Source organism: Lepidochelys kempii, unplaced genomic scaffold, assembly GCF_965140265.1.
Source record: "Lepidochelys kempii isolate rLepKem1 unplaced genomic scaffold, rLepKem1.hap2 scaffold_117, whole genome shotgun sequence".
In the NCBI taxonomy this organism is placed as follows: domain Eukaryota; kingdom Metazoa; phylum Chordata; order Testudines; family Cheloniidae; genus Lepidochelys; species Lepidochelys kempii.
The window spans coordinates 75,858-321,407 of NW_027333596.1; the positions used below are offsets into that span (position 1 = coordinate 75,858).

Genomic DNA, 245,550 nt, shown 5'->3' on the forward strand with positions numbered 1-245,550 from the left:
TGTTAAGGCTCTGACTCACCTTACACCACTGTAACCCATAAATCAATTAAGTTGCACTTACATAAGTGAGAGGAGAATCATGTCCTTTATGAGCTGTAATGGAAGTTCCAAGAGAGTTTGAGAAGCCAAAGAGCTGAACACTTACCACTGCCTACAAATTAAGAGATTAGTTTTAAATTAAAAACTCAAGTTGGGATACTGAATGGCCCCAAAGGATTGAGTGGCATCTGCTGTGAAAATCACATGACTTTCCTCTTTGTAATGATGAGTAACAAGGTACACTAGAAAGAGGTGCAACCTAGGCATCTTAATGAAAGAGAGGGTGGAGGAACTTGAACAATAGATGAAATCATTGTGGGGAAAAAAATCAAAGTCAAACCATACAGAATTTGAAAGAAGACACACCCAGGACCCTTCAGGATGAGTTCACATGACTCGGATACGGAGGAGGAGAAAGACACAATGGCAACCAGGAAGAACTGTAAATGCAAAAGGCATTAATACTGACTTCCAACCTTATAAGGGATAGATTATTTTATGCTTAAAAGTACAAGTCTGGAAGTCAGGAGGCCTCTGTTCTATTCTCAGCTCTGCCGCAGATTCACTGTGTAACCCTGGGCAAGTCATTTAGCGTTCCCATGTCTCTGTTTCCCTATTCTGTAAATATTATAATGCTTCCTTACCTCACTAGACCATTGTGAGGACTAATTAATTATTCTGAATTGGTTTCAGAACCTTGGATGGAAGAAGTTAAAGCAATGCAAACTAATAGCAGAAGCACTGACCACAATAGATTTTCTGCCCTTGAGAAGAAGAGCTGCTCAAGCACTTCTGGCTGTGCACTCCATAGTGAAGATCCTGACCCAAGATATCTGTGATCCAGATTAACAGAACAGCACAGTGTAGCATGCTGCTTTCTGCATGCCAGGCTAGGGGAGGAAAACGGTGGAGTATATCCTTCAGAATGTCCACTGTACTTTACAGGAACAAGTGACTAAAGTAAAGGAGGACTAGATAAGATGAGGCACAGAGGCACCACCATGAGGAATGATATAAATACCTAGATTGATTAGACAGTCTGGAAGGAACCTGGGACAATGGAGGCAATATTCAGAGATACTTTAAATAGCAACTGTTGTGGAGCTGATACCGGAGACAGCGTGAACTTATTTGTGGAGGAGAGTTGGAGATCCATAAAGTAGGGGAAACCCCTGTGATATAGAAATGACTCTTCAGATCAGTTTGGCTATGTTTACACTAGCACTTTTGTTGGTATAACTTACATCGCTCAGGGGTGTGAAAAACACTCCCCTGAGTGACATAAGTTACACTGATAGAAGTGCTGGTGTGGACAGCGCTATGTTGGCAGAAGACACTCTCCCATCAACACAGCTATTGCCACTCGTTGGGGGTGGTTTAATTGTGTCAACAGGAGAGCTGTCTCCCGTCGTCTTAGAGCGGCTACACAGGAGACCTTACAGCGGCACAGCTGCATTGGGACAGCGGTGCTGCTGTAAGGTCTCTAGTGTAAACATAGCATTTGTCTCCACTTAAGCAGAAGAATTACCTCTTGGATTCACAATTGGCAAGATTTGTTCAAAGAGCTTTAAACTAGGCAAGATGGGGGGAAAGGGAGAGCTTTTGTCTTTGTTTCTTAGTACTTCCAAGACACAAAGTAAGGCAGAAGTGGGGTTGTTTTATTTTTAATCTTCTGTTTCTCAAGTGTTAACATACTTGAGTGTCCTTACACAAATGCAAAGAGTATGGGAAATAAGTAAGGAGAAAGAGTGAAACTTCATGATTCTCAATACTGGAATGTCTAGGGACAGAGAGAGAGGAGAGAGACAGAAAGGGAGAGGAGATGGACTGGATGGAATTTACAATAGCAGCAGTAAAGCATTGTGGTGAAATTCTCTGTGTTATGAAACAAGGAAAGAGGTACATGGAACAGCATCTTCAGAGCCCCACAACTGGAGGAAAGCAGGAACAAAACACTCTGAACCATTGTTGATAATGAGAGGGTGGAGCTGAGGTAGTAAAAATGACTGTAACTTAATGAACACTCTGAGTAGGAAGACAGTCGTCTTCCAGAGGGATTACAGAAAGCAACTACTGATGCTTTAGAGTGGTGAGTGACTGAAGGCACGGGATGGTTGTTGTCTGTTTCTGATTGGGGCTGCGGGTTTTTTTGTTTAAAAGTTTTTTAGTGTCTTGGTGAACACCACAGTTGGTGTTCTACAGTTGTCAATGAGGTGGATGGAGCTGAGGCAGAAAAATGTTATGTGACTTAATGAACAATGTGAGTAACAAACAGAAAGATTGAAAAATAAGAGTCATGTTCTAGAAACAGTATGGAAACTGGTGAAGGCACTACACTTCAAGTAGTGAGTGCCTGAAGGTCAGAACTGGTTGATGGCTGTTTGTCATCAGGGCTTGGTGTTGGGTCCAGGTAAACGTCAGAGTCTGTAGCCCTTGTGGATACAAAGGAGGGTGAATCTAAGGTGAGGAGGGGAAAAAATGACTGAACTCCATGAGCAGCAATCAGATGAGCTCAAGGGAGTTCCCAGTGGGAGTTTTGAGAGTTTGAATAGCCTGGCTCTGACCACTTACAAAAAAACAAGCAATCTTTGAAATCAAAATGTCAGTGGAGATACAGAATAGTCACAACAGAGCCATGCTTCCTGATGTGGAAAGTGGGCAATGTTCCTCTTTCTGAATCAAATCCAGAGGGCTAACCTGAATGCTGAAACTTGGTTCCTTTTTGGAGGATGAAGTAAAAAGGTTCAAACAGTAGTTGAAGCTTCTAGGAATATTAATTTTTATTGATCTAAGGGTTACAGTACTGATAAATAAAGAAAACTGCCCTCAACTTTGGAAGCCTCCTGGTTTCCTCCATATTCAAATGGTTCTGCATTTTCTGAATTCTAATCTACATCATCAGGCTGGTGCGTCCACTGGGAAATATGAAGTTAGCACCTTCTACTAAGGGAGATTCTCAACCATGGAGATATTTAAACAAGGAGATTTCTAAAAACAGTTTTGGGAAATCTTTTTATTAAGGTCTAACCTAGTCATTTAGTTACTACCTTAGCCAGGAAAATAATTACTGGGCTTTGTTCGGTTTCTTCCTAGGTTTTACTTTTTGAAACTAAAAACCAGACAGCTTTCTTGTTAAGTCTTTAATGAGAGCTGAGAAAAGGCTGTTGGAGCTGACAGGAGCCATTTCCCCACAAAAAATACTTTATTCCTTGTATCTAGAAGGGGTTGCATATTGCAATGATGGGTGCTATCCAAATATGAGACAGAAAATTGGATTGACAATTTCTAATTATTCCCAGAACAGATACAACACAGACAGAGCAGCAAATAGCTATAAATTACTCTAGGTGAAAATTCAGCATTGTACAGCAAAAGTAGCTTTTTGCAAACTATATATATATATATATATATATATATATTGCTGCTGCTAAACAAAAAAAAAAAAGTCACTCTTCAAGCAAGAAGTGACTCTGACTTCCATATGCCTCATATACCCCCACTCACTATTTCCTCATTCCTAAATGTGATTTATTCATGGCATACCTAGGATTCCCAGTAAGAAGTCCTACTTGTCAAAGTATCCAAGCAAATGTACTTCTTCTGAGTAAACAAATTCAGCATCTCTTCCCACAGTTACACCCCATGTTAATCAGGAAAATTGGCATTAGACTGACATAAATTATAGGAACTAGTTGATTGTATTTAACAAGTCTACAGGGATCAATTACAACTGCCAAGCACCTCGCCCACCTCTCTTGAATTTCAGATGACAGAAGCAGACTTTGATCTTTATTATTAAAGTGGATGAGATTTCCCTGGGGAATTAAGTAGAAGATATCTACAGTTCATACACACAGAGAGAGAGAGAGAGAATGGCAGGTGAGTTCAACATGTAATCTGAGTGTTCATCAGCATATTAATCATGTCCTTAAGAGTGTTTTCTTAAGAGGTATTTATTGGAAGTGTCTGCATAGATTGCTTATTTCAGAGGGCAGTTTTGCATTGTAATTTACAATTGCACTGCATTTTAATGTTGTTTTGTTATGACTGTCAGCTGTATTTGTGATCCTGTAGATTGTATGTAGAAACTAGGGTTTCGATTTACTGCTGCTATGCACCTTGTGTAATCATTTATACAAGTGCAAAGTGTGTGTAAAATACTACAAATCTGAATAGTAGTATTTTATACCTACTTTGCACTAGTGTAAATGACTATTCAAGGTGGAGGGCAATAGTGAATTGGGCCCTACGAAGAGGATTACATCTTCTAATTAGAGAGGTGAAAGAAATCAGTCCAATGCAGTTTTTAAAAATCCTAGGTTTCCCTCAGGAGACTATTCTGCAACCTAACTGTCAAGTTTTCCCAGCTATTCAGCCTAAATTATGTTCTAAATTCAACCTCTTTATGTAATCCTATTACTCCTTGTTATACCCCTTCCTTCATTTTTTAATATTGACAGTCCATCATCCTGTCCCCCTTTTCACCCCAGTTAGATAGTCCCTGAAGTGCTAGGAATCTGGTGTCAACAATTTCTGCTGCCTTGTCTGAAATGCCACCTGTTCATCCTTGTAAAGTGGGATAATGACAGAGCCAAATACTTTTCTTTTAATGACTTCATTATATGAAATGTGGAAGTTCATTAAACCATGTGAGATGAATGTGACAGAACACAACACAACAAGCTCTTCAAGCCCTGATTAACCATTGGGCTTAGGTAATGTACTAAACAATCTTCCCTTCAGTCCAACAATCCTCCAGCAGCAAAATCTCTGCTCCTTGACTTCTCCAGCCTTCTGCTGCCAGTGACTGACTTCTGCCTCTGGGAATTAAATATACTGGCTATTTCTTCAGCTCTTCTCTCTTATTTTACAGATCTCACGCCAACACAAATCAGCTGGCATCCTAAAGCCAACACTAGTGCACACCATACTGACAGATATGCCCGCACAGAGCTGACTGTGAGGAGAGGGCAGGTCTTCACCATCACCCTGTGGTTCAACAGGCCATGGCAGACGGAGGACAACTTAGCATTCGTCACAGAAATAGGTAACTCCTACAGAAACCCCACTAATCCCCCGTCACAGAGGATTAATCTTTCCCCATTTCAGGTCCCCTCTCATCTTGCTCAGAGACAAGTTCTTCCCCCTCACTCATTTCACTTTTGAAGCAGTGTGTCTCTAATGTGCTCATTGTAAGTGTGAGATCTGTACCAGTTCAGACCTCTGTCTGTGACCCACAAACAAATACCCATTCTTAAAAACACTGCTGTCTGTTGTTCTCTCTGCCAGGGCCAGCCCCTTCAGAGGCACATCACACCAAGGCCATCTTTAACCTCTCTGAGGTGGGGGCCAGTGGCTGGACTGCAGTTCAAGGACCCAGTGAGTCCAGCTACATGAACTTCTCAATATCCAGCCCAGCTAATGCAGTCATTGGACGTTACAAACTGAGCCTCCAGATCACCTCCGGCAACAAGGTCTCCTCCAAGTTCCTGGGGCACTTTGTACTGCTCTTTAACCCTTGGTGTTCAGGTAGGAACTGAGATATTTGCTCTTCAAGGTATTAATTAAATTTTATTGCTTTCACAGCATGCACAGTGAGCTCATGCCTCAGCCCTGCTTATTTAGAGTTATCGCAGGTAGCAAATTCAGCTATTTTAAACATTTTAAATATTTGTTTTGACTATGAAATATATCCAACCTCTGGGTGGTGAGTTCTAACTGTGTCAGTGAAATATCCAGCTGTGCAAGGTTGCCCTGTAGGATGTTTCTAGGGGACCCAGAACACCTGATTTCCACAGCCAAGAGAATGGTGAAAATCTGCTGAAAAAAATGCTTGTACCTGCCAAGGCCTGAGTTAGAGGCACTGTGATTTCTTGTAGAAGTTAATACCTTCACATACTCCTAAATGTAAGTAAAGGGCCCAGCACTTCCTACATCCTTCACAGACTGTGCTGGCCGGGTGAAGGCTGGGCCAGTCAGAATTCCTACATACCCTGAAGGTGTGTGACATGAAGGAGGCCAGGGTCCTGTGCTTCCCCACTTCTTTCACAGTGGATTGGGAAGGGTACAGCTCTGCTTCTCCCATTTTGCACCTCTGTAGAAATGAAGAGCCCTGAGATCAGGTTTTGGGCAAATAAGTGATGATGGAACTGTAAAATTTAAGGCCTGAGTTAGTCTCCTAATTTTAAGGGAATTATCCCTAACCACCCAAGCCACTAACCCCCAGTGTAAAGGGAGAGGAACAAGAGAAATGACTGCAGAATTAGCAACAGCTTCCTCCTCTAATTACAGAGCAGCAGCCCTCACATCAGTAATTAGGGTTCTGAGTCAGAGGCCACCCCAATGAATGAGTCAAGACCAAAAAACCTACTAATTAGCTCAGAATGCCTTGCAAGGCACCATAATAATAATTAATGAATAATACTTAGGACACAGAGGCTGTGTCTACACAGAATTTCCCAGGGAAAAGGCTTCTGCACAGCTACCTGAAACACTACCTGCTAGGTAAGTATCTGGACTGGTGGAAACAAATCTGCAGGTACAGAACAACCTGTTTGCCTGCAGTGCAGACACTGTGGCGAGCCACTGCTCAAAGTGGGTGCTGGGGCAGCAGTGGTGGTGGCAGGCTGAGTCTCATTGTTGCTGGTTGAAAATGGAAAGATGGAGAGGAAAAAAATGTGGCTCTCCCATTTCTGTTGTCCCAGTTTAAACCCTAGGGTTTGGAAGAGCAGCTCCCCAAATCAGGGTATCAGAGGGTTCTGAGGCAATGGCCAGATAAGGGGGAGCCCTAACATCAGGCAGCATGACTATTACCTAGCTTCCTAATATTCCACCCTGTTTAACAACAACTCCCTGGTGCCAACACAGGGAACGGCTCCTGCCTGTGGCTGTGCGATACCACTGAAGCAAGTACCACTACTGAGAGGAAGTGGAAAAGGAAGATTCAAAACAGATTTTTTTTGTTCTTGTTTTAGTCTCTGTAACTGAAGTGCTGAGGTGCCAGGAAGAGCGGCACAATGGAAATGAGTAAATAACGGTCACACTCCAGGCAGGTGCTCACATAATCCCTGCCCTAAGCACAAGAGCTGTCTCAGCCACGCTGTGTGAACAATTTATCCGCAGCAAACGCAGCCCATTTCAGTTCGTAATGCGTAGATCACTCCTTGGCACAGTTTGCAAGGCCTTACACCCACCTTGATGGCATTTGTTTTTACCTACAACGTGAGAACTGTTGGACCTCATATCTGATCAATTCTAAAATTTCTGGGAATGTTCTAGGCATCAATGGGCAGAACCCTATTGATTTGGGGTTGGGGAAAGGGGGGAGATTGGAAAACTGAAAGGGGGAAAATGGGAGACATGGCATCCCTGCAATTTGTTTAGCACAGCCACGGACTCAAGCACCTCTGTAACTGTCTGTTCACGGAAGAGCTGGTTGATGGCTCCCATTAACATCTGCCAGCAGAACAATACCCCTAACTCTGCTCTGAGGTAACAGGGGAACATACTCCCTGGGCAAAAGTGGGGATATGGGCTAAATGTGCACACACAGAGCCCCTGCTATGCAAGGAGAATGGGGAATAGAGGTGCACACATGCAAGGGAGAAGGGGGATCCTGCTGTAGAAGAGGGCACACTGAAACCCTAGCAAATAGGAGTGGGGGACCATGGTATGGAGAAAGTGGTACACAGAGAGCCCCTGGCTTAGGGGATAAGGGGAATGGAGTGGAAAAAGGTGGCATAGAGCTACTGACAGTAAGGAACTGAGGGGTACACACAACCCCACCATAAGGGTTACTGGGGGAGTTGCAGGGAGTCCCTGAAATAGAGGGGTGTGGGATGGTGGCTCACAGGGAGTTTGTGGGAGTAGAATGGTGGGATGCAAGGAGCCCCTAGGAGCCCAATGAACTTTGCTCCAGCAGCTACAAACCCCTACTATTTAAAAAACAATTCTGAATATCAAACTTTTTCCAGCATACTTTGGCTTTTGGGTGTATTTGATAGTCAGTGCGGGCGACTGGTCCCCAAAGGCAAATGGTACTGTTTTTTACATGACTGGTTGGTGACAGGTTGGAGGTGGAAGGAGAGGGCACTAGTGCAGAAAGCCGCAGGGAGCTGTAGAAGGCCTGGAGATTCCTATGGTGCTAACTTTAGAACTCCATATTGGCAACCAGCAGCTGCCACAGTGCAGTGTACAGCACAGGCTGAAATCAGGGGGTGGGAGCATAGCTGCTCCTACAGATCAGTTTTATTTTTTATATCACTTGGTTTTTCACATTAGTCTCTCTTCACCTTCTACCACCCTCACTTCCCTACAAAGACAACAAATACACAATACCTATGCCAGCACTGATGAGGCAAATATGCCTGTTTACATATGTGCATTTATATAAACTATTCCCCAAAAATTTGTAAACAGAAAACCATTGTACCAATGCTCACGGAAAAGCAAGCCACAAGTGCTGCAAACAATTCAGAATTTGACTAAATATTCACACACAAGAAAAGTTCATCCCTAATTGCCCCGTCATTGAGTGCTATTTTAGCAAACGTGAACACACTAACCTATATTGCCTATTAAAAATGTACATTAACCATCCTGTGGCTCTCAAAGCCTCAGTGGAAGAACTCTCCAAGTGCCATGCCACTGCTGAGGAGCGATGGTAACATGAAAGTAGACAATCATACCCCCTTTGGCTGAGACTGGGGCATGGCTGAGGTTCCAAACAGGACTGAGGTGGTGTTGGTTGTCTGAGGAAGCAACTGAAGGATATAATTTCCTCTTCTTCATGAAATGGGTGTCCATCATTAGTTCAAATTTGCAATGTAGGGGTCTGATTAGATTAAGTGTTACCAGAAGATCAGGTAGTAGCAAGGCAACAGCCATCAGGAAATAGCAAGGACTTTTACATTTACATATGGCCAGGAGGTTAAGACTGTTTCTCTGAATGTAGATCTTGCAGCTGTCATCCAGACCTTTGTCACCTTGAGGTTAGACTACTTCACCACACACTATGGCTATGTCTACACTACAGATCTTACAGTGGCACAGCTGTATGGCTGCAGCTTCTCTGCTATAAGATCTCCTGTGTAGCCTCTCTATGTCAACAGGAGAAAGCTCTCCTGTCAGCACAATTAAGCCACCCCCAATAAGCGGAGGTACCTGATCGCCCGCCGACATAGAATCATAGAATATCAGGGTTGGAAGGGACCCCTGAAGGTCATCTAGTCCAACCCCCTGCTCGAAGCAGGACCAATTCCCAGTTAAATCATCCCAGCCAGGGCTTTGTCAAGCCTGACCTTAAAAACCTCTAAGGAAGGAGATTCTACCACCTCCCTAGGTAACGCATTCCAGTGTTTCACCACCCTCTTAGTGAAAAAGTTTTTCCTAATATCCAATCTAAACCTCCCCCACTGCAACTGGACATAACGCTGTCCATACCGGCACATCTGTCGGTGTAACTTATGTCAGGCAGGGGGGTGTGTTTTTCATACCCTGACCAAAAAAAGTTTTACTGACAAAAGTGCTAGTATAGACATAGCCTATATGGGTTATATCTTAAACCCACTTGGAAACTGAGGCCAGTGTAGAATTCAGCAGCTCAATCATTAAAGCGGAGTATCATGCAATGAAGCACTGTGCTCCAGCGCTCTATGATCTGTTCTGGTTGTCTACTGTTTTTGTGGTGGAAGTAAAGATGTTGGTATCAATCTATACATCCACAAATGGCTTAAACACTACCTTCGAGATGCCTCTCTCCCCAGGTTATACTGCTGCAGTTGCAATCAACAGAGACTCACAAGTTGGAGCCCCTTGGTATAAATGAAAAGAGCTACTAGCAAGGTGTTCTTTGTGAAGCCCCCTCAACTTTGCAACTTGTTCCCCCTCTTGGTCCTAAAATAGCCCCAGACCTTCAGGACATGTTGCAAAGTTCACACCTATTTGATAAAGGTGGGGAGAACCATGAGGGTAGGAAAGAATTGGAAAAGGTGAGGATTCTTGTAGTCTAATTTAACTGGTTTACTGAGTGTCAAGGGAGAAGGGATTGCTGCTTAGTCATAATGAAGGGAAGGGAACTTTTTATATGGGTTTTAAGTTTTGTTAAGGATACTTCTAATGAATGGAAAGGTGGTCTTTATATTTGCATAAATTTAAATAAATCAATATGTGGAGGGTTGGCTCTATAACAGTAATTTATGGCAGCAAAATATTAGACACAAAATGTTCAGTAATTGTCTGGGTGACTGCAAAAAGACAGGGAGATTTGGTTTACACTGAGCATATGCTCAACAGGGAGGAAAAAGTTGGGAAGCAGTAATCATGAAAAAAGACCTCAGGTTGATAGTAGACATCAGACAAGATATGAATTGTTGCACTTTGGCTGCAGAATAAAAACACAACCCTAAACATGTGCATGCACACATCACAGGGCAGAAAGGTCATCATCACTCTGCATGTAGCTCTAGTGTAATTATAGCTGGAATGCAGGAGAAGGCTGGGACAGGGGGTTGGGTTGAAGGAGGGGGTGCAGCCTCTGGGAAGGAGTTTGGGTGTGGGCGGGAGCTCAGGGCTGGGACAGGGGGTTGGGGTGCAGGCTCCGGGAGGGAGTTTGGGTGCTGGAGGGGGTTCCGACCTGGGGCAGGGGTTTGGGGTGCAGAAGGGGGCTCAGGTTTGGGGCTCCAGGTGGTGGTGCTTACCTCAGGGGCTCCCAGAAGCAGCTGGCATGTCCAGCTCCTAGGCAGAGGGGCCTGGGGCTCTGCACACCACCCCTGCAGCTCTCATTGGCTGTGATTCTCAGCCGATGGGAGCTGCGGAGCTGGTGCTCAGGGCAGGGGCAGCATGCAGAGCCCCTGTGGCCACTCCTGTGTCTAGGAGCCGGACATGCCAGTTGCTTCCAGGAGCCGCAGGGAATCTGCCTTAGCCCCGTTGCACTGCTGACCATACTTTTAGCAGCCCGGTCAGCACTGCTGACCGGAGCAGCCAGCGTCCCTTGTCGACCGAGTGTTCCAGTCGAAAACTGGATGCCTGGCAACCCTAATGTGGTATGCAAGGATATAACCAAGGAGCCATGAAGTGAAATTAACAGAGGAAACATTGAGGCTGGGTCTACACCTAACATTTAGGTTGTCCTAGCTACATTGCTATGAAAAATTTCATGCCCTGTGCAATGTAGTGACCTAACTCCCACTGTAGACACACCCGGCAGACAGAATAATTCCTCTGTCAGTCTAACTACCACCTCTCAAGGGAGTGGATTTACCATAGTGACAGAAAATCCCTCTCGCTGTAGTCAGTGCTCACACAGTTGTGTAGCTGCAGCTGTGGCATGGTAGCACTGGTAGTGTAGTCTTATTCTCAGACGGGATATCAGAGTAAAACGATTCTGACACTGATGTGTCTCAGGCAAGGGGAGTCCCAGTGCTGGGATTTTTAAAATTGGACTGGACACATCACTAGGAAATGTACAATAGGGAACAATACTGCCCTTAAAATAATACAGGGTCTTTTCCATCCCTAATTTCTACAACAAGGCAGAAGAATCCAAAGAAGCAACTTGGGCTCTTTTTCTGCATCTTCACTGCTGCAACGTACAGTGAACTCTAAGGTGCAACATGAAAATCTGGGATAGTCCCATGCAACTTGAGTTATTTTTATTAATTTTCTCCCACCACATACTGGACAACATACCCACACTGAACTGTACAGATTCAGGGATTCATAACAATGAGATGTGATCTTCCTGCTAATAGATCCACTTACTCAGACAAACATGGCTTTGGCTGAAGTTTATCATCAGTGTTGTTGCCAAAGAGGCCTAGAGCTCACAGAATGCCACACAGGTTACATCAAGGGAATGAAAAAGGTTTACCTGGCTTTGAGCTTATTGAACTAATTTAGAATGTGCCCTCTTGAAAGGAATGGAAATCTCTCTAGGTATGACCTATTTTCATAACCAATTTTTACCGTTGCCTAAGGTAGTTTTTAACCACCTATTTGCTAGCCAATATAGCAAATAAGAAATGTGCTTGTTAGATAAAATGTGATTGGCTCTGCTATTTGAATAGCAAGTTATGAAACTGTAACCAAAACCAAAAGAAAGAAAGAAATAGGTAGACATGATGGAGTGAAGCTTTTCATAGTTATGCAAAGAGAAATAATGGAAAATGACTCACAAATGAGCTTTGTGCTGCCCATAGATTGGAAATGTATTGGTGGGGGGGAGACGTGGATCTTGCAGGGGTACAGGAAATGTTAACCACAGAAATGACATTAACATATGACTGGATAATGTAAATATGTAATCAACTGCAAAATGTAATGGGAAAGTAAAATACTCTAAACAAGCAAGATCTAAAACACCAGGATCAAGAGAGAGAAAGTTGGAACATAAGTGAGCTGCAACCTTTCTCCCTGGACTTGGTCAAGTATTAACCCTTTTTGTAGAGAGTGCTGATTAATCTTTGATGTATAATCATTGATGAAGAAATTGATTGAGCTTGGTCATGTGATCTCTCAATCAATAAGCTACACTGAACCCTCTTACAATGTCCTCAGTTATAGGTGCAACAGCACATCTAACTTTGGGCTTTCAGGTGATGATGTCCACATAGCTAATGAAGATGCAAGACAGGAATATGTTCTGGATGAAAATGGAATCATCTTTATTGGAAATGCCAACTATATTGAAGCTAGAGGATGGTACTATGGGCAGGTAAGAACATAAGAATGTCCATACTGGGACAGAACAATGGTCCATCTAGCCCAGCATCCACTCATCCGACAGCGGATGATGTCAGATGGTACACCAGGAACGAACAGAACAGGGCAATCTTCAAGCAATCCAATCCCTTTTGTCCAGTCCCAGCATCTGGCAGTCCGAAGCTTAGGGATGGTAACAGGATGGTGTTGCATCCCTGACCATCGTGGCTAATAGCCATTGATGGACCTATCTTCCATGAAAGTATCTAATTCTTTTTTGAACCCTGTTATACTTTTGGCCTTCTCAACATCCGCCGGCAATGAGTTCCACAGGCTGACTGTGTGCTGCATAATGAAGTACTTCCTTTTGTTTGTTTTAAACCTGCTGCCTCTTAATTTAATCAGGCAACTGCTAGTTGCTGTGTTATGTTAAGGGGTAAACGAGACTTCCTTATTCATGGTCTCTGCACCATTCATGATTTTATAGACCTCCATCATATCCCTCCCACCCCAGCCAACTCTTTTCCAAGATGAACAGTCCCAGTCTTTTTAATCTCTCCTCATACGGTACCTGTTCTGTACCCTTAATCATTTTGTTGCCCTTCTCTGTACCTTTTCCAATTCTAAAATCTTTTTTGAGATGGGACAACAAGAACTCCATGTAATATTCAAGGTGTGGGCATAACATGGATTTATACAGTGGCATTATGATATTTACTATTTTATTATTTATCCTTTTTCTAATGGTTCCTAACACTGTTAGATTTTTTGACAGCCACTACACATTGAATGGATGTTTTCAGAGAACTATCCACAATGACTCCAATATCTCTTTCTTGAATGGTAACACCTAATTTAGACCCCATCATTCTGAATTATAGTTGGGATTATGTTTTCCAATATGCATTACTTTGCACTTATCAACATTGAATTTCATCTGCCATTTTGTTGCCCAGTCACCCAGTTTTGAGAGATCCCTTTATAACTCTTCACAGTCTACTTTGGATTTAACTATGTTGAGTAGTTTTTTATCATCTGCAGGATGTCCTCTGGAGCCTTTTTAAAAAATTGGCATCACGTTAGCTATCCTTCAGACATCTGGTACAGAAGCTGATTTAAGTGACAGGTTACATACCACAGTTAGTAGTTCTGCAATTGTATCAACTATAGGAGATGTACTTGGGAACTCAGGTCTTTATCCCACTTTTGATTTCATGTTCTCTTATCCACATTTGTCTCTTTGGTATCTGTACCTGTTTATTTAGGGCACTATGAGGGGAGTCAGGATATTTGCTTTATTTCCAAGAATATCTTATGCTTCTGACTATGGTTTTATGTATGTCAATTCTGCTGTTCAGTGCAGCTATAAGGAGGACAAAGGAGCCCCAATCCAATATTAATGAATGCGCTCAGCATCATGCACAGGCAGAAGTTTTGCCTGAGAGGAAGGTACATAGCTAAGCACCTCATCAGCAAACTGAGGATGATACTTATACACGTATCTTATTAGACACCCATTCTTCACTCACTCACTCACTCACTCACTCACTCACTCACTCAAGAGAGCAGGGTGAAAAAGGGATGGAGTGTAAGTCAGCAGGTGCAAAGGAAGCTGGTGAGCTGGGGAATTAAACCTTGCATTCATTTCAGAGGATTACATCCCGAGTTTAAAACTCTCTGAATAGCCTCAGCTCACAGTTTCATTGGAGGACAATAATGTTGCCCTCGCTGCAGTGCATCACACAAGAACTTGCAGGAAGGGACAGGTTCTTCCTAACATTCTATTCCCTTGGGCTTTATCAGTTTGCTTGCCTTAGCTTGTAAGGCCTTTGAGGCAAGGACTTTCTCTGTGTTATATGTTTATGTAGTGCCAAACACCAGGGTGCCCTGATCCAGATTACAGCCCATAGGATACGAATACAGATCTAATCAATACAATAATTTGCCTTGCTTGAATTATCTTTGGAGCAATACAGTTCTACTGCACCAGTTCATCCCTGGTGTAACTCTATTGAAACAAAACAGTTACCAGGATGAATTTGGCTTATTTTGATTATACCATACTTCTCCAGTCTGGTATCATAGAATCATAGACTATCAGGGTTGGAAGGGACCTCAGGAGGTCATCTAGTCCAACCCCCTGCTCAAAGCAGGACCAATCCCCAATTTTTGCAGTGGATCCCTAAAAGGCCCCCTCAAGGATTGAACTCACAACCCTGGGTTTAGCAGGCCAATGCTCAAACCACTGAACTATCCCTCCCCCTCTATTATGTCCTGTCACTTAGCCAGTATAGCAGCTGTGTGCGCTGCACTCCAGCCAGAGGGCTTTGTGTACCTCCAGTCCCAGTACATCTTTATGTTTGGATTTCTGAGAAAGAGGAAGCTCCTGGGGAGTTTATCTTCAAATTCTGTTTGAAAAATTAACTCTCTCTTTACAAGGCTTTGTCTCTTCTGGTTACAGTTCCAAGATGGCATTCTAAATACCTGCCTTACCATGCTGGATCTGAGCCTGTACTGTCGTCAGGACCCAGTCACCGATGCGTTCCACAGAGGAGATCCTAAATATGTGGGGCGGGTGATCAGTTCAATGGTAAGGAATGGGTTATTTGCTCTTGGTTTCAAACATACCTACCAGCAAAAAGCCGTAGCTGCATAGTGGAACTCAGCAAAGTTCAACAGAACCATCTGTGTGTGAATAATGTGACTGAAGAACTTGACACAGGACTTCTCCTTTTGTTAATTCTATGTCTTTAATATTTTAGATCAACGGGAATGATAATGATAACGGGGTGCTGGAGGGAAGCTGGGATGACAATTTCTCTGAGCATGAAAACCCATCCAGATGGAATGGTAGTGTGGTGATCCTCAGGAAGTGGCATCAAGAAAATTACAAGCCTGTCCAGTACGGCCAGTGCTGGGTTTTTGCAGGAGTGATGTGCACAGGTACATCTTAGAAAAAATAATGCTACTGAAATGGAGGTGTTCTGTAACCTCCATCACTTCACGAGCCTATGAGTACACTAGAGCTGGAAGGGGTAAACTTCAGCATGGGGAGACACACCCACGCCAGCTCTGACCAAGCTAGTGCGTTAAAAATAGAAGTTAAGCCCTGGCAGTGCAAGCATCAGGAAGGGGCTAGCTACCCTAAGTACAATCCCATCTGATACCCTAGATATGTACTTAGGGCAGGTAGCCCCTCACGCCAATGCATCTACACTTCCTTTGGCACACTAGCTTGATCAGAGCTAGCATGGGTATGCCTTCTTGAGCTGTCATTTGCACCTTCTAGCTCCTGTGTCAAGATACCCTACAAAACACAACATGACTCACTCGACACTCGGAAACAGCACTTCAAACACTGTGAAAATGCTGATGAGTCACAGCCAGTGAAACTAGTTGGTCTGGAGTGGCTGAGAAACAGGGTGTTTAGCATTTAAACATTTTCAATAAGACAGTTGGAGCATTTCTGTATATTTGTGTGTTTCAGTCCTGAGATGTTTGGGGATTCCAACTCGTTTGATTTCAAACTTTAATTCTGCCCATGATGCGGATGGAAACCTGAGTATTGATAAATACTATGACAGTGCTGGAAAGTGCCTTAACATCAGCAGAGACTCCTCATGGTAAATATAAAAGCTTCTGTATCTCAGCAACACTTAGAGATAGGGCATCAGTTACCACAAAAGCAATGTGGCTCTGGCCTCTGTGCTAGTAAATACAGCGCAGCAGCAGCACAGACCTGATGGAAATCAGAGAATCTTCATATAAAAAAAAAATAACCTGATAAAGCAGTTTCCAGATTGGAAGGAAACTGTACACTGAGCTACTTTGCTCTTGATTTAACAGTATCTGGTTGTCCTTTGGCAAAAAACCCAAAGGACTTGAAAATTAGCAGTAATTTAAGAAGTTTAAGATTTCATATATATATGAGATAAGTAGGGGCATAGCGAGCAGATCGAGGGACGTGATCGTCCCCCTCTATTCGACATTGGTGAGGCCTCATCTGGAGTACTGTGTCCAGTTTTGGGCCCCACACTAAAAGAAGGATGTGGATAAATTGGAAAGAGTCCAGCGAAGGGCAACAAAAATGATTAGGGGTCTGGAACACATGACTTATGAGGAGAGGCTGAGGGAACTGGGATTGTTTAGTCTGCAGAAGAGAAGAATGAGGGGGGATTTGATAGCTGCTTTCAACTACCTGAGAGGTGGTTCCAGAGAGGATGGTTCTAGACTATTCTCAGTGGTAGAAGAGGACAGGACAAGGAGTAATGGTCTCAAGTTGCAGTGGGGGAGGTTTAGGTTGGATATTAGGAAAAACTTTTTCACTAGGAGGGCGGTGAAACACTGGAATGCGTTACCCAGGGAGGTGGTGGAATCTCCTTCCTTAGAAGTTTTTAAGGTCAGGCTTGACAAAGCCCTGGCTGGGATGATTTAATTGGGGATTGGTCCCACTTTTGAGCAGGGGGTTGGATTAGATGACCTCCTGTGGTCCCTTCCAACCCTGATATTCTATGATTCATGCTCCAAATCTCTCACCCACCAATCTCTTAAAAAAAAAAAAATCTTGTTCCTGCCCATGCAGTCACATGCAATTCTGTTTCTCTCATGCTCTTAACAGGTTTACTGATGTAATGACCTCTTGTCATCACACATCTATGCTTCAGTCTTCTTCACTGGACTATTGGGTCTCCTCCGGTGAATAGGTGACCAAAGTTTGTTGACCAACCTTAAAATTAGGCCTTCCCCTTATGGGAATAAGCAACACAAAAACCAGTCCAAAAACAAACAACTATCTTCCAGCCCTCCCCAGGTTCAGTAGTTCCGTCTTGTTGCTAAAATACCAGCTCATGCCCAGAATTACCAATAGCTAAGTGTTCAAAAATTATGAGTCTGGGCCCAAAAAGTCATGGCACTAGTTTAAAAATCATGTTGTGTTGTTGGTTTTTTAAAAATACATTTTGGATTCATTTTCAACTGCCTTCTGGTTTCTGAGCCTTTAGACTACTCACTTCATGTTTTCCAGCTTTTCTCTACAATTAGTTGGGCTAGTTTGTTTTTGTTTTTTTTTTAAATGAAAGTGGAGATTCTCAAGATTCTCACACAACCAATTGACTCCATCATGTGGGGCTTTAAGAAAAACACCAGATATCACAAGACTCACAATAAAATTTTAAGAGTTGGCAACATTTCTTGGCTTATTCCTTGCACCAGTAGTCTGTTTATTGCTGGAGGGCATAACGCAGTAGTCTTTTGCCCTCCCTGGACTCAGTCAGTGATCCTTTTGTTCTCACCAGGACTAATTGGTTCCTTACCCTGATAATACAGGATTGAAGGGGATTGGGTCTTCCTCTTTCCTTCCCTTCTGAAATTCCCCATCCTGAGGCCCCTGAATAAAATTAGAATTGGAAAAGGTACAGAGAAGGGCGACAAAAATTATTAGGAGTATTGAACAGTTTTCTTATGAGGAGAGATTAAAAAGATTGGGACTGTTCATCTTGGAAAAGAGACAACTAAGAGGGGATATGATAGAAGTCTATAAAATCATGAATGATGTGAAGAAAGTGGTATTTATCCCTTCACATAACACAAGAACCATGGGTCACCCAATGAAATTAATAGACACCAGGTGTAAAAACAAACATAACAAGTACTTTTTCACACAATGCACAGTCAACCTGTGGGACTCATTGCCAAGGGATGTTGCGAGGGCCAAAACTATAACTTGGTTCAAAAAAGAATTAGATAAGTTAGTGGAAGATAGATCCAACAATTGCTAGTAGCCAAGATGGTCAGGGACACAGTCCCATGCTCTGGGTGTCCTAAGCCCCTAAGAGGGGGATGGATCACTCTATAATCACCTGTTCTGTTAATTCCATCTTAAGTACCTGGCACTGGCCACTGCGAGAAGACATGATAGTGAGCTAGATGACCCAATATGGCCATTCTTATATTCTGTGTTCTTAACTGAGCTGTCAAGCCCCTACCAGTGCTATATTGCCTCCAGTCTTTCCTTTTTGCTCTCACACCTTTCAAGGTCCTTTCTGTGACCTGTCTCCCACAGACTACAGCCCCATTTCTGAGCTCAGCATTTCTCTCACTCTCTCGACAGGGAACACCTTCCCTAGGTTTCACCGTCTAGTGCTGCAGGTGCCTCCTTCTCCCTGCAGGTTTCCCTTACAGCCCCTCCTGGACCAAGGTTTACCCAGCTTCCTTAATTGAGAGCCACCCTCCAGGTCATGTTTCCACCTGGAGACTCCCTAACTGAGCTACAGATGCTTTCTTATATAGTCCTAATAGCCACACGACTCCTCTGGGTCACTGTCCCTCCGAGGATGCCCTTTCTTAAAGGCTGAACCCCAGTAATACCCAGATAGTATCATTTTCCCTTAGGGAAGCCATCATGTTCTGTTACAATCCCAAGAGACTCAATGTTACATCTCAGCAACACCTTAAAAGCATCACATTCCATTCTTGTGCCCAGAGTGGTAATATGTAGGTCCTCCGAAGGATCTCTTCATAGTCCCATCATTAGACAGATTGGCTGGATTTCTGCCCTTCTTTTGAACCGCACCTCTGTTCATTCTCACCTTCAGGGATTATCATGTCTGGAACGAAGTTTGGTTCATTCGAAGAGACTTGGGAACACCATACAGTGGATGGCAGGTTCTAGATTCAACTCCGCAAGAGCAAAGCAAAGGTAACAGGTAAAGTTCCTCTTATGAAGTTGTCCCTTTGCTGAGACTCAAAGTGCCTAATAAGGTTGCTGATTTTTCTTCATGCCCTAGGGATATTTCAGTGCGGTCCTGCTTCTGTCAGAGCCATCAAAGAAGGTGATGTAGACTTGGACTATGACACCCGATTTGTGTTTACGGAGGTGAATGCTGACTGCAACCAATGGATTGTCTACAAAGATGGAACCAAAAAAAAAGTGTACTGTGACACTGAGAGAATTGGCAAGGCCATCAGCACCAAAGCTGTGGGCAGTAATTCCCGAGTGGACGTCACTAACAATTATAAATATCCAGAAGGTAAAGGCAAACTATCACAATGAATTTCCTCTTGGGTTCTCAGGACTGGAGGGTTAGGACTGGTTGCATATTTTGGTTTAATCACTTCTCTGCTTCATTTGGAACAATATTCCTGGCAATACTGTTGTCAGTCTTGCTTCATAAAACAATGGGTACCACATTCATGGTGTGTGCTGGATGGAATCTTTAGCAGGAAATGCACTGGCCAATATTCTGCAGTACATCATTTCATAGGTACATTTTGCCACTCAAAGCAAACCAGCAATTAAAATTTCCTGAAAACCGAAGTAAAAAAAATGATTGTAGAAGACACCACTAATATCCTTGAAACTGAGTCCCATCTACACTACCAGCTACATAAGAAATCTCTAGACCTCTCTGTGCCACCAAGGCACTGGCTATGTCCAGGTTCCACTCATGCTATTAGCTATGACAGGAACTGGATCTGCACAGGCAGTCGCATGCACTAGCTACATCCTGAAATTCTGAGGGTTCCACAGGAACATCATTCTACTTGTTTCCATTGGTCATTAATTCTGCTTTACAACTGGGACAATTCCATGGTTTTCACTTTGAATGAGCAAAGTTTAACATGTTAACTACTGTGATATGAGGAGATTCAGATGGGTAAATACTTGTTTCAGTTCCTCAGTCACGCTTCCACCCTGTAACTTCACCAGATCCTCCCTGCTAGCCCCTTTTCTCCCTTTCCTCATCAGAAAGATGTCCCCGCCACTCCCCAACACCTCATACTTCCTACAGCAATATCCCGTCTTCTCGGAGTGAATCATCCCTCTTTCTCCTTGCCTGCCTACCTGTAGCCAAGGGCTCATTTTCCCCTCTGACTCCCAGACACTCCTGTGCACATTCACTCTTGGCTGCCCTGTCTCCACCTTGCGGTTCTGGCCTGATAGATGGATGGAGAATTAGTAATGGGCGTCAAGTTGCATTTATTCATATTTTAATATCCCCAGTCCCCCACAAAACACTGTCTTCTAATTCGCAAAAAGAAAAGGAGTACTTGTGGCACCTTAGAGACTAACCAATTTATTTGAGCATGAGCTTTCGTGAGCTACATCCGATGAAGTGAGCTACATCCGATGAAGTGAGCTGTAGCTCACGAAAGCTCATGCTCAAATAAATTGGTTAGTCTCTAAGGTGCCACAAGTACTCCTTTTCTTTTTGCGAATACAGACTAACACGGCTGTTACTCTGAAACCTGTCTTCTAATTGTGGCCTGTGTAACCACATGTTCGTATCACTTATACCCTCATCCTCCCTCCAAATGTTTGTTACACCCACTTGTTTCATCTTATCTTAAATACAGTTGTTAAGTGATTCAGGTCAGGGACTGTCTTAACAATGTTTTTCTACAGCCCAGTGGGGCACTGGTCCTGACTGAGGCCTCTGGGGACTACTACAATACACATTACAAACAATAATAGAGCACAAGCAGGACACCAGCATGGATTTTCCCCAGTGGAGAGATGGAGTCAAAACTACTCCCGACAAGAGTCTGAGCCTTTCTTTGCTCCGTGCTGCTGTGAACCTCCTTGACTTCCAGCAGCAACTACCCCCTCAGAGTTACAAACCCCCAGAAAACAGTCAAGCATTTTCATCTGAGGAACTACTCAGATTTTTAAGGATTAAAACTGTATTAAACTAAATGGAAACAGATTTAAAATCTGAGTACGTGTCATCCCCCACGTAGCTTGTATCATAAATGTTGTCATTTGTCTACCTGATCGCTCTGGAATACTGCAATTAGAAGTTTATTTGTCACAAAATACAGTTCAGTTTATTCATGGCATGAAATGCTCATAGGATGAACATTCAGACTGGCAAGAAATGCTGCGCTGAGCTAAGCGGGGCAACTTTTTTCTGCTACCTGGCTTTTATGATTTTAAATCATGCTGATGCTATGACATCAGTGATTTACAGACACATTTTCTGAAGTTGCCATTGATATTGGGTGCTTTAGTGTCCAGATACCCGACTTCAAACATCTAGAATCTGATCTTTCACAAGTGCTGAGCACCTAAAGCATGAACTGAAGTTAATGGGAGCTGGAGGTGCTCAGATAAAAGCATCCTGAGTTGAGCACCTAAAATCAGTGGTCATTTCTGGAAATTTGCTCAGGATGTTTTTAATGCAACCATAAATAGTGTAGAAGTTAGTTATCAGAAGGGCCTGCAGAGTTACAGAGCAAAGTCCTATTGCATACTGTGGTGAAAGACAGGAGACAATAGGAGCCCTATGGACCAGCAATTAGCAGGAAGACAAGGTGCTTCATTTTAGTGACTGTTATAATTTCACTGTATCACAAATACTTAGATGTGCAAATCCCAGATCCAGGGAGCTACAATACAAATGGGATCTGCAGGTACCTCAGGTTGGTGGGTAGTGCAGAGCTGGTATACTGGACTCTCTTTATAACCTTAACCTAGGAACTGTGTAATGGAAACATGGCTATGAAATTTACTGATGTTTCCCTTTCACCCAGGCTCTCACGAGGAAAGAGAGGTGTATAAAAAGGCCTGTGCCAAGGCACGTGGATCACACCTCACAGAAAGACTCTCAGAAGCTCCTAATGAGGGATCATCAGAAACAGTTAGAAAACCTGAGGTCTCTGGGGTATTCAAGCTAGTTGAACCCCCTGTGTTTGGCAAAGATATCAACCTAATCTTAATTCTCACCAACCTGTCCTCTGAATATAAACCTGTAAAGGTGAACCTGAGTGCATCAACCATCCTGTACACAAGGAGAGCAGTGGCAGAGATCTTGCAGGCAGCCACATCTGTTGATCTTGGTTCTAAAGAAGGTAACTTTTCACATGATTGGACAGTCAACAAAACCATGTTCTTAAACTGAGAAAATAACTATTCACAGTCAAAAGGACAGGAGAAAGATACACCAAATGCATATCTATATCAGCTTTGCAATTCTTGCAAAATTGCCGAGGAACAAAATCTGCTTGTCCATCCTTTACTAGTATGACGATTATAGTGTTAAAAAAAAAAAAGATGAATTCCTCTCTGTGGTGGGCTAATCATAGGATATCAGGGTTGGAAGGGACCTCAGGAGGCCATCTAGTCCAACCCCCTGCTCAGAGTAGGACCACTCCCCAATTTTTGCCCCAGATCCCTAAATGGCCCCCTCAAGGATTGAGCTCACAACCCTGGGTTTAGCAGGCCAATGCTCAAACCACTGAGCTATCCCTCCCCCAAATTGGTCAAAGTGTTTCAAGACTAGGCTATGTTCTCTCTCTCAGTCAACAGGGATCACTGAAGAGAATCTAACAGAGGAGGGTGTACATGCAGTAAAAACAAATTAGGATACAGTAAAAGTTTCAGCAAAGCTCCATGTCTCCTTAACGAGGTTAGGGTTAATAAAACAAGTGCAAGATATTCAGAACTTCTTCATCCCAGAGGGCTGCAGATGGAGAAGCTATTCTTTTTCCATACATAGCAGAAAAACTGTAAGGAATGAGACAATGAGGAAGGGGATTGGGCAGGGACCTTGTGATAATTGGCCCAATCTTTCACCCAGTCAGCAGAGGTAAAATCTAGAAAAGGATACATGGAGGGATAGACCAAATATCTTACCCAGCCAGTTGTCAGTAATATAAGGACAGGTATACAAATAAATGTAGAGGGCCAAATTCTGCTTTCAGTTTCACCAGTGTACTCTCTATTGAAGAGAGTAGGGTTAGATTGAGGAAGCAAAATGGAATTTGTACCAGATAGCAGAACTGTCTGCAGCAGCCAGCAAGGAGTGATGCAGAGCAGGGGCTTGCAGGCAAGAGATTCACATGGAACCAAGCATCCTCTGTCTGTGCCATCCTGTAAACACATACTACAGAGAAGACAAGACTAAAAACAAAGTAACCCGGGGCATCTGTGAAATTACTGGAGTCTGATACTTTCCAAATATGTTTGCATTTCAGAGAAACAGATTCAGTTAAAGATCTCTTATGCCCAGTATGAAAAGTCCCTGACTGATGATAAGAAGATCTTAGTGACTGCCTTGTGTGAAGTCATGCACACACAGGAGGCAAAGATGTTGGTGGAGAAGACCATCACTTTAGAGTCTCCAACCATCTTCATCAAGGTAAAGAGCTGTCTGCCTGCTGCCCATAATGGAAAGCAAATGGAAGAGTTCTCACAGAGTCCTGTGGCTAGAGCTCAGCCCAGAAGATGGGCTGTTTGCCAGAAGCTGGGAACAGGTGACAGGGGATGGATCACTTGATGATTACCTGTTCTGTTCATTCCCTTTGGGGCACCTGGCATTGGCCACTGTCAGAAAACAGGATACTGGGCTAGATGGACCTTTGGTCTGACCCTGTATGGCCATTCTTATGTTCTTATGGGAATTCTAGGATCAAGTGTGAAAATCCAAACCAAGTTTTCCAAAAGTGGCTACTGAGTTCTTGTTGCCCAGCTTGAGAAACCTTAAGATGTCAAGCTGGGAATGAAAAGATCAGAGGCCACTTTTGAAACTTTGCCCTGACTCTCTGTGTTTATTTACCACTTGTGTTTTCTCTTCTGTAGTAAAAATGTATCCAGGCACTTTCCCTACCAAGTCACCTTCCAAGTCAAGTGCCATCAGATCATTTGTTTTGGATTAGTTATAAATTTTTCATTCTTACTTTAATTATTGTAGCTTTCTGGCTGCTCTCAAATGACATTGCCCTGTCCTGAAATAGACTTGGAGCCTGAATTCACACTAACATGAAGACTGATTTATACTATTTTGCATCTTTAATCACTATCAAGAGCATGTTCAGTGCTTATTGTACTACAGAAAATCAGGCAGCAAACTAAAGGACAAACTGATTTAAAAAGACATGTTTGAGTAAATGTTTGAGGTTCCTTGAGTAAATCTGAGCCTCAAATCTTTTAAAATATATACATTTCCCTGCCTCCACTCAACTGCACAGCTAATACCAGCCCAGCTTCAGCACCAAGAAAAGGCAGGAAAGGGGAGATGCACATCAACCAGAAGTTAAATTCCATAGTTCTACCTATAGCCCATCCATCCCCTGAAGGAGAAACATGCTCTGCCCACACCTGCATTATGTCTGCCACTCCATTCCTGGGAGAGTGTCTGAACCTCCTGAAAAGGTTTACACCGTTGACTGTTCACAAGTAAATGTCCTGCAAGGGGGGAAGGGGAGAGCATAAGAACTGTGAATCATCAGAAATGTTTGTCCCCCATTTAGATTCCTGCACAGGTTGTGGTGCACAAGCCTGTTACTGTAGAGATCTCATATGCCAATCCTCTCCCAGAGCCAGTGAGGGACTGTGTGGTGCTGGTGAAACTGATGAATCAAGAGGTCAAGATAGAGTAAGTAAAAGGGGTGTCACCTGTCTATCACTTTTGATAAAAGACTGACAGAGTCCTGACCTTGGTATCTTGGTGAGCAAGACTTAGAACATTTACATTCCATCTTCAACATGCATTTTAAACTAAGTATGAAACTGCAAGTCTTAGGAAATACGTATGAAGAACAATGCCCAGATCTGCTGGATGTGTTCTCAGTGTGCCATCAGGTCTTGAACATGTGACTTTGAGGTTTTCAGTCCATCAGGAATCTTTAGTGCAACACACGAAACAGAAGTAAAATTTTAGGAGATTTCCCATTTTCAGGTGAAATTTATTTGTTATTCTTGACTTTTTGTTTAAAAAAATTGAAGAGGAAGTGTGGTGGAACAGGTTGGCGAGTCTTCAGCGAGGCACCTAGAGCAGGGCTTTTTAGTTCTGCTTTTAAATATGTGGGAGCTACTCAGATAGTACAGTGATGAGTCCAAAATACAGTAGATAGATAAAAGCCTGCCATAGCTTTCTTCCTCCCAGCATAAGCAAGCAGGGTTGCTTTGGCTTCCCTTAAAATAAATAAATATTGGTGAGTGGGAAGCTGGGGAAAAACGTGCCTTTGCAGAATGCCCCGTTAATTATTGTTTTGCCGGGCATTGTCTTTTTGAGCTCTTCAGTGAGGAATCCACAATGTTCAATATTCCATACTGGGTCTAACAGCATGTTTTACCATGAGCTGGTCTGGCTTATGCTTCCGGTGGGAACTATAAAAGTCCCCTTACTAATCCATAGGGGTCTGCAAAATGAAATTCCACAGAGGGTCCCTGGAAGCTATTGCCTCTGAATTATCAGCTCAGTTCAGGGGAAAGAAAAAAAACAAAGCCCACCACACGTCAGCCCTAGGCGATGATAATGGGGTGTCAGTAACACATGACAGCTGGAGGGGCTCTTTAAAATATGAGTTTTTGCCCATTTTGAGGACCCAAATCATCAGTCTCAAACCTGGACAGTTGACAGCTCTGTATTGCATCTAAATATGGAGATATGCAGTAGCACTCTCCGCCCTCTCATCTCTTTCCCTTTATAAATCTAGCATTTCTTATTGCTTCCTGATCCACACAGGAGCCTTGAGTCCCAACTAATTCCCAGGAAACAGGGCTGCCCCTCAGATACTTCAAATCGTCTCTTTGGTGTGACAGTTGTAGGTGGCTTTGCTTTTCCTTTCCACTTTAGCTTGTTCCTTGGGCCTCTCTGGGATACATAATAGGAGGGTTTCCTATCTGAGCCTGAACTCACTGATGTTTTCTTTGTTTTAGTGTGGCACCACTGGGACCCAAGGAGCGATCAAAGATTTACTTAGAATTCACACCCCACAGAAGTGGTGCGATGCAGCTGCAGGTGGACTTCTCTTGTGACAAGTTTGCCTATGTTAAGGGATTTGAGACCATCGATGTGGCCCTCGGTCAGTTGCAATAGTTGTAATGTCTCTGATCACAGAGCCAATCCCCTATTTCTACACTAGCATTAAAAAGCATTTTTCCCTGCACAATCATAGTGATGACTGTAAATTAGTACATTTTCATTCTGAATGTCCTTGTGAAGTGCAATGCAGGAAAATAGCTCATCTCTCTGCATTACAACAACAGGATGACTCTCTTGCTTCCACAATATTTCCTTGTCTAATCTCAAATATCTCTATTTGTGTTTCTTTTTCGCCTCTCTACTCTGCAACTCTTGTCCTAGAACAAATGCAACAACATAAAGTACATCCTGTGGGATTCTCTCCTGCCTCAGGTGAATTGAGAGTGACAGAGTTAAACAATGATAATATTACAATATTCCTAAGGGGATGGGGGTTGTATTTGCTTCAGTGTTTTACTGACTTTATACATTGACTCTTTGCGTTAAGATTGGTCAGAACATTGGCTTTTCCCATAGGTGTTTAATTACAGTTACAGTCTGGTTGTGATTTAATCCCAATTTGTTAGCAATTAATAAAACTTTCAAAGAATGGTTTCAATGAAGTATAATTTCCTTGTAATGCCAGTGATATTGTGAATTATGTATCCCACAGAAATAGCATGGGAAACTCAAGGTGTTGAGGGTTCCTTTTCCCAGATTTTACAAATTAATCAGTAATGGAATATTTTTGCCAGTGCCTACTTCATTTCTGTACTTTTGTGCTATCCTACTACCTCTATATCTGCATAATAAGTTACTGCACCATGATAAACTTTGTCAAGCAAAACAAAATGTAAATTAGTATTTTCTTCAAACTTCCTGTCTGACCTCTAAGAATGAGAAAGACAAACATTACAATCAATTTGAGGCTGGAAAATCAATTCTGGGGACCTGGAAAAGCAAATCCAGGACACTAAGCATTTCCATAATCCATGCAATACACCTATCACGTGTTCCCAGTCAGCCACAGAAGCATTTGGAGAAAGAAACCAAAGATATCACCACCACAAACTGAGAATTCTTGTGCATGTCAGGGTCGTGCCCACTCATAGAACAGAGTTGGGGGTATGACCCATACACATTTGACACAGTCTAATTTTAGGGCAGCATGCTGTGACCAAGAAGTGTCTAGGGGTGTAGAAATTAAAGTCTTGTATTTACATGCAAAATCCAGTGTTATTTCCTCCCCACCCCACCCCCCAATAAGCTGATCACAGTTACACAAGCAGCACACTACAGCCAGGCCAAAACGTCAAATGCATACTTTTGCTCGTACTTGACTTGCATATGTAATCACCACTGCACACTTCAATGAGGGTGTTTGCATTCACAAACCTCAATTTAAGCCACCTTTACAGTACCCTGATCCTGGCACTGCAAAACACAGGGTCAAGTCCTGAGGCACAATTTAAGGGCAGCCTCAAGGGTTCTCTAAATTACACAAGGGACAGTGGCCCTTTAAGGGCCCATATGGCAACTGGGGTATCATGAGGTGGACATAGCTGCTGTTGGATTTGCTCTCCTTACATCAGGGTGTGAAAGAAGGTAGATAAGAACTGCTATGCCAACCCAACCAGTTCAACTAACCATCCATTTAAAACTGCGTTGTCACTGGAGCATTGCAAAGCAGCCTTAACAGGGCCAAAAAGCTGAACCAAAGAGTTGTAACAAGTTTGAGTAGATTAATCAAGTTTCAGTTGTTTGTTAGAATCATAGAGTATCAGGGTTGGACGGGACCTCAGGAGGTCATCTAGTCCAACCCCCTGCTCAAAGCAGGACCAATCCCCAATTTCTGCCCCAGATCCCTAAATGGCTCCCTCAAGGACTGAACTCACAACTCTGGGTTTAGCAGGCCAAAATTATCTGATGTGATATAATCCCACTGTTTCTTCAGTTGGTCACAGAGTCTTTCAGGAAAAAACTGGTTTAGCAGAGACAAGATCTACATTTGTGTGTGTGAAAAATAAGACATCAAAGCAGCAAAAGGACACAGACTATTTTTTTCATTTATAAGCACCCTTGAAATTAATACGGAAGACAAGAAAAACCCAGGACAAAGATACCAGATACCTAGAACAGTGTGACAGGAAGCTCCCCTAGTTCTTCCCCTTTGAATTTGATCACATTGTACTGAAATCTCATAACAGCTTCATTCCAGGATGAGTTGCCAGCTTTTGTTTTTAGTTAATTCTTGAGACGGGAAAGATGAAAGGACCAGAGGAGAGAAATACAAGGGTCATTAGTGTAGGCAGTGCTTACTCACTCAGGAAAAACAGCTCTGCTTTCAAAAGCTTTCTCCAGGGCAAAGGGCCAAACAAACTGGAACTAAGGCCTGGTCTACACTACAAGTTTATGTTGGATTTAGCAGCATTAAATCTGAATTAACCCTGCACCTATCCACACAACAAAGCCATTTTCTCGATATAAAGAGCTCTTAAAACTGATTTCTGTACTCCTCCCCAACGAGGGATTAGCACTGAAATCGACATCGCCATTTCAAATTAGGGTTAGTATGGACGCAATTCGAAGGTATTGGCCTCCGGGAGCTTCCCACAGTGCACCATTGTGACCGCTCTGGACAGCACTCTGAACTCAGATGCACTGGCCAGGTGTACAGGAAAAGCCCCGGGAACTTTTGAATCTCATTCCCTGTTTGGCCAGGCGAGCTCATCAGCACAGGTGACCATGCAGTCCCAGAATCGAGAAAGAGCTCCAGCACGGACCAAATGGGAGGTACTGGATCTGATCGCTGTATGGGGAGAGGAATCCGTGCTATCAGAACTACATTCCAAAATACAAAATGCCAAAACATTTCAAAAAATCTCAGAGGCCATGAGGGACAGAGGCTACATCAGGGACGCAACACAGTGCCGCGTGAAACTTAAGGAGCTCAGACAAGCGTACCAGAAAACCAAAGAATCAAACGGACGCTCCAGGACAGAGCCCCAGACATGCCGCTTCTAGGCTGAGCTGCATGCAATTCTAGGGGGGGCCGCCACCACTACCCCACCCCTGTCCGTGGACTCTGAGGATCGGATACTCTCCGCCATGGCTGAGTATTTTGCGGACGGGGAAGATGAGGAGGAGAAGGATGAGCTTAAGGACAGCACACAGCACACCATTCTCCCCGACAGCCAGGATCTTCTTATAACCCTGATTGAAATACCCTCCCAACCCAACAAAGCCGGAGAAGGGACCTCTGGTGAGTGTACCTTTTTAAATATAATACATGTTATAAAAGCAAGCATTTTTTAATGATTAAGTAGCCCTGAGGACTTGGGATGCATTCGTGGCCAGTACTGCTACTGGAAAAGTCTGTTAACATGTCTGGGGGTGGAGCGGAAATCTTCCAGGGACATCTCCATGAAGCTCTCCCGGAGGTACTCTAAAAGCCTTTGCAGAAGGTTTCTGGGGAGAGCAGCCTCAGTCCATCCTCCATGGTAGGACACTTTACCATGCCATGCTAGTAGCAAGTAATCTGGTATCATTGCATGACAAAGCCTGGTAGCGTATGGTCCCAGTGTTTGCTGGCATTCAAGCAACATCCGTTCTTTACCTCTGCGTTATCCTCAGGAGAGTGATATCATTCATGGTAACCTGGTTGAAATAGGGGAATTTGATTAAGGGGACATTCAGAGGTGCACGTTCCTACTGGGCTGTTTGCCTGTGCCTGAAAAGAAATCCTCCCCGCAGTTAGCCACGCGGTGGGAGGAGGGTGCCATTGGCGCTGAGCTGTTCGCGTTTGGCTAGCAGGGATCTTCCCTGATACCAGCCATGCGGTGGGGGGAGGGGAAAAGCGATCATCCCAGAAAATTGGATTGGGGGAGGGGGTTAGTTTGGTTTCTGCTGCTGCACGTTAACAGGAAAACTGCAGCAGTAAATGGCCAGCTCAACGGGCTTTGCTTGGTATGGGAAAGGAGGGGGCTGCTGTTATGAAGGTTGCAGAAGCCGAAAGACTATGGCTTACCATGGCCACCTGCAAGCTGAATTCCGTTGCCTGGCACTGCATGTGTGATCTCTAACACCAAAGCCGCAGGCACTCAATATAAGATGCAAAATGCAACCTTGTACCAAAATCACCTGTGCTATGTAATGTGAATAGTGTTGTTCACCATGAAAGAGTATAGCCATTGTTCTGTAAAATGTATCTTTTTAAATACTTCACTCCCTTTTTTTCCTCCAGCAGCTGCAAATGTTTCAAGCCTCCCTCCTCCATCCCAGAGGCTATCTCAGATAAGGCGCAAAAAAAAAGCAGGCGTGCTGAAATGTTCTCTGAGCTCATGCAGTCATCCAGCAGTGACAGAGCTGTGTGGAGAGACACAATAGCAGAGTACAGGATGGTGGCCGATGAATGTGAGGAGAGGTGGCAGCAGGAAGATGAGAGGAGGCATGAGGAAACACTGGGGATACTGCGGGATCAAACGGACATGCCCCTGGTGTTAGGTGGAGGTTCACGAATGGCAGCAGGATCACAGACTGCCGCTGCAGCCCCTACTTAACCGCCCTCCCTCCTCCCCAGGTTTCATAGTCTCCCCACCCAGATGCCCAAGAACACACCCAACCACTCCACCCCAGTGGACAACCCAAGCAACAGAAGGCTGGCATTCAACAAGTTTAAAAGTGGCCTTTTCCTTCCCTCCTACCCACTTCCCATAACTCACAAGTTAGCCTGGGTGGGGTATCTCCCTATTTTTATAATCAATTAATAAAGAATACATGTTTTTTAAACGATAATGACTTTATTTCCTTTGCAAGCAAGCTGTGATCAAAGGCGGGAGGGCGGGTGGCTTACAGGGAATTTAGAGGCAACCCAGGGGGCGGGTTTTCATCAAGGAGAAACAAACAGAAGTGTCACACAGTACCCTGGCCAGTCATGAAACTGGTTTGCAAAGCTTCTCTGATGCGCACCACTTCCTGCTGTGTTCTTCTATCCACCCTGGTGTCTGGCTGTGTGTATTCAGCGGCCAGGTGATTTGCATCAACCTCCTACCCCACCATAAATGTCTTCCCCCTTACTCTCACAAAGATTGTGGAGCACACAACAAGCAGCAATAACAGTGGGAATACTGGTTTCACTGAGGTCTGAGCGAGTCAGTAAACTGCGCCAGCAACCCTTTAAACGTCCAAATGCACACTCTACAACCATTCTGCGCTTGCTCAGCCTATAGTTGAACAGCTCCTGACTATGTCCAGGGTGCCTGTGTACGGCTTCATGAGCCATGGCATTAAGGGGTAGGCTGGGTCCCCAAGGATCACTATAGGCATTTCAACATCCCCAACAGTTATTTTCTGGTCTGGGAAGTAAATCCCTTCCTGTAGCTGTTTAAACAGACCAGAGTTCCTGAAGACGCGAGCGTCATGAACCTTTCCTGGCCATCCCACGTTGATGTTGGTGAAACATCCCTTGTGATCCACCAGTGCTTGCAGCACCACTGAAAAGTACCCCTTGCAGTTTATGTACTGGCTGCCCTGGTGATCCAGTCCCAACATAGGGATATGCGTTCTCTCTATAGCCCCACCACAGTTAGGGAATCCCATTGCAGCAAAGCCATCTAGTATGACCTGCACATTTCCCAGAGTCACTAACTTTGATAGCAGCAGCTCAGTGATTGTGTTGGCTACTTGCATCACAGCAACCCCCACAGTAGATTTGCCCACTCCAAATTGATTCCCAACTGACTGGTAGCTGTCTGGTGTTGCAAGCTTCCACAGGGCTATTGCCACTCGCTTGTGAACTGTGAGGGCTGCTCTCATCTTGGTATTCTTGCGCTTCAGGGCAGGGGAAAGCAAGTCACAAAGTTCCATGAAAGTGCACTTATGCATGCAAAAGTTTCGGAGCCACTGGGAATCATCCCAAACCTGCAACGCTACGTGGTCCCACCACTCTGTGCTTGTTTCCCAGGTCCAGAATCAGCATTCCACGGCATGAGCCTGCCCCAAGAACACCATGATCTCCACATTGCGGGGGAACGCGGTTTTAGAGAAAAGTGTGTTCAGGGCCTCATCACCATGCTGCCGTTGCCTCCTCGCCTGGTTTTTCAGGTGCTGGTTCTGCATACGCTGCACGATAATGCGCGAGGTGTTTACAATGGTCATAACTGCTGGGGTGAGCTGAACGGACTCAATGCTTGCTGTGCTATGGCGTCTGCTCCTGCTCAGGCAATCCAGGGAAAAGGGCGTGAAACGATTGTTTGCCATTGCTCTGGCGGAGGGAGGGATGACTGACAACATGGCTTACAGGGTTGGCTTACAGGGAATTAAAATCAACAAAGGGGGTGGCTTTGCGAGAAACAAAATGGCCTCCTCTAGGATAGAAGTCAAAACCTCAAGGATAGAACTCAAAAATGGGTTTAGCAGGCCGTTGATTTCACGGAGGGAGCGAGGAGAAAATGAATACAAAACAAATCTGGTCTATTTCTTGACCGCTAGCCATCATCATCACCTGGGGGCTTGGCAGAAGATGGTGCAGTATGACTGCTGGCCATCGTCTTCTGCTGGCTGCAGATTAAAAGACAGTGCACTGCTGGTAGAACTGAATCGCCATGAAACGAAACTTAAAAGGGAAATGACCTGGCTGAGTCACTCCCATGTTTGCCCAGGCACCCCGACCTCATCGAGGTCGGTTAAAAGAGCACCCTGGTCTACGTCGACGATGGCTACCAGTCATATTGCACTGTCTGCTGCCAAAAGGCAATAAACTGTTGCTGTGTAGCAATGCAGTACCGCGTCTGCCAGCACCCAGGAGACGTACAGTGACCGTGAGCTGAGCAGGCTCCATGCTTGCCGTGGTATGGCGTCTGCACAGGTAACTCAAGAAAAAAGGTGCAAAACAATTGTCTGCCCTTGCTTTCACGGAGGGAGGGAGGGAAGGCGGGCCTGACGATATGTACCCAGAACCACCCACGACAATGTTTTAGCCCCATCAAGCACTGGGATTTCTACCCAGAATTCAAATGGGCGGCGGAGACTGCGGGAACTGTGGGATAGCTACCCACAGTGCAGGGCTCTGGAAGTCGACGGTTGCCTCGGTACTGTGGACACATCCACCGACTACATGCACTTAGAGCATTTGTGTGGGGACTCACACTATTGACTGTATAAAAACGCTTTCTACAAAACCGACTTCTATAAATTCGACCTAATTTCGTAATGTAGAAAAGGCCTAAATGTCTACATATCATTAACGCCAAAACTATTAACAAACAATTAACGAGTATAGTGGAGACAGAAACAAGACAAACCTATGAACTTTTTAAAGGGAAACCCCTGATGTCCACTATGTGCACAGGCACAAGCCAACACCAGAGCACACTGCCAACAATGCCTGCATGTAGCTCAGACTACTCTATTGTGGCACTTACCAGAGAATTATGTGTTAAAGGCAGGCGGTCATGTAATTTACATAAAATCAGAATTCCACATTTCAGCAATGTTTTCAGGGGAGAAGGCCTTGTAAGTTGGGCAGGGACACATCTTCTATGTTTATTTGGCCCGTGACCTACACAATTATGATACTACAGAAATAAAAAAATAATAATATGGGTTACGGGTCTGCTAACAGGGCCTACCCTCTTCTTTTCCATAAAACCAAGTTGTAGAACAGATGCATGATATTTGCTATTTCCTTCCCCAACTCCTGCCTCTAGTGTCCAAAACCCAAAGCTAAATTGGCCAGACATGAAGTTGCTTTTTCCTTCTTATGGACCATGTTTCCCCCATTACATCCCACCTAGGAAATCTTGTTCCATGAGTATTCAGAGATTCCAAAGTCAGAAGGGATAATTGTGATTGTCTTGTCTGACCTCCTGTATAACACAGGCCCATAGAACTTACTCAAAATAATTCCTTTTGAACTAGAGCAGATCTGTAAGAAAAATATCCAATCTTGGTTTAAAAATTGCCCATGATAGAGAATCCACAATGACCCTTGGTAAATTGTTCCAATGGATAATCACTCTCAGTGTTAAATGTTATTAAAAGCTTGGGGAAGCACTTTATCTTTCCTTGGACATGTGCCAGTCTTAGGTAAGTGTAATTAAGCTTCAGATTGTGTAACAAAACATGTTTTAAGTAGGACACTTACAAGGATGTTTACAACTAACCCTAATTAAGAACCACAGGTCACACACAGACATAGAGTTTAAGGCCAGACGGGACCACCAGATCAGCTCGTCTGACCTCTTGCATATCACAGGCTACCAACAGCACCAAGCACATGCATACTAAACCCAACAATCAAAATTAGACCAAAGTATTGCACTCCTCAGAAGACTAGACTATTACATGCCACAGGCAGAGTATACAAGGGACAAAGGAATACCATTGCACACCTGCTTTGTTTAAATTTTAGCTGTCTTGAGTGGAGTAAGAGAACCCTAAGCCCTTTGTTATTAATGCTGATAGGACAGGATACACTTTGACAGTCTTACATCTATACAATCAGCTACTCAGAAATATGGAAGAGAAGGAAGAAATCTCATGGCTGATGAGTTAAATGCCTAATTTGATTACTCAGTACATCACTCCTCTTATATGGTTTATTTAAATGACATTTGACTGAAGAGACTGTATTGTCAATTCATTAACTAGGTAGTTTAGAGGATTAATTTATGGCTTTGGAACATAAAAACGGCCATACTGGGTCAGACAAGTGGCCCATCTAGCCCAGTATCCTGTCTTCCGACTGTGGCTGGTGCCAGATACTTCAGAGGAAATGAACAGAACAGGACAATTATCAAGCAATCCATCCCTTGTCATCCAGTCATAGCTTCTGGCAGTCAGCAGTTTAGGGACAACCAGAGTCTGGGGTTGCATCCCTGACCATCTTGGCTAACAGCCATTGATGCACCTATCCTCCATGAATTTATCTCATTGTTTTTAGTATCCAGTTATAGTTTTAACTGGGTTATTCACAACATCTCCTGGCAACAAGAGATTGACTGTGAATTGTGGGATAAAGTGAGTAATGTTTATGTTTGTTTTAAACTTACTGCATATTAATTTCATTTGGTGACCTCTGGTTCCTGTGTTATGTGAAGGGGTAAATAACACTTCCTTAATCCCATTCTCCACACCATTCATGATTTTATAGATCTTGATCATATCCTACCTTAGTCATCTCTTTTCTAAAATGAACAGTCTCAATCTTTTTAATCTCTCCTCACATGGAAGCTGTTCCACACCCCTAATGATTTTTGTTGCCGTTCTCTGTACCTTTTCCAATTCTAATATACTTTTTTTGAGATGGGGCAGACAGAACTGTATGGAGTCTGGAGTGTACCAGGGATTTATATAGTGGGATTATGGTATTTACTGTATTATCTATCCCTTTCCTAATGGTTCCTAACATTAACTTTTTTGACTGCCACTCTATCTTGAGCAGATGTTTTCATAGAGCTATGCATGATGACTCCAAGATCTCTTTCTTGAGTGGTAACACCTAATTTAGACCCCATCATTTTGCATCTACAGTTGGGATTATATTTCCCAATATACATTACTGTGCATTTATCAACATCGAATTTCATGAGCCATTTTGTTGCCAATGACCCAGTTTTGTGCGATCCCTTTGCAAGTCTTGGTAAGCAGCTTTGGATTTAACTATCTTGAGTAATTTTGTATCGTCTGCAAATTTTGCCACCTCACTATTCACCCTTTTTCCAGATCATTTATGAACATGATAAACACTGGTCCCTGTACAGATCTGTGGGGGTGGGGGCACCATTTACCTCTCTCCACAGTTGAAACTGACCACTTATTCTCATTCTGCTTAACACTCTGTCCCAACTCGCTATTCTTTAACTTGTTATTTCCCTATTTTGGCTTGTGTTACTTCTTCCTTGTTGTTAATATTAATTGTGTTGGGTATCTGACCACCATAAATCTTTTTAGTGAAGACTGAAGCAAAACAGGCATTAAACACCTCAGCCTTCTTGAGGTCATCACTTAGCTTTCTTTCCCTGATAAAGAGAAGACTTATACTTTCTTTTGTCTTTATCTTGCTTCTGATGTATTTAAAGAAGCTCTTCTTATTCCTTTTGTGCCTTAGTCTTTCTGATTTTGTATAATCCTTGCTGGGATTTCCCTATATACGTGTGCTAATCTTTTCACTCCTCCTTACCGATTTGTCCATGTTTCTACTTTTTATAGGATTTCTTTTTGATTACCAAATCATTAAAAGGTTCCTGATGGAGCCATATTGGCCTCTTACTATTCTTCCTATCTTTCCTTCACATTGGAATAGTTGGCAGTTGTGTATTTAATATTGTCTCCCTAAGAAACAGCCAGCTCTCTTGAACTCTTATCATTTGGACTTTCTCCCCATAACTCCTTACCTACCAATTCTCTGAGTTTGTTAAAGTCTGGTTTTTTGAAGTCCACTGTCTTTATTCTGATGCTCCCATGGCTTCCTTTTCTTAGAATCATGAAGTCAATCATTTCATGATCACTTGCCCCAAATTACTTTCCACCTTCCCATTCACAACCAATTCCTCCTTGTTGGTCAGGATCGGGTTTAAAATAAAGCTAAATACAAGTTGAGACAAAATGTTAAGCAGAAGGAGGCAGTCACTTGAAATGAAGCGGACAATTGGGGGTTAGACCTTTATGCATAAAGAATTTGAAGTGATCATTTCAAATCTGTCCCAATTTAAGCTCAGACACTCTGCTTCTGTTCCCAGACTTGAAGAGGAGCTCTGTTTAGCTCCAAAGCTTGTACCTTCCACCAATGGAAGTTGGTCCAATAAAGGTATCACCTCACTCACCTTGTCTCTTTTATATTCTTGGACCAACATGGCTACAACAACTCTGCAAATGACTACACCTGTCACTGAGGCCCTTAACCTAGATACTATCTTCAGCTAGAACCTCTCTTTAGGTCCTCATATCCAGGCTATGTTTAAGCCTTGCAGATTCTTTCTATATAACATTGCTAAGATCCAGCTCTTCCTAACCATCGACACCAGGCTCTCATAATCTGGTATCTAAATGACTGCAACATTCTTCTTACTGGCCTTGACAAATGCACTCCTGCCCTGCTCATCTCCATTCAGAATGCTGCTGCAAAGAACATCTTCTTAGCCCATTGCTTTCACCATACCATCCCTCTCATTACATCCCTCCTCTGGCTCCCTCTTTTCTCTGATATCAAACAAAGTAGTTTCACTTTCAAGGCCCTTTCACAGCTTATCCGCAACCTACATGATGCAGCAGGGCCAGATGGCAGCAGGAGAGTGGTAGATGGGAGGTATATAAGCCCTAGGATGATCAAGGCCTTATTCCCTGTGGACTAGGGAAAGGTTACTATGGGGTAATTAGAGCAGCAGTAGCCAATTATGGCCCTGCCCAAGACCTAATAAAAAAACCCTGCTTCAGTCATAGACTATCAGGGTTGGAAGGGTCAGATCATCTAGTCCAACCTCTTGCTTAAAGCTGGACCAATCCCCAATTTCTGGCCCAGATCTCTGAATGGCCCCCTCTAGGATTGAACTCACAACCCTGGGTTTAGTAGGCCAACACTCAAACCGCTGAGCTATCCCTTCCCCCTCAAGCAAAGAGAGGGAAGGAGAGCTGACTAGAGTTTGGAGGAGTATTGCTGTTAATCAGAATACCAGGGGAAGGAAAACCCTGCCCAAGCAGAGGGACTCCCTGGCACAAAGGACTGAGGGAAACCCTACCCAAGGGGAAAGAGGGTAAAAAGCCCATGAAGCTGAAGGGGCTGGGATCTGGAGTAAGGGGGTGGACCTGGGTCCCTTCCCCACTCCCCTTCTCTTCCCCACTGGGACACTAGTGGAGCCCTCAATGCCCTAGAATAGGGGCAAGGAGTAGCAACCTGACCCACCACACCAAGGAAAAACACAGGACCCACTACAGTAGCATTGGCCATTAACCACACTTACCTATCATCTCTCATTCAGTATCAGTAAGTTGACTCCTGCCTCCGATCAGCCCATGATGTCTTTTAATCATGATTTGAGGACTTACGTAATTCAGCCAGAGATTAGGGGTCTATTATAGGAGTGGGTGGGTGAGGTTCTGTGGCCTGCCATGTGCAGGATCATTGTGGTCCCCTCTGACCTTCAAGTCTCTGAGTCTAACCCCCACCACCCACTTTTTAAATTTTCAAGCAAGCACCTTCATGTTTTTTGGGAAACAGACACTGCCAAGCCACACTGATGAAGCTGGCTAGGTCAGCTGTTCCCATAATGGGACTGCTGAAGAGCTGGTAGTCATTGTTTCTGCATCCTCATTGCTTCCAGCTGTTCCTACAGGTGTCCAGACTCTTCATGGCAAAAATAGGGTCTGGGGGCCTGTAAAGGCAACATGAAACAAGGAGTAGAAGTCAGCTTAGCTGCCTCCACTCAGAGCTGTCCTTGGGGACTGAAGCCAGCAGGGGGAAACAGAGAGAAAGAATGATATCATTGAGCAGTTCTTTGAGGAGAGCAGCTGGAAGTGGACCACGCAGCGGAAAAACATATGCAGGGAGCAAATCATAGAATCATAAAATATCAGGGTTGGAAGGGACCTCAGGAGGTCATCTAGTCCAACCCCCAGCTCAAAGCAGGACCATTCCCGAAATAAATCATCCCAGCCAGGGCTTTGTCAAGCCTGACCTTAAAAACTTCTAAGGAAGGAGACTCCATCACCTCCCTAGGTAACCCTCCAAGTGAAAAAGTTTTTCCTAATATCCAACCTAAACCTCCCCGACTGCAACTTGACACATTTACTCCTCGTTCTCTCATCTGGTACCACAGAGAACAGTCTAGATCCATCCTCTTTGGAACCCCCTTTTAGGTACTTAAAAGCAGCTATCAAATCCCCCCTCATTCTTCTCTTCCGCAGACTAAACAATCCCAATTCCCTCAGCCTCTCCTCATAACTCATGTGTTCCAGTCCCCTCATCATTTTGGTTGCCCTCCACTGGACTCTTTCCAATTTTTCCACATCCTTCTTGTAGTGTGGGGACCAAAACTGGACACAGTACTCCGGATGAGGCCTCACCAATGTCAAATAGAGGGGAACGATCACGTCCCTCGATCTGCTGGCAATGCCCCTACATATACATCCCAAAATGCCATTGGCCTTCTTGGCAACGAGGGCACAATGTTGACTCATATCTAGCTTCTCGTCCACTGTAACCCCTAGGTCCTTTTCTGCAGAGCTGCTGCCGAGCCATTCGGTCCCTAGTCTGTAGCGGTGCATGGGATTCTTTTGTCCGAAGTGCAGGACTCTGCACCTGTCCTTGTTGAACCTCATTAGATTTCTTTTGCTCCAATCCTCCAATTTGTCTAGGTCCCTCTGTATCCTACCCCTACGCTCCAGCATATCTACCTCTCCTCCCAGTTTAGTGTCATCTGAAAACTTGCTGAGGGAGCAATCCACACTATCCTCCAGAGCATTAATGAAGATATTGAACAAAACTGGCCCCAGGACCAACCCTTGGGGCACTCCGCTTGATACCGGCTGCCAACTAGACATGGAGCCATTGATCACTACCCTCTGAGCCTGACAATCTAGCCAGCTTTCTATCCACCTTATAGTCCATTCATCCAGCCCATACTTTAACTTGCTGGCAAGAATACTCTGGGAGACTGTGTCAAAACCTTTGCTAAAGTCAAGGAACAACACGTCCACTGCTTTTCCCTCATCCACAGAGCCAGTTATCGCATCATAGAAGGCAATTAGATTAGTCAGGCATGACTTGCCCTTGGTGAATCCATGCTGACTGTTCCTGATCACTTTCCTCTCCTCTAAGTGCTTCAGAATTGATTCCTTGAGGACCTGCTCCATGATTTTTCCAGGGACTGAGGTGAGGCTGACTGGCCTGTAGTTCCCAGGATCCTCCTTCTTCCCTTTTTTAAAGATGGGCACTACATTAGCCTTTTTCCAGTCATCCAGGACCTCCCCTGATCACCATGAGTTTTCAAAGATAATGGCCAATGGCTCTGCAATCACATCCGCCAACTCCTTTAGCCCTCTCGGATGCTGCGCATCCAGCCCCATGGACTTGTGCCTCATCCAGCTTTTCTAAATAGTCCCGAACCACTTCTTTCTCCACAGAGGGCTGGTCACCTCCTCCCCATGCTGTGCTGCCCAGTGCAGTAGTCTGGGAGCTGACCTTGTTCGTGAAGACAGAGGCAAAAAAAGCATTTAGTACATTAGCTTTTTCCTCATCCTCTGTCACTCGGTTGCCTCCCTCATTCAGTAAGGGGCCCACACTTTCCTTGACTTTCTTCTTGTTGCTAACATACCTGAAGAAACCCTTCTTGTCACTCTAAACATCCCTTGCTAGCTGCAACTCCAGGTGTGATTTGGCCTTCCTGATTTCACTCCTACATGCCCGAGCAATATTTTTATACTCTTCCCTGGTCATTTGTCCAATCTTCCACTTCTTGTAAGCTTCTTTTTTGTGTTTAAGATCAGCAAGGATTTCACTGTTAAGCCAAGCTGGTCGCCTGCCATATTTACCATTCTTTCTACACATCGGGATGGTTTGTCCCTGTAACCTCAATAAGGATTCTTTAAAATACAGCCAGCTCTCCTGGACTCCTTTCCCCCTCATGTTATTCTCCCAGGGGATCCTGCCCATCAATTCCCTGAGATTGTCAAAGTCTGCTTTTCTGAAATCCAGGGTCCGTATTCTGCTGCTCTCCTTTCTTCCTTGTGTCAGGATCCTGAACTCGACCATCTCATGGTCACTGCCTCCCAGGTTCCCATCCACTTTTGCTTCCCCTACTAATTCTTCCCGGTTTGTGAGCAGCAGGTCAAGAAGAGCTCCCCCCCAGTTGGTTCCTCCAGCACTTGCACCAGGAAATTGTCCCCAGCACTTCCCAAGAACTTCCTGGATTGTCTGTGCACCGCTGTATTGCTCTCCCAGCAATATCAGGGTGATTGAAGTCTCCCATGAGAACCAGAGCCTGTGATCTAGTAACATCCATTAGTTGCCGGAAGAAAGCCTTGTCCACCTCATCCCCCTGGTCCAGTAGTCTATAGCAGACTCCCACCACGACATCATCTTTGTTGCTCACACTTCTAAACTTAATCCAGAGACTCTCAGGTTTTTCTGCAGTTTTGTACCAGAGCTCTGAGCAGCCATACTGCTCTCTTACATACAGTGCAACTCCCCCACCTTTTCTGCCCTGCCTGTCCTTCCTGAACAGTTTATAACCATCCATGACAGTACTCCAGTCATGTGAGTTATCCCATCAAGTCTTTGTTATTCCAATCACATCATAATTCCTTGACTGTGCCAGGACTTCCAGTTCTCCCTGCTTGTTTCCCAGGCTTTTTGCATTTGTGTATAGGCACTTGAGATAACTTGCTGTTTGTCCTGCTTTCTTAGTATGAGGCAGGAGTCCTCCCCTCTCGCGCTTTCCTGTTCTTGCTTCCTCCCAGTATCCCATGTCCCCACTTACCTCAGGACTTTGGTCTCCTTCCCCCGGTGAACCTTGTTTAAAGCCCTCCTCACTAGGTTAGCCAGCCTGCTTGCGAAGGTGCTCTTCCCTCTCTTTGTTAGGTGGAGCCCATCTCTGCCTAGCGCTCCTCCTTCTTGGAACACCATCCCATGGTCAAAGAATCCAAAGCTTTCTCTCTGACACCACCTGTGTAGCCATTCGTTGACTTCCACGATTCAACGGTCTCTACCCAGGCCTTTTCCTTCCACGGGGAGGATGGACAAGAACACCACTTGCGCCTCAAACTCCTTTATCCTTCTTCCCAGAGCCACGTAGTCTTCAGTGATCTGCTCAAGGTCATTCTTGGCAGTATCATTGGTGCCCACGTGGAGAAGCAGGAAGGGGTAGCGATCCGAGGGCTTGATAAGTCTCAGCAGTCTCTCCGTCACATCATGAATCCTAGCTCCTGGCAAGCAGCAGACTTCTCAGTTTTCCGGTCGGGGCGGCAGACAGATGACTCAGTCCCCCTGAGGAGAGAGTCCCCGACCACCACCACCCGCCTCCTTCTCTTGGGAGAGGTAATCATGGAACCCCCATCCCTAGGACAGTGCATCTCATGCCTTCCAATTAGTGGAGTCTCCTTCTGTTCCCTTCCCTCAGATGTATCATCTAATCCACTCTCCGCATTAATACCTGTAGAGAGAACATGAAAATGGTTGCTTACCAGTATCTGCGTTGCTGGTACATGGACGCTCCCCTTTCTTCTTCTGGAGGTCACATGCTGCCAAATTTCTTCACCATCCTTCTGTCCCCACTGCGCAGTCTGCTCTGAATCTTCAGAACGTTGTGCCCGTAGAAGCATATCCTGACATCTGTCCAGGAAATCTTCAGTTTCTCTTATGCAACACAGGGTCGATACTTCTCTTCCAATATGGAGACCAGCTTGCACTTTGTACAGACAAAGTCGCTTCTGTCCTGTGGAAGAAAGACAAACATGGCACATCCAGTGCAGGTCACAACAGCTGAATACTCCCCATCCATATTACCTTCCTTCTACAAGCTTCCTCAGGAGTTGTAGTAACTACTCAGAGAAGCCGGGAGAAGGAAATAGAAAGCACAAGAGAGGGAGATGAAATGAAGAACAAAAAGAGTCTGTATAATTAACTCTTCTCAAAAACCACAAATACATATTGATCTAAAGATACTGTAGTTAAAATACTTAAATACTTTGCTAGTGTTACTTTTCCATGTAAGCAGTTTTTACAGGGATGTCACGCAATCATGAACAGGAGGGGAGGTGTCCACACGTCTCTCTCTCTCTGGTAAGATGCACTCCACACCAAAATTTTTGAGAGCCACAGACCAGATGGTTTACCTGAAAAAGAATAAATACTTCCTAAATGTCTGTAATGAAAGGTTTGGTGTATTTCAGTGGTTTTATTTATTTCATTCCTGAGGTCCTTGAGAATTCCTACCCATGTTTATTTCAAACGTCAACTCCACTCATGACAGGAACAAAAACCTGAGCATTGATAAATATGTTTATACCCCTGGAAAGATCCTGTACATTACTGAAGACAGCATGTGGTAAATATTCACACTTTCCATTTTAGCAACATTTCTTCATATCCTCCTGGAACTATTTACAAGACCTAGATTTGCACAGCTGGATCTCTAACAAATGCTGTAAAACCTGAATACCAGAGGGGGGATGATTAAAATATTCTGCTTCCTGGCACTGAGGGGTCAACACATTTGACCTTTGCTGCTTCAGCACTTGGAGCTCCATTTTCAACCTGCCCTCTAATTTTACGCATGCAATTTGACAGTAATAAGCCATCAAAAATTCACCATTTGTCACTTGTGGTTGGTGAGGGATAGCTTGTTTTTTGGCTTCTTGGCAAGAACCCTCCATCTGGTTCCCAGAACAGGGCACATTCCCAGCGGACCATGGGTTTTAGACTCCCTTCTTCTATTACAGTGCATGGTGTTAGTCTGTGCCCTTCTCAACCATTATCAATGAGCAAGCCTTACATCCACTGAGAGGTTGCATCAGTAGGGAATAGAACGCAGATATCTAATATGACAGAGGCAAATCCCATTAATTTAGCCACACTTAACTGTACTTGGGTTCAAACCCTGCTGATGATGCTAAGTGAAAGTCCAAGTGTTACAGCTTCATCCAGTTGTTTGTTTTTGACCTTCTCCTTTAATGAAACAGCTAGGAAATTATATTTTAAAAGTTATGTTAAAATAAAAATAAAGTTGCAAGGTCAAGCATTTGAAAGTTAGGAAATACCAGCATTATGGATGAAACCTTTATTCTGTCACCTTGCACATATGCATTATGATACGGGCTCGACTGACATGATCACAGGACTCCTGTGTCATTCAGTCACAGGATGGCTAGTGCCCAGGTAGAGAACCAAGATTGTGTTTTGAACCAGATTATCTGCAGTAGCTTTACCTCATTCTCTACTGCTACAGAGAATAAAACTGGGCACTGCAGGAAGAGAGAGAATGGTTTTATGATTTAAGGCAACTGCATGCCACTCAGGAGAACTGGATTCCATCTTTCTAGACTTATTATGTGATGGTGCTCTTAAACCAAAGCCGGTGACCACTGAATGTGTGTTCATTTTCTGATGGCCCAATCTGCAGCTAAGCCAAGCTTTCACAACTGAAATTGAAATCAGTGGATGCTCTGGAGAAATGAGTACAAGACTGGGAGTCAGGTGGACTTGAGATCTAATCCTGGTTTTTACAATGACACACTACAAGGCAATGGGGAAGTCATTTCACCTTTTTATCTCCGTGTCCCCCACAGTAAAATGAATCTAACAACTCTTTGCTCCCTTAGAGGTGTTGTGACAACTAACTGTTAGAGCATATAAAGCACGATTAAAAGTGCTCTGAAAAAAATCAGGCCTACCTGTCATGAGATAGACATCCAAAGTTAGTTAACACTACTGTGCCTCGGCTCCCCATAGGGGAACAACACTGTTTACCTGTCTCACAGGAGCTGTGAAAATACATTCAAGAATATTTGTGAGTTACTGGTATACTATGGTGATGAATGCCACAGAAATGCCCATAAAAAAACTAATCTTTCTTTATTCAGTGCAGGTTTTGGATGGCATCCAGTAAATAAAGCAAGGGCCAAACAACATTCATAGAATCATAGAAGATTAGGGTTGGAAGGGACCTCAGGAGGTCATCTAGTCCAACCTCCTGCTCAAAGCAGGACCAGCCCCAACTAAATTCTTTTAACATCACTTTGTGTATAAGTCTATCATTTGCTTGTCAGAGACCAGAACACAAAAGAGGGGCAGAGGAGGGAAAAAGGGAATGCAGGGAAAGAGAAGGGATTGTGTGAGTGAGAGAACTAGTACATGGGTGAGTGCCCCACCCCTTTAATGTCCCTTCCTCCCTCTCCACCGTCTTCCTTCTTTCACTTCCCTTCCCTCCATTCCCCTTTGTTCTGCTCCATGCTACTGTGCACTTATTACAAAACACGAGCATCTGAAGCACTTGTGAAACCTGGTGCAGCACAACAGAGGAAAGGAAAGGAGAGATCACAAGTGATTGGGTTAACAACACAGTGAGGGGATTTTAAAGTTGTCCCAGCTGGACTAGTGATACCCTTACCCAGGTCCACATAATGGTTTTCACAATATGACTCAGAAAAGTTGGTGGAGGAGCCTCCCATTTCCCATTGGCACTAAGTTACAGGTAATCATTGGTTTCAGAGTAGCAGCCGTGTTAGTCTATATCCACAAAAAGAACAGGAGGACTTGTGGCACCTTAGAGACTAACCAATTTATTTGAGCATAAGCTTTCGTGAGCTACAGTTGCATCGGATGAAGGGAGCTGTAGCTCACGAAAGCTCATGCTCAAATAAATTGGTTAGTCTCTAAGGTGCCACAAGTCCTCCTGTTCTTTTTAGGTAATCCTTGTAAATTCAATCTCTGGAATTTCTATGCTGTGATCTCTCCAGCCGCCAATATCAAAGGAATACATGCTCAGGCATAAATGTGGTTCAGGAGAATCAACTGCCTTCCTGTATACTCACATGTATTTCCCACACAGAGGGGATCCTCCCATATGAACCTGTTTCATGAAGCATTCTGGCTAGGAGCATCTGCCACTCTGAGAACTAGACAGTATCACACCCACTTGTGCCTTTGGGCTCCAAGCTCCACAGAGAAGGGATTAGTCACTTCGCAAGGATCACACAGGGTATTGCACCATGTACATAACAAACAATCTTCCAGCACAACATAAATATCATTAGTCAGGCTCCCTCTTCTCCTTCCCCTACAGGAATTTTCATGTCTGGAATAGAAGCTGGTTCATCAGAAAAGACCCGTGTTCACCTTACAGGTTCTGGATGCAACTCCTCAGAAGAGAAGCAAAGTTAACACCCAACATTTCTACTCCTAAATCAGGTCCATCTCACTAGGTTCCTGGTGCCCTAGGCAGTCACTTAATTTCTCTTGTAACCTAGATATATTTTGGTGCACTCTTGCCTCTCTGTCAGAGCCAGCAAAGAAGTTGTCATGGACCTGGAATACAACAGCTCCTTTGTGTTAGCAGAGGTGAATGCTTACTAAGTTAATTGGATTTACTATGACAACAAAAAAGGAAAGAATATACTCTGACCCCAGGAGGTCTGAAAATCTATCAGCACCAAGGCTGTGGGCAGCAATTCCCAGTTGGATGTCACTAACCATTACAAGTATCTAGCAGGTAAATTCTCTATCCCAGTTCTCTTGCCACGGGCAGTCACAGCCACCAAAAGAATAAGCCTTTATTGGGTGGTCATTGGTTTAGATTCTCTGCTTCAGATGGAGCAGAATTATGATGAATTTTCAAAATGTCCTATGCCAATTTACAATATCTAGTCAGCACATTGGGGTTAAGTATGGCGTTTGCGAAACTCATCAAAGAGTTCATTTAAAACCAGCTTTGAATAATTACTAGGTAACAGCATTCCATCCTCTGGGGCTCGGATCAGCCAATTGCAATAAATCTGCTGATGTAACTATTGTAATGTACAGTAATATCTTTGCTGGGGAGTTGCATGGGTTGAGTTTTGTGAGAGCCAGATTGAAATGGTTTGCCCCTGTTAGGAGGAGACTGCAGTTCCCCAGCTCATGCAGGTGAATTAATCTTTCTGCTGGCCACACTTTATAGGACGTGCAGTCAAGTGGAAAATCAGAGACACTTTTGTGAAACTGCAATGAGAACATCCAAAACATCAAATGTATCATAATGCAGTGCTCCAAATATGGTTTCAAAGGTGATTGTCTGCCTACCAGACTAGGGGGAGGAGAGCTCGTGGCTTCTGCCCTGCAGCAGGGTGGTAGGGGTAGGGACTTCTGCCAGAGATGACTGGTGCCTGCTGAGAATGGGGGAGCACAATTTAACTGTTCGGGCCCCACCCAACAGCTTGAGTCATGTCCCACCAGGCATGCCCCCCTTCTTACTCTCAACTGCCCCTCCCTGCAGCTCCCAGGGCAGTGGCAAACAGCTAGGAGCTGCAGGGAGGGGCTACAGCTTCAGCTCTATGGGGAGAGGTAGCAGCAAAGCAGCGGCTCTCCCTGCTGCTCCTGTTTGCTGCTGCCTCTCCCCATGACCATAGCTCCCAGCTTGCCAGCTCCAGCAGCTGCCATTCAGGGAGGGGGCCTGGTGGCACCATGTGACCGAGTGGGACCAGAAAACCCTGGCAAAAATTGGGGGGTGACCCCACATTCTTCCCCATACATAGCCTCTGGCTTCTGCCCAGTGGGAAGGGGGATCTTGGGGCTTCAGCCCCAGGCACACCTGCCAGGACTCGAGGCTTCAGCAGAAGCATGGCTGAATCCTCTCATCCAGGCAGGTGACTCCCATGGGTCTGAAGCCCTGAGCCTCAACAGGTGCATCCCTGCTCTTGAACTTCTGAACATTGTCATATGCGGCTTGGAGAGTCAGTAAGTTTGGCCACCTCGATCTATAGAATGTTGCTCTGCAGAGGCCATACATGAAAGAGAGATAGGAAATGCAGTAATTTTACAGGCATCATGTTGGAGGGACACAAAAGGGGACACATGGCCCCCCCTTGTGACCTGCATGTTAAGGACAGCTACATTATTCAGTTGTGTCTGTCCCATTGATGACTGGAGATAATTTTTAAGTCTTCTGAAGCTGGAGAATGAGTTCAGGATGATACAGGTGCAATGAGAAGGATTCTTATACATTTGCAGTACTCTGGAAACATAGTGCTTCCAGAATACTGAAAATGAGTATTTAACATTGAATTTTATCTGCCATTTTGTTGCCAAGTCACCCAATTTTGTGAGATCCCTTTGTAACTCTTTGCAGTCTGTTTTTGACTTAACTATCTTGAGTAATTTTGTATCATCTGCAAACTTAGCCACCTCACTCTTTACCATTTTTGCAGATCATTTATGAATATGTTGAACAGCATTGATCCCAGATTAGTACAGATCCCTGGGGACACCTCTATATACTTCTCTCCAGTTTGAAAATGGGCCATTTATTCCTACCCTTTGTTTCCTGTCTTTTAACTGATGTGCCTGGGAAGGCTTTCAGGAGCATTTAACGATCCTTAAATTAATGACAAGCCTTTTGTTATCTTAATCACCTTGCCTCTGTTTATAAACAAGCTCTCTGCACCAAGGGCAGACATCGGAAGTCGTTAGCAGCACAGAACTCATCACATTCCACACTCAAGCTCTGGCTCCTGGGTGCTGTTGGCTAACTTAGAACAACGCTTCCTCAACTCTCATCCCCTAATGCCCCTACTCTACTTGCGCTACATTGATGACATCTTCATCGTCTGGATCCATGGAAAAGAAGCCCTTGAGGAATTTCATCATGATTTCAACAATTTCCATCCCACCATCATAGAATCATAGAATCATAGAATATCAGGGTTGGAAGGGACCCCAGAAGGTCATCTAGTCCAACCCCCTGCTCAAAGCAGGACTAATTCCCAGTTAAATCATCCCAGCCAGGGCTTTGTCAAGCCTGACCTTAAAAACCTCTAAGGAAGGAGATTCTACCACCTCCCTAGGTAACGCATTCCAGTGTTTCACCACCCTCTTAGTGAAAAAGTTTTTCCTAATATCCAATCTAAACCTTCCCCACTGCAACTTGAGACCATTACTCCTCGTTCTGTCATCTGCTACCATTGAGAACAGTCTAGAGCCATCCTCTTTGGAACCCCCTTTCAGGTAGTTGAAAGCAGCTATCAAATCCCCCCTCATTCTTCTCTTCTGCAGGCTAAACAATCCCAGCTCCCTCAGCCTCTCCTCATAACTCATGTGTTCCAGTCCCCTAATCATTTTTGTTGCCCTTCGCTGGACTCTCTCCAATTTATCCACATCCTTCTTGAAGTGTGGGGCCCAAAACTGGACACAGTACTCCAGATGAGGCCTCACCAATGTCGAATAGAGGGGAACGATCACGTCCCTCGATCTGCTCGCTATGCCCTTACTTATACATCCCAAAATGCCATTGGCCTTCTTGGCAACAAGGGCACACTGTTGACTCATATCCAGCTTCTCGTCCACTGTCACCCCTAGGTCCTTTTCCGCAGAACTGCTGCCTAGCCATTCGGTCCCTAGTCTGTAGCTGTGCATTGGGTTCTTCCGTCCTAAGTGCAGGACCCTGCACTTATCCTTATTGAACCTCATCAGATTTCTTTTGGCCCAATCCTCCAATTTGTCTAGGTCCTTCTGTATCCTATCCCTCCCCTCCAGCGTATCTACCACTCCTCCCAGTTTAGTATCATCCGCAAATTTGCTGAGAGTGCAATCCACACCATCCTCCAGATCATTTATGAAGATATTGAACAAATCCGGCCCCAGGACTGACCCTTGGGGCACTCCACTTGATACCGGCTGCCAACTAGACATGGAGCCATTGATCACTACCCGTTGAGCCCGACAATCTAGCCAGCTTTCTACCCACCTTATAGTGCATTCATCCAGCCCATACTTCTTTAACTTGCTGACAAGAATACTGTGGGAGACCGTGTCAAAAGCTTTGCTAAAGTCAAGAAACAATACATCCACTGCTTTCCCCTCATCCACAGAGCCAGTTATCTCATCATAGAAGGCAATTAGATTAGTCAGGCATGACTTGCCCTTGGTGAATCCATGCTGACTGTTCCTGATCACTTTCCTCTCCTCTAAGTGCTTCAGAATTGATAGCTGCACCAGGAGGGAAAGTCGGCCCCAAGGACAGGCGGTGGCTGCACTGCTGCCTTCTCCCAAGGTGTTTCTGTCAGAAGAGAGCAGCTTTAAGTTTTAAACTTTAGATCCATATGAAAACCACTAGCAAGGGCTGCCCAGGAGATACACCTAATCATGGCCCATCACCAGCCAGGCCCATGCAGCCATTGGGCTGTACCAACAAGCTCCAGGGTCCTCAGTAGATCAGGGCATATGGGCAATTTGTGCCACCTGTAAACACCTTGTTTTGGCTTTCCGCCACCAGAAATCCAGAACCTATGTATCAATGATGACCACAGGGAGTAAATAGAGTCCTCTCTCCTTAAATGCAGATGTAAATTATTACAAGAATCTGTACCAAGATCTAGGTACTAGAAATAGGAGGAGAGAAAGAACACTTTAATTATAATATAATTATATTATTTAATTACATAGTCCTTCCCCTTCCCCAGTCCAATGACTATTTAATTATTTATCCACAGTTGAACAGTCACTGGGACAGAGAGAGGGAGAATGACTTGGTAGTTCAGTGGTTAGGGCACCCGGTGGGAGACCCCAGGTCGAGTCCCCCTGCTCTAATCATGCTTTCATTATTATCCACAGTTGGAATAGCTTCAACAGGAGAGAATGAGGGAGCCCCACAGCAGAATATCCCAAAGCTCAGTGGTCAGAGCACTGTACTGAGAGATAGGAGACCCCTGTTCAAATCCTTTCTCCCCCTCTGCCAGAGAAGGGGGAATTGAATCTCGGTCTCTTGCATCCCAGGTGAATGCTCTTATGACTGGGCTAGAAGTTATAAGGCGGGTGGGGGGGGAAGAAGTCAGATTCAGAATGGACCCCAATCTGGTAGGTAGACTCTGAGCATGCAGGCCATATATGCAACTTGGGAGGATGAATGCTCATCTTCCCCCAGTCTGTGGACCACTCTGGGGTTTCAGCAGGAGACAGGTGTCCAGATGCCTAAAATGAAAGCAGAAAGGTGGATTTTTTCTGAACTGCTCAGCCAAAATTGCTCCCAACATTCCAGCTAATAGTAGCTGCAATTAGAGTCTGGCATTGTGTTGGGAATAATCCATCTAGAGATAAGGTTGTTAAGTGAGGTTAATTCATCTGCAAGAAAGGGCAGGAGCATGGGGACATCACTGTAGCTAGAATCAGATCAGACCAGCTTTCACAGAAATGTCTTCCCATCAAGGTAGTGACTAACAGCATACTCAGCCAGGGGTGCTGGAACAATTTGTATAGTGTGGGTGGTGAGAGCCATTGAACCAAACTGTAAACCTTGTGTATAATGGAAAATACTTCAAGCCAGGGAGTGGGGCAGCTCACCCCACACCCCTAGTTCCAGCACCTATGTACTCAGCCAATTAAAAACAAGACTGGAATAGGGCATCATTAGAACAGTTGTTATGTTATGTTATCTGTACTCCAGAGGGTAGGGCAGAGTTACCGAGTATAACGTCAGAATCAATTAAGCCTTACATAGATGTCCCACATACACAGATAGTTGTCCCAACCTGTACTGTAATTTGTGATGTGGAAAAAATGAGAACCAGGATGACAAGCCAGCAAAGCCCCTGTTCATTCTTGCCTTTAAATAGCATTAGAAACCCTTGCCCAGAAACACAGCACTACCCCAGACAACCTGCATGAGTCCCAGGCTAATCTATTTCCATCATTTTACCTAGGGTGGCCAGATGTCCCGATTTTATAGAGACAGTCCCAATATTTGGGTTTTTTTCTTAAATAGGCACCTATTACCCCCCACCCCCTGTCCCAATTTTTCACACTTTCTATCTGGTCACCCTACTTTTACCACTGTATTACCTACCTTAAAGTGCTGCCTACTGTGATGGACTGAACCAAACATGTTTCACACAAAAACAACGAGGAGTCCTTGTGGCACTTGAGAGACTAACACATGTATCTGGCCATACACTTTCATGGGCTAGAACCCACTTCATCAGATAAGCCCACGAAAGCTTATGCCCAAATAAATTTGTTAGTCTCTAAGGTGCCACAAGGACTCCTCGTTGTTTTTGCTGATACAGACTAACACGGCTACCACTCTGAAATGTTGCACACAAATATAGGTCCTCAGTAGGCCTCATGCTGACACTAATGGCAGGCACTGCACTGGAGGATACACTGGCAGCCCCTAAAAATGGGAGGTGGCTTATGCCTCCACTTGGTCTCTAATGTTAATCATAGAATGTCAGGGTTGGAAGGGACCTCAGGAGGTTCTAGTCCAACCCCCTGCTCAAAGCAGGACCAATCCCCAATTAAATCATCCCAGCCAGGGCTTTGTCAAGCCTGACCTTAAAAACTTCTAAGGAAGGAGATTCCACCACCTCCCTAGGTAACGCATTCCAGTGCTTCACCACCCTCCTAGTAAAAAAGTTTTTCCTAATATCCAACCTAAACTTCCCCCACTGCAACTTGAGACCATTACTCCTCGTTCTCTCATCTGGTACCACAGAGAACAGTCTAGATCCATCCACTTTGGAACCCCCTTTCAGGTAGCGGAAAGCAGCTATCAAATCCCCCCGTCATTCTTCTCTTCCGCAGACTAAATAATCCCAATTCTCTCCTCATAAATTATGTGCTCCAGCCTCCTAATTATTATTGTTGTCCTCTGCTGGACGTTTTCCAATTTTTCCACATCCTTCTTGTAGTGTGGGGCCCAAAACTGGACACAATACTTCAGATGAGGCCTCACCAATGCTGAATAGAGGGGAATGATCACATCCCTCGATCTGCTGGCAATGCCCCTACGTATACATCCCTAAATGCCATTGGCCTTCTTGGCAACAAGGGCACACTGTTGGCTCATATCCAGCTTCTCATTCATTGTAACCCATAGGTCCTTTTCTGCAAAACTGCTGCCTAGCCACTCGGTCCCTAGTCTGCAGCAGTGCATAGGATTCTTCCATCCGAAGTGCAGGACTCTGCACCTGTCCTTGTTGAACCTCATCAGATTTCTTTTGCTCCAATCCTCTGACTTGTCTAGGTCCCTCTGTATCCTATCCCTACCCTCCAGCGTATCTACCACTCCTCCCAGTTTAGCGTCATCTGCAAACTTGCTGAGGGTGCAATCCACACCATCCTCCAGAGCATTAATGAAGATATTGAACAAAATTGGCCCCAGGACCAACCCTTGGGGCACTCCGCTTGATACCGGCTGCCAACTAGACATGGAGCCATTGATCACTGCCCGATGATTTAGCAGCTTTCTATCCACCTTATAGTCCATTCATCCAGCCCATACTTCTTTAACTTGCTGTCAAGAATACTGTGGGAGACCATCTCAAAAGCTTTGCTAAAGTCAAGAAATAACATGTCCACCGCTTTCCCCTCATCCACAGAGCCAGTTATCGCATCATAGAAGGCAATTAGATTAGTCAGGCATGACTTGCCCTTGGTGAATCCATGCTAACTGTTCCTGATCACTTTCCTCTCCTCCAAGTGCTTCAAAATTGATTCCTTGAGGACCTGCTCCATGATTTTTCCAGGGACTGAGGTGAGGCTGACTGGCCTGTAGTTCCCCGGATGCTCCTTCTTCCCTTTTTTAAAGATGGGCACTACATTAGCCTTCTTCTAGTCATCCAGGACCTCCCCCGATCTCCATGAGTTTTCAAAGATAATGGCCAATGGCTCTGCAATCACATCCGCCAACTCCTTTAGCACCCTGGGATGCAGTGCATCCGGCCCCATGGACTTGGGCTTGTCCAGCTTTTTTAAATAGTCCCAAACCACTTCTTTCTTCACAGAAGGCTGGTCACTTTCTCCCCATACTATGCTGCCCAGTGCAGTAGTCTGGGAGCTGACCTTGTTCGTGAAGACAGAGGCAAAAAAAGCAATGAGTACATTAGCTTTTTCCACATCCTCTGTCACTAGGTTGCCTCCCCCATTCAGTAAGGGGCCCACACTTTCCCTGACCTTCTTCTTGTTGCTGACATAACTGTAGAAACCCTTCTTGTTACTCTTAACATCCCTTGCTAATTGGAATTCCAATTGTGATTTGGCCTTCCTGGTTTCACTCCTGCATGCCTGAGCAATATTTTTATACTCCTCCCTGATCATTTGTCCAATCTTCCACTTCTTGTAAGCTTCTTTATTGTGTTTAAGATCAGCAAGGATTTCACTGTTCAGCCAAGCTGGTCGCCTGCCATATTTACTATTCTTTCTAGACATCGGGATGGTTTGTTCCTGCAACATCGATAAGGATTCTTTAAAATACAGCCAGCTCTCCTGGACTCCTTTCCCCCTCATGTTATTCTCCCAGGGGATCCTGCCCATCAATTCCCTGAGATTGTCAAAGTCTGCTTTTCTGAAGTCCAGGGTCCATATTCTGCTGCTCTCCTTTCTTCCCTGTGTCAGGATCCTGAACTTGACCATCTCATGATCACTGCCTCCCTGGTTCCCATCCACTTTTGCTTCCCCTACTAATTCTTCCCTGTTTGTGAGCAGCAGTCAAGAAGAGCTCTGCCCCTAGTTGGTTCCTCCAGCACTTGCACCAGGAAATTGTCCCCTACACTTTCCAAAAACTTCCTGGGTTGTCTGTGCACTGCTGTATTGCTCTCCCATCAGATATTGGGGGATTGAAGTCCCCCATGAGAATCAGGGCCTGTGAGCTAGTAACTTCTGTTAGTTGCCTTGTTGGTACAAGGATGACTCTGGGCTGAGGTCCACAAATGCTACTGCCCTTCCTTTGCCCCTGGATCTCTTTTTAAATTCACTTCCTTTAAACTATGCCAGTCACTTGGCCACATCTATTTGCAAAGTTATTGGTAACTTCATTGCAATAAACAAATGAAGCTGTTGCTGAGACTGAGAATCACAAGGCCATGGAGCAAGACAGTTCACTGCTGGGGCTGTCTGTTAGAGTAGGACTTGACTGCTATGTTCTTCCTGTGTGAATGTAGCCTGTCTTGTTAATGCAATGATAACATGCCTAAGCTCTTTTTCCTCCCCTCTTTCTGTAAATCTGGGACTGTTCCATGGTTTCTGTGGTCAATATTTGGTGTGGGGAGCAGGAAGAGCTCCAGGGCTTTGAGCTCTCTGGCATTTTTAAACCTGGCCGAGCATCTTTATGGATGTTCGTATTGTAATCCTCTTAAGTTAAAATGGTGCTGCTACAATGGCTTGTAGAGATGTTACGAAGTTTAAATTGCAGCCACAGAAGGAATAGTCACCAACTATTACTTTGACCTGGGGAGTGTTTGCAAGTCCCAATCAAAAGCTGCAGTATCAGAGATAGAAACATTCTGAAAGAGTTCAATACTATGAAAAGTAGTTCTTAAAATTTCTTTAGTGTGAGTTTGTGCAAGAAGTTGTATTATGTTTAGAATTGCATTTGGCAGCTCTTTAAATATTAAGGAAGCATACTGTGATAACAGCATTGTGGTCACTGCAGCTGATATAAAACAGGATAATGCTGAAGACATTTGTTTGTGAAGTACTTGCTTTTGTAATTATATATATATTTATTTAATAAGTTGGGTGCAGAGTTCTGAGCTCCCTGTAACACTTCCTAAGTAAGCTCCAGATAATTTGAATTTGCAGATGTCCAATAAGATGCACTTTGTCATTACAACAGCCTCTCATGTGTGAGTATAATGTCTAGCCTCACAAGTACCATATTAGAGGAGTCTGATCTGACCACGTAAGCCACAGGTGGGCAAACTTTTTGGCCCGAGGGCCATATCTGGGTATGGAAATTGTATGGTGGGCCATGAATGCTCACAAAATTGGGGGTTGGGGTGCGGGAGGGGATGAGGGCTGTGAGGTGGGGCCTGAAATTAGGAGTTCAGGGTGTGGGAGGGGGCTCCGGACTGGGGCAGAGGGTTGGGGTGTGTGGGGCAGTGATGGTTCCAGCTGGGGTTGTGGCTCTGGGGTGGGGCTGGGGATGAAGGGTTGGGGGTGCAGGAGGGTGCTCTGGATTGAGACCGAGGGGCTAAGAGGGCAGGAGGGGGATCAGGGGTAGGACAGAGGTTGGGGCGCAGGAGGCAGGGCCGGATTAACCTTTTATGGGCCCAGCGCCAAACATATTTGAGGGCTCCCATGGAGGCAATGGGGCCTGGCGCATGGAGGTCAGTCCCCAGAGCGAGAGGCCAGCCAGAGGCAATCGGACATGGCATGGCAGGGGCATCCCTGCTCCACCCAATGCGAGGGCACTATTTACAAACGGGCAGTTGCCAGTTGCACAGTGGCCTGCCCGGCCTTGTGCTGCCAACATGCCCCTTCCCCTCGGGGGTTGGCCCATGCCACACCACACATTCCCCCCCCATCCAACAACCCCCCGAATCCCTATGGCCAGAGCCCCCCCGGACCCACTATGGCCAGCACCCCCACAGACCCACCCACAAATGCACAGCGCCCTGCACACCACCCCTGCCCACAGCCCCACCACAACTGCCCAGCACCCCCCACAGAACCCCCACTCCCTAGTGCCCCAACACACATAGATCCTCCGTGCCCCTTCACAGCCCAGCACCCCCCCATAAATACTCCCCACAGATCCACTCCCCCAAGCCCTGCCTCCCAGCCACACTCACCAGCCCTGCTGGGAGGTGACTTTGTCTGCCGAGCTGAGCCAGCAGCACAGCCAGGACTGGTTCCAGGGCCAAGAATTGCTCTGGCCCCTCGGGAGTGGTGCAATCAGCCAGGTCAGGACCTGCCCCGGCTGGGGTCCCTCAATATGCACTGAAACTCCTGACCTGAGGCAGGGCCACAAATGTCAATACCTCATCATCTGACCTGTCAGGCTGAAGCTGCCAATGTTGGTGAATCTCAATGCAGGATATGGGCCTCAGAACTTCTGCAAGTCCTGCCCTTCTGAAATTGGCCTGTTGGTGAAGTTTTTTCTCCAGAGCTGCCCCAGGTAAGAGACTGCCCAGGAACGCCATACGATTATGTAGCTATAATTACACAACTTTATCTAGAAGATGTTTGCCACAGCAGGCCTCCTCAGTGTAACAGCTTTTCACTCTGCCACCACAAACTGTGTTCCCAAAAGCCAGGAGATACTGCATACTAACTCTGGTCAGACTAGACCAGTACATGGATGGCAGAGCTCCAAGGAATGCTCAGTATTAGACTTCTTCTAAACTCCAGCTTGGGTCACAACACTCTGTAAATGGAGTTTTAATGTTCCCATAATTCTAGTATTTTATACATTCTTCTCTATGCTTACATGGCTATCACAGGAGTTCTCAACCTGGATAACATGATTCTCAGGGGAGGTGCAAACAGGTGACAGGTAGTTGTGACCACCCTGTCTTGCCCATTTCACCAAATGGGGCAGGTTTCCTAGATAGATAGTAGGGACATGAGTTGGATGCCAGGAGGGTGGTCCCAGTACAGGAGACACTGAGAAGCAATGGGTTATGATTGTCTCATTACTCTATATACAGTTGCCATGCAGAGCTGCTGTGTTCTGTCACCATAGTGGTTACGTTTTACTGCTTAGTGCAGTGGTTCCTAAGTATTGGTTATAAAAGCACAAAACTTAGTCAGGAAATCTGGGCTTTGATATCTAGCTCTGAACATTCTTGGATGTTCCCTGCCCTGAGAAGGAGAACAGCGAGAAGGCAGGACGTGCTGGAGCCTCATGGGTGTTTTCTCACCCCCTTTCCTTTTATGTGATGTTTGTATGGAGGCTTTTGATGTGGATTCATAGCAGACATGCCAAACCCATGGAAAAAAATGCAGAAATTAGGCTTGTTTTTGGCTTAATTGGCTTATGAGTTGCTTGTTGGCTAGTTTTGGCTTATAGCTTGTTGCTTGTTTTGGCTTGTTGCTTGTTGTAGCTTGTTGCTTTTTTTTTTTTTTTTAATCAGCTCCAGGCAAGCAGGGGCAAGAGGGGAGAGAATCAGAGGTGCACAGTGGGCCTACCACAGTCCCAGACTGCATGCTGGGGGGATCTAGTCGCATAGAGTTTTGGGGTTCTAAGGGATTGGCTTGTTTTGTCCTTGTTTTGAAATGGGATTAGCTTGATTTTTTTGGCTTATTGTGAAAGTCGGGGTGCTTATTTACCACGTGAAAGTTGGCAACCGTGATTCTTAGTTGTGAGGCTCCCTGAAGGGGTTTGCTGTTCAGAGACATGAGAGTGGCAGGGCATGTTGTGCTAAGATGAGGTTCATGCCATGCATAGAAGGCAGTAAGAGCCATGGAGAGGGAAGTGAGAAAATGGCATCAAGCCTGGAGTGCATTTGGGTGGGAGGAAGAGAACACAGCAGCTGCAACGGTGCAGTGCAAGGCCTTGAAGGTCAGGAGAAGTTTATCCTTGAGCAGTGGAAAATTACACAAACCTGCCACCCCTGAGCCCTTCTCCTTCCATATGCAGGTCACCTTTTCACTGGGCAACTGAATCTAGAGGCTCAACTGATCTCTGTTGTTCCTTAATACTCTGTCATTTTTTAGGTGCTAAATAAAAGGGCCCTGCCCAAACTGCTCCTCAGAAAAGTGAAGTAATTCAAATGTGAGTCATTAGGACTTGAGCCTGTTGATAAAGAGTGTTGTGAGAGAAAATGAAAAAGTGGAGGGAGCACACAAAGCCTCAGGGACAGGGATAATGGATCATCTCTGAACTATTGCCTTCCTGATTCCAGTCCACCACAGAAAGACAAACCAGGAGAGATCTGAATGAGGAAATGCCTGTCACATAGTTTAACTGCTTAAAAATACACAGCTGCTACAACAACAACACTGCAAATAAAATATCTACGACAGTCAGTAAAGGAAGTACATATGACAGGGCCTTGTAGAAGATATTCTTAAACAATTACATTAAATAATCACAGGTTTCAGAGGAACAGCCGTGTTAGTCTGTATTCGCAAAAAGAAAAGGAGTACTTGTGGCACCTTAGAGACTAACCAATTTATTTGAGCATGAGCTTTCGTGAGCTACAGCTCACTTCATCAGATGTTTACCGTGGAAACTGCAGCAGACTTTATATACACACAGAAATCATGAAACAATACCTCCTCCCACCCCACTGTCCTGCTGGTAATAGCTTATCTAAAGTGATCAACAGGTGGGCCATTTCCAGCACAAATCCAGGTTTTCTCACCCTCCACCCCCCCACACAAATTCACTCTCCTGCTGGTGCTAGCCCATCCAAAGTGACAACTCTTTACATAATCAAGTCGGGCTATTTCCTGCATAGATCAAGGTTTTCTCACATCCCCCCCACCCCCATACACACACAAACTCACTCTCCTGCTGGTAATAGCTGATCTAAACTGACCATTCTCCAGGTTTAAATCCAAGTTAAACCAGAACATCTGGGGGGGGGGGGTAGGAAAAAACAAGAGGAAACAGGCTACCTTGCATAATGACTTAGCCACTCCCAGTCTCTATTTAAGCCTAAATTAATAGTATCCAATTTGCAAATGAATTCCAATTCAGCAGTTTCTCGCTGGAGTCTGGATTTGAAGTTTTTTTGTTTTAAGATAGCGACCTTCATGTCTGTGATTGCGTGACCAGAGAGATTGAAGTGTTCTCCGACTGGTTTATGAATGTTATAATTCTTGACATCTGATTTGTGTCCATTTATTCTTTTACGTAGAGACTGTCCAGTTTGACCAATGTACATGGCAGAGGGGCATTGCTGGCACATGATGGCATAGATCACATTGGTGGATGTGCAGGTGAATGAGCCTCTGATAGTGTGGCTGATGTTATTAGGCCCTGTGATGGTGTCCCCTGAATAGATATGTGGGCACAATTGGCAACGGGCTTTGTTGCAAGGATAAGTTCCTGGGTTAGTGGTTCTGTTGTGTGGTATGTGGTTGTTGGTGAGTATTTGCTTCAGGTTGCGGGGCTGTCTGTAGGCAAGGACTGGCCTGTCTCCCAAGACTTGTGAGAGTGTTGGGTCATCCTTTAGGATAGGTTGTAGATCCTTAATAATGCGTTGGAGGGGTTTTAGTTGGGGGCTGAAGGTGACGGCTAGTGGCGTTCTGTTATTTTCTTTGTTAGGCCTGTCCTGTAGTAGGTAACTTCTGGGAACTCTTCTGGCTCTATCAATCTGTTTCTTTACTTCTGCAGGTGGGTATTGTAGTTGTAAGAAAGCTTGACAGAGATCTTGTAGGTGTTTGTCTCTGTCTGAGGGGTTGGAGCAAATGCGGTTGTATCGCAGAGCTTGGCTGTAGACGATGGATCGTGTGGTGTGGTCAGGGTGAAAGCTGGAGGCATGCAGGTAGGAATAGCGGTCAGTAGGTATACGGTATAGGGTGGTGTTTATGTGGCCATTGTTTATTAGCACTGTAGTGTCCAGGAAGTGGATCTCTTGTGTGGACTGGACCAGGCTGAGGTTGGTGGTGGGATGGAAATTGTTGAAATCATGGTGGAATTCCTCAAGGGCTTCTTTTCCATGGGTCCAGATGATGAAGATGTCATCAATATAGCGCAAGTAGAGTAGGGGCTTTAGGGGACGAGAGCTGAGGAAGCGTTGTTCTAAATCAGCCATAAAAATGTTGGCATACTGTGGGGCCATGCGGGTACCCATAGCAGTGCCGCTGATCTGAAGGTATACATTGTCCCCAAATGTGAAATAGTTATGGGTAAGGACAAAGTCACAAAGTTCAGCCACCAGGTTAGCCGTGACATTATCGGGGATAGTGTTCTTGACGGCTTGTAGTCCATCTTTGTGTGGAATGTTGGTGTAGAGGGCTTCTACATCCATAGTAGCCAGGATGGTGTTATCAGGAAGATCACCGATGGATTGAAGTTTCCTCAGGAAGTCAGTGGTGTCTCGAAGGTAGCTTACTCGAAGGTAAATAATCAGGCCTTTATAGTGCATTCAGCTGTTTCATAGCTTGTTTTCTTGGGGAGCATCTAGTCTGGTCAGGTTGGCCCATTCTAGAAAGCACTAGAACTGAAGTCCATTTTGCTCCCCACCAGTTCTTCTAGGAAGCGTTGGATTTCCAGAGGTTAAACTGTGAGGCAAGTTGTTACTACCAACTTTCATCACAAAAGATGGTTTAGATCAGTGGTTCTCTACCAGGATGTGGGGGCTCCTAGGAGTCTGAGAGCAGGTTTCATGGGGGCGGCTAAGCAGGGTCAACATTAGACTAAGGCAGATGGGGTCTAGGGCAGAAAGCTGAAGCCCCACCACATGGGGCTGAAGCCCAGAGCCCTGAACCCTGCCACCCGGGGCTGAAGCAAAAGCCTGAGCAATGTAGCTTTGTGGGAGCCCCTGTGGCATGGGGCCCTAAGCAATTGCCCTGCTTTCTACTCTCTAATGCCGGTTCTGTCTTTTATATGCAGAAAACCAGTTACTGTTGCACAGCTGGGCTGTAGAGTTTTTATAGCATGTTGGGCAGGCCTCAGATTGGAAAAGGTTGAGAACCCCTGGTTTAGATTTAAAGTGTGTCTGTTAAAAGCCCTCAACAGTAAAAGCTTGGCTGAGCTCTGATGTGAATTTAGCTTGCTTTGCTAATATCTTGCTTGCTGCCTGAATACAAACATACCCCCTTTGCCCCCCCCCACACACACCCCTTCCTCAGACGTTCTTCTTAAACCCTGGATTTGTGCTGGAAATGGCCCACCTTGATTATCATACACATTGTAAGGAGAGTGATCACTTTAGATAAAAGAAAAGGAGTACTTGTGGCACCTTAGAGACTAACCAATTTATTTGAGCATAAGCTTTTGTGAGCTACAGCTCACCTCATCTATTACCAGCAGGAGAGTGGGGTGGGGGGAGAGAAAACCTTTTGTAGTGGTAAACTCCCATTTTTTCATGGTTTGTGTGTATAAAAAGATCTTCTGTACTTTCCACAGTATACATCCGATTAAGTGAGCTGTAGCTCACGAAAGCTTATGCTCAAATAAATTGGTTAGTCTCTAAGGTGTCACAAGTACTCCTTTTCTTTTTGCGAATACAGACTAACACGGCTGTTACTCTGAAACCTGTCATTATACAAAGCATTGCATTTAGCCGTATGGAGTGGAAATCTATCAACTGCATGAAAAAACTTGTACAGATACAGACAGACATCATCTTCCTTTCCAAATGCAAACAGATGGACATCGTACCAAAAGGACTGAAGGTAAAAAATCCATTACAATCTACATACCACACAGATTATGCTGACAGCTTGTGCCACATGCTCTCAAAGAAACTGCGGAACCACCTGATCAACATCCTCTACAGCAAACAGGGAAAGATAAAGAATGAGCTCTCAAAAATGGATACTCTCATAAAAAACCAACCTTCCACACAAACTTCCTTGTGGCTGGACTTTACTAAAACTAGACAAGCCATTTACAACACACACTTTGCTTCTCTACAAAAGAAAAAGGACACTAAACTTTCTAAACTACTCCCTGCCACAAGGGGCCACAGCAATGGTTCCCTCAACCCACCCAGCAATATTGTTAACCTATCCAACTATACTCTTAGCCCAGCAGAAGCAGCTGTCCTATCTCGGGGCCTCTCCTTCTGCCCCTCCACCCCCACGAACATGATACAGTTCTGTGGTGACCTAGAATCCTATTTTCAACGTCTCCGACTCAAGGAATATTTCCAACACACCTCTGAACAACATACTAATCCACAGAGACCTCCCTACCAACACTACAAAAAGAAGGATTCTAGGTGGACTCCTCCTGAAGGTCGAGACAGCAGACTGGACTTCTACATAGAGTGTTTCCGCCGACGTGCACGGGCTGAAATTGTGGAAAAGCAGCATCACTTGCCCCACAACCTCAGCCGTGCAGAACACAATACAATCCACAGCCTCAGAAACAACTCTGACATCATAATCAAAAAGGCTGACAAAGGAGGTGCTGTTGTCATCATGAATAGGTCGGAATATGAACAAGAGACTGCTTGGCAGCTCTCCAACACCACTTTCTACAAGCCATTACCCTCTGATCCCACTGAGAGTTACCAAAAGAAACTACAGCATTTGCTCAAGAAACTCCCTGAAGAAGCACAAGATCAAATCCACACAGACACACCCTGGAACCCCGACCTGGGATATTCTATCTACTACCCAAGATCCATAAACCTGGAAATCCTGGGCGCCCCATCATCTCAGGCATTGGCATTCTGACAGCAGGATTGTCTGGCTATGTAGACTCCCTCCTCAGGCCCTACGCTACCAGCACTCCCAGCTACCTTCGAGACACCACTGACTTCCTGAGGAAACTACAATCCATCGGTGATCTTCCTGATAACACCATCCTGGCCACTATGGATGTAGAAGCCCTCTACACCAACATTCCACACAAAGATGGACTACAAGCCGTCAAGAACACTATCCCCGATAATGTCACGGCAAACCTGGTGGCTGAACTTTGTGACTCTGTCCTTACCCATAACTATTTTACATTTTGGGACAATGTATACCTTCAAATCAGCGGCACTGCTATAGGCACCCACATGGCCCCACAGTATGCCAACATTTTTATGGCTGATTTAGAACAACGCTTCCTCAGCTCTCATCACCTAACGCCCCTATTCTACTTGCGCTATATTGATGACATCTTCATCATCTGGACCCATGGAAAAGAACCCCTTGAGAAATTCCACCACAATTTCAACAATTTCCATCCCACCATCAACCTCAGCCTGGTCCAGTCCACAGAAGAGATCCACTTCCTGGACACTACAGTGCTAATAAATGATGGTCACATAAACACCACCTTATACCGGAAACCTACTGACTGCCATTCCTACCTACATGCCTCCAGCTTTCACCCTGACCACACCACACGATCCATTGTCTACAGCCAAGCTCTGCGATACAACCGCATTTGCTCCAACCCCTCAGACAGAGACAAACACCTACAAGATCTCTATCAAGCATTCTTACAACTACAATACCCACCTGCGGAAGTGAAAAAACAGATTGATAGAGCCAGAAGAGTTCCCAGAAGTCACCAACTACAGGACAGGCCTAATAAAGAAAAGAACAGAACGCCACTAGCCGTCACCTTCAACCCCCAACTAAAACCCCTCCAACGCATGATTAAGGATCTACAACCTATCCTGAAGGATGACCCAACACTCTCACAAATCTTGGGAGACAGGCCAGTCCTTGCCTACAGACAGCCCCCCAACCTGAAGCAAATACTCACCAGCAACCACATACCACACAACAGAACCACTAACCCAGGAACCTATCCTTGCAACAAAGCCCGTTGCCAACTGTGCCCAAATATCTATTCAAGGGACACCATCACAGGGCCTAATAACATCAGCCACACTATCAGAGGCTCGTTCACCTGCACATCCACCAATGTGATATATGCCATCATGTGCCAGCAATGCCCCTCTGCCATGTACATTGGTCAAACTGGACAGTCTCTACGTAAAAGAGTAAATGGACACAAATCAGATGTCAAGAATTATAACATTCATAAACCAGTCAGAGAACACTTCAATCTCTCTGGTCACGCGATTACAGACATGAAAGTTGCGATATTACAACAGAAAAACTTCAAAACCAGACTCCAGTGAGAGACTGTTGAATTGGAATTCATTTACAAATTGGATACAATTAACTTAGGCTTGAATAGAGACTGGGAGTGGCTAAGTCATTATACAAGGTAACCTATTTCCCCTTATTTTTTCCTACCCCCCTCCTCAGACGTTCTTGTTAAACCCTGGATTTGTGCTGGAAATGGCCCAACTTGATTATCATACACATTGGAAGGAGAGTGATCACTTTAGATAAGCTATTACCAACAGGAGAGTGGGTTTGTGGGGGGAGAGAAAACCTTTTGTAGTGGTAAACACCCATTTTTTCATGGTTTGTGTGTATAAAAAGATCTTCTGTACTTTCCATAGTATGCATCCGATGAAGTGAGCTGTAGCTCACGAAAGCTTATGCTCAAATAAATTGGTTAGTCTCTAAGGTGCCACAAGTACTCCTTTTCTTTATACCAGAACATGACAGCCCTACAGCATGATCCCAGCTGGCTGTAGCAAGCAATCAAGTCTTTGTGTAGGAAAACCTGCTTTAAAACCTCACCTAAGTGAGTGACTGAAAAAAAAGATCAGCTGTGTACTAGAAGTGACCTTCTAAATAAGGTAAACAGAGCTGTTCTCTGTGTGCTTGAGAATACTCTGGGGTGGCTTCTCGCATTAGAAGACTCCCCTATCTGGATGACATACAACATAGGTATACTATGCAACTCTCTTCTTTCCTGCTTTTTACAAAGTGATAAGTTTTTGCATATGTGGAACACAGCTGTTCTTGTAGAGTTGAGTACTTGTCAGGTGTGGAGATCTCCACTTTAAAACTAATGCTACTTGTTCCTTTATTGGAACATCTGAGCAGGAATTGCTTTGAGGTGCGGTGACTGGTGACAAGCAGCATGTAGAACAGGGTTGGCAAACTATGGCTCGCAAGCTGTTTTAAGCCAGCCCGCCAGCTCCCGCTGGTGAGCAGGGTCTGGGGCTTGCCCCACTGCAGCTGGGGCGCTGGGTCGGGGGCCGCACCACGCGGCTCGGCCCCACTCCGGTGCTCCAGCCCAGGCGCTGGGTCGGGGGCTGCACCATGCAGCTCATGGAAGCCATGGCATGGTCCTGCTCCGGCTTCTACGTGCTCCAATGGCCCCCTCTGGCGCTCCAATGGGAGCAGGGGCAGTGCCTGCGGATGGGGCAGCATGCAGAGCCACCTGGCTGCACCTCCGCATAGGAGCCGGAGAAGGGACATGCCACTGCTTCCGGGAGCTGCTTGAGGTAAGCACCGCTCGGCGCCTGCACCCCTGAGCCTCTCTCCATGCTCCAACCTCCGGCCACAGCCCTGATCCCCCTTCCACTCTCCAAACCCCTCGATCCCAGCCCAGAGCACCCTTTTGTACCCCAAACCTCTCATCCCCAGCCCCACCCCAGAGCCCACACCTTCAACCAGAGCCCTCATCCCCTCCTGCACCTTAAGCCCAATTTTGTGAGCATTCACAGCCCTCGATACAATTTCTATTCCCTGATGTGGCCCTCAGGCCAAAAAGTTTGCCCACCCCTGATGTAGAATCTCTCTGCCTCTACAGGAGCTTGTAGTGAGTTTTACTACATGACTCTGTTCAAATGTAAGCTTTGCTGGCACAGTCAGACTTGACAAAACATTTGTTTATTTCCCTTTCTTAAGAAAGAAGTTGCAGTGTGAGCAATATGTTAATGCAGTGTGTGTGTGGCATGCCTGGGCAGATTTTAAAAGCACAGAAGTGAATACATTCAGATTTATGCTTCTTGCTGTTTTAAAATCCACCACATGGTGCACACATAGTAGATTGAGACAGACATTGAATAACACAGTCATGTTAATATGCCTATACAGCTCATACAGTATTGTGATGCATGGCTAGAAAGGGCTAAACATCCTGCAAAATAAATAACCCTCAAAAGACATGTGTGGAGATAATGTTTGTGTTTTCGTGTATTTACATACGTATGAGTAGGGTGGACAATGTAATCAACAGTCCCTGTCTATGCTGTATTCTGTTAATTCAGAGGTCAAAAGAGCATCCTATCATGTAAATTGTAAACACTGGATATCTCAGTATTCATCTCTCTTTGAAATGTACTGTGAATGGTGGAGGAACAAGCAAATTGTCTTATGTTTATCCGTATAGCTAAGTACCAGTGATGGAGCTCCTTCAAAGTCATCCTAATTGCCTTATGTTCCCTGAGGAATTCCAACTTGTCAAAAGACATGAAATTGTATAAAAGATCCTTGGGTCCTGATTCTGTCATCTCAGAGCTGCGTAGGCTTTGTCAGCGGAAGTTTGAATCACAAGACTGAGGTCTCATTTATGCTGGTACACCCTGAATATGATATTTGGACATTGGACTATGACCTATGAACTGAATTCTAAAGGAACTCTTTGCAATTACAAAGCTCACCATCTCTGCTATGAATCTGAACCTCAATGGATTGAATTCATGTCAGTATGTATATTGATCTTTTAACCATACTCTCTCTCTCTCTTGTTTTTTGATAAATTTTAGTTTAGTTAATAAGAATTGGCTGTAGCGTGTATTTGGGTAAAATCTGAAACATTCATTAATCTGGGAGGTAATGTGTCTGATCCTTTGGGATTGGTAGAACCTTTTCTTTTATATGATGAAATAAGATTTACAGAAATTTTCATCGTATTTGATGTGGGTACCTGGATGGAGGCCTGAGGCTGGATCACTTTAAGGGAACTGTGTTGTTTGAACTTCTGAGTAACCAATAAGGTGATAAAGAAGCTGTTTTATCCTGGCTTGGTGAATCTAAGTATTGGAATATCCACCCGCTTTTTGGAGTTTGGCTGCCCCGTTCTTTGCTGTTCACCCTAATTGGGTGACCACAGCTGGCCCCCACTGGGACCCCGGTCACAAGTATGCACTAATGAAGGTTGCTCTGGGGACCTGAACATCGATTTCCTGGCCTTTTGTGTTCTCAAATATCCATTCATGTGGGTGCATGAAAGCAGGGTTTGGGGGCTCTATCCTTTCAGGAAGGGCGTGTGAATACACGATCTATCTTACCGTCTTCTCAGCTCTGATACCATCACTCTGTGGCCTGAAGGGATGGATTCTGTCCATTGAATGGTAAATCAGCCTGACTGGTGAGCATCTTTCCCCTAAGGAACTGTTCTGTCAACACTATGAAGTATTTTTGGTGACAGTAGCTGCTTTTTGCATGAGTCCACATGCAAATCTGATTTGTGCTGGTGAAACCCAGACCTTCTGTTGCTAAAATATCCCCCTCCCCCAAATGAGTCAAGTCCTTAGCTGACATACTTACATTGGCAAAATGCCAGCATGGATCCTGTATTACCTTGGACTAGTAAAAACAGTTCTCCAGCAAGTCCCATAATGTTCCTGTCCCTGTGACAGTGACTGCTCTGGTCACAATTTTGAACTCCATGGCCCAGTGATCACAGTGAAAGGAAGCCAAACCCTGCTTAAAAATTCCCAGGGTGTTTTGGAAACACCCCTTTTCCTGCTAGCCCACCTTCATGAGCAGAGAGGTACAGCTCAGCAAGAAAAGGGCCAGATAAATTTTGGGCTGCTACCTGGACCTGGAAAGAAGTCCAGAATCTCCTCCTTCTGTGGGGAGAAGAGGCAGTACAAGCCCATCTGGAAGGCAACTGCAGGAGTCAAGATGTCCATGTGGGCATTGGGAAGGGGATGCAAGAGCTGGGCAACAAGGACAAGAAGCAATGCTGAGTCAAGGAGCTTGGCAGTTATACAGAAGGCAAGAGAGGCCAACAGAAAATCTGGGGGTGCCCCAATCATGCACAGTATTGCCAACCCCAAAGGTTAAAAAAAATCACAAGATTATGTAAAAATAATAGAATTGCCATTCTTATTTGCCTTCTGTTTTTTGTGCCTGTAGGGTGCACTGGGGTCACATTTTGAAGGTCTCCCCATACACACAAGGGCTAGAAACTTACTTTTTCTTTAAGAATGAAGGCTGAAATCATCACAGATCCACTTGACTCCAACAGCTGGGACTCTAAGGAAAATAATTATCATGAGACTCATGACAAAACTAAGAGTCTGCAACACTGCTTCTATGATGAGCTCCATGCCATGTTTGGTGGGGAAACATCAGAGTCCTCATCAGACCCAGAGGAAGGAACCTCCTGAGTGCTTGGTGAGTATGAGCTCATTGCAGGGGATGCAGACCCTGCAGAAAGCCTGGAGCTCTTCAGTGTCCAGAGACAGCCCAGGGAGGAAGGTGATGGGAGCTCAGGTAAGTGTATTGTTGCATGGTGGTGGGTGGGGAAGGGGGATTCTGTATGAGGGAAGGGGTTGTTTTTCCTACATGGTGCCCAAAATCTCCCCCTGCCTCTCCTCTCCCCCTTTCAAAATGGCATGTGATCAGAATAAAGGAATTGGGTTTTATCAAATTAGCCAAATTTATCTTAACGCACTTGGCAATTAAAATAAGTCCTTGGAATCATTTAGTAGCCATCAAGTTAGTGTGTTACAATAGCTGAAATTCTAACATATTAGAAAATCCACTGCAAACAAACATACTGAAACCAATACCTGGCCATAAAAATAAAGTGCATAAGAAATGTAAAAATATTTTGGACTCACTTCAATGACTGTCCAGTTGGAGTACCTGATTTCTTTTGAAGAGTACATGTTTAATGTAAACCTAGCAAAAGACAGTGCTTTAATGCCTCCTGTTCTACCAATAAAATAAAAACCAGCAGGATCTTATTAAAGAGGATAAGACAAAATGTCACATTAATTGTGACTACAGAAAGAATCATAGTAGGCAGTCAGTTATAGCTATAACATTTCATTCAGTTTCACATTCATTCACACGGTTCGTTCATACACACACAGGTTCTGCAGCTGCCGTATAGTTACCAGTCCTGAATGTAGCTTGAGTTCATGGCTTGGGTTCGTAGCTTGTGGCGGCTCACTGGCCAGGAAAGCCAGGCACAAGGAAGAGCTGGGTTTCTGTTGGGCATGCACCGATGCCCTTCCATGTTGGAAGCAGAATGTGACCCTCCAAAGTCTTCCATCTCATCCATCCTTTTCGTAGGCTTTAGTCTGAATCAAGAGTCTATAGGTCTTGCTGTGTCACGCTGCCTCTGGGTTTGGTGTGACTGATCACCCATCAATCGCAGACATGACTTTCAGCCTAGGACCTGGCTTTGATGTTTCTTCAATTGTACTTTTGTTCTTTTCTTTTGAGGGTGGACTCCTCTTACTTTGTCAGGGCCTGGCAGTGTATGAGCCAGGGCAACCTCAAGCCACCTGGAGCAGCTCCTTCTCAGAGCCTTTGTGACCCTTGGGTGTGAGAGATCTGCCATAATTACCACTGCCTGTAATCTCCACTGTATTTACTACAGTGTCACCCCACCCTTAATGACTGTGTGTTTTCAGCAACATCTCCATGCTATGCACCATGTTCAGCTGCAGAGTCGTCCTGAAGCTGCTCTGACCCTCTGCATATTTTCATAAAGATCTTTGTGGGGAATGAAATTAAGGAGTTTTGGGACTTCTCTTCCTTTCAGCTACCACTGTAAAGCCAACAATATCTCTCATCTGTGTCCTCAGGCGGGGTATCTGTGAGAGGCCCCCTCCGTGCTGTTGCCCATCTTCAGAAGAAGAAGAAACAGCATAAGGAGGACATATTTACAGAGCTTCTCCAGTCCTCAGACTGACCAGGAGAGCAGGGATTGGAGGCGGTGCATTGAGAATAGGACCAGGAAATCACGCAGCTCCTCAACCAACAAACAAATGTTAGAGAATATTATGGAGCAAAACACCCAAAGACCATCACATCATCAGACACTGTGTATGATGATTCAGTGTTCACAGGACCATTCTACCACCCTAAGAAAGGCAGCAGTGCAGCTTGTATCCTTATCTCTACCATGCCATGCTGGTGGAAGTTGAGGGATGTATGACATACCCTGGCCAGTGACTAATACAGGATCAGTCAGCAAGCACCCTGGCATTTTTTAAATAGGTTTAATAGCTTTTAATGTATAAGTGTTAAACCACAAAGGTGGTTTTTCTTCTGCTCAATAAAATTGTTTTTGTAAATACAGGTATTTACTGGGTCTCACAAAATAAATGTCACAGGCCAAATTGCAACCCCTCCAACTAAATTTATAACAGGCATTTACCAATTAAAAATTCAACCCAAGTATACACAAGCAGCATACTGCAGTACTATGGCACAATATAGAAAAGGATCTTACAGCTTCCCTCAACTGTACAGCTCCTCTTGAAGTTCTTGTAACAGTCCTTGTCTGGCTGTTCAAAATCAACAGTCTTTTCACTCCACCACTTGTCTTTCCCCCTTTGCTTCCCAAATATTCTGTAACACACATATAAGAATATGTCCCTTGCTGAGATCAGTTGGGTCATAAGACCTCACAGGAGCCCTTTCAGTCTAACAAAATGCATATTTAGAAGCCATCCTGCACCTGCTCAGGCAGAAGTGAAATCTTTCCTTGCTGCTGTCAGGTATCCAGTATATGGTTTATGAACTGGGAAGCAAAAGATAGGCCAGTTCCCCCAGAATCACTATTGGCATTTCAACCCCACCAATATGAAGAAGATGGCTTGGGAAAACTGTTCCTGCTTGCATTTTTTTTTTTAAGTCCAGTATTTCTAAGATGCAAGCAGCAAGTTCCTGCACCACCTTGTGATTTCTATGCATTGGCTGCATCAGCCATTCCTCATCTTGTCTAATCTACATCCCAGCACCCGTGGCTGCTGTGGCAGCAGTAGTCAGTCAAGTTCTTCAAATACAGGGGACACAGTGATCTTGTATCTAAAACAGTCACAAGAACTCTGCTGACCTGTGCAGGTGTGACCCAGGAGAGGTTCCATTTGAACTAGCAGAGTGCACACCATACTATAACTCTCATCAGGCCTGACACATTCATTGCCCTAACTCATAGTTGTCATAATCTGTATCTAAAAAGTGTCATGCAGCCAGGTAACATTCTGTCACTGATAGTATTGCATGATGTATGTACAGGTGGTGTATAAAGAATTATAGATGTATGCTAGAAATATGTTCCTAAAATGTGTTTGTAGCTGTGTCAGTCCCAGGATACTAGAGAGACAAGGTGGGTGAGGTAATAGTCTTTATTGGACCCAGGTCACTTGTCTCTCTCACCAGCTGAAGTGGGTCCAATAAAGACTATTACCTCACCCATCTTGTCCCTCTAAAATTGGTTTGGCAGGGAGTGCCTCAGCTCAACCTGTCCAAGACAAAGGAGTGTCTGTTTCCCAGGCTTGACTGTCTCCAATGTAAATTTGAGCATGGCCAAGAACAATGGAAATACATTTACATAGAAAGTAAATAAAGCCATCAAACTAGCAAATGGAGAGGAGAGACTCTTAACCATTGTGATGGGGGAAAAGTTCTGTCAGTGAAACTTTCTAGTACAGATGTGGCCTTGGAAGCAGAATCTGCCCCACGGAGTGACTTAATCACTTCAGATCTCTGTTCAGCAGAGTCTGAGGCCTTGTCTACACTATGAAGTGACTCCTATTTTACATAAGTCAATTTTTGTGACCAGATTGTATAAAGTCGAGTGCATGCGTCCACATTAAGCACATTAATTCGGCGGTGTGCATCTACAGTACTGTGGCAAGCATCGACATTCCGAGCAGTGCACTGTGGGTAGCTATCCCACAGTTCCTGCAGTCCCCGCTGCCCATTGGAATTCTGGGCTGAACTCCCAATGCCTGATGGGGCCAAAAATTTGTTGCGGGTGGTTATGGGAAAATGTCATCAGTCAACCCTCCCTCCGTGAAAGCAACGGCAGACAATCATTTTGCGTCCTTTTCCCTGGATTGCCTGAGCAGATGCCATAGCACGGCAAGCATGGAGCCCGTTCAGCTCACCATAGCAGTTATGACCATTGTAAACACCTCGCGCATTATTGTGCAGTTTATGCAGAACCAGAATCTGAAAACCAGGCGAGGAGGTGACGGCAGCGCAGTGACGAGAGTGATGAGGACATGGACACAGATTTCTCTAAAACTGCGATCCCCGGCAATTTGGAGATCATGGTGTTACTGGGGCAGGCTCATGCCATGGAATGTCGATTCTGGGCCCAGGGAACAAGCACAGAGTGGTGGGACCGCATAGTGTTGCAGGTTTGGGATGATTCCCAGTGGCTCCGAAACTTTCGCATGCGTAAGGGCACTTTCATGGAACTTTGTGACTTGCTTTCCCCTGCCCTGAAGCGCAAGAATACCAAGATGAGAGCAGCCCTCACAGTTCACAAGCGAGTGACAATAGCCCTGTGGAGGCTTGCAACACCAGACAGCTACCGGTCAGTCGGGAATCAATTTGGAGTGGGCAAATCTACTGTGGGGGTTGCTGTGATGTAAGTAGCCAACACAATCACTGAGCTGCTGCTATCAAAGGTAGTGACTCTGGGAAATGTGCAGGTCATACTAGATGGCTTTGCTGCAATGGGATTCCCTAACTGTGGTGGGACTATAGAAGGAATTCATATCCCTATCTTGGGTCCGGACCACCAAGGCAGCCAGTACATAAACTGCAAGGGGTACTTTTCAGTGGTGCTGCAAGCACTGGTGGATCACAAGGGACATTTCACCAACATCAACGTGGGGTGGCCGGGAAAGGTGCATGATGCTTGCGTCTTCAGGAACTCTGGTCTGTTTAAATGGCTGCAGGAAGGGATTTACTTCCCAGACCAGAAAATAACTGTTGGGGATGTTGAAATGCCTATAGTGATCCTTGGGGACCCAGCCTACCCCTTAATGCCATGGCTCATGAAGCCATACACAGGCACCCTGGATAGCAGTAAGGAGCTGTTCAACCATAGGCTGAGCAAGCGCAGAATGGTGGTAGAGTGTGCATTTGGACGTTTAAAGGGTCGCTGGCGCAGTTTACTGACTCGCTCAGACCTCAGCAAAACCAATATTCCCATTGTTATTGCTGCTTGTTGTGTGCTCCCCAATCTCTGTGAGAGTAAGGGGGAAACGTTTATGGTGGGGTGGGAGGTTGACGCAAATCGCCTGGCCGCTGAATACGCGCAACCAGACACCAGAGCAATTACAAGAGCACAGCAGGAAGCGCTGTGCATCAGAAGAGCTTTGCAAACCAGTTGCATGACTGGCCAGGGTACCATGTGACACTTCTGTTTGTTTCTCCTTGATGAAAACCAACCCCCGTGGTTGACTCTAATTTCCTATAAGCCACCCGCCTTCCCGCCTTCGATCACAGCTTGCTTGCAAAGGAAATAAAGTCACTATCATTTAAAAAACATGTATTCTTTATTAATTGATTATAAAAATAGGGAGATAACTCACAAGGTAGCCCAGGTGAGGTGTGGGAGGAGGGGAGGAGGGAAGGAAAAGGCCACTTCAAAACTTGTTGAAAGACAGCCTTCTGTTGCTTGGGCTGTCCACTGGGATGGAATGGTTGGGTGCCCGGAGCCTCCCTCCTCCCCCTGCGTTCTTGGGCATCTGGGTGAGGACGCTATGGAACTTGCGGAGGAGAGAGGGCATTTAAACAGGGGATGCAGCGGCAGTCTGTGATCCTGCTGCCGTTCATGAACCTCCACCAGACGCTGGAGCATGTCTGTTTGATCCCGCGGTAGCCCCAGCGTTGCATCCTGCCTCCTCTGATCTTCCTGCTGCCACCTCTCATCTCAATCGTCCCTCCTCTCCTCATGTTCATTGGCCGCTTTCCTGTACTGTGCTACTGTGTCCCTCCACACATTCTGCTGAGCTCTGTCCGTGCTGGACGACGGCATGAGCTCAGAGAACATTTCATTGAACGTGCGTTTTTTTCACCGCCTTATCTGAGATAGCCTTTGGGACAGAGGAGGGAGTCTTGAAATATTTGCAGCTGCAGGAGGAAAAAAAGGGAGTGAAGTATTTAAAAAGATACATTTTACAGAACAATGGCTATACTCTTTCACAGTGAACAACACTATTCACATTACATAGCACAGGTGATTTTGGTACAAGGTTGCATTTTGCATCTTATATTGAGTGCCTGAGGCTTTGGTGTTAGAAATCACATATGCAGTGCCGGGAAACAGAATTCAGCTTGCAGGCAGCCATAGTAAGCTATAGTTTTTCGGCTTCTGCAACCTTCATAACAGCAGCACCCTCCTTTCCCATACCAAACAAAGCCCGTTGAGTTGGCCATTTAGTGCTGCGGTTTCGTGTTAATATGCAGCAGCAGAAACCAAACTAACCCCCTCCCCCCACATCCAATTCTCTGGGATGATCGGTTTACCCCTTCCCCCACCGCATGGCTGGTATCAGGGAAGATCCCTGCTAGCCAAACGCAAACAGCTCAGCACCAATGCCCCCCCTCCCCACCACCACCGCGTGGCTAACTGCAGGGAGGATTTCTTTTCAGGCACAGGCAAACAGCCCAGTAGGAACGGCCACCTCAGAATGTCCCCTTAATTAATTTCCCCTATTTCAACCAGGTTACCATGAATGATATCACTCTCCTGAGGATAACACAGAGAGATAAAGAACGGATGTTGCTTGAATGCCAGCAAACACTGGGACCATACACTGCCAGGCTTTGTCATGCAATGATATCAGATTACTTGCTACTAGCATGGCGTGGTAAAGTGTTCTACCATGGAGGACAGAATAAGGCTGCTCTCCCCAGAAACCTTCTGCAAAGCCTTTTAGAGTACCTCCAGAAGAGCTTCATGGAGATGTCCCTGGAAGATATCCGCTCCATCCCCAGGCACATTAACAGACTTTTCCAGTAGCAGTACTGGCCACAAATGCATCCCAAGTCCTCAGGGCTACTTAATCATTAAAAAATGCTTGCTTTTAAAACATGTATTGTATTTAAAAAGGTACACTCACCAGAGGTCCCGTCTCCGGCTTCGTTGCATTGGGAGGGTAATTCAGTCAGGGTGATAAAAAGATCCTGGCTGTCGGGGAGAACAGTGTGCTGTGTGCTCTCCTCAAGCTCCTCCTCCTCCTCCTCATCTTCCCCGTCTGCAAAATACTCAGCCATGGCGGAGAGTACCCCATTATCGGAGTCCACAGACAGGGGTGGGGTAGTGGTAGCGGCCCCCCCTAGAATTGCATGCAGCTCAGAGTAGAAGCGGCATGTCTGGGGCTCTGTCCCGGAGTGTCCGTTTGATTCTTTGGTTTTCTGGTACGCTTGTCAGAGCTCCTTAAGTTTCATGCGGCACTGTGTTTTGTCCCTGATATAGCCTCTGTCCCTCATGGCCTTTTGAAATGTTTTGGCATTTTGTCTTTTGGAATGTAGTTCTGACAGCACGGATTCCTCTCCCCATACAGCGATCAGATCCAGTACCTCCCATTTGGTCCATGCTGGAGCTCTTTTTCAATTCTGGAACTGCATGGTCACCTTCGCTGATGAGCTCTCCTGGCCAAACAGGGAATGAGATTCAAAAGTTCCCGGGGCTTTTTCTGTACCCCTGGCCAGTGCTTCAGAGTTCAGAGTGCTGTCCAGAGCGGTCACAATGGTGCACTGTGGTATAGCTCCCGGAGGCCAATACTGTCGAATTGCATCCACACTAACCCTAATTTGAAACGGCGATGTCGATTTCAGCACTAATCCCCTCGTTGGGGAGGAGTACAGAAATTGATTTTAAGAGCCCTTTATGTCGACAAAAATGGCTTTGTTGTGTGGACGGGTACAGGGTTAATTCGATTTAACGCTGCTAAATTCGACAATCTCGTAGTGTAGACCAGGCCTCAGTAACCATTCTGCCATGCAGCACTGGCCAGGTTTATCCTCTAAACTGCAGCAATTCTCAAGAGGTTTCTGTGATGTTGCACCCCATAATGCTTTACAGAAATATGCTTATAAGTGTAAATAGACATGACTAGAATATGTTTTATGCTAGATATGCTATGATCTACTGCATATAGTCATCCTATTTTCATGCATGTATCATTTTTGTATTCGAAGTTATAAATATTGGCTACATACTTGTTTGATTTTAAGTAGCCTCAGTGAAGCAGTTGGTCAGCTTCTTGAGAAAAGACTATTCTCAGTAAGTGCCCAAATCAAGAAACACTTAAGATAACAATGAACTTCGAGAGATGCCAATCCACATCAGAGCTTTCCTGGGAATGTGGCATCAGCCAGTAAAGTTCTGAGTCATGCATGGACATGTGACTTGCCCATGTGACTCCAAAAATCCATCTTGCAGCTGGATTCTGCATCGGAAGGAGAAGGGATTTCCACCCACAAGAAAAAGTCTATTTAAGCCCCTGGAAACCCCTCCATTTGGTCTTCAGCTGGCAAAAGAGGGAGCCTCTCCACCCCTAAAGGATACCTGAAAGAAACTAGAACAAAGGACAGTAACTACAGGGGTATGAGTGATTGCTGGACCCAGACTAGAAGGAGGCTAGTCTGTGAAAGAAGCTTACTGGAACATCTCTGAGGGTGAGATTTCATCTGTAATCACTTTCTTACTGTATTAGGCTTAGACTTGTGTGTTTAATTTTATTTTGCTTGGTAATTCACTTTGTTCTGTCTGTTATTACTTGGAACTTCTTAAATCCTACTTTTTGTATTTAATAAAATCATTTTTTACTTATTAATTAACCCAGAGTATGTATTAATACCTGGGGGGGGGGCGGGGCAGGGGAACAGCTGTGCATACCTCTCTATCAGTGTTATAGAGGGCAAACAATTTATGAATTTATTTGGGGTTTGGACCCCATTGGGAGTTGGGTATCTGAATGCTGGAGACAGGAATACTTCTTAAGCTGTTTTCAGTTAAGCCTGCAGCTTTTGGGGGAAGTTGTTCAGATCTGGGTCTGTGTTTGTAACAGGCTAGCATGTCTGGAACAACCAGGCAGGGCACCAAAGTCCGAAGCTGGCAGGGAAAACAAGCTCAGAGATAGTCTCAGCCCATCAGGTGGCAGTCCCAAGGGGGTTTCTGTGATCCAACCTGTCACAGTTTCATCATCTGGTAGGCATCAAATGCCAGTGACCATCCCTTGAGAGTTTCAGCTGATAAGATGCAGGCACTAGTACTGTATATACCTGCTTTCCTGAAATAATTAAAGGTCCCTTGTACAAACTAATGAATAATCAAAAGACAAAATCCTTCTTGTCTGGACTCTGACCTAGTATTAGAGCAGGAAAGCATTGGATAGAGAGCTCAGAGGGCTGCTACTAGTGGTTTATCTTCAGCTCCCATCATACATTTACAATTTTTTTTCCATGCATATGTTGTGTCCCAATATTTTCTGACATGATAGGACATACAAATTTATTTAGTTGGGTTAGATGCCATCTAATGGCAACACTACCAGAGAAGACAAGACCAGGTTATCAACAGCAGTCTTTTCTCCTACCAAATGACTAATTATAAACTACTTTCCCCTTAGTTACCAACCAATTCTTACTTTTAATGTACAATGTGAAACCAAAATGATATGACAGTTGCACTTACATGAACGTGCGTTGTGCGTATGGCCCTGAATCTTAACTATTTAAAAATATGGCTCTTTTGTGCTTGTTTCTTATAACTGCTCAACACAGATACCATAATTGTGTGTATATAAATTGGGTAACTAAACAGAATGAATGTGGTCCCACTCAGATGAATTCTACAGTACTCACTAACTATACATGCAGATTAGGTGTGCAGTTGTATGTGTTTTGCACATACAATTATGCACCAAACAATCTTAAAAATCAGACCGTAGTTTTGCTGTTTTAGGTATAGGATTCTTACCACCACTTATTACTCTATTGCAGGGGTTCTCAAACAGGGGGTCAGGACCCCTCAGGGGGTCGCAAGGTTATTACATGGGGGGTCATGAGCTGTCAGCCTCCACTCCAAACCCCGCTTTGTATCCAGCATTTATAATGGGGTTAAATATATAAAAAAGTGTTTTTAATTTATAAGGGGGGGTCGCACTCAGAGGCTTGCTATGTAAAAGGGGTCACCAGTACAAAAGTTTGAGAACTACTGCTCTATTACAATGAATGTAGTTTGATAGTGCCATCTATTGGTGGAATGGGCAAATGCAAGTAACTCTTGCTAAATCAAAACTGTATAAACTGTCCTCTACTAACTTTCATAATACCAAAGACGTGACTAAAAGGGAAAGCTTCTCATAGTTGTTCTTTAGTTTGTGAATTATTTCAAGCTGAGATATTACATATAAGATTGAGGTTTTCTATTTATTTTGATTTATACAACAAATAAAAGAAAAGGAGGACTTGTGGCACCTTAGAGACTAACCAATTTATTAGAGCATGAGCTTTCGTGAGCTACAGCTCACTTCCTCAGATGCATATCGTGGAAACTGCAGCAGGCTTTATATATACACAGAGAATATGAAACAATACCTATTCCCACCCCACTGTCCTGCTGGTAATAGCTTATCTAAAGTGATTTCCAGCACAAATCCAGGTTTTCTCACCCTCCACCCCCCCACACAAATTCACTCTCCTGCTGGTGATAGCCCATCCAAAGTGACAACTCTTTACACAATGTGCATGACAATCAAGCTGGGCTATTTCCTGCATAAATCCAGGTTCTCACATCCCCCCCACCCCCATACACACACAAACTCACTCTCCTGCTGGTAATAGCTCATCCAAACTGACAATATGTATTGTTTCATATTCTCTGTGTATATATAAAGCCTGCTGCAGTTTCCACGATATGCATCTGAGGAAGTGAGCTGTAGCTCACGAAAGCTCATGCTCTAATAAATTGGTTAGTCTCTAAGGTGCCACAAGTCCTCCTTTTCTTTTTGCGAATACAGACTAACACGGCTGTTACTCTGAAACAACAAATAAAGTTGCCGGTTGTTGTGGATTAAAAACTTTACATTTAGTCACCAAAAGTTCAGAGTGTAAGAGGAAGATGGTGGACTGAGGAAATTAATCTATGATACAGAAGGTGAAGTCTCACAGTGCACATGGTAATAGTTCATTGATTTTTTTGCTGTCTAATGCTAAGGTTCCAAACTTGCAGTAGGTTCTGGACCTGCTGGTTCCAATCCACTCTGTGGTTTCTAGGTTTGGGGTACATAAGAACATAAGAATGGCCATACTGGGTCAGACCAAAGGTCCATCAAGCCCAGTACCCTGTCCTCTGACAGTGGCCAATGGCAGGTGCCCCAAAGGAAATGAACAGACAGGTTATCATCAAGTGATCCATGCCCTGTCACCCAATCCCAGCTTCTGGCAAACAGAGACTAGGGACACCATTCCTGCCCATCATGGCTAATAGGCACTGATAGACCTATCTTCCATGAATCTATCTAGCTCCCTTTTGAACCCCATTATAGTATTGGCCTTCACAACTCCTCAGGCAAGGAGTTCCAGAGGTTGACAGTGCATTGCGTGAAGAAATACTTTCTTGTATTTGTTTTAAACCTGCTACCTATTAACTTCATTTGTTAAACCCTTGTTCTTATATTATGAGAAGGAGTAAATAACACTTCCTTATTTACTTTCTCTATACCACTCATGATTTTATGGACCTCTATCATATCCCGCCTTAGTCGCCTCTTTTCCAAGCTGAAAAGTCCCAGTTTTATTAATCTCTCCTCATGCGGAAGCCGTTCCATACCCCTAATAATTTTTGTTGCCCTTTTCTGAACCTTTTCCAATTCCAATATATCTTTTTTGAGATGATTCCTAACATTCTGTTTGCTTTTTCGACTGCCTCTGCACATTGAGTGGATGATTTCAGAGAACTATTCACAATGACTCTAAGATCTCTTTCTTGAGTGGTAACAGCTAATTTAGACCCCATCATTGTATATGCATAGTTAGGATTATGTTTTCCAATGTGCATTACTTTGCATTTATCAACATTAAATTTCATCTGCCATTTTGTTGCCCAGTCACCCAGTTTTGTGAGATCCTTTTGTAGCTCTTCGCAGTCTGCCTGGGACTTAACTATCTTGAGTAATTTTGTATCATCTGCAAATTTCGCCACCTCACTGTTTACCTCTTTTTCCAGATCGTTTACGAATATGTTAAATAGGACTGGGCCCAGTACAGACCTCATGCTCTGACTCAGGGTAGGGGGAGCCTGCATCTCCCATCTCTCTTTCCCCACCTTCACACATCCCCCAGCACTGCAGTTCCTCCCATGCCTTCTTTGTGCATCTTTGCCAGTTGCTCATGTTCAGGGCCTTGGGTTAGATAAGAGCAGCCATACTGGGTCAGACCAAAGGTCCATCTAGCCCAGTATCCTGTCCTCCGACAGTGGCCAATGCCAAGTGCCCCAGAGGGAATGAACAGAACAGGCAATCACCAAGTGATCCATCCCGTTGCCCATTCCCAAGGTTGTCCTGGCTGGAGGGGCTCCCACACCACAGCTGCTGCCTTGCCTCAGTGGGCCTCTGCCCCAGCAGCTCCTCTTCAATGTGTCCCAGCTCAACTTCTGCTGGGTTGGCAGTGACATGAACAGGAATACACATGCGGCTAGATGTCAGCGCTCTCTGTGGCTATCAGCCCAGCCCAGACAGCCCCACATCCCAGTCACCAGATGCCTGGTTCTAACCCTTGGGGTCATCCTTATATGTGATCAGATTACATCTCCACGCACGGGGTATACAGGCTCCTGGAAGACTGGGCCCTATCCACTGTACCAGTCTGGAGGGGGCAATCCTTTTATATCTCCAGGGAGGGGCTGGCACCCCACCCCCTTTGTCTCTCCAGACTTCTGGGTTCTCACTTGAAATCCCACTCCGTCTGGACCCCCATCACCTCATGGACCCTGCTGTGACTGTAACACTAGCACCACTGTAGTTACCCCACGGGACTGTATCTCAGGACCCCTTGGTCAAATGACTCCAGTTTGGGATGACTGAGCTTACCCCACATCCCCATAACGCACACTAAATTTCAAGACAATCCCAATATCCATGTGAATTTTAGAGCACTTAAGAGTTGTTCTTTAAACAACAAGGGCTTCCTGACCTTAGCTATAGTGGAACAGATGCTCCCCAGAATCACAGGTGGCTGAATAGATTTTAAAAAAACACACAACTCTGTGCAGCAACAAAGGATGATAAATTCCAGCCCAAATGAAAAATCAGTAGTTTCTGGGGGAAAAACTGAAAAAAAAAGAAAAGAAACAAGGCTTTAGAATGTATCTAGTTCCTTCAGTTTTGAGTGGAGCAGTGTTCATCAGACCCTTTTGTAAATGCACATATGCAATCGGGTCAGCCAGTGCAGGATTGTTTCCAGAGGCTTTTCTTAGCCTAAATGTGAGTCACTTCCCTTAATGATCCAGAAGGGAATTAGTGATGGGTGTGTTCATGTTGAAATCAGAAGAGTGTTGAAACTGTGTATCTGCATCATTTCTACCTACCAGAAGACTGTGTCACTGCCTCAGTTCCTGACTTAATCTGAAACTTTCCAGAAACGCCCTGCAGAGCTGAGAGCCCCCAGTTCCTCTTCGAGGAAAGTAGGGAGATTTAATTATTTATTACACCACTTGGCAAATTTTCTCATTTCTACCCAATGGGAACAGAAGCTAATAGCTTCTCTCTTCCTTCAAATCTCTCTTCATAACTGCTTTTCCATCACTAATTGCCATTCCAGCACTAACTGCTCCAGCTCTGCCACCATGTCAGAATAAAGTTTGTTTGTTTTAATTTAAAAATCAGTGCTTTCCTGAGCTCAATATTCCCTTTTTTCCTTGAATTCTGCTAACATTTTAACTTCCTTAACTGCCCAACCCCCATTAGTCTTTTTTCATTTCTGTTAGATCTAATTTAAACGTCACCATGGGCCACCAGCCTCGTCCTATGTGTTGTTAAAGTGCCAGGTGCACCCATGCAAATAATGAACGTGAAGGATCTAAGGCCATGTCTATGAAATTAGGTCAAATTTCTAGAATTCGGTTTTGTAGAAAGCGTTTTTATACAGTCGATTGTGTGAGTCCCCACACAAATGCTCTAAGTGCATTTAGTTGGCGGAGTGCGTCCACAGTACCGAGGCAACCGTCAACTTCCGGAGCGTTGCACGGTGGGTAGCTATCCCACAGTTCCTGCAGTCTCTGCCGCCCATTTGAATTCTGGATAGAAATCCCAATGCCTGATGGGGCAAAAACATTGTCATGGATGGTTCTGGGTACATATCATCAGGCCCCCCTTCCCTCCCTCCCTCCCTCCCTCTGTGAAAGCAACGGCAGACAATCGTTTTGCGCTTTTTTTCCTGGGTTACCTGAGCAGACACCATACCACGGCAAGCATGGAGCCCGTTCAGCTCACCGTATGTGTCTTGGGTGTTGGCAGCCGTGGTACTGCATTGCTACACAGCAGCCGCTCATTGCCTTTCGGCAGCAGATTGTTGATGTACTCCAGGGTGCTCTTTTAACCGACCTCCGTGAGACTGGGCAAACATGGGAGAGACTCAGCCAGGTCATTACCCTTTTAAGTTTCGTCTCATGGCGATTCAGTCCTGCCAGCAGTCCTACTGCACTATCTTTTAATGAGCAGCCAGGAGATGATGATGGCCAGCAGTCATACTGCACAGTCTGCTGCCAGCAAGATGTATAAAGAGAGATGAAGTGGATCAAAACAAGAAATAGATGAGATTTGATTTGTATTCATTTTCTCCTCCCTCCCTCTGTGAAATCAAGGGCCTGCTAAACGCAGGGTTTTGAGTTCTATCCTTGAGGGGGCCATTCTGTTTCTCCTTGATGCAAAGCCACCCTCTTTGTTGATTTTAATTCCCTATAAGCCAACCTTGTAAGCCACGTTGTCAGTCGCCCCTCCCGCCGTCAGAGCAACAGCAGACAATCGTTTCGCACCCTTTTCCCTCGATTGCCCGAGCAGACGCCATAGCACAGCAAGCATGGAGCCCCGTTCAGCTCACCTTATAACCAGCTTATCACCTTCAGCTTATAACCATTGTAAACATCTCACGCACTATCGTGCGGTTTATGCAGAACCAGCACCTGAAAAACCAGGCGAGGAGACAACGGCAGCGCGGTGATGAGGACATGAACACAGATTTCTCTAAAACCTTGGTGCCCAGCAATTTGGAGATCATGGTGTTACTGGGGCAGGCTCATGCCATGGAAGGCCGATTTTGGGCCCAGGAAACAAGCACAGAGTCGTGGGACCGCATAGTGTTGCAGGTTTGAGAGGATTCCCAGTGGCTCCGAAACTTTCGCATGCGTAAGGGCACTTTCATGGAACTTTGTGACTTCTATTCTTGTGCTTCAGGGCGGGGGAAAGCAAAGATAAGAGCAGCCCTCACAGTTCACAAGCGAGTGGCAATAGCCCTGTGGAAGCTTGCAACACCAGACAGCTACCGGTCAGTCGGGAATCAATTTGGAGTGGGCAAATCTACTGTGGGGGTTGCTGTGATGCAAGTAGCCAACACAATCACTGAGCGGCTGCTATCAAAGGTAGTGACTCTGGGAAATGTGCAGGTCATACTAGATGGCTTTGCTGCAATGGGATTCCCTAACTGTGGTGGGGCTATATACAGAACACATATCCCTCTCTTGGGTCCAGACCACCAGGGCAGCCAGTACATAAACCGCAAGGGGTATGTTTCAGTGGTGCTGCAAGCACTGGTGGATCACAAGGGACATTTCACCAACATCAACGTGGGGTGGCTGGGAAAGGTGCATGACACTCGCGTCTTCAGGAACTCTGGTCTGTTTAAACAGCTGCAGGAAGGGATTTACTTCCCAGACCAGAAAATAACTGTTGGGGATGTTGAAATGCCTATAGTGATCCTTGGGGATCCAGCCTACCCCTTAATGCCCTGGCTCATGAAGCCATAACAGGCACCCTGGAAAGTAGTAAGGAGCTGATCAACTATAAGCTGAGCAAGCGCAGAATGGTGGTAGACTGTGTATTTGGACGTTTAAAGGGTCGCTGGTGCAGTTTACTGACTCGCTCAGACCTCAGCAAGACCAATATTCCCACTGTTATTGCTGCTTGCTGTGTGTTCCCCAATCTCTGTGAGAGTAAGAGGGAGACATTTATGGCGGGGTGGGAGGTTGATGCAAATCTCCTGGCCGCTGAATATGCGCAGCCAGACACCAGAGCAATTACAAGAGCACAGCAGGAAGCGGTGCGCATCAGAGAAGCTTTGCAAACCAGTTTCATGACTGGCCAGGGTACCGTGTGACACTTCTGTTTGTTTCTCCTTGATGAAAACCCACCCCCTTGGTTGCCTCTAAATTCCCTGTAAGCCACCCATCCTCCCGCCTTCGATCACAGCTTGCTTGCAAAAGAAATAAAGTCACTATCATTTAAAAAACATGTATTCTTTATTAAATTGATTATAAAAATAGGGAGATAACTCACAAAGTAGCCCGGGTGGGGTGTGGGAGGAGGGGAGGAAAAGGCCATTTCAACAAGTTTTGAAGGACAGCCTTCTGTTGCTTGGGCTGTCCACTTGGGTGGAGTGGTTGGGTGCCCGGAGCCTCCCTCCTCCCCCTGTGTTCTTGGGCATCTGGGTGAGGACGCTATGGAACTTGGGGAGGAGAGAGGGCGTTTAAACAGGGGATGCAGCAGCAGTCTGTGATCCTGTTGCCATTCGTGAACCTCCACCAGATGCCGGAGCACATCCATTTGATCCCGCAGTAGCCCCATGTAGCTCATGCCTCCTCTGATCTTCCTGCTGCCACCTCTCCTCACGTTCATCGGCCACTTTCCTGTACTCTGTTATTGTGTCCCTCCACACATTCTCTGAGCTCTGTCACTGCCGGACGACTGCAAGAGCTCAAAGAACATTTCATCGTGCGTGCGTTTTTTTCACTGCCTTATCTGAGATAGCCTTTGGGACAGAGGAGGGAGGCTTGAAACATTTGCAGCTGCTGGAAGAAAAAAAGGTAGTGAAGTATTTTAAAAGGTACATTTTACAGAACAATGGCTATACTCTTTCACAGTGAACAACACTATTCACATTACATAGCACAGGTGATTTTGGTACAAGGTCGCATTTTGCATCTTATATTGAGTGCCTGAGGCTTCGGTGTTAGAGATCTCACACGCAGTGCCGGGAAACAGAATTCGGCTTGCAGGTGGCCATGGTAAGCCATAGTCTTTCGACTTCTGCAACCTTCATAACAGCAGCGCCCTCCTCTCCCATACCATGCAAAGCACATTAAGTTGGCCATTTAGTGCTGCAGTTTTCCTGCTAACGTGCAGCAGCAGAAACCAAACTAACCCCCTCCCCCAATCCAATTCTCTGGAATGATCGGTTTACCCCTTCCCACACCGCATGGCTGGTATCAGGGAAGATCCCTGCTAGCCAAACGCAAACTGCTCAGGGCCAATGCCCCCACCCCCCCACCACCGCGTGGCTAACTGCAGGGAGGATTTCTTTTCAGGCACAGGCAAACAGCCCAGTAGGAACGGCCACCTCAGAATGTCTCCTTAATTAAATTTCCTTATTTCAACCAGGTTACCATGAACAATATCACTCTGAGGATAACACAGAGATAAAGAATGGATGTTGCTTGAATGCCAGCAAACACCGGGACCATACGCTACCAGGCTTTGTCATGCAATGATACCAAATTACTTGCTACTAGCATGGTGTGGTCAAGTGTCCTACCATGGAGGATGGAATAAGGCTGCTCTCCCCAGAAACCTTCTGCAAAGGCTTTTAGAGTACCTCCCGGAGAGCTTCATTGAGATGTCCCTGGAAGATTTCCGCTCCATCCTCAGACATGTAAACAGACTTTTCCAGTAGCTGTACTGGCCACGAATGCATCCCAAGTTCTAAGGGCTATTTAATCGTTAAAAAACGCTTGCTTTTATAAACGTATATGATATTTAGAAAGGTACACTCACCAGAGGTCCCTTCTCTAGCTTCGTTGGGTTGGGAGGGTATTTCAGTCAGGGTTATAAAAAGATCCTGGCTGTTGGGGAGAACAGTGTGCTGTGTGCTCTCCTTAAGCTCATCCTCCTCCTCCTCATCTTCCCCGTCCGCAAAATCCTCAGGCATGGCGGAGAGTATCCCATTATCTGAGTCCACAGACAGGGGTGGGGTAGTTGTGGTGGCCGCCCTAGAATTGCATGCAGCTCAGCGTAGAAGCAGCATGTCTAGGGCTCTGTCCTGGAGCGTCCATTTGATTCTTTGGTTTTCTGGTACGCTTGTCAGAGCTCCTGATGTCACACACAGCACTGTGTTGCGTCCCTGCTGTAGCCTCTGTCCCTCATGGCCTCAAAGATTTTTTTTTGAAATATTTTGGCATTTCATCTTTTGGAATGTAGCTCTGATAGCACGGATTTGTCTCCCTATGCAGTGATCAGATCCACTACCTCCAGTTTGGTCCATGCTGGAGCTCTTTTTCGATTCTGGGACTGCATGGTCACCTTCGCTGATGAGCTTGCCTGGCCAAACAGGAAATGAGATTCAAAACTTCCCAGGGCTTTTCCTGTACACCTGGCCAGTGCATCTGAGTTCAGAGTGCTGTCCAGAACGGTCACAATGGTGCACTGTGGGATAGCTCCCAGAGGCCAATACCTTCGAATTGCGTCCACACTAACCCGAATTCGAAAAGGCAATGTCGATTTCCTCATTGGGAAGGAGTACAGAAATCAGTTTTAAGAGCCCTTTATGTTGAAAAAAATGGCTTCGTTGTGTGGATGGGTGCAGGGTTAATTCGATATAATGCTGCTAAATCCGACAAACTCATAGTGTAGACCAGGCCTAAAACAGGCTGAAAGAACCTCTCTCAAACAGTTTATTCATCTCACATCCCAGAATGCAATTGGTATGTGAGTTACAGGTTCCCAAGATCTGAGCTAACAGTTTTGGATAAGACCATCCTCTGCTACTCAGGGAACAAATGGCGCAGGAGCCCTAGTGTTCTGCCCTTAATAGGGCTTGTCTCCCCCAGGTTTGCACTAAAATTAAGTGTATAGACAAGTGGTTGGGAGGCTATGGCCCAGCCAGATACTCAATGCTCAAATGTATCCTGCAGCAGATGTAGGCAAGGAGAGGTCTATGCTGCTGAAAAAAGGCAAGTGAGGCCATAACATTGTCTTCAGGAGCTGCCCATTTATTTTGTGTTACTGGTTTTCTAGCATCTCTTCCTCCTTTAGGCATCAGTGCTTGTGGCTTTGACCATCCCCTCTTTTCCCCTAAAATATTTTGTGATGCACTGTGTTCCCACCGACAGGGGACGTCACCTTGGGTTTGTGATCTCTAAACACAATGGCAAGAATACATTGTTCAGTAGTGCTGTGGTATGGTAGTTCTGTTTATTTAACAAATTAAAATACTATCATGGAAAGCCCCTTCTCTGGAAACTCCCAGAGAGGTGGCTGTTACAAAACTCAGTGCAGATCCAACCAGCTCGGCAGAGACCAGGGGCAGGTGCTTGCTATGCGGTGTGTGAGGAGGGGAGCAGGGGGCTGGAAAGCTTTTCCTGGGCCTGGGGTATTTCCTTTTATCTTTTTCTTTCCTTTCATAAATCAAATAGCTTTCTTTTTCTGGCATTGTTCCTGTGCAGGCAGAGCAATTCCTGAGTAAGACATTCTAGACCCTCCCCATTTCACTCCTCCTCATGTTCCCCTCACCCCACTCAGCTCTGTTGCTCCTGCCTTTATAACAGCAGTATTCCTAAAGGTTGTCCTTGAAACCCTCTTGCATCAACGTGACACTGAGCCAGAAAGGGTTACATGGCTAGTAAGCTAAATGATCCAAATTCAACCTTAAAAGACATATTAGAAAAGTATGTAAATAGTAATTAGGGCTAGTCCTTATAAATAGCTAACAAAACCATGTTAGATAGACTAGAGCTTTGAAATGTAGGCTTTTATTGCCAGAGAACTGGAAGATATTTATTGTACTAGTCGGTACTTATCTATATCTTGTTAGAGGTTAACAATCTAATCAGATTTCAGAGTGGTAGCCGTGTTAGTCTGCATCAGCAAAAACAATGAGGAGTCCTTGTGGCACCTTAGAGACTAACAAAATAACATGTGTCACAGTTCCAGTAACTTGCGCAGTACTGCAGGTATGCATGGCCCTGCACAAGAGTCAATGTGCCAAAGAGGCAGCTAAGTCCCTGCCCTGAAGGGTTTCCATTTTGAAGGCACGAGTGGATGTCACATAGTGCAGAATTCCATTTTGAGCCTGGCTTCCTAGAGCTAAAATTAATCTCCTAACAGATGGGGCATTTCAGGAGAGGGAGGGAGCTTGGTGTGCTGTTGCATATGGGTGGCATGAAGAAGAGGTATCAATTCAACAGCAGGTAGATGAGAAAGGGAGCAGTCAAGAAGAGAGTTTAAGTAAATGAAGGCAGAGGTGGATGCAGAAGCAAGTTTGTGAAGATCCTGAGGGTGAGGAGACTGAGGCCATGTCTACATTACCATATATGTCGCTCAGGGTGTAAAAAAGCACCCCCCTGAGCAAAGTTTCATCAGCATAGGCGTTCATGTGCCCACCACTATGTCAGCAGGAGAGCTTCTCCTACTGCCACTCATTGAGGTGGTTTTATTATGTGGCAGGAGAGCTCTCTCCCATCCACACAGAGCAGCTACATGAGCCATCTTATAACAGGGCAGCTGCATCAGTACAGCTGTGCCATTGTAAGATGGCTAGTGTAGACATGGCCCGAGCTTGAACTTCATGTTGAAGGGGAGAAAAAGGAAGCAAAGGGGTGGGAAGACAGAGCAGAAAGGAGGAGGAAGAGGCTGTGGCAGGTTGGATAGGACAATAGCACAGAGCAGGGAGGATGGAGAGAAAAGGAGGGATTTTAGAGATGGTTGAGGAAGAAACAAGACAACTTCACAAAACCTTGACTTCTTCCCTCTCCAACTTTTATCTGCAGCAGTCTCAGGAAATTCTGTTTGTGAGCTGAGTGGAGGGTAAAGGTGAGCTTAAGCCACATTGGCACTCTCTATTCTGAGCATGGTCCCAGTGTAAGAGACTAGCCTCAGTGCTGCTGTAGTTTACAGTCTACTTTACATGCTCCCTATAGGTCTACAGTTTCCTTTAGATGCACCCTCACTACCGTTATCCCTGCCTGTGTCAAATTAGAGCTGGATTCTGTGGAGCTCCCTATGAAGGCTACATCATAAGTAAACTGGAAACAGGAGCTGTTGCAGGACACAGGCACACCCTTGGTAAACAATATAATCTTAGAGCCAGACCATGACACCTAGGCTCTGAGATCTACTTGTGCTGCCTGTGGGTTGGGGTGAATGGAATGAGTAGGTCTTGACCTACAAATACAAAGGGGCCTGAGCCTTGCTTACTTGCAAGAGAAGTTTTTCCCCTGGCTATGCTACTGCAGTTGTGGTCAATGGAGGCACTCAAGCTAGAAAGAAGGGACAGCCTGCAGAGCCTTCTTCATGAGGTGCCCTCAGCTTCAGCATCTGCTCTCCCACTATAGTGTGGATCAATTAGCCTGCAGGGCACAGCCTGAGCTCCCCCTCCTCTTACCCAGGCTGGGGTGGTGGTGGGAGTATGCAACCACAGCCAGCCATCCAGGTGCACTCTCTGCTGACCGAAGTACTGTACACACCCACAGCCAGCCACTCCAGGACTATGCTCGGAGCTGGTTCCCTAGTAGCTACCTCACAGAGGCTTTCCAAGGTTCAGAGCAATTCTGGCATGTTTTTAAATTTAGTTCTTCTATTCCTTTTCCCCTGCCTCGTCTGGCTTTTAGTCATCGGAGCTAGGCACAGTTCTCAATTTCCCCCCAAACAACAAACCATCCAGATTACCACAGACTTCACCATTCATTTAACTGCCTCTTATGGGTCTGTTTAGTCCCCTGCCAGGGGCCACCACTTGTTAGTTCTTAAGCTCTGCCCTCCCCAGGCTTACCTTCTTCCCAAAGGGCTTCTTGGTAGTTTTTTGCTTTCCACAACCTAGCTTGCCTGTGAAGGGCTCCTCTGCCAGCACACAGCAAACTATCTTATCTCTACTACAGCCTTTGCCAGGCCTATCTCAGAGGCCTAGAAATTTCCCCCTTATGAAGCTCTCCTAAATGTCTGCTCTACTCAGTTTATGTAATCATCTTCAATCCCACACAGCTGGGTAAGTCATTATAATTAGCACATTCAGCTGGGGGATATCTGCCAGGCCACAAGCCAGGTTGAGCCTAGCTTGCCCTAGAGGGCTAGCCAGTGACAGCTGTTTGTGGAGGAGAGGAATGTTGTTGGTTTTCAGTACTGGCAACCACAACATTTCAAAGATAATGAGTCAGGCTCCAAACTGCCCCCCACCCCCACACACCCCCAGGAGGATTTTTTAAACAAACAAACAAAAAGGGCAGATGTTAAAAAGCATCATGATTTTTAAGTCAATAAATTGTGAGGTGTTCCTTTGCCTTCTGAATCTTTAGGAAACACTCACTTCACATTTTCAAGCTTTACTCCATAACCATGAAGAAGCCTAGAAACTTTGTGGGTTTTTTTCTTCAAGATGAAAGTTGAAATTCTCCCAGTCACTTGGCGCCATTAGCTGGAACTATAACTAATACACTGGAAGTTGTGAGATATAATAAGATTTGTGAGAACTGGCAACACTGATTAGTTGATTATTTTTGGTTTGTGGGCATGAAGTAGCTGCTCCAAAGACTTTTAATATGACACTAGTTTTACTTTTGTCAAGAGGTACGTATAATGCAGATATCTGTGCAGCTTCAGGGTTCTACCTGGAACGGCAGCAGCAGCATGTTGGGCTGTCGCTTGCGGGAGCCAGTGCCCAGCCCGGGCAGCTCCCCTGGCGAGGCTGTACCGCCCCAAACCCTAGCCAGTGGGGCAGGCACCAGGCTCGCTGGCAGGCAGCAGCTGTCCATGGTCACCTTAGGGTGTTTGGGAGCCTGCTTGCATACATTAAGCTTCTATAATCCACAAGCTTTTTTTAGTTCTTGAAACCTAGGATTGTAACTCATTTATGTATCTGTTTACATACTTTCTTTATCCTTGTAAATAACTCTGGTTTCCTTTTCCTATTTAACAAAATCTTGATATATAGTTTGTTCTAGGATTGGCTACAAGCTGCAAACAGATCTCACACCAAAGACAAAAGGAATAGTTGACCTGCAGTAAGTGACTGCTCCTTTGAGACTGGGAGCAGCCAAGAATCACAACAGTATTCAGCTGTAAGGGACCATTCATCTCAAAGGTACAGTCGTCTGGGTGGCGTGATAGGGCAGAGTACCCATGGGGACTGTCTATGACTCCACATTAAGGCTGTTCTACTGCTTGAGGAGTTCACACTTGATAACTGGTTGGTGAAATCTAAGTACAGAACTCACAACCAGTTTGGGGTTTGTGCCCTGCCTCCTAGCAGTGCCCTGAGGCTGGTTCTCATGCTCAAATCACTGCGGGCAGCAATACACACCCCTCTGACAGGGAACAGCTGCCAAGGCCCTCTTCTCCTGCTCACCATGTCTCCCCTCCCTTCTGACAGCCTCTGCATCAGAGGCAAACTCCATGGCCTCACTTTGAGGCAGTACATAGCTCTGCCTCTAATTCCATCATGCCACATATCATGCATAATTCTCCTGCTTGGGACCTGTGCGCTGCTAACTCTGCATTCCTCTGTGTCTCCTTGTTCCCTTCTCCTCTGCTGCTCCCTATGTCTGGCACATGCTTCCTGGGCCCATACACCACAGAACTGCCATCTCTGCCTTCAAAGCATATCTCAAAATTTACTTCTTTGTAAAGCCTTCCTGCACGGGCCTGCTCTCCCACCCCAAGTGGTAAAAGCAAAAATAAGCTACCTCAAAATCAGTGTTACTCTCTCCACACACACACACTCCCACTTGGCCTGATATCATCTCCCCAGCAGCATGTTATATCTCAGGAATGTAGATTCCTCAGGGCAGAGATCAGGTCTTTGGTTTCAGTGTAAGAAACTGTGGATATCTATAGCACTACATAGAAGGGGGGTGGGTGGGGGTAGTGACAGGGGCAGTCCTACCCTGGTACTCAGAGGATGAGTTAGAAAGGCTCTGCTAAGTCATTTTCCATCTCTACTCTGTGCAACTTGTGGCTGCCTTCATGGGGTGTTTAATGCTATTTGGGAACTGAGTTAGCAGCAGATGCTGGTTTTATAGAAGAATCTACTGAAATTTGGGGAATTTTTATTTCCCTACTCTTGAATTCTAAGAGATGTGAATCCCCTTTGTCCTCAGAATTTCATTTGCCCTTCTTCCTTCTGGGCAGTTGGGCTTGCTCCAGCAGCTGCCACACCTCGCATGAGTTTATAACACTGCCAACCATCTGTGACAAAGTGAGCAGGTCAGTTGCAATACATGAAGGTTAATCAGTGATACTGCCCTGCCTTTGCCTGTGGTATTCAGAGCAGCATGCAGAAGTGAAGCAGATTCAGTCCGGCAGCACTAGTGTGAAGAGAACAAGAAAGATCACAGCCAAAGGTAGGTGCAGGCATTTCTATGTGATGTAGCAAGAGCACAAGCAGCCATGGGGTGATTCCCAAGAGGTACAGAAAGTGGGGAGAGTGGCAGCAAAATGGGAACTCAATGAGAAACAGCTTGAGGGGAAAAGGTTACATAGAAAATAACCAAGGCAGGAAGCCCAAAAGGCACTTGCTAGTTGTGAAGGAATCCCTGGCTCTATCAGCACTATCTAATTGGATTCAGAAGCCATCCTGTAGCTGTCCCAGCTTCTACCGGGGGAAAAACAGTAGCAAGTCACCTGCCCCAGGCATCGCTTTCTGTGTGTGCCATTAGAGATGTTTTAAAACCAGTTAGTTTAACTCCAAGCCAAAGGAACACTTACTGTTAGATTGAAAAGTAAAAATGAGGGGCCAAGTGCTTTCCTGACTCACTAACTTCAGGGGGCCAGGCAAGCGCTGAACCCTTGATAGAAGACTTTCCTTCAGGCAATGGCCATTTGGTCAGTATCCACAGAACACGGGATTAGGCAGGTATGGTGGTGGGGTTGAGGCATACCAGCCAGGGAAGAGGCAAAAGTCGCTTGATATAGGCTGACTGCAGAGGTACAACAGCTGTGTGAACTGCCCCATTCATCTCAGAGGGAGATTAATTCTGAACCATACTGTCAATACTGCTAGCTATCTCACTGCAGGTAATTTAGCAGAAATATCCACCTACTCTGGTATTGGGAGAAGTGCTCTAGGAATTTTGGGTGCAACTCCTTCTCCACCAGCCTGACGCACAGTTTATCCACAGTTTCTTACACTGAAACCAAAGACCTGATCTCTGCCCTGAGGAATCTACATTCCTGAGATATAACATGCTGCTGGGGAGATGATATCAGGCCAAGTGGGAGTGTGTGTGTGTGGAGAGAGTAACACTGATTTTGAGGTAGCTTATTTTTGCTTTTACCACTTGGGGTGGGAGAGCAGGCCCGTGCAGGAAGAGGGAAGTACAAGGGTGAGAGCGCGTTCCCAAGAACACACTGATTCCATCCCCCCAGATCCCTTTATATTTAACTTAAGCATTCCAGGCAAATGCAGGTGTGGAGGCCTTTCAGAGAGAGAGAGGGAGGGCATGCCTGAGATGTCATTTCCCATCTAATGGGGTGCAGCTACTTGGAATTTTACCCTGCAGTTTGTTTACTGGCAGCCAGTGTAGACTCAGAGTCCAAAGGACTCTTGCTAGTTCTTGCTCAGGCGGCAGGCAGCCACATTGTAAGCCAGCTAGTGGGAGAATCTGAGCAATCTTTGGGCTAAATCCTAGGCAGAGTACGTTGCAGTGGCACAGACTAGAGGTAACAATCTTGGTCAGAGGTTCTCAAACTGTGGTCCACGGACAGTTCCCTCTAAGGTGCGTGCCTGGGTGGCTGCACACAAAAGAATGAAGGGCCACCCACCTAATTAGTGGGCTCCACTAATTAGGTGCCTGGACCCTGAAGAAGATGCACATGTAAGGTGAGGTGATGGCCTTGGGGGGAAATAGGGGGTAGGTGGGAGGGGGAAATGGGTTGAGAAGAGGAGGTGTGGGGAATTTGGGACTGTTAGGGGGCTTATTCCTTCACCCACTTACTTCCCTGGTCCTTCTCGCATGAACAGAGAGCAACAATACCTGAAGTCCAAAGGTGCAAACAATTCGATGTTTATTGGGGTGAACTTCCAGCAAGCATGATTCTAGTTTCCTTCCTTAGTACCCTCCTTCCCAGCTCTGACACCACAGAGCCTTACACCTGTGTTCCTGTTCCCATGCCTGCCCTTAGCCAAACATGATTCCAATTTTCCCACCCCCATTCCCTGTTCTCATTTCCCCCTTTTAGCAAAACACGATTCCAATTTCCTTACCCCCCCCCATTCCCTGTTCCCATTTCCTCCCTCCCCCCCCCCCACCTCCACTTCCTGATTGACTGGAGACTATATAGTAAAACTTGACAGGTTTCAGAGTAACAGCCGTGTTAGTCTGTATTCGCAAAAAGAAAAGGAGTACTTGTGGCACCTTAGAGACTAACCAATTTATTTGAGCATAAGCTTTCGTGAGCTACAGCTCACTTCATCGGATGCATAATGTGGAAAGTTTAGAAGATCTTATTATATACACACAAAGCATGAAAAAAATACCTCCTCCCACCCCACTCTCCTGCTGGTAATAGCTTATCTAAAGTGATCACTCTCCTTACAATGTGTATGATAATCAAGGTGGGCCATTTCCAGCACAAATCCAGGTTTTCTCACACACCCCCGCCCCCCCCCTACACACACAAATTCACTCTCCTGCTGGTAATAGCTTATCCAAAGTGACCACTCTGCTTACATTGTGTATGATAATCAAGGTGGGCCATTTCCAGCACAAATCCAGGGTTTAACAAGAATGTCTGGGGGGGGGTAGGAAAAAACAAGGGGAAATAGGCTACCTTGCATAATGACTAAGCCACTCCCAGTCTCTATTCAAGCCTAAGTTAATTGTATCCAATTTGCAAATGAATTCCAATTCAGCAGTTTCTTGCTGGAGTCTGGATTTGAAGTTTTTTTGTTGTAAAATAGCGACTTTTATGTCTGTAATTGCGTGACCAGAGAGATTGAAGTGTTCTCCAACTGGTTTATGAATGTTATAATTCTTGACATCTGATTTATGTCCATTTACTCTTTTACGTAGAGACTGTCCAGTTTGACCAATGTACATGGCAGAGGGGCATTGCTGGCACATGATGGCATATATCACAGTGGTGGATGTGCAGGTGAACGAGCCTCTGATAGTGTGGCTGATGTTATTAGGCCCTGTGATGGTGTCCCCTGAATAGATATGTGGGCACAGTTGGCAACGGGCTTTGTTGCAAGGATAGGTTCCTGGGTTAGTGGTTCTGTTGTGTGGTATGTGGTTACTGGTGAGTATTTGCTTCAGGTTCGGGGGCTGTCTCTAGGCAAGGACTGGCCTGTCTCCCAAGATTTGTGAGAGTGTTGGGTCATCCTTCAGGATAGGTTGTAGATCCTTGATGATGTGCTGGAGGGGTTTTAGTTGGGGGCTGAAGGTGACGGCTAGTGGCGTTCTGTTCTTTTCTTTGTTAGGCCTGTCCTGTAGTTGGTGACTTCTGGGAACTCTTCTGGCTCTATCAATCAATAGAGTGGCCACTATGGATGTAGAAACCCTCTACACCAACATTCCACACAAAGATGGACTACAAGCCGTCAAGAACACTATCCCCGATAATGTCACGGCTAACCTGGTGGCTGAACTTTGTGACTTTGTCCTTACCCATAACTATTTCACATTTGGGGACAATGTATACCTTCAGATCAGCGGCACTGCTATGGGTACCTGCATGGCCCCACAGTATGCCAACTTTTTTATGGCTGATGTAGAACAACGCTTCCTCAGCTCTCGTCCCCTAACGCCCCTACTCTACTTGCGCTATATTGATGACATCTTCATCATCTGGACCCATGGAAAAGAAGCCCTTGAGGAATTCCACCATGATTTCAACAATTTCCATCCCACCATCAACCTCAGCCTGGTCCAGTCCACACAAGAGATCCACTTCCTGGACACTACAGTGCTAATAAACGATGGTCACATAAACACCACCCTATACCGGAAACCTATTCTACCTACATGCCTCCAGCTTTCACCCTGACCACACCACATGATCCCTCGTCTACAGCCAAGCTCTGCGATACAACCGCATTTGCTCCAACCCCTCAGACAGAGACAGACACCTACAAGATCTCTATCAAGCGTTCTTACAACTACAATACCCACCTGCGGAAGTGAAGAAACAGACTGATAGAGCCAGAAGAGTTCCCAGAAGTCACCTACTACAGAACAGGCCTAACAAAGAAAATAACAGAATGCCACTAGCCGTCACCTTCAGCCCCCAACTAAAACCCCTCCAGCACATCATCAAGGATCTACAACCTATCCTGAAGGATGACCCAACAGTCTCACAAATCTTGGGAGACAGGCCAGTCCTTGCCTACAGACAGCCCCCGAACCTGAAGCAAATACTCACCAGCAACCACATACTACACAACAGAACCACTAACCCAGGAACCTATCCTTGCAACAAAGCCCGTTGCCAACTGTGCCCACATATCTATTCAGGGGACACCATCACAGGGCCTAATAACATCAGCCACACTATCAGAGGCTTTGGATTCTTTGACCATGGGATGGTGTTCCATGAAGGAGGAGTGCTGGGCAGAGACGGGCTCCACCTTACGAAGAGAGGGAAGAGCATCTTTGCGAGCAGGCTGGCTAACCTAGTGAGGAGGGCTTTAAACTAGGTTCACTGGGGGAAGGAGACCAAAGCCCTGAGGTAAGTGGGAAAGTGGGATACCGGGAGGAAGCACAGGCAGGAATGTCTGTGAGGGGAGGGCTCCTGCCTCATACTGAGAATGAGGGGCGATCAGCAGGTTATCTCAAGTGCTTATATACGAATGCACAAAGCCTTGGAAACAAGCAGGGAGAACTGGAGGTCCTGGTGATGTCAAGGAATTATGACGTGATTGGAATAACAGAGACTTGGTGGGATAACTCACATGACTGGAGTACTGTCATGGATGGTTATAAACTGTTCAGGAAGGACAGGCAGGGCAGAAAAGGTGGGGGAGTAGCACTGTATGTAAGGGAGCAGTATGACTGCTCAGAGCTCCGGTACGAAACTGCAGAAAAACCTGAGTGTCTCTGGATTAAGTTTAGAAGTGTGAGCAACAAAGATGATGTCGTGGTGGGAGTCTGCTATAGACCACCGGACCAGGGGGATGAGGTGGATGAGGCTTTCTTCCGGCAGCTCGCGGAAGCTACTAGATCGCATGCCCTAGTTCTCATGGGTGACTTTAATTTTCCTGATATCTGCTGGGAGAGCAATACAGCAGTGCATAGACAATCCAGGAAGTTTTTGGAAAGCATAGGGGACAATTTCCTGGTGCAAGTGCTAGAGGAGCCAACTAGGGGGGGAGCTTTTCTTGACCTGCTGCTCACAAACTGGGAAGAATTAGTAGGGGAAGCAAAAGTGGATGGGAATCTGGGAGGCAGTGACCATGAGTTGGTTGAGTTCAGGATCCTGACACAGGGAAGAAAGGTAAGCAGCAGGATACGGACCCTGGACTTCAGGAAAGCAGACTTCGACTCCCTCAGGGAACGGATGGGTAGGATCCCCTGGGGGACTAACATGAAGGGGAAAGGAGTCCAGGAGAGCTGGCTGTATTCAAGGAATCCCTGTTGAGGTTACAGGGACAAACCATCCCGATGTGTCGAAAGAATAGTAAATATGGCAGGCGACCAGCTTGGCTTAACGGTGAAATCCTAGCGGATCTTAAGCATAAAAAAGAAGCTTACAAGAAGTGGAAGGTTGGACATATGACCAGGGAAGAGTATAAAAATATTGCTCGGGCATGTAGGAATGAAATTAGGAGGGCCAAATCGCACCTGGAGCTGCAGCTAGCGAGAGATATTAAGAGTAACAAGAAGGGTTTCTTCAGGTATGTTGGCAACAAGAAGAAAGCCAAGGAAAGTGTGGGCCCCTTAATAAATGAGGGAGGCAACCTAGTGACAGAGGATGCGGAAAAAGCTAATGTACTCAATGCTTTTTTTGCCTCTGTCTTCACGAACAAGGTCAGCTCCCAGACTGCTGCGCTGGGCATCACAACATGGGGAATAGATGGCCAGCCCTCTGTGGAGAAAGAGGTGGTTAGGGACTATTTAGAAAAGCTGGACGTGCACAAGTCCATGGGGCCGGATGAGTTGCATCCGAGAGTGCTAAAGGAATTGGCGGCTGTGATTGCAGAGCCATTGGCCATTATCTTTGAAAACTCGTGGCGAACGGGGGAAGTCCCGGATGACTGGAAAAAGGCTAATGTAGTGCCAATCTTTAAAAAAGGGAAGAAGGAGGATCCTGGGAACTACAGGCCAGTCAGCCTCACTTCAGTCCCCAGAAAAATCATGGAGCAGGTCCTCCAAGAATCAATCCTGAAGCACTTACATGAGAGGAAAGTGATCAGGAACAGTCAGCATGGATTCACCAAGGGAAGGTCATGCCTGACTAATCTAATCGCCTTCTATGATGAAATTACTGGTTCTGTGGATGAAGGGAAAGCAGTGGATGTATTGTACCTTGACTTTAGCAAAGCTTTTGACACGGTCTCCCACAGTATTCTTGTCAGCAAGTTAAAGAAGTATAGGCTGGATGAATGCACTATAAGGTGGGTAGAAAGTTGGCTAGATTGTCGGGCTCAACGGGTAGTGATCAATGGCTCCATGTCTAGTTGGCAGCCGGTGTCAAGTGGAGTGCCCCAGGGGTCGGTTCTGGGGCCAGTTTTGTTCAATATCTTCATAAATGATCTGGAGGATGGTGTGGATTGCACTCTCAGCAAATTTGCGGATGATACTAAACTGGGAGGAGTGGTAGATACGCTGGAGGGAAGGGATAGGATACAGAGGGACCTAGACAAATTGGAGGATTGGGCCAAAAGAAATCTGATGAGGTTCAATAAGGACAAGTGCAGGGTCCTGCACTTAGGACGGAAGAACCCAATGCACAGCTACAGACTAGGGACCGAATGGCTAGGCAGCAGTTCTGCGGAAAAGGACCTAGGGGTGACAGTGGACGAGAAGCTGGATATGAGTCAGCAGTGTGCCCTTGTTGCCAAGAAGGCCAATGGCCTGTTGGGATGTATAAGTAGGGGCACAGCGAGCAGATCGAGGGACGTGATCGTCCCCCTCTATTCGACATTGGTGAGGCCTCATCTGGAGTACTGTGTCCAGTTTTGGGCCCCACACTACAAGAAGGATGTGGATAAATTGGAAAGAGTCCAGCGAAGGGCAACAAAAATGATTAGGGGTCTGGAACACATGACTTATGAGGAGAGGCTGAGGGAACTGGGATTGTTTAGTCTGCGGAAGAGAAGAATGAGGGAGGATTTGATAGCTGCTTTCAACTACCTGAGAGGTGGTTCCAGAGAGGATGGTTCTAGACTATTCTCAATGGTGGAAGAGGACAGGACAAGGAGTAATGGTCTCAAGTTGCAGTGGGGGAGGTTTAGGTTGGATATTAGGAACAACTTTTTCACTAGGAGGGTGGTGAAACACTGGAATGCGTTGCCTAGGGAGGTGGTGGAATCTCCTTCCTTAGAAGTTTTTAAGGTTAGGCTTGACAAAGCCCTGGCTGGGATGATTTAATTGGGGATGGGTCCTGCTTTTGAGCAGGGGGTTGGACTAGATGACCTACTGAGGTCCCTTCCAACTCTGATATTCTATGATTCACCTGCACATCTACCAATGTGATACATGCCATCATGTGCCAGCAATGCCCCGCTGCCATGTTCATTGGTCAAACTGGACAGTCTCTACGTAAAAGAGTAAATGGACATAAATCAGATGTCAAGAATTATAACATTCATAAACCAGTAGGAGAACACTTCAATCTCTCTGGTCACGCGATTACAGACATGAAAGTCGTTATTTTACAACAAAAAAACTTCAAATCCAGACTCCAGCGAGAAACTACTGAATTGGAATTCATTTGCAAATTGAATACAATTAATTTAGGCTTGAATAGAAACTGGGAGTGGCTTAGTCATTATGCAAGGTAGCCTATTTCCCCTTGTTTTTTCCTACCCCCCCCCCAAAAGACGTTCTTGATAAACCCTGGATTTGTGCTGGAAATGGCCCACCTTGATTATCATACACATTGTAAGGAGAGTGATCACTTTAGATAAGCTATTACCAGCAGGAGAGTGGGGTGGGAGGAGGTATTTTTTTCATGCTTTGTGTGTATATAATAAGATCTTCTAAACTTTCCACAGTATGCATCCGATGAAGTGAGCTGTAGCTCACGAAAGCTTATGCTCATACAAATTGGTTAGTCTCTAAGGTGCCACAAGTACTCCTTTTCTTTTTATAGTAAAACTTGTTCTGCTTTGCTATACCTTAACCAATCATTTTCCTGAAATTTAACTAACCAATCCTAACATATTGTAACATGATTATGTAACCAATTATATCTCACCACCTTAATTAGTTTACACCCAGCAAAATTAATTATACAGCAGACAGGAACAATCACAGAACCAGACAGAGATTATACAGACAAACAATAGCAAAGTGGGAACTATAATGACAAAACAATACAGAAGTGTGGATTTCACATCCCAGCTATTGATAAGTGAGTTCTTGCCAGACAGGATGCTATCAAACTAAGTTTCCTTTTACATCTTCTAGGCACTTCCCTTTCTCTGGAGGTGATAGGCATTATCAGGACAGGATTGTATTCCTAACAGCCCAATAGCACCTTATTTCAATGTGACTAGTTTGGAATGTGAGGATGTGACCGGTCGCTTCCCAGCTTATGGCTGCCTCTGCTGCTTAGCCAAAGGCCTTAGCTTAAGAACAGGGCTTCAGACTGTCACAGTAAGAGAAGGACCTTACACCGGCAGACAGTGATTTTGATTCTTTCTTTTATACCTCTATAACTAGCCAAGTGATAAGAATACACCTAAATTCTTAGAATACAGGCCTTTACAGACAGGCCTGAATATCTATATTCTAACAGGGACATGCAGAGCTGCGGTGGCCAGAGAAAGAGGCGACTTTCCCCAGCTCCAGTGCTGTGGCTTCCGGGGCGAGATGGTCCTCCTTCCCAGCCCCAGCTCAGGGGCTGCCACAGCAGGGGAGAGACCCCCGTCCTTCCGTGGCCCAGCTCGGGGGCTGCCATGGCGGGGGAAAGAGGGCACATCCATTGCATTAGAAAGGTAAGACTACTGATATTAAAATATGAGTTGTGTGCTTTTATTTGTAGAACAAAAAACGTTAATTATTATAGGGGGTTTTTATATAGTGCTTTTACCCAAAGTGCTTTACAATAGTGAGCTAACAGTACAAACAACATTTGGAAAGATCATTAAGTGGTCCACCAAGACCCTCAGCAATTTTCAAGTGGTCCATGAAAAAAAAAGTTTGAGAACCACTGCTCTTGGTGTTTGTGAGTCCAAGAGCAGAGCTTAGGCTAATAAGACTGTGACAGACATCTCTGAGTGAGAGGGTGGTTATGAACTTTGCCAGAGCCTCAAAATTATTTTGCCAGTCAGCCTCCATCCTCTCCACCTTGAGCTTAAACTGCCTGACTTTTGTCCAGGTAACTATCTCTGCAACACAGTAGGCAAGTAAGGAAGTAAGTCCAACTGGAGTCTGATTTAGAGACAGAACTGAATAGCCACACCATACTGATTACATCACTCTGTATCGCTTCACAGTCCCCGTTCCCTTCCCCCGCCCCCCACCAGCATTTTCATGTAGATGGTGAAAAGGAAGGGGGAAAACCCAGACTGAAGCAAGCCTGTGGGAGCTGACAGCTGGAAAGCCTCAGCAAGGAAGAGCGGTCACCCACTGGGATCACTCCAAAAGAAACAAGATCACCTCTAAGGTGACTCCTTCAACTCCACCCAGGGCCTATAGATGTGTCAATATCACACGATGATCAATGGTATCAAAGGCTGCTGAAAAATCTCACAGAATTAGTCAAGACATCCCCTCTCTGTCTATTGCCACGAGGAGACTGTCAGCTATGGAGACCAACAGTGTCTATCTAGCATGCATGGTCTGGCCTGGAACATGAGCAAACTGGAGGATGTCAGATGCTGTTCATGTTGGACTCCCTCAGTGATCTTTCCTAGGCAGGCAAGGCCACAGATGGGTGATAACTGGCAAGGACATCATAAGATACCTATGGGGGCCATACAGAGGAGAGATCACCTTGGCACAGTGGCTGTATGGCCTATCTTGGCCTTATCCCAATGGTATACAAGTGCCTAGTGGTACAGGTAAACACCAGTTCTCCACATTTGAGTGTCCCCACCCCCTCTTTACACGCAAAGACATTGTTCTAATCAGGAATCTCTTGTTCTCCTATGGTTCTTAAAACACTATGAACTCCTATGGGGCTGAATAATAAAATGATTCCTTAATTATTCACAAAAGACATCAGGGCAAGGATATTAGATTCTGGAAAGCAATTGTAGGATTATGGAATGGAATGAGGCTGGTTCAATGGGACTGAAGAAACCCCACTTAGTCCTAGGGCTAGAAGTTGCATTCACAGACTTCCAATGCTACAGAAACAACCTGCAACCCTGGACAGCAGAGAACACCACTAAGCGCTTGGTGGTGACGGGAGGGCAGCCATTCACCATCACTCTGCACTTCCAAGCCTGAGGATACCAGCCGGGAGCAGACACCATCCTCCTCATCACAGAGACTGGTAAGAGCTAGGACAGCCCCTGCAGAGATCAAGGAAGGGGAACCCTCCTAGCATAAGAAATAACCCCTGCTAAAGAACCCTGCCTGCCCTCCCGTAAGTGACTGAGAGGGACATAGAGAGCCCAGCCCAGCAGCTAGATGCTGACGTCAGGAACTGGAACTAAGGCTGAGGCCAGGAGCATAGCTGAGTTCAAGGCAGGAGGAGGGCTAGGAACAAGCAGGCTCAGGAGTAGTCACAGCTCAGCTGAGGATAAATACAGCGTGAGCAGCTGCTGGGCTTAAGAGCCCATCTGCTGACATTTCCAACCAATCAGGCAGTGTAACCACTCATGCAGCCTACTATAGGCCAGCTGCACTCATTAGGTTGCCTAGAGGTTTGCTCTGCTTCAGGCCAGATTCCTGACAAACACTGGGTCTGCCTGCCCCCTCCCCCATGTAATTTCAGTAGGTGCAAGGGGGTTCTGAATCCAACACAAGCATTCTGTCTTATTAGGATATGTTTAACCTTCCGTCTATCTGCCAAAGGGCCCTGACCTGACAGGTCATCCAGAACACAAGCTATATTCTCTTTGGCCAGGTCAGGCCTCAGGAGTAGCTGGAGGGCAGCCTGTGCATCAAACAGTCCCAGCTCCATGGAAGTCTCCTTGTCTGCTCCAGCCAGTGCAGTCATCGGGCAGTTTCTTCTGAAGATTCACATTGACTCTGGTACAGGTCACATCCCCTCCTACCAGTTGGGGGAGTTCATCCTGCTCTTTAATGCTTGGTGCCCAGGTATGTGGCTTGCCATTGGGTGGTTCTAACTTGTCTGTGCTGAGCCCAGGACAAACAAAAGGGATGTCTCTCCACCGAGGTACTTCTCAGTGACTTCAGCCAGCATGGACCTTCCCACAGGGTTTCCTGATCCCCTGTACAGCCCATCCAGTCCCAAGAGCCCACATCTCTTCCGGATGCTAACCCCAGAGAACAGTGTTCTGTGTTTGTACAGTGCCAAGCACGCGGTCAATGCTACCACACTCAAACCACAACAAGCAATTAATCCCAGTCTGAGGGAGGCTCTGACCCCTCTGACACAGGCAGAGACACAGCTAATAAACACGTCACCTGAGAGAGTTTAAAACCTAGTAGTGAATGTTTTTCCCTTTGAATGTGTCTGTATTCTCCTGGGGAAGGAACACTGTGCTAGTGCGACACAAACAGCCTCTCAGGGCCTTTAGAGCTATCCCAATTGCTTCTTCCCATGAGCCTCTCAGTGTGAGAGGAGTAGACAGTTCAGTGCCCTGGGATGCACATCCATTGGACCTGCTCCTTAATGTGGTAAGGACACATTTTAATAGTGCAGTGACTCCAGCATGGGAATGGAAAGCTTACCATTCCTAGCTCCCCATTAATGCTACTGTCAGGGTGAGTTCTGAAGAGCTTTGATACTAAAGAACTCATGATCTATGGAAGCAGCATTGGCAGAAAGAGAAAAGCCAGAAAGGAGGCAGTTTCTGTATTTTCACAGCTATGTTAAATGAAGGGGGGTGGGTAGCTCCCTTTTATGGACACCCAGCCAGCCAGTTAGCTATAAAACCCCTGTTAGGAGCTGTTCTCTAATTGCTTTACCTGTAAAGGGTTAACAAGCCCACAGGTAAAAAGAAAGGAGTGGGCACCTGACCAAAAGAGCCAATGGGAGGACTATAACTTTTTAAAATTGGGGAAAAAAGCTTCCCTGTGTCTGTGTATTGTTGTTCCCCAGGAAAGAGGGAGCAGTTATGCGGTAAGAAGCTTTAAGTCAAGTATGAAAAACCATCAATTCATACCTTGAACCTACTTATCTGAAACCCAAAATATATAAGCAGATCAGAAATGTCTAGAAAGATGCAATTAGGTTTTATTTTTTATTTTGTAAGGCTTGTGGACTCCTCTGTGCTAACCCCAATGCTTTTGTTTTGTTTGTAACCTTTAAGCTGAACCCCAAGAGAGCTATCTGAACGCTTAATTTTTGTAACTGGGTTTTTTAAATCTAGCAAAAGCCTAAGTTCCAGATGTATTTTCTTTCTTTTTGTTTTTAATAAAATTTACCCTTTATTAAGAACAGGATTGGATTTTTGGTGTCCTAAGAGGTTTGTGCATGTGTTGTTTAATTAGCTGGAGGCAACAGCTAATTTCCTTTGTTTTCTTTCTCAGCTCTTCCCTGGAGGGGGGGTGAAAGGGCTTGAGGGTACCCCACAGGAAGGAATTCCCAAGTGCATGGTGGCAGCATCAACCCATCCAAGGTCAGAGAGAAGCTGTGACCTTGGGAGTTTAATACCAGCCTGGAGTGGCCAGTATTAATTTTTAAAATCCCTGCGGGCCCCCATCTTATGCACTCGAAGTGCCAGAGTGAAGGATCAGCCTTGATAACAGCGTTTCGTGTTCCAATTTTTCAGCTGGTGATATGTATTTAGCAATTCCTGGAAGGCAGGAATATGTAATGAATGACTATGGCTTAATCTACCAGGGAAACAAGAACTGGATCCATCCCTATCCTTGGAACTATGGACAGGTAAACTGGGCCTTCCCAGCAGCCTCTTTGGGATGGAACCCATGTTCTTATCTGTTACAAGGACAAAACTTGTCGCCAGCTCCCCTTGCTAAATGAGGCTTGCTGCTCCAGCTCCTCACTTTGGGATCATTCGGCTCTGCCACTTGTGAGCACACATGCAGAGGCCCGGGGGTGGCCAGCTCTGGCTCCTGGAGTAATATGTGGCCTATAACTGCCCTTGTCTGTAATGTGGAGATTAGGTGCACAGAAGTTCCAGCGTACAATATTCCCTCTTGATCTGAGCAGCCTGCTGCAATAAGCTCCACTTTACACAAATTAGGTGTGGCACTTGGTCTTCCAGAAGACGCTAATGCAGCCCCTTTTGTCACTCAAAGATTGGACATTTCACCTGGCCCAAGCATGGACTCCACTGCTATCTTTGGGGAAAAACAGGACCTTCTCAGAGCATATGCTGACAGAGCCAGATCCCTGGCCCCTCTTTTAGCTGCACTGTATGCAGAGAGTGCAATGGGGTGTGGCTGGAGCAGGGGGCAGTCTTTGTCTAGCAGAGCCATCTCTGTGAGGCATCATTTAAAGCAGGCTTTTTTAAACCTGAAGTTAAACTGGGAGCCCAAATAGCCCCCCCAACCCCAGGACTGAGGGAATGGAAGGGTGGCTTAGTCCCAAACAGAGTTCAGCTGTAACTGAGGATCTAGACCTCAGAAGAGTGAGAAGCTATGGGTCACTGTGCTGCAGGGGTGCTCATGCACTGCAGCAAGAAGGCTATGGGTCGCTGTGCTGCAGATACTCTGCATTTGGAGGGCTATAGGATTAAACATGCAGATGGAATTCTCAAGGGAAAATTTTAGTTGAAAAAAACTACACCATGACCCTTCACATTTGTGCCACACAAAGCTCTTCCAGCTGCTGCTCTCTGGCTAAGGAAGCGAAGAAGCATCTCGGTGTATATGAAGGGCTAGGCATATTTAATACAGAACATGGGAAGCAGGTCTCTATAACTCCTGTTGTGTAAATGACTAGGTCTCGTTTCACAGGCAGAAAGGCATGGTGCTAAGACGTGTCTCTTTCTTTCCTCTCTCAGTTTGAGGAGGATACTGTGGATATCTGTCTGAAGCTACTGGACAGGAGCTTAAACTTCCAGTGTGACCCAGTCAAAGAGTATTCCTTAGGAAATAATCCCATATACATCAGTAGGGTGGTGAGCGCTATGGTAAGTGAAGGATTAATCATACTTACTTCCTTATCCATCACTGTACAGACACAGAACTCACAAAAGTCTTTTCTGCCACTCTAGTAGCGGCTACATGTCCCCTTCATGCCTTGCCAGGACAACTGTGTCATCCCCACAATGGGCTGTGGCTGCATCCAGGAGATGTTGTGATTCACCATAAGATGCCCATGATGTGCCCCATCTATGCATGCCAAAGAACTTTCTAGGCTGCAGTCTGCGGGTTCTGGTATCCCTGCTTCCTTCCAGATCAACAGCAATGTTGACAGCGGGATTCTAGAAGGGAACTGGAGCAAAGATTACTCCAGCTGCATCTGCCCATCTGAGTTGAATGGCAGTCGTCATACTGAGACAGTGGGATGCTGCAGGAGGTCAACCAGTTAAATATGGGCAATGCTGGGTCTTTGCAGTTGTGATGTGCACAGATAGGGCGAGTGGACACTGAAGGGTATGTACATAAAATTAAAATTCATGTTAACTCTGGGGATTAGCTCAGAAAGAATGAGAAACGAACATCCAACTATATAAAATGTGTTTATAACACAGCTCATTGCCACAATCCAAGGGAAGCAGGAGAGTCTGGGAGGTTGGGAATAAAACAGAGTTTCTCACCACTGAGCCATTCATTCACATCCAACCCACCGTGGCAAAGACTGATGTTCTTCACTGTCCTCTAATTGGTAATGTCAGCAAAGAGGCCAGGGACTAGATGGATGATGGAGATTGAACAGGCATCTTCCCGGAGGAATCCAGGCACACGGCAAAAGGCTGTGAGCAAGCCTGCACTGCTGCTACCCAGGCTGGGGATAGACTGGGTTCCAGGTCTGTGAATCTCACATTGTATGAGGAGAAAAACCCTTACTTTCAACTCTTCAAATTCTCAGTAAAAGCCAGGAGAAGAAACTAGCACGTGGCTTTACAGACTGAGGGCTCTGCGTGCCACATACAAGGCAGGCTCCATGAGATACAGACTGACTTCAAAAATAACTTGGTTAGATGCTTCAGTCCTAGTAGCTGTGGCTGCTTTTCATGGCCACAGTCACCAGCTAACCACACGTACCCTAGAGAATAGGCCTCGGAAATGCAATGAGCTGAAGGGAACTAAGGCACACAGCAGTTCTGACGCAGCAGAGGGCTGTTACACCTGCACTAACCCCAACACGACAGTCTCCCTCTGGGAGAAGCAGCTCAGAGTTCACTGGAGAGGCAGCACTCGAAACCCATTACCACCCTAGATGGCAAGCTCCCAGAGAAGTTAGTTGATTCATACACAAACTGAAGGGAGATTTCAGGTCCACCTGCTCCTCAGTGCTGGCTGTTGTGACTCTCTCATTACGGGTAAAGCACAGAGATGGGGTCATGTCTATTCAGTCACAGGCTATGGGGTCCTATGGGGCCTGGGGATCAGCACTACCCCAGCAGCTGTAACTTTCCTCTCCCTTTCCCAGTGATGAGATGCCTGGGGATCCCAACCCGCACCTTACCAACTTTGAGTCAGGCCACAAGAAAGACAGCAACCTGATTATTGACAAGTTCTGTGATACCACAGGCAGGATCCTGGCTCTGACAGCAAGGACAGTGTGTGGTGAGATCGGCTCTGGCTGCAGGTCCCTGTATTCAGCTCTGGGATGGACAGGCTAGGCTACACCCTCCCAGATAGCCCAGGAATGGAAGGGGCCCGCTTTCTTCCTCTGCTCCATCCCTCTGGCCCCCTAGGATAACTGCAACTCAGAAGAACACTTCAGGGCTGCAGAAAAGTCTTTCAGAACAACAACAACGAATGCTGTTGCAATCGAAGCCTGGGAGAAGCAAACACCACCCCCCCCCCACACACACAGCAAGAAGTTGGGGGGGGGGACGACGGGACAGTATGGGATCATCTTCACTGGCATTGCAGCACCCACCTCACTCCCTTCCCTCAGCTTGGGCACTTCTTTGCAACTGAATTTAACTGACCTGAATGTTGCAAGGTGACAAGGAGCTGCCTAGTTGACACAGCAGCAGGGGCGCTGGAACAATTTGTATAGGGGGAGTGCTAAGAGCCATTGCAACGATCTGTAAATCCTGTAAATGATGGAAACCATTCCAGCACCTATGCACAGCAGCATGGACCTTCCTGGCTCCCACATGCAGCTTGGTAACATGGCCGCTTTCGGCTCCCACATGCAGCACAACGGCTCCCCAGGGCCTCACCCTGGCGCAGTGACTCACATGTGCCACACCCTAGAGGGGCAGTTCCTCCAGCTCCCAAGGGCCTCATACAGCAATCACATAAAAATTATCTGCAAAGCAAATCCTTGTCTCTATTTCCTCCTGTAGGAACTTCCATGTCTGGAATGAGTGCTGGATGGCACAAAGGAACCTGCCCCCAGGATACTCAGGGTGGCAGGTACTGGATGCAACTCCTCAGGAAACTAGCAATGGTAAAGGCTGGTCTCCTCTCTGTCTGGTCCTTATGCACAGGCGCTTCAGCTCTGCAAGAGCCTGGCTCACTTTGCTTCCTCTCTGTAGGGGTGTACTGCTGTGGTCCTGCCTCTGTCATAGCCATCAGAGAAGGGGACCTGAACCTCTGTTACGATCATAGAATATCAGGATTGGAAGGGACCTCAGGAGGTCATCTAGTCCAACCCCCCTGCTCAAAGCAGGACCAATCCTCAATTTTTGCCCCAGATCCCTAAATGGCCCCCTCAAGGATTGAACTCTCAACCCTGGGTTTAGCAGGCCAATGCTCAAACCACTGAGCTATCCCTCCCACACTGTATGTTCTCCATGGTGAAAGCCGACTGCATTGCCTGGCTTGCCTATGGAGCAAGGAAGGAAATACTTCACGGGGACACGCACTCTATTGGGAACCACATCAGTACCAAGAGCACTGGGAGCGACGAGTGCGAGGCTATCACCAATAGCTATAAGTACAAGGAAGGTACAGAAACACCCAGCCCAGGCTGCTCTTCCAGCATTAGCCACAGTACAAGGACAGGCTTGCACAGTGGTATAATACAACAAACCGATTTGCAAACTGAGCTGGGAAGGCATCTATATCTCACTTAGCTGGCAGAAAGTGTCAGCTGTAGGGAAAGGAGATCTGAGGCCTTAGAGATTGTTCAACCTAGACTGGGCCTCAGCCTCTTTTCCTTTGTTACGGATGGTTGGACATTTTTCCAGACCAGCTCTGCTGAGTTTATGAAGAGCAAAGTACCAGCGCTGTTTCTCTCTTCAAACCAGCTCCTAGGAGGAAAGGCGGGTGTATGTGAAGGCCTGTGCCCAGGCACAGCACAAACCAATGAGAAGTCCTAGCACAGCAGGGCCCAACAGGCTCCTGCCAGGAGCCCTGAGATTCTCACCGGCTCCACCCACCCCAGGAACCATAACCAGGAGCCACGGAAAGTGGCACAAACCTATCTGAAATTTAAACTCGCTGAGTCCCCTGAAATTGGTCAGGACATCAAGTTGATCCTGCTAGCTTGTAACCTGACTTTTGAGTACAAGAATGTAAAGCTGAGTGTGAGTACCCAGTCCATGCTGCACAATAGCACCCCCCACCTCCCTTCTGGCAGGACACACTGTACATCACTTTCCATCCCAAAGAAGGTAATTTTCATTGCTGCTCCAATCTTGGTGCAGGGCCCATCGGGACACTGCATGGGCTCAGGAAGTCAGCCCACCAGGCACTGGGGAGCATCAGTGGAGCCCAGAGTGCCTGGCCTACAGCTCTGTGAATATCTGTTCTGTTTGTAGAGAAGATCATTCCATGGACGATCTCATACCCCTACTACAGGAACCATCTGCCCTAGACAAGCTGGTTCAGGTCACTGCCATGGGGGGAGGAGAACACCACCTGGGAGAAGCTGCTCATGAAAAAGATCACCACCCTGGCTTACCCTGCTATCCTCATTAATGTATGGCAGTCTTGTGTAGTTAATTGTTTCCCCTAGGGGCTGAAAGCCAGGGCCACGCAGGGTTGAGAGGGAAAGGAAAGCAGGGAGAACTTCTCCTTTAGAAAGGAAGCTCTGTCTCTGGAGCTCTTGCAGGGAATGGAGAACCCCCACCAAATGCTGCTCTTCCAGAAGACAGGGAAGACTGTCTGCTGCCCACTGTGGATTATGCTGAGCTTCCATCCATCTAGCCTGACGGAGAGTCTATCATTACTAGCACGCCCACTGTACATGTTCACTGCCTCCAGAAGAGAGGGGAGCAGCAATATCCACATTTTATCATTTAGGAACTGGGACTTGTCCCCAGACAGTTGGCAGTCCGTGGGTAACTGGGGTTAGAGTTGGGAAGTTCCTGGCACCCACCCATGGATGACATCTCTCTCTGACTCAAAAGAGTCTGAAATACCTCATCTGACTATTCCTATCCATCTGCTGCTATTGCTGCTGATCCAATCACAAGCCCACCTGGTTGTGCCCACTGTACAGAAATGGGTGAGCAGCTGCTGACATCAGCAAGATGAAGGGCACTGCAAGCTCAGCACAGCCAGCCATCAGTGCTCTAGAGACAGGACAACACTGGTTACGTTTACACTGCAAATAAACCCCTCGGGCTGGCCTGTGCCAGCTGACTCAGGTTTGGGCTAATGTGCTATTTAATTACAGCGTAGACTGTTAGGTTCAGGCTGGACCTGACCTCTGGGACTCTCCCCCAACACAGGGTCCTAAAGCTCAGGTTCCAGCCTGAGCCCTAACACCTACACTGCAATTAAACAGCCCCTTAGCCCAAGCCTCGCAGGCCCAAACCAGTCAGCATGGCTACGGTGTTTAACTGCAGTGTAGACATACCAACTGACAAGCCACTAGCCCTATTGGCTCATCTGCCTTTAGTAAATGTGGACCTCCAGTGGCCAGCATGTGAATAGCAAATAGCACAGCATATAGAGAATTTTTAATACATTATTTTCATTTGTAACTTCATTAATTTTTCCATTGGTGAAATGGTATGGGGTATGTATACAGAACAAAAAAACCCTGTAGCTGCAAGTCTCACAGCCCAGCTCTGCAGATTTGGGCTCATGCCATAGTACTAAAAATAGCCACGTGACATTCCAGCTCAGGCTCTGAAACCCAGGGAGAGAGGTGGTTTTCAGAACATGAACTGGAATGTTTACACAGTTATTTTTAGTGTCACAGTATGAGCCCTACAAGCCCAAGTCTGCACACTTGGCCTCTGAGGGTATGTCCACACAGCAACTGCACACCCACAGTTGGCCCATGCTAGCTGACTCAGGCTAGGGCTGCAGGGCTGTTCCATTGCTCTGTAGACTTCTGGGCTCAGGCTAGAGCCAGGCTCTAGGGCCCTGTGGAGTGGGAGGGTCCCAGAGCTCAGGCTCCAGCCCAAGCCCAGAAGCCTACATAGCAATGAAACAGCTCTGTAGCCCGAGCCCTGCTACCCCAAGCCAGCGGGCATGGACCAGCCGCGGGTTTTTCTTTGCTGTGTAGACATACCTTGAGACTCACTGCTCACTTGTTGTGTAGACATACCCTTAATGTCCACTGAAAGACTCTCTTGGTTTCTTTGGACAGGATTTGCATACCCTCCAACAGCTGAGACACAGAAGGGGGTAGTTAAGCTTCAGCTCATGCTCCCCTGAAGCTGGCCACAGCCCTGTGCAGCATGGGAAGAAGTTTTTAATGGTTCTAGGCGGAATAGAGAATGATAAGCTGGAGGCAGCTGCTTAGATTATAGGAACAGGGCTGAGGCAGCCATGAATGTTAAAAGAAGCTGCATTTCCGACTCCTCTGCCTTAGTCCCAGCTAACAAATGCTGCAATAGTGGGGGCAGGCTGGCACTGGAGCACAGCATCTGTCCCCACCTCAAGCTGGGTCACATCAGAGCAGAGATCTATACAGAGCATATGGTGAGGATGAAGATCTGACACATTTTTAGATGCACCCAGGAAAGTACCTCAGAAAGCAAGAGGAAGAATGGTCTAGGAATTAGGACACTAGCCTGAGACTTAAAGACCCAACTTCAGTTCCCTGCTCTGCCACAGACTTCTGCCTCATAGAATCTACAGCCTTGAGTTAGTTGCCCTGCCCCCCAAAGGGAGTTAGACAGATGTCTCCACTCAGGATTCACAGCTAAGCACCCTCTCCTGGAGTTAGTCACCTAAGCCAGGTCAGCCCTTCCTGCAAAAAACAAACCAAAAAAGAGAGGTACTGGTGGTGCCTGCCCCCGCCCCCTTATGCCAAATAGCCTAGGAGTTAGAGCACGGACCTGGGATGTCGGAGACCTGGATTTCAGTGTGCAGCTGCAGGATCCATACAGCATCCCCTGGCTTGCTGCACACTAGCACTCTGTGAGACAAGCCCTAACAGACATCAATTGCAGCTGAAGAGTGTGAAACTGACCTCACTTTGTATGAGCCACTCATTTGGAGCAGGAAAAGCCAGATCCCGAGAGAGAAGGGAAATTTCTGCAGTTGCTCACAGCGACTATAAGGGGACAGATATACCCCATCACTGTAGCATTGCTCAGCCTGGCCCCTCCCAGCACTTACACCCCTTATAAGATGGTTACATGGCCCTATGGTTACAAGGCTTACCCTGAACAAGCCGTGAACCAAGTTGGGAACCCCTGCCCTAGATGGAATATGTGGCTTGGAAATGACTTCTCAACTCTTGAGCCAGGAATGGGCCAGGTCAGCATTCATTCCCCTCTGATGACTTCAGAGGCCTGTATTAGAGCTGGTGCGCTGTCCAGTTCCTAGTGGGACAGGTGTCCACATGGCATTTTATACCAATTGGTGATCTCAGCAGGGAGGCCAGGGCTGAAAGGGAAAGAGACTGAACTCCCTTCTGTTCCCTGTCATAGAATCATAGAATATCATGGTTGGAAGGGACCCCAGAAGGTCATCTAGTCCAACCCCCTGCTCGAAGCAGGACCAATTCCCAGTTAAATCATCCCAGCCAGGGCTTTGTCAAGCCTGACCTTAAAAACCTCTAAGGAAGGAGATTCTACCACCTCCCTAGGTAACGCATTCCAGTGTTTCACCACCCTCTTAGTGAAAAAGTTTTTCCTAATATCCAATCTAAACCTCCCCCACTGCAACTTGAGACCATTACTCCTCGTTCTGTCATCTGTTACCATTGAGAACAGTCTAGAGCCATCCTCTTTGGAACCCCCTTTCAGGTAGTTGAAAGCAGCTATCAAATCCCCCCTCATTCTTCTCTTCTGCAGGCTAAACAATCCCAGCTCCCTCAGCATCTCCTCATAACTCATGTGTTCCAGTCCCCTAATCATTTTTGTTGCCCTTCGCTGGACTCTCTCCAATTTATCCACATCCTTCTTGAAGTGTGGGGCCCAAAACTGGACACAGTACTCCAGATGAGGCCTCACCAATGTCGAATAGAGGGGAACGATCACGTCCCTCGATCTGCTCGCTATGCCCCTACTTATACATCCCAAAATGCCATTGGCCTTCTTGGCAACAAGGGCACACTGCTGACTCATATCCAGCTTCTCGTCCACTGTCACCCCTAGGTCCTTTTCCGCAGAACTGCTGCCTAGCCATTCGGTCCATGTCAGGAGAGCCCCTCCAGCCATGGGATGGTCATGCAGGCAGAGGGTGGTATGGGAGAAGCTTGCTCTGCACTCTGTATGTTGTTGCTCGGCTGGATGAAGGACCATGGCACCAAATCACATTTAAGGCAATAATCCCCTAAGCACCTGCCCTTCTCTTTTACAGCCATATGAAGTGCATTCTGGCCTCTCTCTTCAGGTCTTGACGCCGGTTGTGGAGAAGCAACCATTTGCTCTCCAAGTGGTAATTGCCAATCCCCTCTATGAGCCGGTGGCAGACTGTGTCCTTACTGTGGAAGGCGGGGGCCTGCTCAAAGAACAGCTCAGCACTGAGTAAGTAATCGGTATTTTCTTCTGCGTGGCTGCTCAGAGAGATGGGTCATAGGATCTCTGGGGTCTATTCCCCCACCACGTGTGCCTAGCTCTTATCATTGGGAATTCAGTCCCCAATGAGGGGAGGAAATAGAGCTGCTGAGTTATCAGTGGAGAGAGGGTCAAATCTGGTGGGAACACTGGCTTCCAGGAAAGCTGGGGAAACAGCAGAGTAGGAGGCAAGAATAGCAGCCAGCAAGGGGAGCGGAGGACAGGGCTGGGAAGAGCAGGTATTTTACGTGAAGTCACCATTATTTCCGCTATTTAGCATGGGAGCCCTCAGACCCCAAGAAAGGACCAGTATCACTTTCCAAATCATCCCCTTCAAGAGCAGCCAAAGGCAGCTCCAAGTAAACTTCAAGAGCAACAAAGTTCAGGGATATCAAAGGGTACAAGGCTCTCAAGGTGGCACCCACCAGTAGATTTTAACAACTCCATGATCATAGCTGTGCAGCCTGAAATGAAATTCACAGAGAAGGAGCGCAAACTCCCCACACAGTAATGCAACAGCAGGAAGTATCCGAATCAGGAGAATGACTTTTCACCACAGTAGCTACTGGAGCACAAGGAAAGCGCTAAGGTTAAGTCCATATCCATGCAAGGCTCCTGCTAGGTAGTACATTGGTGCAGCAGCTCCTAAGCTCCTGTGGGTGCCCGGCCCTGTACCGCAGTGGCTGTTTAAGGCCAGATGAGCTGGGACAGCAGAACCTGCTGCTACAGTCCATTCTTTTGAATTAACAACAAAATACTGCAATCCTATCAGTCTCCATTGCCGGCTTGGTTATAACACAAATAGACTCCTATCAGAGGAGCCTGCTTCCTCCAAGTTCTGGCTAAGGGTGCTAGGCAGTAGGAGCTACGGCACGGCAAGCCTGGCACGGCACGGCCCTGTGGGTAACTAAATCTTGATGCAACATTTGAGTGCTCTTGAAGCTGGGGTCTGTTCTTATTCAGACTCCGTGGTTATGGAGAACCTGGAGCAAATGGGAAGTACAAGGACAGAAAGGGGCACACTGAACAGCTCTGGATCCAGGATCAACTTCCTGCCCAAGGAACTGACTTACTCTTTGTGGCACTAGTAACTTACAGGAGAAGTTTTGTCAGGTTGAACCAGCCACTGACTTTCCCAACCACCATTGTCCTACAATTGGCTAAGAGCTGTAAAGCACTTGTGGGGTCCTCAGATGGAAAGTGCCAGAGTCTTATTATTAAAACTTAAACCATCATTTGATGGCAACATCACAGCACCAAAAGTCCCTTGATTCTCACTTGTTGCTTTCCCCCACACCAGCCTTTAAATATGCTGGGGTCACCAATAAAATGTGGAGATGTAATTAATCAAGTTGTGGGGACTTAGCTCAGGTCCTCCAAGAATAGCCTCCTCACCCCGTTCATGTCCCCTTTCCCCCTAAATTAAATCAACTACGCTCACATACTCTCTCTCTGCACTCTCCCTACCTCCTCACTAAGTCTCTGCCTCCCAGTCACACTCCTCTCACTCATTCTCTCTCTGCACGCTCCTTCTCTCCAGATGTGGATGGGCTCCCAGGGATGATGCTCTCCCTTATCCCAGGCTTGCAGGGCAGGAGTAGAATACTGTTGGAATAAGGTGACCATTTACTAACAAAAGCCAGGATACCCTCCCCGCACACCCTCCCGCACTCTGACTCTGATCTGTACAGGCTGCTCGGGGTTTGTGTCCCCCACCCTATGTTCTAGCTCCTCTCCCCATCTCTGTTCTCTTCCCTGGGCTTTATTTCTGTCCTCTCCACTCCTTGCTTTTGCTGCATGGAACGAGGAAGTGAACTGAGACCAGCATGGGTGACAGAGGTGCCTGGTGGACACAATAAGAGTTTAGTTCTGAGACATAGACTAGGGCACAGTGAGACAGGCCCTTGAAGGCTCTGTTAATAGGAGCAACTGAAAGAGTTACAATATCCAGTCACTTCAGAGACCTGCATCCTGGTACTATAACTGAGATGCCCTCACATCTTTCCTCCCCTTCCTGTCCACTTCATCACATAGGATTGTTGAATTGGTGCCTTCAAAGGCTGCTTTCTAATAACATGAGAGAACTGAGAGACAACAGTCAAGCTCTGCTGGAATCATTCCACTGTGGTCCTGCTCCATCTGCCTGATTACGCTATTAAAGAGAAAAGGAGGACAGTAAGAGACTGTGTTCATCTTGTGTAGCAGGTTCTCAGGAAAGAGATGCTTGAGAGCGCCTTCAGAAAGATAAGAGAACTTGGGACTGCCAGCACCAGCAAGACTGCTCCTTGCACTGTTCCTCCTGCCCTTGAAGAACCAGCTCCTCTGCTCTTTGCCTGCATCCAATGTCAGAGTTCCCTGCTGCTGGGATAGGATGTCCACCTGCCTGTGGAAGTGTCTAACAGGACCGGTGGTAAGAAGGCTGTGCATCTGCTGCTGAGGTCCCTGTCCCTGCAGTACAGAGGGATGGCCATTACCCAGCTCTGGAAGGAGAAGCTTCATTTCTTTCTCAAAGATAACCAAGGTAAGGTCTGTACCACATGCAACCACAATGCAGTCTGACCCGACAGGCACAGACACTCCAGCTCCAGAAAACCACTTCCAGACCCTACTTTTCACTTGGAGAGAAGTATGTTTAGTTTCCAAATGTGTGAAGAGTTGACCGAATAACCAAGTGTCGCCAACTTGATTTACTGTTAGTGGGGGCCACATGGGGACACTATCCCTAGTACTGGGGTGCAAATTCAAAGCCTAGCTGGGACTATGTAGCTATTAAAAAGATGGGGCACGGGTAGTCACTACAATCCCAGCAGAATTACCCAGGCTGAGACTAGACTGAACTCATCGCCATTTGTTTCCAGCCTGGGTGCCTGATGCACAGTCCAAGAGGACACTGGGAGAAGGTCATCTGCTGAGGCTGACAGCATGCTGAAGGACAAAGCCTCCCCCAGTACGTACTTTGGACAGGAGGAGATCAGCATTTGCAAAGCCCAGCTCACTACTGAAGTAAAAGGAGGGGTCAGTCACTTTGTTACTGCAGCAGTGAGAACACAGTGACCTCTATAGCCACAAGCAGGACAAGTTTTGTTGGGCTGAGTGGCTCAGAGATGATCTTTTCCACTATGGAACTAAACTAATAGACCATTGGGTGTGGGTTGGGAGATAGCAGGCTAGGCTGCATTGCCATGTACAGCCCCTCCTCCCCCGCCGCTCCCAAACTGTCCCAGCTCACTTGTTGGACCGGACAACCAAAATGGTTCTTTCTGGCCTTAGAATCAATGGCACAGGACTTCAGAGATCCCTAAAGCACATCATAAACCCTGCACTCCAGTCTAGAGCACAAGGGATACAATAGGCGCTCACAAGCAGGCGGTGCAGATTGGCAGAAGTGAGAGATCAAGAGGCTCACCTTAGAAGATGGACAACCACCAGTGGCTCCCAGATAGCCTGTTCTAACCTCCTCAACCCCTAGAAGCTTCTCACTTATTCTTTCTTACCTCCAGAACACTTACTTCTCTTCACCGCTCCCAGAGTGCGGTGCATTATCAGCCAACCATAGCACAGATCAGCCTCCTAGCCCCCTGGCTGAGCCCCTGGTGGAGTGTTTGATGGCAGTCACAGACAGGGCTCATTTATAGAGACAGGAGGTATGGCTAAGGGCAAACTGACCCTCCCTGAGCCGTGCAACTTATTCTGCAATAGGCATGACCCAGAGCTAGAGCCAACTGCACTGAAGACAGGCTGCATTTATTATTTCTTTATAGCCCCCAAGGGTGAACAGGCTACAAGGCTGGCATTACTCGCAAAGCAGGGTGGGGAAGACCAGGCAGAAGCCACTATAGCTGAAAGTCCATCATCTGTTTTTTTTACTAAGAATTGATGCCTTGGATTCCACTAATATCACAGGAAAGAGACAAACCAAGGAAGAAAAATTGCAACAAATGTTTAATACGGAAAGACAAACTCCACACATGGCATTTGGGAAAAGCCTCAGCCCGCTGACAGAGCAGTGGAAGAGGAACCACATAATGGTAACACTAAAGCATCACCGGGGGCATGGAGATGAAACAGATACACACCAACAAAACATGGAGGAGATATTTACTCCATTAAGCTGTGCATGTTTTCCCTGAGGAACAGGAAGGAGCTGTTTTTCAGCATGGAACAGGGAGCAAGTTCCAGCTGCTTGGTCAACTGAGTTAACTGTTTGTTCAGCCAAGGCTTGTAAGTAATGCTGACAGGGACATTTCAAGCCATCGGTCAGAGGCATGTGTGTGCGCGTGTGCGAGAGAGCAATGCCCAGCAGTATAGCAAATCCCCCCTGCTTTTCTGCTGGGGTAAGAGACTAGCCTACTTCCTTCGTTTGCAGAAAGCTGTCATCCCTTGGAGTGCAAGAGGCTCTCTCCCCCACATGGCTGGGTATTAAGTGGTCTCACACAGTGCTACACTCATTGGGGTGTAGTTTAACTACATACCCACATGTACGAGACACAGTGGTCTTAGCTTTACTGGTGGCAGTTCCCTTGGCCCAGCTGCCAGATTTTCCAGCTCTTCAGGGGCCCCTGTAACCAGTTTCATCTCAAGTTCAACCAAAGGAGAGGGATACAGAGGAAGAAAGCAAAACATGGCTGAGCTCTTTATAAGTGTCCATGTCTTTATTGGGCTGATTTGCTCTTGTAAGAGGTCTTCACACAGCCCCAGGCAGTTCAGAAAACCATAGGACCCTCCTAGAGCATGAGGTGCAGTCATTCTTCTCTTGCTCTTTTTCCAGAAGGTTTTTACTAAACATCTATTGCTGGCTTTGCAGATAATCCCCAAATATGAATGGGGGATCCCAAGGAGTGGGGGACAGGTTACAGGTACATCCTTTGAGAGTTTTCACTCCCTTTGCCTTCGCTTCCCCCATTACCTCCCCAATGCTACAGTATCAGAACTTTGACCCTTTCTTCTGACTCCATATTTGGTGCCTGTCAGATGCATCTCCAGCCCCTGAGAACTATGAACAAAGCAAATAATTGCATTGCCTTCTCTTGAGTAGCAGATTGGGCTCTGTACAGCCTGGCAGCATGCTGCGCTTACCATCCCTTCACCCCACCCAGACAGGGCCCAGACGACTCACCATGCATCTTGACTGCAGTCAGAATCTGAAGGGCTACAGAAGCATCAACACTGTGGCTGCTAGATCCCAGCATACAGCAGGTGCTACTATCCTGAGCCCTGGTCCCAAGGTGGGTTCTCTCCAGGGAGGGGAGTTTATGCTGGATGGTGGAGCTGCACAGCAACATTCATTCTAATTAAAGTCACATTTAAGCCATGTTAAATGTTGTCTTATTACATTCTCAGCCTAATGCCCACCTAGCCCAACATCCCCTGAGTCCAGGCAAAACCATCCCAACTAGGCACTGATTTCTCACTATACTATGCCCATCCCTGTGGCATCAGGGTGCCTCAGCTATCAAGGAGAATCAAGGAGAAAAGAGTATCAGCCTGGCATTTTAAGGGGAAGATCCTGCATCTCCCTAGAAGTGCACTCTGGTGCCCACAGAGTTGTTGAACTAGCAGATAACAGTTTCCACTGCATCCTCACTGGAAGGGAGCAAATTCCTTTATTCCTTTCCCATAATTCAGAGGGAAGTGAGGGCATCACTCCATACATTCTCAGGCTGCCAGGAGAAAATGTACCCTTCATGGGTCAAGTCCAGCCTCATGAAGGTAGCAAAACCCTTCCCCCTCCAGAAAACAAAGCCACCATGTGAACATAGTGACATTTTATTGCCCTTTCTGCCCTATAGGGCAGCCCTAGAGCCAAGTCAAAGGGGACAAGGCATATTCACAACAACAAGATGCAGCTTCTCATTGTCCCAGGAAACAAATCAAGGGTGGCAGTGTTGGCAGTTGCCAGAGGAGACCACCAAGTCACACTTTGCATTTGCAAAGTTCTTCCAGATTGGAAAAGCTCTTCCCTCAAACGTCAACCCCATCGTTCTCCCTGTGTTCAGGGAATGACCAGACGCACCAGAAAGGCAGCTGTTAGAGACCCCAACTGCAGAAGCATTAAAGTTCACTCTGTGTGAAGTCCTTAATTTTGTTCATGTTGTGATCTACTGCACCAGTGAGAAACTGAACCCAGCCTTCCTCCGATGGGGGACACACATGGCTTGGCCTGCAGGAAAGGGAGAGGCATTAGAATGACTGAGGTACTGTATATCTAGGCACCTCCAAACTGCAGAGTGCCAAGTACCACAGGACCATGTCACAAAGAGCTAGACTATTACAGGGTTATAAAGGAAAGGTCTCTGCAGCCTCAGAGTGCCCTTGTCAGGGTGGGAGTTATCTGTACCTCCTGCCTACCCCCAGCAGGGAGTGGTCTCTGGACAACACCCTAGATACACAACCACACTTTGCCTCACCAGTCTGGCAGGTTTAGGTTGGACATTAGGAAAAACTTCCTAACTATCAGGGTGGTTAAGCACTAGAATAAATTGATTAGGGAGGTTGTGGAATCTCCATCATTGGAGATTTTTAAGAGCAGGTTAGACAAACACCTGCCAGGGATGGTCTAGATAGTACTCAGTCCTGCCATGAGTGCAGGGACTGGACTAGATGACCTCTCGAGGTCCCTTCCGGTTCTATGATTCTTTGCTGCATGCTGGTCTGTGTGTGTGTGGCGGTAGGAGAAAGTAAGGGAGACAAATCTGTCATCTCTACCCTCACCATGTCCACTCCTCACTAATTCCCAGCAATTTCTGTACCCGCCTGCCCATCCAGTGCCCTGCATCCCCACCCCCTACAGGGAGGGGTCTCTGCCACACTTTGTATCCACAATTCAAGAAGGATGTTGATAAATTGGGCAAGGTTCAGAGAAAAGCCAAGAGAATGACTAAAGGATTAGAAAACATGCCTCATACTGACTGAGCTCCTTGAGTGTTTTTAGCTTACCGAACAGAAGGTAAACGGGTGACTTGATTAGTCTGTAAGCACCTACATGGGCAGCAAATATTTAATAATGGGCTCTTCAGTCTAGTAAAGGTATAACATGAGCCAATGGTTGGATGTTGAAGCCAGACAAACTCAGTCTGGAAATATGGTGTAGGTTTTTAACAGTGGGGATAATTAACCATTGGAACAATTTATCCAGGGCTGTGGTGGAGTCTCCATCCCGGTTGATTTTTGTTTTAAGGATATGGTCTAGTTCAAAAGGAATTATTGTGGGGCAGGTCTCTGGCCAGTGTTACACAGGACGTCAAACTAGATGATCACAATGGCCCCTTCTGGTCCTCGACTCTATGAAACCCCCATATCCTCTCTCCCTACAGCCATCACTCCCTTTGGGGCAATCAGGGTAATTCCCAAAGGTTCACATTGGCTCTCCACAAGCCTTCTGAGGAGCCCAGGCTGGTCACGTCTGGCACAGCTTCTCTAACAACATCCAGAAAGAGGGCAACCTCTCGCCCCCTCCCCTCCAGAAACACTCTGAGATCAAGAAGGCCCACGGGCCATACTCACTTTGTAATTTCTAGGACTTTCTTTAATACAGAGGCCAGTTTGGCAGCCTAAAAGGAAGCAAAAGGGAAAACGATTGAGCCAATGTGGCAAGCACGATCCCAGCACTGCTGTGGGGAGTCAAGGACACATGCAGGAATCTTCTATCATAGCAGGCATCCTAGCATAGCCGGGGGGGAGGAAGAGACAACTCTATAGCCAGGAAGCGAGGTGACCACCTAAAGCTGTTGTGGGGAGCTACCCCCAGCCTAGTGCTGCCATGGAGGAGGAGCTATTCCCAACCACAGAGGCAGCTTTGGGTCTCTGCTCCCTTGGGCAGTGGCACCCAGACACCTCTAGGGGTCACACAGCTATGACAAGATGGCAGTACAGTACAGACCCGTTTACACGTGGATGTCGGGAGTCAAGCTGTCACGACCGCTTGTTAACGGACCGCGGGTTAAGAGAGCCATGCTGAAAAAAGTGTCTATGATTCACTTAGAAAAAAATGCCGTTATTTTCCGCTTCTTATGAAGTCTGTCATTCGCCACAGATGAATGATTTTGATATTTTCCGCATTTTGCTCCTCCATAAATCTTACAACAGCACTAAGGGCTTCTGTGGGCGAAACTGACCTTTTCAACGACATCCTCACCATCACTTTCATGGTCCGACATAGCCTCGCAGCCTGTTAATATTTCTTCCTCAGACAGAAGTTCTGAAGTCGGGCAATCTTCATCCATCTCCAGCCATTCGGTAATGATTTCCAGCGACGTATCCAAACTAAAATCTTGTCATTTGAAAGAGAAGTTTACCTTTATCCTCTTTTGTCTGCATGCGTGTTTGTAGGACATCGTCTTCCGAAAATCCTTCAGAGTCTGGCTCTGAATCAGTGCCACTGCTGGAGTTTTCCAAGTCTGAGCCGTCTTTGACAGAAAAGGCATCACCGAGAGCCTTCATCCAGCAATTTTCAATGGACTTTTGTTTTACTCCGTGCCAAGCTTTTTTAACTAAATAAATAATTTCCTTCATGTTTAACTGTTTCAGGAATTCAGAAATGCCTGAAGACGTGCATGACACGATCGCCAAAATCAGCTCCTGTCAATAATGGTTTTTAAAAATACTGAATAATGCCCTGGTCTAAAGATTGAATTTTTGATGTTGTGTTGAATGGTAGGTATAGCACTCGAATTTTTCCATCACTCGATACCAGTGATTTGGCCAAAGGATGGGCTAGACAACTGTCAAGTAGCAAAAGTGCTTTGGCTTCGAGTTTCTTCGACCGCAGATGCTTACGAACAGCTGGAACAAAGCTGTTGTGGAACCGGTCGTCGAAAATGAGTCTCATCATCCCAGCATTTTCGCTGTTAGCGTATATTACTGGCAGTTTGGCTCTATTGAGGTGATTAAAGCAGCAAGAGTTATGAACGCAGCCAACTAGAACAGGGGCAAGCTTATGGCTGCCTGTCTTATTACTACAAAAAAAGACACACAATCTTCTCTTTTTAAATCCAGCTGTTTTCTGTCTCGTAATTAAAGGCTAAAGTCTTATCTGGTAGCAGTTTTGCAAATAAAGCTGTTTCATCACAATTATAAAGTTGTTCATTGTGGTAGTCTTCATTTTGTAAAATAGATTTTAACTTGGTAGGAAACGTGTTTGCAGCTGATTCATCGGCTGATCAGCTCTCTCCAGAAATCAATACCTGCGCTATGCCATGATGCTTTTTAAAAACGACTTATAAACTGCTTGCTGGCTTGGAATGATTCATCCCCCGTTAAATTTCCAAATTTTTTCGCTTGGGCTTGAAGACTCGGCCCACTGAGTGGCGTTCCTTTCAGCCTTTCCTGAGCAAACCCTGTGCGCATGGCTGTGTCTACTGTGGGTTTTGCTGAACAGCGCACACGTATTCGCCTAAGCCCCGCGGCAGAATCGATATGTTGTACAAAGCCATTCAGTTTAGATTCGTTTTTTAGCCATCCTCAGAGTAGATTCGGCCATCCCAATAGCTTTTGAAACCTTGGCCTGGGTTTCTCCGCTATTTACTCGATCTATTGCAGCTAGCTTTTCTTCTACAGTGTAGGAACGCAGACGCTTGCTCTCTGCTATTATATTAGGCCTATGGTTAAAATTTTCTAATGTAGTGTGTATAAACTACTATATATATATATCTCTCTAGAGTGACAATGACTAAGCGTGCATGATACATCTTTACCAATATCAGTAAAGACGTACAGTATGTTTCCACTCCGCACTTCCTGTCGATTTCTATGTCAGTGAGTTAGTGAGCAAATCTGTAGTGCTACATAGCAAGTTCTGCGTGTTAACGAGTCTCACGTGTTAAATAGGTAGCACTGGGAAGCATGGTGCTACCGTGCGTTAAGCAGATTTGTGCGTAAACAGGTCTGTACTGTATCAGCACAGACCATGTACCCTCTCCATGTTCTCTCTCCTTCCTGGTGGGCTCAAGACCCTGCGAGAGAAGGAAGAGAACCGCACGGAGAAGCTTACTCTGGAAGCCAAGTGGGTGTGACCCAACAAAAACAGACAGGCAGTCTTCAAACTCAACAACTTGCCACTGGGCCGGGGCCGATTACCAGCTGCCCTTGGAAACACTAGCTCCCACTTTTATTTTCTCTGTTCCCTGCAGGAGCCAGGCTGATGCCCTTTGCTCATGAGCTGGGGAGTGGTAGGTACTTACATTGAGTCGTACAGACAGCTGGTTCATGGGCGGATACATGCTTAGTGCCAGCTCATCAACACTAGGGCAAAAGACAGAGGTTTCAGTATGAGAGAGGGAGCGGAGCAGTCAGCCCAATCAATGGATGAGCAAAGGCTATGCCTCCCACCAAACATGTTAACTGTGAGAGCGAGTCAGGCTCTGGACAGCTCAGCAGAAAACCAACATCAGCTGTATCTAACAAATACGTCTCTTTTCTGTCCCAATCCTCATGACCACCCATCCCCCATCACAACTATCCCTGGCCTAGTCACAGCAACTCTCTTACAGACTATTCCAGGGCCCCACTCTCACAAAGGCCCCACTCCCATCATGAGTGCAGAGGAAAACCCTTGCATAATGCAGTTCCCTGACCTAGCCGGCCTACAAGGACTGCCCTAGCACAGGTAACATTGAGAGGGGAGAGAGACTGACTCACCTCGGGCTGATCTCATTGGTGATGTCTGCAAGATCATCTAGCTGAGCCACTTGTTCTGGGGTGTCTGCTTTGCCGTGAACCTTCACTGCACCCAAGAGCTTCTTCAGGCAGGCTTTGGAGGCCTTCATCAGCCCCATGCAGGGACTAAGTAGCTTCCGGTCAGCCTCAGACCAGTACGTGTCCCTATTGCCCCGAGAGCCCAGCTCCTCATCCTCCATGATGTCACTGTAGGGGTCCTGATCTTCCCTCTGAGCCTGAGAACACATATACTGGAAAGCAAGAACCCACCACTTGTCCCCATAGTGCCCCTGAGGAAAGGGGTGAGTACTAGCTAGAGCCTGCTTAAGTAGTTTGCAGGGCAATGTCTTCAGGATTGGAGTCGGACACCTGAGACCTTTTCTCCTTTGGGAATTAGCTTAAAAATCAACCCCTCAGGCACACCAGGCCACTGATCAGCAACAGCCTAGCAGGCAGTCCCCACTCTAACCCTACACCAGCAAACTAAGCCATGCAAAGACAAAATAACGAACTGGCTTCACAGAAGCCACATATTAAGTAATGGAACTAGGCTGAGGTTTGGACATTCAACAAGATCCACGCATTGCATGACACTGTTTTGGGTCAGAATCAAGATATAGGAGCTATGACAACCTGGATAAATGTCATGGATTTACAGGATCTGTGCTACGCCCTAGCTTTTAAACAGTCCCTTGTAGGTATTTCTTCAGAATGCCAGACCCTCAGGGGGGTCCTTCCTGTCCACAGGGGTAGGCCACACAGCCTCAACACTCCTGAGACTGAGCCTCTGGGCTCCAACATTCCAGTTTCACAACGTGAGCTCTGCCCAGCAAGTTCCACTGCAACAGACTTCTGTCCAAAGACTTTTTACCCCCTTCAAAGATCCATGCACTATGCAAGTATTTGCAGTGACACCAGGCAACCTTCTCAAAACAGAGTACGGCTTTTAGTCAATTGAAACACAGCATCAGGAAGTCCTTAGATTACATAAAGCAGCAAAAGTGAACACACAGTCAACACTGGACAAAGCTCCCTATAGGAACCATCTTGGTTTCCTTTTTCTCTCTCTCTTTGTGCGAGTCCCAGGTGAGAGATCTTATACCCCTCACAAGCAAGTTCTTATCCTAGTCTCCTGTCACTTCAGTCTTCCTCCTGCAAACCATGCTGAGTTTACATATTACCGCTGGTGGGGTTTCCCATGGATAGGTGTCAATTGTTCAGCCCTTGGGGTTCCCATTATCCTTCCAGACCCTCCATTGATATGGGTCTGTTACAGCCAGTCTTTAAAACCTAGTCATACCACGCCAGACCGTTAGGTGATACACACATCTGCTTTGCTTCAGGAGCAGTTTAACCCTTTGTCACACTGGGTAACAATCAATAACCAAGTAAGCCATGCATATCAGTCATAAAAATATTTCAGAGAATTCCCATTTCATCACAGTAGAAAACCACAGCTCTGTTTCATTACAGCATCACTGCAGGAAACCCCCTCCTCCCCCCCACCCCCCAAACAGTTGGCTCTGTCCCCAGCAATAATAAAGGGACTTCCTCACCTGCTCCATCTCCTCCACCGCATCCCTGACCACACCCAGATAGGCAGCCATGGCTGACAGGACTGCTGCATGGTTATCTGCACACAGAAGTCAAAGAGAGAAGGATGAAAGGGGACTGTACAGATGTTACCAGCTACCCAGCATCCACCATACTCCTCTAGTTCACTGGATCAGTCACCGCCACAGAACTCCAGGGTCACCATGCAGGTGACCCCACCTGGCTCCTGAGCATGTAATGGCTCTAGGAATGGCATCATTTCTGCTGTAGGAGCTAGGCTCCAAGATACCAGCTGCAGTGTTCCCCTTTAGTAGATTCAGGGACTGTCGATTTCTGAAGCCCATATCCCCCACTCCGGTTGGGAGTGCAGAGCTTTGCACTCCTTGCATCCATGTCGCTCACCTTGTGGCAGATGGGAAATCTGCTCACATGCCTCCCATATGCTACCAGTTGATATAAGCTGCTCCTGAGACAAACTGAAAAAGAAGAGAGTCCCTCAGGGTGCTGGGACCTATAAACATTGCTAAGTGCAGGGTATCCCCTTGTCAAGAGGCAGGAAATATGGAGCTCCAAGAATCAGGCCAAGAATCTGTGCTGAGAACAACCTACTCCAAATTGCACAAGTTACCCAGCAACACAAATATTCCCCCCCACCTCCTTCACAAAAGTCTTACCTCTCCCAGGCCTCCCCTCTCTGCCACATGCAGAGCTACATTCAACCCTCTGTGAAGGGGGTCATATTCACAGTTGGTTACTGTTTTGGGATGAGAAGGTGTGCACAGGGCTTTCATTTTCTTTCCCCATCTACTTAACCTAGCAGCATGTAATGGGGGCACTGCTCGATCAGTATTACCTCTGCAGTGGAGTACTGAGAATCACGTCTGTGAGCTGGATCATTCCTTCCACTACCTCGGCAGTGGCATCTCGCACCATCTTCCGCAGAGTGGTACCTAGACGAGATTGAGCAAGGAATGATGCAGCCTGACACTATCACAGTGAAAGCCAGCCCCTCTCCAAACACAGACAAGGTCAAACAGGTAGGCGCTCCTACTCTCTCTCACTCACACACACACCCACCCCCCTTCTCAGGGGAAGGAGAATTGGCACAAACCTGCTCTCGCTGCCTCACCTTGGCCCTTGGGAAGCCAGTAATACACTGTGGCAGCTGCTAGGACAGCATTCTGGACGCCTTCACTCAGTTTCTGACAGTCCTGAGAACAGTGGACAAAAAGAATCAGGAATGAAAGGGGTGACACTGCAATCCCATTAAAATGCACCAGCTCCATCTGAAGGCAGATCACTTTCTTACACACTGTTGTTCTCAGCTAGGGACTCTGTCAAGTGGAGAGGAGTGGCAAAAAGCCAGCTGGGGGTAATGTGGGAAGAAGGTGAAGGACCACAGACCAACACACTTACTCTGTTGTTACGTTTCAAAATAATTGTAAGGCCAAGTCTGGTGCTCAGCTGTCTAATGCCACACCATGCTCTAGGCATCAGACAGCAGTCTCCCCACCCTAAGGCATTCGCATATTGGTAAACTGGTACTGTCAAGTTGGGGGGGTGGGGAGGAGAAGAAGAGCTCGTACTATTATCTTGAACTATGTGGCTCTTTTTCCATAAACACTTGGGTTGAAACCTTCCACAGCCAATGAGCTGTTCCCTCAGCTCTGACAATTCTCTATGCAACAAGACTGGGAAGCCATGTGCCATTCTAAAGAAGAGCGAAAGGGTGCAATTACATCCCACAAACGTCAATGAGAAGAACCATTTGTTTTATTTTTTAACCCAAACTAACTTTGTCCTAGTTCAAGAGAGCAAGACACAGAAAGGGATTGCAATGTGTGAGAAACCTTGAGATTTTCCTTGACATGGGGCATGCACTCACCTCTGCAGAAGGCAGCGGAGGCCTCGAGAATGCCAGACTCAACTTCGTAGCTTCCTGGGATGTTGCTTTGAACGTCTGACCTAAGGATCAATTCAATGGAGTCAGGACATTAGGCACTGTCTCAGTCAAAGGGGACAATACCAGCCCCTTTTCCTCCATCTGCCCCATCTGTTAGATAAAGCCGACATCAGTTCCCAGTTAGGAAACTCAGCTTAAGGAAAGAGATGGCAGCAATTCAGAGGAACACGAACTGTTGAACTGATCAGACGAAGGTCCATCTAGCCCAACGTCATGTCTCCAGTGGGACCAGCTGCTTGACAGGAAGGGGCAAGAAACTCTAAAATGTTTGTAAGGACACTTTGAAACTGAAGAATTGAAGTTAGTTTAACGTAAGTTAAGAAAATAATATATTTGCTAGTAAGGAAGAAAATGACCTACCGGGCAGACGAATGAAGACTGTGAAAATAGTGAGTTATGAGACCAGACTGTAGAAGGGGGAAAATATCGTTCAGCAAGCAACGGATACAGCGCAGAACTTGACGCTCCTGCATTTGGCTCCAGAGCTCCCAGCTTCGAGCCCAGCCCCTGGCATCTGCCCCCGCCACAGAGCCCTCCCCTCGGCGCCAGCCACCCAGGCCCAGGCGGGCCCCTACCTAGCGTGTCCCAGAAGCGCTGCTGCTCGAAGATCTCGCTGCTCTCCCGCGACTCCCCGTCTGCAAAGACACCAGCGCAGCAGCTCAGAAGGGGCCGCGCCGCCGCCGCCCCCCCGGACCACGGCGCCCCGCCCCGGCGCGGCCCGGCCGCGGGTCCCCCGGCGCCGCCCGGCCCGGCCCAGCCGCGGGTCCCCCGGCGCCGCCCGGCCCGGCCCGGCCCCGGCCCCGGCCCCGCCCCGGGGTCCCCCGGCCCCGCCCCGGCCCCGGCCCCGCCCCGGGGTCCCCCGGCCCCGCCCCGGCCCCGGCCCCGCCCCGGGGTCCCCCGGCCCCGCCCCGGCCCCGCCCCCGCCCCGGGGTCCCCCGGCCCCGCCCCGGCCCCGCCCCGGCCCCGCCCCGGGGTCGCCCGGCCCCGCCCCGCCCCGGCCCCGCCCCGGGGTCCCCCGGCGCCGCCCGCCCCGGCCCCGCCCCGGGGTCCCCCGGCGCCGCCCGCCCCGGCCCCGCCCCGGCCCCGCCCCGGGGTCCCCCGGCGCCGCCCGGCCCGGCCCGGCCCCGCCCCGGGGTCCCCCGGCGCCGCCCGGCCCGGCCCGGCCCCGCCCCGGGGTCCCCCGGCCCGGCCCGGCCCAGAGGCTCCCCTCCCGCCGCCCCTGAGCGCGGACCGCACCTCGGATCCGGGCCAGCGCCGTCCGCAGCGCTTCGCGGAGGTGCCGCAGCGGCGCCGGCGCGGGCCCCGCAGCCCCAGGCTCGCGCTCCATCCGCTCCCTCGCACGCACTCCCCGCGGCGCTCGCTCGAGCGATCTGCGCATGCTCGTCGGCCGCTCCCTTGCTTGTTGCTCCTGGTTTGGGTCTCCTGCTTGAAGGGGCTTCCAAAGGCGGGGCTACTTCTTCTAATTTCCTGCCCGAGAGCCTGATTGGCTCCTGCTTGCACAATCCCGCTAACCAAAGACAGGATCTGGAGGAGACTGACAGTCCCCAGGGCCAATGGGGAGAGACCAACGCTGCACGTTCCGGCCAATGAGGGATGGGATTCAGGGCACCGAGATCCCGGAAGGGGCGTACCGACTCTTCCTCCACGCGCTTTGTTTCCGCACAGCCCATAGCGAAGTGGGAGGTCGGGGGGGTCACGCTCCCCGGGGGGCGCTGGGTCTATCGTGAGCCTGGGGGAGCGGACCCCTTAGAGCGAAACACCTTGCGCCAGGGCCAGCACTGGACCCGTTAGGGAAGACTTGCTGGTCCCTGCAAGGAGGCACTGGGCAGTGGGGCCTAGCTGAAGGTCTATGGACCTGGTCTCGCCCCTCCCCCGCACCCCAGCCTGAGAGAGGGACACGCTGGCTGTTTTCTTAGAATGCCCTGGCCCCCGCGAGCCAAGGACACGTCCAACACCAGGAACAAGCCAGGGGCCATTGTGGAGACATCTCCCTCTCCCTCCCAGCAGCCGCCTCTACAGAGCAGCTTGCGGGCGCAGCAGGCAGTGCAGCACGGGGCTGGGCAAGACACACAGGGCCCAGCACGGGGAACATAATGGGAGACAGCAGCACTAAGGGGGACACAGAGCCCAGCCCTTAGGGTGGGGGACAGACAGCAGCCCAGAGGGTGAGTAGGGGAAGAACCCAACAAAGTAAATATATCATTTATAGGACTATGAATAAAATTTATTAGGCTATAAAAGATTTCGGGTTAAACGATCAGTGCAATGAGCAGTAGCCAGAGCTACTGCAGGGGCTGATGCCACCACAGACTGGTGCCTGCCAGCCCTGGAATTGCATGAGGCCCCATGCATACTTCAGGCTAAAGCAGGCGAATTTTTTTCTGTTTCTACTTCATTCAGTTGCTTGATTCCACAGATAAAGTGCCAATAGGAAATGGGACTAGTTCTAGCAACGAACACCAGCAAGTGTTAATCACAAGAAACCCAATTTGCCAAGCAGAGCCAGAGCACACCATCTGGCTACTCCACACGCTATGCAGCTTGGCAGTGGGGAAGGGCATTAATGGGGTTAAAAGGTCTTCTACTGAGGGAGATGGGCTCTTTTATATCAGCCTGCGAAGGTCCTCAAAGTTCAGCATGTTATTTGCAGTTTCTGACCAGGCTGCATGAGTTGCCCCATCCATTTCAGGGGCCAGACGGTTGCTGTGCTCTAGAGTGTGATCTTCACCTCCAATAACTGCCTTACACTCTGGGCACTTGCTTCTCTCCATTGCCCCACCACAGTCACCAATCACATAAATGTGGCCATTGGGGCACTTGAACCAGTGACCTTGTGGATAACCAAAGGCACTAACAATCTGAACTCGCTCCTCCTCAGAGATTCCCAACCCAGACTCTGGCAGAGCTGTCTTTAGTTCTTCCATTTTCATCTTCACCACCTTTTCGTCCTCTTGGGTGAACTTCTTCGTTCCCTCCAGGATCTGCCGCAGAGTGGCAATTTCTCTCGAGATAGAAGTATTAATCTTTGCAGTTGCTGTTTTGCATCTGGCCAGGAGACTCACCAGGTATGTAAGCCTCTGAATCTCACTCTGGAGGTCGGAGAGCTCCTGGCCAGTGAAGCTTAGTCGGGGCTTGTCCAACCACTCCTGAATTTCAGCCAGTCGCCTCCTCAGTCCTTCCTTCTCGCTCGCATCAAGCTTGTTCAGGGAGCTCATCAGCTCACCCAGGCGTCCATAGAAGCCAATCAGGTTCTCAAGAAGTCCAATACTCTTTGTGGAGAGATCAGGATGTATCAGCTTCTCTTCCAGCATGAGATATTTAAGGGACAGATTTCTTCGCAGAACCGCCTTCCCTTCCAACACACCCTGCAGTCTATGCCTGCTAGTTTCAATTTCACTTACTGGACCTTGGATTCTCTCCTTCACTTTCTCTATCTCTTCCAGCCGCCTTTTCACAATGGTGCCATACCTCAAGTTCTTCCTGATGGCTGTCTGACAGCTGGGGCAGACCTTCAGCTTGATGATATTTTCATCTTCATCCATGTAATAGTCGAAGCCTTGGACCTCAAATATGTGGCCACAATCCTCCAGCTCCACAAAGCGAGCATCTGGCTCATCCTCAAAGCCAAAAAAGATCTGAGTGATTTCATCCTGGTGACACACACGGCACTTTTTTGGGCAAGGTTCCCCACACAACCCAATGCAAGTATGACCACAGCGCAGTAGCTTAGTGCATGGTACATCGCAACGGGGCCTGTTGCATGGTTCAGAGCAAAGCTTTGTACACTGGTAGTGCTGACACCGCCACTCACATGGCTCCATGCATGGGATACAAATCTCTCCACATTTCTTTTTGCACCGACTGTGGATGCAGTGGTTCTGACAGGCTTGCTGGCATGGAGGGCATTCCCTGGTGCAAGGCTGCTGACACTTGTGGGAGCAGATCAGGAAGCGCTTACATGGGCTCTTGCAGTGCTCATGAAATCGCCCTTCAAAGCAGGTATGGCAGGAACCTGGGCACGCATGGCCACAATCCAGTGGGACAGGGCATTTGGTTTTGCATTTCACAGGCATCCCATGTTTCATCTCCACTGTGATCCAGCACTTCACCTGCTGGTTGTGGCCACATTTCAGTGTGACCATAACCATCTCAAGACACTGAACACTGCATTCCTGCCCACAGGACATGTTACATCTGTGCCCACATTTCAGATATTTCTGACAAGGCTCTTGACAGCAAAACTCACTCTCAGGAGTGGAGCAAGGAACCATCTGCTGGTGGCCACACTTTGGGATGGTTTTCAGCACTTTCACCATGCACTGTCCACAGCGCTCAAAGCACAACTGGGGGCAACGATGGCCATCTTTGCAGAGCACCTTTTGACAGGGCTTCATACACTGAAACTCTTTGTGCTCTAAGTCATAGGGGTGACATGCTCGAGTGCAGACGTGTCCACAATTCAGCCTGAATTCACAGGGGCGACTACAGCCCCCTTCAGGAACTCTGCAGAAGTCTGCTCCCTTGGACACCAGAGTCTTAGTGTCAGGATGGTTCTGACAGCAGAGCATCAGTGAGCGACCAATATGACCCTTCTCCCGCAGGGTGTGAATGATCTTGCTCCAGAGAGGCACCTTGCCAAGCATTCCCATATTCCCAATACAGTACAGCCCTTTCTTAGCTCTGGATAATGCTACGCAGATCCGGTTAGAAATCTGCAGGAACCCAGCTCTCTCTTCCTTATTACTCCGCACAAGTGACAGCAAGATAATGTCATTCTCCTCACCCTGATACTTATCCACCACATGAACCTTCACACCTGTGAAGATCTTGGCAGGCATGAGTTTACGCAGACAGAAGAGCTGCCCAGTGTAGGTGGTGAGGATGGTGATCTGGGAGGGCAAGTAGTCCTGACACAAGAAGTATTTGCACAGCTCCACCACAAACTGGGCCTCGTGTGGATTCTGATGGCTTTTCCCTTCCTGGATCTCCTGTTCAGGGAAGTCATGCTCCACAAAGAAAAGGTTAGATAAGATCCCCTGAAAAGAAAAGAAGGAAAAACGTTACCATGGAAGAAACATTCTAACCTTCCAGCACTGCAACCCACTCTTTCATGCCTATGGTGACCCACTTAGCAGTTCCTCTGTAGATGACTTGGATTCAGGGTGCAGGACCCTGGTCATTGCACACTTAAGGCAAATACCCCTCAGTCAGACCCCTCATAACGTACCTAGTAAGGGAGAGTTTGGGAGCTTGTTGGCCATACAGTGTCCCACTGGTATTCCAGGAATCCAGCAGCATGTAGAGGATTTGATTCCTTATCTTAATTAGAGTCCAACAACTACAATTTATTCTTTTGGTTACAAAAAGGAGTTTGTGCTAGTGGCATGTTCCCAGGCTACAAACGAGAAATCACGGCTCATTCATTCACACTACTCAGCGCAAATACTCGTGTATTTAAGGTTAGGTGGGAGAAATGGGTGATAAAATAGCCATGCACAGTGTTTATTTACTTGATACCTACTAGCCAGGGTGAAAAACACTTTCAGTATCCCACCCCCATGGGACCCTTAGTCACTTTTCTCTAACACATATATGCAATACTTGTAGTCCACGTAATACAGCTTTATATGTATGAGTTTGAGAGTTTGTTATTGGACTCTGAATAAGTGTATGTACTTCATACTCCCATCACACTATTCTCCCCCTTTCATGGCACTTCAGAGACTGGCTATTTTAGATTCTTGTCTTCCATGACAATCTTTTTCTTTCTCAATTCGTCTTGCTTTCTCAATCCCATAATTCACACCATTCCTTTTATTTTTCAGTGTTTTGTTTGATCTTACCTTCCTCTTAACCCGCATTCTCTTTGACACAGCCACCGCAGTGTTTGGCCCCTTCGACACAAACCCTACCCATTGCAGAGAAGAAAGCAAGGGTTTCTCCTCTCTTCCATAGTAAGGGCTAGTAGTGTCAGAGTCCCTGTTGATCCCTGGCTCCTTCCTCCAATGAGGTGGAGAATGTAGCCCATGCACCTGTCTAAAGTTTCCATTCACCCTAGGTGAACATGCAAGTAGAATGTTCATTCCCTGACACTGAACAAAGAGGAACTGCCTATTAGTTGGGTTGCTCCTATCTCCCTAAGGGACAATCAGGCCATTTCAGCCAGAGACAAGCTTCTTCAGGAAAGATGGATATTCATGGATGTGGGCACAATTCTGTGGCTCTTTGAGTGCCTGAAGTTACAGTAACAGCTGCTTAATTAACTGCACTGGTTGAACATGTTTTTCCCATTAGACCAAAACCAGGATTCCATGTTAGTGTCCACAGATTAATAGAATTTAAGGCTAGAAGGGACCCTAGTCTGACCTCCTGCATAACACAGGCCAGAGAATTTTACCCAGTTAACTTCTGTATTGACCCCACTAATGTGTTTGACTAAATTATCTTCTAGAAAGGTATCCAGTCTTGAAGACATCATGAGATGAAGAATCCACCATTTTCCTTGGGAGTTTGTTCCAGTGGTTGATCACCCTTCGCTGTTAATAATTTGCGCCTTATTTCTAATTGGAATTTGTTTACCTTCAGCTTCCAGCCATTGGTATTTGTTGTGCATTTCTCCGCTAGATTAAAGAGCCCTTTCGTACCCAGTATTTTCTCTCCATGCAAATACTTAGCTCTTTGGGCAGGGACAATCTTTTTGTTCTGTGTTTGTACAGCGTCTAGCACAATGGGGCCCAGGTCCTTGACTACGGTGTAGGCACTAAGGTAATATAAACAACATCCATCCATCTTGTTTATAAGATAAGATAACTACTCCTACATCACCTGATTTCTTTATTTAAATTACCAATTTTTAATCAGCTAAACTTGATCAAAGAGACAGAATACGTGAATAAAACCCATAGAAGTGACTGGTTTGGATGATATAAGCAGAGGGTCATTCTACCCAGTAAGGGGGGTTGAGAGCACTGTTCCCTCTAAGCTGTGCGCGTGTGCGCGCACACACAGATCCTAAACCCCGCGCACATGGCGAAACATCGCGCGCACAAAAATTTGCACAGAAGAAATTTTTTATGCACACAGCCTGTCAAAAATTAGAGGGAACATAAAGAGAAATTGCTTGGTGCCTTCTGCAAACTCACCTTGATGTTTTCATACTTGAGAACAGAGGGATGATTCTCCAGCTCCTGGTATATGTGAGGAGTGAGGAGCTGGGCAATCTCAGGGCGCATGCGGTGCTGGAATACAGAAACAAAAGTTAAAGGAGGGCTAGGGTTAGCAGTAGCCAACATAAATGGGCAAATTTCTCACATGATGGAATGAACTGAACCATCCCTCCATTTCTGCTTCATCAGGGAAGACAATGACCAAATACGAGACAATGGTGCCGCAGAAATGGAAACTAACCCTCCCTCTGTCATCAATTCCAATCCAACCAGATGGAAATGACCAAATGTATCTTCATGAAGATATGGGACTGTAAGTAAGTTTGTTGCTTTCAGTGCAGTTCCCAGTGGACAGGTTGTCCAGATCACAAAAGCCACCACCAGCATGACATCACTGTGACATTATATACCCCCTGTACCCACATATTCACTACTGTTATATGATTATACGTATTGTACAAAGTATGCCTTGTGAGATACCATTTTAAAAGTCACAATCTGTTAAATATTAATGTTACAATGTATCTTCATTGTATATGAAATTATGAGATGTTGCTATGTGTTTTGTGAGTCTGCTTCTCTCACCAGCTTCAGTTATGCAACAGGGAGAGAGCCCAAAAGCAGAAAGGCTGTATCAGAAGATGGAGTGCCTGTGTCTTGAATGGACACAGAAGCTGGTCTGCATGGATCTGACAGATCCCAGCGCTCTTCTCAGGGATTAAGCAAAACCTGTTTTTTTGTTTTGATTTTCAGATTGCTATGGGAGCAGGAATATAAGGCTGAGCTTCCTTTAGACTCCAAGACTCCAACCAGGTAAATTCCTATTGTGACACTACACCCCATATTTGTCATAGTAATATTATGATATGATAATGACATAATTATGATGCATTTTGTAAAAGATGGGTCATGTAAGGGGACATTGGAAAAGTTATGATTTGCTGTATATGATTATCCTATTTGTATGCATGTATCATTTTTGTATCTAAAGTTATGAATATGGACTACCTGGGTGACACCCACTAGGCAAAATGCTTCCAGCCTAAACAGCTGGTTGTGAAGGGCCTATTCAGAATGGGCCATTAAGAAAAACAATAGGCTTTAGGGAGAAGCTTATCCCCCACCTGGTGAGCCTTCCTAAGAATGCTCTGGACAGCCTGTAAGTAATGGCTGCTATGACTCTGCAAGGGCATGTGACCAGAGCACATGACTCTGGACTCAATTTTGAGTACCTGTATTTTTCTACAAACTGGGCTGGGAACTGTTTATGGAACAACGGGTTCCCGCCATATGCTAAGGCTATATAAAACAGGGAGTGACATCATCTGTTGTTCTTCACTCTCCCACAACAACTCAACACCTAAGAAAAGCTCTGAAAAAAAAGGACTTGGAATGGAGGTGGGGATCCCAAGCTGCAAAGCAAGTGCAGCTTGTGCCTTGAGAATCTGCAAGCCTGCTTGTATCATCAGTAGGTCCCTACCAAATTCACAGTCCATTTTGGTCATAGATTTTAAAAATTGTAAATTTCATTATTTCAGATATTTAATCTGAAATTTCATGGTGTTGTAACTGTCGGGTCCAGACCCAACTCCGAGGCAGCAGCACAGAAGTAAGGGTGGCATGGTATTGCCACCCTTACTTCTGCGCTGCTGCTGCTGGTGAGACACCGCCTTCAGAGCTGGGCACCTGGCCAACAGCCACTGCTCTCCACCCACTCAGCTCTGAAGGCAGCGTAGAAGTAAAGGTGGCAATACCGCAACCCCCCCAACAGTAATCTTGCAACTCCCCCCACAACCCTTTTTTGGGTTAGGACCCCTAGTTTGAGAAACATTGGTCTCCCCTGTGAAATCTGTATAGCATAGGGTAAAAATACACAAAAGACCAGATTTCACAGTCCATGATGCATTTTTCACAGCCATGAATTTGGTAGGGCCCTAATCGTTAGTCAGGGTGAGAAACTGCTAATTCATATCCAATCTTTCTAGTATTTTAGGCTTAGTTTGTGGTTTTGTTTACAGTGGAGTCGCATCTTATGTAGGGGTTAAGTTCTAAAGTCAGCGCATAAGGCGAAAATCGTGTATAGTCAAAATTACCCTTGAAAATCCCTTAAATCACCCATAAAGTAAAGTATACTGTACATGGTTTTGTGTATACAACCCTCTACAGTAATATGTATACTGTATACAGTAATGTACAGTATATAATAAAGAGCACATATGCAAAATATAATTTTCCAGGACTGTATTTTTAATTACAGGGGGTCATCAGGGCTTGATGTTGATCTAGGAGACGTTGGTGACTGAGAGCTTGGGTGACAGAGAGCGAGTCGTAGACAAAGTGGTTGGCTCTGATTCAGCTCGAAAAGTTGCTTACGTAGGCTCATCTGCTGCTGGTTGTTTTTCCTTGAAAAACATGGTGATCAGCAACTGTCGCTGTTGTCTCTTGAGCTGCTCAAACATTTCTTGATATGGTCTCAAATCGTCCGTAATACTACGTGTGATTTTGAGGCTTCGTTCCATAGAGAGATCGAATTCAGAAATTAAATCATTCAAGTGTTTCGCTGCTTGGAACACTTCAGCAAATTGGGCTTGTCTTTCTGATTTTGAAGTGTAAGCGCAGTTCGGCATTTTTTTCCAGAAGAGCCCAGTCTCATCAGCATTAAAAACTTGTTCCGGAAGATAGCCCTTTTCTTCTATGATTTTCTTTAATTGTTCGGGGTAGGCTTTTGCTGCCTCTTCATTGGCAGATGCAGCTTCACTAGTAGTCTGCACGTTTTTGAAGTTGAAGTGGTTCCTAAAACTGTTAAGCCAACCTTGGCTGGCTTTGAACTCCTTCTCATCAGAAGGCTGTCCTCCTTCGGCGGGAGATTTGAACGCACAGAGGCTAAGAGCCTTTTCTCGCAATGTGTTGCCATCGATAGGCACACATTTACAGTTCATGTCTTCCAGCCATAAGTTTAATGCCTTTTCAGTCTTCACTAAAGTCTTAACTCGCACCTGGCTCGTCATCTTAGCAGTTATTGGAGCACTTGATGCCATGGCTTGACAAATTTCTCTCTCGAATCTTGATGGCACGGATGCTAGATTCATTGCGGCCATATGTACGTGCCACATTGGAGACCGACATATCATCTCTCAATAAGTCCAACACAGCCAGTTTTTCCTCCAACGTTGGAACAGATCGCTGTTTCTTCAGTTGAGCACCAGATGAAGTAGTTGGCTTGCGTTTAGGGGCCATTTTGTACAAAAAATATGTACAGTATCTTTAAACACTAGAATCACACTCAACGCGGCGAGATGCTCACACTATGAGAGGCACGTGGGAACTGACACAGACTGCGGGAACAGCAGATTCACATGTCCCATCTCACGCTCACTCCGGGGCATATGCTCATTGATGGAATGGTGGGCGGAATCGCCCAAACTATTTACAGGTATCTTGTTATTTTTCTTTTTTCTTTTGCTGAGCATGTATAGTTGAATTTGTGCAAGTTAAATGCGCGGATGATGCGACTCATCTGTATTTGCTAGGTAATCTGCTTTGATCTGTTTGCTATCACTTAAAATCTATCTTTTTGTAGTTAATAAACTTGTTTTATGTTTTAACCTAAACCGGTGTGCCTTTAAATGAAGTGTCTGGGGAAAAATCTCAGTTTGTTTACCACAAGTGTGCATATTCCTCTCACCATGTGGGGGCAGCAGCGCAATAATGAACTAACACTGTACAGATCCCTGTGTGGTGCAAGACGGTATAATTTTGGGTTTATACTATAGAAGGGGGAACAGGGAAATTGGCCGTTGTCTGCTGTTTGCAGTCAGGTAACCCAGTTCGGATGAGTGGTGCCACCTGCTGTAATGTTAGGTGATAACAGGGCCTGGGTGAGGCTGGTTGTGTCCCCAACCCAGCTGCGTGTCTTAGAGGAGCGCAGCGGTTCCCACAGTTCCCAGATTGCACTCCGGGGTAACAACCTGTCACACCTATATAATGGAAAATGAGTACAGCAAGCGGAGATTCTAGAGCTGCTCCTCACCTGATAATTCAAGCGGACAAAGGGGAAGCCGACTTTCACCAGCCGCTCAAAGAGAGACATCTCCAGGTTGAAGTTCTTGGCCAGGTCATACACATTAGCACTAGGCCGCAACTGGAAATGAAAGTGTTAGAGTCCAGCTGTTATGAGTTCTCCCTCCCATCCATCTGCAATGCTTTCCTCTCTCCACCACTGGAAGAACAGCAACAGGGTTTTTGAAGCAATGCCAAGTATTCGGGCCAGCTCAGCTACAACGAATCAGGCTTAGAAGTAAGTGAGGTTAAGTTACTGCCAGAGCTGCACAAGAGTTTTGTCCCCGGAAGCACATTGGGGGACTAAGGGGAGGCAGGGCCAGTGACTGCCACTGTGGATTTAGCTATATGGCAGGGGGAGGATGATAAACCTGTGGGACCCTCCTGCTTGGCATTTTGCTGTGCCCTATCTCTGTCTCTGTACAGTGGAGCAGGCCCCACACGGACACGTTACCTGCTGGTGGTCTCCAATGAGGATGAGGTGCTGACAGGCTTTGCTCAGAGTGGTGATGGTGTGAGCCTCCAGCACCTCTGCTGCTTCTTCCACTATGACAATTCGAGGCTCCACTTTCTGTAGGATCTGACGGTATTTAGCAGCACCTGGTGGGAAAGAGAAAGGCACCCTCAACAGAGCACAGCTTCCCCTACAGGCAGCAAGCTAGTGCCCAGGAACTCCAAGGCAGATATTTTAAGGGAGGGAGAGAACCTCCCCAGGTCTCAGTTCCCAGGAAGACACAAGGGGTTCTCTCCCACGCATCGCACATTCCAAAACTCATCCCCAAAGGGGCTTTGTAGCTGGCATCTTGGCCCATGCCCAGGAGGGCTCCTAAGGGTACAGGGAGTAGGTGGTGTGACCCAAAGACCTCTTGATGCTAACGGGCATAGAGATGCATAAAGGTTACAGAAGTCCCCTGGGTCTGGCATCTACATATTAGTTCACCAAAGAGTGTCATGTGAAGTCTCTACTGCCAGCCTGTGTTGCACTGGTTGTCATAATCTTTGCTAAATGTATCTGCAGATAATATGTAAAGGGGTGTGTGTGTGTTTGTGAGTGTGAGAGAGAGAGAGAGAAATTATGGTTTTAAAGCAGTGACGTGCCTTAAGACAGGTTCTACCAGACAGGAAGTAGGAGACACTTATCTCCCCGGCTGGCCATTGTATACTGGTAGTGGTAGATTAACGCTTGGAGCCCCCAGAAAAATCTCATGATGCCAGGACAGGATGATTTAGCTGCTGCACCCTCTGCTCTGCTGGCTGTGCTTGGGGCAAGGATTCTTGGATGCACCATTTGGGGGGGTGGGGGGAGTGGTCAGCCACTGAGTGCAGCTGGAGGGAGCAGCAGCAGCAGCCGTCACCTCTTCCTTTCCTGTTTGTTGTTTTCTTCGCTGCTGCCCATGGCTTCTTGCCACTGCTGGTGACAGGCTCCCCCAGTATCCTCCTGCACCTGGCCGGGCAGCCAGAGATAGGGGGCGAAGGAAGATAGGGAACACCATCTCCTGCTGCATCTCCTCCAGCCCCAAGCTGCACAGGAATGCCCACTCCTGGCTGAAGTCCTACTGCCCGAAACCCAAGCTGAGCCGCAAGGACACGGGCTGCAACCTGCAACACATCAGTGACCGGAAGAACATAGATGGGGGGAGAGGGGCGCCACCAGGATAGGGAGCTCCCCGTGGCTAGGGGAGCCAGGGAAATCCCCGTCACCTCAACCCACAGCGGCAGCTCCCAGGGAAATGCAACAGGGAGCCAAAGGTGGGGGGACAGACGACGACACTCTCTGCTGTCCTGGTCAAGAGGGGAAACATGGAAACCCCAAACCCTCCCTCCTGTGGGAGCCCCCATTGTTTCTTCCTTGCCTCTCAATGTTCAATCACTTCTCTCCCCTAGACATGACCTATTCTCTCCTTTTCTCTTCCAGTTTTTTTTTCCCGGTCTTATTTGGTGATTGCAAAGTATATGGTGAGACAGGCTTTGTTTGTGGGGGTTTTTTATGCCTCCGTCCACAGTGTCAAGGCCTTTGGATGCCACTATCACTGCATCTCACAATGCAGCATTATTTACCCCCATCCTAATATGTCATGATATAGCCCCATTTACCCCCACCTGAATCCCTAAGACCTTTGTCAAGCCCACCTCCCCATGCACATGGTTCACAGCCTTGGGATCTTAGTGTGGATTCTTGCACGTCCACTGTGATATGGCATTAATTTACCCCCTGCTCAGCTGATATGAGGCCTTCCATAGTACAGTTCTCCCATCTTAGCAGTGGATGAAAGACTATAGTGCTATTTACCCCAGACTGCACGATTAAGATCCTTGTGTGTATTTCCCCCCTTACCCAGCATGGACTGATGTGGCACTGTTTAAACTAGGCCACAGCTTCCAGACACAACTCACTCAACTAGGTGTTTCACAAATGAATTGTGGCCCATACAAATTTACTTAACAAAGATAGGCAGTGGAATCAACTGTTTTCATGGGCTAATGGTCATCTGTTGCTATGTGAATGCCAAAGCCAAGCCTGCAGGAGGGATAAAACAAAGGAAAAACCCAGATAGTTACAGAAGTAGGAGAAATTTACCTTCAGTTTTAGTTACTTTTTTCCCTCCATTACACTGATATGGCATTCGTATAATGGAGTAATGAATGTTCTCTCTCTGCAGTATTATTGGAAAAACTACATTCTCATTAGCTTAGTAATGACCAAACATCCTGTTATGTGCTCTAACTAATCAGAACCTGGACTATCCTTAGAAGTGTGATTTAATGTATAAATATAAGCTAGTTTCCGGTTAGCTGAAATAGTTAGTCCTAAAACTTAACTGGTAAAATGTCAACTTTCTCAGGTTGGACATGAATTGCCGTTGGCAGAAGGTCTAGACAATCACTTTGGCACACATCAGATTCTTTCATAATTTTTTCATAGGTTTCAGAACAACAGCCGTGTTAGTCTGTATTCGCAAAAAGAAAAGGAGTACTTGTGGCACCTTAGAGACTAACCAATTTATTTGAGCATGAGCTTTCGTGAGCTACAGCTCACTTCATCGGATGCATACTGTGGAAACGGCAGAATCATAGAATCATAGAATATCAGGGTTGGAAGGGACCCCAGAAGGTCATCTAGTCCAACCCCCTGCTCAAAGCAGGACCAATTCCCAGTTAAATCATCCCAGCCAGGGCTTTGTCAAGCCTGACCATAAAAACCTCTAAGGAAGGAGATTCTACCACCTCCCTAGGTAACGCATTCCAGTGTTTCACCACCCTCATAGTGAAAAAGTTTTTCCTAATATCCAATCTAAACCTCCCCCACTGCAACTTGAGACCATTACTCCTCGTTCTGTCACCTGCTACCATTGAGAACAGTCTAGAGCCATCCTCTTTGGAACCCCCTTTCAGGTAGTTGAAAGCAGCTATCAAATCCCCCCTCATTCTTCTCTTCTGCAGACTAAACAATCCCAGCTCCCTCAGCCTCTCCTCATAAGTCATGTGTTCCAGACCCCTAATCATTTTTGTTGCCCTAACCACTCTCCTTACAGTCAGTTTGGATGAGCTATTGCCAGCAGGAGAGTGAGCTTGTGTGTGGGGTGGCGGAGGGTGAGAAAACCTGGATTTGTGCTGGAAATGGCCCAACTTGATGATCACTTTAGATAAGCTATTACCAGCAGGAGAGTGGGGTGGGAGGAGGTATTGTTTCATGGTCTCTATGTATATAATGTCTTCTGCCGTTTCCACAGTATGCATCCAATGAAGTGAGCTGTAGCTCACAAAAGCTCATGCTCAGATAAATTGGTTAGTCTCTAATTTTTTCATAGTTTATGTGATCAGTTGCAAACTTTGTTTTAAACCAGTTTGCACCATTGGTTGAAATGGTTGTGTTGCTTATATCCATTCCAATTAGGTGTGCACGCGCTGCATGCTCAGTCGTTGGAAAGTTTTTCCCCTAGCAGCACCCGTCAGGTCAGCTGTGGATCCCCCTGGAGCAGTGCATTCATGGAGCTCAATATAAGACCCTGCCGACCCAGCACTTCCTCAGTTCCTTATTGCCAGCTACTCCAACAGAGGGGAAGGCGGGTGGGTTTGGAATGTATATGAGCAACACATCTCGAGAAACAACAGTTACAGGAGGTGAGTAACCGTTTTTCCTTCTTCGAGTGATTGCTCATATCGTTCCAATTAGGTGACTCCCAAGCCTTACCTAGACGGTGGGGCCGGAGTTAAGAGAACACTGATTGCAGCACCACTCTTCCGAAAGTCGCATCATCTCTGGCGTGCCAGACGATGGCGTAGTGAGATGTGAAGGTATGCACCGCGGACCAAGTTGCTGCCCTGCTGATTTCTTGGATTGGGACCTGGGCCAAGAACACCGCTGACGAGGCCCAGGCCCTCGTGGAGTGCGCAGTAAGAGCCAGGGCTCGTACATTGGCCAGCTCGTAGCATGTGCAGATGCACGACGTGATCCAGGATATTCTTGGAGATGAGACCAGGAGTCCTTTCCTCTGGTCTGCCACTGCTATGAATAACTGGTTTGACTTTCTGAATGGCTTAGTGTGCTCAGTGTAGAAAGCTAGTGCTCGGCAAACATTGAGGAAATGAAGCCGCTGCTCCCAGTTGCTGGCATGAGGCTTAGGGTAAAAGATGGGCAGGAAAATGTCTTGACTGATGTGGAAGTGCAATACCACCTTGGGAAGAAAGGCTGGATGTCACCTGAGTTGCACCTTATCCTTGTGGAAAACCATGTAAGGTGAATCAGAGGCGAGGGCCTTTAGCTCAGACACCCTCTTCGCAGACATAATGGCGACCAGGAACACTACCTTCCAAGACAGGTACAGGAGGGAGGAAGTTTCCAGTGATTCGAATGGGGGCCCCATGAGCCTGGAAAGGACCAGGTTAAGGTCCCACACAGGGACACGCTGCTGGATCTTGGGATGTAGGTGGTCCAAACCTTTAAGGAAGCAACCAACCATAGGGTTGGTGAAGACAGATGAACCAGACGCTCCTGGGTGGAAGGCCGAGATAGCAGTGAGGTGTACCCTTATGGAGGATGCCGCCAGGCCTTGCAGTTTCAGATGTAGGAGGTATTCCAAGATGAGAGGTATCGACGCCTGGAGGGGAGGTATGCGACGCTGGTCACACAAACACAAGAATCTCTTCCACTTTGCCAGATACGTGGCTCTAGTAGAGGGCTTCCTGCTACTGAGGAGGACTTCCCTTCCGTGCTCAGAGCACGGAAGTTCCATGGGGTTCAGCCATGAAGCTTCCAAGCCATGAGGTGGGGGGACCATAGGTTGGGGTGATGGGAGGCAACCGTGGTCCTGAGTAAGTCGGGGAGGAGAGGGAACATGACCAGTGCCTCCGACAGCTCCAGTAGTGTGGGGTTCCAGTGTTGTCAAGGCCACACTGGAGCTATCAGAATTACTTTTGCCCATTCCTTGTGGACCTTGAGCAGGAGGACCTCATGCACGAGAGGGAATGGGGGAAAAAGGCGTAGAGCAGGCAACCTCTCAGGATAGAAGGAAAGCATCCGTGAGGGAGCCTGGGCCGTGACCCTGGAAGGAGCAGAACATTGGGCACTTCCTGTTGTGCTGGGTGGCAAACACTTCCTATTTCCTTTGGAAAATGAGGTGTAGGACATCTGGCTAGATGGACCACTCGTGCATGCAGAAGGACCTGCTGAGGTGGTCCGCCAGAATGTTCTGAACTCCTGGTAGAAAGGATGCTTCCAGGTGAATGGAGTGGGCTATGCAGAACTCCTGCAGCTGGAGGGCCTCCCAGCATAGGAACGGGCTCCCCCTTGCTTGTTGATGTAAAACTTGGTGGTGGTGTTGTCCATTAGAACCGCTATACAATGGCTTTGCAGTCAGGCCTGAAAGGCCTGGCAAGCAAGGCGCACCACCCTCAGCTCCTTGATGTTGATATGTAGGGAGAGCTCATCCTGTGACCATAGGCCCTGTGTCTGGAGGTCCTGCAGATGTGCCCCCCCCCCATCCCAGATCCAACGCATCTGTAACCAGGGACAAGGAAGTTTGAGTATTGTGGAAGGGGACTCCTCCGCACACCGCTTGGGGGTCGAGCCACCAGTGGAGGGACGTGAGGATCTGTCCTGGCACTGTGACTACTGAATTCAAGCTGTTGCGCCACAGGCGGTAGGCCGATGCAAGCCATGCCTGCAACGGTCTGAGCCACAGCCTGGCGGGCCGGGTCATGTAAGTGCAAGTAGCCATGTGGCCGAGGAGATTCGGGCACCCCCTTGCTGTTGTGGTTGGGAATTGCTGGGGGCTTTGAATTATGTCTGTGATTGCTCAGAATTGGGACTCCAGCAGAAGGGCTCGTGCCTGAACCAAGTCTAACACTGCCCCAATGAACTGTATTCTCTGGGTCGATTCCAAGGTCGACTTCCCCAAGGAGAGGAGGAGACCCAGCCACTCGAACGTGCACCTGACCAAACAGATTTGGAACTGCACCTGTGCCTTGGTGTGGCCCCTGAGCAGCCAGTCGTCAAGGTAGGGGTATACTTGCACCTGCTGGCGACAGAGGAAAGCAGCCACGACCGACATGCACTTAGTGAACACTTGGGGGCTGCTGAGAGGCCGAATGGTAGAGCAGTGAATTGGTAATGCTTGTTGTTGACCATGAAGCGTAGGAAGCGCTGTGTACTAGACGAATCGCTATGTGTAAGTATGCAAAAAGAAAAGGAGTACTTGTGGCACCTTAGAGGCTAACAAATTTATTTGAGCATTAGCTTTCATGAGCTACAGCTCGCTTCATTGGAATGCATCCGATGAAGCGAGCTGTAGCTCACGAAAGCTTATGCTCAAATAAATTGGTTAGTCTTTAAGGTGCCACAAGTACTCCTTTTCTTTTTGCGAATACAGACTAACACGGCTGCTACTCTGAAACCTACGTGTAAGTACGCATCCTTCATGTCGAGGGCGGCATACCAGTCTCCTGGATCCAGGGAGGGGATAATGGTCCCCAGGGAGACCAAGCGGCACTTCAACTTTACCATGAGTTTGTTGAGTCCTTGCAGGTCTAGAATGGGTCTGAGACCCCTGTTGGCCTTGGGGATTAGGAAGTATTGGGAGTAGAATCCCTTACCCCTAAGCTCCTGAGGAACCTCCTCAACCTCTCCCATGGCAAGGAGCGCCTGCACCTCCTGGATAAGGAGTTGCTCGCGAGAGGGGTCCCTGATGGACTTGGGCACGAAAGCCCTCCAGAGAAAAAAGCAGTCGGGATAGAGGATAAACCCCCCAGCCCAACTGCTAAGAACAAATACTAACTAACTAAAACGTATAAAGAACAGAGACAAAAACAAAGAGGCTACGGAAATGCAGTAGAACTTGCTCAGCAAGACACTACAGTTGCAACGACTGTCACTGGCAGTAAGAAGAAACTGAGGAGGCTCCGGGTCGGCAGGATCATACATTGAGCACAATGAAGACGCCACTCCAGGGGGCTCCACAGCCAACGCGATGGCTGCTGCTAGAGGAACAACTTTCCGAAGACTGTGCATACAGCGCATGCACATCTAATTGGAATCGATATAAGCAATCACTTGAAGAACTACTTAAAGTTCTTAATAATAGAGTAATTTTACCTCAGGTAAGAATTATTTCTTTTAATTAAGTTACTTTCTGGAATTGTGACTGTTGTCTTTCAGACACCTTTGCTTCCACAGTAGAACAACTGGACTGTAACAGGATCAATGGGTGGAAAAAAACGTTTAATGGTCAGGTTTAAGAAAATTGGTGGAGATGAAAGAATCACTTGTTGAACAGTGAATGACTGATTCTTGCAACAGCCATGTTGTCCAGATCAGCAGTGAATACCTTTGTGTAATGGTACAGATAGAAAATGAGTCTGGCTAGATATTATGTGGAAAAACTGAGCAATTAATTTAGGCATAATGAACTGGAATAGGATTTGCTTTATTAATGCAGTGTGTAAACACTGAATGGCATCTTTGTATTATTGGCTTTTGATACATTTGTGTTTTTAATGGGGGAGTGGGGGCCCAAATGTTCTTTTGCCCAGGGCTCTAATAAACCTCTGTATACTGGGTGTCATACAATGAAGGTCTATTGACATAAGTCAAATGCTAATGAAGAGATTGCAGGAACTTCAAGAGAGGAAATTAACAGGAAGAGGTGAACGAGGGGGTCTGAGAGAGTGTACATACATACACACACACACACACCGGTTTACAAATGAAGAACGGACTGGTCTAATGTATCCAGGGGTGCAGAGAGATGCTCAGGCACCCTTCATCTAGGAAGAAAAGCAGCTGGCAGGCTTGGTTTTAGGAAAGGATGGTCTCAGCCATCCTGGTTGAAAAATACTGTGAGAAGGACGCCAGGTAAGCAGCACCTTCTTCGATAAGTAGGCATGTTAGTTAAATTTAGGCTCTAGAATGTGTGTATGATGTTGGATTGTATTTATCACTAACCTGAAAACGTATGGTGGAGCTCGTGTAGGCTAAAAGAGCACTTATGTTGACTATGGATGGTGGGGTTAAGGAAGCTGATGCCTGGCAGGCACAGACAAGGTTTCATCGTGTGAAGGGCAGGTGGTAGCTAGGTGCCCCACAACCCTAGGCATCCCTGGGAAGCATTACAGATGTGCAACAAGTGTGGTCCTACGACCTTTGCTTCTACCATGTTCCTAACCGTCTCCTTCTGCAGGAACTACCCATTCAGCTCATGGAGGAGAAAAGGTTTGTGGAATTCACATAACTGGAAAATTGGTTTAGAAGGGAACAGCTTGTTCAGGAAGGAAAATAAGGTAGGTTGTGTGGCTCAATATATCAAAGATCTACACTTGCACGGAAGATGAGATAGAAGTGGGAGGTATACCTGCTGAAAGCCTCAGGGAAATCATAAAAGGGGTAAAAAAAAACAAGGGTGATGTCAGGGTGGGTGTCTACTATAGACCACCTAACCAGGAAGAAGAAGTATATGAGGGTTGTGTGTGTTTGTTTTTTAAATAACAAAAAGGAAAATAATAGAGTAGGGCACAGATTATCCAACAAGTTCTTAGAATGCATTGGATACAATTTTTTATTACATAAAGTGGGGAAAGCAACTAAGAGAAGCTATTCTGGATTTGGTCCTGACAAACAGGGAGGAACTAGTTGGAAGGCAGCTTGGGTGAAAATGGTCATTAACCACTGGAACAATTTACAAAGCATCATAGTGGATTCTCCATCACCTGCAATTTTTAGATCAAGATTGGATGTTTCCTAAAAGCTCTGCTCTAGCAGTTATTTTGGGGAAGTTCTCAGGCCTGTGCTATACAAGAGGTCAGACTACAAGATCACAGTGGTCCCTTCTGGCCTGGGAATCTGAATCCTTCTTGAATTGTGGACACTAGAACTGGACACAGTATTCCAGCAGCAGTTGCACCTGTGCCAAATGCAGAATTAATATTAAACTACTAACTCCTACTTGATGTTTTCTTGTTTATACATCCAAGGAACGCATTAGCCCTTTTGGCCACAATTGCACTTGCAAGCTCATGTTCAGCTGATGACCCATCATGACCCTTAAGTCTTTTTCAGAGAAACTGCTTCCCAGATAGTCTCATTCCAATCTTGCAAGCGTAGCCTGCGTTCTTTGTTCAGATACATATGTCCTTACATTTGCCTGTATTAAAACACTGTTTCCTTGCACCCAGTTTACCACACGATCCAGATCACTTTATATGAGTGACCTGTACTCTTCATTATTTACCACTCCCCAATTTCTGGGTAATCTGCCAACTTGATCGGTGATGATTTTATGTCATCCCCCCCCAGATCACTGATAAAAATGTTCAATATTGTAGAGCCAAGAACGGATCCCTAAGGAACCCCATTAGAAACACATCCATTCATGGATTATTCCCCATTTACAGTTACCTTTTGAGACCTTTCAGACAGTTTTTAATCTATTTATTGCATGCCATGCTAATTTTGTATCAGTCTAGTTTTCTAATCAAACGTTGTGTGGAACCAAGTCACATGCCTTACGGAATTCTAAGTATATTGCACAAACGCTATTACTTTTATCAACCACACATGTAATCTCAAAACACATATCAAGTTAGTTTGATAGGATCTATCTTCCACAAACCTCCACTGATTAATCAAGAATTAAAGGCAAGTAATTAATGCCAATCACGTCCCATATCAGCCCAAGCCCCTATTACCCAGATCGTCCTATGTACTCTACAAAGAAGCTAATGTTGTGCCAATATTTTAAGTCTACCGGAACGTCCTCAGTGTTCCAAGATTTATTGAAAAACAACTTTAATGGTCCAGTGAGCTCCTCAGCCATCTCTTTTAAAATTCATGAATGCAAGTTATCCAGACCTGCTGATTTAAAAATGTCTAACTTTAGTAGCTGCTATTTACCATCCTCCTGGACTTACTGTTGGAATGCAAAGTATTTCATCATCACGACATCTGTTTTTTCCCCTAAATACAGAATATTTATTCAGCTTGTAGCCAAGAATAAAGTATATTTAGGATATAGAGGTGAAATCTAAGTATTAATTAATGCTCTAACACAGGACCTACAGGCCTCAGGCCTATAAGATGTTCAGCTGAGCCACACAAGGCTTTAGACCTGAAACAGGTTGGCATGACTAGCTGACTGAAAGATAACCATGTATCAGTAAAGTATAAGATTACAATAATAGATGTGTTAAGTGCAGATGTTCCAGAAACTATGTAGCAATAGACAGCAAAATGTGCTGCAAGTGCCAGTTAATGCCTGATCGTAACATTTTGAGGAATTCTGTAAAAACCTCAAGTTGCTATGGTAACTCATTGACATAGTGTCAGAGTCCCTGTGCGATGCTCTGGAACTACTCCCCATGAAGCCAGTCAGGACTCTGGGGAAGTCTCCTCTCTGGGAGCAGCCTGTCTGCAGGACACACAGCTCACAAAGCTTCCACCTTCCTGGGTCTGACCTCGGAGAATTCAGCATCCTCTGCCCCTCCATGTGCTTTCCACAGTGAGTCCGCTCAGGCGGGCTCCTGGGGAAGCCAGAGGGTCCTGACCCCCAACTCCTCAGTCAGACGGGACTCTCAGCCAGCCAGTAAAACAGAGGTTTATTAGACGACAGGAACAGGGTCTAACACAGAGCTTGTAGGTGCAGAGAACCGGACCCCTCAGCTGGGTCCATTTTGGGGGGCAGTGAGCCAGACAACCACATCTGCCCTTCACTCCACATCTCCAGCCAGCCCCAAACTGAAACTCCCTCCAGCCCCTCCTCCTCCTCCGGGTTTTGTCCCTTTCCCAGGCCAGGAGGTCACCGGATTCCTTTGTTCTCCAACCCTTTAGCTCTCACCTTGAAGGGGGGAAGGGCCCAGGCCATCAGTTGTTAGGAAACAGGGTGTCGGCCATTCTCTGTGTCCACACACCTGCCCTCTAGGGCTCTGCACTGATCATACACCCTTACCCCACCACCTAGATACTTAAGAACTGCGTAGGGGAAACTGAGGCACCCCCACACTATTCAGAGGAAACATTAAGAACAGTCCCACTTCGTCACACATAGACGTTAATGAAATAAGAGGAGCTAAGGGGATAGCCCATGAGAAGTGGAGCACCCCTAAAATAACAGGGTGTGGAAGTACGGATAAGAAAAACCGGTCCGGCGCGCCAGCGGCTTTCCCTGAACAAGCGGCAGACCGGCTTTGAGAACCACTGGTCTAAGATTATCCAATCACCAATCCATCACTAAGGCTACAAATACTCCTGCCTTTTTTACATTGATAATTCTACCATTTCCATTTGGTAATGGCCCAATACATTTTATTCATAATGTACTTAATCTCTTCCTTGTCCTTACTCTGGTGGCTATAGATGTCTCAATGTGTCCTTTTGCTTCCTTTATCAGTTTTTTACAATTCCTAGCTTCTGGTTTATCATCTATTTTTCCTTTCTTCCAGTTGTATTTAAAGATTTATAGCTGCCTTCATTTCCCCTCTAAAAAAGCCAGATTAAAAAAAACAATCAGTATGGCATTCTGTCTTATTGTGGCCTTTTGTGCATCCAGTAAAGTGTTCTTAAACAATTCCCAATCATCATTCACATTTTTCTGCTTAAATTCTCCAATTATTTTCAGCTTTGTGAAATTGGCACTTTTAAAGCACCACATTTTTATTATTGGTTTAGACTTTATTCTGTTTCCATATAACAAATGTGATCAAATTACAATCACTTGTTGTGACAAAGAGGGAATTTTTCGCAATATTTTGGATGAATATTGTGTGTGTGTGTCTGTCTTAGCTTCCCCTATATCCTGCATGGTTAACTAGGTAGGGGGAAAAGGTTGTTTATTCTTTGTAGAGATCCAGGTACGACTGGCACCTGGCTGTCTGGGTCCCAGGTCCCTTGCCCTGGAGTGTCCCAGAAGACAATGGACCACACGTTTGGTACCCAACAGCTAATGACCGTGGAGGAAGCCAGCCAGTTTTAACCAGCTGGAGAACAAAGAGCTAAGGAAGAAAGACAAGTAAAAACCTCCTCACCTGGGAACGGAACAAAGAATTAAGGAGGCTCAAGTGGGGCTGCTGGAAGCAGGAGTCTCTTCTGGACTGAGGCAAAGAGAGCTTGGGGCTCTGGACAGACCCAGATGGACTTGGTTATAACTTTTCTGTTCTGTATGCTAACCTAAGGACTTTCTACGCTTTGTTCTAGAAATCTAATAAAGTCTGTTTTTACACCGCTGACTGAGTCACTCCCGATTAAGTTGGGGGTTGCATTGCTCTTTTTGGGTGTGTAAGTCTTGCCCAGGTATCCAGTTCACGTGGACTCACTGAGGGGGACCTCATGGCATGAAGCAGAGGTGCTGAAGGCTCCAAGGTTTGGTCCCAAGAGGCGGTGAAGCTAAGGGGGTTACGGGGTTAACACACTGTAAGGGTCCTCCCAGATACTGTTCCAGAGCACCGGACCTGTGGATCTATGACATTAGTACATAACTACAACGTTAAGCGAGGAGTTAATGTTCCTGAAAAATGTGACTAAGTGAAACAATATTAAGTGAATTCAATTTCCCCATAAGAATTAATGTAAATGGGGGGGGTTAGGTTCCAGGTAAATTTTTTTCACCAGACAAAAAAAAAAAATATACACACACACACACACACACACACACACACAGAGTAAGTTTTAAACAATTTAATACTGTACACAGCAATGATGATTGTGAAGCTTTGGTTGAGGTGGTGAAGTTAGAGGGTGAAAGAAGATGGGATATTTCCTAGGGAATGCCTTATTGCTAAATGATGAACTCGCATTCAGCTGAGCCCTCAAGGGTTAGGCAGCATGAATGGAGGGAGGGGAGACAGCATGGCAGACAGAGACACACCGTGTGTGTTGCGCACTGCCCCTTTAAGTATGCGGACACCACATTCTAAGTACATTGCCTTTAAAAACATCAGGAAGTTGAGACAGCAGCTGCGGCCAGCTTTCTCCATCCTGAGCGCTGATGTGTCTCCCCCCTGCTCTATATGGAGAAGGGATAAGCGGGGGGCAGGAGTAGGAGGGAGGGGGACACCCTGACATTAGTCCCCCTCTTCCTCCCTCCCTTGCACAGCAAGCAGGAGCGCCCAGGAGCAGCTCCAAGGCAGAGGGCAGGAGCAGCACATGGCAGACAGGGGAGGGACAGCTGAACTGCTGGCAATTGGTAGCCTGTTGGGCAGCTGCTGCACAGGGAACTTAGGGGAGCTGCTGGTCCACCCTCGTTCCAAGCCCCCACCAGCTAGCTGCAATGGGCTGCTCTTCCTGCAAGCAGCGGACAAAGCAGGCAGTTGCCAAACAACGTTCGTTTAAAGTATAACATGTTCCCTAATTCAGTGGTCTCCAACATGTTCCCTAATTCAGTGGTCTCCAAACTTTTTGGCTCGCACTCCGCAGGGTGAAGACCAGAAGACCTGCCGCAGGCGCACCACCGGAGGGGAACACCAGCCGTGGATGTGCAGAGCTGCTACCGAAGAACAAAAACGGCGGAGTGCTGTCTGGCAGCAATCCTGCTGCCGCGGACCCCCGGGATCATCTCGTGCACCCCAGTTTGGAGACCACTGCCCTAATTGATCAGCAACGTAACATAACGAAACAACGTTAACTGGGACAACTTTAAGTGAGGAGTTACTGTACCTAAACTACCGTGCATTTTTAGTTCTGTGATCAATTCCTCTTTATCTGTCAAAAGATGACCCATTACAAAATTCCCTCACGTTGGCTGCAACACTGAGTTAGGAAATTATCTATAAAATATTTAGTAATTCCAAAGATATTTTAGTACTGGCAGCATGAAACCTCCAGCATATGTCACTCACTTAGATTGAAGTCCCCCATAATCAAGAGGAGTTTTTTTCCCCTACACTTACGTATAAGGGCTTATACAGCTGATCATCCTGTTCCCTAGTGTGATTTGGTGGTCTACAGCAGACACCAGATAATGGATAAAGCATAAGACGGGGTACTAAGACATTGATGCATATGCATTCAAGATCATTTTCCAAGACGTCAGTGACTCTGAAATAGGTAATGTAATTTGATAGATTGCTACTCCCACTCCCCTTTTTCCTCACTCAGTCCCTCCTAATAAGTTATAACCATTGATTTGAACATTTCAATCACACAAATCATCCCACCAAATATAAACCATGTTGAATTTTTGCTAATAAATGAGCAATTCTAATTCCTTGTTTGTTACTCAGACACCCAGTATTGTTGTATGAGCAATTAAATAAATTGCTCTCTTCACATCCTTTGGTTTCTTGATTAATTTTGTTCTCATCATAATTTTGTGCTGAATGAGTGCTCATTTGGCCCTTCTTTTCACCTTCCCCTTTTGTTTAGTTTAACAACAGATGCCTGACTACTCTGGCTCCTCTTCTACTGAGATGGAGGCCATTCAAATCCAAACTGTACAGTCCCCTCTCCCCAAAGAAGGTGGACCAATATTCCACAAAACAAAATTTATCTACATTCCACCACTTACCTAGCTAGCAGTTCACTTCCAGCATCTTCAGTCTTCCTTCACTCATGGAACAGGAAGGATCACCAGGATCACTTGGACATTTTTCTCCTTCAGCACCCTTCTGAGTTCCCTGAAGTCATTCATAATCTATGAGATATCCTACAATGCAGTGTCATTAGTACTGACGTGCACCATCACCAGAGGATTCATCCCCATCGACTTTAAAAGCCTATCTAATCGAAAGTGATGTCTAGCGTCTCGGTTCCAGGAAAACAGCACACCATCCTGTCATCATCTGTCCCTTGCAGAACGTTCTATTCATTCTTCTTAGGATGGAATCCCCAGCAAGGCTTGTCTGTCTTCCTTGGACAGTTGAACACCTTTGTCAGCATGCTAGATTTTTCTTGCAAGTTGGGCTGAGCAGCCATCCATGGGTATGTCTCTCTGTTGAATTTGACCAGGTGGAGCTTCAGAGATATTTTCAGTAGTTTCCACACAGAATTCTGGTATAATTTGGAAACCTCTAGCTTTGTGGAATTCATCCTGGTCATCATCATTCCGATGGTCAAAGCCTGCCTGTCTTTGTCTGCCTCATCATCTGCATTCCGTGGTTATGAATTACCAAAGCCTCCTCAGATTCCTTGGTGGCCAGCTCCTTTCTTCACTAAATCTGCATCAGCAATGGAACTTTTCAGTCTCTCTGATGCCGTGTAACGTCTGCACTTGCCCTTCCAATCCAAGAGACCATTCTTCCAACACAGCCACCAACTTCCAGGTCATACACAAAGTCCCTTCTGACTTTGGGCAGGAAAGAAAACATGGCATATCTGGTGCAGGTCACAGCTGTTCCATTGAAGGTCATCACATAATCAAGAGTCGGGCTTTCCTTTTACGTACAGTCCCTCACACTCCCTGGCCAAACGCACTCTGAAGCTCTCCTGTTAGCAGCTCACACATTTGTCAAGCAACTGACTTTTATCCTGCTCAGCTCCACCACCTACCAGCAAGAAGCAACGAGTCACTCAGTCTTCGGGGGGAGGGGGGGGGGAGGAAGGAGACGACGACTGATCAAAGGTCAAAGCTACATGGCCCTTACCAAGACACCAACAAACAGATCTGTCTGAGCTGCTAATTCAGGGGCCCATGGCCCAGCTACACAACGCAGAGAAAAAACTTACAGATGAGCTCAGTGCATCAGCTCTCCAAGGCCCACTATCCCCAAGCACAGAGTCCACTGCTTCAACCTCCAAAACTCTCCCGTTAGCTGCCCCGGTTCATGACTCCACACACACATACCCAACCCCCCACCTACCGATTCTGCAGATGGAGTCCACTGGGAGCTGTGTCCCTCCACTGACCTAGGATGCAGTGCTGGTTTGTTCCCCAAATGCCACTCACCTGTAGTCGTCATCCCTACAACCAGGGCCTCCTTGAGAATGCAGAGATCCTCCTGCAGCCTCAGTTCCGCCAACCTCTCTGCTGCCACCTGGTACTGCTGCTCATGCTGCAGGATCTTTCGTCGAATCTCCCCCTGGTACATCTGTAGCCAGCGCCTGGAGAAGGGCATGATCACCAAGTGAGAGGAAGGATGGTCCAGTGCTTAAGACGCTAACCTAGGACTCAGACCTAGATTCCAGACTGTGATCTTGGGCAAGCCATTTAGTATTAGTGCCTTACTTCCCCATCTGAAAATAGTGGAGGCCAGATGAGTACTTTACATAAATAGGGGAGCAAGCAAACTGGGGGCAATCTCTGGGCATCGCCTGCCTAACACATCCAAGAGCACTGTTACCTGTACAGCCTCCAGCGGGAGCTGAGGTCCAGCTGCCACAAGTCCTCGATAGCCCTTGCCTCTGCCTCAGTCATTGCATTCAGTTTACGGAGCTCAGCCCTCATCTTCTGCTTCATTTTTCTCCTCTGAGCTGGTTGCATCTGCAGGAAGAACTCCCATCAAGCAGTTACACTTACAGTTCTCAGCACCAGTATTCCCCCATCACTCCCTCCCTATCCAGATAAAGCAAAAGCAAGAGAGTGAAAAAACAAGCCTCCCAGTCCCAGTGAATGTGTTTACCTCCCACTCCACGGCTTCCTGCTGTGGTTGGGCTGCCCCTTGACCCTGCTTTTCCAGCTTCATGGCCAGCAGCATATTTGCCAGCTCCATGACGGCACCATTCTCATCCTCCCTCCTCTGCTGAGGCCTGGCTGTCTCCTCTTCCTCAATCACTCGGTCTGCCTGAATCAGGTCGGCCTCCTCTGGGATCTCCAGCAGTTGTTCCCCCTCCTCCTCCCCCTCCTGCTCCTCCTCTCCATCCTGCTGGCCACCTAGAAGACAGTAAATCAGCCATACGTGGAGGCATCAGTGACAGCAATGCAGCTAAAGGGAGGAGAGAGGGACACTGCAGTAGGAGGAGAATGCAACAGTGGAGAGGGGCATGCTGGGATTTTAATTAGCCATGGTACTTTTCAAACACTATCATCTCCCCTCCCTTCCCCTTCAATATCATGCACTTTTCAATATCTGCTCGACCACAGCTCCCCCTCACCAGGCACCTCCGGGCTTACACATTCGCACCTCTACCACAGGCCTCATGCATGGTGCGATGGGTTGGGTCACAGAGACCCCCCTTGGGACGATCACCTGGTGTGCCAAGACTACCTCTGAGCCCATTTTCCCTGCCAGCTTGGAACTCCAGAACCCTGTCTTATTGAGCCAGACATGCCAGTCTGCTTCAAGTCAGACCCAAGGTCTGAACCACGTGCCCCAAAGCTGCCGACTTAACTGAAAACAGTTTAAGAAGTGTTCCTGTCTCTAGCACCCCGACACCCAGCTCCCAATGGGATCCAAACCCCAAATAAATCCGTTTTACTTTATATAAAGCTTATACCGGATAAACTCAAATTGTCCGCCCTCTAAAACACAGAGAGAGAGAGGCACAGCTGTTTGCTCCCCCAGGTACTAATTACTTACTTTGGGTTCAATAATAAGCAAAAGTGATTTTATTAAGTATAAAAAGTAGGATTTAAGTAGTTCCCAAGTAATAACAGACAGAATAAAGTTACCAAGCAAAATAAAACAAAAACACGCAAGTCTAAGCCTAATGCATTAAGAAACTGAATACAGGTAAATCTCACCCTTAAAATGTTCCAATAAGCTTCTATCACAGACTAGACTCCTTTCTAGTCTGAGCCCAATCCTTTCCCCTGGTACAGTCCTTGTTTCAGCTCAGGTGGTAGCCTGGGGAATTTTCAGGACTGCAGCCCCCTTTGTTCTGTTCCACCCCCTTATATATCTTTGGCACAAGGTGGGAATCTTTTGTCTCTGGGTCCCCACCCCACCTTCTAAATGGAAAAGCACCAGATTAAAGATGGATTCCAGTACCAGGTGACATGGTCACATGTCCCGTGAGACCCCCCCAAACCTTCATGCTTCCTGGTCTGACTCACAGGAAGGCTTGCAAGCAAACAGAGCCATTTACAACCAATTGTCCTAGTTGATGGGAGCCATCAAGATTCCAAACCACCATTAATGGCCCACACTTCGCATAATTACAATAGGACCTCAGTTATATTTCATCTTTCTAGTTTCAGATAGAAGAATGAAACATTTATACAAATAGGATGACCACGCTCAGTAGATTATAAGGTTTGTAATGATACCTTACAAGAGACCTTTTGCATGAAGCATATTCCAGTTACATTATATTCACACTCATTTTTCATAAAATCATATGGAGTGCAACGTCACACATGGATATACTCTTGTCTTCACACACCTAAAGGAGGTGTGAGCCTCTTACCTGCATTCTCAGCCACTAGGTTCTCTGCACCATTCTGGGTGAAGGCAGTAACACCAAGGCCCAACCACTCCAGAATCATAGAGTTCCTTGAACCCTTGTAGCAAAACCACTCATCATCCTAGTGCAATGAGACATAAATCAGCAAGCCTGTTCAGCTCAGAGCAGCAGTTTGAAGCCAAACTATCATACACTCTTCTTCTATATACACATATATATACACACACATACAGGCAGCTTAACTAGGGCCAGACCCAAATCTGTCAGCAAGACTCTTGCTTGCTGCCTCAGTGCAGCAGAGGGGAAGTCCGTGGCAGCTTCAGGTACCTTCAGAAATTAGGATTTTTACTGAATTTAATGTAGGACAATTTCCCTTCATTATTGGTGTTTTTATACTGATAATAAAGGGAATATCAGCTTGAAATCTAGGCAGTTTCAAAGAGTGAGCTGAAAGCAGTTTCTGGTCCTACATCAGCCCTATATCTCCCCCACCTCTTTACCCTAAGATCACTGCCATTTTTTATGGGTTAGCAGTCATACTCTACTTAAATAACTCCTCTCTTCCCTCTGGCTATATGAGACCCACAGAGGAAACAGACTCCATGGGGAAAATCTGACACTGACTCCATACAGAGTGCTGCCAGCTGCACAGAGGAAAACCAAAGAGAAAGGTTTTTCCCTTTAAATTCTAATCCTGCAAGGAGCTCTGTAACTGGGGCTCTGCATGGGGTCTGTCCACACCCAGCTGCTTGCAGGTCCAGGGCCTCAGAGAATGCAGTGCTCTAGTCACAGGCACAAGCAAAGCATTTTCAGACAAATGGGATTTAAGCTGAAAGGGTCACTTGGAATTCACTTTGCCCCAAACCAGTCTGTTTGCCCAAGACTTCTGCACTGACAAAGAGAAAACACATTGTAGCATCATGAGGGCAGTTGAAGGATTTGGCAGCAGCTAGGGGAACTGCTGAGGATTTTGGTACCTAGGAAGGCAGGAGAGGCATTGAGGTTTTGGCAACAGGGAAAGGGACAAATCTCCTCTTTCCCTAACCCTTGTGAGCATGCTCAGAGAAACTTCTAGTTCACTTCCCCATTGATTCTTGATATTAACCAGCTATTCCACTGCCCCTACCCTGTTTCCTTCACTGCATCTGTTGGAGAGAAGCAGACCACATTCAGCTCTTGCACTTACATGCTCAGCAGAGAAACAGTTAATTCTGACTGTTAAATTGCCATCATTCAGTTTCACAGTTAGCATTCTACTGAGATGAATGGGACTGTTCAGATCTCTCAGAGCTATTGTTCTGGGCTGCCTGCATCAATTATATTCAATTCAAATTGGGAAGGCCTCTCTGCAGCCTCAAGGTAAGGGTAAAGAATACAATTTTTCAGCAGACAATTCTGCAGCCATGGAATACACAGGGTATAAGTAAGGTTAAGATTTTTAGTTAAAGTCACGGGCAACAAACAATAAACCACAGAAGCCCGAGCCCTGCCACCTGGGGCTGAAGTCACAGAGGTCACCTAAAATCACCCAATCTGTGACCAAATTGTAGCCTTATTGATAAGCTTCCAGACTATTCACTGTGGCCTTCTTGCCTTGAACTCCTCAGTCAGTGAAACTAGCACTTCACTGCAAGCAGTGAGGCCTGCTGGGAATGGCTGGGACTTTCCTAGAAGCTAGCACTGAATCTCTGTACCTAAGGATTATGTGCAGAAGGGGTACAGTCAGGCATTAGGGCTACTGGCCTGGAATGACAGGATTCCTCTTACCAGACCATTCATCAGGCTGTCCCAGTGTTGCGTAGTGATGTATCTTTCCAAGTGGCGTTCATGCAGCACTCCATATGCTGTGCACTCTAAGTGCCGTGCTCCTTCACGCAGCTCCTGCTCTGACTGTTTCATCTGGGTGATTATCTGTGCAAAAGGAAAGACGAGTGAGGCTTTCAGGAGTTATTATACTCTGGAAATCCAGGCTCCGAGAAGAAACAGAAGAAACAGCAAGAACAGCATAGGGACAAACCAGGACTAAAGAGCGAATGAGAATGGGAGACCCAGCAGATGGGCTTCAGCATGAGAGGGATTAAAGAAGGAGATGGGGAGAAGTGGGCCTGGATAGGTAACAACTGTACAGGTGGATTAGCTGCTGCATCTGTTCCCTGATGTGTAGGCAGCCTTTTTCCCCCCACAAGATTTTCCAGAATCCCACACATACATTCATGTATGCCCTGCGGAGGTGCGTGGGCAGGCTGCGGCGAAATTCACACTTCTTCCGCAGCTCTCGCAGGGTAAACTGCTTCAGGATCTCGCTGCTGCTTCTCCCTCCAACTCGCACAATCCCACTCTTCTGAGATGTGTAGATTCCTGAGCATGAAAAACATTAGCATGAAAGAGCCACTCTCTGTTCTCTCTGAGGGGTGGGGAAAGCAGGGAGAATCACATCATGGCCACATGCCTCCACTCACATCAGGGAGCCCCTCCTGTAGGGGGGGAATTCCAGTCAGTCCAATCCAATTTGGAGTGTGACCTTCTCACTGCACAGCAGTGGGGATCGGAGTGAATAGCAAACCCATGAATGAGAACATCAGATTCAAAGGAGGGCAGTTCCAGCACAAAGCATAGCTGTTTGAACTTAAACCCACCCCACACCACGCAGACCCTCTTACCTTCCAGGAACTGATCCAATGCATGGTTGGTGTAACAGACAACAAGGATGGGAAACTTCTGGAGAGTGCTTTGCCACACCTGCTCGTTGGTCAGGAAAGCCTGAACAATCTTCAAACCCACATAGGTCTTCCCTGCAAGAGAAGCCCAGAATCAGAGATCAGAAATCCAGGCTAGATGTGCGGTCTTGGAATCAGAGGTTTCATCAGATCAGGGTACAGGGTCGGAAACCTGAGTGTTCCATTCCCAGCTCTGGCAAGGTACTGCCTGTGTCACCATAAGCAGGTCAATTAATCTCTCTAGGCCTCAGTTAACCAGCAGTAAAATGGCAGTATGGTCCAGTATATAGGGCACTGGACTGGGAGACAGGTGACCTGGGCTCTATTTCCAGCTCCCCTTCTGACCGGTCATGTGACCTTTAGCAAGTCGCTTCCCCGCCTAGGCTTTGTTGGTCTTATCTATATAGACTGTAAGATATTTGAGGCATGTACTGCCTTTGTGTATATATGAAGTGCCTAGCACAATGCAGCCCTGATCGGAGATGGTATCTCTGGGAGTCAAAGAGAAATAATAAAATAATGCAAGGTTCAGACACTAACAGATACCATATAAGAACTTGACAAGATTCTGCTCTCCTCCACGCCTGCCATAATGGAGAGATCTATAATTCCAAGTGCCATTTCCCTACACCAGCTACAATGGAAGGGTCTGTAGTCATCATTGCAATGCAAGGTCAGAGGATTAGGAGCTGACCGCTTGTAACATTTTGCAATTCTGTGGATGGGTGTGACAGACGCAGAGCAGGACTACACCAACTCCACACATGCAGACACCATGGTATCAGTGGGAGCTAAAAGCCTTCTGCCCCAAAGACACAGACCCAGATCTCACAGTGTCATTGTATCCACACCTGAAACCCACCTACATGGTCATATTTAGCTTTGGGACAAATCTTGATATTTGATGTTTTAGTAAATGAAAAAGAGGATAAGGTCTCTCTCACACACAACCTAGACTGCAGTGGAGTTACACGGGCACCAGCAATTGAACTCCAACCACACAAAACCCATTGAGACCAATGCCTGTTCACCAATGCCTCTGACAGGGGCTGCTCCAACCATGCATGGGTTATGCAGAGCCGAAAGACACTCAGCTCTGTGCCTCCCCGCACACAGCATGGTCCAGAAGGCAGAGATTCAGGGTCAGCTTCTCCTTTCTAAACAGGCCAAGCACCTGTCCTCCTATGAAAAGGATCTCTATTCATTGCATGGACCTGTTAGGACTTTCTCATTCTCTGTATACAAAGCCCAGGAACAGCATCCGAGTCCAGCCTGTACGTGAAGTTGGGGTGCTCAAAAGAAGTTATTCTTTAGAATTTTCCTCTACTTTTAGTGCTTTTCCAACTGGGCTGGTTCAAGGGATGTTTAGCGGAATTTATTAACTGGTGCCCAACAATGCAGTTCTAAGTAACAGCGTATCTTACCAGTCCCAGGAGGTCCCTGGATAATGGCCAGCTCCTTGGTGAGTGCTAACTGCAGGGCTTGCATCTGGGACACATCTAACTTCAAGGCTTCCATTGAAGGCCACTGGTTGGGGTCTAGAACATTCACCCTCTGTCTTCTCAAGCCATCCAGGAAACCCTCCTTTCCAACTGCAGAAGGCTCCTCTGTCAGGGGTGCAAGGTTGTAGGTGGTGCCCGTTGCCAGGTATGCTGGCTCCTTCACCAATACATCACACTCCACAATGTATTTCTGAAATGGGACATCTTCTTCCTGGATCTCCTGCAGCCCTTCCAGCACATGTCGGTAGGCTTCAAAGTAAGCAGTTGTCTCCACCATGAGAAAGGAGTCAGAAGGCTGGACCTCTGCCAGCAGCGCCTGGCTGTGCTCATTAAAGCACAGCTGCACGATTCCCTGGGACAGGTCTGCATTGTCACGGTTCGACACAGTGGCGAAAAGGAATGTTTCAAAGTTGTCTTTAGACATGCAAACCAGAGACCCATACAGCAAACGCTTGGAATTCTGCCATCGCACAAACTTTAGGGGCTTTGTGTCAAACTGGACCTTGTAGACTATGCCAGATGAGGAGCAGAGGGGGGTGATGATCCGGGTGTCAAAGTAGATTCTGATGTCATCAAACTTCCTTTTCCTCAAACCTTTGTCCTCAAAGCTCTGCAAAAGCTCCAAGATGCCTTCCCTTAATGGCCTGACAAAGTCCTCTCTCAGGAGCCGGAAATGCGTGTCCAGGTAAACGCTGGTGCTATCATACCTCCCAGAGACAATATTGGGACGAAGAAAGGGCTTTTTATCCCGATGCACCTCATTGTATGTGGGGTAGATGGTCATTGTGCGATAGGTTTCTTCCTGACCATCAGCCTGAGGTTGCACTAGGGTGTAGTTGTCAGCTCTCAGGGTGCCCTCACGCCTCTTCTCCTGCAGATGCTGAATAAGGGTCTGGACTTTTTCCAGGTTCTTCTCAATCTGTTCTGTAATGTCCACACCAGATGCTCTCAAGGCATTTATAGATGCTGGCAGGACAGACATCAACATGGAGATTTTCTGCACAGAACTGGCTGGGAAAATGCTCACCAGGTCCTGAAGGAGGGAGATGATGTTGCTTATATGCTCAGGGAACTGATGTCGTACAGCAGGAATGGCCTCAGTCATCATGTCTGCAACATACTGTGGCAGGCAGATCTTGAGGAAGTTTGATTCCTTTACCATACCCAGGAGCTGCTGGACACTTTGGCGGTCCATTCTGGAGCTGCATGCCCTCCTAAGAACCTGGCAGATGAGCTGGAGGAAGCTGGGTTTCATGGATGTTTGAGACAGAAGCTCCTTGAGCCCTGAACTGGAGGCAAGTGTGATGACCACTTCAGAGGGGTCTTTCTGAAGGAGACTTTCCAGAAATTTGTAGCCAATCCTCCTGACTTGCTGAGGCTGTTCATTGGGCTCCTGGCACTGGGCACCACCTGGAACAGGATTCTGATAGAAACGAGGATTTTCACAAGGATGGATTCTTCTGCCCCTGCCACCATCTTGGTTTTCATTTCTTCTTCTTCTGGCCTCATTTTCCTGCTCATTCCACTGTCCTCTGGGTCCATCGTTGGCCTGTCCACCCTGGTTTCTCCTTCCCTGATTGGGATACTGTCCTGCACCACGGTATCTTCCTTCCCTCTGCCCAGGGGGAAGAGGGCTATCGTTAACCCTGGGGTTTCCTCCAGGTTGGGCTGCTCCTCTCCGAGGATAGCCTGGGGCATTAATTGCTCGGTTTCTGCCTCTTTGTGGCAAGCCAGCATCTTGACATTCTACAGGACCCAAAGAGAAAAGATATTTAGAGAGAATGCCTCCTTAGAGAGGCTGCTTCCTGACACTATGTTCCTTGGGATAACCCCCACTCCCCATGACACCACACTTGCCAGCAGCAGCATGTTTCAGACGTTTCACATCACATTATAGAACTAATATTTTATTTACACCATGACCCTCAGTATGTTTTCTGCTGCATGATGAGTAAGAGTATGATTCGCTCATGGATTCCATGACTTTCTGGGACCTCCAGGACTTCCACAGTAGCAGGGCTGGAGCAGCTGTCAGCCCCGGAGTTGCCAGAGCAGCAGTGCCAGGGCTGAAGCAGCAGGGTGTGGGGTTGGGATTGGGTCAGCCCCTACCACTGGGGCAGCTACTGCAGCCAGCCCCAGGGCTGGCTACCCAAGCAGCTGTCCAGCCGGCCCTCAGGGCCACTGGAGCAGCAGTGGCCACCAGCCCTGAGAGGGGAGAAGCAACCCCCAATGGCCCCCCTCATCCCTGCAGCCCTCCCACTGTAAGTCCCCGTCCATCCCCCCACTCCGATATTTTTAGTAAAAGTTGAGGAGAGGTCACGGGCTTACATGAATTTTTGTTTCTTGCCAGCGACCTGTCCCTGACTTTTATGAAAAATACCCGTGACAGAATCTTACCCTTAGCAACGAGCAGGCACGGAGGAAAATGCCCAACCTAAAGTTTAGGATTGCGGTTAAACTATCAAACTATCAGCCAGAAAGTAAAATCACTCCCTTTCCACATGCTGAAAAGCTGAACAGCACGGGGCCCAAGATGAAGTCCTCTTTACAGATTGGGTTTTGCCAGCAGTTAATTGGCTGGTTTAATAGCCCATGAGAAAGCAGCAGTTGGGTCAGAACTTTAGGGGAGAGAATTTGGCAATGGACGGACAAATTAGGTGCCAGATACTATGGTAACAATAGTCAAATAAGCATGTAGATAAACAGACAGTTTCCAAGGCATAGGACTCATCCCTATCTGCCTCTGTTTGGCATTAGTCAAATGAAACCAATAAAACTCACTGAAACAAAAATCTAAAAAGGTGCTTTTGTAAAATATGTACCAACCAATCCCTGCTCTGAGACCACAGTGATGGGAGTGGTAGAAGATCTTAGAGAGATGGTGGTGTGTCCGGCACTGGGAATGGGTGACAGGGAGAGAAGTGGGTTTCAATTTATTTCAGTTTCAATCTCAGTTGTTCCTCTAGCTCCATTCATCAAGCAGGCAACTCACCTCTCCAGTTAACATTGTGCTGCCTTGGGTAGGGTTTCTGTCCAGGTCTCCTGCCATCCATTCCTCTAGAGAGTCACTCAAGTCCTCTTCTGCCTGGTTCTTTGTGCTGCTGCAGGAAGAGAGACAAAGCCAAACAATCTTTTAAAGAGGACCAAGCCAACCCAGCCCAGCATCCACAAAACCAGGAGCATCCTGGACACCTCTGTGGGGGACAGTGTTAACTCCACAAGGTATGTTACTATACAGAGCACCAATTACACCTGATGTTGCCAATTCAAGGATAGTTATACTATCTTAGCTTATAAATTAACACTTCACATACTAGGCACACTTCACCATCTGCACCTCTTCCCCTAAACATGAATCTGTCACTGTCCCAAATCCAGTTTCCTTCCACTGAGCATTGGAACACCCCCGTCTGATGGCCTCATGCTCCCTGTCCTCCCATGAGGACACCTCTGAGCCAAATCCTCCCTGTCCCACCCTGCTCTCTCAAAGCAGCCTGCCTACACCATGGTGGTCCCTGTCCTAAGAGATAGGAGACATAAGTCTCAATCAGGCCAGCCCAGCACAAGCAACCCTCAAAGAAGCGTCCCTATGGAACTACACCCCTTTCCCTTAACTGCCTCTCATTCCCATAGCCAGGGTCTCCAAGTGTCCCAGGAATCACAAACCCTGTTTTCCAAGGCTTGGTCTAGTTAAGACAAATACCAAGTCCTTACCCACCACCCTACTGCTACTGGTCGGTTTCTGTATCACTGAAAAACAGCTCACCAGTTTGTCACTTCTCTCTAGTCAGTTTCAGTTTCTGGTTCCCCACTAGCCCAGCCCAAGGGGGGCTGCCCAAGAGCTCCTGTAGCTGGAGGGCGTTTCCAGGACACCCTGCACCAAACACAAACCCACTGCACCATTTTTTGCTCAAAATTCACAAATGCAAAGTTTGGCAGTGTCATTTCCCAGCTTCTTAGAGCCTGACCTCCATCCCCTCCAGCCCCCAACCTGACTTCCGCCCCCCCCTTTCCGGCCTGCCCCCCCTCCAGCCCCCGGCCTGACCTCCGCCCCCCCCCTCCAGCCCCCGGCCTGACCTCCGGCCCCCCCTTTCCGGCCTGCCCCCCCTCCAGCCCCCGGCCTGACCTCCGGCCCCCCCTTTCCGGCCTGCCCCCCCCTCCAGCCCCCGGCCTGAAGTCCGGCCCCCCTTCAGCCCCCCGGCCTGCCCCCCCCTCCAGCCCCCGGCCTGAACTCCGGCCCCCCCTTCAGCTCCCCGGCCTACCTCCCCCCCTTTCCAGTCCCCAGCCTAACCTCCAGGCCCCCCCCCTTTCCGGCCTGCCCCCCCTCCAGCCCCCCCTTTCCGGCCTGCCCCCCCCCTCCAGCCCCCCCTTTCCGGCCTGCCCCCCCCTCCAGCCCCCCCTTTCCGGCCTGCCCCCCCCTCCAGCCCCCGGCCTGACCCCCCGGCACGAACGGCGCCCTACCACCATGGGGGGCTTTTCCTTAGCACCGCTGACTGCCCCCACCCGGTACCCGGCCACCCTCCGCGCTGGGCCGAGCCTTGCCCAGGCCCGGAAGCTCGCAGAGACCCAGCCTGGCCCGAGCCAAGAGCCGCCCCGGGCCGGGCCGGGCCGGGAGAGCGGGGACGCGCCTCACCAGCCAGACCCCGCGGCTCGCTCCCAGCCCGCGGCGCCGCCCGGACCCCGACGGGGAAGCAGCGTCCCCCCGCCGGCGCTTTCAGTTTCCTTTCCGGGGCGGAGGGGGGAGGTGACTCCGCCGGGGGGCGGGGCGTATCGGGGCGCCCGTGGCCCCGCCCAGCGGGCCTCCGCGCATGCGCCGCGCGCGACCGAGGCCGAGCGCCGCGTGCCTGCTGTGCCGGGACCTAGACGGGGGCGTTCTCGGCGCGCGCCTGCTGAGCCGGGGCCGGGGCCGGGGCCGGGGCGTTCTCGGCGCGCGCCATGCTGCAGGCGCTCGGGCTCGTGGCCACGCTCGGGGAGGGGGACGCGGCGCCAGAGGAGCCCGAGTCCGGGGACTCGGCGGCGGAGGAGGAGGCTGAGGTGAGGGGCGGCCGGGCCGGGCCCCCGGAGCCAGGCCGCTGTCTGGGCCTTGCCTCACCCCCTTCTCGCCCGCAGGGGCCGCGGGGCCGGGGGCAGCAGAGACGCCGCGGCGGGGACTTCAGCGCCGGCTTCGTCTTCGCGGAGAAGGAGGCTCCGGGCGCGGCGAGCGGGGCTTGGGCGGAGGCGCTGCGCCAGCTCAGGGGCAAGGTGCGTGGCCGGGGGGGGGCCCGGACGCCCTGCCCGAGGGGGGGCGCGGGGCCGGGGGGGGCCCGGACGCCCTGCCCGAGGGGGGGCGCGGGGCCGGGGGGGGGCCCGGACGCCCTGCCCGAGGGGGGGCGCGGGGCCCGGACGCCCTGCCCGGGGGGGGGGGGGGCGCGGGGCCCGGACGCCCTGCCCGGGGGGGGGGGGGGGCGCGGGGCCCGGACGCCCTGCCCGGGGGGGGGGGGGGCGCGGGGCCCGGACGCCCTGCCCGGGGGGGGGCCCGGACGCCCTGCCCGGGGGGGGGCCCGGACGCCCTGCCCGGGGGGGGGCCCGGACGCCCTGCCGGCGGCCCCACCGCTCTGCGGGTCTTAAACGCGGCTAGTAGCGGCGCGTCTCGTGCCCCCCGCAGCCGGAACGCCCAGTGTGCGCGGGGCGAGCAGGCCGCGCCTCGGCTCTGTTCCGGAGCCTGGCTCCCCACTTGCACGGAACGTTTCCTTCGCCTTGCGTGGGGCGAATGGCGGGCGGCTCTGCTGATCGCTCTCTCTACGGTAAACGGCCTTGCACGTTTCCTTCCCCCCTCGGAGAATGCAGGGGATGGAGGTTGCGCTGGTCCAGTCTCCTGGGGTGCGTAGGGTCCTCTCGGAACCTTACCAGGCAGCTCGGTGCCGTGGCCCGGGTCACTTAGGGCCCATTCCACCACCCACCTTTCTTTGTCTGGTAAACTGAATTAAAACTAATGGAGACAATCGATATATGCCCAAAACACCCAAGTCCCATACCCTGTTGTTTCACTCTGACTTTTTGTATTGCCCCAGACTTTAGGTTGAAAGGTCTCGGGGAGAGGGACCAAGTCTTCTCTCACTGCTCTGTCATGCACCTTGCAGACTTTTGGGACCTGCATATAAATGATGATGATCATGTTTTCCTATTCCCTTTGTTATTTGCCAGCATCACTGTGTGCCAGAGCCGCTGCTGGGTGGCTCTTACAGATTCCCCCTTGTCATATAATGTCATATAATATCAGGGTTGGAAGGGACCTCAGGAGGTCATCTAGTCCAACCCCCTGCTCAAAGCAGGACCAATCCCCAATTTTTGCCCCAGATCCCTAAATGGCCCCCTCAAGGATTGAACTCACAATCCTGGGTTTAGCGGGCCAATGCTCAAACCACTGAGCTATCCCTACCCCCTCCTATCCTTCCTCTCCCTAACTGTCTGTCTTGCCCTGCCCAGAGAGCAGCAGCAACAACACTGGATGAGAAGATTGAAAAAGTGAGAAAAAAAAGGAAAACGCAGGTTAGTGGGATGTTCACTGATTGGTGGACAAAAGCTTTTAGCTCCTACCACCAACAACCCTTGGAAGGACCTCCCATTGTGGAGGGGAGAAGGGAACTTTGTCCTTCTTTCCATCCCCTTTTCCATAAGGAAACCTTTGGAAACTTCTGTTCAGAGGTTGGCTGGGATCTTTCTGACACACTCCCCAGGCCATTGATCTCATGTCTTCTCTTAGGAAAGGGAAGCGAAACATGTTAAGATGAAAGGGGAAGACACCGAGATGGAGGAGGATAAAACCAAAGAGAAGGAAAGTGAGGAAGACAGTGGAGAGGAGGAAGAGGATGTAGAGTCCCAATATTCCTCAACTGATGAGAGTATCCTCACCAAAGCAGGTAATTACAAGTGTGGGGAAGGGCAGGAAGAAAGAAATTAGTCGGGGGCCATTGGCAGAGTGGAGAAGAGAATCTCATGAGAGAGCTGGCATCAGTGGCAGCATGGAGGGTAGGTTGGAAGGGGAATGGGCAGGAATCTCCTTTATTTGGCATATATCCTCCCCGCTGGTCCCTGCAATATTGTTCTCCCAGATTTTGCTCTTGTCTAATTGGAGTTTCAGCTCCCAGTATTTTCATCAGAGGTGTGTCCTTTCCATGGGGAAAGGAACTTGCTTGCCAACTGATTCCCCAGTTTGCTTGGGAATCAGTTTCACAGGCCTCTCCATCAATGACTGACTGGGGGAAGATGTGGGGTAGAATTCCGGTAGGCATGCTGGGGTGCAGGAAACATAAGAACATAAAAATGGCCATGCTGGGTCAGACCAAAGGTCCATCCAGCCCAGTATCCTTTCTACTGACAGTGGCCAATACCAGGTCCCCCAGAGGGAGTAAACCTAACAGGTAATGATCAAGTTCTCTCTCCTGCCATCCATCTCCACCCTCTGACAAACAGAGGCTAGGGACACCATTCCTTACCCATCCTGGCTAATAGCCATTAATGGACTTAACCTCCATGAATTTATCTATTTCTCTTTTAAACCCTGTTATAGTCCTAGCCTTCACAACCTCCTCAGGCAAGGAGTTCCACAGGTTGAATGTGAGCTGTGTGAAGAAAACTTCCTTTTATTTGTTTTAAATCTGCTGCCCATTAATTTCATTTGGTGGCCCCTAGTTCTTATATTATCGGAACAAGTAAATAACTTTTCCTTATTCACTTTCTCCACACCACTCATGATTTTATAGACCTCTGTCATATCCCCCCTTAGTCTCCTCTTTTCCATGCCTGGGTTGGGGCTTCCATGCCGGGGTTGGGGTTGAAGTTGCTCTTAGCTGATACCGAATGCTTAGCAAAAAGAAAAGGAGTACTTGTGGCACCTTAGAGACTAACAAATTTATTTGAGCATAAGCTTTCATGAGCTACAGCTCACTTCATCAGATGCATTCAGTGGAAAATACTTAGCATATCTCTCTTTCTTTTCAGATACCCTCAAGGTGAAGGAGCGAAAGAGACAGAAGAAAGTAGGAGAGATTGTGAGTGTCACTGGAGGGAAGGGCAGAATAACACTGAGCATTTCTCCAGCAAGCACCTTCCATCCCAAAGAACCCAGACCCACTTGACAAATGATAGTGTGTAGGATGGAGCCCAGAAGTGCAATGTGTGCTGGAAATTTTCAGCTCTTCCTCTTTGTTTTATTTCCTTCAGGAAACAGAGAGATTTTTCGAAGATGCATCTCAGTACGATGATAACTTGTCATTCCAGGACATGAACCTCTCACGCCCTCTACTAAAGGTATTAAGCTATCTGAGTCACTGCAGAAAGGATTGCAAGGAAGGGGGGAGGAGTTCACAGCCTCTCCCATGTGCTTTTGGGGAAGCTCCCAGCTACTCTAGTCGCAGCCTCTCCTAGCAGGAGACAGTGTAGGAAATGGGCATGAGCGCTAGCTTTGGGGGAATTAATGTTTTCTAGTGTAGAATAAGGTGAGATTTCCACTACACAGGTCGCATCTAGATTGAGATTTCCCTTTCTTTTATCTGATGCCTAACTATTCTGTTTCCTTGGCAGGCAATCACAGCCCTGGGCTTCAAGCAGCCAACCCCAATCCAGAAGGCCTGTATCCCCGTGGGTCTGCTGGGAAAGGATATTTGTGCTTGTGCTGCCACTGGGACAGGTAAGAGCCTGAATGAGGACTGAGATGCTATGGGAAGCATCATGTTTTTGAGGTGAACTAATTCTTGATGCCCTTTGTTCTGCAGGTAAAACTGCTGCATTCACCCTACCTGTACTGGAGCGCTTGATCTACAAACCTCGCCAAGCTCCAGTGACTCGGGTGCTGGTTCTGGTGCCAACCCGAGAGTTAGGCATTCAGGTGCACTCTGTCACCAAGCAGCTGGCCCAGTTCAGCAGCGTCACAACCTGCCTAGCTGTGGGTGAGTATGAGCCATGGGGCTGAGAGTTCAGTTCGCATGGACCATGCTATCCTCTTCCAAACTGCTCCAGGTAACCCCTAACTCTAAGGGATGGGGGCATAGAGAACCTGGCGTCCCATGATTAGAGCTGGTCAGGCTATAGGGCAGTTGTGCTCCTGTTCACAGCGTGTACACACACTGATGCTTTAACCTGGAGTGGTATCCTGTGCTTCTCCCATGGCATCTGGGGACGGACCATATCTGCAATCAAGGGGTCTCTTTTGTATCTGATGTCTGAGGCACTCACTGAAAGGATTCTTCACCCCGCAATGGATACAGGCCTGGGGGCTCTCTATCTCATCCTGCTCCAGGATCTCATGGTCCTTTCTGGGTTTTCACCATCACAGGGGGTTTGGATGTGAAGACTCAGGAGGCAGCTTTGCGCTCTGGGCCAGACATTCTCATTGCCACTCCTGGGCGCCTGATAGATCATCTCCATAACTGCCCCTCCTTCCACCTGAGCAGCATCGAGGTGCTGATCTTGGATGAGGCAGACAGGTAAGCTGGGTGGGTGGGTGGTGGAGAATGAGGCATTGGCTTCTAGCTTGCCCATTGCTGTGAGAGGAGAGTTTGCCTGGTCTAGAACAGCAGCTGGTCAGGGTTGATGCTGTAGAAGACTCTGCTCGACCCTTCTCTCCTTTCTAGGATGTTGGATGAGTATTTTGAGGAACAGATGAAGGAGATAATTCGGCTGTGCTCCCACCACCGTCAGACCATGCTGTTCTCTGCCACCATGACAGATGAGGTAAGGATGGGGCCTATGCAGCCTGTTCAGAGGCATGTTCAGTTCAGATGGGAGGGTGGGGATGGAGGGTTTTGGCAGACTTCCCTTTTTCAGTGTAGTGACACTTCCCTTCCTTCATTTGGATAGGTAAAGGATTTGGCTGCTGTTTCCCTGAAGAATCCTGTCCGGATTTTTGTGAATAGCAACACGGACGTAGCCCCTTTCCTGCGGCAGGAATTCATCCGGGTCCGTCCCAACAGAGAAGGGGACAGAGAAGCTATCGTGTCAGGTGAGTAGAGCAGCATGGGAGGAGGAGTTGGGTGGGTGAGCCCTGGCAAGTGGCATGGGAAAACTGGAAGCAGTGTTTTAGTGCAAGGCAGCTTTGTGGGGACACCTGGAGTTGTCTCTGCTGCTTGCTGACAGGACTTCGTCTTTCAGCTCTGCTGACACGGACCTTCACAGACCACGTGATGCTTTTCACACAGACCAAGAAGCAGGCTCACCGCATGCACATCCTGCTGGGGCTGATGGGTCTGCAGGTGGGGGAGCTGCATGGGAACCTCTCTCAGACACAGCGGTTGGAGGCCCTCAGGTACTGGCATAGTGGGTAGCCCCAGAGGGGGAGAAGAGTGGCTTCTGCAGGAATTGTGGAGGGAGCCCACTGCTTGCATAACAGCTTGTATTCTCTGCGGTCAGGCGCTTTAAAGATGAGCAGATTGATGTACTGGTAGCTACGGACGTTGCGGCCCGAGGACTTGACATTGAGGGTGTCAAAACGGTAAGTGTGCGAGGCTCTGAGCCCTCTTGAGGTCCCATGAGTCTGGCACTGGCCTTGCTTCCCTGCTAATCCCATGTCTTCCCCACAGGTGATCAACTTCACCATGCCCAACACCACCAAGCACTATGTGCACCGGGTGGGGCGGACAGCACGGGCCGGTCGGGCTGGCCGCTCAGTCTCACTGGTGGGCGAGGAGGAGCGCAAGATGCTGAAGGAGATTGTGAAGACAGCCAAGATGCCAGTGAAGGCTAGAATCCTCCCCCAGGGTATGTGCCTTGCTAGGACGGGGTTACAGACAAGGAGCCCGGTGAGGATGGGAGGTGCTGAAGCGCAGACAATTCTCACAAAGACCATATGTGTCTTTCTCTCTGGCCCCCACTGGGTGCGTTTGCAGATGTGATCCTGAAATTCCGGGATAAGATTGGGAAGCTGGAGAAAGATGTGTATGCAGTGCTGCGTCTAGAGCGTGAAGAGCGTGAGATGCAGCAATCAGAGGCCCAGGTGAGGGTAGTGAGAGCTTGCTCCTACAGTCTGGGCTGGGTAGGGCACTGAGATATGGGGAACTCACTCCCCTGGGTGTGGGCTGGCTACTCTGGAGGATGGACAGGGCAAAGCCCCTAGCCCAGGATAGGGCATTATTGGTTGGGGAATGTGCCCCCAGTCACCTAGTGAAGGTGAGTAGGGGCTCTCGAGGCTCCATGCACTGTAATCCATACATACCAGGGGCTTCTATGCACTAACGCTGACGGGGACCCAGTGAGGTGTCTGCCCTAGGTTCCCCAGACTGGGTAGCGGCCACTCTGCAGGTCCGTGAGTTCCCCGTCTGCTTGGGCTGTCCCACAGATCAACATGGCAAAGAAGCGACTGGAGACAGGAGAACAGAAGGTAGAAGAGGGGCCTGAGCGGAGCTGGTTCCAGAGCCGAGAGGAGAGAAAGAAAGAGAAATGTGAGTCCTGGGAAGAGGGAGGCCTTTGGGTCTGGACCAATGGGCTAATTCGAATCATGCATCTCTGAATCGGGTCTGAAATTGCTCTCTGCTCTTGAACCTTCTGTATTCCCTCACCCCGTCTGTGTCTCACCAGTGGCTAAAGCCCTTCAGGAATTTGACTTGGCGTTGAGAGGAAAGAAGAAGAGGAAGACATTTATGCAGGATACTCAGAAAAAAGGCCAAATGACAGTGAGTGAGGGGATCCGAGAGGAGGCAGGGGCCTGGGTGGCTTGGTCTGCTCCCTCATGCAGGGGCATATTAGCTGTAAACTTAGATTTCTGTCTCTCCCAGCCAGAGGAGAGATCACAATTTGAAATCCTGAAGTCACAGATGTATGCAGAGCGCGTAGCAAAGAGGAACCGCCGAGCAAAGCGAGCTCGAGTTGTGCCCGAGGATGAGCCTCCCTCAGCAGGTAAGAGAAGAGCATCTGTTCTCCACAAAAACAGCTCAGAGAATGCTTTAGCTGATTTCCCAGTTGCAATGTGGCTGCTCCTTAGAGCTGCATGCTCCTTGTGAGAGCTGAGAGCATGTTTACTGCTGGGGTGCAGGAGGGTTTTGCTGCTAGCATTTATCGTAATGCTGATTGCATAGATGCCATTGGTGGCTGTGCTGTTGACAAACACCCAAATCAATAGAAAGTGACCTGGAAGATTGGAACAGTAGAGACTGCAGGCAGTGACGGGAGAGTCCATTTCTTGTCTATAAAATGGGTGTTCCTAGTGCCCACACCGATCACTAGGAGGGCTGAGGCCAGTCTTTTTGTTCTGCATTTGTACACCATGTAGCACCATGGGGTTATGGTCCATGACTTGAGTTCCTAGGTGCTTTAGTAATGCAAATAATGTTGTGGACTGTCTGACCTTCGCAGGGATCCTGCTTCTGTACATCAAGCCTTGCTAATCGCTGGCTCTGTTGCTTGCTTTCCAAGGTCCCAAACGGAAGAAGCAATCATCTGTCTTCGATGAGGAGCTCACCAACACAAGCAGGAAGGCCCTAAAACAGTATCGTGCTGGGTAACTTGGCTCAGCATCACTGGGTTTGCACAGGCTGTGGTGGAGGCACTCTATTCCCTGCACAACCAGGGAAATCTTCACCAGTGATACCTTCTGCAGACAGTAGAGAGAGGATCAGGCTTCCTCTTGCTGCTTTGAAGGATAGTGGGGGCAAGGGAGAGTTATACAGGAGTCATTCTATCTACTTTAAATATCTTGTGAGGAGAGCAGAGGGTGTCCTGTCTGAGAGCACCTCTGTCACAGACCAGAGGTGCTGCTTCCATAAGGCCACTCAAGGTATCTGGGGGCAGGAAGAGATCAGGTGGCATGAGTGGGGAAACCACATCTTGCATGGGCTGGGGGCAATGCAGTGGGTGAGCAAAGGAATACTTCTCAGCTAAGACTGTCCTCCCAGTCAGCACCAGAAAAGTGCTGAATCATGACAGGAAAGCACGAACCCAGTGGGCAACACATGAACTGAGCAGAGGGGTATAGAGTTTCCTATTTCAGGGAGCATGGCTATGTCTCACTGAGCTCTTTCTCGTGCAGCCCCTCCTTTGACGAGCAGAAGCGTTTGGGCTTAGCCCGACACAGGAAAGGAGGGAACTTCAAATCCAAATCCAGGTAAACAGCCTTATTACCTTTAAGACTTTTCTGTTGGCCTGGTTTGTCCCATTTCCTCCTTGAAGGGCTACAGCAGACAAGCACCCATGGTGCTAATGTTGATGCAAAGTCAGCCCTGTTCAGCCAGTGCTGCCAGCCCCATGCTTGGGAACACACATGGAGACTTGTGTTTTACTGGCGGGCTACTTCTGAGGAGGCTGGGATTGCCTTTGTCTAGGAGCTCATTTACCCCTATCCTGTCCCTTTATCACCAGTACAGGCATTTGGACTGACTGGGACTTCCAATATTGTCTTTTTACAGGTATAAGAGGAAGTGACAGCAGCTCTTTGCCAGGATTCCCTGGAAAATCTAACTGTAGGAGACTTTGTGCCTCTTCCAGAAAAACCCTGCTTTCCATTCTGTATTTGCTAGAATAATGTAGCCTCTTAAGTGGCCTGAACTTACAATGTCTGTTAAATTCTTGGACTCAGTGTAAATGCACCAGCACCTGCTGAATTAGCACATAAAGGAAAACCATGTCTTCTGCAGTTGCAGCGAAGGACTGACTGACTTATACTTTTGTAACATAGCCTGCTGCTCACTTAGCTGTGGCAATTGAGAAAACTAGACCATGGGAGATAGTACAAAATTGCCAGGATGGTTCTCACTTCTTTACGTCTTGAGCTGTACACCTACATTAGTGAGCAAGGAGGCAAGCATCATACAATAAGTTCCAGCAGTTTTCACATAGTAACATTACAGGAACAGATGTAGTAAGCGGACAAATAGTTACTTAACTCTAGTCATCAACTTTTCTTGAAGAAGGGTGGCACCACTTGCTGATACTGCCAGGAAGTTAGTGGGAGAGAAAATAGAGGAGAAAGGGCTGTATCTACATCTAGCCCTTGGAATCCTGCTCTAAAACAGAGAAGAGTTGAACAGTCACAAGGAGTAGCAGTTTCTCTAGACCAAAGGTCTACTAGAGGTAGCACAGGCATGAGCACTGAGGGCATAGCCTGCCTCTCCCTTTGTGAGAAGGAAGTAGCCCTATGTTGTGCTATGCTGCAGGAACAAATATGCCTAGATTCAGACTATATTCACTCCAGCTATTTTCTTCCTTGCTGTCCTAATGCAATGGCTGTAGAAGGCTGCAGATGCTGGAAAAAATACTCTAGCACTAGTCCCAATACATATAAGCCACCACTCTGCCTGCTCCTACTGTATGAGGTCTTACTCAGTGCATTAGGTCTTGACAAGGGAGGGAGCCCCGTGATAGAGGAAACAGTTGACCTTGGTCTGGCAAGCTTACTAATACCCAGTTTAACAAAAGGACAGGTAGCAATTCTACAGTGGAGAGTACAGATGTGGGTCTCAATCAAAAACCTGACCAGAAGCTACAAATTAGGATGAACATGACTGGATTAGAACAGCTTGCTGCAGCACAGTCCAGAAAAGGTGAAATGTACTTAAACCAGGGGTGTCAAACTCATTTGGGAGTGAAGGCCAAGTTCCATTTTTAGTTGTCTATGTTGAGATGTAGACAGGGCCGTTTGTAGTGGCATAATGGGACAGATGCCAAACTATTGTTATTTGCTGACTTCATAATTCAGCTGAGTCCCAGCTCCTGGAGTCTCCTACTTACAGCAAACACAGAGCTTGCTTTTATGTTTAAAAACTGAGCCATGTGTAACCAAACCAGTAATAGCTGCCTGAGGCTGCAGACATTTTGAAGAAAAGCTCTAAAAGGTGAATACTAGAATCCACTGTTCTAGGAGGCCTCTGGCAGGAGAAAGGACTGTAAGTGCAAATTCTGGGGGACTCCCACCTCTTGGTTAACATCAGAGGAGCCATGCTGGGTCAGACTAGTGGTCCATCCAGCCAAGTATCCTGTCTTTCAACAATGGCCAATGCCAGGTACTTCAGAGGGAATGAAAAGAACGGGGCAACTATTGAGTGATGCATCCCCTGTTGTCTACTCCCAGTTTCTGGCATTTAGAGGGTAAGATCACCAGCGCATAGGGTTGCATCCCTAACCATCCTGGCTAGTAGCTATGCAGAGACCTATCCTCCATGAACTTATCTAATTCTTTTAACCTAGTTATACATTTGGTCTTCCAAGGTTCCCTGGAAATGAGTCCCACAGGTTGACTGTGTCTCGTGTGAAGAAGTACTTCCTTTTGTTCATTTTAAACCTGCTACCTATAAATTTCATTGGGCAATTCCTGGTTCTTGTGTTACATGAAGGGGTAAATAACATTCCTAAGTCACTTTCTCTACTCCATTCATGATTTTATAGACCTCTATCATATACATCCAGTGGAGCACCCTTGTCCACGTTAGTTAACCCCCTCAAAGAATTCTAGTAGATTGAGGCATACATTTCCCTTTACAAAAGCTGTGTGGATTCTTCCTCAACAAATAATGTTTATCTATGCATCTGATAATTCTGTTCTTTACTATAGTTTCAACCAGTTTGCCTGGTACTGAAGTTAGGTTTACCAGCCTGTAATTGCCAGGATCCCCTCTGGAGCCTTTTTAAAAAAATTGGTCTCACATTAGCTAGCCTCTAGTCATCTGGCCCAGAAGCTGCGTTAAATGAAGGTTACATACCACTGTTACTAGTTCTGTAATTTCATGTTTGAACTCCTTGGGGGCGGGGTCTCCATGCATGGGCCCTGCAACGCCCAGTGGCCAGGAACGGAATTGTGGCCAATTGGAGCTGCAGGGGAAATGCCTGGGGGGGGCCAGCAGTGTGTGGAGCCACCTCCCCCCACCACCACACCCCCTCAGAGCTGCTGCTGGACATGCTGGCCACTTCCCAGAGCAGGCAGGGAGACAGCCTTAGTCCTGCTGTACCACCACCTGGGAGCCACCTGAGGTAAACAGTGCCCAGCTGGAATCTGAACCCCAGCCCTGCACCCCAACCCCCTGTCCCAGGTTGGTGAAAGTAAGGGAGAGGGGGAGAATAAAGTGAGCTGGACAGAGCCTCAGGGAAGCAGCAGGGCAAGGGTGTTGGGTTTGTGTGATTGTTATTTCTACATTTTCTTTGAGGTAGATCCTGGGTTGCACTTAAATTCAAAAAGTGATCTTGTGCTTCAAAAAGGTTAGAGACCACTACCCTAAAGATTCTATAGTACTATTTGATTTTCAATATATTTAACTTGATGTTTTTTCACTTCTTGTGCCACTATCCCACCAGCACACCCTTCTGACATTCCTGTAATATTTTCTACCCTGCTATTACTTCGTCCCATGGGTGATCATTGTTTTACCAAGTTTCTGTGATGCAGATTTTATCAATATCTTCACTGAATATCAGGCACTCAAGTTCACCCATCTTAGTATTTATACTTCTAGCATTTATATATAAGCATATGTACACTGTGTCACTTTTTGGCTGTCTGCCATTGTGATTTAGTTGAATGGTACCCTTGCATTTGCATGTTTCTTTTCTGCTCCTACCTAAGGCTTATCAACTTTCATCCTTACCTCCTTATTAGGATATAGAGAATCCCCATTAATAGATCCTCTCCTAACCAATGTTTCTGCCCAAACCACGTGCTCCTCTGTAAATGTCAGCTTTCCCCCAGCCCTTAGTTTAGAAGCTTATCTGCAATCTTTTTATTTTAGTTGCCAGCAATCTGGTTCCATTTTGGTTTGGTGGAACCCATCCTCCTTCTACAGTAGTGTTTCCGAGCCTGTGTGCATCTGACCCAAACAGGTGTGCTACAGAATTTTTTTTGAAGCAGTGTGAGAACAAAGTGGGCATGTTGCTTTCTGATTGGCTGTTTGCCTCACTGGCCCATCTCCACCGCAGGTGGAACAACCAATCAGAGCTCCAATTCCCCTTTCTCCTGTATGAGCAACAGGTCAGCTCCCCTTCCTTCCTGCAAGAGGCCAAGGGAAGAGCCCTAGGAGCTGGAGGAGTAATGGTTGGGAACCATTGCTCTAGAGCAGGTACCCTCTAGACTGACTGTAGGCCAAATCCGGACTGCCATATGCTTTTGAATGGACCCTGAAATCTTTGTATTTACTCATTATTGTGATTATTATTTACTTTTCTCTGGAGTCTGGACCTTGACCAAAAATAGACTACTGCTGCTCTAGAGGCTTCTACTTTCCAAAAGATTCCCCAGTTCCTAATGAACCTAAACCCCTCTTCTCTACACCATTGTCTTAGCCAGGCAGTAACTGGCAGCATATCAGAAAATGCTACCATGAAGGTCCTGGACTTCAATATTGTTCCTAGCTCCTTACATTTTGCTGCCAGGACCTCTCTCCTACCTTTCCTTATTTCATTGGTAACTATTTGTACTATGACTACTGGCTTCTCCCCAGCACTTCATATACGCCTGTCTAGATGTCTCAAGAGATCTGCAATGTTTGCAACCAGCAGGCAATTCACCATGTGATGCTCAGTCTCAGCACAAACCCAGCTGTCTACATTTCTAGTGATCAAGTCTCCCATTGCTATTACCTGGCTTTTTCTAATAAATGGGATTCCCTCCCCCAGGGAGGAATTTCAGTGTGAGGAGACACCCATGGCATCTGGAAGGAGGGTCCCAGCTACAAGATAATTTCCCTCTACTCTGATGTTCTCCTTCACCAAGACTTTCATCCTCTTCAATAGCACAGAGGCTGTCAGACTGGGGGTAGGACCACTGTGTGTCTAGGAAAGTCTCAGTTATGTGCCTCTGTCTCCCTTAGCTCCTCCAGTTCAGTCACACTGGTCTCTAGAGCCTTTACATGGTCTCTGAGGGCTATGAGTTCCTTGCCCTAAATGGACACACGCCACCTGGCCACAAGGCAGGTAATCACACATGCTGTATTCACTGCAGTAAACAGAACAGTCCCCACTCTGCTGCTGGACTTCTGTGTGCATTCTTTTTACTTCTGTAACTTTTTTGGGGGGGTGGGAGGGAGTTTATTGGTCTAAGTTTAAAGAATGTTAATTAGGTGCATCTAGCTCTTACATTCTTTTGCAAAACTGTTAGCTAGCTCCTCTGCTCACTTAGGGCTCGTCTATACTACTCGCCAGCTCAGAAGGCAGCAATCGATCCAGCAGATGTGATAAATCGACTGCTGAGCGCTCTCCCATTGACTCTGGTACTCCACCAGAACGAGGAGCACAAGCGAAGTCGACAGGAGAGCATCAGCTGTTGACTTACTGCAGTAAAGACACCGCGGTAAGTAGATCTAAGTACATAGACTTCAGCTACGCTATTCACGTAGCTGAAGTTGTGTATCTTAGATCGACCCCGCGCAGTAGTGTAGACAAGCCCTTGGGAGTTGGCTTTTTAAATCCCTGCTCTCTCTGAGTAGCCCTGTCCCCTAGTTAAGGATTAATGGGTGCTAAAGGGAATAGAGATCAAAGCCTCGTTAAGAAGGTCTCAGCCTTGCCTAGCAGGCTGCTAGGCTCAGCAGATGGATCCCAAATCAGACCACACTACATACTTCAATCAGGCAGCAAGCACACAAACTCACTTCAATGGTCATGTAGTTACTCCTTCAGCTGGAGAACTTCCTTGCAAAACTCCCATTAGCTGCTCCTGCTGCTACTCCTTCAAAGACTGAAGGTAGCTCCTGCCACCACCATTTTAAGTGCTTTTCTACCTTCCACATAGAGCCTCAAGCCACCTGCAGGTGGAATAAAAGTAATCCCCAAGGGAGAATTTTCTAACTTTATTAAAAAGGGCAAATTTTACAGCCAGTAAATAGAAAAAAAAAATATACATAATGAATCCTAGGCCGTTCAGGGGGCAAAACAGAGCCCATTCACTTAACTCTAGCTCCCACACAATCCACAGTAACAGCACAGAATATCTTAAGGTCGTGGTGGGCGCATACCAGGGGGAGGGGGACCTGGAAGGAAAAGAACAAAGGCCATCAGTTGAAAAGTCTACAAAGAACAACAAAGCATCTGAAGCAAGGTCACGCAGAAAACGCTATTCAGCAACAGTGCAGTTCATTGCTTCAAAAGGCCTAGAGGCCCCTCTTGAGACACTGAATGGTTTTACAGGGCAGTTTCTCAGCTGTTCTAGCAGGGGGAACGTAGTTCTGCTCCACCATACTCTACTGAAGTTTATACATTGTCACAGTCCCACACTTATCCAGAACTGGATACCACCCTTCCCACATACCAAGAAGGCTCACTCACCTCTCATCCCTGGGGGAGGCGGTCTCATCCCTGGGGGAGGCATTCCCATGGGTGCACCTCGGCCAGGTGGCATTCCCATGGGTGGACCCATGGGTGGTCTCATGCCAGGAGGTGGTCCCATCATTCCTGCAATGAAAGGAAGAGGACAAGTTTCAGAACTGGTACAGACACTTGCTACACCTAAGATAGGGATGAGCATTTCACTACAGATTGGCCTTATAATAAGTACTGAAGCGCAGACTCCCAACCCAAAGAGGAACAAACAACTGTCTCCAGCAGATTCTTTGCTTACTGTTTGCTACAGTTCCATGTTGAATGTAGCCACAACTCACTACTGGCTGGACCTCAGAGTAATCCTGCTTAATACCAATTCTTCATTGGGTTCAGATAAAGTCAAAAGTCATCATCAATCCAGCCACACCTTATGGTCCTCCTCTTGTCCTAGACCACAAGCAAAGCTGTTCTTTACCTGGAGGAGGTGCTCCTCTGCCCATTGGAGGGGGAGGACCACCACGGCCTGGTGTGTATTGGGTAGGAGCTCCGGCTATACTAGCTGTGGCTGCAGCAGCAGCAGCAGCAACTGTTCCACGGCCCTGAGGCGTCATCACCTGTGAACAGAAAGAAAATTCACAAATACTGCACAAAGTGTTGCTTTTATAGCAAATGGGACAATAAGAAGAAAGGTTTAACTTCATTTCTCATGCCTTAGGACTTTTACCCCATTTTCCATTTCATGTATGAGCCCTCGTTACAAGACAGGGCTGCACACCCTTAACATACTACTGTGCGGGGAATTCAGTGTAGAATTATACTAAGTGGGTTTTATACAGGAAGCTGCACCTTTCCTTCAAACCGTTCCCTATCAGTGCATGAGCTACAGACATGCCGAGGAGTCTGCTATGCAACATGCTAGTCCCAGGACCCCAGTTCAATCTATTTTTGGATTGCTGTTGCCTAGCACAAACACTTGATCCACACAGAGCCAAGAGATTGAAATCTATTCAAAATACAGTAATCAAGAGTTAAGTCCTTTCTTCTACTGAACCACAGCATTTCACCTGTTGGGATGGTCCTCCCACTCCTCTGACAGGACCAGCTAACCCTGCTGGCGCCTGTGGCATGGGAGCACCAGCTGGCACTCCTCGTCCAGCTGCCCTCCCAACTCCAGGTCCTCCTGCAGCTCCAGCTAGAGGCACCCGGGCAATGCCAGTCTGAAACATAGGGAAATACAAGCAATCAGTGATTTCAGTTCAGCAAGATGTTTCAGACCCCCAAGCACTTCATCTCTAATGGGTGTGAGCTGCTACAGAACAAGTTAGACTTTGCACAGTGAAATTCCCTGGATCCAGACACAGGCTAGTGCCAGGAAAGAGTAGAGCTAATGACTAGCCATTTAAACCCTGTTGGCAATGGACACTGGATTTGTCTGACCCCTTTGGTTCTGCACCCATCCTCCTTACATCTTTTGGAGGTGGCCCCTCAACTGTCATAGACACCAGGTTCTCTCCTCGCAGCAATACCAGACCCAGGACCCGTTTCTCTTCCCGCTCTGGCTGCTTTGAATTCTTGGGTCTGAGAGAGAGAAACAGAGAGAGAGAAGTAAGTTTTTACAGAAAAGCATTCCTCTGAACACCGCTGTTCAAGTCTGTGACAGATACCTCATCCCACTATTCCAAAACTGGTGATGTTCCCCCCCATCCCAAGAACACACCAAAGCTGTTACTGGAGAGAGGGTACAGACTCCATAAAATTGTTTCCCTTGCTTGTTTTACCTGCTTGAATCAGAAGTGGGGAAGACAACATGAATGCACACCTCCCGAAATCCATAGAGGTTATTAGAATTCTATCAACACAGCAACCAAACCAATTCACCCATGTTTTTCAAACTAACAACACTTAATGCTGCAGCCACTGCATTCTAACTCCTCCGCTAGAGCTGCAGGAATAAAGTGGGTATAGAGAAACATGGAAATAATCAGAACCAGAGGTGCGACCCTCATCTCAAAAACCACACCCACCAAGTCAACCAGCTTGCTGAGTCCATAACAGAAGCACCAGGTCATGAAGCAGGCAGATGATTCAGAAAGCAGAGATGAAGAGCTCTACTACAAGATCCAGTCAGTCCAACTTTCCAGGGCCAGGACAAGATTGTTACCTAGTGTACACTCGTCTAGTTGTAACCCACATTAGCAGAGTGGTTGCTCCACTAGTGGCTAATCTAGAAGGATATAAATCTACTACAACTACTAGAAACTCCTACTTTTAGGCTAGTAGGGATAACCTCCCATCCCTAGAAAGGCACAGACTCACCACAATAACATCAGTTACATAAGCATTCTATTTATTTTGAAGTGTGGAGCTCCCACCTAAACTGGATATAGCTCAAAGTCAGGATGTTTTTCCATATGTTCTGCTAAGTATTTTCAATGGAGCAGTGGGGAGAAACTGAGTTATAACCCCATTACCTACCCTAATAGGGCCCCTTCCATATTGGAGGTTACACCTTTCAGATATTCACAAACTATCGCTCAACCTCTGCCAGACAGCGGTGCTTAGCCCCTTCAGTCTTTCCCTGGAACTCAATCCCACTCATTCTCATTTCGCTTTGTTACTCTTCAATCCTTCAATGAGAATCCTTCAATGAGAATACACAGGACAGCCACCCATGTGATGCATTCTCTCCCCTCCGCCCACACCCTGACAACCCCTGCTCACTTGATCTTGCGGAACTCATCGCAATCACACAGGATCAGGTTCATGTGCTTGTCGAAGGCCTTGAAAGTGCCGATGAAGACACGTCCATCCTGCAGGATGCACCTCATGCGATAATCGATGTGTTGCAGCATCTTGCTGCTCTTCCCCACAGTCTACAAGAGGAGCCGCCGCGTTACAGCCGGGGCCCGGCCCCCCCTCCTCCCGCCGCCGCGTTACAGCCGGGGCCCGGCCCCCCCTCCTCCCGCCGCCGCGATACACCCGGGGCCCGGCCCCCCCCTCCTCCCGCCGCCGCGATACACCCGGGGCCCGGCCCCCCCCTCCTCCCGCCGCCGCGATACACCCGGGGCCCGGCCCCCCCCTCCTCCCGCCGCCGCGATACACCCGGGGCCCGGCCCCCCCCTCCTCCCGCCGCCGCGATACACCCGGGGCCCGGCCCCCCCCTCCTCCCGCCGCCGCGATACACCCGGGGCCCGGCCCCCCCCTCCTCCCGCCGCCGCGTTACACCCGGGGCCCGGCCCCCCCTCCTCCCGCCGCCGCGTTACACCCGGGGCCTCACCATGGCTGCGGCTTTTCCAACACCAGCACCCCACCAATTTCTCCCGCCGCAGCCTCGCCGACCGCCTGCTCACAGCGGAAAAGTCACCTGACCCGGAAGTGTCCGTGCAATAACTGTGCCCCCTACACTTCCGGTCCCTCCCTGCTGTTTGGACCAGACCGGAAGTGCCGGCACGGCCCTTGCACAAAGTGTTCCCCCTTCCCTCCGGCCGCGGGGATCGGAGGTGTTTCCGGTGGGGTTTCACGGAAAAGAACGGGGGCGGTGGTGCTGCCGGCCGCCACAGCCTGTTCCCTCCCTGGCCCCTCCGGCGCCGGCCCGAGCCTCGCCAGCCGCGGGGGCCGGGGTCTCGGGGGCGGGCTGAAAGGGTCGTTTATTACTGGACGCTGGCGGTGCCTGAGCAACCCTGGCGCTTCCCTCACCGGGCCTGCCCCAGGCAAAGGCCGCGAGGGACACGGCCTGCAGAACGGTGACGGGTGGTTTTGGGAGCGGCCTGATCGTCTAGCTTTAGTGTTTAGATTAAACATGCTGCATTTGCCTGCCCGCCCCATACACACAATCCAGTCCCCTGGCCTTCCCTCATCTAGGGTTCTGCTGCTTCCCGCGGGTTTCACCTCTGCTCTCTGGAAGGATGGCTAGCCCACTCCTGAGTGCTGACCTAGACAGGTAGGTGCCCTACTAAGCTATTTTCTTGTAGGCATCACAGCAGAAGCTAAAGGAACTAGGGAACACAGAGATACCTAGTCACAAAAAGAAAAGGAGGGCTTGTGGCACCTTAGAGACTAATAAATTTATTTGAGTGTAAGCTTTCGTGAGCTACAGCTCACTTCATCAGATGCCTTCAGTCGTGAGCTGTAGCTCACAAAAGCTTACGTTCAAATAAATTGGTTAATCTCTAAGGTGCCACTAGTACTCCTTTTCTTTTTGCAAATACAGACTAACACGGCTGCTACTATGAAACCAGAGATACCTATTGACACCAAAGGTGCTGTGCCACAAACCTCTGAACCCTTACCAAAGAAAACGTTTAAGACAATGTAATAACCATCAAGAAAGCCAGAGCTAAGAAACAATTTCTTGAGCAACAGCTTAACATAACAAACGGTTGTTTGAAGGAAGTTGGCACTGGCCTTTCTGAAAGAAAAGTTCCTCTTACATTTTTAAATATATTTAAAATGTGCATGATATTTGTAGTAAATAAATCAGACAGAATTTTTGACATGTCTACATTGTGGAAGTGGTCAAGAGATGCTACGTCCCTGTTTTAGGAGCTGTTAAATCACTCCCTCCTGAATTATTCTGGAATATTAATTGGTTTTCCAATCTGAATGCCTGCACCAAACTGTACAAAGCAGCACTTCTTGCTGCTAGGACTAGCCAGTCTACAGTGGTTCATGGAGATCACCCACTCCTCTGAATCCCAGGAACAGTAAATTGAGTCTAGGAGACAAGAGATGCTCCAATGACGGCAATATGAAGATAACACCCAGCTTTAGAGCTCCTTTATGTTTAATACAAACATTATCGTTTCCCAACTATCCTGGTGCTTGCAGAAGCTCAGTCTCAGTGTAGAATAGCTGGCTGAAGCCAAACTAAGAGACGATGTAGGAGACTGGTGAAAAGTTCAAAGCAGACTGTGAAGAGTTACAAAGAGATCTCACAAAACTGGGTGACCTGACCAACAAAATGGCGAATGAAATTAAATGTTGATAAATGCAAAGTAGTGCACATTGGAAAACATAATCCCAACTATACATATAAAATGATGGGGTCGAAATTAGCTGTTACCACTCAAGAAAGAGATCTTGGTGCCATTGTGGATAGTTGTCTGAAAACATCCACACAATGTGCAGCAGCAGTCAAAAAAGCAAACAGAATGTTGGGAATCTTTAAGAAAGGGATAGATAATAAGACAGAAAATGTATTGCTTCTATATAAATCCATGGTACACTCACATCTTGAATACTGTGTGCAGATGTGGTCGCCCCATCTCGAAAAAGATATTAGAATTGGAAAAGGTACAGAGATGGTAGCTGGTTAAACCCAGCAGGCTCCCTAAAAATGATTAGGGACATGGAACAGCTTCCATACGAGGAGAGATTAATAAGACTGGGACATTTCAGCTTGGAAAAGAGATGGCTGGGGGGGATATGATGGAGGTCTATAAAATCATGACTGTTGTGGAGAAAGTAAACAAGGAAGTGTTATTTACTCCTCAAACACAAAAACTTAGGGGTCACCAAATTAAATTAATAGTCAGCAGGTTTAAAACAAACAAAAGGAAGTATTTCTTCACACAATGCACAGTCAACCTGTGGAACTCTTTGCCAGAGGATGTTGTGAAGGCCAAGACTATACCAGGGTTCAAAAAAGAACTAGATAAATTCATGGAGGATAGATCCATCAATGGCTATTAGCCAGGATGGGCAGGAACAGTGTCCCTAGCCTCTGTTTGCCAGAAGCCAGGAATGGGCAACAGGAGATGGATCACTTGATGGATCACCTGGTCATTCCCTCTGGGCACCTGTCCTGGCATTGGCCCCTGTCATCAGACAGGATACTGGGCTAGATGGACCTTTGGTCTGACCCAGTCTGACCGTTCTGATGTTGTTCTGATACTGGTGGCTAAAGGGAGGCACGTAACATCACACCTCACTGAAGGTACCAGCCCCAGATCACTATGTTAGATCACAGCCTCAGAGGGTATCTGGACTCCTGGCTGTTTCTGACTACCCCACTGGCTACAGAGACAAAATCACCCAGTACCACCAACAGCTGCACGAGTCTCTGTCCCTCCCGTCAGATGCCAAATCGTCATCCATGCTTTCGCCTTAATGACTGCAATGCACCACCCTGCTTCTCTTTCTCATCCAGCCTCCCCCTCCTTCGCTCCGGCCTCGCATTCCTCTGCCCCCCGCTGCCATCCAGCCGGCTCACTTATTCCCCGCCCCGGCCTATGCACCCCCCGCTCAGCGGCGCCCCCTCCCCACCGTGCCCGCTCAGCATGCCCCATGCCCCCAGCCCGCCACCGGCCCCATCCCCGGGGGGTCAGTCACAGGCCGGGCCTTAGCCCGCGGCGGGCAACGGGGGCGGGCGGGACCCGCTTGTCAGCAGAGCGATGAACGGCTGGGTTACGAGCCTCCCCGTTCGTCTGAGTGACAGACAGGCCTCCTGTCCAATGGGAGGCACAGGGGGCTGCGTGACGAGCAGAGGCTGCAATGGGGCTGGTCGCCGCCTTGGGGGCGGGTCTGCGCGCCTGGAGGCGGGTCGCGACGGGGACTGGGAGCCGCCGGCTCGGGTGAGAGGGGGGGAGCGGGGACACTGGGGCGGGAGGGCCGTTGGGAGCGGGGGGTGGTGGCCGGGATGGGGGGCTGGTGCCTGGGCCAGCTGGGGGCCGTGGGACAGGGTGGCTGGGGGCCGGAGGCACTGCCCGGGATGGGGGATGTTGGGGGGCTGTGGGCTGGTGGGGGGGCTGGTGCCTGGGCCAGCTGGGGGCCGTGGGACAGGGTGGCTGGGGGCCGGAGGCACTGCCAGGGATGGGGGATGTTGGGGGGCTGTGGGCTGGTGCCTGGGCCAGCTGGGGGCCGGAGGCACTGCCCGGGATGGGGGATGTTGGGGGGCTGGGGGCTGGTGGGGGGGCTGGTGCCTGGGTCAGCTGGGGGCCGTGGGACAGGGTGGCTGGGGGCCGGAGGCACTGCCAGGGATGGGGGATGTTGGGGGGCTGTGGGCTGGTGGGGGGGCTGGTGCCTGGGTCAGCTGGGGGCCGTGGGACAGGGTGGCTGGGGGCCGGAGGCACTGCCAGGGATGGGGGATGTTGGGGGGCTGTGGGCTGGTGGGGGGGCTGGTGTCTGGGCCAGCTGGGGGCCGTGGGACAGGGTGGCTGGGGGCCGGAGGCACTGCCAGGGATGGGGGATGTTGGGGGGCTGTGGGCTGGTGGGGGGGCTGGTGTCTGGGCCAGCTGGGGGCCGTGGGACAGGGTGGCTGGGGGCCGGAGGCACTGCCCGGGATGGGGGATGTTGGGGGGCTGTGGGCTGGTGCCTGGGCCAGCTGGGGGCCGGAGGCACTGCCCGGGATGGGGGATGTTGGGGGGCTGGTGGGGGGGCTGGTGCCTGGGTCAGCTGGGGGCCGTGGGACAGGGTGGCTGGGGGCCGGAGGCACTGCCAGGGATGGGGGATGTTGGGGGGCTGTGGGCTGGTGGGGGGGGCTGGTGTCTGGGCCAGCTGGGGGCCGTGGGACAGGGTGGCTGGGGGCCGGAGGCACTGCCCGGGATGGGGGATGTTGGGGGGCTGTGGGCTGGTGCCTGGGCCAGCTGGGGGCCGGAGGCACTGCCCGGGATGGGGGATGTTGGGGGGCTGGTGGGGGGGCTGGTGCCTGGGTCAGCTGGGGGCCGTGGGACAGGGTGGCTGGGGGCCGGAGGCACTGCCAGGGATGGGGGATGTTGGGGGGCTGTGGGCTGGTGGGGGGGGCTGGTGTCTGGGCCAGCTGGGGGCCGTGGGACAGGGTGGCTGGGGGCCGGAGGCACTGCCCAGGATGGGGGATGTTGGGGGGCTGTGGGCTGGTGGGGGGGCTGGTGCCTGGGTCAGCTGGGGGCCGTGGGACAGGGTGGCTGGGGGCCGGAGGCACTGCCCGGGATGGGGGATGTTGGGGGGCTGGTGCTGCGGTTGGGGGCCGGTGCCTGGGCTGGTGCCGGGGTTGGGGGCTGGTGGGGGGCTGGTGCCTGGGCCAGCTGGGGGTTGTGGGACAGGGTGGCTGGGGGCGGGAGGCAGTGCCCGGGATAGGGGGTGGGGGTGTCTATTTTGTTTATAGCAAAGTGCCTCAGCACAGGGAGCCTGCTGGGTTTAACCAGCTACCATGAGGGGAGCTGGGTACTTCAAGGCAGCTGCAAGACGGAAACTGGGGCCTGGGGGCCTTGCGGAAGGCTGGGTGCCAGGTGGGTTGAGGGAGCCCCAGCATCGGTGTGGGCATTGCTTGTGGCAGTGTTCACTCAGTGCTGCCTGGACCTTGCTGGCTGAGCTTGCCTCTATGCAGTGCCAGAGAATAACCCTTTGGGCCCCACCTTGCCCTGTGCTGGGTCTGTGCTTTCCTTGGTGTTAGTAACCTTAAGTGTAGCACTGTCCAACCCCATGGATCACAAACCAGAAATGGATCCACATGTGGGGGAGGGCATGGTACCAGTTTCACAGCACCACTCATCAAAACTTTACAAGGAATTGGGTTGATGTGTGTGTGTGTAGCTAGAAAGTAGTTACTGAAGTTAGGATTGGGACAGGACACCAGAGCTTTGGTCTTTTCTCTCTAAGAATGCACTCACGGCACCTCTTGAGTGGACCAGAGGGAAGATAGCTCCCACCAGCACCACCACTTCCTGCCACGTCTAGATGTTTCTTGGAGATCTCTCATCAAAATACCAAACAAGCCGAATCCTATTTATCTTGTAAGATCCAATGTGATCACAGCCTGCAGTGGTGTGGCTGGAATTCTTATCTCACAATGAGCCTGAGTTTGTCCTACCTGACATATGCTTTTCCAGGTTTTCTTGCACGTGTGCGCACACACTCTGCACCATCCTTAGTTTCTTTTGCAAATTGCCTCATTGTGTGGTTCAGTTATTTGGTATTGTTTCTTCCTTTGGCTTTAGAACAGCCATTCTGTCAATTCTTTGCCAATTCTAAGCTGTGTATCCTATTGAGAAAGTGCTTGAGAGAGTTCAGAGCTCCTGCATGCCAGCCTGGGCCTGCTTGATTTATGTGGAAAGCTCCAACAGAGCTATTGAAAACCACATAATACAGAATCTGCACTGCTAGAAGTTTATCATGCACCATTGATAACAATTGCTGTTAGTAAGATCTCTGAGCAGCATTGGACACAGTGACCCATGACATTCTCTTCTTTAGACAGAAGTCAATTCTTGGTCCTTCAGGCTGTCCCTGGCTTGATCTGAATCTTTGTTGTCTAAATGTTTCCTGTTCTTTCACAAAGTCATTGGAGCTCAGAATCTGCTTTATTCTGTGGTGGTGTCTCTCAGGCACCTGTTTCAGATTCTCACTTGGGGTTGTGTTGACATGTTCCTGCTTAATCCCCATTATATGGAAATATGCAAGCTACCTTTCTATAAATATGCAGACAATATTCAGTTATACATCACCTCACAGTCAGATTATCAAGATACACATCTGTCTTTGTCTTGTAGTTTGTGTAGCATTAAGCAATTGTTGGTGCATAATTTTATTAAAGCCATCCAGAGTAAACCCAATGTTTTGCTGATAGTGTCCAAGTCTTTGCAGGGAGTCACTTTGGTAATCTCATTTGATAATGCCATTATGACTCCATTTTAAAGTTTTAAAAGTCTGGAGCACCAGATTTATCCATGGGCCTAAATATCGCGTTTTACCATTTGAGGAATACTTGCAGGCTGTGACTGCTGCTCAGGGCAAATGAACTACTGTTGTTAAACGCTCTTTGATTATCTTGATTAGATTTGATATTTTTGTTTTCTGGGACTGCAGCCTATCCCCTGTCACCTCAGCATACACATGGCACAGGTCACACACATTATCCCAACTGTACAGTCCTGAGTCTGACTTCTTGTTAATTTGCAAATACATTTAAAATTCTTCTTTTGACAGTTCAGCTCCCTGGAGAAGCAGCTTCAGTCTAGTTGGTCAGTATTAATTTGTTCTGAGCATTAACCTGCCTTCTCAATCAGCAGAGTATTTAGACTGCTTTTGAGGTGGATGATAGCTATATCCCTTGCCTGTGGAGTATGCTTCCGGCTAAAAATCCACAGTTCTTTTAAATATGGCGATTGATTAAGTAGATTTGGTACCGTACATCATTATTGTGCATCCCTGAAGCTGTACTATGCACAACACTTGCTCAGAGAAGTTTTTGGGAGGCAGCTTTTTAAGATGAATTTTGTACCAAACTCCAGGTTCTGCTGACTCATCCTACAGCATTTCTCTCCTTGCCCATCTGTCTGGTTTGTATTGTTCTCTTTCTTTTTCTAACTCTCCTCCCTTTTTATCTGTGACTAGGTATCTACATCTTTCGTATGAAGTATTTTCTATCCAATCATCTTGCAAGAGGCAGGTTAAAACAAATACATCCGAGTATAGACTTATTATAGTCAAGTGTCATTTGAGAAAGATGTCCAGTGCAAACTTCTGGCAGTTATAATACGCAGCCTCTCTGAGAAAGTTATAAGGGTGCTAGGAGGTAGAGGGACGCAGAGGAAGCTAAGTCTAGGACATGTATGAGATGAGTTCTCTAGAGAAGAGGTAAGTTTCTCTTTGTTTCTTTCTGGATTGAGGTGAGGGAGAAGATATGGGATACTGGAAAAAAGCCCTAAGGTGGGACTGTAGTGCAGCATAGGCTTTCTTCAGCTACTTTGTTTTTCCCTGCCCCTACTCTGGACAAGAGAACAATCTGCCATGAGTTTCCCTACTAGACATGTCCTCACCCCTTTGTTGTGGGGAGCTTGTTGGCTGTTGGTAGTGCCAACTGGGGACTTTCTGAGAATCTCCTAGTAAGTTATACCGCATCCAAGGATTTTCAGAAGCTGGAGCTATTCATTGTTTAGGGGTTTCAGCCATGCAGTTTATTTTCTTGTGTTGCTCTTTTCTTCCTCTTCATTTTTATTCTGTGTGCAACACATTCAGCTCTCTCTTCATAAAGCAAAGGAAATGGAGCTTTTGAATAGGAGAATTAATTCTATTTGGAGTGTAGCAGTCTTCTAGATTTGCTCCTTCCCAGAGCAGAAGCTTTTTGAACAGAGTATTGTGAGCTTCTCTGCTGATTGCCTCTCCACTTTAGCCTCCCCTTCCCTCACTGCTTTATTTGAAGACATTTCTCCAGTGAGGTACCTGCACATAGTAAATTGATCTTTAATTAGTTTTGACGAGGCTCTTATCTCCACACAAGAAATTTGTAAATCATCGTGCAGTCGCGGAGTGCGTTGTAAGAGACTGCTAACTGTCTGATAGTAATAATCACACATGCTGCTTTCCAAGAGTTTCAAAACTGAGATCTTACTAGGTATAGCTGAACTTCCCCTAACTCTGCAAAATTTCATTCCAATTTAAAATACACCATCTCTCACCTGTGGGGTTGGTTTTTGTTAAGCCATATAGTGAAGCCTGTTTGGAAGACCACCTGCATTAAGCAATCCCTGTATTTAGGTGTTGATCCAAAGTATTGCCAGTATATTGAGCTTTGTTTCTCCTGCGTTAGAAAGCTTCTTCTGCTGCATCGTTGGTTTTTGTGGATCTCTTGAGTGATGTGTCTGTGTAGCATGTTGTTATACCTGTACAAACCTTCCACTGACTATTTCATAAACTGCTGGGATTCTTCTCATGCTCCATGTCTGGTCATTTCACCTTTGATGCTTGTCTGTCTTCCTTGGGTGTCCCTGTACAGTCTGCAGCGGGACTGTTCAAAGGCTTTGAATAAGTTGAATCCACTATATACACAACTGTACATAAGGAGTCGTGTTCCTGAGCTTTGTTTTAGTTTTGTACATGTGTCTCTTATAAAAGGGGAAATAGTTTAATATAATTTCTGCTGATGTATTTTTAAAGTGCGGATTTACTGAAAGCATCCTTAGCCCAAAATGCAGATATGGCTCAGCTGTCTCTGGGAGCTCTGCAGTGACCTCTGTAGTGCTGCCTAATTGTAGAGCATGATCTATTTATAACCCTGAGAATTTCCCCTTCCTGTTGAATCGTTTCATCTTAATCTGCACTTCCACTTCCAGAATGACCCACATTCCTCACAGGACGAGAAAAGGGGCCAGAGACCTATAGGAAACCCCAACCTGGGCACCTCACAGTCTTACCCAGAATTTTGCTCCACAGCTCTTGCACATAATAAATTCTGTTTCTCTCTACATCCCAGTATGAGTTTCTTCCCTCACAGCCTGTGAATCCTGGAGATGCCATCTTTCCGTGGCAACTGGTAACGAGGTCCCAAACACAGGATTGTGATTTCCCTGCAAGGAATGGCAGAAGAGGAAGGAGGAATATTATTCAAACACAAATCTCTTTTCCAGCTATAGTGAAACCAGGAGATGTGGGGAGGTGGCTAGAAATATTAGGAAAGTCAGTTCCCTACAAATTCCAGCTCTTTTCAGCTTGTCTTCTGTTTGTCCTTCTCTCTTGTATTCATATAAGCATGTTTCATGGTCAGGATACATTCCAGTTAAATTAATTGCAGATATAATAGTTATAGGACTTGCATGCTACAGATTTAGACAGTTGAGGAAACCTTCCTTGAACCTGCTCTACCTCTCTTGCTGTGCATTTAATACTGGCCCAAGTTGGTCAAAGTGGGGTTGGTCTGGTTGTTTGTTTATGGGAGCAGTAGTTATTTGTTCAGGGAGCCCAGGCTGAGGTCTGCAACAGGCCCCAGGCCTAACCCTAGCCCAGGAATCCCTGCGCTTAGTAACCCTGACTCTAGCCAGGAGAGTCCTACCCTCAGTAACCCTAACACTAGACTGGGGGAACCCAATGGGCCTCAGGTGTTTTTTAGCACTCGCTTCCTATGACTAGGATTTCCCAGACTTCTGGGGCCTGGTTAGGTATTGATTGGAGAGCAGGAAATAAGGATCCCATGTCAGTTGTGGGAAGTTTTCATCCCTGCCTATCACTGACCTTTGTGGATGAGAACCTGCATGTTAGGTCCCACAGGCTTGGAGTTGTTCTGGAAACCATGTATTATCTCTGGGGACCTGTGGGGTGGTGCTGCTCCTTGTACCCTAATCACAGTAAATGTAGATAAAGGCTTAGTTGATAATTTGCTCTTGTGTCTGACTCTGGCTGCTGCTGCATTGTGACTCTCTGACAGATGAGGCTTCTTGAAGCTGTTCGGAGACACAAGAAGTGAGGCTGAGACTCTGTCTTGATGGGTTCTAAGCAGGATGAGGAGAGCTCTGTAATGGATTTCTCTGGTTGGAGGTGCAGAGTTCCCCCGCCTCAGCAGGTTTTCTTGGGTCTATATTTCATTCCTCACCCTTACTATCATTGCAGTTTACTAGACTTTAAGGGAATCCAGTATTCAAGGCATCAGCCCCTTGTTACAGTGGTCAGGAAGGGCACTCCCCTTATGTGTAGCACTTGCTCATGGAATAGATTTCCTTCTTCCTCTGAAATAACCAAGATTAAAATGTCTGACAGAGGGCTTAAGGCTGAATGCAGTGTGGATCTGGACATTCAGCTGTCACACTTTAGAGAGACGCTCATTTTTGGTAGTTTTGAGTTGGGCACTGGGCACTTTAGCATCCTCCTGCCATTAGGAATTTGGTCCTGAGTTCTGGAATCTGTTTCACTGTCAGGAAATGAGACTTGTGAGCAGAGCACTTTTCTCAGTGTGTCTGTATTGCCAAAACACCGGTAATTGTGATTAACACACTGTAAACTATGCACAGAGTTTGCACCAGTTAATTTTCAGTATTCCCAGCCCTCTCTATTGGTCACAAGAAATCAGCTTATGCAAGGGACTGAAACTTCATGCTTTGTTAGGGAAGAAGGGGCAGTCCCACTGTCCCAGGGATCTTAAGGGTGTGCACCTTCATTCTTCTGTGTGCTATTAGCTGTCTGGTCATCCCTTGTTCAGGGTGCCCACATGGAAATGCCCGGATCTGTGCTGGGTTCTCTGGCTAACAATAACAGCGTTTCTTTCTGAGCCTCTGCTTCAGGAGAGGCTTTTGCATTGAGAGGAGCAGGACAGATGGGACCATAAAGGTGCCAGTAGCAGCCTATTTCAGAGTAACAGCCGTGTTAGTCTGTATTCGCAAAAAGAAAAGGAGTACTTGTGGCACCTTAGAGACTAACCAATTTATTTGAGCATGAGCTTTCGTGAGCTACAGCTCACTTCATCGGATGCATACCGTGGAAACTGCAGCAGACTTTATATACACACAGAGAATATGAAACAATACCTCCTCCCACCCCACTGTCCTGCTGGTAATAGCTTATCTAAAGTGATCATCAAGTTGGGCCATTTCCAGCACAAATCCAGGTTTTCTCACCCTCCACCCCCCCACACAAATTCACTCTCCTGCTGGTGATAGCCCATCCAAAGTGACAACTCTCTACACAATGTGCATGATAATCACATAATACACATAGCAGCCTAATTACTCAGGAGAAAGGCTGGAGACCATTTGGCTAGGCAGAGTTGTTATGGATACTACCCTCAACAGCCTCAGAACTGGTTATGTAGCTTCCTTCCCAGCCAGCCTGGGCTGTCTTCTCTCAGATATGCCTGGGCCTGAAGCATCATTATTCTGTTGCTCTCAAAAGGCAAGTGATATGTCGGTATTTCCTGCATGCCCTGGTATGTCCCAGCCATGGAACAATGTGCATCCCTGCTTCTGGCAAGGTTCATGGTCCCTAAATTCTCTGACCTACCCAGCTCAGATAAAAAGATCCTGCTGACGGAGCAGGGCTCAGCCTGCAGACTGCTCTGAGCTTGTGACACCAGAAGCATGTCAGAGCTCCCTCTGGGACATATTTTCACAATGTTAAAATGATGTTGTGAACAGCAGAGACCCAAGCTGAAGTGGTAGGAAGGAGCCGGGTGTTTGCCTTCTCCAGTGAGAGACAGGGAAGGGTTAAGACAAAACCCTACCATAAATGGGAGAACATTAACACACAGGCAGTGGCAGCCCATGGCAACAGGACAGTGGTGTGCTGAGGCGGCATCTTAAGCAGAGAGTGAGAGGGGGGTGCTTTTATCCAGCGTTCTCTCTCTCTCTCTCTCTCTCTCTCTCTCTCTCTGAACTGGTCCATGGCTGTGGTCTGCACTGGGCTTTTCTAAATGCTTCTCTAATTGAATTCTCAGGTGAGTTTTAATTCCTTCCGGTGATTCCACAGGAAGGTCTAAAAGAGGGGACTGTGGCGAGGTGAGGATATCTTGCTTGGTGTCCTGTCCTGTCCTGCAGGGACATCCAGTTCTGTTTGTTATCCCAATGAGGGAGGTCGAGTCCTGATCCAAAGGGAGTCTTGGAAAAGGATATGGCTCCCTCCAGTGGCCCCAGCTGTGTTGCCTCCAGCATTAGGGGATGAAATAGCAGACATTGTTCTTGTGCTGGAGAGAATGGACCTGGCAACTTTTATCTACAGTGCATGGAATTGGGATAGGCATTCCAGCTGCTTTCTTGTCATGTTGTCTGAATGGCCTGGTTCCATCTAGCTGGGCATGTGACTCCTGTTGAGGTTTTGTTTCCCATTCACTGTGGTGCTGTGCTATCTCTGCACTTATGATCAGTTCCTTCTCAAAGGATAGATGCTCAGGCCGGCATTCCTGTGGAAAGTGGAAGATGTTCTGTGTGTATCTTTGAGATTAAATCAAGTGCTGTGCCTGTTTAATATCAGATCTCTCCTTTGCGGAGAGGATTACACTCCAGGAGCCCTGAGAAATCCTTCCTGGGTATGTGACGGGTGTACCAGCGTCTCTGAAAGCCGTGCTGGCGCTCGTGCTGCACCTGCCCTTTGAAGACCTCTTAGTTCCCTTGCAACTTTCCACTGAGCCCTCATGATGTTTTTTTCTTGATGTATTAGCAGAGCCCTCTGCTTCTGAAGGTGTTTTCCAGATTATGCTGTTCAATTTGCATGGCAATCATGCGAGGTTCCTCCGTTTGTGGAGATCTCACTGATTCAGTCCATGCTCCACTCCCATCAGAGCAGCTGTTATGTGTGGGTTGTACTTGTGAATGGCAGGGTTTAGCAATGCACTCTGCACCCAGAATATCCTGTTTCCATGAGCACTTGTTCCCCTTCCATTGGAGACACTAACTGGGAAAGCAAATGCCAATCAGCATTAATTGTTGGAATACCTATAGCTGGGCCTTTTCCTGCCTAGGCCCAGTTCCGGCTAGCAGAGCAGATGTTGCCTTTTCTGTTCCACTAGTGTTGCTATAGGATCTGAGATTGTACATCTCTTATTGCAGAGGGTTGAAGGCTTGAAGACTGGTAGAGTTGGGTTTTGCAAGGAGCTGATGTAACCAGAAAATGGCATGACCAGGTCACAAGTGCGTCATCATAATAGGCACTTTTCTGCATCAGTTGTTTTCTTCCTCTCTGTGTCACTAGTCATTCACTCACAGAATCCCACTGACTCCTAGGTTTTTGGGAGCAGACGCTGGAAATAGAGGGAGAGGCCCGGAGGTGCAGGGCTGGTCGTTCGTTGCTACAAGGAAATGCAGCAGAGCAGGCAAACCTCTGCTGCAAAGGCTGCCAGCATCTCTTCAACACTCCCAGTCTACATGTCCTGGCCTCCACTTCTTTAAGAGATCAAGGAAATCATCCTCATGCATTCATCGTAAGGCTGTGTTCCAGTTCTGCAGGTGGCTGTGACATTGCCTCTCAGTCTAAGAGTGGCAGTGGGCTGCCCCCAGGTTCTGGCTCCATGGAGAAATCACTTTGTACTCCAGATGCTTTTTACCCATCTCCTGCTAGGTCTTGCCTGAGGGGGAGAGACCTCTGTGCTGGGGACTGATTTTGCAGGCAGCACCTTGTCTTTCCCTTTGGGGAGAGGCTGTTTTTTCTATGACAGTTCAGATCTCACATAGGCTGTTTGAAATCTCCCAGCCTGAGAGCGAATGGTGGTGCTGGGGCCCACATTACATGTGGTTAGTGACCACAGCCCTGTGGGAGGGAGACAGGCAGCCTCCAGCCTGCAAAAGCAACTGTATTACAAACTGAAAAGAGAGGAACCAAGCAATAGCATTTCACTGAATTGCAGCCTGCCACTGATAGAGCACAGACTTGCATGCCAGTCTTGCATGCCACAGGGGATTGAACCCTAGACACCATGCGACATTCAGACCTGGGCAGGTCCTGGGCTGTCCTGGGTCAGAGCCTGACACCCTGGCAGCTGCTGGGTGTAACCGTAGCTCTGGCGGAAGCTCACAGTTCAGCTGTATCTGTGCCTGGCATGGTGATGAAGCACAGCCACACTAAGGGTGTGGGGTGGAGATGTTGCTGTGGCTCTGTCTAGGAACCTGCTTATGTGCCTGGTGTGGGTCAAGAAGTTGACCGTTAGTCTCTTTCCCTGACAGGCTGGTGGTTATTAATGTCGTTGAAGCATTTAATCTTTTTCAAAGTTCCCATGTCCCCAGAGCAGTGGGTGCAGCTTGCAGCTGCTCGGAGTGGGAACGGGCCTAATGCTCAGTCTGCACTTTCCCCCCTTCACCCGCTCTTTCGCTGCACACTGATGACAATTAGGCTCTGTAAGCTCCTTATTTCTCTTGCACCGTGACCCAAATACAGACTGGGAGCCTGTGGTAGGAGTTAGCAGAGGGTTTTGTTGTGCTGATTATCCTGACCTAAGTGTCATAGCTCTGCAGAAATAGTGACAGCAAGTCCCTAACCTCTGTTACCCAGGCTGCTTGGGCAGAGCAAGGCCAGGGGGCTCGCTGCTGAGACCTGCAACTCCCCAACCCTGCTCTTTTCTCGGCATGAAGCTGTAGCCTGGTAACAAGTTATTTTCTCACCTGGTTTCTGAAAATCATTTCTCTCCTGGGCACCAGCCCTGGCTGCACAGTTGTGACTGGTCTGTTTGTGTTGAACTACCTAGCCACGGGGGCAAGCAGGGAGTGGGCTAGGGAACCTCCAGTGCTGCGCAGACAGGATTGGGTTGACATAGCTATTCATCTTTGCAGGAGGGCCCAGGGCAAGTGTCTGAGTCATATCCAGCTGTCATTTTCTTTGCTATACTGAGTGGTTTGTCTCCATCCAGCTCTTAGTGGACTATGTGTCCAGTACACAACCACCACCACAATTAGCAGTGCTCGGCCTCTTCAACAGCCAAGGACTTAATGGGTCACAGAGACTCAACTTGCCTCTGGGGCCATTCCAGTGAAAACTGAGATGTACTTGTGGGTGTAGAATCTTGCCCTGCTGTGACCTGTTATACCTGCCCTCTCGCTCTCTGGGGCTGTTCTTCTGGCTCCTTCAGCTGAATTAAATATACTTGGAAATGTACAAGAGAGAAATCTTGACAATCCTATATGAGCATCTTGAGAGTCATTGAAAAGGAGATAAAATTGGTGCAGCAGGCCTTTGTGCACCAGGGGCCAATGCCTGTTGCTAAGGCATAAAATCTCATAATGTACAATACCATACTCTGTAAAATGGTACCCCTGACTTCCAGCTGGGGGAACACTTGAGGAGTCTTGTCCTAGCTCAACGCATTTACAGACTCAGGCTATGTCTACACTACGTCATTTACAGCTGCGCCACTGTAGAGCTTCTGGTGAAGACGCTCTAAGTTGACTGGAGAGAGCTCCCCTGTTGGCTTAATAATTCCTGCCTCCACGAGAGAGAGTAGCTATGTCAGTGGGAGAAGCTCTCCCGTTGGCATAGCGCTGTCTACACTGGCACTTAGGTTGGTGTAATTTATGTTGCTCAGGAGTATAATTTATGTCGCACACACCCCTGAGAGACATAAATTATACTGAAGTAATTTGTAGTGTAGGCAGCCTCTGCCTTTAAAGTATGAATGCTGAGCTTGTTATGATTCTGAATCCATGTGACCAAAATATTAAGACTGCAATGGTATTTGCACAGGAGTTGGGGGTCCCTCATTCCTTGGGGGAGTATGTGCAACACCTTTCTGATCTCTGCCATGGTACTTACTGAATGTCCATGCCCTGCAATGTTCTGTGTTCATTTCGTGAAAGCCCCTGGTAGGATGGACCATATGGGACCCTTCACTCTCACTGTCAGCCAGAGGGGTAGTCTGAGGTCCTGTAGGAGATGGGGTAGAACAATTGTCACATAGGGCAACACTGGTGGGTTTGCTCCAGAGAGTGCCTGGATGTGTCCTATCCAAAGGCCGGACGCTGCTTCACACAAGATGGTCCTCCTGCAGGTGCTCAGGTGCTGTGGGGATGGGTGCAATATAGGAACCCAAATGGATCCAAAAGAGCTGCTCACCATCTCCCCTTTCCACAGGTTTGGGGGTGGATGCTGTCTCCCCCATCTCAGAAGGAACTGGAGTAGTCTGGAGCCATGCCACCACCCATGGACATTGTGAAAGTGGCTGTTGAATGGCCTGGAGCCAATGCCCAGCTGCTTGAAATAGACCAGGTGAGAGCTGGGTGCAGGAGAGGAACTTGGAGCATGGTGCTGAAACATGGGGAAACAGAATCAGGAAGCTTCCCTTGTGGCTGGGAGAAAGGGTCACTGCTGAGCACTCTCTCTCTTTCTGTTCTAGAAAAGGCCCCTGGCGTCCATTATCAAGGAGGTCTGTGATGGGTGAGTCTGGCTTTCTGGAGGCCCTGCTGCAGCAGAGCAGTCACCCTGCTGGGCCTGGCCTTTCACATATCCTACCAGATGTGCTGTTGGCACAGTGTGGACTGCCTCCCTCCAGGCTTCCCAACCTGGACATGGGGCAGGCCCAGGGCTCTAGCTGGGAGCGTGAACTCCTGGGTAACGGGATCCCCTGCTGTGTATGTTTGTGCCCTGATACTCAGGGCTCCTGAGGCTTGGCCTGGCCTCCTCTAAGGTTTCTGCAGTCCAGGCCTTCACAGAGTTTCTCTCAGCTCCTGGTTTTATTCAGGCTGAGATCCCACCTTCTCCCTCCTCTTCAGAAACCACAATCTTCTCACTGGGGCTTCTCTCCAAATCTCCATTTTTTTCCACTTGGAGCAAGCCACCCCTAGTCTAAGTCCTAGCCCTGGACATGGGTGGTGGCCTGTTAGAAGGAAGAGACAGGGCCTTATGTGTCATCTTCCCCCCTGCCAGGTGGTCGCTGCCAAACCCTGAATACTATACCCTGCGATATGCAGATGGGCCCCAGCTGTACATCACAGAACAGGTCAGTATGGGGGGATGGTGTGATGGTCCCCAGGGAAGGGGTTTGAAGGAGTCTCTACGTTGGCCAGCAATGAGCTGCAGCTGTCCCCATTACTGGGAGAGGTTTTGCCCCATTCCCCTCTATGGCCACTAAACATGGAAACTTACATTAACCAGTGCAGTCCCAACCCTTCTTCCCCTTTCCCCTACACCTGCTTGGGCACAGTTGTCCCATGGCCCAACTTCCCCTTCCTCCCCACAACTCACTTTCGAGCACAGGGACCTTATGGTCCAACATAACTCCTTTTCCTCCATGTGTATGTGGCTGCATACACACATGCATAGATGCACAGGTCCATGGCCAACTGCATTTCACCATCACCACCTCATGCTGCTCAGATGTTTCTCTTTTCTCTTTGCAGACTCGCTGTGACATTAAAAATGGGACCATCCTGCAGCTGGCTGTCTCCCCGGTATATGCCTTCCTTCAGTTGTTTCTCTGCCATAAGCTCATTCCAGCCACTCAGCACCCTGCTCCTCCTCCCGGGACTGAGCCTACTCCTGCTGCTTGGTGGACTAAACTGAAAGATGGTGCCCCCTATGAAGAGCAGTTTAGCCCCAAGCAGGAAGAGCCAGCTTTACTGATTTACTTACAAGAGAAAAATAAATAGTTTGAGTGACTTGACCCATTGCATTGCATCCCTCGTGAGGTGATGTAACCCCACAATTTCACCCAATTAGCTCCTCCTGCCTCCACACTTCTCTTGTTGCATCTTGTTTTAAATTAGAGTTTAAGTTCCTTGGAGCAAGGCCTGCGTCTTCCTGAGTGCACAGCACGCAGCGCAATAGGGCCCAATCCTGAATGGATGCTGGAGACTACCACAATCATAACAGTAAAAATAAATACATTTTAAAAAACAGCTTACACAGGGGTCGCTTGTTCACCTCTGAAATGCAGCCACCTGTGGGATGGGAGATGGCAGCTGTTTTTTAACCACACAGCAAAGTAGCATACCAGTTTTGTGTGAGAAGTGGAGAAGAGTTCTATCTCTTTCCAGTATGAGGACAGATGGAAAGAGGAAAAAGTGTTGGATGCATTAAAAAGCTTTAGAGAGATTTTTCTTTGGAACTAAAAGGTCTTTTGGGGCCTCATATTTCTTATGGTTCCCACTTTCAATGTCTGTACAGTAACTCCTCATTTAACGTCCTCCCGCTTAACATTGTTTCCAGGTTATATTGCTACTCCATTAGGGAACATGCTCGTTTAAAGTTGTGCAATGCTCCCTTATAATGTTGTTTGGCTGCCTGTTCTGACCACTGCTTATAAGATTCTGTGGAAGAGCAGCAACTTTACAAGGGAGCATTGCACAAGTTTCTCTTCTCCACCTCCTCCCCCTCCCTCCCAGCGCTTCCCCCGCTGCCAAACAGCTGTTTGGCAGTGCTTAGGACTTTCTGGGAGGGAGGGAACGGGGAAGCTGCCCTCCCTCCCCCCGCCAGGCAGAGCCACCCGGAACCTAGGGGCTGCAGGGCCGTGGGCTAAGGGGGCCCCGGGGCCCTGGCCTGCAGCTCTAAAGCCCCTTTCGGAATGCGGCACTGCGAGCATGGGCTGGAGGACTCAGGAGGAGCAGGGGAAGCCGTGCAGCCAGCTGGCCGAAGAGAAGCAGTGGTTTCGCAGCCCCTAAAGCCCCTGCATTCCGGGTGGTCCTGCCTGGCTGGTGGGGGGGTGGGGAAGCAGCTCCCAGAATCGTGGCCATGGGGGTGATGCCGCGCTGCGTGGAGCCATCTGCACACCCCCTGCACCAAACAGGAGCTGCCCCAGGTAAGTGCTCTGCACCTCCTGCCTGCCCCAGCCCTGAGCCTTCTCCCACACCCTAACTCTCTCCCAGACCCTGCACCCCCAGCCCCAGGAGGAGAATGGAGAGAAAAAGAATGAAAAATGGGGGAGGGAGGGAAGATAAGAGAGAATGCTCCCCCACGGGAGGAGCGGAGGGGGAGCGGGCAAAAATGAAGCTGAGCACAGGGTCCCACTAAGTCTAAATCCGCCACTGGAGGGAGGGAGAGGAGTGAGGAAGCACCGCGTCTGCACTCCTCCTCCTCCATCCCAGAAAGTCCTAAGTGCTGCCAAACAGCTGTTTGGTGGCAGGGAAGCGCTGGGAGCAAGGGGGAGGAGCGGGGATGCGGTGTGCTCCGGGGAGGAGGTGGAGTCGGGGTGGGGAAAGGTGGGCCTGGAGTGGGGCAGGGACGGGAAGAAGCAGGCCTGGAGCATCCCCCAGCAAAGTCAGCACCTGTTCTTCTGGGGGGAAGCTACTGCTGTGCAAGGTACTTCCTAGCATCCTTGCCTGCCTCATTGTCTGCAGCAGGCTGTGCCTGTGTGGGATAAGCCAGGGGCACCTCCCCGCCACAGTACAGTACTGTACAGTATATAGTGCCTTTTGTCTGCCCAAAACAATTTCCTTGGCGTCACCCCCTGCATTTACATTAAATCTTACGGGAAAATTGGATTTGTTTAACATTGTTTCACTTAAAGTTGCATTTTTCAGGAACATAACTACAATGTTAAGTGAGGGGTCACTGTACCTACTGGAGTGGGATTGGATGATTTATCCAGCATTAGAAACGAACACTTGACCCACCTGCCAGTTGGCTGTAGTTACAGCTGAGAGCAGCATTCCTGATCCCAACGCAATCTGCCTAGACAACTAGTTTTCTGTTCTGCCAGTTCCGGTAACCCTTTGGCCTTGCTGTTTTCCTTCTGCCCATTGCTGCATCCCTGGCAGAGGCTCAGGAAGTGTCAGCAGACCCATAAGTAACTGGCAAGATCTTGCCTGTCTCCCAGTCCAGGGCAGCACGACAGCTGATGGAGAGGACCCAGTCACACAGCATGGAGGCCCGACTGGATGCCATGAAGGAACTGGCTAAACTGTCTGCAGATGTGACCTTTGCCACAGAGTTCATCAATATGGAGGGCATCACAGTGCTGACACGGCTGGTGGAAAGTGGCACCAAACTTCTGTCCCAGTAAGTATTTCTGGACTCTTGGAGCAGGGACTGGTGGGGGTGAAGAGGCTGGGGGTGAAGCAGCAACTGTCTTGGTTCCAGCAGGGATTAGGATTTTTCTAAAACATTTGTTGGCTGTTACAATGTTAAACTCAGGGTTTTATGTCAGGTATATCTGGCAACTACCAATATAACAATCACCATGAAAAACATTTATTAAACACACAGAAAAGAGGAGAAACTGTTACAATTGTTGAAACTTAAAATATCAGGGGGGAAACTTAATTTTAACAGTCACCGTCATTCCCTTCCACTTTAGTTATCGAGTCTTTTAGAACTCTTGCTCCTACATCTTTAGATGGATTTAAAATATGGTGTTAAATGTTCTTGCTGGGGAAAAGTCAGCAGTATATGGTCTTGAGTTGTTGAAATTGGATCTCATTCCTTTTAAGACGAAACAAGACAATCTGGCGCAAAATGGAAAAGACAGGAATAGCAAAAAAATAAGACAGAGTGTTTTGTCTTGAAGTTTAACTGCTCAGAAATTACAGGTACAGTGAGCACATGCCCCCATTAACCACTCAAAAGCCTGGCAGACTTTTTCCAGAGTTTATTGGCATAGTTTATAACTGCTTCTCAGGGTACAGCCGTATTGCAAAAGGTGGAATTGTTGTGGCTGACTATGCCAGACTCTTATTAGGCAGATGGCAGGAAGAGATATATGGGAAAGAGGGGAAATATGGTGGGAGAGGTAAAATGACGCACTAGGAGGAGGTGATAGCAGGAACTTCAGGTCCAAGTCTAGCTGTTGATCAGGATTCAGCTCAGCCCAATAGGGTGATGTTTTTTGGTTCCCATTGCCACCCCCTGCCTCTGATCTTGTCAGGATATCTTTTACCATCAGGACAATGAAAGCCCAGGGGTGTGATGGTTGATTCCTGGGCCGCAACAGGTGGAGAGGAGTGATGTGTGGTGGCAAAAGCAGCACTCATGATGGTGCCGCTCAGTCCCTCTTCTTTCTGCCAGCTGTCCAGGTCTCAAGTGTAGCAAGTTGCCAAGTAACCCCCAGCAAAGCAGTGCACATAGAGGGGTAGTAACCCCGTCCCATCCACAGTTATTAAAACACACATCCAGTGATTCCATATATGACCATTTCCAGACACCCTTAGCTTGGTGTCAGCCTGTGACCTCCCCAAGAGTCTTGGAGACCCTGAATCCCAGCTCTTTGTGTTAAACTGATACAAACTGAATGTGTTTGATTTCCAGCTTCTGCTTTTTTATATACAGTTTTTATAACAGATCAAGCTAAACTTTTGTTGCCTTCCACCTGCTATAAATGACTTAGGATACAGATGTCTGCGCAGCTGATCTTGGGGTCTAGGGATCCTGTCCAAGGTAGAACAGCTTGTCAGGTTGTATTGGAGAGATGAGAAGCCTTACTCTTGTATTTGTCCTGTTGTGTCTTGCTGGAGCAGCTTAGTCAGGGTGCCTCTTTAAGGAGAAATGTGGGACTCAGTCAGTGCAGAGAGGGCTATTTACAGGGACATGGATGGTGTGTGTCACTTAATACTAATAATGCTTAGCGTGCAAAGCACTTCACATGAGAGACCTGATCGCTTGAGCCGGTCTGGGAGCACTGCAGAAACCAGTCCAGTGTCCTAGGGATAACTCTGTACCTTGACACACAGGAGACCTAGCTGTGAGAGCTGGGGCTCAGAGCATTGCAGAGGCAGGGCAGTGGAATATCTTGCCTCTTAGTAATGAACCCCATGGCCAGTTAAGGGGCTGTGTTGAGCAGATGCTTTGGCTGGAAGACTGGGGGCGGGGTGAATCCTGTGAAGCCACAGCATTTGCTGAGTGACTTGTGTCTTCTGCCCAGGCTGGTTTCTGTGTCTCCTGCAATCACACTCCCCTTCCTCCTCTCAGTTACAGCGAGATGCTGGCGTTCACACTGACTGCCTTCCTGGAGCTCATGGACCATGGCATCGTCTCCTGGGACATGGTCTCAATAACCTTCATCAAACAGGTGTGGCTCGAGGAGAAGGGGGGAGGGGATGCTGAGTGAAGCAGCAGAGGTGTGGCATAAAGGGGAGGGGAGTTGCATATGGCAGTGGGAGGAGTGAAAAGGGGAACATGTGGTGTGGCACACACATGACATAGGAGGAGGGGGAGAATGGGGCAGGTGCGCCATGAGCAGGGCGGAGATGCGGCGTGGCCTGTGGGGAGAACAGGACATGATACGGTGGGGGAAGTGGGTGTAGTGTGGCATGGGGCAGGGAAGGGACTTGATGTGGAGGAAGGCCTGGCATAGAGTGGTGAAGTAGGGCACGTGATGGACACATATGGTGCAGGTATGGCGTGGAAGGAGTGGGAAAGTAACAGCTTAACTCCAAACATTTCCCCAGTGGATTTTCTGCTGGAGGCTTGTCTCTGTGGCAGTTTGTGTGTGGAGTTAGCAGCGGAGGTGGAAGGGTTTCCTGCTGCCTATTCACACCCCACCTGCAGCTCTAGCAGAGCCCACCCCCCGCAGCGTCACTGGTGCTAGCAGAGAGTGTCACAAACCCTCTGCTGACCTGAATTCTGGTTGGGTTCCACTCTGTTCAGGAAATGGGTCTCTGTTCATGGTGGTTCCTGTAGATGCATGTTTGGTGATTGCAGCTCCAGTCTCCTGCTCAGCTGCGCAGACAGGACACAGCAGCAACCACCATTGTTATAGATGCCTGGGTTCTGCTTCTATCTGAGCTCTAAGCCCTGCTACACTAGATCACTTTTGGAGGCAGGGCTGGGATCAGAGTGGTGGGCAGGCACAGGGGCCAGGGATCAGATTATAGCCTGTGTATTCTATGGCCATGGACTCATCCACAGAATTGTGCTCCAGAATCTCAGCTTTTATTTAAAAATAAAACTGAGTTTCTAGCCCTTGTTGTTGCAGAGAAAACATGACTCTAGTGTATGTACTGCAATGCTGTCTTTCTGAGTCTGGGGACAGTCTGAAACAATAACTCCATAAGACAGAAGACCAGAGGAACCACCAAAGTGGGTCAGATGAATGGTCCATCTAGCCCAGTATCCTGTCTTCCGACAGTGGCCAGTGCTTTAACAGGAATGAACAGACCAGGGCAATTTATCGAGTGATCCATCCCCTGTGTCCAGTCCCAGCATCTGGCAGTCCGAGGCTTAGGGACATCCAGAGCATGGGATTGCATCCCTGACAATCTTGGCTAATAGCCATTGGTGGACCTATCCTCCTTGAATGTATCTAATTCCTTTTTGAACCCAGTTATATTTTGGTCTTCTCAACTTCCCGACAATGAGTTCCACAGGTTAACTGTGCATTGTGTGAAGAGATACTCCTTTTGTTGGTTTTAAACCTGTTATGTATTAATTTCTTTGACCCCTGGTTTTTGTTCTATGTGAAGAGGTAAATAACACTTCCCTAATCACTTTCTTCACACCAGCCATGATGTTATCGACCTCTGTCCTATCCCCCCTCGGTCATCTCTTTTCCAAGCTGAATAGTCGCAGTCTTTTTAATCTCTGCTCATATTGAAGCTGTTCCATCCCCTAGTCATTGTTGCTGCCCTTCTCGGTACCTTTTCCAATTCTAATAGATCTTTTTTGAGATGGGGCAACCAGAATGGCACTCAGTATTCAAGGTGTGGGCCTACCATGGATTTATATAGTGGCATTATTATATTTTCTGTTTTATTATCTGTCCTCCATTTTGTTAGCTTTTTTGATTGCCTCTGCACAGTGAGAAGATGTTTTCAGAGAATTATGCACAATGCCTTGAAGATCTCATTCTTGAGTGGTAACAGCTAATTTGACCCCATTGTTTTGTACGTATAGTTGGGATTTCCAGTGTGCACTACTTTGCATTTATCAACACTGAATTTCATCTTCCATTTTGTTGCCTGGTCACCCAGTTTTGTGAGATCCCTTTGTAACTCTTCACAGTCTTCTTTAGAATAATTTTGTCATCTGCAAAGTTTGCCACTTCACTTTTCACCCCCTTTTCCAGCTCATTTAGGAACATGTTGAACAGCACAGGTCCCAGTACAGATTCGTGGGGGACCCTGCTATGTACCTCTGTCCATTCTGAAAACTGACAATTTAGGACCTTCCCTCTTATCCCATGGCTGCTTACTTTGCTTAAGAGCCTTTGGTGAGGGACCTTGTCAAAGGCTTCTGAAAGCCTGTATCTACTGGATCACCCTTGTCCATGTTTGCTGACTCCCTCAAAGAATTCTAATAGATTGGTGAGCCATGATTTCCCCTTACAAAAGCCATATTGATTCCTCCGCAACAAATCATGTTAATCTGTATGTCTGATAATTCTGTTCTTTACTGTAGTTTCAACCAGTTTGCCTAGTACTGAAGTTAGGTTTACCGGCCTCTAATTGCTGTAATTGAATATGGAGCTTTTAAAAAAAATTGGGATCACATTGGCTATCCTCCAGTCATCCATCCAGTCAGTACAAAAGCTGATTTAAGGGATAGATTACATACCACAGTTAGTAGTTCTGCAGTTTCTACTCCCGGGAAAATTCTGTGCCAAAAAAATAAAAATTCTGCACACAATATTTTAAAATTCTGCAAATTTTATTTATCAAAATAACACTAGATAATCACTCCAGTTTCAATTATTTTGGTAATTTATTTCAAAATACCTGTCAGCAAGTATGTCTGTAACAATACAGAGAAACACAAAAATTCCCCCAGGAGCAAAGAATTAAAGAAAACCCTATGACAACCCAGTTCCTATTTCTCTGCCCCACCCCCCGCCACCCCAGCTGGAGGGGCCAGACACCCACAACTCGTCCCCCCGAGTTCAGCCGTGGGGGGCCCCCCCAGCCAATAAAGTTGAACCCCTTACTCTGCCAGAACTCGGCCATGGGGGCCCCCCAGCCTAGATACATGCCCCCCCCCGTCCCCGAGAGCCCAGCCATGGCCACTTCCCTCCAGGAGCCCAGCCATGCTCCCCAACCCCCCAGCACAGCCTCCCTACCAGCCAGGGATCCAGAGGGAGAAACAGCCTGCTGCTTAGTCCCCGGCTTGTGTGGAGTTTTCTGCTCTCTCATTCCCTCATGCGGAGAACTGCAGCTTCCAGGCAGGAACCCTCTAGCTCTCCCCCCACCCAATGCAGTGTCTTCTGTGTGTGTGAGCTGAGCAGGGCTTTGCCAGCTCCAGCAGCACCTAGTGGTGGCCAGCAGCACTGCAGCCCATGTCTGTGGGGGAAAGGAAATTATGCACAAAAAAACAATTTCTGTAAAATTCTGCATTGCGCAGTGGTGCAGAATTCCTCCAGGAGTAAATAATTTCATATTTAAGTTCCTTCAGATCAGTTGGTGAATACCATCTTATCCTGGTGATTTATTATTGTTTAATTTATCAATTTGTTCCAAAACCTCCCCTGACACCTCAATCTGGGACAGTTCCTCAGATTTGTCACCTAAAAAGAATGTCTCAGGTGTGGGAATCTCCCTCAAATTCTCTGCAGTGAAGATTGTTTCAAAGAATTCATTTAGCTTCTGTACAACGGCCTTGTCTTCCTTGAGTGCTCCTTTAGTACCTTGATCATCCAGTGGCCCCACTGATTGTTTGGCAGGCTTCCTGCTTCTGAGATATTTAAAAAAATTTTGCAGTTAGTTTTTGGGGTGTTTGGTAGTTGGGCCAAAATAGAATCTGAAGGCTGCCTAATTATACTTTTCCACTTGACTTACCAGAATGTGAACCATAGGTGTGGTCTGGCCCATTTTAAAAGTCAGCATTAATTGTGTCACTATTCACTATTCTAGCAGAAACAACCAGCTTATATGTGTCTCCCACAATCCCAAACTGCTCCTATGCTTCCCTGGGTGCCTAGATCTCCAGCTTCTGCAGTGTAGTTATTGGTTCTTGATACAAAATCCTGCAGCATGCTGCAAATAAGGATTGTAGGGATGTCAGAATCTCTTATGACTATGTGGCAGGTGCAACATGAGGCATGAGTGAGACAGCCTTATGCTAAGGAAGGTTACAGACCATCTTACTCCATAAAAGCAGGAGATGCCCAGGCCACAGCCTCTCAGAGTTGGGGTAGTGTCCTTCTCACAGTTGCAGAAGCTGGACCTTCTGGGATTGTGGTGCATGTCACATGCTCCACATGGAGTGGGTTTCTCCTGCTCTGATGCAGCTTCCAGGAACAGTGTGACTCTTGCAGGCAGCTGGATGCAAGGTGAGGTGGTGCTGATTTTAAGAGTATGATGCAGTTGCTACACTTCCTCTTGGTGTTCTGAGGCCTGCCTCCTCTGCCTGCCTGTGTCAAAGCACTTTGGTATTTGGTTTGTCACACAGCCTCTGTGGTGGGCATCTTGCTGAGGTGCTGATTTCTCTGGATTTAGATTGCAGGATATGTGAGTCAGCCCATGGTGGACGTCTCTATTCTTCAGCGATCCCTGGCCATCCTAGAGAGCATGGTGCTGAACAGCCAGACTCTGTACCAGAAGATAGCGGAGGAGATCACTGTGGGGCAGCTCATCTCTCACCTCCAGGTGTGAGTATCCAACAACCCAGACTGGAGAGATCTAAAACTAAACTGAGATTTGTAAAACTTTTTTAGATTATCATTTTAGATTAAAATTCATAACAATGCTGTTTTAAATGGCATTACTGGTAGGGTGTCTTATCTGAACTTTACAAATCTGCGAAAGGCAAAGAACAAGAAATTGGAAAATTATGGCACTAATCTTGGAAATACTTTAGAAATTGAGTAATTTCCCTCATGTGAATAGTCTCACTGATTTCAGTGGGATTAATCATGTGCTTAATATGCACGTGCAGAAGAGTTGGCAGGATTGGGGCCTAAAACTGTATTGTTAGTCAAAACTTTTATTTTATAAATCCAAATAGCACTGTAAAGCAAAATTACTTCAGTGTTACCAATGAACAGTTGTTTAGTATTTCAGTACATTAACAAAGTTAAAACTTGTGAATTCTGTGTATACAATCTCACAAACATTGATATTAACATGAATATTTCATAATGCAACACATTCAACATTCATTACAATCCATGATCAAAAATCACAGGCCAGTTACCAAGGAGTCCTAATATTTGCATTCCCTGAGAATCCCCTCTGTGCTTTCAGAATTGCTTGAGAAGGACAATCAGCTTAAGGTCTGACAAGTGCACGGCTACCTTCCTTGTTTGTGTTTGGCTGCTGCAAGGTGGTTGTTGCAAAATTGTTTAATCCCATCAAGCCCAGTCCTGCAGCTGGATCCACGTGAGCTGAGAACCATAGGAGTCAGTGCAGGTCCATGCATGTGCTTTGCTAAGATGTAGATTTTTTTGCCCCTGCCTCCTTTCCTGTCAAAGCACAGCCATTTAGCAGGTAATGGTCCATCAGCCTTGTTCACACCTGGCTGAGGCATCAGTTTGCCCTTTGTCTCTGAGGAACTGGTTGGCCATTTCCCAGACTTCTCTGGGAAACATATTTTTAGTCAAGATCTCAGCTTTTGTTTATAACTTTACATATTGCACTACTACATGCATTTTGCCATGATATTGATAAGCAAATTATGATTTTAAATACCTCAAAAGGCATACCATGTACAAACATTTTTACAATAGTGTGTAGGGTGTGAACACAGGCATGTATTCTATCACAGTTGCCCACATCCCAGGTAAGTGCCCAGTCACTGGGTGCTAAACGTTTTATAAGGAGGGCATCACCACTACATTTTTCAGGAAATAAATGGTTTGCTCGAAATATTTTGCTGAGCTCTAGTTGCAGATATAGCACTGGGTATTTGCTTATTGAGTTTATGTTTGAGTTTGTGATGTTCTCTCAAAAAAATATACTAATGAAGATCAGAGATGCTTCATTTCAGGGCTGAAGCTTCTTAAGAAAAAAAACCTCTAGGTAAACCTGAAATGCCACAAACTGTTAGGAAACTAATTATAAACAAGTACAAAACCTCATTATTAATAATGTAAGACTATAAAATGAGGAGAAAGTAAAGAACTAACAACATGTAAATAAAATATCTCATTTTAAATTTTTTAATTAAATTTTTAAAAATCTAAAACTTTTTAATCGTGATTTTTATTCACTTCCCACTAGGGAGCCAGCTGCTGCTCCTGTCTCGTTTGCTTCATGTCTTCACTCTTTATTTTTCTGTGTTCAACTCTGTGCCACACATAGGGCCAGCTACCATGCCCTCTCCAGCTCCTCCTCCCCGACCTGAGCGACCCATGACAACCTCTCCCCTTGGTCAGCCTTTCCCATGGAGCCTCCTTGTCCTCCTCATAAAAAGTCTAGGCTCATGAGTCAGGGCCTGTAATTTTACAGCCCCCACCTACCACAGCCCAGAGGTTGAGGCTCTGGCCCCTGTGTCCCGAGAGCTGCATTCAGGATAAATGTTCAGAATAAAGAAAAGGAGTACTTGTGGCACCTTAGAGACTAACAAATTTATTTGAGTATAAGCTTTCGTGAGCTACAGCTCACTTCATCAGGTGCATGTAGTGGAAAATACAGTGGGGAGATTTTATATACACAGAGAACATGAAACAGTGGGTGTTACCATACACACTGTAACGAAAGTGATCAGGTACGGTGAGCTATTACGAGCAGGAGAGAAAAAAACCCTTTTGTAGTGATAATCAAGGTGGGCCATTTCCAGCAGTTGACAAGAACGTGTCCGGAACAGTAAGGGGGGAAAATAAACATGGGGAAATAGTTTTACTTTGTGTAATGACACATCCACTTCCAGTCTTTATTCAAGTTTAATGTAATGGTGTCCAGTTTGCAAATTAATTCCAATTCAACAGTCTCTTGTTGGAGTCTGTTTTTGAAGTTTTTTTGTTGAAGAATTACGACTTAGGTCTGTAATCAAGTGACCAGAGAGACTGAAGTGTTCTCCGACGGCTGCTACTCTAAAACTTGTTCAGAATGTGGATGCTGCTTCTGGCAGTTGCTGCAGTTTGAGTTTCTGCTGGTAGAGACTGAGGCCAAAGGTTGTTGGGCTTGAGAATGGTTTGTAAACTCTTTGATACAGTGTCTGTCATGTGAGCCAGAAGAAATAGCGTAAACCATGTTTGGAAGCATTTGTCATAGTGTATTTTCCCCTGACTACAGCAGTTTTTACCTGTCAGTTCAGTGGTGTTCTGAGCAAAGCTAGATGACATGGTGGTAAAAATAGTTGGGTCCTGTCTGAGGAGCTGCACCAGTGCAGATCCTGCCTCCAGATATCCTTGAATAGATGGGGTGAAGTGACAGCCTGTAATATTCCCTCCCTGTTCTGCAAACACTCGCTGCTTCTTTCATCTCCAGTTCTCCGTGTGTCTCTGTCCCTGCAGCTCAAACCAGGAGATTCAGACGTATGCCATTGCCCTGATCAATGCCCTCTTCCTGAAGGCGCCTGAGGACAAGAGACAGGTCTGTGACCTTCTTTCTGTAGCCAAAACCCCTGGCCTGATTAATGGCTGACTGCTCGTTTGGCACCTGCAGCATCTGTCTAAGCAGAATGGGGCCCAGACTCAGACAAGCTCTTTCTATTGCTGTGGGACTCTCTTGCAGTGGTTCAGCATGGGGGGAAATGCAGCAATCTCAACAGAGATATTGACTGGTGCAGAGGGCTATTGGTGTGGGGGATGTCCAGCAGGAAAATGGGGTGTTGCTGGGGAAGAAGCATAGAGCGATTGTATGTAGCGCATGGACACCCTTTGGAGAAACTGAGTCCTGTGGGAATGTCACGTGGGAGTGCAGCACAGGGTGGGGCGGTTAGGAGCCCCATGGGACTGTCCAACATGTGCACACACAATCTCTAAGACCCATGGGCATGTCCCCATGACATGCATAAGAGAAGTAAGTTATCTGCTCTGCTTGAGGCGCCCCAAGATCTTACCTAGGTGTGGGGTGTGCATGCGTCTGTGTCGTGAAGCTTTGCTCTGTTAACTCTTCCTCTTCCAGTGCCCTGTTTGTGCCCTTTGCTCTGGGCTCTGAGCTAACTCCTCTGTCTGCTTCTCTTTGTGCCTTTTGCTTTCTGCCAGCAGGACAAGCTCCTTAACCCGCTAGACCTGCCTGTTACTGTAAGTAACTCCAGCCCTGGGGGAGGGTCAGATGCCTGCTGATCTGTAGGCATCCTAGGTAGTTATCCTCCAGCTATCTCTCCTAGTGCCAGAGATGCTGCATGGGGATTGGAGGTGATGGATGAGCCATGGGAGGGGTGATCCAGGGGATGGTGATGGAGGAACTATACGGAGGGTCTGCTTGACTTTAGCTGGCACAGAGGATATTTATAATGATGGTCCATAAAGGGGTTGTTTACGCTGGGGAAACTTTTAAAACCAGTTCAGCTAAACCAATTTTATAACCAGAACCAGTTCAGTAAAAACAGGCCAAGCTACCTTAAACTGCCTAAAACTGAGTCTGTGCTACAGCTCTGATTGGTTTTAAAATAGGCTAGAAAACTTGCTATGTAGATAAGACCTTATGATAGCAGAGGTGAAGGGGAACATTCACAGTACTCAATGCTGATGCTCTCAGGTTGTAGTAAAAAGAAAAGGAGTACTTGTGGCACCTCAGAGACTAACCAATTTATTAGAGCATAAGCTTTCGTGAGCTACAGCTCACTTCCTCAGATGCATATCGTGGAAACTGCAGCAGGCTTTATATATACACAGAGAATATGAAACAATACCTACTCCCACCCCACTGTCCTGCTGGTAATAGCTTATCTAAAGTGATCATCAGGTGGGCCATTTCCAGCACAAATCCAGGTTTTCTCACATTGTGTAAAGAGTTGTCACTTTGGATGGGCTATCACCAGCAGGAGAGTGAATTTGTGTGGAGGGGTGGAGGGTGAGAAAACCTGGATTTGTGCTGGAAATGGCCCACCTGATGATCACTTTAGATAAGCTATTACCAGCAGGACAGTGGGGTGGGAGTAGGTATTGTTTCATATTCTCTGTGTATATATAAAGCCTGCTGCAGTTTCCACGATATGCATCTGAGGAAGTGAGCTGTAGCTCACGAAAGCTTATGCTCTAATAAATTGGTTAGTCTCTAAGGTGCCACAAGTACTCCTTTTCTTTTTGCGAATACAGACTAACACGGCTGTTACTCTGAAACCTGTCAGGTTGTAGTGTATGTCATGCCTGATCTGGGGCTACCCCTTCAGCAATTATGCCATCAGAATACACTTCAGCCTCCAGCTGTCTGCCTCAGGATTGTTGCTTGTGTCCCACTGCCCATGCAGTTTAGAGTATGATTTAGAGACTTCCATTTGGAAGGTTCTTAAAGTGTTTTGCAGACTTTTGTAGCAGGAGAGAGCACTTTATTCTTGCTGAAAATACAGCCACCTCTGAGGTAGCTCTGTTGACACTTTTAACAGCACTTAGCAAACATGATGTAATATTCTAAGACAGACAATGGGTAGGCTTACCATCTCAAATGGAAAGTTCACAGGTAATTCAGGGAGGAAGAACCATAATTATGTGAGTAGGAGTTTGGCCAAGATACCAAGGCTAATACCCAACTCATAACGTTTCCAAGGGATCTTTAATGACCACTTAAATTTTCCTTGCATCCTTTGTATAGCGCCTAACATGTTGGGGTCCTGGTCCACAACTAGGGCTCTCAGCACTACAGTAATAACAATCCAAAAGAGCACCTCCAATCCCACAGAGCCCCTAGTACCATGCTGGGGCATTAGGGACAATAGTGACTTGGAGAGGAAAGCGCCCCCTGCAGTCACCCTCACCATTCCCTGCAGCACAGTGCCGCCAGGCCCATCCTGGGGCATTAGGGACAATATCAATCATTTGACAGTGGTTAGGCAGTGTATGTGTGCTCACACTTCTACTTACTATGCTAATCAGGATTGTTTCACTGTCTCCTTTCTTTCCAACCATTTACCTGCTTTATCCATCTGTTGTATCATCATATATACAGCCTGTAAGCTCTTTGGGACAGGGACTCCCTTTATTTTGTGTTTGTATGGCACAAATCTCTAAGGGCATTATAATAGAAATTATAAATAATAAGAAACAGTGCTAATTCAAGGGGCAATATATCCTCTTTTGAACCACACTTCCTGCAGCAGCTGGGTGTTAAGATGTCTCCCATTCAAGTACTGACTCATTTTGACTATAGTTAGCATGTGAGCCCTGCTGAGCTCACAGTTCTAGGTGGTTTGGCTATCAGCCAGAGTGTCACTCTGCTCTTCCTAGTGGTTCCTGTCTCCAGCAATATAGAACCAAAAGAGTGAAAACAAAGACCCTAGGAGCAGGCTGAAATGTACATTTTGCCATACTTCCTGTGTGGCCTGGAACTAGCAGGATTGGCATGGGGAGTTTGGGCAGTTGGGACAGTGCAAGGGAGATCAGGAGGGGTAGGTTGCACTGGTGTAATTATTTAAGTATGATTTCATATTCAAATCCAATTCTGGGCCTGCCCAGCCTGTGTTCACCAGTGCTCACAATGTGCAGGGGTTCTGAAATGGACTGTTCTGCTGAATTCATTCCCGATGGCAAATGGCCTGATAGGTCTGCCTCTTTTTATCATGGGCCCATCCAAAGACCTTGCCCCAATAGCAAATTTCTGAAAAGCTCCCACCATGATATTCGCACTGGCACAGCTCCACCTGATAGTGTAAACAGGTTGCTGGTGTTTTAACCAGCATGTCATCTAGACCTGTGGAGAGATGGTAGGGTAGGTGATATGTGCATGATGTCTGGTCAGCTGGCCATGCTGGTCCCAGACACACAGGTTTGCAGCAGACTCATGTGTCTGTCTGTCTGTCGGGATGAGGCACCTCCTCAGCATGTGTAATGTTTAAACACTTCTCACTTCTTTATTTCTTTGCTAAATTGGAAAGAGCACAGTTAAAGAGCCTTTACTCCTCAGGCTGAGGTACAGGCCGAGGGGAAAAAAGCCACTGGAGCAAATATAGCAACTGAAAACTTCAAGCATGAAACTTACTTCCTTTCTATTTGTGTAACTCAAAATCAGCTCAGTGGTTTGTCTTCAAACTGCCCCTTAAAAATCATCTTTGGTGCTGAGACAAGGGAAATGTGAGCTCCAGAGAAAGAGTTCTGAGGAAGTGATAAGCTGTTGAAACAGGGGGACTCTTGTGTCGGCTCGGAACATGCTGGCTGGGCTGTTTACCTGATTGCAGTAAGACTTCTGTAGACAAATACATCCCTGCACTGGTCAGAGTACACCTCCCCAGTTCAAGGGCATCTGGGACAGGCTTGGCCCGCAGCACAGGCTAGGGCAGCCCAAGTAACACTCCATGCTGCCATAGTTCCAACAGGCATTGACCAGCAGGGGACATCCAGGGCCAAGCTTCCTCCTGCCCCCAGACCTCCACACATCCTCTTGCACTGGTGGTATGGCAGTGCAAAGGGGCCATAGAGCAATAATGAATTGGGCCCTTAGATCTCAGGATGACCAGCACTCTAAAGAGACACAGATCGGGGGGAGGAATTGTCCCACAGTGATTGTCTGTAATGAGTTATCTGCCCTACATAGTATGGGCTGTCACTGATCTGTCGCTCGCCTTTTCTCTCCTTTCTGCAAGAGGTGGGTTCTGTTTTTGTTTTTCTCTCATGTTTCTTTTATCTCTGAATTCCCAACAGGAAATGGCTAATGCGTTTGCCCAGAAGCACCTGAGGTCTATAATCCTGAATGTGAGTATGTGACAAATGACAGGGAGCTTCTTAGCCATTACTAATTGGAAACCTCGATTATGCTGAGTATAAATCTTGCTGCCTAAGGGCACCTCCAGGAGTATGAGTCTGTGCAGAGTGGAATTGCAGCCACTTGTTAAAGAGAGAGAAGACCGTTGACAGCGTGTTTCCTTCTGGCATTAGAGCAGGTCCCGTCAGGTGTTGGATCTTCATGAACACAGGGGTATGGGCAGCCTGACTTATGCCTACAGCAAGCAGCACTCAGTAGTTTTTCTAACTGTTCACTCTTGCCCCCACCCTTGATATTGCAGCATGTGATCAGAGGAAACCGCCCAATCAAAACAGAAATGGCGCATCAGCTGTACGTGCTGCAGGTCCTGACCTTTAACCTCCTGGAAGAGCGGATGATGACCAAGATGGATCCCAATGATCAGGTCATTGTTAGGGCTGCAGTGAGTGCACTGTAGAGGAAGCCCCAGGATCAGCAGGCTGGGTACGATTATGAGGGACAGGAGGTGCTGAAAGAGGGGAACTGCTTCATGACTGGCTTCCTTAGCTCCACCTCAGCTGCAGGGAGTGTTAAAAGCTGAAGTTCCCAATGGGTGTCACCGTAAAAAGTGCCAGCTCAATTCCTGGCACTTGATCCATGCCCACAACATGAGCTCTGGAGAGAGACAGGACCGCATGGTGTTGTGTAGAAATATTGCTGGTGTGATTCCTGATGCGCTGCAATCTCCTTGCCGTTTATCCCTCAGGCACAAAGAGATGTCATATTTGAGCTGAGAAGAATCGCTTTTGATGCAGAGTCTGATGGCAACACCGTACCTGGGGGCGGGACAGAGAAACGCAAAGCCATGTACACCAAGGACTACAAGATGCTGGGATTCACTGTATGCATCCGGAGGGATTGCTGATGCCGCCGTGTGCTAGAGGCAGCTTAAGAGTTCCCTATTGGGGAGGGGGGAACAGGAGGAGGCCACAAAGTGCACAGATGACACCCCGTTTCTGTATCGGAGCCTTGGACATCTCCTAAGAGAGGAACTCTGCAGAGGCAGGGCCCCCTGTTTGTATCATTGTGAACACACTGCTTAGTTAAAGCCAGTGATTGGGCTCAGGTCTCTTGCGCATGATGTGCAAGGATCTTCTCGGAGGGCACAGATTGTTGTGTGCGAGTCACATCTATCTCCACAAGAGCAACAAATAACATTTCCAGAGACAACTTGGATAGGTGGCCACTCGAGTGTTCCCTGTGTGGATTGCTCATCTCAGGCGGAGGGTTCTGGGAGGGTTAAGGACCCCCTACACAGGCAGATTCAGGGAAGTTTCTTTCAGGATTCCCTAGGACTAATGTGTTTGGGTTTTTCCTACACTCTACCCACAGAATCACATCAATCCAGCCATGGACTTTACCCAGACTCCCCCAGGGATGCTGGCTTTGGACAACATGCTCTACTTGGCCAAATTCCATCAGGACACCTACATCAGGGTATGGAGAAAAGGGTACCTCCTGCAAACATCATCACCCTGGTTTGTGCTGCGTCATGCGTGCTCTCTCTCTCTCTCTCTCTCTCTAGATTGTCCTGGAGAACAGCAGTCGAGAGGACAAGCATGAGTGCCCATTTGGGCGCAGTGCCATTGAGCTCACCAAAATGCTGTGTGAAATCCTGCAGGTTGGGGAGCTCCGTAAGTGCCTCCACCCTAACCCCTGGAACCTTTCTCTGGATGTGCTGTGTACTGGGGAGGTGCTCCCCTGAAATCACCCATAGGGTATACATCCTGTGCCCAAGGGCAGAGAGACTGGAGCTCCATGCTTTCTTGTGATCCATGAGTGCTGAGACCAGGGTCTGTGCTCTTTGGTGACCTAGGCTCCTCGGGCTGGAGTAGGGCTGTACAGGGTCAGAGGACACAGTGGTAAAACTGCCTGCACTACAGCTCATCCAGCTGGTAATACCAGGGCTGAAGAGCAGGTAAGAAATGTCCTTATGTAGGCAAGGCCATGGATGCTGTTGGGGCCTCCTGAGCCATGTGAGAGAGTCAGGAGAGAAGCTCTCTTCTGGGGCTACAAGGGTGGCAGTGCTCAGCTCTTCTTTAGGCATGTGTCAGTATGGATCCCACTATAGGTGTGCATGTCCCTCATAATCTTTTTCTGAATAGCAATGTCTGTTGGGCCCTGTGTGTGCCCTGTGCAATGGCATAAAGGGAAAAGAGACCACAACCCTCCCTTCGTTCCCTCTTACAACCCATGGCAGAGACACTGAACCAAATGAGTGTCTGACTCATTACTCTTTCTTGAGCTTCAAACTCACTTCAGATTACTTTATTCTGTGAAGGAATTCCTCTTCACCTCATTATTAATTTTGATTTGGACATTAAAAAAAAAAAAAGGGAAAAGGTTAGGGGTTAACCTGCCTAAAAGCTCCCATGCACACAACCTGCATAGCACAGTGAGGCACTTCACACATGCTATAGGTTAAAACCCTGTCCATTGTGCAACGATCTCATGTCCTTAACTGATGAGCACAACAGATTCCATTTCTGCCTTGAGGAAGGGCACATCCGCAACAAGTGCTCATTCTGCTGTTCCTTCTCATCCAACACGCGAACATGAAGAGACACGAGGCTCAAGTTACATATCTTTGAGCAATCCATGAATGATGCATCCAATCCTGGAGACGAGAGCTCCACCAAGCTGGAGTCAAGGAGGCTATCCCCAGCAACTGCTCCACTAAGCAGGCACCATACCCCTGTTTTCCATTGGGGGGGAAGAAGTCATCAAAAAGGGTGCCAAGACCACTGGTATCAGTCCCAAGATCTCCAAGACCAGTCATAGCACAGGCATAGATGGCCTTACTGTTCAACACTTTAGCACCAACTCCAGGACAAAGAGTACCAACAGACTGGCATGGATTCCAAGTGCAGCTTGGAGCATCCAGCAGTTTTATCCTGAAAAGAGGATTTGAAACATTCCTCCAAAGACAGGTCTAACCCCTCCATGACATTGAGGGCTGGAAGCAAGCGAGCAGACTATGAAGACAGCACAGGAGACAGCTGTACTTTTACAGATTTTGACACTGAGACTTACACAGGTACCAACACTCATGCCAGTCAACAAACCTTTCTGGTACCAAGATGCACCTTAGAGGAACTGCCATCACCTCTACACTTGGGATAGAAACCAGCACTGGAGGCCCCAGCACCAGACATACCCCCAATGGTACTGCTGTTCACTGAGATGTACTTCTCTTCACCATATCCAACCCATTCCCTCTCTCCTACTTCAAGCAGGGAACCCTCTTCCATCAGATCAGCGTAAGGATCTGTGGGACTAGAACCCAGGTCTGCAGAGCTCAGGACTGCAGTTCTGACATCGTCACCAGGGGGCCATCCAGAGCCCCATCCAAGGAGCATTGTGGAGATTAGGTGCGGTAGGAAGAACTGCTCAACGGGCATAGGCACTGACTCCAGGGCTGGAGCACCCAAGGAGAAAAATTGGTGGGTGCTCTGCAACCACCGGCAGCTCCCCGCTCCAGCTCACCTCCGCTCCGCCTCCACCTCCTGCGGGAGTGCACCGCGTGCCCACTTTTTCCCCCCTAGCTCCCAGCGCTTACATCGCGAAACAGCTGTTTCGCGTGGCAGGGAGGGAGGGGGGTGGAGAGGGAACGTGGCACACTCGGGGAAGAGGCGGGGCCAGGTGGGGATTTGGGGAGGGGTCCAATAGGGGCAGGGAGGGGGCAGAGTTGGGGCGGGGACTTTGGGGGGGAAGGAGTTGGAATGGGGGCGGGCCAGGGATGGGGGGGCGCAAGCTCCCACCAGCGCCGGAGAAAGTTGGTGCCTATGCCAATGGGTCCAGAGCTGCAATATCCTGCAGCCTTTTTATTGGCCCATGCTCACTATTTAACCCTAGAGGGTGCCCCAGGAAGTTGTTTGGACAACCACACAGACCTCTGGCCTGCTGCAACTCCAGACCTCCCCTAGCTTTCTGATCTCCAGTCTCCAAATTCAGCCGGACTCTGACCTTTACTCTTGCCTGTTGATCCCATCTCTAGCGATTACTCCTATCCCTGCTCGCTGACTACTGCCTCGTGGCCACCCTTGACTGTGTGGACACCAGCCCAGCCATAACTGCTAGGTCAAACTACTTACACCTCTATCTCTTACTCTCAGAAAAGGATCTTAGAGGGAGTTCCAGCAACATTCTATACCAGGCACCGATGCATGGCTGCAGTTGACCTGTCCACTGCCAATCTGGCCAGTACTCTTATAATCTGCACCTTGGCCTTACCAGCCCTCCTGGGGCCATCCACAGTCCAGGAGCAGACCCCCGTTGTATGTATAGGGGAAAAGGATGACATCTCAATCACCATTGGGTCAATGGCCAAGCCCTCCCCTCATCAGAACTAGAGGAAGCCCTTCATGAGCAAGTCAAGGCAGCTTGAGAGATGCTCCAACTGTTCTCCCCACCAAAGGGGTCTTCATTTTTTCCTGATGAGGTGGTTGCTTCAGTCCAGACACTAGCCATTGTTGACTTTAGAGCCTTCCAAGATGTGCTCTCGAGGATAGCTAAAACATCAGCTATTGAGATAGCAGTGATCCAAGAGAACACGCACAAGCTGTTTGATATTTTTAGCTCCTCAGGGCCATCAAGAATTGACCTCCTGATTTAATGAGGGCATACTGGACCCAGCAAAGGGACTGTGGCATGCCCCAGTCTCGCTTTCCCCTGCTTGGAACTAAGAAGAAAAGCACTGCCAAATACTGTTCAAGAGCTTTGAGCATTTTTAGATGCATCCGGCACCAGGGTTGCTAGTAGTATCTGTTCTTCAGGAGAAAAGATCAGATCCATCAAGGAACTCCTAAAGATAGGGACCTCATGAAATTAGACCTTTTTAGTCAGAGGGCACATTCATCAGCCTCCCTCCGGATGTGTATGATGAACTATCAGACCTTGTTCGTGAAAGGGGTTTTTTATAGGGGAAAGAGTGTGATTCTTCCATCCCCTTCCTATTTTGGCTCCCACAGGGATGCAGAGAAGAGCTCAGAGAAACCATCAGAGGTCCAGGTGATAACAAAAAACAGCGCTACAAGTAGCAATGGACAAGGATTGGTCCTGCTTTGAGCAGGGGGTTGGACTAGATGACCTCCTGAGGTCCCTTCCAACCTGATATTCTATGATTCTATGATTCTAAGTCTGGTACAGTTGCTAGATCCATGGCTATGGCAATCATAACACACCAGGCAGCTGTTCAGCAACCAGACGGCTGAGGCACTCCCATTCTCTCAAGGCTTCAAGGATAGTGCTGAGGATCCTAGGGATCTACATCCTAGCACCATATCAAAGCTCTTCCAACATCAGAGCCTACAAAAGCAAAGAACGCTGTCCTGTTGCCAGGTACCAACCAGATACACATCCAGAAAGCAGGGCAGTAGCTCCAGGAGTACCTGCCATCTTCCTCTGTTGTGCAGCAGGTTTGATTGGGGTGTTGAGAACCACATCAAGACCATCCCAGAGCTGACCTTGAGAAACCACCTCACCCACTTCCATCTGGTGTGGTCTGGGATTATACCAGCAAGTGAGTGCTGGGTATGCCCCATCTAACTCTTTTCCTTGCCCCTACCCACTCTCCTTCCCTGTCTGTCTTCATGGACCCCTCATGAGAGCCTGTTACAAAAAAGTGGCCTCATTGCTTCATCTAGGATCCATAGGAGAGGTTCCACAGGAGGACAGGGGAAAAGGCTTCTGCTCCCAATATTTCCTTATTCTGAAGAAAAAACTTGCCTTCTTCAGAGGAGATTGAACAGACACATTTGCCGCTTCAGATTCAGTATGGTAGCACCTTCTTCATCCCAGAAGGCTCTGGACTGATTTGTGGCTCTTGACTTGTAGGAAATGTACTTCCACACAGCGATCCACCTAGGCCACAGAAGTAACGGATATTTACAGTAGAGCCCAATCACTGCAAGTACAAAGTATTGCCTTTCAGGTTCTTCACAGCATCAAGAGTCTACAAAATGTGTTGCCACAATGGTGGCACACCTAAGAGGGCATCTGTGTCTAGAGGACTGGCTGATCAGAGGCAGATCCTATCAGGAAGCTCTGAGAAGCCTCAGTTGTGCCCTTTCCCTGTTTGCCCAGCTGGGCTTCCTGGTGAATTACAAGAAATTATCTTCTTATCCTATCACAGATAATAGTTTATATGGGCCAGGATAGATTCCATGACAGCAAGGGCTAAGCTGCCAGAAGACTGATTCCTTTTGCTCCAGTTATCACTGAACACAGTGAAATCACAACCAGCTATGATGCTGCTTGCCAGAATTCATTTGAGGCCTCTACAATTCTGGCTCAGGTCAGTTTACTTCTAGGCTAAGTACCTGATGAGCAGGAAAGTCCTGCTACCACCTCATGTGCTCTTAGTGCTGGACTGGTGGCTGCATCCCAACAAAGTCCAAAAAGGGATGCGGGTCACAGTGACCCTGTTGCCAACTATGGCATTAGTCGACACATCAGGTACAGGCTGGGGAGCTCACCTAGGCCATCTACAGATGCAAGGAGTCTAGTCCCCAGAGGACACAGGGCTGCATATAAATGCCCTAGAACTCAGAGCAATTGGACTGATGTGTATGGCATTCCTCCCAGTCTTACGACATTCCATAGTGCAGATACTGACAGACAATACATTCGCATTTCATTTCATAAACGAGGAAAGAGTGACAGCTCTTTGCCTCTCTGCATAGGAATGAACAAACCATGGAAATGGTATCATCTGCATAGCATAACCCTGGGAGCTCTGCACCGCCTGGGAGTTGTCAACAATCTGATGAACGTCCTGAGCAAGCAGTCAATTACCAGTCACAAGGGTTAATGCAGGATTCTCTCACTAGGTCGACTTTCCATCAGTGGACAACAGCTCTGATGTGTACCACCAAAGACAACACCAAGTGTCCAAACTTCTGTTCCAGAGAGGGCATGAGCCTTTGATCATTGCTGGATGGTTTTCTTCTGCAATGGAATCAAGACCTTGTATTGCCTTCCCACCAATTCTGCTAATCCCCAAGGTTACTGATAAAGTCTCAGTACCAAGGTCATATTCAGAGCTCCTATTGACTGAGGCAGTTCTGGCTGACAGACCTGTTGCAGGTGTCTGTGCAATCACCGGCAGGCTGTGGGGCCAATTAGACCTTTTGTCACAGGGTCAGATTCTCCACTCTGAACCAAAGTTCCTGCGCTTGACTGCTTGAATGCTGGCTGGTTAAGCACCATGGTAAAGGATTGCTCCTTACAAGTTCAAGAAATCCTGGTACAGAGCAAGAAAACTGACTCCAGCAAATGGAAAAGATTCTCTGTATGGGTTGCCTGATACAGTTTAGACCAGAAGATTTTTAACTATTTGCTGCAGTTAAAACATTCTGAATTGTCCTTTAGTTCAGTCAAGGTCCACCTGGTGGCAATATCAGTGTACCATCCACCGATACAGTTGCTCTTGATCTTCTCTTATCCGCCAATATCCAAGTTTTTCAAGGGTCTAATGGCTACTTACCCACTGGTCAGGGAACTTATTCCCACATAGAACCTCGGCATCATCCTTCTAAGGCTAACAGAGCTCCCTTTTGAGCCCCTCTTGGAGTGTGCTATCCACCATCTCACTCTCAAAACAGTCTTTTTTTTTGGTGGTCATCACCCAAGTCAAGGTGAGAAAGCTTCAGGCACTCATGCAGAACCCCTCTATGCCTCATTCCATAAAGACAGGATTGTACTTAGACTTCCTGCAAAATTCATTCCCAACATGGTTTCTGAGTTCCAAAACCAATCTATCACTTTATCTCTGGTCTCTCCAAAGCCACATTCCACCCAAGAAGAGAAGCTGCTGCAAACTCTGGATATATTCAGAGTTTCCCAATATTCTAGTGACAGGGCCACACTTTTTAGATTGTGCCAACATCTATTTTGTGGCTGTGGCCAGCTGCTCCAAGGGGCAGGCTATTTCATCACAAAGACTATCAAAATGGGTAACTCAGTATATCTCGTTGTGTTACTTGCTGGCCACTGTACCTCTCCCACTGACAGTTAAGACTTTCTCCACCAGAGCCCAAGCAACATCTGCCTGCTTCCAAAATATGCCAGTTATCCAAAATCTGCAAGACAGCTATGTTAAACAATCCATTCATGTTTGTCAAACACTATGAACTGTGCTTAGGTGCTAGATCTGATGTCAATTTGGGAGAGCAGTCCTCCAATCTCTATTTAACTACTGCAGCTGATACTCTTCATTCCCACCATCCTGAGGGAACAATACTTTCCAGTCACTTATAGTGGGATCTACACTGACACGTACTCAAAGAAGAGAGAACAGTTACTTACCTACAATAACTGTGGTTCATCAAGATGTAGTCAGTGTGGATCCCATGACTCACCCTCCATCCATGCTTTTCACACTCCTCAGCAGTCATGGGCTACGAATTGCAAGGGAACTAAAAAAGGGTCGTGGCTGCTTTATGCTCTAGCACAGGAATGCAAGGGGGCATAGGGCACATGCATTGCTGTGACAGATGCTGCTACTCAGAAAAGATTCCAAGCTTGCCACATGTGAACCTACAGTGGGATCCACACTGACGAATCGTGGTTACTGTAGGGTAAGTAACTGTTCTTTTAATCATTCTTTATGGCACAGCGCAAATCACAGTAGCAACCATCAAGATGCAAAGAAAATCTGAGGAACCCAGACAACCTCCAAGCAACACCCCAAGGCAAACCTTGCCACCTGGAGGCCAAACAGCTACAGGAGCCAGTCCCCATTGGGTGAAAGTAGAAACAGATGCAGAAAACCCCTTGAGGGCAAAAGGAAGTTATTGGGGGGAAGGAGGGGGGGAATATATGGAAGAAAGGGGAAGTCAGTAGTCATGACTATAAATCAAAAATTAAGAATAGTAGAAAACTGATAAGAGAAGCAAAGGGACAGAAGGAGAAATCTGTGGCCAGCAGAGTTAAGGACAATAAGGAGGAGTTAAAGTATATTAGGAACAAAAAGAATCCTAACACTGGTATTGGTCCTTTACTAGATGGGAGTGTTAGTGTTATCAGTAATAATGCAGAAAAGGGAGAAGTGTTCAATAAATATTTCTGTTTTGCATTTGGGGAAAAAACAGGTAGTATAGTCATGTCATATATGATAACACGCTTTCCAATCCACTAATATCTCAGGAGACTGTTAAACATTTTTTAATCAGCAGAACCAGACAACTTGCATCTATGAGTTTTAAAAGAGCTGGCTGAGGAGCTTGCTGGAAAGTTAATGTTGATTTATCAGTAAGTCTTGGAACTCTAGGGAAGTGCCAGAAGACTTGAAGAAAGCTAATATTGTGCCAATATTTAAAAAGGGTAAACGGGATGACCTTGGTAGTTATAGGCCTGTCAGTCTCCCATCAATCCTGGGCAAAATAATGAAACCGCACTCAATAAGAATTAAAGGAGGGTAATATAATTTAATGCCAATCAACATGAGTTTATAGAAAATAGATTCTTTCAAACTAACTTGATATCTTTATTTTTTCTGGAGGGGGGTGAGATTACTGGTTTGGTTGATAAAGCTAATACTGTTCATGTAATATACTTGGGTGCCACGAGACATTTTGATTTAAAAAAATTAGAACGATATAAAATTAATGTGGCACACATGAAATGGATTAAAAGATGGCTAACTGATGGGTCTCAAAATGTAACTGTAAACAGGGAATCATCATCAAGCAGGTGTGTTTCTAATGAGTTCCCACAGGGATTGGTTCTTGGCCTTACACTTTTTAATATTTTTATCAATTACCTGGAAGAAAACATAAAATAACTGTTTTCCGATTATGCAAAAATTGGGGGAGTGGTGAATAATGAAGAGGATAAGACTGATACAGCGTTATCTGGATAGCTTGGTAAACTAGGTGCAACCAAACAATATGCATGCTAATGCAGCTAAATATATACATCTAGAAACGAAAAACGTAGGCCATACTTACAGGATGGGGGACTCTATCCTGGAAAGCAGTGACTCTGAAAAAGATTTGGGAGTTGTGGTGGATAATCAGGTAAACATGAGCTCCCAGTGCAATGCTGTGGCCAAAAGGGCTAATGTAATCCTTTGATGCATAAATAAGGGAATTCCGAGTAGGAGTAGAAGTTATTTTACCTCTCTATTTGGCACTGGTGTGACTACTGCTGGAATACCATGTCTTGTTCCTGTGTCCAGAATTCAAGAATAATGTTGATAAACTGAAGCGTGTTCAGAGAAGAGCCACAAGAATGATTAAAAGATTACAAGATACCTTATAGTGATAGACTTAAGGAGTTCAATCTATTTAGCTTAATACAGAGAAGGATAAAAGGTGACATGATTACAGTCCATAAATACCTACATGGGGAACAAATATTTTAATAATGGGTTCTTCAGTCTAGCAGAGAGAGGTGTAACACAAGCCAATGGATGGAAGTTGAAGCCAGACAAATTCAAAAAGGAAATAAGGTGTAAATTTTTGACAATTAGGGTAGTTAACCATTGGAACAATTTACCAAGAGTCATGGTAGATTCTCCACCACTGGCAATTTTTATATCAAGATTGGATGTTTTTCTAAAAGATCATCTCTAGGAATTATTTTGGGGAAGTTCTGTGACCTGTGTTATACAGGAGGTCAGACTAGATGATCACAGTGATCCTTCTGACCTTAGAATTGATGAATAAGGTGCCTGAATAAAGCAGCAGAAGTAGCAGAGTATTGCACAGTGATTCTTGCTCACCAGTTAAAGACATGGACTGATTCTCAGATCTGGACTCTGAAGTAATTTCCCCATCCCCAACATATACTAGCATGGGGATAGGGGAGGTAAACCGTAGACAGGATCATGTAGCCTTTCTTTAATATAAATTGAATTTAGTAATTTGGCATTAAACTACCATGGGTTCAGCTCCTGTTGCTACAGTTTCAAGCTCAGCAGAGTGAAAATCACCTCTGGTGCTTTTCTCAAATTTGGAGACTCCAGGAACACATGAAGACCAAGGATAGTGATCAAAGACGCAATCACGAGGACAAAGTATTATCTGAACTACAAGTTTTATTAAAGCACTAAGTAAAGTTAAAATTACCCATGCATATATAAATCCTACAAAAAACCATGCAATGACTAAGACTGTAGTCATATTCACATTCTCAAAGATATTCTAGCGTCTGATGGATCTCTCAGCAGATGACCATTGATAGACGGATGGTTCCTGCTGGGGTTTCCCCGTGAGGTTGTTCCTTGGGGTCTTCCCACTTTTACCCAACCAATTAACCTCTTCTATATTGTTGTTCTGATCACATATTCATGAGGGTTTCAACTCTCTTTTCCTTATCCGTACTTCCACACCCCATGAATACTGGGGTGCCCCATTTTTCATAGGTAGTTTCTTAGTTCCTCTTATTTTCATTAGCATCTATGTACAACATGTAACCTGCAGTCAGGACAGGTATCAGAGTAGCAGCCATGTTAGTCAGTATCCGCAAAAAGAAAAGGCGTACTTGATGAAGTGAGCTGTAGCTCACGAAAGCTTATGCTCAAATAAATTTGTTAGTCTCTAAGGTGCCACAAGTACTCCTTTTCTTTTAGTCAGGACAGGACATTCCATATTACAATCAGGTGTCTTGTGGTCTTGGACAATACATAGTAGTTTATTGCAATCTAGTTTTCTTTAATATCACCTATTGGCACATCTTTTACAGTAATCTTGTGACTTTACTGGCATAGGGTTATTCCTAGGTCACCTATTAATGTCAGGTTTCGGAGTAGCAGCCATGTTAGTCTGTATTTGCAAAAAGAAAAGGAGTACTTGTGGCACCTTAGAGACTAACAAATTTATTTGTGCATAAGCTTTCGTGAGCTCACTTCATCAGATGTCAAGCATTCTTAAGTCTATGGCCTAGTATGGCTAAACTAAAATCTTACAGGCCTCAGGCTGTAGGTCCTGCATTCCAGCCATGCTTTACTGATATACCTAATACAAACTCATCACTCCAAAATACTTGTCAATCTTATACTTCTATATCCGACAATTTAAATCTATTTAGCATATATTTATTATATATGAACTATCATATGAATTGACCTTGACACCAAATTACACAATGATTAATGGATGATAAAATGAACTACTTGGCTACAATCATGTGTTAGGGTCAGAAGTGTGTATTACACACACTGTCAGGCTGCTCTGATTGCAACAAGCTTAGTTCTTCCCATGAGCTCCAGGACCTCCTGCCCTGGCTGCTCAGATACTCACATAGTTTCCTTCTCTGTCCCTGAAGCCAATGAGGGCCGGAACGACTACCACCCCATGTTCTTCACCCATGACCGAGCATTTGAGGAGCTCTTTGCCATCTGCATCCAGCTGCTGAACAAGACCTGGAAGGAGATGAGAGCAACGGCAGAGGATTTCAACAAGGTCAGGGGGATGGGAACCTGACCTGGGAAGGGCTCTGTATCAGAGAGGGAGAGCGCACAGACAGACTCCTTGACTCAGCAAAGTATGGAGCAGTGGGGAGGTGTGTACAAGTGCACGTAGCAATATGTTTAGGATACTGGTGAAAGAGGCAGCCCTGTGACCTCTGCTTTCCCTGCCCTGGGCCCTCAAAGCCCTCAGTTGGATGTGCCCCCTGACCACACTCTCACTGTGTCTGTCCCTTGCAGCCCTTGGCTGAGTTCAGCCCTGGATCCCAGTTCCCCTTGGGCAGCAGGAATGTAAGCTGCATGTTATCTCCCATCCTATCCCTCTAGGTGATGCAGGTTGTACGTGAGCAGATCACCCGGGCTCTGCCCTCCAAACCCAATTCCTTGGACCAGTTCAAGAGCAAGCTGCGCAGCCTAAGCTACTCTGAGATCCTGCGGCTACGCCAGTCTGAGAGGATGAGCCAAGATGACTTTCAATCACCACCCATTGTGTAAGTGCCTGACAGGGGTAACTCTTCCCCACATACTGGCCTCCCTTGCATTGAATTGCTGGCTGCTATCCCCAGACTCTTGTTTACTCAATTGTCCTTGATCTCCAGGGAGCTGAGAGAGAAAATCCAGCCTGAGATCCTGGAGCTGATAAAACAGCAGCGTCTGAACCGGCTCTGCGAGGGAAGCAGCTTCCGGAAAATTGGGAATCGCAGGAGACAAGGTTTGGCCTGCTACAGCCTCCCGGTGTGGAAGCACTGAAGCAAATAGGGCCAAGTGGGTTTCCCAGATGGCAGGGACTCTGCAAGGAACGGGGTGGATAGACAGGGTTGCTACACTGGCCAACAGGCTGGGATGGCACAGAGGTGCATACATACAGGAGACCACAATCCTTGTCACAGCCAGCAGATGGCACGGTAGAGAATGAGATAGTGGGGCCATACTGGGCTGTCATGGGGGCCTTGTCTGAATGACTCTACGCCATGCTGTATGTATGTTGTGTTTTCCAGAGAGATTCTGGTACTGTCGTCTGGCTCTGAATCACAAGGTTCTACACTACGGAGACCTGGAAGACAATGCCCAGGGCGAAGTGACCTTTGAGTTGCTGCAGGAAAAGAGTAGGTCCAGGTTATTGCTCTGACACTGGCAACGACCATTAGTACCAGTCTCAAGGAGGGAGGAGGGTCTAGTGGCTACAGCACTGACTCGTACTCAGGAGATCTGAATTCAGTTCCTGGCCCTTCCACAAACCCCTGTGTGACCTTTGATGTGTCACTTGGTACTTCCCACATCAGGGGCTATGGGGATAAGTTAATTTGTGTTTATGAGGCTCAGACAGTCTGGTAATGGAGTCCATAGAAAAGCCTGTGAACAGACAGATGGACATGGGGCCGTGCACCTGTAACATCAAGGTAAAGCCCCATCTCTTCATGGTCAGGGTTCCTCCTGTTTGTGACTTTCCTGTTTCACTCCTAGTCCCTGTAGCAGACATCAAGGCCATCGTCACAGGGAAGGACTGTCCACACATGAAGGAGAAAAGTGCACTGAAGCAGAACAAGGTAACTGCTCCCTTCCGTTCTTTGGTACAGTCCCCTGGCTAAGGAGCAATTCTTGGAGAGGTAGAAGCAGCAGAAGCAAGAGCTCTAAATGACAGCTGTCTATGGGAACCATTTACACACGGTCCCAGCCTAAATCTGGGACCCCTACATCTCTTTTCCAGTCCCTGGTCTCTTTGCTGTTTCACTTCTAGAACCACTGGCCACCCAACTTGTTCTGTGACTGGCAAGGTGCCCTGGTGCTAGTTGCACAGTGAGGAGGTGCCCAGGGCACAGGATTGCATTGTGGAGGTGTCCTGGTCTGCTGCTAGGACCCCCAATATTGTTGGTGTAGCAGAAAGGACTGTTATGATGCTTTATCTAGCTGATGAGTAAAAACCTCTTCCTACAGGAAGTGTTGGAATTGGCCTTCTCGATATTGTATGATCCTGATGAGACGCTGAACTTCATTGCACCTAATAAGTATGAGGTAAGAAATGGGGCTGTCAAGTTGCAAAGAGGAGACCGGGAAAAAAACAGGTCCCCCCAGGGTTTGGCCAAGGTGCACCAGCCTCACTATTAAAAAATGTTGCCTAATGCTCAAGCTAAATCTCCCTTGTTTGTAATATCATCCTGTTAGGGCAAGTTCTAGCCCCTTGTACCCCCTGAATGACTTCCCTTAGTCCTTGGCAGAGGCGCCGTCTCTCGAAGTTGCCAGGGGGTGCTTGACCCCCCCGCTCCGGAGCACCCACAGAGTCGGTCCTTGGTGTTGGCCATCAACAGGCTGTTCTTCACTTGCTCTGAGATGTGATGCCTAAAATTGCATGGTCTTTTCTGCTGCCATGTCACATTGCAAACTCATGTCCAATTGTCTGCTCACTCAGTTGGGGGTCTCAGTCATTCTTGCTTCCCTAGCTTCTCCCTCCCATTAGGAGTCTGTGGTTGAATTACTTTCCCCCAGATGAATTTAATACTTTTTCTGAATTTCTCATTTTATTTCCTGCTTCTATCACCAATTTCAGGGGGCCTCCAGAAGGACGTTCCTACCCATGGTTTGTGCTGGTGTATTTTTGGGTGGGGGGCATTCCCAATGGTTTATGCCTAGGGGTGTAAGTTGTCTGCTTGTTCTCCACAGTACTGTATCTGGATCGATGGACTCAATGCCCTCCTGGGGAAGGACATGTCCAGTGAGCTAACCAAGAGTGACCTGGACACGCTGCTGAGCATGGAAATGAAGCTGAGACTCCTGGATCTGGAGAATATCCAGATCCCTGAGGCCCCACCGCCCATCCCCAAGGAGCCCAGCAGCTACGACTTTGTCTATCACTATGGTTGACACAGGCAGAACTGGACAGGGAAAGGGGAGAATGAGACAGCTACTCCTGAAGAGAGACTCAGAACCCTGGAGATTGTTCTGAGACTGGCATCATGTCCTTTGTTCGTACAGGACCAGTTCTGAACATGGCAACAATTGATCACTAATCTCTCTATGACCCAGCCATTCCAGTAGGCCTGCAGCTTCTTGTTTACCCACCTCCTTATGGGGTGAGAGTCATGATGCTCAGGTGCCATATGGGGGAGGCACCCCATTCTCTCAACAGCACCACTGCATGGCACTGGGTGAGCAATATGCCTAGCAAGAGGAGGAACTTCTGCCCTGGCCTCAGGGTTGGCATCCACCCTTGTATCCCAGAATGGTTGAGTCTCCCTTCAATCCCACCTCCTACCAGAAAACATAATAAAACTATTGGGTGACTGACAGCTGCCGCAGCAAAAAATAGTGCAAAGAGGGAATCCCTTGGTCGCTACAGGAGTGACACTGGTGCCTGAGGGATGAGAGCAGAAGCCAATGAACAGTTGGGGAGTCAGCATCCCCCAGTAACTCATTATTGTATGATTTTGTATGAATTACCATAATATAAATAATAATCCTTACCATATCTATGGTATTTAACTCCTTGAAGCGCTTCATAAGCATTAATGTTAATCCTACAATCCTTTTCTTATGCAGTGGGAAAACTCAACCACAGACATTTAGTGATTTGTCCAATGCTACAGAGAGAGGGTCATTGCCTGAGTTGGATTTAAGCTGGGTCATAGCATCTAGCTTTTATGCTTTGTCCTCTAGAGCTATTTCCTCCCACAAACATTGAGTATCTCCTTGTCCGTCTGTCCATCCATCTATGCGATACCAAGATCCAGCATCAAGATACTGATGCTGCTTCTATATTTCAAGGGCATCAGACATTCTTTGCTGCTTCACCAGATCACATACTCCAAGGCTCTGCATGGGGACAGGTAAGGAGGAATTTCCAGCAGGAGTGAGTGCTCTTCCAGGGAGTCATGGAGCAGTGAGAATCATATGTGAACTAATGTTCTCTGAGTAGCGTTCTCCTTCCCTCTCACGCTCCTGGAGGCTGGGAAGACAGTGAATGTATCAGTCCCTAAGCAGGCAAAACAAACTTTCAAGCCAGCTACTTTCCCTAATTACATCCATCATGTTGTTCTTCGAGGGCTTGCACATGGCCATTCCGCTGTAGGCTTGAGTGTGCCTCGTGCACAGTTGAACTTTTCCCCTCAGCAGTAACCACTGGGAAGCTTGAGTGCCCTCTGACACCATACACCACTGCGTGCTTCTGTAAGAGGGTGGAGCCACCCCAACCAACCTCAGTTCCTTCTTAGCGCCAGTGATGGCTGTTGGAGTGGTGTCAGAATTGTTGTCATAAGTGCTTCCCTCACTCCTTTGTATACCTATATCTTGTTGTTGTTAGGAATTAGTTAAGTTTAAGTTTGTTTTAGCTAGTTTTCATGATAGATTTTAGTCTTAGGTCTTTTTGGACCAATTTTTCATCTTTTGGTATCGGAATCAGTACTGGACCGATGCCATACTCCCCAGATTTTGCCGGTCAGTGACCCACACCTGGCCTGTGTGAAATGTTTTCGAGAATCCCACATAAGTGACAAATGTCACATCTGCAAGGCATTTAAGCCCTGATCAAAGAAAGATTGAGCAGCAAGGCTCAAATGCTTATTCATGGAGGCAGAAGTTCTCCCTCCCCCACATTGGACTCATCTGACGCAGAGAGGGTCCCAAGTGCATCAGCTTCAGTACAGAGCGCACTGCAGATGTCTACAGCTCCTTGGTTCCATTTGCCAGTACTGAAGAAAAAACGTAGACCCCCCTCAGGCTCAGTACCTCACTTGGGCCTGTTGGTGCCAAAGCCAAAAGGAGGCAGAGAATGTACAAGACATTTGAAGGAGAGTCTCTCTCTGGAGCACTCTTCAGCTAAGAAGAAGGGATCTCTACCTCAGGAGCCTGTGCCAGATCTGTCAAGGGCATCCCCTGAAAGATTTCTGTGGCAAAAGCATCAGTCATTGCTGCTCTCAGCTACCATGGAGGCACCTGCAGCCACAAGCAATCTGCTTAGCTTCTCGGTACCGGTGTCCCCGGCACAGCAAGAAGGTTTACAGTCAGTACCGATGCTTGCAGCACCTACCTCACCATGTTAGGAACCCGCAGTACCATTACCTCCCAAGCTTCCACAAAGGCTGGTGCAATCAAAGAGCAAGCCTCTGATGATAGCCACAGTACCACCATCCCCAGGCTATCTATCCCCAGTCCCAACTGGTTCTGTCCTCTCCTCCTCCTCCCCCCACTCCCTTGTCAGATGTTTCTGAATTCTTCCTCTTTGGACTCAGAGGGTATGCCCTCTGTCCCATCCAAGACCGAGGGAATACCCTCCATCAGAGATTTGGGGACCCTGGGTCATGCAACAATCATAGCACTGGCCTACTCCGAAAGGACAATGGCCCAATCAAGGATGGTTCCCCAGCCCATATCAGAGGCCATTCTGAACTCCATGGGGTGTCCCTCCTCCTGTTAGGACCTCCCTGTAAGCAACCATCTCCTTCCTTGTCATTGAAACCACTCTGGGAGCATGAGCATCAGCACCACAAGCATAGTTCTCCAATACCAAGGTTGGTACTGAACAGACAGAAGTCACTTGGTGGCTTCCCCACTACAAGTCATGGAGCAGCCATCACCTCAGAATGCTGTAGTGTCCTCTTCCTCATCACCAGGTGAGGCGTTTGAGGTGGCAAGTGATTCACCACTGCCAGAGGCCCACAAAGCTCATCAAAATCTATTGAGAAGGTGACCTCTGTTCTTAACATTCAGGCAAAGGAGGAGCGTGTAAGTTCTCACCAGTTGATGGACATTTTGATATTGGCAGCCCCTGGCAGAGTGGTTCTGCTGATTAAGAAAGTCATTTATGGAGCCATTTAAGGCACTGTGGCAGGCCCATACGCCTTACCCCTCCACACATCCATTAAAGCCAGCTGAAAGGAGCTATTACGTCCCTTCTAAGGGATATGAGCATTTGTACTCTCACTCTCCCCCTCCCCAGGTTCCTTGGTGGTAGCAGCTGCTAACAAACAGAAGAGACAAGGACACCAAGCATCAATGCCAAAAAGTAAAGATTTGAAGAGGCTGGACTTGTTTTGTATTCTACAGGGTGTCTACAACTCAGGATTGCAAACCAACAAGCACTACTGAGCTGCTATGACTTCACCTCTGGGAGAACATTATAAAATTTAAAGACCAATTAGCAGAGGACTGTAGGCAGGAATTTGCAGTAATGGTGGATGAAGGTAAGCTAATTGTCAAAACTGCTTTCCAGGACAGTTTAGATTGTGCAGATGTGGGTGGCTCAAACCACACCAGCCATTTCTATGAGAAGGGGTTCATGGTAACAATCATGTGGGCCCCCACAGAAGTCCAGCAGACAATTCCAGTCCTTCCTTTTGAAGGTCCTTCTTTGTTTTCAGATAAGATGGACAATAGACTCTGTAGCCTAAAAGATTCCAAGGCAACATTAAAATCTCTTAGAATCTATACTCCAGCGACAAAGAGGAAACAGTTCAGTCCTCAACTGCCATACAGACACCAGGGTTTTTCTCTCCAGTCTCAAGATCCGCTAAGGAGAAAGGGCAGGGGTTATAGGAGACTACATCACCAGCTTCCTCATCAACATGAGTGAGCTCATTCTGTCCAGCCACCTCATCCAATCAGACTTTTGATGTATTGGTGGACAGTGTACCAGTTACTGTAGTTCCATCTGTTTCCCACCTTTTGTTTACAAATTGCTTATCCCACTTCCTTAGTGCTTGGGCCCAAGCAACATCAGATCAGTGGGTCTTAAGCATGGTGGAACTGAGAGATGCCCTCCAGTTTATTTTTACCCTTCCTTCCCACCCCTCTTCAGGGACCATGCTCATGAGATCATTGTTGAGCAGGAAGTCTAGTCGTTATTTCAGGCAGTGGCCACAGAGGAAGTCCCATTGGTCCTCAGAGGAAAGGCTTCTATTCTTCTACTTCCTTATCCCCAAAGCAAAAGGGGGTCTCAGGCTTATTTTAGATTTGAGACATTTGGTTTGACTCAGATACCTGAAGAAAATAAAATTCCACATGGTTATTCTTGCTTCAATTAGTTTTCTTTTGTGCATTCTGTACTTGGTGTCCGTGTGCCCAGCACATGGCCATCAAACTTTTTCCCTCAGTGCTATCCGTTGAGCGGCTTGAGTCCCCCCTGCTGCTGTGCACCACTACATGCAGGTATAAAGGGCAGAGCAGCCCCTAGTCATGCTCATTTCCTTCTTACTGACCATGACAGTCATTGGAACTCTGTTCTGTGCCAGAACAGGTGTTCTCTCCAGCTTTGTGAACATAGTGTATACATATAGTTAGCATAGTTCTTAGTGTTGTTAGGAGAGTTCGTAAGTTTTAGTTCTGTTGAGGGGGGGGAAAAAGGGTTTTCAAACTTGTTTTGAACATTGCCCATTCCCATTTGGGGTTTTTCTCTTCATGGTACCAATGTATGTTCCGGTCACTGGATTTCAAGTCATTTGCTTCTTGCTTCAGGCCTGTGCCAGTGAGTGACTCACACAATAGCTGCTGAAGTGCTTGGGAGAGGCACACGTGAATGACAGGTGCCAGATTTGCAGGGAGTTCAAGCCTAGGACGAAGGATAGGGAGGCTATGCTGAAATTCCTGCTGATGGAGGTGATGCTCAGGCTGCCATCAGAGCTGACCCAGTCTGACTTGGTGCCAAGTCCTGCAACTTCAATGAAAAGCACACCCCTATAAAGCTAAGATAGATGCTTCAGTCCCACGACCTGGGGCTCAGGCTTCAGACAAGGCTCACAAGTGAAAAACAGGCTTAAGTGTCACACTAAAATGTAGGTACAATATTTATATTCCAATCAATTTTATTTTATAATTGGTAAAAATGAAAAAGTAAGCCACTTTCAATAATGGCGCCAATTTCAGTGCTGTGACACTTTTTTGTATTTTTATGTCTAATTTTGTAAGCAAGTAGTTTTTAATCGAGGTGAAACTTGGGGTATGCAAGATAAATCAGACTCCTGAAAGGGATACAGTAGGCTGGAAAGGTTGAGAAGCACAGTACTAGAGCACAGACAACTTCAGTAGCTTTGTTGTACAAGTCCTGATTGTAGACATTTGTAAAGCAGCAACTTTGACATGAGTCCACTCTTTTGCCTCTGATATGCCATTTCCTGTCAGTCCAGGGATGATGTCAATTTCAGACAGGTTGTCTGACAGTCACTGCTCAGGTAGACTCTGAGCGCACCTCCATGTTTGTGAGTCCCCTACAGGGGCATGGACATGTGGAAGCAGTCAAAGAAGAAAAAAAAGTTACCTGTTTTTTCCTGTAACTGTTGTTCTTCAAGATGTTGCACATGTCCATTCCACAACCTGCCCTCCTTTCCCTCTCTAGCCGAGTCTATCCAGTACAAAGGAACTGATGGGGGTTACCAGGGGCAGCTGTGTCCTCTTATACCAGTATGCAGTGGCATGTGGTGATAGAGGGCGTTCAAACTGCCCTGGTGGGTACTGCTGAGGGAAAAAGTTGTCTGACAATTTTGCACAAGACCTGCACATACCTATAGGTGAATGGGCCTGTGCAACACAGCTCGAAGAGCAGTTGCAGAAAGGTAGGTAACCATTTTTTCTAATTAAGAACTTTACCAGCCAGAAACACAAAGTTTCATGGAAGACAGACCTGGAAAGGAGCCATCAGCTCAGCCTGTCCAACCCAGCAGTCAACACATTCCCCATTTCCCTCTACCTTATAAAACATCCCGCTTGCTGCACTAACTACTCTGCAAAGCTGCAGTGTCAGCACAAGGGCTAGGGATGGGTTCTCCTGGTGTGCTCTGCTGGGCAGGAAGGACAGGATTGCTAGTTTTTCCTGTTAAAGTCAAACTTGTACCTACAGCCCGCCTGGGGGGGAGTGGTACTGTACCGCTCGCTGAGGAGAAAGGGGGGGCTATATGGTACTGCTCACTGAGGGGAAAGAGGAGGGTGGGGCTATGCAGAACCGCTCACTGAGGGGAAAGTGGAGGGGGTGCAGTGGGCTACCCCCCCTGCTCTAGGGTACCACCTGATATACTGGGGTACCACTGAGCCCGCCTGTTCCACCAGTCTGGGCTCCCTTACACTGCCCTGCTGAGCCAGGCTCTCAGGCCCCCTCCAGCACACACACAGATAGGGGGACACAGCTACAGAAAGACAGACTCTGAGATCAGCTCTGTATGGGAAAACTCAGCTAGGAAACTGCCCAGCACTTAAGCGCACACCTCATCTGGAGTGTAAACCCAAAAATGTATTGTCTTACGCTGCACAGGGAACTATACAGCATAACCTAATTGAAATTTGCCTCCTCCCTCAATGTTGGGGAAGATATGCACAGCTTTTTGCCCCCCAGTTATGAATTCCACAAACTGGTTTTAGAGAAAACAAAAACAAGTTTAACAACTACACAAGATATATTTTAAGTGATTATAAGGGTTAGCAAACAGATCAAAACATTACTGAGCAAATAAAACAAACATACAAACTAAGCTTAATACACTAAAGAAACTGGTTAGAAATGGTAATTTCTCACCCTAAATGTTGCTTTATGGCAGATTGCAGAGGTTCTTGAAGACAAGGGGCTCTTGCTTGCAGCTTAAAACTCTAAGTAGTTCTTTCACAGGCCAGACACCTTTTCCAGTCTGGGCTCAGTCCTTCCTCCCTTTGGCCTTGTTTCTTAGATGTTTTTGGCAGTCATCCTGGCTGGGGATTCAGGAAAGAATGAACACTAGAATCATAGAAGATTAGGGTTGGAAGAGACCTCAGGAAGTCATCTAGTCCAACCCCCTGCTCAGAGCACTCATTAACACTGATTAACTCACTACCCTGCCTTAAATAGGATTTACATATGGTGGGAATCCTTTGTATCCCAGTTTGATCCTCACCCGTGGAAAAATACCAACAGTCCAGGATGGAGTCCAGTACCAGGTAACATGATCACATGACCCTGCAGTGTCAAAGCAGCCATGAGTGAAAGGCCATTTGAAGCATCCCAGGAAGCTTCCCAGGAAGGTGGGAGATGAGCATCTTCAAAGTCCTATTGTTCTCCCTAATAGTCCATCCAGACTGATTGCATTCTGTCTGGTGGGCATTTCCCATGTGCAAACAAACACTTTTCTAATTGTTACATAGTCAATATTCCTAACTTCAGATACAGAAATGATACATGCATACAAATAAGATAATCATATTCTGGAAATCATAACCTTTCCAATGACACCTCACAAGACCCATCTGGCATAAAACACATCTTAGTTATGCCATATTCATATAACAATATTTTTATGAAGAATATGGGGCATAGTGTCACAGGGGGTGTCATAAATATAAAGGGAAGGGTAAACACTTTTAAAATCCCTCTTGGCCAGAGGAAAAACCCTTTCACCTGTAAAGGGTTAAGAAGCTAAGATAACCTCGCTGGCACCTGACCAAAATGACCAATGAGGAGACAAGATACTTTCAAAGCTGGAAGGGGGTGGGGGGGAATAAGGGTTCTCTCTGTCTGGGTGATGCTTTTGCCGGGAACAGAACAGGAATGGAGTCTTAGAACTTAGTAAGTAATCTAGCTAGATATGCGTTAGATTCTGTTTTGTTTAAATGGCTGATAAAATAGCTGAGCTGAATGGAATGGATATTCCTGATTTTGTGTCTTTTTGTAACTTAAGGTTTTCCCTAGAGGGATTCTCTATGTTTTGAATCTAATTACCCTGTAAGGTATTTACCATCCTGATTTTACAGAGGTGATTCTTTTACTTTTTCTTCTATTAAAATTCTTCTTTTAAGAACCTGATTGCTTTTTCAATGTTGTTAAGATCCAAGGGTTTGGGTCTGTGTTCACCTATGCAAATTGGTGAGGATTTTTATCAAGCCTTCCCCAGGAAAGGGGGTGTAGAGTTTGGGGAGGATTTTGAGGGGAAAGACGTTTCCAAGTGGGCTCTTTCCCGGTTATATATCTGTTAGACGCTTGGTGGTGGCAGCAATAAAGTCCAAGAGAAAAAGGAAAATAGTTTGTACCTTGGGGAAGTTTTAACCTAAGCTGGTAAAAATAAGCTTAGGAGGTTTTCATTGAGGTCCCCACATCTGTACCCTAGAGTTCACAGTGGGGAAGGAACCTTGACTTGGTGGCAGAGCGGTGGGATTAACTTGAAATCATTTTGAGATCAATTTGAGATTTTTTGAACAAGAAAGCACAGATTTTAAAAAGGGAATTTTTTTTTCCCTTTGGGCTGCTGGAAAGCAGGTTTTCAGCTGAAAGCAGTTAGAGGTTTTTTTTGTCTCTGCTTTGGGGCCAGAGCAGAAACAAAAGGGAATTGTCTTTTGTGAGCTGGAGTTTTCTCTACCTAAAGGCAGGATAGTTAACCTTCTGCAGGGAAATTCACAAGTCTTCACAGACCTGAAGAAGTTTTTTTTACTTAAGAGCAACTAGAGGGGTTTTCTACCTATTTGCCTGGAGTCAAAGGTGTTAGGGGTTTTTTTAAGGATTTTTCTGTAGGCTGATAATCACTATCAGAGAACATAGGTATCTGGACAGCACAGCAAAATTTTACAAGCCAAGTTTTTTTGTTTGTTTTGTTTCTAACTCTCGGGTGTAAAGTTAGTTAAAAACAGAGAGGCAAACATGACAGAGCCCAAAATAGAAACAGCCAAAGAGGCTGCCCACAGGAGAGCTATGGAGGCAAAGGAAAAAGAATGGAAGCATGCTGAGGAGGAAAGGGAGGCTGCCCACAGGAGAGAAATGGAGGCAAGAGACAAAGAACTGGAGGAGAAGGAAAAAGAGAGGAAGCATGCACTGGAGATAGAGAAGGCAAAGGCTCAGCAGAATATACCAACAAACCCTAGCAATCCTTCTCCAGGTACCACTTCCCATCCCAGAAAGTTCCCCACCTACAAGGCAGGCGATGATACAGAGGCCTTCTTAGAAAACTTCGAAAGGGCCTGCCTTGGGTACAGCATCTCTACAGACCAATACATGGTAGAGCTGAGGCCGCAGCTCAGTGGACCCTTAGCTGAGATGGCAGCTGAAATGCCTAAGGAACACATGAACCAGTATGAACTGTTTAAAACCAAGGCGAGAGTCAGAATGGGGCTAACACCCGAGCATTCCCATCGGCGGTTCAGAGCCCTAAGGTGGAAACCAGACGTGTCATTTACCCAACATGCCTACCACATTGTGAAACATTGGGATGCCTGGCTATCAGGAGCAAGTGTTAAATCTCCAGAAGATTTGCCCTTCCTAATGCAAATGGAGCAGTTCTTAGAGTGTGTTCCTGAGGAAATAGATACATCCTAGATGGGAAGCCCAAAACTGTAATCGAGGCAGGAGAGATTGGAGCCAAATGGGTGGAGGTGGCAGAAAAGAAAAAAAACTGGTCACAGTTGGAGAGGATACCAGAAGGGACATCCTCAGACCACACCCTACTACCGGGGGCAGCCCAAGGCCCCAGCTACCCCCCAAGGAACCCTCCAGACACCTTATCGTCCTACCACACCGTTCTCCAGCAACCAACCTCGCCCCAGTGACCTGTCAGCTGGACGATGTTTTAAATGTAACGAGCCAGGGCATGTAAAGGCCAACTGCCCCAAGAACCCCAACAGATTGCAGTTCATTGCACCGGAATCACACCAGAGGTCCTCAGGCCCAGATACCTCCCAGATACCCTCAGAGCGGAGGGAAACTGAGTGTGGGCGGGAAGAAGGTCACTGCGTAGAAGGACACCGGCGCACAAGTGTCAGCTATCTATGCTTCCTTAGTGGATCCCAATTTAATCGACCCAGAGATCCAAGTGACAATTCAACCCTTCAAGTCCAACTCTTTCCATTTGTCTACAGCCAAGTTGCCTGTCCAGTACAAGGGCTGGTCAGGAACGTGGACTTTTGCAGTCTATGATGATTATCCCATCCCCATGCTGTTGGGGGAAGACTTCGCCAATCATGCAAAGCTAGCCAAGAGGGTGGGAATGGTCAACCGCAGCCAGACTAAGCAAGCCATCACGCCTAGCTCTGTTCCGGAAACTTCTACCAGGACCCCAGGCCAATGCTGCAACAGCAGTAGTGGATCCAGTCCCAGAGACCCAGACAGAGCCAGAACCGGAACCAGCGGAACAACCAGCACCAGACCCATTCCCAGCACTGAATCCAGTACTTGCAACCCCAACGCCAGAGGGCCCCAGCAAACCTGAACCGGCAGCAGCCGATAACCCTACACGAGAGGTTCAGCCGGAGCCTGAACCCCAACATAGTGCACCAGTGGAGAGCGGTTCACAGTCAACGGAAACAGCCCCATCCCCTACATCGCTTCCAGAGGGACCAAGCCTAGGTCCACAATCCAATGAGGAACTGATGTCTGCAGCATCAAGGGAACAGTTCCAGACCAAACAGGAAGCAGATGAAAGCCTCCAGAGAGCTTGGACGGCGGCCTGGAGCAACCCACCGCCTCTCAGCTCTTCTAATTGATCCAGGTTTGTTGTACAAAGAGGACTTTTATATAAGGAAACTCTTTCTGGTGGACACCAGGAAGACTGGCATCCTCAGAGACAGTTGGTAGTTCCAACTAAGTACCGGGTAAAGCTCTTGAGCTTAGCCCACGATCATCCTAGTAGCCATGCTGGGGTGAACAGGACCAAAGACCGTTTGGGGAGGTCATTCCACTGGGAGGGAATGGGCAAGGATGTCTCTACCTATGTCCGGTCTTGTGAGGTATGCCAAAGAGTGGGAAAACCCCAAGACCAGGTCAAAGCCCCTCTCCAGCCACTCCCCATCATTGAGGTTCCAATTCAGTGAGTAGCTGTGGATATTCTGGGTCCTTTCCCGAAAAAAACACCCAGAGGAAAGCAGTAAATACTGACTTTCATGGATTTTGCCATGTGATGGCCGGAAGCAGTAGCTCTAAGCAACACCCAGGCTAAAAGTGTGTGCCAGGCACTAGTAGACATTTCTG

The 245,550-nt window shown here is 47.3% G+C and overlaps 7 protein-coding genes across 33 annotated transcripts; 4 read left to right on the forward strand and 3 right to left on the reverse strand.

Annotated features, from left to right (window-relative positions):
• Positions 1-3,911: 3,911 nt before the first annotated feature.
• On the forward strand, positions 3,912-26,558 carry LOC140904456 (protein-glutamine gamma-glutamyltransferase E-like). The gene is given in 14 exon segments (XM_073326813.1): positions 3,912-3,918; positions 4,755-4,814; positions 4,817-5,086; positions 5,329-5,568; positions 12,633-12,751; positions 15,200-15,328; positions 15,501-15,681; positions 16,226-16,361; positions 19,332-19,435; positions 19,524-19,766; positions 22,270-22,587; positions 23,713-23,876; positions 24,988-25,112; positions 26,399-26,558. Coding segments are annotated over 14 exon segments (2,256 nt in total).
• Positions 26,559-84,870: 58,312 nt separating this feature from the next.
• CCNDBP1 (cyclin D1 binding protein 1) lies at positions 84,871-130,493 on the reverse strand. 6 transcript variants are annotated; one of them, XM_073326843.1, is made up of 11 exons: positions 130,283-130,492; positions 129,622-129,681; positions 128,969-129,048; positions 128,195-128,294; positions 127,937-128,033; positions 127,486-127,559; positions 127,086-127,162; positions 125,512-125,780; positions 125,055-125,115; positions 122,380-122,426; positions 118,801-121,036 (listed from the first exon to the last, which is right to left on the reverse strand). In XM_073326843.1, exons 1-11 carry the CDS (start codon positions 130,422-130,424, stop codon positions 120,928-120,930), a joined length of 1,116 nt encoding a protein of 371 aa, XP_073182944.1. In that variant the 5' UTR covers positions 130,425-130,492; the 3' UTR covers positions 118,801-120,927. The 6 variants fall into 6 exon arrangements, with proteins under 6 accessions (XP_073182948.1, XP_073182944.1, XP_073182946.1 ...); XM_073326845.1 differs by having other exon boundaries at positions 128,213-128,294; positions 130,283-130,491; XM_073326844.1 differs by having other exon boundaries at positions 125,512-125,765; positions 130,283-130,491.
• On the forward strand, positions 103,002-115,307 carry TGM5 (transglutaminase 5). Its single transcript, XM_073326814.1, is given in 17 exon segments — positions 103,002-103,238; positions 105,649-105,764; positions 106,846-106,974; positions 107,242-107,327; positions 107,329-107,426; positions 108,441-108,467; positions 108,470-108,547; positions 108,550-108,577; positions 109,312-109,415; positions 109,504-109,577; positions 109,750-109,915; positions 110,218-110,236; positions 110,355-110,530; positions 110,533-110,660; positions 110,787-110,891; positions 114,713-114,846; positions 115,070-115,307. Coding segments are annotated over 17 exon segments (1,941 nt in total). The 5' UTR covers positions 103,002-103,003.
• Positions 130,494-131,248: 755 nt separating the features above from the next.
• Positions 131,249-168,005, reverse strand: ZNFX1 (zinc finger NFX1-type containing 1). Of its 9 annotated transcripts, none has more exons than XM_073326816.1 (16): positions 167,884-168,005; positions 167,017-167,124; positions 166,243-166,351; positions 166,077-166,146; positions 163,173-164,996; positions 161,692-161,823; positions 161,241-161,389; positions 160,799-160,942; positions 159,035-159,152; positions 157,309-157,559; positions 157,030-157,169; positions 156,636-156,790; positions 140,726-140,871; positions 140,243-140,353; positions 136,189-136,284; positions 131,249-134,082 (listed from the first exon to the last, which is right to left on the reverse strand). In XM_073326816.1, the coding sequence occupies exons 3-16, from the start codon at positions 166,297-166,299 to the stop codon at positions 131,650-131,652; spliced, it is 5,826 nt and encodes a 1,941-aa protein (XP_073182917.1). In that variant the 5' UTR covers positions 166,300-166,351; positions 167,017-167,124; positions 167,884-168,005; the 3' UTR covers positions 131,249-131,649. The 9 variants fall into 9 exon arrangements, with proteins under 9 accessions (XP_073182917.1, XP_073182918.1, XP_073182921.1 ...); XM_073326817.1 differs by lacking the exon at positions 167,884-168,005 and adding an exon at positions 167,712-167,866; XM_073326820.1 differs by lacking the exon at positions 167,017-167,124 and having other exon boundaries at positions 166,243-166,348.
• Positions 168,006-168,079: 74 nt separating this feature from the next.
• On the forward strand, positions 168,080-176,861 carry DDX27 (DEAD-box helicase 27). 5 transcript variants are annotated; one of them, XM_073326827.1, is made up of 21 exons: positions 168,084-168,284; positions 168,360-168,491; positions 169,716-169,778; positions 169,993-170,149; positions 171,231-171,280; positions 171,453-171,539; positions 171,813-171,918; positions 172,004-172,177; positions 172,564-172,714; positions 172,862-172,961; positions 173,088-173,229; positions 173,379-173,532; positions 173,637-173,718; positions 173,807-173,984; positions 174,113-174,219; positions 174,562-174,664; positions 174,801-174,895; positions 174,998-175,118; positions 175,635-175,719; positions 176,248-176,322; positions 176,624-176,861. In XM_073326827.1, exons 1-21 carry the CDS (start codon positions 168,186-168,188, stop codon positions 176,637-176,639), a joined length of 2,277 nt encoding a protein of 758 aa, XP_073182928.1. In that variant the 5' UTR covers positions 168,084-168,185; the 3' UTR covers positions 176,640-176,861. The 5 variants fall into 5 exon arrangements, with proteins under 5 accessions (XP_073182929.1, XP_073182928.1, XP_073182926.1 ...); XM_073326825.1 differs by having other exon boundaries at positions 168,084-168,491; XM_073326829.1 differs by lacking the exons at positions 168,084-168,284; positions 168,360-168,491 and adding an exon at positions 168,843-169,033 and having other exon boundaries at positions 169,723-169,778.
• A 5,110-nt stretch (positions 176,862-181,971) lies between these two features.
• On the reverse strand, positions 181,972-185,851 carry SNRPB (small nuclear ribonucleoprotein polypeptides B and B1). Its single transcript, XM_073326850.1, has 7 exons — positions 185,731-185,851; positions 185,175-185,326; positions 183,920-184,031; positions 183,518-183,670; positions 182,929-183,067; positions 182,460-182,585; positions 181,972-182,164 (listed from the first exon to the last, which is right to left on the reverse strand). Exons 1-7 carry the CDS (start codon positions 185,731-185,733, stop codon positions 182,127-182,129), a joined length of 723 nt encoding a protein of 240 aa, XP_073182951.1. The 5' UTR covers positions 185,734-185,851; the 3' UTR covers positions 181,972-182,126.
• An 80-nt stretch (positions 185,852-185,931) lies between these two features.
• On the forward strand, positions 185,932-235,119 carry ELMO2 (engulfment and cell motility 2). 10 transcript variants are annotated; one of them, XM_073326831.1, is made up of 22 exons: positions 185,932-186,393; positions 201,681-201,815; positions 201,943-201,983; positions 202,473-202,545; positions 202,946-202,996; positions 205,360-205,541; positions 207,447-207,546; positions 211,904-212,055; positions 214,861-214,939; positions 215,557-215,592; positions 219,145-219,195; positions 219,507-219,629; positions 219,951-220,085; positions 220,577-220,681; positions 220,770-220,878; positions 231,515-231,651; positions 231,984-232,147; positions 232,256-232,368; positions 232,655-232,762; positions 233,121-233,203; positions 233,592-233,669; positions 234,315-235,119. In XM_073326831.1, exons 2-22 carry the CDS (start codon positions 201,738-201,740, stop codon positions 234,513-234,515), a joined length of 2,199 nt encoding a protein of 732 aa, XP_073182932.1. In that variant the 5' UTR covers positions 185,932-186,393; positions 201,681-201,737; the 3' UTR covers positions 234,516-235,119. The 10 variants fall into 10 exon arrangements, with proteins under 10 accessions (XP_073182932.1, XP_073182931.1, XP_073182936.1 ...); XM_073326830.1 differs by lacking the exon at positions 185,932-186,393 and adding an exon at positions 188,948-189,025; XM_073326832.1 differs by lacking the exon at positions 185,932-186,393 and adding an exon at positions 190,577-190,657.
• The last annotated feature ends 10,431 nt before the right edge of the window (positions 235,120-245,550 follow it).

Coding starts and splice junctions, on each gene's coding strand:
- CCNDBP1 (XM_073326843.1), bottom strand. CDS start 130,424: ATGCGCAGATCGCTCGAGCGAGCGCCGCGGGGAGTGCGTGCGAGGGAG. Junction 129,049..129,621: donor GCGCTTCTGGGACACGCTAG/GTAGGGGCCCGC, acceptor ATTGATCCTTAG/GTCAGACGTTCAAAGCAACA. Junction 125,116..125,511: donor ACCAATGAGATCAGCCCGAG/GTGAGTCAGTCT, acceptor CTTTTGCCCTAG/TGTTGATGAGCTGGCACTAA.
- ZNFX1 (XM_073326820.1), bottom strand. CDS start 166,299: ATGGCAGGAGACCTGGACAGAAACCCTACCCAAGGCAGCACAATGTTA. Junction 164,997..166,076: donor TGGTCTCAGAGCAGGGATTG/GTTGGTACATAT, acceptor TGGGTCCTGTAG/AATGTCAAGATGCTGGCTTG. Junction 136,285..140,242: donor TTGTCCGCTTGAATTATCAG/GTGAGGAGCAGC, acceptor TCTGTATTCCAG/CACCGCATGCGCCCTGAGAT.
- DDX27 (XM_073326825.1), top strand. CDS start 168,186: ATGCTGCAGGCGCTCGGGCTCGTGGCCACGCTCGGGGAGGGGGACGCG. Junction 173,230..173,378: donor CAGAGAAGCTATCGTGTCAG/GTGAGTAGAGCA, acceptor TTCGTCTTTCAG/CTCTGCTGACACGGACCTTC. Junction 175,119..175,634: donor GGATGAGCCTCCCTCAGCAG/GTAAGAGAAGAG, acceptor TTGCTTTCCAAG/GTCCCAAACGGAAGAAGCAA.
- SNRPB (XM_073326850.1), bottom strand. Junction 183,068..183,517: donor TGGGAGGACCATCCCAACAG/GTGAAATGCTGT, acceptor TTCTGTTCACAG/GTGATGACGCCTCAGGGCCG. Junction 182,165..182,459: donor GCCTCCCCCAGGGATGAGAG/GTGAGTGAGCCT, acceptor TTTTCCTTCCAG/GTCCCCCTCCCCCTGGTATG.
- ELMO2 (XM_073326831.1), top strand. CDS start 201,738: ATGCCACCACCCATGGACATTGTGAAAGTGGCTGTTGAATGGCCTGGA. Junction 220,086..220,576: donor ACAAGATGCTGGGATTCACT/GTATGCATCCGG, acceptor CTCTACCCACAG/AATCACATCAATCCAGCCAT. Junction 231,652..231,983: donor CGGCAGAGGATTTCAACAAG/GTCAGGGGGATG, acceptor CTATCCCTCTAG/GTGATGCAGGTTGTACGTGA.